The 259,729-nt window shown below is 40.5% G+C and overlaps 3 protein-coding genes across 5 annotated transcripts; all 3 read right to left on the bottom strand.

Moving 5' to 3' along the window:
• Positions 1-28,106: 28,106 nt before the first annotated feature.
• Positions 28,107-31,941, bottom strand: LOC131976587 (SUN domain-containing protein 3-like). The gene is made up of 8 exons (XM_059339686.1): positions 31,805-31,941; positions 31,484-31,574; positions 31,202-31,374; positions 30,951-31,085; positions 30,706-30,836; positions 30,430-30,603; positions 30,228-30,317; positions 28,107-30,046 (listed from the first exon to the last, which is right to left on the bottom strand). The coding sequence occupies exons 1-8, from the start codon at positions 31,806-31,808 to the stop codon at positions 29,939-29,941; spliced, it is 906 nt and encodes a 301-aa protein (XP_059195669.1). The 5' UTR covers positions 31,809-31,941; the 3' UTR covers positions 28,107-29,938.
• Positions 31,942-38,979: 7,038 nt separating this feature from the next.
• rps19 (ribosomal protein S19) lies at positions 38,980-45,488 on the bottom strand. The gene is made up of 6 exons (XM_059340190.1): positions 45,431-45,488; positions 43,916-43,986; positions 43,594-43,694; positions 41,901-42,084; positions 41,159-41,213; positions 38,980-39,034 (listed from the first exon to the last, which is right to left on the bottom strand). The coding sequence occupies exons 2-6, from the start codon at positions 43,984-43,986 to the stop codon at positions 39,002-39,004; spliced, it is 444 nt and encodes a 147-aa protein (XP_059196173.1). The 5' UTR covers positions 45,431-45,488; the 3' UTR covers positions 38,980-39,001.
• Positions 45,489-55,880: 10,392 nt separating this feature from the next.
• Positions 55,881-254,694, bottom strand: cadm4 (cell adhesion molecule 4). Of its 3 annotated transcripts, XM_059338571.1 has the most exons (9): positions 108,538-110,728; positions 99,739-99,885; positions 88,573-88,860; positions 84,658-84,819; positions 78,396-78,486; positions 69,265-69,437; positions 59,024-59,152; positions 57,978-58,056; positions 55,881-57,843 (listed from the first exon to the last, which is right to left on the bottom strand). In XM_059338571.1, the coding sequence occupies exons 1-8, from the start codon at positions 108,632-108,634 to the stop codon at positions 58,016-58,018; spliced, it is 1,128 nt and encodes a 375-aa protein (XP_059194554.1). In that variant the 5' UTR covers positions 108,635-110,728; the 3' UTR covers positions 55,881-57,843; positions 57,978-58,015. The 3 variants fall into 3 exon arrangements, with proteins under 3 accessions (XP_059194554.1, XP_059194553.1, XP_059194552.1); XM_059338570.1 differs by lacking the exons at positions 57,978-58,056; positions 108,538-110,728 and adding an exon at positions 254,406-254,694; XM_059338569.1 differs by lacking the exon at positions 57,978-58,056 and having other exon boundaries at positions 108,538-110,731.
• Between the last annotated feature and the right edge of the window lie 5,035 nt (positions 254,695-259,729).

Raw genomic sequence — 259,729 nt, 5'->3', positions numbered from 1 at the left:
ATAAAGAGACACAGAAATAGATGTTTTAAGAAAAACATTCAACATGGTTAGACATATATACAGACACAGATATAGGAGGGAATAAGTTTACATGCAGCACAAACAGATGGATGTGAATAATGTGAGTAAGGGTTATTAGGTGTGTTGTGCAATGTGTAGTTTGATTGATAACTATTGTATTTCATATATTGTGGCTATGCAGACCACTACAATGTCTGCAACTCCATAAAACACTTACTTTTCATAAGGTACCACACCATCCAGCACATACACATTGAACATTGACATTCGCTGGAAACTATTTGAATATTATCGGAAAAATTGAACCTTGTAGCGCACTTTAAAACCCTGAAAGATAGGTAGGCTAAATAGACTTACAGATGAGATGACCAGGTGTAGGCCTATCACACAATGGGGCGGAACTCCCCTAAAAGGCGTCCGGTCTGAAACTCGGAAACAGTGCAATGCTGCAACATAATGATATTTTAAAAAATGAATTCAAAAATCTTCAAAATTGAAGATGCACACCTTCGTGCCATGCGCAAGCCACATACGAAATCTTAGGTCAGTCTGACTAACGGTCAGCGAGATATGCCCTAGACACACACACACACACACACACACACGCTTCTTGCTTTTCTAGTTCTGTAGTTCTGTAGAAAGAAAAGATTTTCAATATCTTTCAATTATCTTGTGTTAGCTTGTCATTATTTCTGGAAGGAGCCATTACTGTTGAGTTTTCCAAATGTATTTCTTGGCAATTTAAACACCAAAGTGCCATCTAGTTCTGCTATATTCAAGAGAAGGCAGACATCTCTACGGCCGATACCTGCAAATTAATTTCATTACTTGGAAATGATGAAGGAAATTGCATAGTATTGGGGGGGAAAAGCTCATATTAAACTTGATAAAATAGGCTGTAGAACAATTAACCGTTGATTAAGTGAGAAATAGGAAAAGACTCACTTTTGCAATTGTAGACTTGGGAAATTATTCTCATCCACTATAGCTAAAGGCAAGGCAATTAATCTGGCACATTACTAATCATCATTCAGGTCTTGATCTCACCCAAAAAACTAATTGGTTGGAAAAAAACAAGCACCTTTCTTTGGCTACTTTCTTCCACAGACAAATTTCCTGCTCTGGACCTTTTACCGCTGCAATTGCCTCAAATGATGATTTTCACTTTCAAAACAACTAGAGGCAATTTCTTTGGAAGAGGGATAAACTGTCTCGCGTTGACAGACATACCATTCATTCCTAGACATGTAATCCCTTCAGAATCGGTTTGGGTATTTACAGGGTATGGCACAGGGTATTAGGGTATTTATGGGTCAGATATACAATTATCATGAGGGGCTAAGTGGCTTATACACATGCTATAATAACAGTCTGAGTGCTTGGAGTGGCTATTGTGTGACTTATGATGTTGAGTTAGTCCAAAGTAGCATTTGGAAAAAAAAAATACTGTAGTCGTCAATCCCCGATGTGATGTCTTAATGGAACCACTGCCCATCTAAGTGCACAATACAAACATCTATCTTCTTGTAGTTTCTTTCTACTGGAGACTGGTTGACTGTGGAGCAGCAGCCAATATTCGCCACACCCTGCAGGTAATAATACTCCCTTGCAGAGCAGTTGCAATCAAAGCGACACATTCCAAACATAGTTGGTCCAAAACAGCTGGTTAATATTTTCTCAGCCTCGTTTAAAGAGGAGAGGTGATACTTGCTCCAGTGCACCATACACACTAGTTGAGCTGCCTGGAACAAGTGCTGGAATATAACTAAGTAAACTTACCCAAGTACTGTACTTAAGTACAATTTTGAGGTACTTGTACTTTACTTGAGTATTTCCATTTTATGTAACTTTATACTTCTGCTTCATTAAATTTTGAGGCAAATATTGTACTATAGATAGACAGATAGACAGATAGATAGATACAATACTAATAATCTAAAATATTTAGAACATATATAACAATCTGAGCGGGTCCATTCTGCATAAGGAGTACTTTTACTTTGATGCTTTAAGTACATTTTGATGCTGATATTTTTGTACTTTTACTTCAGTAAGTTTTGAATGCAGGACTTTTACTTGTAGTGGAGTAATTTCACAGAGTGGTATTAGTACTTTTACTTAAGTAAGGGATCTGAATGCTTTTGACATCACTGCCTGGAACACACACATAGTTTCTGTACACACAGAATACTGGCAGGAGTTTAAATATCGGCTACTGAGGGGTTGAGGGGCGGAGAGCTAGTTTACCCTCACACGGTTTCTTTCTCTGAATCTCTCTTTCTATTCCCGGCAATAACAGCAGGAGGGGGAAAAAGCCTCTCACATCAATATGGACACTCATCCCTGATATCGACCCGGTCATAATCATCCCCCCATGCAGTAGAGACAGGAGATCCACTAACAAGTCTTGTGTTCTGTAGTGAAGGACTTATCCCTCACACTGGCTTACATCAGACCTGTATCATGCCGCATAACTGTGGCGAATGCTGATTTAGCTGAGCATGGGGCATTCTTACGTAAGCTCTTTTAGTCATATATATAGTACAGTAGCAGGGCAGTGATTTACTGTATTGGCTCATTACCTAATGGAGCTGCAGGAGGGGAGGAGAGAGGGAAATGAGGACGAAGGGGCCAAAGAAGAACAAGTAAAAGCGATAGGAATGGAGACTTGAAGGGAAGACGTTAATATAGTTATTGAATAGAGGCAGGAATGGGTGAATAAACAGCAAGGAAGAATGAGGATGCTTCAAGCCATTTCTTGACATAGACTCTAAAGTATTTGCTCAAGTCAGTCTTGGTGACAAATGGTTGCTTATTGTGTCAGAGTTCGGCTTGTTTATTTACCACAGGTGGAGTAAAGGTGGAGCACAGGTGGGCTTGAAGATCATGAATCCTGTACCCGATTTGTAAAAGGGGTGTCAGAGAAGAGGATTTTTAAGATGACAGGGTTATCATCCTCTTTCAGACACACTATGTTTTGTGTTCTTGGACATAATCCAACAAGTGCAGAGCACTGCTCAAATACTATTATTTTAGACCATTTGCCCCATACTTGGCATAAAGATTACATGTCTTCAATTGTATGCTCACTTTGCACCAACAAAAGTAATCATACAGCTCTCATACTATGGTGCCTATTATGCTAATTGCCTTTAAAAATTGAAGAAAAGAGTTTCAATTCACTTATCCATCAACCTATTCTCTTTTCAGCTCCCTGGAGCCCAGGTCAAAATTGGAGCAGACTGAGGCTGCATTCACACTACATCAGGTGCTGTGGTTAAAATGTCAGTCTTCCCACTCATTTGAATGTGGGTAGTGCCTGCACCAAAAAAGTTGAAACAGAATCACATTTTGGAGAAATGTAACCTGACTCAATGTAGTTGCTCAATTTGGCCTTCTGCAACAGTTTAAACCCATTGTTTTGATCGGCCTCACATCCTGTTTAGGTATTGAAAGTAAATTAGTTTTATTGAAGAGGAGAGACAATCACATGGAGGACTTGGGCGCATGGCTAAATGCTAGCAACATAGCTAACACTATGGAGATACAAATGGGCATCACTGCAACTTGCCAACGCACAACCCTGCAGTAATGACCTCTACAGGTGCATCTCAAAACATAAATATGATGAATCATTAATATATATGATGAATATGATGGAAAAGTCCATTTCCAGTAGTTCAAGTCAAATAGCCCCAACCAAGTATTGAGTCATATAGATGGACAAACTTTGCAGAGGCCAACATTATGGGCTGAAATATGTGCCACCAGAAACTGAATTCTAATTATTTATATGTGAATTTGAATTGCTTAACTTGAGTAATTGCATTAAAAAACTGAATTTGAATAACAATTTGAATATATATTGTATAATTTGAATCATTGCATTGAAAAACTGACTCTGAATTGTAATTTTAAATTGAATTTATAGTTTGGAACTGAACATTCAGTTCTCACAATTCAAATTCAGTTCACAAAATTCAATTTAAATTTTCTGCGACGAACATCCAGGTAGTCTTCGGCCAATCAGCACCTCCGTTTTCTGCCCATACCAACATTTCCATATTAAGCATACTTAAAATTGGTTTTAGGCACTAAATTTTAGGTCTTCATTAAATGTAAGCCATAATCATTATAATTAGAAGAAATTAAATAAATTAAGACATGAAATGTTTCATTTGGTGTGTAATGGTTCTATATAATGTGTCATTTCCACTTTTTGAATTGAATTACTGAAATAAATAAACTTTTCTATGATATTCTAATTTATTGAGATGCACCTGTATGCCTGATTCAACATGAAGGCAGCCAAGGCAAGAAAGCCAACACATTACCCCAACGATGTCCTCCAGCTCTCAACAAGGAGCTTGGGATACTCCCAGGCTAGGTGGGTTCTTAATCCCTTGAGAGTGTTCTGGGTGTGTCAAAAGATCTTCTCCCAAATACCTCCACGGGGGTGACATCCAGAGGGCATTTTCCTCTGATGCCTGAAGCACAAGCTCCATTCAAAATGTAAGAGCATCGGTCCGACTCCAAGCACCCTCTGGATGTCTGAACCTATAGCCCTGAAAAGCAAACTTATTTGAGCCCATTGAGCCAGTTAACTCAGTCACTGAGGACAGCGAAAATGGCAATCCACTATTTTCCAGCTGAGTAACACAGCCATTACAACCTGTTTGCATCCTAAAAGGTCACTGCCTGATATAAACCATCAGAACTGCAGCCACAGCAAATACCTGATGATCAACAAACAGGACACCCCCCATTCTTCAGCTAGGGATTCTCAACAAAATGAGTGCAAAGACAGAAACAAACAAGCTTTCACTGATTCTAATGAATAATAGAGAATGCCCTGGACTAGACTTTGGACACAGCTCTTACTCTGGTAACACAAGGACCACATGGCTTGTATCAACAGCCCTGATGCCCGACATTCCATATTCCCATATTTCCCCCCTACAAGAAACCCGAGGGGACAGTCGTAAGCCTTCTCAAGGTCCACAAAACACATGTAGACTGGATGGTTGAACTCCCATGAACCCTCGGGATCCCTCTAAGACTACAAAGCTGGTCCACTCTTCCATAACCAGGATGGAATCTCTATTGTTCCTCTTCAATCTGAATTGATAATCAGCTGGAGGCACCTTTCAAACCTGGAATACATTTTCCTGGGGAAGTTTACATTGCAATTCCCAAATAAATCAATTGATGCTTTCTAGTACCCAAAATAGACACATTTCGCAGTACTTTTTGGTTACCAAATCCAGTAATTGATGTAAGTGATGGCTTTATTTTTAATGCTAGATCCCTAGAAAATAAGACGTTTATCTTGAATAACTTCTTCACTTCACATGAATTGGATTTTATGTTCCTGACAGAGAAGTGGATTCAAGCCCCACAGTACTTCCAGAGCACTTAGGTTGTCTAACCAGCTGCTCCTGGTCGTACCGCGGTCCAGACTCTGTACTTGTGGGGACAGAGCCTTCTCTGTGGCAGCCCCAAAGCTGTGGAACAGCCTACCTCTCCAGGTCAGAGCTGCACAGTCTGTTGAGCACTTTAAAACATTATTAAAAACCAATTTATTCTTCATTCAATCCCAGCTAGGCAAGAATCCTTACTATATTTGTGTATGATTTTTATTGTGTTTTAATAACTGTACAGCACTTTGGTCAACTGAGGTTGTTTTTAAATGTGCTCTATAAATAGACTTTGACTTATGACCAACCGAAATACTTGGTTGAGTCAACTAGAACAACTAAATTGGATTGATAGTGTATAGAGGCAAATGGAAACATGCAATTTGTTTTAGCCAGGCATTTAAAATCACAGTTTAGGGTGTATATGTTCTAATATTCACAATACAAAATACAGCTAGGACTGGTAGAAATGTCATTCATTTAAAGAGTACTCCACTTTAAAAAGAGATATGCCTATGGTTTTATTTTTCTTTACATTCTTTAACCTTGTAAAAACCTGGCACATACATTACCCACAATGCAATTTGACTAACTCAAGTGCAATCAAGGACAATATATCCGATTTCACGGAACTTCCTCTGGAGCCACAGAAGACTTTTTTCACATGTGTACTAGTGCTCCCCGAGATTAGACCTGCCATGATAAATAAAACATCAACTTAACAAGCTCAGCAAACGTTATAGAGGTCCAACAAAATGCAGTTATCATGAGCTCCTCTTTAAGGGATCACCACAGTTAATACAGTTGATCCCCAGGGGGACTTTAATGTCTGGACCAAATTTCACAGCCATCCATGTCGCCTAATAACTGTTGAGACACCTCACTCACAACCTCTCTGTCAGGTGAGCTGACCAACGGACATTGCCACCTCTGAAGCCACATCATTTCTGCATTACCTTTCATGGCATTTCAAACAACTTAATGATGATTCAATTAATATAAAGGTCATAACATGCAAGCGAAACATATCTGCCATTTGTCTTGCTGAGTCTCAGCATTTTTAGACTTCAAGAGAAATAAAAATGAAGCAGTTATGTGACTCATTGAAGGTCCTTTTAGGCAAATAGTCACACCTTGCAAAATATAAAACAGACAACCGACTTTATAGTCCCTTGTTTTATGTGATTTACCACCCCCACCCCATGTCAAAAATTAGGCTACCTGACAGGGAGAATATTTGACACGTCAGCCTAAAGCAAGGGGATAAAGAGAAACAGAGACATGGAGGCACTACAAAGGGAACAGAGATGTGTAATGAAAGAATAATGAAGAGAGCAGATTAGGAGTGGAGGAGGGGAGAACTTTAATTCCAAAGTCAGGGAATGGGTAACACATAGCCTCAGGGAATAATAGCAAAGTATAGGCAGGGAGGAAAAAAAAGTGTGAGCGATAGAAAGTGAAGGTAGCTCTAATCTTGTGTGAATTCTGATGTCTGGCCCCCGCCATTGCAGGGAAGAATGAATGAAAGATGTGCCAAAGCCCCATCCTTCACATCCCCCCATGATACTTTGATCTATCCCTTTGTTTCACTTTTTCAGCTTCTCTTTCTATATGTACCCTCCATCTCTGTCCACTCTAATCTCTCCATATATCTTTATTACCCCCTCCTTTTTCCGCTCCCCTTCAGGCTCGCATTCGGTCTTTCTTGGCCTCTTTCCTCTTGGCCGAGCTACAGACGATCACACAGCTGTTTTCCAGGCATTGATACATGGTGGAGCGTGAGTCACAGTGCAGGATTTGTGCAGTGATGTAGCTATTCTCTGGGAAGTCAACACTAATACGTGTTATGCGTATGGCTTAAATTTGCTGCCAATTGGCTCTGATCATCAATAGAGTCACTAAATTGAACTAATCATTGTGATTCATCCTAACATCACTATCCGTTTTCTATCCCATTGGTTTTACCTGCCTTGAATGTATCAGATTGGATCATTCACTGGGCACAACAACAATCGTTGCTATAAAGCTTTGTGGTCTCAAGGCAGCATGCATTTGCTGTGTTGGTTATAACAGGATCAAATGAGCGGCTGCTCTTTGTTTATGTCCCCCGAAGAGTTTCACTGGGACCACATCTTTTAATGTGTGCTTGTGTCTATCACAGTGGATTCTGCCTGACTGGGTGCCAGGCACAATACCACCCACTCTCGCAGCAACCCTGTGGGAGGGAAATCTGTCATGCTCACTATAGTCACACAAAGCTACAGGAAATGGCGCTAAACAATATGGGAGTCACATACCCGCCTCTGAAGGTCATCTGCATGGTCAAGTAGTGGCAGCATAGTTTACAAGAACTGCGTCATATTCAACAGGAAACTACTGTAAATGATCCAGCTTTCAGGCTTCTATGCTGCATCCGTGAGGTGTCGGAATATTCAGGAAAAAAATGGTTTAAATTAGGAAAATTCATGTGATCGACCCTTTAAATTACTAAATATTTGGTCCAGAAATTGCCAAGTTGACTTCATATTACACAGAAACATGGCAGACAAAAATGATTTATCAATTCATGTATTGCATATCAAGTTTTCACTAAAATGAAATTTGTAATCTGGTATTAACTGGGAACAATTAGTTGCTGTACATGAACAGTAATCTAGATGAGTACATTTTTCCTGTTAACCTTGATAATAAATTTAGGTACAGCAGTTAATGGTTAACTGCTGTAGAGAGCAAATTAAATTACGTATTTTTGTAGGCCAAGCCATGTCGCATCACCAAGGGATGTATTGAGAATTCGCCTATGGGATTTCAGATGATGGCAGAAAATAAGATCTGTGGCAAACAAGTTTCTGATGCTAATGTGTTTTGTTCAGCATGATAATCTTCACGAATGAACACCACTTTTACAATGTTTGAAGCATTAATTCAGCCAACAGAAGTTAAAAGCTAACGTTATATGATAGCGAACACCACGGTCGCATGACTTGAACGTCACAGCTGTTAGCTTCAGACTCTCTCCAACAAGCTAACCAGTGGTTTTGACAAGCTAGCGAATCTGTAGCCTAAGTAATTGTTGTGAAAAACACAACTAGAGGCGGTAACACGAACTAGTGAGAAAGTGTGACGGCATGATGACGTTTAATGTCCCTGACAACCACTGTAGTCTCATTTAGCCACTGGTTAGCAACCGCCTTTTTAAGGAGATGTAAAAACGTAAAAATTCACAAGTGGGGGTATTTACTAACATATTTTATGCCAGACAACAAAGTACCAACAAGCTTGTGTTAACCACAGACCTTATATCTAACCACCAACCGATTCAAAATCCTCATCAAGTTTGAGGGGATAGACCCCATGGCGCTAAAATGCTAACTTACTTCCGGGTTTAAGAACCAATTCCTCTGGTAACCAATTAACATGTTGTTTAAACCTTCTAAACAACAAAACAATATACATCTTTGTAGCGTTTATGCTGTTTCTATATAACAACATACACAAATTGCAAGAACGACTTCCCAAGTCTTGAAATGGAACCGTCGGAGGAGCACATGAATAGAGCAATAAATAAACTCCCTCTATGGTATATACAGTTTAGTTAATTTGTGAATTTGAGACAATCTTTTCTTTAACTGAAAAGGAGCCAGGCGGAGTGCAGTGGTAATGTAATCTACAGTCAAATCCTAGAGCTGCTCCGTAGACAGTGAATAATAAAACCATTCGTACAGCACTATGACAAAAGCCATGATTAAACAGGGATATGGGGACGTTTTCTGATTCACAGCTGTAAGCCCTGCGTTCCCATAAAACTCATGTAGGCTAATATCGCAAACAAAAATTGTCTGATCCCCTCAAGTCACTCACTAATTCATTGTCACAGAGCTGTTCCCATGCCTCGCAGAATATCATTTTCAGCACAGCACAAATAATGCCTTTTATAATTCTATTTGTTCTATTTAAATTTGTTCTGTATTATTTGTACTGTGAAGCCCTCGAGGAAAACGGCTATAAGCCACTGAAAATCACCTTTGTTGTCTTGCTTCTCTTCAAAGACTTACCCACTGTTTGTACATTTTATCCCTACAGATCACTTTTTTGGCATTAGTGCGAAACAGTCATCAATTTTAATACATTAAATTAAAAAACAATTGCCCTAACATTTTTGAGGTAGTAAACCATAAGGGGAAATCTATCTGCTTTTAAATATTGGTCACAGTTAACTTTTAATTAAGTGGTAATGAAGTTGAAAATACAGTTACCATCTTGGGAATAAATTTTGTCTCATGATATTATAAATATAAATTTTGATGGAGTGATTTCTAACCTAACATCATATTGTTAACCCTTTAAATACATATTTCGAAGAGGCCCAAACAACTTTATGGATAGACCAAAGAACCAGCTTATATAAAATTCACAGTAAACGCTTTTTTTTTTACCAAACCAGAGTTGGTGATTGTTAGAACAGTAAAAAGACTAACCTTGATTGGTTTTGAGAGTTTGATTTTGTTTCTGTCTACTTTAAATTAACTGATGTGAATGACACAGGAAAATGACTGTTCGGTCAAGTGCTGGCAGCACATTTTAAAAGAACTGCATCATATTCAACAGGAAACTTCTATTATTTACTCACTATAGTTTTCAGGGTTTTATGCTGCATTCATGTGGTGTCAGAATATATACATTATATATATATTGTCAAGTGAGTTGAGATCTCTACTGGCCACACACACAGCTAAGTAGTAAGAGGCTGGGGAGACCAGGGACTTTCCAGCAGGGTAACAACGGTGGGGGACAATTGGACGCTTTCATAATAAATAATGTGATGCACAAATGGCACTGTAATGATTGATGTTGATTTAGTATGATTATTGTGAAAAAGATGCTAATGAAAAGTTGATGATGATTGTATGTAAAATGATGAGTGTAAAATGTTGATGTGACTTGATGGAAAAACTGTGTAATGAATGCAGTAAGGTCAGTATCAGAACGTGTGGTAACCGGATTGATCGTTGGAGATTTGGTAATAAGGTGATTGAGACAGGGCGAAGCTAGTAGACAAAGGGGAACTCCAAAGAGGAAGGATCGGGCCAAGACATGGTGTACGTGCAGAACGTGTTGGGCCGAAGGAGACAGGAAACAAGAGGAGAGCTGCCATAACCGGGCGTGGCCAGTGTGGTATCTGTATACCAGGGTTTCTCAACAGGTGCCACGCTGGAGGAAGCAGGATAGGTGTCAGGACCAAGGCAGTTAGAAGCTAGGCGTGTCTCCTCACCACCAGCTTAAATTATAGGTTCCCAAAACACCTGCTGAGATAATTTCCCCAGGAAAAAGGAATCTGACCTCTTGGTAGGAAGCTGGTCCAGAAGTCCCTTCACAAGGGCAATCTCTGGGATCAAACAATATATTTCAACTGAGAAAATTCATGTGAACAACCCATCAAGTCCAAAAAACGACCCGAAAAAAAATCTGGTTTCTGGCATCATATTACACAGAAAAATGGCGGACAAAAGTGAAAATGTTGGCTCAGTGGCAAATTTATGAATTCATGTATTGCATATCAGGTTTTTAAGATGTAATTTGTAATATTGTTTTAGGTGGGAATGGTTAGTTGCTGTGAATGAAAAGTAATCTAGATTAGTTGAACTAATCTAATGGTGTCAGAAACTAAATAAAACAATCTCAGCCTATCAGTGGTAAAAACAAGTTCTTTTAGTGGACGTATTTTGATGGTCAAAGTTGCCCCGAACACTTGCAAACATTGTAGCTGCGTCATGGCTGCTGCCTGAGGTGATGTACTGGACCCATTCCAAAACCTTTTGTTTATTAGTCATTTACACATAAGTAATACACTGCTCAAAAAAACAAGAGTATACAGTATAACACCAAGTCAGCTAAACTTCAGGAATATAAATCTGCCATTTAGGAATTACAAGTAATTGTGAATCAGTCTCACCAGCTTTGGTGTAAATGAAAATGACAACAGCTGCAATAGAGAGGCAAAAGCAAGACAACCCCCACAAAACATGATGTGGGTGTAATAGACACTACTGAGTCACATTATGAGTTGCTGTGATAAAATTCACGCAAGTTGGATCAGCCTGTCATTGCAATTCTTTACTTTTTCGGTGTGATTTTGAATCCAGCCCTCAATGGGTTATTGATTTTGGTTTTCATTGACTGTTATGTCATTTTGGTCCCAATAAGTTATACAATGTACAGGTGCATCTCAATAAATTAGAATATCATTGAAAAGTTTATTTATGTCAGTAATTTAATTCAAAAAGTGGAAATAACACATTATATAGACCCATTACACACAAAATGAAACATTTCATGTCTTAATTTATTTAATTTCTTCTAATTCTAATGATTATGGCTTACATTTAATGAAGACCTAAAATTCAGTGTCTCAAAAAATGTTAATATTACAAAAGACCAATTTTAAAAAGTATGTTTAATATGGAAATGTTGGCCTCTGAAAAGTATGTCTTGGTATTGGAGCTATTTGACTTGAACTACTGGAAATTGACTTTTCCATCATATTCTTATTCATTGAGATGCACCTGTACATCAGTAGAGATTCTCACCTTAAATAATTTGTTTGTCAAGATCTAATGTGTGATTAAAGTGTTCCCTTAATATTATTGAGCAGTGTAAATTTTGTTGTTTTTGCTGCAGTCAGTTGCAGACCCTGATCCAGACCACAAGACAAAACTTATGTCTCAAAATAGTCGTTCTATATATTGCAGGTGTTGTTCTGTATTCATAAGTGTTGCTGTTTTTTGTTGTTGTTTTTTTACCTCTTCAGACTTTCTTCCCCATGCATCTTGGAAGAAGTGATGTTTCCACTGCCAGAAATCCCTGCTCTGCTTCCGCTTCAAAGACATACAAAAGGGAAAATTTAGTATCTACAATAATTAACATCATTAGGAGGCATACTATTATAGCCATGTTTTTTAACATAAGTAGCTTTTTTAAATTAAATCTTAATCCCCAGTTTATTGCTACTTAATTCCATGCCATGTTGGGCGCCGGAATTAAACCTGATCTTATTTTTTAATTCCTTATTACAGTGTTCTTAGTATATTTTGCCAGTTAAGATCTGATATGAAATTACAAATGGAAGCTTATCTACTTGTAAAAATGAAGTCAGGCTGTAAAAAGTAAAAGGAAGAACAGTTTAATGAGTTTCATGAGCAAGATCATAAAAATATTACTTTCCTACAAAACTCTAAATGACTATATTCTATATTGTTGGTCTTTTTGTGCAGCTTTCTCTTTTATGCTCTTGAACCACAGTTGGCTTTTCTTCAGACGTCTTTTTCTGTAATGCATGTAAATGTAGCTTTCAGAGGAAAATTAATTAGGAATCAGCTCTTTGCCTTCAAAGTCTCCAACGTCTCTGCACTGCACTTTCTGTTGCTTACAAACATACACACACACACTCACAATCCTCCATGCCCGCTGGGCTGTGTGGACTTTATCGTGCCTATACACCAACTCAACGTTGGCGTCGTCTCTGCACTCAAACCCGCAGGCTTTGAATATGAATACATAAACCATTTTATAGAATATTAATCATCCTTCACCACTGAATGAATTGCAGGCAATTGCATTTTCTCCGTGTCCGCCCTGGGGGTTACAATAGGAATATGAAAGTGTTACCACCTCTGTCAAACTTAAATGGAGTAGTTATGTGTGTGCACATTCTTATTTGCATGTTTACGCTATCCGGGGGTGGGTTTCTTGATGAGACCCAAAGCAATGCTATCCTGCAACTTAAAACTTGCTGTGTACATTTTCAAGTATGCACACAACTGCTTGTGTAACCACTCAAATATAATGTACTTATTCAGCCTAGTAACACAACTAGGAGCTACTGCATAAATTAGATGTTGTATAAGAGAATAAATAAAATAAAGGTCATCTCATAAACCCTGAATTTATATCCTACTATGCTTTCTTTTTAAAATGTTGATGGTGAGATCCAGTTTTAGATTGTAAATTACAGAAACTACTTCTGCTGTCACCCTGCTGAACTCTACACCTCTGTGACACCATCAACACCCCCTCCAGTGACTGTACTTTACCCCTCCCCTTGGATTGCTACACACACCGCATTCATTCTATTTTATTGCATTGTGTTTATGTATTTTAGTTTTTTAGATTTTACCTCATTTCCTGCAAATGCGATAAATAAAGTTAAAACTAATCTAATCAGTGTTAGATTGTAAATACATTTACTACTTAAGTACAAATGCAAGGTACTTGAATTTTAATTTAGTATTTTCCTTTAAAATAAACTTTAAACTCTACTACATCTCAGAGGAAAATATTGTATTTTCAAGGTTCAAGGTTTCTTTATTATCCCAGAGGGGCAATTCACTGTGCAAACGCATGATGCATCATAATCAGTAAATACACAAGCAAACAAACCATCATTGACAATAGACAAAATACTCCACTACATCCATCTTCAAGAGTGGCCACTGGGAAAGTCTCGGGCCACGCCCTCTCAAATATCCACTCACTCTGCGTGTCTCCACTACAAAAAGGCCCCAGAGGGATTTTTGAGACTTCGGAGTTGACGTATGATTTTCGATCGTTGCGTAATTGCTTCGTGACAGTTTCGACCGTGATCCATGCCGTCACATACGTGACAGATTAAACACGGGAGACGCAACTGTGGCCGCAATCGATAACTGTGCACAACTTCAGCAGCTAATCATAAACAAAGCAGCATGGCTAATTATGCACAGCCACTCTGCTGATCATGAGAACATAGTGATCATGAATTAATCAGCACAGAGTGTCTGTGCTTGTTGTAAACAAACAGAGATCGCTAAAGTGAACACCTCCTGCAACAGCAGCACATACACACTGTACTGCTACAGAGCTATCTGTTAGCCTATTAGCAATTTGCAGACTGGACGCTAAGTCGTTAACATCCCCTCCGGCTCTGTGACTGCTCTGGGACTGTGCCACTTCTGTGCCAAGAAGAGTAAGAAGAGTCTCCAAAAGTCTCCAATAACACCAGAAAAAGCAGCTGTATTTGTCGCCAGTAGTTTTTTTTTTTAAAAAGTCGCTAAGGGAGTCTGAAAAGTTGCTAAATATAGCAATAAAATTGCTAAGTGGGCAACACTGCCTGGCCGGCTTCTTCAAATGGCGTGTGTTGTTGTGGCTTCGAGTACTATGTCAAATCCTGCTTACCGTTCTATCCAATCAGCAACCAGGCTTTTTTCAGGGGAGAAAAACGGTCCTGCTCTTCAACAAGGACAAAAAAAGTCTGGTCAAAAGACTAGCTCTGAAAGGCTCATATTCAAATTAGAGGCGTTTCGGTGAGTGAGACCCGCCTCATTCCAGTTATTGGGCAGTAGTGGAAACACCCTTATAGTGAGATTTCAACTTCCAGTACATTTTGATGATATGCACCTTTTCTGAAATAAAGTTTTCAATGCAAGGCATTTTCTTCGAAAGTAGGTAATATTTTCACTTCTGAGATTCTGAATCAATTAAAGGATATATTAAAGGACATAATTAATCAAGGCAGTCAGACACAGACACAATTACGTGAAAATGGTAAATGGCCTTTATTTGTATAGGCGATTTTCTAGTCTTTGTGACCACTCAAAGCCCTTTTACACCACAGACATCACTCATTCACACACACATTCAAACTGGTGGCCAAGGCTACCCCACGTGGTGCCACCTGCCACCATCAGGAATCCATTTACACACCAATGAACCAGGCAGCATCGGGAGTAATATCTTATATCCTAAGGATATTTCAACACTTAGGCTGCCATGGTCAGGGATCGAACCACCAACCTTCCGGTTAGTGGGCGACTGCTCTTGCAACTATCATTTCTGTAGCTTGTAAATAAGTGGAACATTAAACCTGATCTTATTTTTTAATTCCTTATTACAGTGTTCTTAGTATATTTTGCCAGTTATGATCTGATATAAAATTACAAATTGAAGCTTATCTACTTGAAAAAGTAGTAGGCTGTAAAAAGTAAAAGGAAGAACAGTTTAATAAGTTTTATGAGCAAGATCATATAAATATTACTTTCCTACAAAATCTAAACGACTATATTTTTATATTGTTGGTCTTTTCATGCAGCTTACCCTTTTATGCTCTTGAACCACAGTTGGCTTTTCTTCAGACGCCTATTTTTGTAATGCACTCATGAAAACTCAATTAAAGTTTTTTTAATACAGTACTGTTGTCCGCAGACTTTCAATCACTATCAAGTCAACCGCTCAGTGTCTGAGCTTCAACTAAATCCTTCTCCATAACAGAAAATGCTGCCTGATCTGTTTGTCCACCTGTGTGTGCATGTGTGTCTGCTGTAACCCAAGTGAGGGACCCATCTGTGTGTGTCCAATGAAGCCTGAGCCATTAACATCTCTACTGATGGCCCCCGACAGAGGCCAAGAGCAGGCCTTCCCCTGAGACTCTCAGTCCCAGACGTTCTCTTTCTCAGGCACACACAAGATACCAATCTGATTGATCTACTGAGCAGCATACTGATCCCAAAACATCTCTCCCTTTCCGTCAAACTCCAACATCTTGTCTCTCACTCATCTCTCCGTCCAACTGATCATCCCCCCTCTCATCCATCTCTCCTCACGCACACTTCCCCTCCCTCCCCCTCTGTCTCTCTCCCTTTGAGACTACCTCTCTTGCCCATAATGGGGGGTAATTATGGCATTAAAGCCACAATGACTGTGCAGTGGGGGCTGAGGAACCGTGACACACGCTCACGCACCACGGCCAAGTGTTGCCATCGATACAGACTTCTGCGACTCCACAGGAGGGCATTAAGAAGGAGAGAAGTGGAGACAAGAAGAAAGGAAAAGGAGGGATGGAGGAGGCAAAATAATAAGAGCGATTGGGAAGAAAGAGAGCAGAAGGTGGCTGTCAGAGGTGTGGAGAGTTAATTAGTGTAAAACGGAGACGAAGGACAGGAAAGGAGATGCTGGCTGCTCAGATGTTTTAATGGCGGAGAGAGTTGGAAGACAGAAGGGATAATGTGAGTACAGCCGGGATCAAAAGACAGAGACAGAGTAAAGGGAAAGACATGGAGAGACTGATGTGTTTCGGTGCAGTGAATCGACCCGGGGCAAGAGATGGAGAGAGGAAAAGAGGAAAGCAAACGGCCGAAAGAGAAGGTTTCTGTCAATAAACCCAAAAGTGAGCACTTGCAAGCCGCTGGGCTCCCTCTGGCCGCCTTTGCAGTTCATCTTGCTCGGCCTGCTGGGCAGGGCAGGCCGCTTGGCATGATGAGATTTAATGCAGCTCTGTTTTGGGCTGCCAATAGCAAGGCTGTTTATCATGCTGCTGTGGCAGAGCAGGAGGAGACAGCCACGTGTGGAGGGCAGGAGAAGAAGTCTCACTTACATTAATTTCTAGCTGATTCACCCACATGGACAGGGGCCATGCTTTGTCTTTTAATTTGTGATCTTAAGGAAAAAAAATGAAACTGTAATTCAAGGAGTGGACAATGACATTAAAGATTAAATAGCCATATTAAGTGTTCAACAGATTTTGTCACACCTCATTGCGTCCTTATGAGTGAATTACTTCTGCTGCCCAGCTTGCCTGTTCAAATCAATATCAGTTTTTGTAATCAATTGGCAGCAGATGGTTTTTCCCATAAATGGGATTCGACTGAAACTCGAGTGGCCGGCTACACAGCACTTGAACAGAGTGCATTAGGGGCCCCCGGCCCACAACAATAACATCAATTAGTGTGTATGTTGGGGAGTGTGTTTGTGCGTGCCCCCCTTATAATGGATGCTGTTGATGGATCATGTGATTGCTCCAAAATAGTCCAAAACAATCCTGTGTATTCACGGCCATCAGTCCATTATGACTCAGCTTTAAACGCTGAACAGAACTCTGATGTCATCAACAAGGGCCACGATGACCTGGTGGTCATTCGTCATCGCTGTCGGGACACGAGGGAGGGTGACCGAGCACTTGACCGCTGGCAGAGAGGAACAGAGATGCTCTGTGATCATAATGTGTCATCATAAGGCACACAAGCATGAAACTGAATCTTTTCTTTATTGACCTGTTTTTTTCAGGAAGTGAGTCAGCTTTGTGTAATTCTGTACAGCGCTGAATAAAAAGAAATCATGCTGAAGGCCGAAGCTTCTAAGTACTTTGAGTTACAAAGAACACAGGGCAAAAATGTCCTCAAAGCTTTTTTTTAAATTCACGTTTTTAATCTATGCTAAATTATTATAAGATTTCCAGTTCATACAAGGTCTCACTGAAATATTTATTATCAGCCATGGAAAGCGTTTCAGTAAAATGATGGTGTGCTGTAATCCTCCCTCCAAAAATAAATGATAAATTCTACCTATATTGCTAAAATGATTTGTGTTATTTTTATTTAGAATAAAAAGACACAACCCGAATTGCTCTTATACAGTATAACAATATAATAATAAGACACAGAGCAGGAACAATCACAAGACATTCTCAGATACACAAAAAATAAAAGGTGAAAGGAGTTAAAAAGGAAAAAGTGAAGAAGTAAAAAGGAGTGGTGAGATAGAAAGCATTACAGTCTTTAAGTCTATAAAAGTGGGTTTTAAGAAGTGATTTAAAAGAAGTTACTGACTCTGCGCGTCTCATCTCCTCAGGTTCCAAAGTAGGGACGATCTGGTGGAGAAGACCTAAAAAAACTTTAAAAATGGTCAGTAAAATCTTAAAATTAGTCCTTAAAGAAACAGGGAGCCAGTGTAAAGAAGCTAAAATAGGGGTGATGTGATGTTGTCTGTTAAAACCAGTAAGAAGCCGATTTAAGAGCTGATAACTAGCCATTTTCCATGGTTTTCTTGATAATGATTTTGGTTATAATCAAGAAAAACCATGGAAAATGTCCAGATATCATCTCTTAAATTAAACTCTAATGAGCTATTTTTGTTGTTATCATTATATCTGTCCAAACAAATGTAAATTTAGTTGTACCAGGCATTAAAATGAACAAGAAAATGAAGAAAACAATGGTGGTCTAATCATTTTTTCCATATGTAGACACACAACCAGCCGTGCTTTTGTTGCAGCATTTCACTGTTTTGCACTACTTTGTTTTCTGTGATGGTGCCATGACCATGTCATCTGATTGATGGACTGGTTTTCATGTCATTTTTTGTCTTGTTTTTGTTCCTGTTTGGTGTCGCGACCCGCCAAAAAATGATTCATCTTCCTCTGTGAACTTGTGTGAGGTTGAATGACAATGAAGTTTAACTGAATGATTTCCCTCCGTCAGCAACTGTTGCTTTGCTTCATCACATAATCTTTCATTCTTCTACCTCTGCTGCCCCTCTCCCTCACTTCCTCCCCCTCCACCTCCACCTCTCCTGCCCATCTCTTGTCTGAATGTACGCTCCAAAAAAAAAAAAAAGTCAACTCTTGCTCATCTGCATGCAGAGCGCCTTGGTTCCAGCTGTGAACAGAGGATTGAAATGGAAATGGGAAGGGGGGAAAGAGCAGATTACGCTCCTCAAACGGCATGCACTGCCTCCTGGCTGGCCCACCAGCTGAGTAGAGAGAGTGAAAAAGGAACATGGGTGGGTGGGTGTATGATGGTGGCTAAGAGGGAAAATGTAGGAAACAGAGTTAGACAGCAACAAAGTGAGGAACGTAAGAGTAAATGCAAGGGGAAAAGGAAAAAGAATAAAGTCGGTAAAGTAATTTTGGGCAAAAGCCGAAGATGGAAAGGTCGAACAAAGTGGAATAATCTATTCAGGAGGGTGGCAAAATGGTGGAAAACTAGATCAAGAGCGCCTCAAAGACACCACGTGTTCTCGCTGAGACACAAAGATCCCTCGCCACACACAAGCCCTAATAGACCAGACGAGATTCATGTGAATAAACTCAGGCCGACCTCTGAGATAGGCAGACCTTGAACTTTGAGTAGGTTTGGAAAAGCAGACAGACAGCGGCTGAAAGAGATGATCACCTGTGTGTGTAACACTGTACACTGTGCTACAATGGCACAGAGATATGCCATACTTCTGATAAGCAGGCAAGCTTGTCTGAATGATATTGGAAGCTAAAGGACACTTGCTGCATTGTGCTGAGAAATAAGAGTGCAGTAAGAGAGAGAGGGCTTCCTTCACCTGTGAAAAGATATAAAATGGCATGACAGGGAGAGGAGAAATTGATTTTAAATTCTCAATTGTTCTGAATTTTATTTAAATCTCAGTCACAGGATGGATTGTCTTTACATTACAATCAAAATATTGAAATGAACTTCAGCTTTACACACTTTCCAAATGTCAGGGGGCTGCCAGTTTGGTACATTGCTATTCATGAGATTTCTGTGTCCTGATGCTACAGCAGAGTGGTGGGCACTGACCTCAGCTGGAACAGCCAGATGGGAGAAAGAGGAAGAGAGAGAGAGAGAGAGAGGGGTAGGAGGAGGAGGAGGGGGAAAACTGTGTAATGGAAAATGAAAAAATGAAATAATGAGAAGGGAAAATGAGACGGAGAGAAACCAGGAGAACAATTTCTCTATCAGGACCCAGAGAGGCATGACCCTGTGATTTGCTGCCTGCCCGTATTCAGCAGGCCCGCAGGCTAGTGCATAATGTTAGCCTAATGTTGTACCAAACCTCTGCCACAGCAGGACCCGGTCGTCAAATTAAATGCTCTCTCAGAAGATGGGTCCCTGTGGTGTGCCTGAATTTTCCATGGAGGAACGGTACGATTTCCATGACTGTTGTCAGCGGTCAAACGCAGCGTTTGGTCTCAGCTTCTCTCTCACCCTGGAGTCATGGATCCAACAGGTCTCAAACGGCACCGAATCACAGCTCGCATACCGGCACAAATGCAAAATAATGTATCCGGTGTCATTATGTGAAATTGCAAAAATTTATATTTATTTTTCGTGAAATGTGCAAAATCTGCATTTGCACTGGTAAGAAAAAAACACACCATTTATTCCTGGCAGAAGAAGACGTTCTCAGGAGATGTTTTGACGGAGAAATGTGGGTAAAGAGGAAGCTTTGAAAGCAGTTCAGCAGCTAATAAGATTTTGGCTAACACAACCTCCTCTCTCCGTCACACTGTTTTTGCACGCACACTTAAACACAGCCACACAGCCACACACACACACACACACACACACACACACACACAGCATGTATGCATGCACAAGGAAGACAGTAGCCCATTGACAACAGTGAAGGATTTTCAAGTTTATCTCTTTGGGGAGGTGAGATACAAAAACAAAAGCCCTTTGACAGACTGAAGGTTTCCTGAGTCCAAGGGCATCTTTTTTTTAGTTTATTTATTTAAATAATTGTGTGCTTGAAATGAGTGACAAAGGAAAGAAATGCAGAGAAGAGGGGAAATCTACGGAAGAGGCTTAGGGCCAGGAAGGAGAAAAAAATAATGAGGAATTTTTATTTTTTCATAATGCAGTTCGAGAAAAAAGTCTAAATGACGAGGATAAAGTTGAAACAAGATTTTGAGAAAAAAAAGTTGATATGACGAGAATATCCTCAACTTTTAGTGTTTGGTAAAGTTGGAAAGATTCACAGATTGGTTGTCCACATGTCAATAAGTCATCAGAGAAACCATGTTTTCAGAGAACTGTCTATCTAACATTTAGGTGGACTCAAGCTACAACCTGATTTTCATCAATGTCATAAAATGAGCAATAACCACAATATTTAAGGGTGTAGTTGTACTAAAATCCCCCTACACATAAAGGAGCTATTCTTGGTAGTAGCTACTACAACTATTGTTTCAGTAAAATCTGCTTCTATGTAATTTATGTAATTTTTTTAAACATATATTAGAGATATTAAATAAAATCAGGTTGTAGCTTGCAGCCTACCTTACTTACAAACTCAAAAAGTTGACTTTATTCTCTACATTTAGACTTTTTTCTGGACATTGTATTTAAACTTTATTCTCATTGTTTGGGCTTTTTTCTCGAAATGCATAATGATTTTTTTTCCTCCTCTCATTTTTTTCCTCCTACCTGGCCCTAATCCTCTGTAAAAATCAGTAAGTGTGATGCTACAGCATAGTACAGCAAGATATGCATGTTTAAAATGAAAAGAGACAAGAAGACAAGACAGGAGAAGTAGTAAGACGGCGAGGAGGTTGAGAGAAAATAAGGGACATGGTGGAATTTGTCAAGAGGGAGGAGAGAGGACGCTAGATTGAGCTGTGGAGGTCACTGTGTGGACGAGACAAGTATAGCCCACAACAGCAGCCTGAAATGAGTTCCGTAACCTTTGCAACCCTGCACCGCAAACACACTTGCACACTCACATGTGTACACATACAAACACGGCTCACCTGAGCGTCGTGAATGACAGTCCAGCAAATAGCACATGTACAGTAACTACAGCCAATCTTGTACAATGTGGTGGCACACTGCTGAATCTGTGCAGCTCTACAGCTTCATCTAGTTACTCGCTAAAATTCAATTTAAAAACATGTTAGAAAGTCACAAGGTAATTACACTGAAGCCACACACACACACAAACACATGATGCACGTGAGGAGTCGCTGTACGTTGGCTATCTAAATCGTGGAATGTGGAAATATTATGAAAAAGAAAGTCCAAGAGGGCAAAGACACAGTCAGCTCCCAAGGATATGAATGAAGTCAAACAGGACTTTCTAATTTACTTGACCTACTGTCTTACTTGTGTGTACACAGTTTTCATGTGCAATGACACATTATTAGATACATTTGGATGCAGTAGGTTTGTTTTGTTTTTTACTTTATATAAAGTGATTTGTTTATTCTGGCTAAATTGCTGGAAATGGTGGAAACAGTAGTCAGATCATTTATTTCTGTAAAAGTAGCAATAGTATATAGTATATAAAAAACTTCCCAGCAAGTAAAATTTCTAAAGTTTTTAAAGTACAAATGATTAAATATCAGGAGTTAAAGTGCTCATTAGACAGCAGATTAGCTCCTCTTAGAGTCTTGTTATTGGATATCTGAAATCCAGTGCTGTGCCTGAAGCATCTTATGTACAACCCCATTTCTCAAAAAGTTGGGAAATTGCACAAAAACACATACAAAATGCATCAAAGTCAGATAATAATGTTTATATATTTTTCCAAGTTTCCTAGTTTGAGCATTAGATATCTTGTCTTTGTACTGTGTTCAATTACATTTTTCACAACTTTTTTGTATTTAGGGCTGTAGTGGGTCAAGATAAAAAAAATACTTTACAATTGTTGGTTGATGACACTTTACTTGTGGTGCTCAAAGCCCCATGAAATACATTTGAAAACTTCAAGAGTAATGAGATAACTCACAGACCTTGTTTTGAACAGTTTCATGTAGTACTTATACTAAAAAGAAAGTACTTCCTCCTTAAACTGCTTACAATAAAGTCTGTAGATTATCTTGATTTTAAATGTTGTTTTATGGGCACTTTCAGCACCACAAGCCAAGTAACAAGAAAAGGCACACACTCTACAGCCGACTGCTTGTTTACAACCCGTTTCATCATCAGACACGTCTTCTGGTCTCACTGGACTTAGGTGGGTACAATATTTATCATATCTGATAGAAATTAGAGCCAAACACGACAAAAACAACTTATAAAACTATTATTAAAACATTTCCAACATTTGGAGCAAATTTGTCCGCCACGGCAATTAATCACAGCTTCTTATAATTCACTTAAAAAGAAAGATGTCCTGTGAGTTATTAACATGCACTGATCCACTCTGAATACACAATTCCCAAATACCCTTCGGAGACATTTCTTAATCACATTTTACTAATGATACTGGCAAATCTACTCAGTGCTTTTGCTTGCTTTCCGTGTATTGCTCTTAATGCATTCATGATTTTTCTGCATCTTTTTTTTTTTAATTAAATATTTAAAAAAATCTCCATTGGCTTCCATGTTTGATATGACTTAAAGAGGTGCAGGGATTTGTAGAAAGCAGCATTGGGCCTTTTTATTCGAGGCAAAGCATGACACAAAGGCAACGCAAGAGGCTCAGGGCTTTAAACACTGATAACGAATAGAAGGGGTGAGAGGGTAGTAATGGTACCAAGGGATAAAGGATAAAGGGTAATAGGGGAAATAAGATAGCAGGAAGAGAAGGAACACAGGCATACAACAGGAAGGGTGAAAGAGAAAGATCATTAGAGAGATGAAGATAGATTCTGAGGGATTGTTGAGATTGGAGGAGGAAGTGTGAGGAGAAAGCGCCATGGAAGGAATGATGGTGAGAAAAAGTTTTTTTTTTTTAACTGAAGCTTCTCTTAAGTCTCCAAAGCTTTACTTCATCAGCATGCTAACATCCTTGCAGTGATCACGCTTGCACCAATTAGCATTAAAGACAAAGTACAGCTGAGGCTGATGGTAATGTCCCAAGTATGCAGATATTTTACTAGTATTTGACACAGACTTCACAGAGAAGACTTCAGCGTCGCACTCATCACCATCTTGTTTTCCGAATCGGGGGAGCCGACCATATTTAGACTGTGGAGGAGCAACTACACGCTGCTAATTCATGTTAGCATTAACTGGGATGTTCATTTTGGCTAGCAAAAAAACTAAATCAAAATGTATTTTACTTACCTAAAAACTGACCAGCGACTCCTTGGAGTGTCTGTTAGTCCAACCAAAAGCCGAACAAGAGATTATTTATGAACAAAATGTTGAAATAAACTGTCATTAAGTGAAAATACAGTGAAAGGGTCAAAGTTATGAGACCAAACCGGTAAACGTCCTTTTTTATATCTATATAACATTATATATAACTTTATCGACATGTTGCCGTGGATATGCATTGTTCTGCTTCGCCTTGTTAGTGACCTGTCAATCAAAGGTAGCCACACCCCAAATCATATGATTCTTTATCTTCTATTTTCTCTAAATGGGGCCATTTTTTTCACTATTAACATCAAATTGTCTTTAAGATTTGAGGTAATCTGGGGTTTTGGGGTTTGATCTGAGGTAATAAATCAAGTGAGAACTTTTCTCATTTTGTATTGAAATGGATGGACCCAAATGCTTCTGCAGCCGCCCTCAGCACCCCCTGCTTGAATTTTCAGTAGAATGCAGCTTAAGACACTTCCTGGTTTGCCTCCCTGCTCAAACTCGGAGGTTGCCGCTTGATTTGACACAATGGAATTTTAAGAGTGCTAGATGAAAATTCAGGAGGTCAAATTAAGTAAAATGTTTCCTCTGGGGACCATGAATGTACAATGTTAACCTCATATTTGTCCGAATTTCAAAGGATCACAAAAGTCAGCCATTATCATTCTGCTATAAGGGGGAAATGCTTCAGTTTGCAATTCTTTACACCACTCTCAATCATCTTTAGTGGTGCTACGCCCTGGATGCATTGACGGTGACCCTGCAAAATAGATAGAAATAGAAAGCCCAGACAGCTAAGGGAAGAGACAATGCCAAGTGAGAGATGCAACCAATCTGTATGCTTATTCCAACAGTCTACATCCACTGAGTCAGACGACCTACTGCTTCAACACTCACACTTTCATTCACCCATATTTACGCAACACCACTGAGTCCTTCCATATCTGGAAACCCATTATTATTTTCAGAATGAAATACAGGGTTTTGAAATTTGTACCTGAACCAAGTTCGTAACAAATGGGGGCTTATACAGGATCTTTTGTGTGCCTTAGGACAATTTCTCAGTCAGTTTCTTCAGCAGTTGGATATTTTACTTCATTAGTAGGTATGCACAGTGGGGAGAAAATACTTTTCTGTGTTTTCAGTGTCATCAGTCAGTATTTTGGCTTATTAACTGCCATTTGCAAACATTGTTATTCTGTGATTTTCATTTTAAAAGATAAAAAAGGTCTATTGTCTTCTCCACACCATAGGACTGGCTAATTGATTGTGCATCATTGTGTGATTATTGTGTTCCATGTCTGCTGTGTTTCAAATGACTCAGTAGGATTCGTCCTCTGGGGACCATTAATTTCTGTAAAAAAAATTCATGGCATTTTATCTAACAGTTGTTGAAATATTTCAGCCTAGTCCAAAGTGGTGGACCAAACTGCACTGCCATCCCTAGAGGCATGAGCGGCATGGCTTAAAAATGCATTGAGTCTGGGAAAATAATGACTGGTGTATTTGTCAAGTCTGCCAAAGTGAAATGACATCCCACTGCTACAATTTGGACAAAAATATTTTAAGTTAAAAGGGGCAAAATGCAGCACACACTAGTATTTTTTTGTAGATTGGGAGCTTTAGTTCATCTTCCAACACCACCCTTCACCACAGTTTGGAGTTATCCTTGAATCTCTTTCCAGCAGCTTGTCAGTGCCCTGAGCCTGCTTTCCAGTCAAGTGCTTGTGTTTACAGTAAATCCAATACGACATGAAACTCCGCAAAAGACCATGAAGTGCAAGGTTAGCTCATCTAATCACTGGAAATGGAGCATGCTGAAGAGGATCTGAACTATCTTCTCATGCATGCACTAAACCTTGGAAAGATTTCCACAGAGTAGTGCAACAGAGGAACGAGGCCTGTCAGGGCTGTGGGTGATTGGAAATGTGTTTTCTTAGATATTGAGACTGGTAAGTGAGTTGAGGCTGCTCTGCGGGTTGCCTTCACACAAGGCTTGGTCACTTTGGGACACCTCTGCTTGGCATTTCTTTGGAGATTTCTCCTCCCTCCCACAGGCACGTAGACAGATAGGGGTAGACTGGGAGAGAGATAGAGGAATGATGAAGCGCAGAGCTACGAGCACACACTTCCTCCTATCTCAGTCTGTCACTGTGTCAACTATCTCCACAGCCACTGGGTGTCAAACTGGTGTCTAGCTGTCTCCCTCTGTCACTCTTTTGTTCTGTGCTGAAGAAAGTGCAGGGACATAGCATCAAAGTATGGAAGACTTGAAAGCTCTGATCTGAATGTGCGTGCACACAAGCACAGCCACATCATAGAAGGCATATAGCCTCCACACACACACATACAGAAGACACACTGTGCAATTCAGTCAGTTCGGCTGGCTTTGTAGACAGCATCTGTTCTGCACCCTGTCATCCTCCCTTTGCACCCCACCCTCTGTGACAGGTGGAGGGGATTCAGACCCACAAGCTATGGAGAAACACACGCACACACACACACACACACACACACACACACAGCCCACAGAGACCCAAAAGTCACTGACACATGGTTTCGCCGACACACACACACACACACACACACACACACACACACACACACACACACTCATACATACACACCTGCTGTGGGGTAGTGCTAGTGCCCTGTGGTGCCAGGCAGGCTGAGCGGCACGTTGCATGTTTACACCACCTGCTCTCAGGCCAAACAGAGGATGAGGGATTATCGCTGACAGCACACATGAGGAACAGCAACACACATACAGTGGACAGATGTATAGAAAACTCTGTAAACCAGTGCTGTTCAACTGCATTTTTCAGGGGGCCACGTTTTCAGAAAGCCAAGGACCCGGGGGCCGGACCATTCCCTGAGCTGTTATTCCTATTATGTATCTAAGCCTGAAGCAATGTTCTGCCATATTCATAAAACTTTTATTTTGCTTCATGGGATGGTAAAATAGTAATCACCTACTGAATACATCAAATACTGTTTTTTTTTCTCTCTCTCTTTGCAACAAAGGCTGTTACATCCCCAGAAACACTTATTTGAAAGATTATGTCTGTCTTTCTGTATAATTTGGTCAATTCTGACATCTCTACCTGGAGTAGACATTGTTTTCTTTCAAGCAATTCACAGAAGAAAGCAAACAGATTATCAGAATTGAGTGATTGGCTGAACTTGATAATGGATTATCAAATCAATTAGTTACAGTAGCTGAAAGTTTTGAGCATTTTGACAACAAAAGCTGTTTATCAAACAGACTCAATACCACAGCTTGACTCGTATACAAAGAACATATTCTAAGTACTTTCATTTGGCCACCAAGAGGTCACCACCCATTAATTAAAGTTGTCATGAATGATCCATAAAACAGTCACAAATAGTGGCTTGCCTACACACCAAGCGGCAACCTCCAGGTCTGAGCAGTGACGCAAACCAGGAAGTGCCTAAAGCTGCATTCTACCAAAAAAATCCAGCAGGGGGTGCTGACGGCGGCTGCAAAAAAATTTCAATACAAAATGAGAATGCGACTTCACTCAGTCAGGTTGTTGTTGTGGTCAGATCCCTCTCGCACCTCCACAGTCCAAATATGGTCTGCTCCCCGTTTCCAGAAACGAGATGGCGACGTAAGATGGTGATGAGTGCAACACTGAAGTCAATGCCTCATTGTATTATCAATGGCAAACCATGTCTATGTGTTTCCCATACTAAAAATATTATCTGTTTTTGGAAATGTATAAATATCCGTAAATGGTGGCAAGATATTTTTAGATATATCTTGGAAAATTATGTTTGTAATTTTGATCTTATACTGTAAATGTGTTTTATTTTCTAAAGTTCAAAATAGTCTATGAAAAAGTATTTTCTAATCAATCTTTTTTATATTTCTACTAACGTTTATATTCATATTCATATATATACATTTACATTAGTGCCCTTACAGTCTAAAATAAATGAACATGAGAAAAATATATTTAACCATTTTCTAGTTACACAATCTTGCTTTTACATATTCAAATATTCAGTCAAAAAAAAAAAGAAGTTCCATTTGTTGTACAAGGACCTGCAGCAAGCCTTAACCTGAACTTAGCTTGTAGTAATATTACTTAAACTCTTTAAATATTGAATCAAACACACAGAGCAATATAGTTATAATTAAGCGCATTTATTTAATTATTATATTTGCCAATTAAACCAAATTAGGTTGCGGGAAGAAACCGGAGCACCCGGAGTAAACCCACACAGACATGGGAAGAACAGAAGCGTTAACCTCTGAGCCCCCATGCTGTCTATCATGGTAAATCAACCTCAAAACATCTGGATAGGGCAGGGTCGTGGGGGCAGCAGGCTAAGCAAAATATCCCAGATTTCCCTTCGGACACTTGTATCTGTGATCTCATTCTTTCGGTCACTACGCACAGCTCATGACCATAGGCGAGGGTTGGAACATAGACGAACTGGTGAATTCAGAGCTTAGCCTTCAAGCTCAGCTCTTTCTTCACCGGACAGTCCGGTATAGCACCTGTGTCACTGTTGATGCCGACCCGAACCTTCCGCATCTCACCATTCTACCCTCACCCGTGAATAAGACCCCAAGATACATGAGCTCCTTCCCCCTGGGGCAGCGACTCACTCGCAAACCAGAGAGGGCGGTCCACTGTCTTCCGGTAGAGAACTATGGCCTCAGACTTGGAGGTGCTGACTCTCTTCCCAACCGCTACACATTCAGCTGCAAACCACCCCAATTTAAACTGGAGGTCCCAGTTTGATGAAGCCATAAGAATCACATTATCTGCCAAGAGCAGAATGCAATTCTGTGGTAACCAAACTGAACACCATCCTCCCCCCGGCTGCTCCTTTAGATCCCATCTATGGGACAATAAACAGAATCGGACACAAGGGACAGCCATGGTAGAGGCCAACACCCATTGAGAACAAGTTTGACGTGCTGAGTATGAGGACACAACTCTGACTTTGGTTATATTCAGGAACGGATAGCTCATAAAAACAAGCTAGGTACCCCATATACTCCCGCAGTACCCTCCCACAGGACTACCCAAAGGACACGGTCGTAATCTTTCTCCAAGTCCACAAATCACATGTAGACTGGTTGGGCAAACTCCCATGACCCCTCCAGCAGCCTTGCGAGGGTAAAGAGCTGGTCCACTGTTCCACGGCCAGGACGGCGTCAACACTGTTTCTCCTGAATCTGAGGTTAGAGACAATCAGTTGGCCTCCTTTCTAGCACCTTGGAATAAACCTTTCCGGGGAGGCTGAGCGGTGTGATACCCCAATAATTGGAGCACATCCTCCGGTCCCCTTGTTTTGAGTATGGGAACCACCTCCCCAGTCTGTGACTCCAAAGGCACTGTCCCCAAACCCTCACAAGACATTGAAGAGGCATGTCAACCAAGACAGCCTAACAATGTCCAGAGCCTTCAGCATCTCAGGGCGAATCTCTTCCACTCTCTGGCGCCTTGCCGCCGGGGAGCTTTTGACAACCCCGGGGACCTCTGCCAGGGATATTGGTAAGTCTTCCCCCAAGTCACCAGACTCTGCCTCCTTCACAGAGGACGTGAGGGCTGGATTTAGGAGATCCTCAAAGTGCTCTTTCCACCATCACCCCAGGTCAGGTTATCAGGTCTCCTTCAGTGCTGATTACAGCCTGGACCAAGCCCTGCTTTCCTGCCCCAAGTCATCAAACGGTCTTCCAGAGCATCGTTAAGACCAACCAAAAGTCCTTCTCCATAGCCTCTCTGGATTTCTGCCATACCCAAGTTTTGCTTAGCAACTGTCACAGCCACAATTATGATGTACTATAAACATCCTACAGATGTATTAACACAGCCTATCCTTATGTTTTGAGATTGATTTACCCATCTACTTACTTACCTTGCCATGAACCCTGAAGCTATATAGGCACGTGTAATCGATGTTGCCCCAGTTGTTTTCGACTTCCAGCTTCACATATCTGAAAAATTCTTGATTCTGGTAACAAACAAGAGAGAGGAGAGGTTAGGACATTTAGGTTTGATCGCAAATACTGCCCTATCTATAATATAGTTAGTTTAACTGGCAGGAAAAAAAGTAATTTATGTTTTGGAATGTGACCAACATTAAAAAATGGACATTTATGAAAACTACAATGTCTCACTTATATCACACTTACAGGCAGGTTGAAGGTCTGGAATGCTGGGCCGTCATGATCATACACCAGTGTTCCTAAGTTGGTGCCTATTCCGTCCTCTGTCCTCATTCCCTAGAAAACAAAAACAGACAGAGGTGAGTTGAGGTTCTTGCTGTAAAGTATGTGAATAACAGACGTATGTAGAATATTTTTTTTGCATCATGACTGAAAGTATCTGACTTACGTGGATTGAAAATTGCCTCGGCGCACTTGCAATCAGTCCACTCACAGACTGGCTCTTGGTGATGTGGCCCAGTGTCACCTGTGTGATAATAACTGGATGAGAAAGGGAAATAAACAAATGTCCTGTTTCACCTGAAAAGGGCCAGCATTCTCCTGGACGTAGTGAAGAGTGTCCCTGAAATAAGAAAATATGTTTTAAACTCCACAGTTCATTAATTACAACTGTAATATTAATATTTCATGTCAAACAAAAAGAATATGGCAGTGCATGTCTTACCTGTATAACTCTTCTCTGTTGTTCTGACGGTCCACCACAGTAGGATTGAGATATATAATCCCAAATTCCATATCCTTGCCATGTATGTTCCCGATACATGTCGGAAGACAAATGGTCTAAAACACTTGCACCTGCATGCACATATATCAAGGACACACATATGTAGTTAGATATCAACCTCCAAAGAAGTTTCAAAATAAAGCTAATGAATGCATATTGATGAGACAGATGAAAAAGTCACTTACCCTGTGATTCTAAAGCGAAGTTAGACATTGTGTCCGCCACAGGGAAAGAAGTTTCCATTCGCTGTTCCTTTAGCTGCAGCTCATACTGGAGCTCGAGTATTTGTACTTGCATGTGCACTGCAAATAATACGATTCCTGAGGGACACAAAGTTTGAAATGTGAATTTTAATGACAAAAAAAACCTCAATAAACTTGAAGGACTAAAAATAGAACCAGCAGTTCCAGGTTTTGCTAGGACTGAAGTCACTTACCAGCCAAAAGGAGCAGCCATGAAAAGCTCATGCTACTTTGTGTTCCAGTGGTACGAGTGCAGTTGGTCTGAGTCTGAACTGTGCGACTGTGCTTAGACTCATCACTGTCTGTGGACTCGTGGTGAACTGGAACGTCCACATGATGCCGACGACGATACCTCCGCCGAAAGACCCTAAAACATAAAACAACAAGTTAGAGGACACTGAAACGTGTGATACATGTGTACAATTTATGCACACATTGGGCAAATGTGCAAACAAACAAACAGTACAGTAACTTACCTGCGTGGGCTTTCTTTGAAGGAAAGTGTTGGTAGTCCTTCCTCCGTGTAGTAGCCTGCTTCCTGCAGGCGACTACTTCTTCGAACCATTGCTAGAAAATGTGAAAAATACAGGAGGACACATTGTCAGTGTACATAAATACAATATTTTGTGTATAGACATATTTAACACCACAACTCTAAAAAGCTGAAGGCACACTTTACTTTATAATAGTGAAATAAATACAACCTGATGTAAAATCTTTGGTGACTAGTAATATCTTAATATGTTTAAATGTATCAATTTTTAACTGTGAAATATGCAGCTCTGCTGCTAACTTACACATAGTCTCTGTGATGTACGAGTTTATTTGGTTGAAATCCTCAATGATGGCAAGCCAAACAGATTAGTTTTCTCTAAATCAGAAGTGACAACTGATCACTACTGAACAAAGCAACTAACTGATTGTCTGAGATATATTTACTCCTAGATACACCAGTTAACAAGAATTCTAGAACCTTCCATCAGGATTCAAATTGTAATTCTAATGTGACATCACACATTCCAATTAGGAGGTTATCTCTCCCATGCAAATTAATTCATTATTATTTTTTAATATATTTTTTGATACATCAATAAAGTTTTAATCACGTGTAGTACGTGTCCCAATTTCCGAGTAATTTCCTACAAATTAACAGATTTTTGTAAAAAAAAATTTGCATGCATATTCAACATATACAGAGGTGATCTGTCTATCTGTCTATCTATCTATCTGTCTATATATATATATATATATATATATATATATATATATATATATATACATATATATATATACATATATATATATATATATATATATATACATATATATATATATACATATATATATATATATATACATATATATATATACATATATATATATATATATATATATATATACATATATATATATACATATATATATATACATATATATATATACATATATATATATATATATATATATATATATATATATATATATATATATATATATATATACATATATATATATATATATATATATATATATATATAAAGCTTGTAACAAAATCGACTCTCTTCGCTCACCGTGGCTTGGTTGAGAGCTAGTGGGAGTGGTGGGAAGTACATACATTGATGTATTTATTGTATTATCCACGGCAAATCATGCCTTTTGTGAATCCCATACTGAAAATACGTATAAATATCCGTAAACTGTGGCAAGATATTTTAGATATATCTTGAATAATTATACACACATACAGTCATGAAAAAAATATTATACCTACCTTGTTTTCTTCAATTTCTTGTTGACTGTAATGCCTGGTACAACCAAAGGTACATTTGTTTGGACAAATATAATAACAAAATATTCAAGATCATCAAGGGTATTATCAAGAAAACCATGGAAAGTGTCTAGATATAATCTCTTAAACTAAACTCTTTTGAGCTATTTTTGTTATCATTATATTTGTCCAAACAAATGTACGTTTAGTTGTACCATACATTAAAATGAGAAACAAATTAAAGAACACAATGGTCTAATGTTTTTTTCCATGACTGTACATGCATGAAGATATCTGACTGGGTACCTCTGATTTTTGACAAAAATGTACAGAAAAACAATAACACACATGTGGCCAGCAGTCCCGAAATTGAATAGGCCTGCTCTAAACTATCCAGGAAGTCAATGTCAAACGTATTCCTTCTTCCACGAAACAAAGCCATCCATCAGTTTTTACACTCCCGCTGGGACAGGTTAGTGTAAACGAGGCTTCTTGTAGCTGAGTTTTCTTACTTCCAGACTTGTAATGCAGGGGGCAGCAGCTCAGCGCTCCACTAAAACAACACTGACCTTTTGGCCTCGGACTAATTTCTATCAACACACTCACAGACCGGGGCTGACCCTCCCCACACAGCATCAACACACAATACAAGGCCTCTCCACGCATCTGCTGTGTTGGCTTAACCCCTGGCTTGTGCAAGAAGACTTCATAGGGTTCTTGAAGCTTTTGAAATGTAAAACTCAAAGCACTTTTCATGGTCCCTAAAGCAGAAACTTCCAAAATCTTGAAGCCTTTATCATCACATTGTCATTTAATCATATTTTATGTTTGCCAATTTTTAGAGTAAGGGACCAACTCTGGAATTATCCAGCTATGAACTGATCAATAGTGATAAGTGAATTTTTAAATGGTGTCAAAGAACAACTAACATTTCAAAAAACAGTTTACATGCTTGCATAGAGCATGAGTGATTGTGTAGATCATGGGTCTCAAAATCACAGCCCTCGTGACGCTATTTTGTGGCCCTCACCTTGATATGAAAGTTTAATGTGAGTTTTATATGAATGGCACCTTACCATGTTGTGTGTGGAAGGTCCCTTTAATTACTTTTTTTGGTAATTTTGTGTCTTTTTTTTAAATCATTTTGTGTAATTTTTTAGTAAGTCTGTGTCTATTAGGTAATTTTTTGTCTATTTTTATTAATTGTGTGTCTTTTTTAAATAATTTTGTGTCTTTTTTGGTAATTGTGTGTCTTTTTTAAACAATTTTTGTGTCTTTTTTAGTAATTTTGTGTCTTTTTTGTGATGTTTTTGTCTTTTTGGTCATTTTGTGTCTTTTTTAAAATAATTTTGTCTTTTTTTCTAATTCTGTGTATTTTTTGGTCATTTTGTGTCTTAGTAGTTAGTGTTTTTTTCAGTCATTTTGTGTTTGTTTTTTTTGGTCATTTTGATACTGCCTCCAGCGGCCCCAAGGTAATTTGAGTTTGAGACCCCTGGTATAGACAAACCACCAGATTAGGATTGAGCATATTCAAATTCAATTTATTCCTAACCTTGAAAGCACAACATTAAAGATAAAGTACTTTCCAAACTCACAAGTAAGAACCCTGATTTTAACTTTAAAAGGAACAATTGACTCCAAAACCGTACCTGTAGCGCTATTTATCAATCTAGATTGTTCTGGTGTGAGCTGCTGAGTGTTGGAGATATTGGCCTTAGAGATCTCTGCCTTCCCTCAAATATAATGGAACTATAAAAATATTAGAGGTGTGAAACCCGAGGCCCCATGATACGATTTTATCCCGATTCTTGAGTCACGATGTGATATTATTATACTATTATTGCGATTTAACTGTTTAACTGCATTTTGTGTCCACAAAATTAAATTCAATCAAGAACTGTTTTATCAATTAAGAGAAAATTGTCAGTCTATTCATCTCATTTCAGTCTTTTTATTCCTCCACTAGTCAAACCCACAGACTGACCATCAAACATGTATGGACGTCAACAACTGCAGCATTTTAGCAAATTTTAAGCTTCACTGCTCTGAATTTTTTTGAATGAAACATAAAGCAGCGTTATTTCAACAACTTTCCGACACAATATTCGGTAACGCTAATAAGGTCTTTAATAACCATTAATTAACAAGTAATAAGGCATTGTTCTCGCTTTAGATCCGGTAGTTGCAAAAAGCATAGCTAACTTATAATAGCTGAGCAATAACTTATATTTTAATATCAATAAGCAAACAAAATAAGATTAATAAAGGCATGGCAAAGACATAATGGGTGGGTCATGGGTGTTTGTAATGCCATGTAAAGCTTATAAACACAAAATAATGTTGAGAAGCATCTTGTAAGGACTTACAAGGGCCTTATTACTTGTTAATTAATGGTTATTACAAGGACCTTAATATAAAGCGTTAGCCAATATTCCTTAGATCTTCTGGTTTCATAGGATACCAGTATCTCCAGTATATTCCTAAAAGTGAACCCACTACAACCTCCGAAAAAAAAAAAACGGCAAAAATAACCCTGACGTTCCACCAGCTGTCAGATCGGCAAATTAATCAATATAATTGTGCCACACAAAATGTCGTGATACTGTGCCGTACCTATTTTTTCCACCACCTCTAAAAAATATCTATATTTTTTTTTTTACTCAACAGCAATGTCTCTTTCTAAGAATCACGGCCTTGTAACTCAAGATAATCCACAGACCCATGATGTGAGCACTTTAGTGTAGGTAGTTTAGAAGGGCATCTCGTTCATGAGTATATGCATGAATCCATCTGTGCAGGGACAAAGAAGGAAATATGGTTGCTACATGACATTGTTCCCAAGAAGGTCTGTGGATTATTTTGAGTAACAGGATCATTATTTCTGGAAAGAGACATTGCTGTGGAGTTGTTCAAATCCATTTTTTGGTGCTTTGTGCACCACAAGCCGAGAGTAATCTAGTTCTATTATATTCAAGGGGAGGCAGACATCTCAACAGGCGATATCTCCAAACACTCGGAAACCTGCACCAAAACAGATATGCAATTTGCATCGTGGGGTGAACTGACCCTGACTTTAGTTTTACTAGAGAATATATATATATATATATATATATATATATATAAGGACAGAACTGTATACCTGAGTTTACTACAAAACGATTTTAACACACACAGCACTGAATGAGACTGAGGTTTTAAAAATCTATAAGAACTGAACAGCAAGAAAGGGATTGTGCTTTTGGTAACAAAGCAATGTAGTGTATGAGGAAAGCATTGTGTTGTGCGACAGGAAGGGCTGATGTTATCTCTGCTAAGCCAGAAGCATATTCTATGCGAACCGTGCCAGCTTTCCCAAAGACATTTCAGTTAACTCAATATGCCAGAGACTGGGAACGCTGGGAAACTTTCTGAGGTATGTCTTGTCTTGTGGGGAAAACATGCCAGAGGGCATGAAGCTGTGGGTTGACAATGTATGTGTGTGTGTGTGTGTAGGAGCCCTCCTGATAGTGGTTCTATTTTAGAGAGACTTGTGCAGCAGAGACATTTCTTAGTTATCTGCTGTTTCCAGCCCTGAGGAGGTGAGAGGCAGGTCTGCATCCATTCTCAATGTGATCAAGCAGAGCTGCCAAAGAATTGGGAGAGTGAGTAGGTGCAGCCACCTCCATACACACACACACACACACACTAGGCACGACAAACCACTTGGATGTGCATTTGTTAAAGTGGTAATTGTTCCACTGCAGTAATTGCTATAGTGAAGCCTGCTGATAATTACGCTGCAGACAATGACAAAACGGTGCACAAACAAGTTGACTGTCTGGAGCTGAATTAACATTAACACAGAATATGGATGCAGAAAGGACATGTAGGCATGCACACACATGTAGCTGAACAGTAGCGAGCTAACAAACATGGCAGAAGTCCTTTGGTAGATTCCGAACATTTCTCTCCACCACTCAAGGACATGTTTATCCTTCTCTTGCCTCCAAATTACAGGGTAGAAGAAAAAGGAGGATCATCAAGGGGAGAAAGGGGGAGGGAGAGATGGGTAGACCAGGGGAGGGAGAGACGATGGGTTCAGGTGTTCAGAAACAGCTGGTCTTCAATTGAAAAAAGGAGAGCGGGCTGACGGAGGACAGAGAGATGGAGTTGAGTGAGAGAGGGGGTGTATAAAAAGACTAGAAATTAATTTTTCCTGAGAGACATGCAGCATAATTGAAAGACTTTATGGTGATTGACATAAATAAAAAGGGAGACAGCCATGTGCTCAATTGGATGAGGCAGCGCAGCACAGTGTATGTGTGCTGTAGACACATACAGTGGTTGACAGACTGGCAAACACAGCAGTCTCATTGTCCAGGGATCTGCAACACACGATATCTTGCAAACACAGGACCAAGTGGAAGCTCACTCACACACACACTGAGCACAGCAGGCTGTGTACAACGGCTCAGCTCTGTTGGCAAACAATGCCTCCTGGTTATTGTTCTTCAAATCTGGACATGAATTGAGTCAACAATATAAAAGCAATCTGTATTATCTCAGAGGGGACACAGCGATACGTGAACACTGTACTGCACTTTCCCCTTCCTCTCATTTGGTTGAGCTTGTAGTTTTGTCGCCTCAAGGTGAGCCAAGGATCTGAAAAAAATGCCGGCACATGAAGCTCCACTGGCCCAAATTGAAAATGAGAAAGGAAACAGATTGGATGTTTTACAGTCTATTGGCTCTACACATTACAGTTCTGTTGAAAAAATACAAAAAGCCCCTGAAGCTGTTGTGATAAGCACAATGAGGATTGTTGTATATTATGTACAATGTTGAGGCTTAAAATTATGCAATACTGCTGATGAAATAAAGTAACCTCTAAAACTTAATGCACCCATCTGTACCTCAAACTTAACTTGTAAAATGATACTGCATCTCTTTATATCCATTGACTGGTTTACCATTCCTCAGAAACAGACGGGTGCTATTAGATGATTATGAGCTACTGAGTAGGCACCTCAGAGGCATTCACCCAAAAGTGCATGTATAGCCATGATAGATATTCTATAGGCTTTGGCACCCTCTGCAGGATTTCAGAAGCACAGCCAAATTAAATCAGTCAAGTGCTCGCACTGATTGAGCTTTGTGCACACACACACAATGCTCAAGCATGTCTTTAAAGAAAGGTGCAAGAAATTGTATCGACTTGACTAAACCCATTATTATAAAGCCATACATTTTATAAAATAATGCTTTTTTATTCAACCATACCCATTCACCATTTAGACTGCTTTAATGAGACAAATTAGGCACATCTAAGCATCAGTACACATCTGCTTAAATGTGCAACCCATCTCAAAGACACATTAAATGAATACTTGCTTGCTACCCCATTTTCCTAGTTATTTGCAGTAATTGTGTAAAAATAGCTGTATAGTTACTTGTTCAATGCCATTAACATTGTCAAGTTGGTTGAAGAACCTGCTGTTTGATGCTTCAGTCTCTAGGTGGCACTGTGGCCCTGAATGAAACTGCTAAATCATGACATCATTCCTTAGCAGCTATTGAACTGTCAACCGTGTTGCTTATGGAAATGTAATCATCCACCTTTATTAACTGAACAATTTTCCTTGGTTGCCACGGTATCATGGATCAGTCCGTACCAACTACGTGTGATACATGAACACACTGGCAGGAAAAAAAGATTAATATGGGAGTGAAGTGGATTGTAACAAAGCGTTTGGCCACTGATGAGAGGCAACATTGGCTCATGGATGGAGCAGCTCCTAGGAAGCCTTTTCAAACTGCTTAATGAAAAAGCACCCTGTAGGTAGCTTTCTCTGGTTAGAGGATCTGAAAACAACCAGTGGTCATTTGCTGCCCTTTCGACTAAATGACATTTACAGGCTGCCAGAAAGCAGCGAGGACCATTTTATGCAGTAGCTTGTTTTCCTCTCTCCAGCTCAGTTCTAAGTGCTCATACTTTAGCGGAAAATAGCTCATCAGGTCAACTATCTTGCCCTTTCAATTTTCCCTCCCTTGCCGATATATTTAGCTTAAACAACCTGAACGCCAGTGAATTGTTAGCACAAATACCAATTCAAGCAATTTCTTAGACAAGGTGAGCAGAGTACTTCAAAAATCCTGAGCAGACCATTAATGCCCTCAGGTTCATTTTCATTGTTCACATAAGTTAAAAACAAAGCGCACACAGCATTTGACTTTCTCCAAAAAAGATTTATTGAACAGTTTTCTTGTTTGCAGCTGCAACCTGTGGAGAGATACAAAAAGAGAAGATGAGGTATATTTGTAAATTAAGTCCAAGAGCAGATGAGGTGTTGCAGTGCCCTTGAAAACTTTGTCATCTTCAAATCCAACTGCTGTGGAAAACATTTAATGGTTTAATGACGCTGCCACAGATTGTATAATTGATCCCGACTATTTAACTTCATTTGTATTAATCGTGATCAAATGAAACCTTTCATCTGCTTAATATTCTATTGGTTCAGTGTTTACTTGTAAATTTCTCAGCACATTAAGGCCCACAGGAGTATTGTGTTTGAACAGGAAATGTGCAACTTAAGGAAGTAAGATGCTATCAAAATGCAATTTCATGGGGACTTGAGTGAACACAGTTTAGAGGAGAAACTGTTTTGTGTTCCAGCAGCTGCCAAGAACACTATGAATCGTCTGACAGTACATGGCAGAAACCTCACTTGCAAGGGTAAAATAAAATTCATCAATCTCTTAAAAGGCCATCAAAAACTACAGCATTCAAGGGGGATTTGTGAGGAGGCACACCAACATGCTTCGTGCCAGTTTTTTGCAGCAGGTAGGCGGGGCTGGGCCCAGGTCCGCTCATCTGCATACTGCTCATTAGCATGGGTAAACAAGGAGAAAACTGATGCCATACGGCAGACTTGCCAAGCATGAAATTCCCTCCACATGTTTACCCCCTTTACCCTTGGATTATCACAACACTGCTGCCTCTCCTGATTTTTGACAAGGCCCAACTGTGATTTGTTTTTTAGTGAAGGCGAACAAACAATGCCAGTAGTGAGCCACAAAAGACACATAACTCACTTGGCTGGCAGAGGAAAATTTGCCCAAGGACAAGTGCTTTAAAAAGCCTTGCATGCTGAAGTGACACTGGGGCCGTGTACTCCCGCAACAGACAAGGTGTCACATCAAAGCAAAGGGATGGTATTTCTGTGATCACAGACGCTTAAGGCGCCACTCCGAGTGCATCTGAACGTCGCATAAAATGCCAGTGTGTGTCATACACCGCCAGTCACGGAAGAAACAACCTTTGCCTGGCCAGCATGAGGTTGCGATGATATTCATTCAAACAGCTCGGGAGCTGATACTGGAGCATTTAAATTCCAGCAGGCTAGACCAGGCTGTAGCACACATACTAAAACTCTTCTGCACAATGGTTACCATTTAAAGCAGTGGGACATCCACTCCCCTTTGTGTTTTTCATTACTGAGACAGTAGGAAACAAGTAGAGACACAGGTATGAATGGTCTGGTGAGATTCAATTCTCAGCCAACAGGATTGTTTATGACTGCCAGAGGAAATAGCCTTTACTACTGCAACACAGACCTCTGCAGCATTTAGGAAATTCTCCTCATAAGACACTGAAGCAAAGGTCAGACTACACATAACTCACTTCACAAGCTTCTTAAGGCTGATTGTGGCTCAATTTGTTATTTGACTGCAGATTCTGTGCAAGGATCAGAGTTGAACCAAATGGAGGCAGAGTGAAGGTGTTGACACGAGACCGCAAAATCAGCTTTATATTACAACTAACATCACAAGTACGATACAATGTGTGAACAGATTTGCAGCAAAAGCATCTAGAACGTATTGGTGCAGATATGGCTCATTAGTATTCCTACAGAACACAAGTAAATGGATTTGTCGGTTTCAGATACCACAACAAACACTCTGAATGACATTGTCCTTGTGAAGTAGACATCTTTGAAGAAGTCTGTTTGAACTCGTTTCTGCACCCTCCTATTGTTTTTTTAGTCAACCTGTATTATTTCAGTGTTTCAGGCTTAGCCCTTTGTATACCATATGCAAAGAGTGCACCGTGTTTAAGATATACTGTGAATAAATGCATAAAATAAGGCATGTTCTTACATTTTGTATACAGTAATACAAAAGCTATAATTGCTAGTTTATATGTATTTTGATCAGTACACTGCAGCACCTGATCTACTCAAAGGTATATTTGTACTCAAATCAATGATGCATCCAGGACATACATAATAAAACATGAAAACACCTCAGTTCATTGGATGATTCTACCATTATGTATGGTTTCTCTAAAATTCAAGTTCTCAAATAATCAGGTTGGTGTGGTAGTGAAGACAGGTTAGTTTCTCACCTGGCCAGCAATTCTATCCAGGTCTCTGGTTCCCTGGGCGGTAAGTCTGCGACCACTGACAGAAAGAAAGAACAGGAAAAATTAAAGCAGGAAAATAGAAAGAAAATAACAGAATACATCAACCTACACAGCTTGGTTAACAATCAATACAGAAAATGCTGAAGTCTTCAATAACTACTTCTTTATGCCACATTGACCACTGTATCATAGTCAGGGAAAGCCACATGTCAATACTCCATCCATACACGAAAAATAAAAATCAGCAATTATCATCTCTGAAACAAAGGCAATTCAAAATTGAATTTCATTTTTCTGCCCGCTGGAACTGAATAAAAACCAAACCAATCAATTAGTCCCCTCGTTACAGTGCGATTATATCTTTATTGCAGACTCTCAGAGCAAAATTCAAGCCTATGCATTTAGAGTTTTCAGTCATCCAGAACCACATTAATGGGGCTCTTTTAAATCATGCCTCTGCAAAGATAAAAATTGCAGTAATAAAAGAATGAGTAACCACAAGTGTAGGGCAGGGTGTGAATAGCACCAAAAACACATCACGCATAATATATGGAAATAGATGCCTTGAGCTTTTAAGCATGTGCAAGGACAATACATATACATTTCCAAACAAGGCTCAGATTAAAACATAATTTTGCATTTGTTAACACTAAAGTGGCATGCAAAATTGAACACTTTGAACTTAACATCTTATCTGGAGGACACAATGAATAAAATAACTCACCCATTGGGATCCTTCTCAATCATCTTGAGCAGCTCGAGGGCCTGCAGCACCTTACGAGCCACGTTCTTGGATCCTACGCTGTAGTGAGCGGGGCACACGCCGTTCCTCTGGCGACTTCCATAGATCTTGGTCATGGAGCCAACACCAGCACCTCCACGGAGGTACAAGTGGCGGACTGTGGATGCTGTTGGAGCAGAGAGATGAGGGTGTTATGATCAAGTGTCAGTAACCTGTTCTTGAGGGTATGATCTCAAATTGGTAAAACAGATGTAAGAGTATGATGGAAGAAAATAAATGAGTATCACAGTTTCAAGTTGAAACCTATATGGCTGGACCGTGTATGGTCAATGTGCTAAATCGTAGCCAGATTGCTAGAGGAATGTCAGCAGAGTATACAATGAACTCCTGGCAGGGCTACAGAGTGCCTCCATTTTGGTCACACATGCGAGCAAAAATCTGTCAAGTGTGACTAAACATTTTCATTGGTCGCACCAGTGACCTGACATTTAGCAGGTCCATCTCTTTATGTGCATGTTTGAAACTGCACCCTGCACTCCTCAAGTGACATCACAAGCTTGAAAAATAAAACAAAAACAGGTAGATCACGATGAGGAGTCATGGAAAATGCTGCAGAGTGTATTACACGCATCCCTAGCTTTGAAATGACATGGCATTTTATACATTGTTTGACCCAGCATCTTCAGCAGCAATGGCCTCATCTGACTCAAAAAATGCTGCACTTTTACTCAGGTTTATTATTCAAAAATGTATTAGACATTTATGGCAACAAAAAAAACTCTACAGTGCAGTAAAATGCATTTTTGACAATTTTCACTGCCTTTTTAGCACCTCAACAATTCCTGATTATAATAGTAATACGTTTACTCTTAAACATCACTTTACCATGTCAGGTGAAGTGCTACTTCACACTAAGAGAATATGTCCTGAAAAACGTATTTACTGATCATCATGTAAAACAGTTTGATTCTGTTGAGAAAATATCGACAAATTCAGCTCTCTTGCTTTTGAAGCATTCATCAAAAAGAAAATGTACGTCAGTAATCCCCTAAAACACTTAAACAGTGCCATTATTTTTTTATTTATTTCCCATTTTGTATCATTGGATAATATACTCTACAGATGCGATTGAACTTTTGCATTTGCTACAGTGGGAAAAAGCTGCTATAAAAAAATGGAAAACCTACTTTTTTTTTCCTATTCATTTCAATGTATAGAAACACTAGTGTTTAAGTCAACATACAGGACTGTGTTCATCAAACAGCAGGGAAAAGAAATTTCACCAAGTTTTTAGTGATGCGTCGGTGGCAAAGACGTTACCAGTTGATACACTGCAGCTCCAATTAATTTAGAAAAGGCAACAATCAACAGGGAAACACTAAATACTAGCCAATAATGTCACTTATGTTGACCAATCATGAGCATTCATTACTCATTCAGCTACAGATGTGGATGACATGCTGCATTCATGACAGCCATCACTACAATATAAAATGTATAAAGCTCTCAGAAATCTCGTCAGTGGCGTGAAATGCAGTCATTCATTCAGGGAGTCAACTTCAGCACATGATTGAATTACACAGCTTTGATGTTCCATTCTTGCAACTAAATTGTCTTTCTAGTAACAAAGAGACACAATGGCCACTGGGAATTCACTTAAAATAATAGGACTTACCGGCTCTGATGTAGAACCAGTTCTCATCGCTGGGGGCAAGCTCCTTGTGCTTACCCAGCTTGACGAGGTCCACCCAGTCAGGCACCTTCAGCTTTCCTGACCTGGTGACAGGGACAAGAGGTGTCAGCATGAACTACATCACAACAGACCCACTGTTGTATCCCAGAAACTACTGCTATATGTTAAAAGCATCAACTCTGCATAAAAACAAATGGGGGAAATAAGGATGAAACCAAACTCCACTGAAAACTGCATTTGCAATACGATTCCTTGTGGGTGCATCATTTTTTGAAATGCAGTGTGTGAAAGACATAATACTCACTTCTTCAGGAAGGCCGACAGGGCACGGACGAACTCCTGCTGGTTGACGTCTTTCACTGTGACACCTGGCATCTGAAGAAGATATGGAAAAAGTTAACCATACATCAAACAACTTATATATACAGTGCATGTTGAAGTGAGACTGGGGCAGTGTACTCCTGGTATGGTATTCCTGTGATCACAGACGGTTAGTGCATCTGAACGATGCATGAAATACCAGTGCGTGTCATACGAGGTTGCGATGATATTCATTCAAACAGCTCGGGAGCTGATACTGGAGTATTTAAATTCCAGCAGGCTAGACCAGGCTGTAGCACACATACTAAAACTCTTCTGCACAATGGTTACCATGTACAGCAGTGGGACATCCAGTCGACTTTGTGCGTTTCATTACTGAGACAGTAGGAAACAAGTAGAGACACAGGTAAGAATGGTCTGGTGAGATTCAAATCTCAGCCAACAAGATTGTTTATGACTGCCAGAGGAAAGAGCCTTTAGTACTGCAGCATTTAGGAAATTCTCCTCATAAGACATTAAGGAGACAGTCAGATTACACATAACTCACTTCATAAGCGTCATAAGTCCCTGAGGTAGAACAGGTTCTCATCGTACTCATCATACATTTAACATATATACTGTAATAGACGGAGATAGTTACTTATGAATAACACTAAGGATGCTGTGCATGGCAAGTAGTAATTCCGTCACTCGGCACACAGAGCATGTGAGAGGCTGAACATCAGTTCATTTGAATTCAACTGCATGTGCAAGAATGACTGACCCGATCTGCTGTACTACAGTAATTCATGTTTTTAATAGCGCTTTAATAATCCCACCACCAAGGCAATAATTTAGGACCGATGCCTGTGTGCGGGCTTACACGCGCTCAACCGGTGTCAATATGTGCTACTTACAGTTTTGATTATTCAGGGTTGAGAATATCAAACTAACATTAAACCAATCAGGGCTGGTTAGGTTGGGTCATGTCTTCGATATTAAAGGATTATCACTGTATTTTTCTGCCAGGCAACATAAATGGACAGAACACCGGTATTAGCCTCACTTGCAGCAGGGTTGTGAGCGCTCTTAGGAGCTAACGTTAGCCGACCCGTCACAGTGTAAGCCCCGTCTAACGTTAGTTGTAACCCTTACCCATATACAGAGACACTTCACTGAGATCGAGATATGCTTCAAGCGGTTTCCCACTTGGCAATATACATGTAAGATTTACGTTCAAGCCATAAATATAAGGCTGCATCGGGACAGCTAGCCTTTAGCCAGCAGGCCTCAACGAGGTAGCATGGGGGCAGCCATTACAAATAGCTCCATCCTATGAGCGCAGCATTCAAGTAAAATCATGCTTAAAACAAGTAAACACGTCTAATAACCTCGCGTAAAGCTGAACCAGTTTATTCAACTGGACGTTATCTCCTACCTGACCACTTTTCGGGGCTGAACGCTAAAATATTAAGGCAGTTTAGTGTGATATAACCGAAGAAGAAATGTAGCGCCTTACCCTGCTTGTGGACAGCGAAGGGAAGAGGGTGGAACGGGGTTTCCAACCGAGGTTAAAACGGGCAAATCTCGTTCCGTAACGCGAGACTGCAGCGTTGTTTTTCTCCTCGGTGATGCTCATCACATACAACCACATTTTTTTTCGCTTCCTGTTGCAGCTTTAATGTATGGTCAAACTGCTGTACACACACAGAATATTGACTGGTGTCACAATAAAATGCACATAAATATTTTCAACAGTATTTCTTAAAAACACTATCACAAGTGGCGGCAGACATGTCAGAAGTACATTTATTATGAATGTTGCATTTAATCATTAAACTGCTGTCATTAGTTAGACTATTAATCATGCAGACAACATTGCTTGTGGTGTAACTGCATTCACTTATATTGACTAATTGTACATAACTGAGTAAACATTGCAGAACACAATACAGATCACACTACCATAAGTAACAGAGCAACACCAATGACTTAAAAAAAATAAAAAAAATCCAATATTCACTCAAATCAAATCAAATCAAATCAACTTTATTTATAGAGCCCTTTTAAACAGCCACAGCTGATACAAAGTGCTGTACATGGCAGGACAGACTAACAATAAAAAAGAGAACAAATAAAAACAACTAAAACAGAGCAAGTCTCATGCTGGGTAAAAAACAGTACATAAAAGTGGGTTTTAAAATGAGTTTTAATTTTAAAAACCACAAAGAACATATAAAAACAAATAAAACAGAGCAAAGGCTCATGTTGTGTTAAAAGCCAGTGAATAAAATTGGGTTTTAAGATTACTTTTAAAAACAAAAACAAAGACGGCTTTTGCTGTGTTATTTATTTATTTATTTAGCCTACTAGGAACAGCACACTTGAACAGTTACATCTAGTAAAGGAAAATCATGCAAACCAAAAAAATAATTTTAGTGCAACAAGCATTATCTTTAAACCAAGGCTAAACATAAGCCAAAGGATACATTTATTGTAATATACTATTTAACTTTATGATTCTACTTGCGTAATCTGTGTCCTCCCTTGACCTCCTCAGGGTCCCCACTTTTAACAATTAACCACCAAAAATACTGCAGCTGATTTTAAAATTGCAGCAGGCAAAAGTGACTTTGTTAATCTCCATATTTGATTTGTATTGTGTGTATGTTTTTGTCAAATGGGCTCAATCAGGCTCAGGGTGCCCCTGCCTGGAGCTTGGCCCTTTTGGCAGACAGTGGGAGAATGATTTGTATAAACATATGATATGCTTGGATGATCTTTTTGGAAATATAAGCACATTTTTCAGGCGATATCTGTCTGCTGATTTGCATTTAATAACTACAGTAAACAGTTTGAGCACACAAAAGTCAGTTTTCAACCGATTTTCAATGGAGTGGCTCCAGGCTTTGTCTCGTTGTCAGTAGAGCTTCATAAATTTCTCAGTTTACTGGAGAGCTTTATGAATTATTAAATGATCAGCCTCTAAGATCACAGGTATGACATGGATAATGTAAAGTATAAGCCTAAAGGTATATTCTTTATTTAGAGCATGCATTCTCTCCATAAAGGTATTCTAGGGATATAGTTCATACGCCGGTGTTGTCTGTGTATTTTGTTTCATGGAACAATGCTTTTAGATAAGACTGTGAAAAAATGTCTTTTATTTATAACCTCCAGGTCGCTCTCCATCAAAAAGCACATCGCCTACAGAGTTAAGAGCTGCTTCTTATTCTCCTTTCTCCCTCTCCAATTAAGAGAAAATTGGAAGAATCAAAGAAAATCTGAGTGAAAAAGGTTTTCGGTAAAAGAGAGAAAAATAAAACTTGTTTCTGTGTATGTGTGTTTGTCCATGCTTATAAGTGCATATGTGTGTGTGTTTGCCTTATTTACATATTTCCCTAGCTGGCAGTTGTGGTGTTGCCCTTTGCACATCTCAGATGGAAAGGGCAGCCGTGCTCCAACATTGACACAATTGATATGTTTGCAGAGACAGGAGAGCGAGATAGAAGGCAGGTGGATAAGCAGAGGTTTATGAATCAGGTTTATACTCTGTCAGTGGGGGCAGACAGTTTAGAGAGTGAGAGATAGAGATCCTGGAGGGAAATAAAAAGCCAGCCAAGTGATACAGAGGATAGATTATAGAGCTTTATATAAACTAGCTGTGTCATCGCAGGGCTTCACAACAGGTAACTGTAAATTTTTTATCCTAATTTACTTCTATGATATTATATCAACATCCAGGCACTTCTGACTGTTCAACTCTCTAAAAAAGCCATGATCACGCTGAAAGGACCGGCCCTATAGCTTGAATGTTGTTTCCAAAAGCTTAATTGATTAATTAAGGCAATTAATTACATTGGGAGTGACCAGCCAACTTGAATTGAAATCTCACACAAGGTGGATTATACTCCATTAATTACTTCAGTAAATCAATTTTGCTGAGGCCCTTCAAGTGGTGAGACAACTGTGTAAAGTGATTATGAAGTGGCATAAGGAGGTTATTTCAGCCAGACACGATGATTATGGAAAAGTGACGACTAACACTGAATGTTTTGAAAAAGGTCAAACTAATTATGTGGAATGGACAGGTGTCATATTGCTGCTGCAAATCTGCTATTTCAATATTCATCCACTCCGCTTTTTGTGAGGCTATTGTTTGAAAATGCACTAAAATTAGCTGCCAATCATTTCTGAATGCATTTGCTGGAAATTACTCACTCGAGAGACTGTGCGCTTGTGTGATTGAGTGTTAGTGTTCATGTATTTACGCATAAATGTTTAGGCCTATTTGTGTTTCAGAGAGCATGAGTGTGGAATGATGCATGGTGGGCCAAGAGGGAGAAGCGAGGCAAAACAAAAAACAGCAAAAGAGGAGAGAAAATAGTGTGTTAACAGTATGTTGCCACCCAGCTTGGTGCTTGTTGCTCTGTGTTTGCATGGTGCTCACATCCTCGGTGGAGAAGTTCTGTCAAGTCTGGTCTGGCCTGACCTTTTCACTCTCCAGGCACGTTTACAGCTCTCCAATACCTATCAAAATATCTACTCTCCCCCTGCCCGTCTCCCTGCCACCAGCATAAACTTGCATCACATTCTCCTTCCTTCCACATCTGTGCTCTCTCCCTCTGTTGCTGAAGGTTTTTTATTATTCCGACCACCACCCCTATGCTTAACCTCAAAATTTCCTCCAGCCTTTGTCCCCCTGTTCACATTTATATTCCCTCTATTCTTTGTCTTGCTCTATGTTTGACCATTCCTTTGACAATGCAAGTTAGTGCTGCAGGGGCAGTCTGACAGAGCCACATGAGAACACAGGGCAGGAGTGGTAACGAGAGTGGGAGTGAGGATTTATTTGCATAAGCATTTATACATTTTTCTTTAATTTTTGCTCTTTCACATTATTATCACTAATGGCTTTTTAAACTATACCCTTTGCCCTTATCGGTCTCTCTCTCCCTCTCTCTTTTTTTTTTTTTAAATCTCCCCCAGACATGGAAGTCATGTGGCTGTACTCCCTGTGCCAGTGCATCCTGTGTGTTTCTGTAATTGTGGTGAGCGTGAGGTTGTGCATGGCGGTCAGTGGCAGCGGTGCAGTGGCTGACGCCCAGGAGGGAACCCAGGGGGCCAAGCCCCAACCCGGGAGCGTCTCGTGCTGTCTTCGGCTGTGCCTGGGCTGGGTGGGGGCTATAGGGGGTGCTGTCGGGGTCCCTGTGAACGTGTTCCTCAACCTGCGCACCCCACAGTGTCTGTACACGTGCATAACGCTGATGTGTTGTCCCCTGCTGGTCAGGCAGTTCACCATGTTCCTGTTATTAATACTTACACTGGACGCCCACCTGCAGCATCGCTTGGCAGACAGGTAAGTGTAGAAAAGGTTAAATAAGTTAAGTAGAAGAATAAGTATATAAATTAGTGTAAAGAGTGTATAAGAGTAGAGCTAAAGTGCAAAGTAACACATATTAACATGGTACAAATAAACATCAATTAGATAACTTGCACTGAATATTATTATTGGAAACATAATAAAGCATCACAAACTATAAATTACAATTGCATATAATGTCTTTTTGTATGTGCGTGGGTGAGAGTGAATGTGTGGGTGGAACAAGTCAACACTTTCAGGCGCTCTTTCGGCAGTAAAGCAAGAAAATCAATATAAGGCAAAAAAAAAAAACAGCAAACATGTCAAGATGTGCCATTTACGGCCTTCTGTTAAATAAAAAAATAGACTGTTTGTTCAGTGCTCATAAGGCTTTTTATTTGTATATCACACACTGTTTATACTTCCATCTACGGGACACAGGGGTGAGTAAATATCAATAAGCTCTGAAGCTCTAAGATGTTTGATTGACAGTCACCCACAAATCCAGGCTTTCAGTGGAGTAGAGCCAGTAATATGTCTTTTTTCTAATGGTGTTCAATTACTTTTCACCTAATAGTTAACCAGTTGGCGTTAGTGAGATGGGATTTTTGTACAGATCCTGCAGAAGCAGACCTTTTTTAAAAATTAATTTCAATATGAGAGTGCCCTTTCCTGAGAGGCGTAAGGTGATTCATTTTATATTTTTGGTGTTATTGAGAGATGAGTGCCGAGGCAGTGTAGAAACTACTTGTGATCATTCCCTTCTTCAGTTTATGGCTTTTGAGTGCAGTTTTCAGTATTGAAATATATACATATTCACACGCTTGATGATAGGGTTGGGGAGTAAACAAAAACAGGATTGTGCATGTAGAATACAAAATATGAGAAACTGTATCTTCGCCAAGTCTAAATTGGTGGTATTCTGAATACAGTGTCTTTAAAATAGATTACTCGAAGGGATTTTTCCTTTTTTGGTTTGTTTGTCAGCAGGAAATTGACATTACGAGATGATGCCTGTCCTTGGTGAAGGTCTGTTTCATCTGAGTGCCCTTCTAGTTTATTTAATTTCCTCTAAGTCATATTAGGCATATAAAAAAAAGGTCAATATTTTTTTCTTGCACAGTGCAACTGCCACATGACAACAGACACACAGGAACTCAGGAATAGTTCTTTGGGATGGAAATAAAAGACCCAAAGAAAGTAGCTCAACGAGATGATTTTGAAGTATTTTCAAAGTAATCCAAAGTTTTATAAATAAAATACTGTTGTTCACTGTTTGTGAATGCCAGGTACTCCTCAGTGATGACCCGCCAACGTGCTCTGTGTGTGGTCCTGCTGTGCTGGGTGGGCTCTGTCCTGTGCTCCTTCGCCCAGTTCATTGGCTCGGACTTCCTCCACACCTGGAGATATGGCGGGTCCGGTCCAGGCACGGCTGGCCTCGGGCTGCACGGCAACTGGACGACCTCTCTACCCCATCTTAGTCCTTCCCCACCCCCTAAGTACCACCATGACCGCAAAGTTATTGGAAAGTACCTTCCATACGGAGGCTTCCTGTCGAAGTTTTACATGGAAGACATGCACAACTTCACTTATAAAGAGATTCACAGCAGCCACTGGGGGGTTTGCGCCCCTGACACCATCTTCAGCCCCCAATTTCTAGTCTATGTCCATGGGTTGACAGTGTTCATGCTCCCCTTGCTCTGCCTGCTGGTCATTTACCTTGACCTGCTTTGCACCAAGCCCAGGAAGGCTCCTTTTAGTCATGCAGACCCCCCGAAACATGACTCCCACCGGGTCCGTTCCCTCGCTCTGTCCCTTTCCCTTTTAGTTCTGCTGTGCCTGCCGCTCCACATTATCCACGCCCTCTTGCTTTTCACCCCCAGTACCAATCTTCCTGCCTGGGCTCATGCAGTTGCCATGTTCCTCTTCCAGCTGTACAGCCTCGTGCCCCAGATCCTCTTCACTCCTCCTCAGAAGCATAAGGGGAAAGAACAGGCATCCTTTCCTCTTTCTGTTGCCCAACTTCCACCTCCAGTCGCTCCATCCAGAGGAAAATCTGTCCGCTTGGCCCTGGTTGAGGCAGTGCAGGCAGCTCCATGGTCTTCAGCCAAACACTCTCTAAAAGCCAAAGTGTGCCCAGAAGTCTAAATTCTTGATAAAATGTCATATCTGGGTTGTTTTTTTTCTATGTAAACATTTGTTATCATCTTCAAGCAATGTTCCCTCCATGTTTTATGTGCATGAGAAATAGCTAGTGTTTGAAACAAACAGCTTGTGACTAAAGAAGAATAAACACAGCATATCCATGTTTGTTGTTGCTAGCCTGTTGACTAATCAGCAACCTTGTGCACAGACGCTATGAATAACTTGCAAATGAAAAGGCCAGTTAATTATCAGGTCCCACACCAAATGTCAGTGAGAAAATTAAGTCTCCAGATGATGTCTACTATCCTGATCACAGATGTCTGTTTTCTTTGACTGCTCTTCCTATGGGTTTTATTCTAAGCCCATTTTAAGTCTCTGCTAAGCCAACCACCAGTAATGTAGATATATGAGTGACAGCGTTTAATTAAACGTGTGGTAATAACATGTGGTCCAAAGAGGATGCAGCATCATAGGGAAAACATCATTAACCTGGTTATGACACAATCTTCATGGCTCTTTTGATTAAACTTGTAAATACAATGTGATGCTCTCATGTAATAAAAAGGAGCTTGCTCACTCTAATTGGATTGTTCATCTTGAACGGCGTTGGTGTAAAAAAGGAGAAATCCATCTCTTTCTGCATGGAACATTGACATGACATTCAATGTGGTTGCTTTTTTCTTTTTCCTGTTTCTCGTGATCATAGAGCAGCTGTTTCTCTTCTTTCTTTGTTCTTTTTCTCTCCCTTCCTCTCAGGGTTTTAGATTTGTTGTTCGCTCTCTTTCTCAGTTGATCATTTTGCAGCTCTTTTTTTAACAGATCTTTTGTCTGCTTGTAATTTATTTCCATACTCGTTAAGCAGTAGCAGCCCTAGACATGTCTCAGAAGTAATTTAAGGAATATCTGGGTTCTTACCATTTGTTTCACAGGTCTGGTGCTAGATTTACCATTTTTTGACCACTTGACAGTTAAGATAAACTGTCAAATACTGTCTGAGAGTTGCTGTGATTTGTTGTCAAAAAAAATCACACATTTCAAGGTTTCTGCATAAATTTCACTTTTTTGCAAATGGGTGGCAAGATGGAAACTTCTAAAAAAAAAAGCCATTTACTGTTAATATACCCCGGAGTTATACATCCTCTGAATGCTCTTGGTCTCTAGTTTATGGTTGTAAAGTTTTATGAGGCTGTGATTATCCTAGAGGTCGCAGCAGCTCATTTTATACAATGAGGTCAAGTTTCAAAAAATGCTCTCATTACAATGAAATGCTACTATGGGGATTAACATCATCACACATGAATAAAATTGAGCTCATTTAATCCACAAGAGCTCCAGCTTTCCATTAATACTCAATTTATGGAATTTCAACACTGTTTAGGGACCCCAGTATGCAGAAATAATCAAATACAATAGGTGGAAATAAAACATTTGGACGACATGAGAAAAACAGCATGTTTTTTTGCCATACACTGCATGGGATTAACATACATTGTGCATAAAAAGGGGAGACTCACAAGCAGTGATGGGCAGTAACGAATTAGAAGTAAAGCGTTACTGTAATCTGATTACTTTTCTCAAATAACGAGTAAAGTATGGGATTACAATTGCAAAAACAGTAATTAGATTACTGTTACTTTCCCGCAAGCAGGCTGCGTTACTGCGTTACTAAACCACAATTTTGTTTGTGAGAGTGTCTCATGACAATCACGTCTGATCGGTTCGAAGTCAGTGGTAACAAACACGTGTGTCATCAAGAAATGGAGTGTGAGAGAGAGCAGGACCATGCAGCGTTTAATGCCTGAAAGTACTGACATTACTTTAAGTTTGACTCTGTAAAAAGTGACAAAATCATTAGCTTCCGCTGTACACTCTGCCCTGGAAGAAAACTTTTATCTACAGCGAAAAAATTCCACATCAAATCTGAGCAACAACCTAGCAAGCCGGCAGAGGAATGTGAAACTCATTGAGACACCACCAGACCCCCCCCCACTGACATGATCGCTGTGGTTACCACATCCTATATTATAGAGGACATATTACCCATCTTTTTTTTTTTTTTCCTTTTTTATCCTTTTTATAATTAGACTGTTATGCTTTTAACCTGTAGCACTTTGAGATTTCCTGTAATGTAAAGTGCATTACAGATAAAGCGTATTATTATTATTATTATTATTTCCACTGTAGACATTTTGAATCATTCTGACGCATCGTAGAAAAAATACTGACCAAATTCGGTGTCAAGCAGCTGATGGAATATGCAGAAAGAATAGAAATAGGCTAAAAGGTCTACTGCTTTATAGCGTAGGTTATATAGGTCAAGGTTGTGCATCATGTTTTTGAAAAGTAACTAAGTAAAGTAAGTAATTACTTTTGAAAAATAAGTAATCAAGTAACTGGATTACTTCCTTGGATCAGTAATCAGTAACTAATTACTATTTCTAAGTAACTTGACCAACACTACTCACAAGTACCCATAGAACTCATTTTCATTCAGATATCCTGAGGTCAAAGGTCAAAGGACCCCTTTGAAAATGGCCATGTCAGTTTTCCCTTTGCCAAAATTGAACCTAACTTTGGAGTTTTTTTGAAGCCTGATACCCGATAACTTCTCATGATATGGTTGGTACAAATCGATTTCTTAGGTCTTCTACTTTCATGTATTAATATGATACAAATTTTCAGTAGACATTCAAGTGCCAAGTCTAGTTAGGGGGGCTCAAGGGGAGTCCAGGCTTTATATTTCAGGGACACTTGCGCCAAAAATACACAGAAGTACACCATTTCTACCGTCACTACAAAAAGTCCCGGACTGAAGCACATTATTGATAGAGAAATCTGGTAAAAGAGAAAGAAAAAAAGATTTTCCTCAGCTCCCCTGGCGCGACTGCCCATTCAATTGTCCTGTCTGCCTGAAAGCTCTCTGCTTCCTGATTATGCTCAGCCTCGACACACTCAGGCACCTCAATCAATGCCTCATGCTATGCTGCCACTCTGTACACATCTCCTTGCCTCGCTCGGGTCACAAAGACCAGTGAACATAAGCTCACCATCCTACGGTCACCAGGGTTTGTTTTACAGATGGATAAAACTGTGTCTAATCCACCATATAGCCTCCAGAAATATCAAGAGTTTTTGTTTGGATCGACTGTGATATCTACTGCAACTCGTAGAAAAGAAATATGGCTATCATAAATGGGTCATAAACGGGGAATTATCTGACGTGAACCTGTTCCAGGACGTTAATCGGTGAAACTAGCATCAGGGAGCAACTGCGTGAGTTATTCATAGACTCCTTGCTGTCATTACTGGCCTGATAATGCTACATTCACTGCATGCCATAAACTGGGGGAGGAATACAACCGACTGTTATCTGGCTCGTACCGATCTCATTTTTGCTTATGTCTATTGATTTGATAATCACCCTCTATGATCACAGTGGTGGTCTGATTATCATTAGGCCTAGCAGCTGAGTTGTATCATTGTTATGGTCAGATAATGGCCGGTTTCCCAGGATGCACCAGAGCAAGCAGGAACAGCATAAGCAACAACCGAACAATAAGTCTTGTGATTTTGGACGTGATTGAAATATTTCTTTATAGAAAAACAGACAAAATAGGGCTTGGGCTAGAAAGTTTACTTTTCTGTTGAGTTTCTTTTTTTCCAGCGAGGAGAAGCAGGAACAACAGAGTCAAACACAAACAGACTGAGTGCTGTGAATCCCACAGGAAAACAACAGATGAAACCTTTGAAGGACATCGCCTACACATCTAGTTTGAAGACATATAAAGGGACAATATTTTTTTATTACTCATCGACCACAGTTGGTCTGATAGCAGGATCTAACTCTGCGTCATCTCGTCATCATAAACTGAAGATATGTCTGGTGTCGACTTGTGTACGTGTGTGCGTGAAATGTTTGTTGGCCGCAGTGTCAACTCATGCTGGTAGCGCCCGGCAAGTCCATTACTTTGATTGCCGTTTGACAATCTGTCTTTATGACAGGCGACCGTGGAGCCTCGCCATCGATGGAAGAGAAACACATCGATCTATCACCCGGCGACCTCCGGCGGCTTTCAAATCTAGCCCTGCGCACAGATGGACATGTTGAGTGCTTCTCGACAGAATCGGGTATTGATTGTGTGGAAGTTAATGGCAGAGTCATATTTTTCTGTGTGCATCTGACTCAACCCTCCTGTCACCCTTTCCTTCCCCGCTATCTGTTCTTATGATTCATTAGCGGCGCCACGGAGCCTCCTGTTTTGCTTATTCTATTTATTCGGAATCAGCTGCCAGTTACAACCCGCTCCGTCTCCTTCATCTTTATCTTCCAACCTATAACTGCACTATTCCCTATTGATCTAATCATATGCTCCATCTCCTCTTTCTCTTTTTACAGGATTTCAAAAACAGCCCCTGCTAATTACACAGTAAACACACCCAAAAACCAGTCTGATCCTGAAGGTTATTTTTGAATTCTTTTTTATTTTGTCGTGCTTTGTATCTTTCCCCTATAAAGAAATAGTTAGCTATATATCAACAATGACACATGGACTCTAAAATAAACAAGAGTGAAAGACAGGAGAAGAGACGACTAGGCACAGGAGACGAAGAGAGAGAAAGACTGGGAAAGAGAGGAAAGGTAAGAGTGAAAAAAGACAGCAATTTCTCTACAGTAGAACCAAAAACAAACCATGGGAAGTGTACATTTCTTTAACATTTACAATTATAATAATAACAACGGCAATAATAATAATAACATTAACAACAATCATAATTGTTCAAATAATAATAATAATTAATAAAAAAATCAAAAACCTCTGGTTTCTCATAAAGACAAATGAAATTTTTTTTATTCTTTTCTTTATTTTCTTTAAAGATCACTGGACAGTTCGGCTTTGCACCTCTATAGGCTAATATTCTGTGTTAGTATAGTTGCTTCATAATGCGTTTCAATAGTAAACTTTTTTTTTTTTATTTCTTAAATGTTTCATTTAATTTATGTCGATGTTCTTTTTTTATACAAATAAGGAGTTCAGAGATATGTATACTTGTTCTGTCAACATGTTTACTGTACGTATGGATGTGTGCATGTATCTGCATATGTGTGGTAGCATTCAGAAAAAAATATCCATCCATTTTATTTTCTCATTCATTCACTCCCCTTGCCCTTCTTATTAAGACTTTTAAACCTTTTTATCCTCTTAATGACATTCTAAAATAATTAAGCTTTTCTTTAATGCCTTAGCAAGTCATATTCCTTTCTTCTTTGTCGGGAACGCAGCCCAACACTAATCCTTTCATTATTAGGAGCCAACAAAGGAGGAGCAATAGAGGGGGGGCAGACAGAGAAAGAGAGATATAAGGGAGAGGGGAGAGAGGATGGTTACAGGTGAACGGAGAGGAAGGAGGAGATGGAGAGTTAATTAAATGAAAAGAGAACCATCTTTTCCTTGCTGATGCAACGAGAGGACTGAAATAATCACTAGGAGATGATTCCTTTTCTCAAAGTATTGGCAGACTAATAGCGAAACAGGACAGTTAGCCTGTTCTCAAAGTCTGGATACTTTCCGGGACTCTGGGCTGTAAAACAGCAGTGTTGTTAGGGAATTATACATAGGAAGGATGCTTTGGCAATTTCAAAAATTTCAATTTTCTCGCATCTAACGCTCAATACCTCCTGGTCAACTCCCGCCGTCCCTCCTCAGCTCCCCCAGCCTGCTCACAGACTGCTCCCTCTGTCCACACGAGTCAAAGACTGAGCTTTGTGCAATAGATGGTTTTCTCCAGGCGTGGAATTATAGCAGTCATCTGCCTCTAATTCCCCTTCCACTTTGGAGGCAGCATGGGCAGAGTGCCTGCTTTCTTTGTGTTCCCCGCTTCCCTCTCGATCAAAATAATTATGGCATCATTTAGTTATTGTCTACATTCACCTCACCCTCTCCCCCCGCCCCTCCACGCTATCCTGCTCTCTCCATTTTCCCCAGTTTCTCCGACTTACAGTATATGGCACAGTCGTTAATGGCTGGTGGATCTATAGGCTCTCTTTTTCTCGGTCTGTCTCTGGGTTTGTGTGTGTGCATGGAGTGGAATGGAGCGGGATGGATTGGCTGTGTGCAGTATCTGTATACAGTCGTTTTCAGAAGGCCGCCCGTTATGGCGCTTTGTATAGAAGTGTGTGTGTGTGTGTGTGTGTGTGTGTGTGTGTGTGTGCGTGTGTGTGTGCGTGTGTGTATACTGTATATAAGGTGGTAGACAGGGAGAGGAAGGGATGGGGGGATGAGGTCAGAAGAAAAGGGGAAAGGGGAAGGAGAGGGGCTACAGTAGGTACTCCTTCTTGCCCTGGCTGGCGTCGTTCCCATTGAGGAAAGCCTCCTGCACCTCACCATGTTCATCCAACCCACTGGCCTCATGGGTAAGATAGGAACCTGCATGAGAAGAGAGAGAGAGAGAGAGAGGGGAAGATTGGAGGGGGAAGGTTAGTTGGCAAAGCGTCATGTTCATTGCAGCGCCATGCAGCATTATCAAACCACTCAGCAGTAAAAAATATTGAGTTCCATACCTGTGACTGATTAATACATTAGTTAACTGATTGTTAGGTCAATACCAAGCAAGAATAGGCTCTCGTGTACGGTACGAGCCTACCGGCGGAAATTAAAGGTAGGGGATGGATGTGTGAACAGAAGAGGCAGAAGAGGAGGGGCAGGCGGAGAAGATAATAGAGAACAGAAGACAGGGAGGGAGGAGAGATTGGCAGAAAAGGGTGGAAGGAAGGTTAGGTGCAAGAGAACAATGGCACGTTTGCGTCACTCACAAAACCCATCAAACACATTTTAACACCCCGCAGGTCTGTATGATTAATGATTCTGTGCAGCACAGGTTTCACAGAGACCAAGAGCCGCTCCAGTCATCTCCCTGCTCGAGTGTCCCTTCACTCCAGGGGTGAGTGACACTCTAATTCTCCTTACCGCAGAGGTTGACTGGCGTGCTGACAGTCAAAGACAAAGCCCTAATGGCTCTGTCTCAACATGGTTTGGTTGTAATGGTCCTGTCTCTGCGCTGATTGGCGGTCAAGCCATAGTGAATGTTGACTGACGGCTCGTCTAGCCATAGGGTAAGTAATAGCTGCTCGCTGCTTGCTACACTGTTCTCGGATCATTTCTTGGCAGCTGTAACGCAGAGTCGAAGGCTGCCAACACGGGGGCACTTAAAAAGATAGGGAACGCAGGCAGGCCACTTTTAATAGATGAGCCTTGATACACTAACATATAGTCATAAAACATGGGGACCACACCTACATTTCCCACCCCACCCGGTCTCTTCCGCTATCCTGGCCAAGGTCGTCCATCATGGACAGTGGCGGCCTGGAGAGGAGCTTCCCATCCTGTCTGCTTTGCACTGACGATTTTACACCTCAGTTTAAAAGATCATTTCCAAAGAATCTGGGTGTAACTGGCCAGCAATGATTTTTTTTCACAGCCAGAAAGTGGCGAGATGAGAAAACGTGCCTGTGAAAAATGTGATAAAATACTGATTGCCAAAATGTGTCCCCTGCTTGTGAAAGAAACTTTTGTGTCACTTGGAGTGTTGCATGTGTGTGTGTGTTACCTTTCTGTCGAACAGAGCACCAGATGGTGACGATGAGGACGCAGATGACGGTGAAAACCAGCAGTGCCAGAACGCCACCTATCACTGCATATGGCACTGCACTGTGAGTCTCTACCACTGCACCGGGATCTGAGGAAGAACAAAGGAGACAAATAGTACGTGTGGGTGGAGTGTGGGGGTATATAAAGGGAAATATGGAGATAAAAGGAGAGAGAAGTGCAGGCAAAGAAATGGAGACAAAGAGAGAAATGGATCAAAAATGAAAGCACGAGAGATGTTGTAGAGGGAAAAGATAGAAAGGTGAGAGAAAGAAAGCACATTATAAGGGCAGCGTGGGAGAGGGTACAGGGAGCGAGGCAGGAGAAAACAGAAGTCAATATCTTCCACCCAACTTGCATTATCACCTTTCATCACCCCTCACTGCACAGACAGTGAGAATGGGTGAGAAAAAAGGTGGAGAAATGAAGAGAGTGAATAAAAAAATAAGTATGTCAGCCTCTAAAAACCCACTTCAGCTAAGCACCTGTCGAGACCACAATGCATTTTGAATGAGGGAAACTTTGAGTGTGTTTACATCCTGAGTAGTGGAGCCCTGGGAAATGAAACCAAACACTTCACCACGACATGAGTGAAGAGAGTTAAAAAGATAAAACAATTCTGTGACATTTTGTAGTATAAAATTGCAGCAGAAGTAAGGAATTATTCATGTCGACCTCACCTTTTACCAACTTCACACCGATTTAAAGTAAAGGACAAATACTAAGGGAAAAACAGAAGGAATAATGAAAGGAAGTGAAGGTTAGTGTTGAAATGATTAGTCCATTAAGCAGTTAGTCAGCTGACACAAAAATGTAATTGACAGTTTTGATAACTAATTAATGTTTTAGGAGTGAAATATGTAATTTTCAGCCACTTGGGATCCATCGATCAAAGAAATATAACCAATTTGGTAAATTGTGATGATCATTATTACAGTATTTTCTCACATCGTGTTGATTAATTGGTTAGATGAAAGAATAATCAATAGATTAACTGTAAGCTGCAGCCAGAATTGGCTCATGAAGCAAACTGAAGACCAAAAATGTAATTTATCTGCGAATGGTTTGACCAAAAATACTTTTTGACATGACAAAAGCAGGTAGTTGAGTGCAGTGATGGAGAGGCAGAGAAAGAAATAGTTGGTAAAGTGATAAATTATGGTAATCTGTGCAGCTCTTTGAGTGCCTGAGTCTCTGTCAAAGTTTTTTTTTTGTAATTTTTTGATGGGGCTGAGGGGGTGTAGTATAAGAGCTGGTGAGGCCAATAGGAAGCAAGGACACGGAGTTATTGATGCAGCTCTTGGACCTTGACAGAGCAGAATTAAAACATGAATCATTAATACAGTGCTAACACAGAGAGATCAGGAGAGAAAGACGAGAGAGTCAAGGAGGAAGTGAAGGATAGGAAGAGGAGGAAAATGAGCAGGGATTGACAGCTGGAAAAAAAAGGGCACATTCTTTTGCCCTTCGGACATTTAGCACTTTGACAAAGTGCATCACATTCCTGTTTAAACGTGCGATTAAGTATTGTTGATGATTAAATAAAGAAAGGTGCATCTGCAGGGACACAGGGCGTGTGAGATCAAACTGTGTAGGATCAAGCAGCAGTATTTCACAGAGGATAAAAAAGCAAACGCGGTACCTTTACCTCACGCCACCACAGCCCAAAGCACCACAGGAAATGAATGCAAGTATTAAAGAGGTGCGTCATTTCTCCGAGGAGCCCCTCAGAGGTTACATCAACATCGACTAAACGTTCTCCAAACTGTTCAAGCTGCTGCTTTTGCTATGACTCTTTATGACACATCTCCACACATGCCCAGCAGGTGAACAACCTCTACCTGCCACAGACGGCAGCAGCAGAAACAGAAGAACAAGAGGGATGCTCCCGCTCACTTCGCTTCATCTCTCCTTACAGAGTCACAGAGAGGAGACAGGGAGCAGGTGAAAGTATGGAAAGAGAAGAGAGATACCAGTGAGCGTGTGTTTGTGAGTGTATGTATGAGATAAATAGATTCTGTAGATAAAAAGAGAGGGAAACCAGTGAAAGTGTGTGCAGCTTTACACACATACACACTCAAGGTATAGCAGAGCAGTGCCAAGCAGACTCTTGCTCCTGCTGTGTAACATCATCATCAGGGAGAATACGATTAGACACACCTTGATCCCTTTTTTTCCCTCTGTATATGTGTGTGTTTGTGTGTGTGTGTGTGTGCAGATAAATATGTTAGTGAAGCATCTCCGCGGCCCTCCAGAGGCCAGTGTCGGTTGTTGCCAGTTCCTTAAACTCTTAATGCAGATTCATTAACATTACCCACCAAGCACCAAGGGACTCACCCCAGACCACACACACATACACAATCGCTGACTGGGCAATGCGTGTGTGGGGAGCATCAAACAGCCAGTGATAAGAGAGAGAGTGAGAGAGGGAGTGGGTGGTTGCACATGGTGCACACCCAAGCGTATGCAGGCACGTACGCTCATGTAGATGCAGGGCAAAGGAAGGTTGCAGAAGAAAAAGTGTGTGTCTGTGTGTGTGCAGGCCACCTGAGAGTCATCAAATGAGTTGGGAAGTGAAAGACACCAAAGGAGAGCAGGGAAGGACGAAGAGAGCTATGGAGGGGAGCAGAAGCAGAGTGAAAAAAGGTGTGTGTGTGTTACCTTTTGCGTCCGGAGCGAGGCTGGGTGTTAGGAGGGTTGGGGTGACGGGATGGGAGGTGATGGGTTGGGTGGTGGGAGAAGGAGGGACTGTGGTAGTGACTGACACATTATCTACAGACAGACAGGGGATAACACAACAACATGTAGTGACATACAAACAAAGTGTTGCATAGCAGGGTTACAGCCTATAAAACATGACACATGCTTTATTTAAGATAAATATTAATTGAGGTTCTTGCATTGACTGGATACAAGAAGTGGACGCAGCCAACATGAAGCCACACATTGGTTTGAGGATCAATGTTTTGAAGCCTCTAGTTTGGCACTTTGGCTGCCGCCATCTTGGTTTTTTGGAGGCAATATTTGACTGAGAGGGTGGATATGACTGCAACTGGCTCCTGGTTTTGGTGTGTGAACTTACTAAGAAAGTTAGCTTCCATGATTTGAGGAAAACCAAAAACAAGCTCATGACAGTGCCATGGATAGGCTTTTATGCCTTTAACCTGATTGACAGGTTTCTGTGGTAGCAACTTGTCAATTACAATGATGCAACAACCTAAAGCATTCCTTCTCTATCATCTATTTTACTCTAAATGGGACCATCATTTACAAAATTAATATCATGCTGTATTGAAGAAGAATTGAAGCTAAAGATTAAGACTTTAAACTCATTAGGAAAATGGTTAATGAGGCAATAAATCATGTGAGAAGTAGGATCATTTTATCATAGATTTGCATCTTTTGCAACCAGTGGCCTCACCCATGCTGGCCATTAAAATGAATGCAAGTTAAAGGCTTCACTTTTTAGACCTGAAGGCTGCATCCACTGCCTTTATACAGTCTATGGATTCTGGTAGATGCTAAAGCGTACCCACCGTTGCGGTTACGTTGGTTAGGTTTAGGTTTGTGGAGTGATATTGATTAGAGTAAAAATATCAGAGTAAGCCAATCGAAGGTAGAGTAGGGTAACTTCCAATAACTACATTCGGAGAGACGATCTAGCATCTCCCAGCTGCTCAACCTCAACATCCTGCTGAATAAACAGCTCGTCTCTTCCACTGAGTTTTGAACAGGAGGTTAAGATGTAATACACAAGAACTGGAGGAAAGACTAATTTCTAACATGCAGATCAGCAATTGAGGCCGATGCCATTTCGATACCAAAGACAAATGTTACTAATTATTTTCCAAAATCGATCCGGGTGTGCGAAATGGAATCGATCTCTACCCCTGACAAGCGATAAGGACAAGGACAAATGATGGTCTATGGCAGGCCTCTATGCCAGCTGAGGGGGTTAAAGAAGACGTTTACAATGGGGAAGACATGCTTTAAAGCGGAGGGCTGAAGAGAATCATACCTGGCACACTGACATTCATCTACGAGGCAATTGGAATATATAGGAACACATTCTCTATCACTGACACATTTTCTATGGTACAATGGCAGGAGAGACAGAGACATTGTCTGTGACAGATGCATTCCCAATGGAGCTGTGCCATGCAGGGACTGTCTCATTCAATGCAGAACAATAGCTTGGATCTTGACACATTCTCCGAATCAATGGCTGAGACACAATGGTAGGTAGAGAGGTAGAAAGAGACAAGTTCATATTGCTGTTAAAGACAAAAATAATGGCTGACAAGAACTAAAAGGGAGATGGAAGAGTGGGTGTGAATGTGTGTGTCTGCGTCTGTGCATCAGCACTTTAAGAGTGAATAACATGCCACTTCATCACACAATCTCTATAAAACCGCAACGTCGAGAGGTAGTCTCGGCGCTCAAAGTCTCGGAACACACACACACTCACATGAGACACACACACACTCACACTCACAAATGACACACACACACACACACACACACACACACAGCTTGTTTTGAATTACATGCAGGCTTGTACACACACCACCCAGACCGCATGTTCCTGCACATTTGCACACGACTGCATAATTGGCCATGTAAACACATATACAACACAACCACAGAAACACACACTATACACACACCTACACACACACACTGCCCTTTCTGTTCAGGAGTAATTTATTGGTAAGTATTCCTCTGTCTCTTCTCTCCCTTTCTCCCACTGGCCCTGAGATCATCAATCTCTTTTTGCACTCTTCTTATGTCAGCACTATACCTCCCCCCTCCTGATTTTTTTCCCTTTCTTCGAGCCCAGCCTTGGTCTTCTTCTCTCTGTAACGAAATGTTACATGGTGCGTGGTGTGTTCTGTGGGAAAGGCAAAGAGATGAGCAGAGTTTTTTTGTGTGAATTAGAGTAAGACAAAGAGAGGGAGGAAAGGAAAAGTGGACCAGTTGGAGAAAAAGAGAAATTACTGAACAATTAAGTGAGTATGTGTGCCTGTTCCTGCTCTCCTGCACGAGTGCATATATGTTGCATGTGTGTGTGGATTCAAGTATGTGTGCACGTGGCTGTCACTTGAGCTTGAGGATTAATGACCAGGGTTGCTGCACTAATTAACTGGACGCTGATTAATTCCTCTTGACTATCACAAATGACCTAAAAATTGTTCTTTCTCACTATTTCCAGCTTCTCCTTATCGTCACCCCTCACTTCGTTTTCATGTTCTTCTTCAACCAAACTCTCTTCCCCTCATTTGCACTTCCTCCCTCCTTCACTTTCCTCCATCCGTCTGCCTCTCTGGTTTCACTCCTCGGTGACTACGTTCCCTCACTGCCTCTCTTCAACTTAATTAAGGAGAATGCTATACAGCTGTCGTTCTCTTGGCCGATAGCGTCCTTTTTTCCCTACATCATATTGTTATTCATTAACACTATATGGCTGCCAATCAGGCACACAGCCCATGTTATTTCCAGGGATGGATGTGGCGGCACTTGCGATAATGACGTTTCTCCTCGTATCTCATTCTCACAGAAGTGCGCCTGAGGATACTGTGCCGCCATTTTGGATGAGTCCTGTTATTCTTTCATGTTCTGAGCTCCTGATTATGAGGGCCTTGCCCAGAGCAGTGGTGACTCCAACTGTCAATCACAGCACAGGAGGCTAAACATTGGTCAGGGGCTGCACCGCTGAGGTCATTAAGGCCAACACTGATTGGTTAGAGACTCATTCAAATTTCACTCAGACGCCAATAGAGGTGCGCTGTCATGTGTGGAGGAAAACTACAAAATTGACTCTGCATTATCTCTGTCTGCCACTAGCCCCCAACCTCTTCCCACTTTCCTTCTTTTTCTGTTTTTTGAAAGTCTCACTTCATTAAATGGAGGACTATGTTTTTCATTCCAATTATCCTGACACCTCATTACAACAGCAGAGGAGACACAGACTAATCCCCGGTCACCTAGCTTGCATCTCCATATCACTATGTACCCATCATTTTATCCTTCTATCACTCCCCTATGCCTTCTATGAATCTTTCTATAAAAGCATTAAACTCTATTCGCCCCCCAGTGTTCACTTCCTGCTCTGATTTGCCGAAATACACACATACTCACATACATACACATGCATACAGGTGTGTTGCATACATGCAAACAAACAATTCTTATCTTTCCATCTGTACCTCTCCCTCTCTTCTTTTTTTCTCTCCATCTCCCACACTCTCTCATGCAATTCAATTCTAATGGGTTTTATTGGCTTGGCGATTCATCTGAGTGCAGCAGCTCAGTTCAATTACATAAGGGAGCCCTCCGGGCTTTCACCAGACAATCAGCAACACTCTCCTCCCCAGTCACATGCACACACATTCACGTGCACCTTTGCGTATACACACACACATAAAAAAAAAATCCAATTTCTGCTTAACAATGGTGGCACAGAGATGAAACAACCAACAGAGGCCACATCCTTTTTACATTCTGCAGACACTTGCTGTGTGTGTGTGTGATGTGTATGAGTGTGTTGTGCTCCGTGATTCATTCAAAACAATTTCTCACATTTATATCATTAGCGGCTTTCTGAAAATTGCAGAAAGTTAATTTCATCTTATTAACTTGTGCACACACATCCATGCACTTCTTCTCTAAGTCATAAATACATCAAAGTGCACTCACACACACTCACACACACAATGCTACATGAACACACAAGCGTGACCGCTCAAATAAAGCTCAGCTTCAATGCATCACGTCTTTTCAACGGCCTGGGCTCCCCGGAGAGTTTCCCACCTCTCGCTCTCTGTTCTCCTTCGCCAGCATTAAGCTCGTCTGCCTTCATAAAGTGACAGCACCTAAAGCACCTGTGACAAATTGGCAGCCACTTTTGCCTGAGTTTGTACTCTGTGTACAGACCCTGATGGCAGATAACTCTCGCGGAGGGAAGGTTGACACGAAATGAGACTATGTGAGAGACGAGAGAGAGCACTGGTAGTTTTTCTGCACCTGCAATAAAATGGTTTCTTTTCTGCTGACTCATCCTTTACAACACATCCTCCAGCGCTCCCTGCTTGCCCTCCCTCTCTCCCCCAGTGCACCCTGGGATTTCCTCTGGGAAGGCTAGGAGCCAACTAAACTGACATCCGTTTATCTGACAGGCTGTGGTACTGAATGTTAACCTGCGTTCGACCTCCATCGTCCTTCTTCTCTACCTTCCTTCCTCCCGCCGTCTATCCCGCCTTTACTCTTCACTCAGTTACACTCACTTCTCTGTGTGCCATAGTCTAAGAAGCCCAGGCCTTCTCTGAGTAAGGAGACTGAACTGCAGTTGAACCAAGAACGGAGGGCAGAATGATGGCAAGGTGAAAAACAGTTGAAAGGGTGTGGGAGGAGTGGAGAGACGAAGAAGAAGAAATGGACAGGAGGTGTAAAAGAGGCGAGAAACAGCAGGCGGAGTAAAAAAAAAAGAGGATGATTGTTGAGGAAAGGGAATGGGGAGGGGGCGAAAAAAAAGGGCATTCAATAGACGAGAGTGATAAACGAAAAGAAAAAAGAGAGGAGAAAGGTGGAGAAATTGAAATAGTTCTAACTGAAATTAGGAAAAAAGCTCACAGAAAATGAAAAAGAGAGGCACAAGAAAACAGGCAAGGATGATACTGCATTTTTTTTCTTGTATCACCAAGTCTGTGGGAATAAGAGAAGAGCTTTGCTCCAAAATGAAGTATCTGAAAAAAGTAAGACACCTACAACAACAACGTGGGTGCTGGGCTGAAAAAAAAAAGATGCTGTGTTACAGTTATGAGTCATCTTAACATATTTTACTGAGTGGAATCATATTTATTTTCAATATTGACTGATGAACTCTGTATTGAATCATCAGAAAGTAGCTTTCACGAACAACGCATTAAATCATTCTTGGTGGCTTATTTGCATTGGCAGCGATGTATAGCAAACAAAGTGTTCTGTAGTTATGTAACACAACAGAGACACATATATCACTTGATTTAACATTACTTATAAAAGAATTAACACCATATTAGACAGATTATTAGTTGTGGCATACAGGAAAATTAGAGTGACTTTCAGTCGTTTACAGATTAATATGATGGCTGAATCAACAACTCTGAGCTCTTTGAGATAAGGTTTGAAACAATCTGCCCAGTGGGCGAGTACAGATTTTTTTTGAAGTACAGCAAACCACCACTGATACGACGCTACAGCAGGAGGATTTAAGAAGCTGATTGCTGGAAATCTGTGGTGCAGAGCCGAGGAGGTGAAGCTTGGCTTATGTTGGTTATGTGGATTTCTGGTCTTTTATGGATTTTGGTCGAAGCAAGAGTCCTTACTTTAATAAACCATTTTTTCATAATAAGTGAGGATATAAAAAAAAAGGCGAGATAAATCAAATTAATGACCAGCACGGAGCAACGACATGAAATAAAAAAGATAAATGATGAAATGTGGGGAAGAAGAAATGGCACAGAGAAGAACAAATGAAGAAGACAGCTAAAAAATGGAGAGGGAGGAAGCTGAGGAGGAGGGAGAGAGACAGAACATTTTTCTACAGAGGTGGCAACGCACATCAAAGCTCGACATGTCTAACCATCTCGGATATGGAGGGAGAGACGTAAAAAGACGAGGAGAGAGGGAGGGAAGTGGGTGGGGATGTCACCTTTCATCTTGCCACTGTTGCCACCCTTGATGCATGTGGAAAGCTGCCATTATATGTGCTGTTTGATGCGCGACATGCTTGTACAAGAGTGTGCGATTGTTGTGAGCGCATGTGAGAGAGAAAGTGAGTGAGTGAGTTCTGGTGATGGATAGATGAGGGGGCGCTAACCAAAAGCAGCACAAGAATGTTACATAAGATATCGTGTCTCTACTCCTTCCATACGTCCCTCTCCTTCTGATCTCCAATTCAGGTGCAATTATGGGAGCAGCCAGCAGGGGGAGTGTAGATCAAAAAAACCTGCTGAGTGACAGGAGTGTGCATGTAATTAGGCCAAACCACAAACGGATTAGATGTGAAACCGTAGAAGCATGTAATGACGAGCTAGCTGTGCGATTTAGCTCTGCTGCTGTCCCATTAAATTCCTCACAATTCCAGCTTTGTCCCTATTTGACTGCAAGTTTACCCAGTTGTTTCATGAGTGGATTACACAACATTAACACACATCAAGACCTTGTTTTCAAAATGCGCTTCAAACTCGGGGAGAAAGTTGGCCAATTTGTCACATTTTCTGAAAAATAACTTTATTGTGTTGCAAGATTTTCATGTGATGTTGCAAGCTCCACCGTCATCTTCTTTGAGCCACGGTGTGCAGCCTATCTGGGTCAACCTTCATTAAGAATTTAGCAACCACCAGTGAATAGAGGTGCAACATCTTGGAAAACTTGTAAAACATGACAACAAAAGCCTCTGCTCAAGAAACAAGCTAAGTTTATACGCCTGAATTTTAAATGCAACAGATGTTCCGCTGTTGTTTTTCTGCCAAATATTACCATTTAAAATGCAGAGGTACAACAAATTCAGCATTGCATTAAGACTTCTTTGTCTCTTATGTGTCAGCTTGTAGTGTGAAATTTAGTTCGGTTGTCAAAACATCTTGAACCTTTATTTATTGCACATGATGATTAAAGTTACTCTGTATAACTGGAAGAGATGATTGGGTCACGGGGGATAATATAAATTGGTTTTATACAAGGGATAGGCTGTATAATGATGTTGGTGACTAGTATCTGAGCATGGTAGCCTACGTCTCCTTGTTGGATCAATATCTCTGTTGAATCAATTGCACAGGAGGTTTAGCAGAGGTTTCCTGCTGTGTAGCGAATCAGGAAAACAAATAAAGCCGAAAGACAGAGGAGACATGCATCAGGATTTAATGGCTCTGTTGCCCAGTGCCAGAATAGCCAGACTCCAAAGACACTGGGAAGATAAAAGAATCGATAAAAATTTAAAGATTTCTCAAAAAATATCATCAAAACACAAGAACAAGAAATGTAACAAACAAAAGATCCATTGAACATAAAATTATTCTGAACAGTTAACAATTACCCGAGATACTCAGATGGGAAATGAAAACAATGTAGGAAAAAGAATCAATGCAGCAAACTTTTCAAGCACTTGTGGAAATTCTCACAAAACTTGCAACGTATAATTAAATGTCAGCCACGGTTACTCACCATACACCAGTAGGGTGTAATGATCGGCAGCGCGTCCGTAGTTGTTCTGGGCCTGGCACAAGTACGTCCCGTTGTGTGATTGGCTGAGACGGGAAATCTGAAAGGTGGGGCCGGAAATCTCTGCCCTCTCAGGTAAGGTGTCATTGATCTTGGACCACTGAATGTTCCTGGGCCTGTCGGGGAGGAGACAGAGAGAGGTTTAATGTTGAAAATGGGACAAAATGTGACAATATGTGATTGATTTTCTTTACATCACTCCTGTTTTAGCGTCCTTAAACTAGCTCCCAGTATGTTTAAGAATTGATTTTTAGATTTTACTGATTACTTTTAAGGCCCTTCATGGCCTCACTCCCTATACACATATATACAAGTACACACACACTTTCACACACACTCACACACACATACGCATCTATAGCATTTACATAAAATTCCCCCATTGGTCTGTCTGTCTGTCTGTCTGCCTATTGATTTGCTTATCAGCATATATGTATGGCCACACAACAACCCTACTCCTATTAACTATCAAAAATCAACGTTAACAACAACTGGTGTTGTAAATATCTAGTCTTTATTTTTTTATTTTTTCATTTACCTTATTTTCTGTGTAAGTTGTTTGACCTATTCTTGTTCTCCAAAAGTGGGGGGGGTGGTGGTAGGCCAAAAAAAGAATTGATTTTAAGATTTTACTGATTACTTCTAAGGCCCTTCATGGCCTCACTCCCTGCTACATCTCTGACCTCTTAACACCTTACACACCAGTCCGTACTTTTAGATCCTCAGGCAGAGGTCTCCTAACTGTTCCAGGGGCCCGGCTGACAACTAAGGGGGACAGAGCGTCTGCAGTCAGGGCCCCGAGGCTTTGGAACAACCTGCCCGAGGAAATCAGGTCAACTGAGTCAGTGATCTCTTTTAAATCTCTTCTTAAAAAATACTTTTATCGGAGAGCCTTTGCTGATTTTACCTGAACTTTACCGTCTTTCTTTTTTTAATTTTACTTTATTTTTGGATAGGGACAATGCACATTAATGAACATCGAAAAACATCTTTGTAAATATGCCGGATTATAGCAAGGCTGCTAGTTTGCATCCGTAGTCCCTAAACCCCCCCCCCCCCAAAAAAAAAAACAAATATAAAAGACAGCAAGTACATAGGTAAGATACAAATAGAGGAGACAACACATACACAACACATAGCAGACCCAGACAGGATATAACTTTGCAATAAAATGTAATGTTCAAGTCGTCTCAAGATCCAGTTAGTGGTCACACTTTTGATGTGGTTTGAGCCATTGTTTTAGATTTCCTTTAAAAAAAAAGTAAGTGGGACATTCCCTTATTGTGGAGGGAAGACTGTTCCAAATACAACAGATAACACATTCCTCCCATACATAGTGCGTTTCAATTGCACAAAACTATTTAATTTTCAAACTTTTTTTAATCTGTTGTCTGTTGTTAACTTTGTAAAGCACTTTGTAACTTGTGTTTTGAAAAATCCTTGATAAATAAAGATTTTATTATTATATTATAATGTAAAGATATTATTACTATTATAATTATTATTGTTTACTTTAATTGTTTAAGTCATTTATCAAAGAAAAATGTCCAATATTTGGTGAAGAATTACTGCTTTTCTCTGTTTTAAATCACACTAAAGCTATCGTTGGGCTGTCAGTTTCACAAAGCAAGTAATCTGAGGATGCCATGTTGGGCTCTGGGAAATATTAATGTGCCTTTTTAAACGATATTTCTGATATTTAAAAGCAATTAGTTAACAATAAAATTAAATCTCTTCTTAAAAAATACTTTTATCGGAGAGCCTTTCCTGATAATACCTGATCTTTACCGTCTTTCAATTGCACAAAACTATGTCATTTTCTAACATTTTTTTAATCTGTTGTTTTATGTCTGTATTTAACGTTGCAAAACATTTTGTAACTTGTGTTTTGAAAAGTGCTCTATAAATAAAGACTATTATTATTATTATTATTATTATTATTGTTTACTTTAATTGTTCAAGTCATTTATCAAGGAAAAATTTCCAATATTTGGTGAGGAATTACTGCTTTTCTCTGTTTTAAATCACACTAAAGTGATCGTTGGGCTGTCAGTTATTTCTGGGAAATATTAATGTGCCTTTTTAAATGATATTTCTGACATTTAATAGCAATTAGTTAACAATGAAAATAATTGGTAGCTTTAGCCATCTAATTTCGTCCATGTGGTAATTTAGTAATTATAGTTTTTATGAAATTACCATAAGGTAAAGCCTATTTTTGTATACTACTGTGTGAAAAATATGCAAAATGAACAGTTTCAAGTGAAAGTATGGAGAATAAAGAACCCTATATTGAGCTGTATGTGCTTTTGTATTCTGTGTAATGAAGACTAAAGGTTGGAGAAGCTTGAGACTGGAAGGTTGCCAGTTGAAGTCTGGTTAGTTAATTGCTTTAAACTGAGTGGGAGTATAAAGTGTGATGTAGAAACAAAAATGTTTGAATGTGAAAATATCTCACATCAGATTAATTAATGAATTAATTATCTGTAACCACTTATGCAAACTCAGGTCTTGGGGGTCTGGAGCCAATCCCAGTTTACACTGGACACCCTGGACTGGTTGCCAGACTATTGCAGGGCAGACACATAGAGCTCTCATTCACTCCTATGGGCACTAATTCACCAATTAAACCTAAGATGCATGTCTTTGAACTGTGGACTGAAGCCAGAGGACTCAGAGAGAACCAGTGGTGGAATGTAACGTACAATTTTGAGGGACTTGTAATTTACTTGAGAATTTCCATTTTATGTAACTTTATACTTCTACTTCACTAAATTTAGAGGCAAATATTGAACTTTTTACTCCACTACATTTAGCTGACAGCTTTAGTTACTTTTCAGCTCAAGATTTAACATAAAAAAAGTAAGTGATTAGACATTTTCTTAATGTTAAACCTCATGACAGTATATTAAGTAGTTAAAATGAGCCCTAAATGCATCAATACTAATCTAATCTAATATATTTGGAATATGTAGAATATAACACTGTAAATTGGTCCATTTTGCATAACGAGTACTTTTATTTTTGATACTTAAAGTACATTTTAATGCTGATACTTTTGTACTTTTACTTCAGTAAGTTTTGAATGCAGGACTTTTACTCGTAGTGGAGTAATTTCACAGTGTGGTATTACTATTTTTAGTTAAGTAAGAGATCTGAATACTTCTTCCACCACTGGAGAGAACCCACGCTGACAGGATGAAAACATGCATGCACAGAAGAGCCACAAGCCAGAATCAAACCTGCAACCCTCTTGCTGTGAGGTGAGATCAGATTTTGTGAGCAATTTTGGTTAGAATGTGCAGTTATTATCAAGTTAGATGCAAAATCACCATTCATTGTCTTACAGGGAGTCTGATGGAGGGTTGATAAGTGGGAAGGCTGGTCTGAGATGTGTTCGCTTGGCTCAGGAGTTGGAGATGTGGGGGAGTTGTTCCTCCACCACAAGAGCAGAAATAGGACTCGTGATTACACCAAAGTTGTCCTATTTTTATGTTTACAAGCTACTGATAAACCTATATTCAGGAGTCGCCTGGTTCTGATCAGAAGTGGGGAGAGTGTGAAGCGCAACAACTATTTTTCGAACATATACCATTAGTGGAGTGCTAGTTTTAAACACATTTAGTAAAAAACCTGAGGTGTTAAAGGGTATTATAAATGAGGAAGTGAAGGTAGAGAAGGGATCGAAGCGCAGGCACCAAGGGAAGCTATAAAAAGAAAGGTGAGGAAGGAGAGTAAAGAAGCCCACAGGGGGAGGATGACATGAGAAGAAAGTATAAAAGGAGCTTGGAGTAGGAGCCAATGGCAACAGAGAGCTGCATCCTGACAAATTATGAAGAGATGGATGGTCAAAGGGCGGCGATGGTGTGAAAGGGTTGGCAGGAGGGAGAGGAGGGCAGATGAAAGAGAAATAGGGTGTCAGATGTGCAGAGTGGAGGGAGGAAAAAGACGGGTAGAAAGAGTGTTACTACAGGTAGAGCAGAGAGAAGTAGAGACGGTGTGCTGGGAGATGAAGGGAAGGAGCAGGCAGACAAAATGAATTGGTCATGAAAGACAGGGAAGGCAGAGCAGACAGGAGGTGCGAGGATTACAGAGACATCCTGGCGAACAGCGCCGTGTGTGTGTATATGTGTGTGTATATGTGTGTGTGTCTGGCTGAGTGTCATGGCTCATGCCACCCTGGCCAGATTACAATCCTGACTCATCTGGGTTCTAATCCCTCAGGACGTCTAATTAAACCTCTTTCTTGCTTAGTCACACACACTTCCTCACTCATCCTACGCACGCTCACCAAATCTCCCCCTCGTCCTCTAACTCTAACACACACACACACACACACACACACACACACACACACACACACACTTATATACTTGTACTCCCACTCGTGGTAATTCCTTCAAACGAGAACACGCGAATAAGCAGGCAATTAAGCAAAATGACAAGACATCGTCTCCATCTCTCCTCCTAATAACAGACAAACAATGAGTGTACTCCTCCACCAAAAGGAAGTGGCATATAATTGGTCATTAATACTTAACAGGCAGTTAACAGGGCCAGGGAGCAAGCGGCAGGGCGACAAGGGGACTCTAATGTGTTAGTGTGTGAGTGTGTGTGTGCATGTGTGTGCAGTCCAGCATGAGATGAGGGTCAGAGTCCAGAGTGGCCTGCTGTCCCATCTCTCACTGTCACACACGCATGCATGCACCACGCAAACACAAACACACACACACACACACACACACACACACACTGCGAGTCCCCAGCCAGCCGTTACAAAGCTTTAGTGGGGCTAAAGCCAATACGCTTCTCAGCCAGTCCTCACTGTGGGATTTCACTTAAGTCATCACACACACACAAGCACACGCATGCACACACGTTTGGCTGCATGAAGCTTCACTGGGAGCTTTAGTGGACTTGATGCCCGCAGACAGACGGACCATCTAGGGGAGGGTTTAACAGCTTAGGACCCAATACCCTTCTGGAAAGTGCACAAAGGGCTGTGAACACACTAGAAAAAGGCTTTGTTTCAAAGCTGGCTCTTAAAAATGTTGACTGCTGATTGGGTTTGGAAGCTCTACCATCACACACAGAGTCACATACAAGTTTGCGATATGTCCACAGTCACACTGTTCTGGTAACCTTCGTGCCGCAGTCTTAAGCTCTTCTTTCTCTCTGTCCCTCATGCAATAAAATATGGATCAGGTGTTTTTTATCGGTCCGTCTAACATGAAATGTCAGGTGATATCACGGATATAGCTCTTCTGGTTGTGATCGGACTTGGAAGCACAAGGATTCTTTTAGTTGTGCTGTCGTGAGGAGGGATGAGGGTTGAGAACTGAATTGTTTGACGCATTTGAACCATTTTCCTCAGAGTTTATAAATTCATTTTAGCAATGACGGCAGGTTTTTCTGATAGTTGCACATCAAACTACAAGCAACACAACTGTGCTGCTTGAAATTTCTGTAAAATTGACATTCTAAGTAATGGTAAAATACCAGCAACATGCAAAAATAAATAAATAAGGGAGAATATGGGCTTAAACTTCAGCAATGCAATATATTTGACTTTTTATGCACTGCTTCCCAACATCTGTTACCGAAGTTAAATATCCCAGGTTACAAATAAGTCCCACATAGACTGGCTAAGCAGATTATTCCTTTGATTAACAGAACCTAAACGAAAACAAATGCAGTACAAATACTTTAATCTTTTCTTGTGCTGGTGCTGAAAACCTGTGGAGGCCTTCTTTTTAACCACACAAAAAATAGATCAGGAATTGGACCAATAAGCAGAATTGGTATCAATAAAATCCTATCAATTCCCATCCTTAATCATAATTACAAAAAAAAACCTGATTATGCAAATTTACATGCAATACATTAGACACCCTTGGCTTGACTTCATTTAAAGTTCAAGGGATGATGCGTTCGGAACTGAATGGCCCAACGGGGGCCTTCATCATTTGCGGGGACAGCATGTGGTCGCACTTAATTTTGATAGTCTATTTCCTAATAATTTCCTGGAAAGGGGTTGATATCAAGTTGCTGTTCGTTCCTCGGGATGGTTCCTAGAAAGCAGCAAGATATCTTGCAGTAATTATAGGGAAAATAGTGAAGTTGGTGGAGATTAGTAGTACTTGGTAATTACTTGAATTTTCCAAAAGAGGCCCCTGGAATTATGTGGGATTGTAATTATATAGAAAGAGGTCAAGTAAGTGTTCATTTTCAACAACACGTAATAAAGAGAGAAGGGGTAAGAGCTGCTGCATGCAGCTGACGATTTGAAGCTACTTAGGGGGAGACTCTCATTCAATTTTCTTTTTTTTTTCTTCTTCAACCTTTACTGAGGGCTGATAAAGTACACATGTTCTCCTTATAGTGATGCCCTGCTTTACTCTCATCCATTTGGTAGCTGTCCAAGAAAAACACTGTTTTCTGCTGCAGCCGGTGAATAGGACCACTGGAGCAGGCAGAGGGTACTCAAGGACGTTTCCACAGCAGCTAGAATGCGTTTTTGTGTACAGTGGACAGTAATTACTTGGAAAATAAACAGTATATATAATAAAAGCTGTGTGAGGTTTACAGATGATCTATCTTAGTCTTTTCTGTAGAGTGCCGGAAGGATGAGTCCTTAAGCCTTGAAATGAGTTGAGCAGTTTTGTACTTCTTGTTCCCTCATGTTGAAGTCATTGAGTGATTTGAATGGGTTTAGGTTAGATTAAATAAGGACTGTGGTTAAACACAAGCTTAAAAAATGTTCATCTTTTGTTCTATGACATAAAATATGTGGGTAAAATGAATTGTGAAGTGAATTTTAAATCTTTTACGTGTCTAAAAATCATTTAGAGCCTTATGTTAACGTTTTAGTTACAGCGGTTGCATTTAGAGATGAGGATTGAAAACTGGTTCCAAATTTTCTGATGCATCTGAACCATATTCCTCAGAGCTTATAAATTCCTTTTACCAATGCCAGCATGTTTTTATTTCATATTTGTGGTTTAAACTCATGCATCTATGCTGCTGGAAATGTAAAACAAGCATGAGTCATGACGGGAAAGAAGAAATGGTCCAAAGTATGATACATTTTATGAAACATTTTATGATTCAAAAGTTGTGTTTACATATGAGGATTATCTTGTTTTATTTGCCACAGAGCTGGATTTCTGCAAAAATTCTAAATTAATGAAAAATCCATAGACTGTATTTAAATAATGGAGGTAGACTGAGAGAAGCTGCTGCTAATTCATGTTAGCATTAACTGGAGCATTAAATGGGATGTTCATTTTGACAAAAAGCAAAAACAAATGGTACGTTAATTACCTAAGAAAAATGAACAGCGACTCCTTGGAGCGTCTGTTAGTCCAACCAAACGCTGAACAAGACATTTTTACTGAACAAAACATTCAAATAAACTGTCATTAAGTGAAAATACAGTGAAAGGGTCAAAGTTATGAGACCAAACCGCCAAACTTCCTTTTTTATATCTATATAACGTTATATATAACTTTATTGACACTTTGCCGTGGATACGCATTGTTCTGCTTCTCCCCTGATGACGGCTCGCCTTGTTAGTGACCTGTCAATCAAAGGTAGCCACGCCCCAAATCATACGATTCTTTATCTTCTATATTCTTCTAAACGGAGCCATTATTTGAACATATTATTGAACATATTATTTAACAAGAAATTGTCTTGAAAAAGATTTTTTATAGTGATTGAGACCATAATGTCCTAAAAACATTTCTGAGGTAATAAATTAAGTGAGAAGTTTTCTCATTTTGCATTGAAACGAATGGACAGAAATCTTTCTGCAGCCAAACTTGGCACCCCCTACTGGAATTTTTGGTAGAATGCAGCTTAAGGCACTTCCTGGTTTGCCTCCCTGCTGAGACCAGGAGGTTGCCGCCTGGAAAAATCCTGTATATTTCCAGGTTTGCCTATAAAATTATGTCAACCCTGCAGCACTCCATACCCCAAAAGGCACAATTAAGAAACACTTTGGAAGACCAACTCCTTACTGCATCTGTGTGTCTAAAAAACCTTCCAAACTGACCTGCTGTTGTTTTTAAAATTGCTCTGAGAAAATAGATAGAAATATCTTCACATCATTCAACCTCATCACTTCAACCGCCAAAACTGCTACAGTTCGTGGTCACCTTTGGCTCTGACTTTTGCCATTCTTCCAGGTAGCTTGAAGCTTATTCTGCACTTAGAACAGGTGCTCTGGGTAAATGTGTGTGCTGAACTGAAGCCAGTGAAAATATTACCTTCCTAACAGATTGCCAGAATGAAAGTAGAGCCCTGTAGGCTTGTAGCTGTCTGTGTAGCTGCTACCTGCAGCTACCAGCTGTTTGGTGATGTTACAACCTAAATGTCATTCTCATAGCAGCTCAAAACATTTTTGCAAAAACTGAGAATATTTCCTGTCCCGTAATACCATTTTGTAAAAATGTAGTGTTTGTAAGGGTTGACGTTGAACTTGGCAACCTCCCGCATGTTGCTGTCAATCAAAAGCTTTCTGTGTGTCCTTAAGCCGATTTGTCGGGACTCGTTGCAGCTTTTCAGGCACAAGCGCTTTGTTGGGACAAACCTTTTATACTTTCTGATTATTTTGTCATGAATTCATTATGGAGTGAGAGAAAACACATAAACCCACTGCTGTGACAACTCAAAAAAAGGCTTCACAAGCAGCGTTTTGTGGCAGTTAGTAAATGTACCGTTTTCATATCCTGCTGAAGGAGAAACTGAATGATTCAGTGTGTTTTTGAAACTACAAAGTCACCATGCCTCCTTAAGCAATGGTCTTTAATATTTCATAATAGGAAAACAGGCCATTATTCACATTTTCGAGGACTGCAAAGGTCGGTGACCTTGACTCTGCTGAAGTGAGGTTTCTCCCTTGCACACGTGCTCTGCAGGATTAATTTGTTTGTGTATTTGTGTGAATGTGTTGGGTCACACTACTTATTATCAGCTTCTGCAAGAACAAAATGTGTCATTATGTTGAGAGTAGATAGCATTTACTGGAGCACAACACAGTTTAGCACATGCACACACACAGAGAGACTTACAGAGGGTTCCCAGTGACGGAGCAGGTGAGGCTGAGCGAGTCGCCCTCTCGCAAAATGCCAGAAGGAGGAACAATTCTCACTGTTGGTGCAACTGTGGGGAGAAAGAAAGAGAGGAGGGGAAGATAAATGAGTATGCATATGAGAGAGGAAATCAAGAACGGCACGATAGAAAAAGGGAATGGATCAAAGGGATCAGAATGGAGCAACAATCAGAGAGGACGGAGAGAAAAAAAAGTAGGAATGAGAGACAGAGAGACAGGGAACAAAAAGGAGGAACAAGGGAAAAGTGAGAAAGTGGCAGTAGGAAGGGTCTTTAACATCTGTTTCCAAGGCAACCAGCCGACAATCCTATGGTAGAGACACCTGTTATCATAAGCAGCCCACCGCTCCAGCAGCTGCTGTACTGCACTTGCTTCAGTAACAGAGCGATGGGAAGCCAAATCCACGCTGACAGTTGGTCATTATTACCAGTTCTCTGGCTGGAGGAACGAGCAGCTCGCAGATTGACAAAACTGTTGAATATTAATCAGTGTGAACTATCAACAAACATTAGTATACACCAGGCAAATTAATTGTACCTAAGGACTGATGCAGAAGTACTTGCTGAATATGAATAATAACGGCAACGGTAAATATTTATATATGCCTGTGGAGTGTTTGACTATCTAAAACTATTTATATATTGTGGGATAAGAATCACATTGGACTGTCAGGAATGCTAATATCTGCAGAGAACTAATGGAGTAATTCGGATATTTGTTGACTTGTGGAATAGCATCACAGTAACATTGGACGAGAAAAGGATTAAATATATACTTTAATCTACTATCATTGAATATATCAATATTGACTAGGGGTGGGCGATATGGCCCTAAAAGATTATCACGATATTGCAGGCTATTTTTGCACTAACGATATACTTGACGATATTAGGAAATACTTAAAAAGATATAGAAAACATAATTTTTTTTAGTATGTATGAATAAATAGAATTCTAACATGTAGTTTGAAGTGCAAATCTCAACAGTTGCCAAATACTCAAAAACTCTTGAGTATATGAGCAAATAATAAAAAATATTCGGGGACATATTTTAATGAAATTTTGTAAAGGAGAATAAAGGTTCTTGTATGTTTTATTTAAGTCATCTTATTTTGACAGTCTTCTTTTAAATTATGTGGTGGATTCTCTTAACACACTGTGCTTTTATTTTGAAAGCTGCATGTGTTTAGCGAGAGGGAGTAAGGAGCTTTTTTGTGATTAAAACAACTTTAACCACTACATCAAGAAGCAGGAACGTTGCCAATATCATGATATGCATTTCTTTAACCATAAAAAAAAATATACCGATATTATCGTGAACGATACGATATGGCACACCCCTAATATTGACATAACATGTATGTAATAAATGGTATGTTACGAATAGAGGTGCAAATCGTGGGTTGCATCACAATACGATATTAGATCGATTCATTGCACAACTATATTTGCCGATATGACAAAGTCTGCCATGACTTTAATTCGGTTTGACTCAGTGGCCAGCGATCAATATGTTGTTGTACCTGTTACATTTATATCAAAACACAACTAAAATATGATTTTACCATTTTATTTCTGAGGTCTTCCATATATTTAAATGATTTATATTTTGAATACAAGACTAAAAACCGACCTTCTGTTCACTATTAAGTGCAACATTGCATTCAAGTGCAGCTGATTTTCATGGGTTAACTTAAACCTCTGAAGTCCAGGAGATTTTGGTTCAAATTTGTCAACTTCCTATGCATTCATTTCTGTCTCTGTTTAGCATCTTTCAGTCTGTCCTTACATCACATGCATGGCTCCTTTTTCTCCACACAAACTTGGCTATCAGTCTGATTTTTCATTTTATTTTAAATAAGAAAGTATAAAGCTGCCAGGAACCCAAAATACAAACAAAACACAAAGGTGTCTATGGAAATGTACCATTTTCTTAACCATTTATACACACAAAAACAGCAGAAAAAATAATAAATAATAAAATATAAAACAGTCTATTTGTATGTAAATTACAAAAATAGTAATAGTTTTCATTGTAGAAAGAAAATTCACATTTTAAAAATTGTCTAGAAACATAAATGGCACACTGTGAAAGCTCCTATGATTGCACTTTCAACTGGCTTTCTCAGCTTGTCTACATATCATATATAAATAAAGTTATTACTGTAAATAAAACATGTATTTTCAATAAATAGATGGACTCCAGAGGGTTAAAGAGCCTGCGATGAATAATTAAGAACAAAAACCATTCACAAAACCTATATCAAGTTATATATGTGTGTTAAGTTTACTTCCCAAAAATCAAACGGGTTGATTGTCATAATAAATGTTCGGGCATTGTATCAATGCAGTTAGATTGTTAAATTGTTTATTAAATGTATTGTTAAATAAATCTACATACCGATCTACATCGATGTATTGTTACACACAGAGTTAATAATACACATACAATAATATCGTGTAAAGAATCTTTCATTTGTTTTTGCTCTAACTTTGTGAAAATGTACAAAAAACTAAGTTAAAGATACATTTTACTGTGCATTGGGCTTTTTAAATTTTCTATAGATATCATGATAACATTGTTATTGTGAACTCTCTTTGTCATGATTATCATGCAGTAAAAATCTGATAGTGTGACAGCTCTAGTTGAATATAAAAAGCACTAGTAACAAACTGGATATTCATTCCAAATCAGCTGGAATTGAAAGAGCCAGTGAGAGCAAAATTCTGACAAAGTGAGACCAGTTGTTGTCAGATATTTGAGATTCAAAGACAAAGAACTTGTTCTCTCCAAAACAAGAGCCCAGCTAAAAAATTCCACAATCAATCCATGTTGACAGAGTTTTCTACTGAAGAGGAATCGAGCTACTCTCATCCTGGCAATGAAAGAGGCCAGAGAACAAAAAACAATGCCGTGACTTATGACAGACTGGTCTCAACAACAACAAAACATTAGAATTTAAGAAAGTTTCTTGTCTCATAAGTGAGCCTCAAGAAATTCCCCATGAATCTAATCAATTCTCCTCTGTGATAGGAGACAACTGGGCTTGTGAGATTCCACCTTGTAAAAATTATTCTTTAAAGTTTATCTTGTTCTAGAAGATTTTTAACGTTTAATACCCAGAAGGTCCTATATATAATCTTAAAGATTTATCTCCAGAATTTTGACAACATAAATGGAAGTCTAGTTAAATCAGTTCAGGATCAAATACTAAAGCGTTTAACTCACATTTTTTATATTTTATTTAAAAAATGTGTTCAGGTGTTCATCCCTGATGAATTGAAAAAAAGCTAAAATAACTGTGGTACACAAAGATGAGTACTCAGCTACTTTTAATCATTACAGACTAATTTCAGTGCTGCCGGTCATGACAAAAGAGTTAAAAAAAACTTGTCCATCAAGGACTACTGAATCATGTGAATAGGCATAATATTTATATGGGTTTAGAAAGAACCACTATTACTTCTTTGGCTGTCTCTTATCTTGTTAATGGAATTTATAAAGTTCAAGATAGAAAGGAACGCACGATAGGAATCTTAGACTTATCTTAAGTTTTTGATGATGCAAGTCATCTCATTCTGCTTGATAAACTTTCATATCTTAGAGTTTTAAAAAAGAAATCTGTGTTGCTCTCTGGTCCTTCTTCCTTTTGTTATAGCACCTGTGGAGCACCTCAAGGACTAGTCCTTGAGCCATTGTTATTTTTAATTCATTTTTCATTACTCAAATAAAAAGCCCAACAAAATAGCTAAGGTAATAAATCAAGAACTCATTAAGATAGGCTATTGCTTTAATCGTAACCAATTATCTCTCAATGCTAAAACAATATTAGTATTAAAATTATTATGGAAAAAAATATATTGTCCTCTCTTTGGACTTTGGTCAGGGAATGATGGTCCGTCTTTAAATATACATATTAATAAGAACCATTATTAATAAAGTGCAGTCCACATGATTTCTGGGTCTTGATGAGGCTCTACCTTGAAAGTAAATTTGACAAAAATTAAAAAGAAAGGTTGCCCATAAAGTTGAAATACGATTTTTGATTAATTATATATATTATATATATATTAAGTGATTTATTATTGCCAGATAAAGTGTATATCTTCTCAAACAACATGGTCTCACAGGAATCCGGACATGGATTTCGCTACAATGCAAGTTAATGACAGTCATATCCCGTGGCTATTCCAACATACAAAGTGATTATGTACATTCACTGAGTGAATATTTAGAAAATAAAACATATATTTCTCACTAGAAATGTGATCAAAATCCATTTTTATGCAGAAACTAAGTCAAAATATTGATTTTTTTCACTAAAAATGAGAGAACTGTCCGCCATGTTTTTTGTTCTGACCGCCGGGACCTTAAAAGTCACGTGACTTGGAACAAACCAATAGGAAAAAAGATCCATGGAATAGCCACGGGATCTCAAAACTTTATTAATCAATTCTTACAAACATATCACAATGAAAATGAAACCACAATTAAAAGGTTTGTTTCTGAATATAAAATTATTCAACTTTATGGGCGACTGTGTATATTGCTGTAACTCAGTCTGGACGACTCCTCATCCCACTAAACTTTTATTTGTTTTTCATCTACAAAAAAAGAGTATTAAGAATCATCAAATAAAAACATCAAACGCATTCATCTCAACCATTTTTTCTCCCGTCAGCCATCATCAGTGTTTATCAGATCAACCAACAACAGAATGCTTTATTTACACACACTTCTTTGAAAAGGACCCTCCCTAGTTTTTTCAGGAACAGTATTCATGCATCAGTTCCACAATTAATCTACTCAAAATACCTATAAATACAGGCCTCCTATCTGTCAAACATCTCTATTATAGCTTGGTTTAATTTAAAGAGGCTCAGTGATATGTAATGCTCTCCCATCTCGTATTAAAATGAGCACCTGCACTATTCATGAAAGCTTTTAAACATTTGTTTTTATCTCCACAACATTATCCTTATGGATTATCTGTGAAAAGTGCCTACTTATAATTAATCTAATTGTATTTAATTACTTTACTCCTTCTATCTATGGATGTCTGCTGGTGTGTTCAATCTTATCTTTCTCTATTTCCCCTCCTTTTAATAGTTTTCTCCTTCTCTAATAGATTAAGGTATACAGTGTGGAGTGCCCTGTAATGCCCCTCTGAGTGTTTTAAAAAGAAGAGGGAGAAAAAGAATGATATTGATGAATAAACTAATGACTAAACATCTCAATCTGGTGCCTCTCAGTCGATATGTTACTTTGTTTTCTGAATTTAAAAAGGATTTTGCAGACAGCAATTATTACTGAATTGTGAGGAAGTGACAGTTTTGTTTGTCCTCACATCAGTAAAAAAAAGACAGACATGTCAGAACTAAAATAGTTGAAGCAAACTTAACATGCTTGATAGGATTAGAAGCAAACAAATGGATTTACATTTTATATTAATGAATTAAATTATGATTTCAGAATTTTCCAAGGGTATAGATTATAGCTGTCTGACATTTTCAAGATTAATCCTGCTGAACCGTCTAAAGATATGTGGAAATATTAAGAATTCAGCTTAAAATAAAAAATATGGTTTTATCTGAACTTGTTGCCCTGAGTGAATATTAGACTTAAGCCAATTATAAATTTAAATCTCTCAGTGTTTGCTTTCCCCTGCTTTAAATGGACATATGTGCAGAGATTTCACAGCATGCCAAGTGTGCAAATTAGCCAGCAAAATCAATCAATCCCAGAACAGTACGGGGATCATTGCGTTGACTAATGTGACCCTGGTTTTCTCAGCTGATGTTGGTTAGCTCCTTAGACCACAGGGCAGGACCCTTACCTGGCCGCAGGCCTGATTCTGCCAGCTTCCTGCTTGACAAGATTTGTATGTGTTAGGTTTTAATGAGAGCAGGGCTCACACAGGGCAGCTTTGAATATCACTCTTATAAAAATCCTGGAGTACGTTTAAATGAACTTCCTTCTGAAATGAGATATCCTCCATTTGAAAAATGTGGCTGCTACCCTGACAAAATTATGGCTGGCATTAAAGTAAAACGCTGTAATGAATAGTACCGAAGTAGCAACTTAAGTGACAGCAATACAGATGGAATAATCTATGTTTCTGAAATATTTGGCAATGAGCATTATGTTACTTCATTTGTTTCCAAGACGGATGGGAAGCGCTGTGATATAAAGTACACACACAAACACACAAACACACTTACAATACACATCCAGGCGGTAGTGTCGGATCCTCCTCTGCCCGCCAAGCGCTGGGTGAAACGCCTCGCAGCTCAGCGCCGCCCCGTTGTCTTTCCTTTCTACCGGGATCTGGATGGTGCTGGACACGCTGAATGTCTTTGCATTGTCCTGCTGGGAAACCACACCTGGGGAGAGAGAAAGACAGGATGAGATGACAGAAGGAAAGAAGACAGGTGGGGCGGCCAACAAACAACCTAGCAGCCAAAACACAACTGTCTTTGCTTTTTTTTCCTGCGGAGACACCACACCTATGGTGTGAGAGGGAGAGAGAGGAAGGAGGGAGGGAAGTAAAAGATGGGTAGACTTTTAAAGTAGAGCACAAAGGTAAGACTGAAAGAAAGAAGTTAGAAGAAGTTAGCGACTGATGAATGAGCTGCTTTTTCAGCAGCAGGTACCTGTGGAGGGGAGGATGAGTGGTGGGAACAGAATAAGAGAGAGAAAAGAGAAAGCAATTTGCATCTATATTTCATGGCAATTATGAGCAGCAGAACTGTTTGTTTGCAGATGGCAAATCAACTGAATATTTTGTGTGTGTGTGTGTGAATGAAAGTGAGAGAGAGATGGAGGAGAGAGAGAGAGAGATAAAAGAGAGAATATGCATAACCGAATTGAGATTTTAACTGAGCCAGACATGGAGAGAGAGAGGGGCGTCAAAGGAGCACGGGTGAGAGAGAGAAAAGGCAAAGGAGAGAGGGACTCATAGACAGAGAGAGAGAGAAAGAGGGGAGCAAAACGGGTCTGATTGATGGGGGAGGAGGGTGAGGAGAGCTGCGGCGAGACAAGTCCAGACATGAAAGAGGACGATAAGAGTGCCAAGCCAGATGCAGAGTGGAAGAAAGATGTGAGAAGAGAGGAGGAGGAGAGACAGAAGGAGGGAGGATGAACAGCGTGGTGACATGGTCACGTATTGGGAGTTTGTGCTTGTTGAGGCAGAATACAACAATATTACTTATATCGCGCTGAGTTTTCAATTATTACCGGCGAGCAAATGAGAGCAGGCCCAATCGAAGCGTGAGAGAGGACGGCGGTGGGTGCAGATGAGCAGGATTCAGGCGGCGGTGGGAAGATAGCGTCTTAATTAAAGAGTGCTTTCCCATATCTGTTGGGATCTGCCTCTAACCTTTAGTGTCACAGTTCATTTAACTCAGGGCCAAAAACAGAGAGGAGGGGTGGAGAGAGGAGAGGAAACAGTGGAAAGGAGAAAAGACGACAGGAGAGGAAACAGGAGAAAAAGAGAGGACGTGAGAAAGGACGACGGGAGAGGAAGAAGAAAGGAAATAAGAAGGGATGAAACAGGAGAAGAAGGGAGGAAAGGAAGAAGAAGAGAGGACTAAAGATGAGTGGAGAGGAAACAGGGAAAATAATGAAGGAATGAGATGAGAGGAGAGGTCATGAGAAAGGACGACAGGAGAGAGGACAGGAGAAGAAGAAAAGATGAGAGGAAAGAACAAAAGATGACTAGAATGGAGAAATAGGAAGAGGGAGAAGAGAAAAGATGACAGGAGAAGAAAAGTGGTAAAGGGAGGAGAGGAGAAAAGAAAAGAAAAGATGAGAGGGAGCAGAAGAGGGAGAGGAGAGGAGAGGAAACAGGAGAAAAAGAGAGGACATGAGAATGGACAACGAGAGAGGAAGAAGAAAGGAAATTAGAAGAGATGAAACAGGAGAAGAAGGGAGGAAAGGAAGAAGAAGAAAGGAGAAAAGATGAGTGGAGAGGAAACAGGGAAAATAATGAAGGAATGAGATGAGAGGAGAGGTCATGAGAAAGGACAACAGGAGAGAGGACAGGAGAAGAAGAAAAGATGGGAGGAAAGAACAAAAGATGACTAGAATGGAGAAAGAAGAAGAGGGAGATGAGAAAAGATGACAGGAGAAGAAAAGAGGTAATAAAAAGAGAGGAGAGGAGAAAAGAAAATACGAGAGGTAGCAGAAGAGGAATAGGAGAGGAGAGGAGAGGAAACAAGGGATAAAGAGAGGACATGAGAATGGACGATGGGAGAGGAAACAAGAAGAACGAAGGAAATAAGAAGAGATGTAACACGAGAAGAAGGGAGGAAAGGAGAGTAGAAGAAAGGAGAAAGGACGACAGGAGAGGAAACAGGAGACGAAAAGATGAGAGGAAAGAACAAAATATGACTAGAACGGAGAAATAGGAAGAGGGAGAAGAGACAAGATGACAGGAGAAGAAAGGAGGTAATGAAAAGAGAGGAAAGAAGAAAGGAAAAGACGAGAGGGAGCAGAAGAGGACAGGAGAGGAGGGGAGAGGAGAGGAGAGGAGCGTTAGTAAAAAAAGATGAGAAGACAAGAGAGACAAAAGTGCAGCCCCTCTCCGTCTCTTTGACTCTTCAAGCCCTTTGCAACCAATAACCAAGATGAGGAGCGTCACGTCTTTGTCACCAGCGAAATTTGAAGGGAAAAAAAGAGAGGGAGATTAGATGAAAAGAAAGGGAAGGAGCAGAGGGGAAGGACAAAGAGGGGAGAGACAGAATGACAGGCGTGTTCCGACAGAGAAAAAGTGTAGAGGCTGGATGAAAGAGACGTTGAGTGTGTGACAAAAATAGAAAGTAAAAGAGACGACGGCTGACATGAAGTTTGAAAGGGCAAAACATTGCTCAATGCATGTCCCAAAAACTGTTGACACCAGATTATCTCACACCGTTTCATCTGGTCTGTGTGAGTTATCGGAGGGCGGTGAGTTTGAATTAATGAATAATGCAGCGGATTTGACAGCGATTTGTACTTTTAAACAATGTTGTCTGTATTCATTACAAAAATTCTTCATAAATTGAATAAAAATAATAGCCATAAGCCTGAGTGAGAGATGCTTTGCATAGATTAGTCTCCCAAGTTCTTATTCTTGTTCCTGCTCAGTCAACTGTACAAGGTTTTTTAGGAATTCAAATCAGAACGCAACGTTGTACACAAATGTGGATTTTAACGGGCGGAGTGCGAAAAAGAGATTTTTCGTGAGGGTAAAAGCACGCTGAAGGCAAGGGAAAGATCGGTCTCAGATGTATTATTGAGTAAAGTGCCCCTTTAACTGAAAGAAGCTAAGAGCTAGACAGAAGGGTAGATCAAGGTAACAGACTGATGGATGGCTCGGAGGTTTATCACAAGCGAAGAAGTACGGAGAGTTAGATGGCGATGAATTAAAAAGTCTCTCCTTTGTGAACATGCGAATGAGAGAAGCAGACAATCTGGAATGGATGTAGCATCTGTGCCTTTCATGTAATGGCGTACTTGTCAGATTATGTGCAAATAAAACACATTTGAAATAGAATTTTCAAGCAAGAGCACTGGGAGAGAGTTATATATAGAGGGGGGAGATGTGTATCTGTTTTCATAGGGAGAGAATTTGACTGGTGGACGCATTAAAAAGACAGAAATCTTTCTAATATTTGCTGTTCATGTCTGCCTTCTCAAAACACAGATAAACACATGTAGATATATTCTTCTTCTGAGGACTTCCTCGAAGGAGTGCAGACGGAAAAGTTAACAAGGTTCAAATCTTAAAAAAAGTGCGTTTGATCGTGTGAGACTAGACCGGCGCCTTTAAATATTGCAGAGAACGCTCGATCAAAATCATGGAAACAAGAGGAGAGGAGAGATATTTGGCAGCCCTGCAGCCAAAACTTTAATTTTCTCCCTCCACTTATCCATCCATCTATCTTAACCTGCTCTCATCAACTCGTCAATCTGCCATTCCCTCTGTCAATCCATCAATCACCAATCCATTAATCCCTCTTTTATTCAGCACTCAATTTGTGATATTATCCACCCATTTCACTTCACCTGCCCTAAATCCCCCCATTAGTTTCCTCATTTATCTCACACTAATCATCCAACCATCCATTAGCCTGTTGTCAGCCTCGTCCAGGTACCTGGTATCTCTCGGCCGTTGCGAACCCAGCGCAGGGTGGCAGCTGGCTTGCTGCGTGGTGATATACAGCTGAGCTCCACATCGCCGCCCTCCACCGCCTCCTGCTTCACCTCCACCGTGGGCGTCTCCGGGGGTACGGAGACAGAGAGCGTCGCCACCTGGTGGTGCGTGGCGTCCGTGTAAAGCTGGCAGAAGTAGCCGCCCTCATCCGACACGCTGACGTTGGTCAACGTGATGCGCACCAGCCGTGGCGTGAAGAGCACCATCTGGAAACGGTCGTCCTTCAGGGCTGGAGGTGGACAAAGATAATGGAGAGAGTGGAGGATGGAGGATGGAGGATGGAGGATGGAGGGTGGAGGAAGTGGAACAGCATGGGACGGGGTTGGAAAATGACAGGAAGAACAAGCAGAGGGAAGGTGAGAACATCAGTCAGTGGTAGAAAGATCACACTGTAAACAATTGTCTTGTAAATTAACAGTAAATACTGGCAGCAGGGTTGCCAGTATTTACTGTGATAAAACCACATAGCCTACTGAATTACAGTAAAATCCTGCATTTCATTGATTTTTACAGTAGACTAAAACACAGTATAGTGCTGAAGCTAGTTGCAATATTGTTGCAGTATACAATGCAGACATTTTTTGTAAATAGAGCATATTACTGTCTGAAAGCCAGTCACTATGAATTAATCGCTGTCTTCACTGTAACCTCAGTAATTTTAATAAACCATATACTGAATGACTTAGTTAAGTAAAGTACAGCCATTAAAATGTGGACAAGAAGAGACTTAGAAAATATCATATATATGTATATATATATATATATATATATATATATATATATATATATATAAAATAAATCATATATTTTATGGGAAACGGCAAGCTACCTACAAATATTGCCCAGAATGCATTGTTTTCTACAGTATAATACCTTTTTAATGGAAAACAGTATGTTACTGTCACAATTGGCTGTTTTCTTACAGCAATCTGTTACAGTGCACCATCTGTGTCTGAAGTGAGACTAAATTCAAATAGATACTAAACATTATATTCATATAGATATATAAAGAGTAACAGTAAAAACTATGTGAAAACAACATAAATGATTTTACTCTGGGTCAGTGTAATTGATTCAGTGTTTTTGAATGCTTCAGGGACAGACACAGAGCATTAAGAATTGTTTTTGTCATGGTGCTTTGCTTGCTTCAAATACACACAAAGACACACAGACACACAGACACACAGACACAGACACAGAAGCGAAGACTGCCAAAGTGAGTGTCGTATTAAAGAAGTTGTTTTAACACATTTTACTGGCAGGCCTTACTTTGCTTTATTTTGAATTTGTTCTCAGATGAGAAGCACCTCAGGGAGCGAGTTTATACATCAAATTCAGCAGGCTGCTGGTTCTCCACAAGTGGGAGCTATTGTTCATTGAGGGACCATTTATACCAGTGTTAACCTAGCTACATAATTAAACTGAATTAGTATTTTGTTTTTACTTGTTTTACATTCACTTGACACTGTTTTTCATGTTAGCCACTTTCGGTTTCTCTTAGGCTGCTATTTGCCTAAACCAAATAATTGATGAATCATCCCACGAACATTATTGTGCATGAACATAAGCATGGTGAAGTCAACATATCAGTTGTTGAACATTTTTAGGTTTCGCGTCAGTTAACGATGCATGTTTCATGGCACCAAAGAACTTTTTCGATCCCGGCATGCTGGTTGGGACAAACATAATGAAAATAATGAAGTTTGAACTTTTTTTTATTTTGCACAATAATAAGACAAAAAGAAAAGAATAAAGAAATAACAACAAAAGGAAGGTGCAAGGTAGTGGCAAGAAACCCAAGAAACCCATTAAAATTCACAAGTGCTATGAAATAACTATGAAATAGAAAAAAATTAATTACACATAAAAATAAAGCAAAATTATAATAATATTAAAAATAAAATAAAACAAAAGTGAAGAAATGTGTGTGTGCATGCGGGCCTGTGTATGAGTGTGTGTGCTACTTAGTGATGATAACAACCAAAATAACTCAAAAGAGTTTTACATGATTTTCTTGATAATAACCAAAATGAATATCAAGAAAACCATAGAAAATGTCGAGAAATCAGCTCTTAAATTAAACTCTTTTGAGCTATTTTGGTTATCGTTATATTTGTCCAAACAAATGTACCTTTAGTTGTACCAGGCATTAAAATGAACAAGAAATTGAAGAAAACAAGGGTGGTCTAATATTTTTTTCCACGAATGTATGTAAGGAGAAAAAAATCAATGGGAAAGAGTCTAACACACAACATCTACAGTTGAAGCCAGAATATTTGAAGGAGTTTTATGAACAAATTGGTATAGGTTCCAATGGACAAAAACTGATTTTTTTATACAAATTGTGCTCATTGGATCAGAGTCTGAATGTCAGTAACATCAGCAACCTCAATTTAAAACGACATGCTGAGCTACAGCAAAAAATGGCATAAATGGCATAATGGAAAAAATGGCATAAATGAATGTGAGACAGTAATCTGTGTGAAGTGAACTTTGAGCCAGCTCTCGTGGAGTGTGAACGTGCTTAGTGAAGCAGCTAACCTAGGGATGTTCGGGGTGAGGAAAGTCATGTATTGATCCCGTGGGTTACAGAGGCTCAGACAATTAATGGCCTACCTCAGTGAGGAGCTTGTGATAAGAAAGAGATCCTTCTGGTTTCTCATTTAACACCCCCGTCTTATCAGTGACTCAATTGTTGGTTGTGGGCTTTGACATTGACTCCTGCGGCCTGTCAGTTGTCTTATTTTTGGTGTTTTCCCTACACCATACTAACTGGTTTGGTTCCTTTTTCCATCTGGAGAAACAACTGTCAGTTACATTCCAACACTGGGTGTAGTGTTGTTTGTACATTTACTCAAGTACTATCATCATCATCATCCTTCGACTGTCGTTGAGATCCTAGATGACACGTCTTTCCATCGGGTCCGGTCGGCCATTGCTGCTCCCAGCTTCTGGATTGTAAATCCAGTGTCCCTGGAGATTGTGTCAGGATATGTATGAGGCCTGGTACCTCTGGACGATTGGGGGAGCCGCCATAGCAGGATGTCGGATATTACTTGATCCTTGGCACGATAGCAAGTACTATACTGCCCTACAAAGTCTAACTGCAGTAATAGGCAAAGGGAAAAACTGAGAAAAACTGATTTAAAGGTTGTTGTTTTTTTTTTAACTGGCCAACCAAATGGGTTATAGGTAGGTAAGTGATATGAGACTTATTTCTACATGTATTGATGATGTAATTTTTATGCTAAAAAAATCATGATCATTTATTTGACCTTTGTCCCCAAAAATGTAGTTATTGCACTCTGGTTTGCATTGCTGTAAAATGTTCTAATAGTAATGCAGTAACTACAATGTTGTTGTCTTCTTTCAGCTTTTATATTTTAATTTTAATTTTTTTATATTTTTCAAATGCAGTAAGTTTAAATTAGTTTTTAGAGTGAGTTTGCTGGTTTTAGTTTTTTGGGGGCAAATGCTTTGTTTTAGTTTAGTTTTTATTACTTTTAGTGTTAGTTTTAGTTTTTTTGTAATGGGGTATTTGTTGGGTGCCAGATTAAAAAAAGTCACCATAAATGTTGCCTTTATTTCCTTTGGCTTATCCATCTCAGCCCCAATAAGTTTATTAAGTCATGAAACCAGATAGATGAAATAGATTTCATATCAACCAAAAAGGTTTATATATGAAAAAAGTTCACAAAGCGAAAACGTAAGGACATTTTCACTATAATTTTAGTTAGTTTTAGTTGGTTTTGTAACCACAAAATACAGTTTCAGTTAGTTATCATTTTTTTAAAAACTCTCGTTTTTATTTTTATTTCAGCAAACGAAAATGCTTTTTCAATTCTAGTTTTCGTTATTTCGTTACTTTCCGTTAATTATAATAACCTTGGTATACACAGGCAGATTGAAAAGGATTCAAAAACAGCCAAAATAGCCCCAGACTCCAGAGGGTTTAAGTAAGGGATCAGAATACTTCTTCCACCACTGTCTACACCTATTTGAATTGCTGAAAAAAGTGTCCATGTGGCTAGTGATTCAGAGGTCTGGAGCCAGGCTAGTGCAAACCTGCACCCCCTACAGAGAAGTGATATCACTTCAGACTGGTAGCTGTATGTATGCTGATGCGGCCACTTACAGGCCAAGAAAGTGACAGTTGCTGCAATTGCTTCCACTTTTCTTTCCGATAAGGGCACAGGTTATATTGGAAGTACACGTCCGGAGTTGCAGGGCTGAAAGTGCTTGCTCTGTTATTCTGCAGCTGAATGACAATGGCTCGGCCCGGTAGCAAACACTTTGCAAACACCATGCATCCATGTTAATTAAAGTTGATAATAAATGTTACTTTCTTTCTGTTTATTTCTGAAAATGCATTTTACATTTTCACAGGCAGTAATTGGCAAGTACATCATGCACAAGAGAAGCAAAGGCTGCTTTAATTGAGTGAAATGACATTTTCAGCTTTTTTCCTTAGCCTCTAGATAGTTTGCTCTATATTAGCAAACAGTCACTTCTATCTTGCACCGTCTGGAACAAGAGCGGGGTTTTCACCACCCTCCAATTTGTGATGTCACTCCCATGGACAGCGGTGCAGAGGAAAAACTGCAAAACATGGTAGAAATAGCGGCTGTGACAGCACCCCAGACGATTTTCTGCTGTGGAATTGATAGTGCAGCTAAATCTAAAGCTCAGTTTGATATAAAAAGTTCAGAGAGAGTTTGCAAAGTCTGTCTCAATGGAACAGCTCCGGGCTGTACATTGATACAACATAACAGATGTCTTGGTTCTCTCATTTCCAGCTTTGAGGGAGAGTGTTGTTCATTTTCCCAAGCACTGATTGGACTATCCTAAACTAGAATGTATTCATTCATTCTCTTTGTAACTGCTTGCTTTATTCCTCTGTAAGCCCATTTCTAATTAGTGTCTGGCATTTTTATTGTTGATCTTGTTAGGTTTTAATCATTATTGTTTTACTCACTGTGAAGCACTTGCTAACTCTTTTGAAAACTGCTATGCAAATAAGGCTTATTGCACAACCCAGAATTATTTTAGGAAAGCTATTAAACTGAGTAGTGCTGCCCTTTGAGTCAGTGAGAGACACGCTAAATACTACAATTGTACACAGTGTAAACACTGCAATGCACACGATAAAAAAAACAAAACATAGATTGGAAACGCAGAGTTTAAACTCTGATGTGTTTTTTATACACTGGCTTTCTGTCCTTTCTCTCTCTCCATAGCCAATCATAGACCTCAGCCCAATGAGTTACACTCACTAACCCCATAATGCACAAAGAGGGAAGAAAAGAAACCACAGAGAGGATAGAAAAAAAGTACAACATGCAACAATTTGGCTTTTGTTACTCAAGAAAAAGTGGAATCAATAGTGAGAAAAATGCTGATAATAACAAATAACGCTAATAACAGTCTGCGGGTGACAGTGGCTCGATGTCCATAGATTCTCATTCGAGACTCACTTTGTATCGACTTAACTGAGAAACCTCTCCCTTACTCTGCCTCTCTATTTTATCTCGTCCCTGTCTCGCTCCTTTGTGTTGGCTTTGGCTCATGCAGGGAACAGCAGACACTTCCCAGATGTAACAACCGACCATCTCGCAGGATAATTCATAACAACACAGACACTACAGTATAGATATAGATATTGGCTTTGTGCGTGCATGTGTGCCAGAGAGAGACGAGGAGGGAAGAAAGAATGAGAGAAATAGTCTAATATAGCTACATAATGCGGCAGGCGGGCAAAAATAATATAGATAGAGACAGAAATCCACAGGGGACTTAGAGAGTGGCCTGGAGCGATGGAGTCAGTCCACTTTTCCTGGAAGTACACCACACTAATCTCTCCACCCCACCCACAAAATCTCCCCTGCACCGGATGCCAGCGAGAGCATTGTCAGAGAGCTATTCCCCACAGATAGGTAAATCTTTTTTCCCTCTCTGCACTAAATGGCAACTAAATGTCAGACTTCTGTTCAAGTCCAAGTTCACCTTTATTGTCCTATCTCATTTGCATGCTGAGGAGAGCTGGCAATAGGGGGAGAAAGAGAGGTATGGACCACTGAGGAGAAAGGGTCCATTTGGTTAGTTCCACCGCTCTATTATAGCTATCAGTCCCCACAATCTCATAAAACACACCCCTGGCTGGTTGCTCACTTGCAAAAAAACAGGCAGCCTAATTCAGAGCACTTTTACAGCAGCACCTCTATTTGGGCAGTTAGTGCGGAATGGCTCGGCACTGAAAGGCCTCAGTTTGTTAGCCTGATATCTGGGAGCCAGATGGGCAATGGGCAGAAATGGAAGAGCCCTACAGCGAGTGATGGAGCAAACGTGGAGGTAGAGAGAGCCAGAGTGAGATGTAATTTACGCTTTCAGAAAATGTCCCCAATGAGGCTTTTCAGTGCTTACGGGAGCCAAATTAGTTACGGGAAGCCATCTATAGTTTATACCTTGCCTAACCTTTGGATCATTTCCCAGTGCCGTCTCTCTCTCTCTCCCCATCCGCTCCCTTTCCTTTCCTTATTCCCTCTGTTGCTGTGTCTTTCTTAACTCTCCGCCAATCGTCTCATTCTCCCCCACTCCTTTCTTTATTCTTTCTCATTTTCTCTTTCATTCCAGCCTTCACAACCCGTCTTCCTCCTCGCTCTGATTAGGCTTCATCGTGCTTTTCGAAGGGTGCAGGTCCACATCTCGCGGGAGAGCATACGGGGCGGCTCTGTTTAAATACTTAATGGAACTTACCAGCAGCGCTGATCTGATAGAATTGGGGCGAGAGTTGAAAGTAAGGTTTCCATTTGGGGCGACCTCAACTCCCCAATTAAAGCCACTTCGTGATCGAGGAGACTAACAAGTGAAGAAGAGGTGTGTAGGACAAAAGTATTTGAATACTTAACCAGCGAAGAGTAAAAGCAGCTCTTTTGTCTCTAGTATTCTAGCCTGATCTGGGCATACTGTCGAGAAAATCTTCACTGACTACAGCTTTGATGGATTCTGTTCCCCGGGGGAGTGTGGGAGTCTTGATTGTCGAATCAATATAATTACAAGAGCTGGAAGTTGTAATACTTAGAAATGTGAAAATGTGATGAAATGGAACCTTTCACTTAAAACATCATGCCGTAACTTTGCAAATATACATACACATAAAAGCCTTTCAATTGCAACATATTTGCATTTTTTCTCTGTGGTTCAAAACATAGATTTAAGTACGTTCTTGCAGTCCTTAGGCAGTTTTACCATAGTTTATCTCCATATAAGCCAGTGATGTGAAGTATTATCCTCTCTTCATCATGTGGAACTTTAACTGCTCTATATCTGGCAGCCATTCATTTTTTTTGGCACTTTCGCAAGTCATATATTTAACCACACTACTACAGTTGAGGATTTCAACCTACCCACTACAACACACTACTGGTTCTTGAATTTATTTGCTATTTTATATGCCCAAAAGATGATGAATGTGCAGCTATGTTAAGGCTGTGTGAAACTGGCAATTGCATAGTCCTTGCAGCTGATGAGACAAATACAAACACTGTAATATTTGGATCAAAAATTTTGGCCGTCTGATGCTGTCACCAGTTCAACTAAATTAAATCAAACAAGACTGGATTTTTTGAATCGCAGTTCAATAACACGAGTAACAGTGGCAGATTGAGATTAAAATAATAATATGTAAGAATATCTTTGGAGCTCGGCTACATTCATCGAGAGCAGCTTGAGTGAAGTCAGCTCGGCAAACAGACTCTCTGAGAGTCTAAATCATGCTGGGAAAATAAGCACCTGTCATGCAACTACAACAGCAGAACAACTCTTTTCAGAATTGGAACTAATCAAAACTATTTTTGGAGCAGCGTGTCAGAGAGACTGAGTGGGCTGACCATTCAGTGAACTGAGAGGATCAGATCTTGGGATGTAGATATAAAAGTCACTGTTGAGTACTGTCAAGCTCCGTGGATAATACGTGAGTGGGTGCTCTTTAAAAGGGATTTGGCGGTACCAATTGACAGCTCTGCCAACCTGTTTCAGCTCTTTTATAAGTTGGATTTTGTTTGGGGAACATTTGGGCAAAAATGCTGTGTTAAAGAACAGCATTACTAGAACAGGTGCATCTCAATAAATTAGAATATCATAGAGAAGTTTATTCATGTCAGTAATTAAAAAAGTGGAAATAACACTATAACATTATATAGATCAGGGATGGGCAACTTAAATGCTGCAGGGGGCCACAATTTTTCATGGACACTACCACAGGGCCACATATAGGACCGTGCACTTAACCAGATATGATGAAACTGCAATTTTAAATATGTTTACGGTGCAGTAACTTAACTTAACATATTTCATGGTCAAATGCATGTATAACAGTATAAATAGGAATACAAAATGTTTGAAGCAAATAAAAAATAACCACTTACTGTGATATCTTTTTTTCCCCAGTGCAAACCAACATTAATAATCAATTAAGCAGGCCAAAATGAATTGCAAGAAGTAATTTTGTGCATTTCAACACTGCACTTTTAGGATTTCATGCTCAAATGCATGAAGTTGTACTGAGGGCCACTTCAAGTGAGGGTGCGGGCCTTATGCACCCCCCGGGCCTCCAGTTGCCCATCCGTGATATAGATCATTATACACAGAATGAAACATGTCATGTCTTACTTTATTTAATTTCTCCTAATCATAATGATTATGGCTTACATTTAATGAAGACCTAAAATTCTGTCTAAAAAAATAATTATATTTCAAAAGACCAATTTTAATTAGTATGTTTAATATGGAAATGTTGGCCTCTAAGAAGTATGTCCATCTATATGCACTCAATACTTGGTTGGAGTGATTTGACTTGAACCAATGAAAAAATGAACTTTTCGATGACATTCTTATGTATTGAGATGCACCTGTATACAACATAAGGTGAGTTTGATATCCTGCATGTGTGTGCAGATTTGTGCTGTTAATGAGTACCCCAGTTTACCTACAATAGATAGATAGTTACATGGCTGTCAGGTAGATATCCTTCCTGGACATTTTAACAACATCTAAATAGCTATTTTGCTAAAATATATGTACATAGTGAGGATTCAGCAGCTTTATACATTTTAAAAAGTGGAACTAAAGTGCTAAAACCTTGTATCCTTGTATCCCCGTCTCCCAGGTGTTAGTCCTCTACTTGATCTATCTTGATTTACACTTATTGGTCTCTACATTACCTGACTTTTTGACATAAAACCCTGAAGGCAATTTTTCCCCCGTATACTCACAGCTTGGATAAAGACGTTTGGTTCTCTTAAACACAGCTGGCTTAAACCGATAAGGCATGAATATATTTTGAATGTAAGTATTCATGATTGGCATAACTCTAAATGTTTTTTTAATGCTTAATAAAGGCTGTCAAGTAATACTACTCTTTGGATGTGGCATGGTCGTCACAGCTATTTCACACCCATATAAATTGTCAATCAAATGTGTGTTTCTTAACAATTATATTCTTATAATTCCTGGGGCTACCCAGTGGTGTAGTGGTTAGCACTCTTGCCTCACAGCAAGAGGGTCCGGCTTCCACAGTCCAAAAACATGCACTTCGGTTTAATTGGTGACTCTAAATTGCTCATAGGTACCTATGGTATGTGTACCCCGACCATTACTAGACGTGGAAACAACGTGACCATCTGGACGTCCACCTCCTTCACCTACATGGTGCAGTTTTTGACTGGGACCATTTTTGGCCAGGGAAACAGCGTCACAGTCCAACAATTATAAATTATTACTCATGCAATGCATTTTAGTCTTTCTTGTTTCTTGTTTTTTGTTCTTGTTTGCATGTGACAGGTGGGGATACATCTTGCACACCAATTACTGCTACAGCAGCTGCTACTGGTTTGGTGTACTGTACAAATGATTTTAAACCCTTCAATTATTTAAGGTGGTTATTTGCTTGTTAGGTTGATTTTGGTCTCTCAGCAGTGTGTAGGATTTAGGGGGATTTATTGGCATAAATGGAATAAAATAATCATAAATACATAGTTATATTAGTATATAATCACCTGAAACTGAATTGTTGTTTTATTAAGCTGAGAATGAACCAATCACATAGGAAGCAGGTCCACTGTGCCCACCATGTTGCACCACCATGTTTCTACAGTAGCCCAGAAGGCACAAACCGAACACTGGCTCTAGAGAGAGCCTTATGTGTTTTTTTTTTACGTTGAAGTTAAACCCACTGTAGGTTCTCTATCATGCTTGAACAGGGAAGGGCGAGGGGGTAAGATTATTAATTTAGCTGCAATCTGCAACCTCACCACTAGATGCCAATAAATCCTGCACACTGCTTCTTGACGCTTGAAAACTATGTATTCAAATTCATCCTCTGGCCTTACAAACCTCAATTTCACCCTTAAGCGCAAGCTACGTCTTAAGAAGTCTACTACATAGATTACGTATGCCATTAATAACTATTGCTACAGCGCAAAACAAAACACAAAATTTTGCTCCAATTAAGCTGCCCCACACACATTTCAAAGGCAATGTTTAATATCCTTGATAATTTTTCTTTTGCTCAGAGGTTACCTAGCAGCACTAGCAGAAAATCTGGCTAAGTTGGCAGCTTTTGTTCTTAATTAGTTAAGAAAAAACACGTAGTGTTTGTCTACACCCCAAGGCCCTCAATGAAATCTGCCTTCATTATAATATTGGTTACAATGATAATTTGCCATAAAGCCGTCTTTAAAAAAACATGTGATTGCCAAGGCCATGCTCTAATGAGGAGTTGTATTAAGTTTTGATCTCATCACAGGGGTTAAAAGTGGATTATGCAGAGAGCTTCGAACTATGCTTTTAAAACAGTTAAAGCAGTCACACTGTTAGGGCAGAGAGGAAAAACATCATCTAAATTAACTCTGGGGTTATCTGACTTTTTAATGTGGAATCGCTTCAAAGGCAAAGCGAGGACATTTGCAATAAGAAAAATGTAAAGTGCAAGTGTTGGTGAGTCATTGCTAATGTGTTTAAAAGTCTGGCTTCAAATGGAACCGAGGGCAAATACATAGACACAGATAGATTAAGTTTGCCTGCAGAGACAAACGTGCACGCAGCTACACACCTCGCGTGCCGTTGAAGAAGAGGGTCTGCCGGCGGGGATTCTGGATAACCACGATTGATCCATCGTAGTTCTGCAGGCGGCAGGAGATCTGGGCCGTACCCCCCTCCAAGACTGTCACATTCTCTGCCTGCACCGCCTGACAACGGGCTGTGGGAAAGAAAGATGGACGTTAATATAGTGATCCAGTGGGGGGGTGATGGAGAGGAAGAAAAAGAGGGAGAAAAGAGGAGAGGGACAAATAGGATGAACAGATGCGGAGAAAGAGATGTTCAATTTGCACAGCGCTTGAGATAGAACCTTTCAAAATAAGGTACTTAAAGCATCCTTCATTTACTCGCTATTCATCATATGGACACAACAAGAGAGAAGAGGGGGAGGAGAAGAGAGGAGGAGACAGAGTGATGGAGATAAAGAGATTGAGAGTGAGAGAAAAGACACTGAAGGACTCGGGTCCTTATGAACAATGTGTTCTTATGATTATAATAGGGATGATTATAATTACTGCTATTCATCTTTTTATGTGCACAAACGCACACATATAAACAGCCGTACTGCCTCTGGCTAGTCTAACAGAATGCATCAACACACACATTTGAATACATAATGCCTTATTAAATCTCTAAGTGGCTGTCGGTCTCCAATTTAGACACACACCAGCACACCCACGCACATGAACGGACACAAACATAGTCACATATGCACTCATATACATGCAGTACAGATCACAGGTTGGACCGTGGCCTCCTCACCACCTGTGTGTTTAATTTAGTTTAAACTGCGTGTGAATCTGTGATTGCCTCAGTGTGAAAAAGTGCAGAGCAGTGAGACCATGGTGGCAGCCTCGGATGCACTTCACACATTCTTAATGCCATTTATCAGCCTGGTACGAGCTAAACCAATTGATTCCATTCCATTATCCCAATGTTGGGATGGTTCTTATGACAGGTATTTGAAAAGTGCTAGGAGGGAATCACTCATAGGCACTCATGAAATAACTACAAAATAAGTGGCATAGTCACTGTGATGTCACCCAGAGCCAGCCCAGGGCATAAGCGAAGCAACTGCTTATGGGCCCGTGGCCACTAGGCGGCCCCCAAGAGCAATTACTAAAAAATATTTACTTTTTTTGCATTTCTGAGTGATGGATTCTATATGATCAAAGGTTTAGACAGAACTGAGCAGGTGATCAGAGGGCCTATTAAGGAGAACTTATCATATATAATATAGATTTTTTTTATACAACCCCAGGTCGCTCTTGGAGTTGAATGTACATTATGAGATTACAAACTATATGTGACATCCTGGACGTCATTCATTCATTGGTATTATTATTGCATTGGTAATATTTATGTTTTAACTTGTTATTAACAATCATTATTATTGGCAGAAATAGGGGGCCCAAAATCGAATTCTGCTTAGGGCCCCATGGAGGCTTGGGCCGGCTCTGATGTCACCCATTGGTTTGTGGACTCACGATTGACAGTTTGGCTGTCGCCATCCTGGTTTTTGGTGCTAACCATCTTGGTGTTTTGCAACCAATCCATGTGCAGAACAGTTCTGGAGTCGAACAGATGGCCTAGTTATGGATCACACTTCTCTTGGCAAAACCTGCCCTGCGTAGCAACCCCAATGGTTAAGGTTGGCACTGACATTGAGTGGCTATGGTTAGGGATGGCTCATTGGTCAGGAAATAGGATCTAAACAAATCTGGTACAAGTATCCGTGCAAGCATGGACAGTCTTTGGGGTTGAATTATACACAGAGCTGGTCTGAAAAGGAGAGTGATATGATACGTCTGTGATGTGGTTTGATGACAGAGGAGAAAAAGCGGAGAAGTGGCGTTCAATACACATTTTATGCACATGGTTTCAATTCTTTCATGCTGCAGAATGATTGAAGAACACTTGACAGAAGGATCCTCCATAGTTGTGGCTCAGAGCCAGCTATTCTTGTACACTGAAGGTTCCTAAAGCATTACAAGAATGTATCCCTTTTTGGTCAGCCTGTCAACACAGAAGCAACATCTTGCTCAAGTTTTGACACTACAGACATAAATCATCTTCTTGAAATACAGGAACATAGCTATATAGTAAATAGTAGTTATATGAGCATGAAAATAGCATTCTAACAGAGAGGGATTCATAACAATGCGATAGAACATTGTGTTGTCAGCTAATGCTATTGCTACCTAGTTAGCTTGGTTACCAAGGGGCATTCGAAACAATTGAGACCATCATAGGATTAGGAAAATGATTACTAAAGTAATACATTAAGTGAGAAGTAGGGTCATTTTCCTATTGACTTTCAAACATTGGAGTCGCCACCTGCTGACCATTTGAAAGAAGTTTAAGGCACTTCTGCATTGGATTCACTTTTAAGGCTTTGAGTTTGCTGGATGGACATTTATGTTGGTGAACATGCTCGACTAATAAGGATGCATACTGCGTACACACACTGAAATATGAGTGCATGCGGAGAGACACAGACACCAACAGAAACTTTCTTGCATTATTTTTCAGACAAACTTGTCAGGCCCTAAACTCAATATTTTTAGACAAGGGGGGGTGAAAAACAGCAGGGAGCCTCTTTGATGTCGACAGCCCAAGAGTCAGTAATGAGGAGGTTGATTATGCTCTGATTGGAGCGCCCTCCATGTTTGTGGGTCAGGCTGTTGACACGGCTCAGCTGAGTCACACCTCCCGCTGAGCACAATGGACAGTACACCATTTGAATTCAAATGATTTATGCACAATTAGCCATAAGGCGCCAGCCAGCAGTGGAATGTGATTGCCTTGAAGAGAGTATCAGCTTGCCGGGCTTCCAAAACTAGTATTTACCAATTTGCATTCCCATTTGCATTCCCTCTCTTACTGGCAAAGTGTTGGCCGGGGGGAAGGATTTAGAGAAAGAACGACATCAATATCGAAACATGATGATGAAGCAGGCAATAAGAAGTGCCGATAAAGTCGACAGGACTATATATTTTTCACTGCTGGGTCTAGCAGTGTCTCTGAGCTCTGTAAAACACCTTCAGAAGGCAGGAAATGTTGTGGGACAAACAGATGGTGGCTGCCATAGCAGGAGTTGCTGACTTGACTGCTTTGGGCCAAAATGAATGTCTATATCTGCAGCCGAGTGTGCCCTGAGTTTCAGAGTATGTGCATGCACAGTAAGTGGGCATGTGCATTGGGTGTGCATGTGCAGCCTTGGCATATTGCAATTAAGCAGCTTTAACATCATCCGATCCTGCCAACTTCATCCAAATTTAATTCTCCCCTCGATTTTAATCTCTTTTAATGAAATAATCAAAGTCTACATATTCATCACATCAGGGGAAATGGAGAGACACAGTGGATATTGAACCGAAGACAGAAAGAAACCAAGAGGGGATAAAGACAAAGGGGACTCTAATACTCTATGGAACAGAGGGAAAAAAATCTTGACAATTACCACTAATTGTAGTCATTATTGCTCCCATTCTCTGCATCAATATTGTGATTCATATCGGGGGCCATCAGGGCCTGCCACCGCCATCCCAATTATTTTTCTAATAGCTGTTATTACTTGTCACCATGGCAACCAGGCTCTGCCGCCATTGTTTTAAACAGTGTTAATTGTAATAGTCCTGCTGTGCATCTCGACCAAGTCGGTGTAGTGCCTTTGTGTGATTAGTGACCCATCAGAACCAACAGATGAGGAACGCTTCAAGTGCGAGAGCGACTCCTAACAAAGAATGCGGTCAAAAGTTTCTTCTGGGAGGAGGCCAGAAAAACTAATGAGCTGTCCATTTGTACACCCACTCCTCCTGACAGCTGTCACCCCTTCAAAAGAAATTAGCTGCAGTGGCGTGGCAGCAAAACGCAAAAAGAAAAGCGACAAAGAAAAGTAAAAATAAGAAATCGTTAACCGCTGTTGCGAGCAGGATGGCTGGCATCCGCTGTCGCCTGCTGAGAGATGCCACCCAGAAACACCTGCTGGCTGCTGGTGGATGATCAATCTGTGTGAAGAGAACAGAGGGATGGAGAGACGATGGGGGAGTGAGGGCTCTAACCAGGAAATGATAGCAGGGAGTTAGGAAGTGATGGTTTGGGTATAATAATGCAGCTGGCGGGGGCTGGACGAAATATACGAGAGATGACGCATATTCTTCCACTCCGGCTCATAACGCAGCTGGGTACAGCACTTTAGTTTGACTGTAGGTTTTATAGGCTGCCATTCACATCAAGGCCGTGAGCCTGAGCTTCTGATCACCAGCATAAGTATAGTGCAGAGAGGGAATGAGAAGGAGGGGGAGGGACTCAACCTCTGTGACAGAGGTATTAATCTGGCCCCCATTAAAATCTGTGCCCATAATAAAATACTCCACAAGCGTTGAATCATATTAAGAGAGAATGCTGAGAGCAATCGATACCATGGTAGTGCACTGACTGGCTATGATCAACGGATAAATAAAACAGGAGGGGGAACAACAACAATCACTTCTCTCTCCAACCAAGCGGGGGCAGTATTTCATAGCGGTGAATTGGTGCTTCTCATCATTGGAAATGCCACTACCCCCGCTGTCATTGGGAAAAAAAGGAGGCTTTATTTACTACGGCAATAGAGATCCGAGAAGGGCCATCATTTCAAAATACATAAACAAATAAATAAATAATAGGCGTGCAAATTCATAAGACAAGGCTGTTCAGGGGGCCTTCCTAATGGTCCCGCAATGGGGTTGAGTTATAAGCCAAGGGAGGCAGGGGATAGAGGGACAGAGGGAGGGGATGAAGGGAGGTGTGGAGAGTTAAAAGAGGGGGATTTGGGAGGCAGCCAGGTGGACTGCTGGCTCACCCTTGGTCACGGTAAATTCTAGAAACTGCCTCACTGGTGCAGGGTTAGCGGGCTGAATTACCGCCTTGCTGCGTCTCTCTCCCTCGGCTTCACTCAGCCCTTATTTTTCTCCCCCCCCCCCCCCCCCCCCCCCTCTCTCTCTCTCTCTCTCTCCATGTCTCTGAGAGTGAAGAGAGGAAAAGATAGAACAAAAAGACAAGCCACATAAGAGATGAGCTGTCTCCATTTGCCCCAAACAAGCTCCCATGTATCCTTGAAGTAGTGCAGTCAATGTCTCCCTATTCATTATCTCTCATTATCTTTCAATTGGAAGTGGGCCAAGAGCTTGTGTTTTCTTTGCATGCTGGCCACGGATTTACAAGGGAATCGATGCAGGAGACTACAATGCATAACCCCGTATGCTATTACTGCTTTAATTAAAACAATAACAGCAGCTCATAGTTTGCACTCTTATGGGGTCGTCCGTTGGCAACTTCTCCATCTCTTCCCATCTGGATGTACATTTTTTCTGTTATCCCTCGAGTCTGTGAGGCGAGCCGGGTTTCAAAGTATGTATGCAAATTAGGTTTGCAATGTTTATGTGTATGTGTGTGTGTGTATGTGTGGAGGCACACTTGCTCCAGGTTAATCACAGAGTTTTGTGGTGTACTGACTCTATAAAATAGCTGACTTTGAGGTTCTTCTCCTCCATACTTCCCTCTGCAGACCCACAACTCTCCCCCATTCCTCTCCCCACTTTCTGTTCTCAGTCTAAAATTATCACTCTATCTCTCTGAGGGAGCCAGAACTCTGCCAATCATATCCAGTGTAAAGAAAAAAATGCTCCCTCTATAAATAATACATAATCCTTTACAAATCTCGCTCTCATTACCTTCGTTCTGTCTTTTTCTCCTGTCCTCCTTTTTTTCCCTTTTTAAAGCGAACCCCACACCCTCCGCCCCCAGTTCCACTTAGTCCAAAACTCATAATTCTCTCCTCCTGCTGCCTGTGTCTAATCTCATCCTCACATCTTCCTTTTTCTCCTTTTATTTAAACCTACTCCCTCCATTCCTCTCTTCCCCACCTTCTGCCTGATCTAATCCTTGATCCCTCCTCCCTTCATCAGTCCCCTTTCCTTTCTTCCTCCTCCTTCTCTTCCTTATCTTTTATTGCATCGCTCATCTTCCTCATCAGCGCTGTCCTAAAGATCCTCTCTTTCTCTCCTCTGCCTCAGGAGAATTGTTGCAATTCTTTCTTTCTCTCCGCTGTTAGCTGCTGTCGCTTCACACCGTTTCTTCACTTCTGTCTCTCCTTCCTTTTCTTTCTTCATGTTGTTTTTCCTCCCCTTGCAATAGTTTCCTTCCAAGCTGCAATAGGCTTTTATTCCCCTTGCAATCTCTCTCTCTCTCTCTCTCCCGCTCCCTTTCTCTTTTTCTGACTCAGTGGGAATCTTTTCCTGCCTCTCTGCTGGTTCTATCTCCACACTCTCCTTCGCTAAATGTGATTTGTTCTGCAGCTCAAGTCTGCAGCATAATCGCGCTGTTTTTATAGTGTGCCGGGAGAGCGGAAGAGAGGGAGCAAGGGAAAGACAGAAAAAGAGAGAAGAGTGAATGGGACAAAAAGACAAAACAAATGATTGGAGCAGGAGACTGAAAATCTCAGTTTTTCTACCCTCTTTCAACTTCTTCCCTACTTTTGCTTTTTTTAATTGCCAGTTGTATAGCTTAGCCCTCTCCACACTTTCCCTTTTTTCTCTTTCTGTCTGTGTTTCTTAATCTCTCTCTCTCTCTCTCTCTCTCTCTCTTTGGCAAGAACTTCAGACCCTCTCTACATCACCCACTGGTGTCCTGTGAGCACTGCACTGCTAATCAGCAAAATCAGCATAGCATTGTCTCTGTTCACTCTTGACCTCTCATTAGAATCATTTACTTTCATTCTTTTATAAATTTCACATTCTCGTTTTAACACTCTGCTCCCACGACACGCTGCCTTCACCCCCACTATTGAATCTGTTCTCTTCTTCTTCTCATCACCTTTTCTTTTCACCCCCTCCCCTCCTCTCCCTGCGCTCGCATCTCCCGCTTTGACCTTCGCATCTTTATGTCCCTCCGGCCCTTTGCCGTATTTCAATCACCTCGTCCCCCTCTTACCCCATCCTCCTCTCCCGCTGCATTGCATCTCCCTGAGCACTCTCCTCTCCTCTTGTCCACCCATCCCATTACTTATTCTGCTCTCTTATTCACCTCTTCTTAGCCTTCACAAACCACCATCATCCGCTCGCTTTCCTCTCTCTCTCTCCTGTCTCTCCTCTCCCGCTTTCTGACAGTTAAAGCTGGTTAGCTCTATCTACTGTGCAGCGTTTTATGGCCCGGGTCTGTCACAGCCTCAACAACCCTGCAACAATGGCCGCCACACACACCCCAACAGCGGCTTAAAGGAAATTTACAGGGCTATTACGCGAACGGCTACCACACTGGAGATTCACCACAGCCAAAAGAACTGGTCTTAACACCCCTTCAAAATCCACCACATGGCTGCTTTCCCTTTGGTGTGTATCTGTGTGTGTGTATGTGTTTAACAGCAAGAGTGTGTGTGTGCTGAATGTGTACAATGTGTGTGCATATTCGAGGACCAACACAAAACTGCCCTACTGGCATGAATTACATAACCACACTGACTGCCAAGACACAAACTCATTCTTTCTCTGTATCCCTCACTCTCCTATTGTCACCCCCAACCCAGCATCCCCCTCAACATCCCACAAAACACAATGTCCTTCTGTTGATCTAATATGCGAAGAAAAAAAAAGTGAACTGAGATTTTGGCTGGCACAGAGGAGCAGGTACTGTGCACAGCGGCACAACACTTGTTTACCAATGAGCAGCAGGGAAAGAACATCTCCCTGTATTAGATGCATAATGCTAATAACGACAGGAGGTATTAATAGCAACTCTGCCACTGAACCCACTCCACTTCATGCACTGCTTTTTCCTACCATCTCTGCCTCATGTTCAATCAATGTTTAAACTCTTGGTTTTATATCTCGACCTCATGCAGCTCCTTTTGAGGCCTGTGGTTTTATCTCGTACCCCTCCCTTCCATCTCTGTCATTCTTGCACACACACAGACTGCGTTGTTCTCCATCTCTGTCTCGATGTTTCTCTCTTTTTCTGCCTCTGCCGCTCCCTCACATACAGTACAAGTTTCTATCTGGCCAGGTTCTTTCTTTTCTTCTGTCAGCTTGTCTCTCTTTCAATATATATTGGTCTCTTGCACTGCACTTTTTCCCCCCCTCAACCCCATTCTCTTTCTATTCGACAACCTCTCCATTTGGCTGGCTATATCTCTCCCACTCCGGGGTTCAACTTTCTTTTATTATGTTCTTCACAGGAGAGCTGAGAAAAAGGCTTCAGCCACTCTTATATCTCTCTTTTTCTCTCTCTGTTTCCACTGGCGACTGTTTCCCTTTAAGTCCATCCGTCCACTCTCTCTCTTCTTCTTGTCTCTCAGTCCCTGGTACTGTCACCTCCTGGGCATATGCTCCTCTCTTACAATTCTCTCAATTTTTAATCTTAATTACCGATTCTGACTTAATTACCAGCATTTTCAACAATTCATCTGAAGCTTTCACTCTGTGATTCCATCGAGAGCCGCTCCTCCCTTGGTCATTCTGTATCAATTTACTCTAATCAGTATCATATACACATTTGTGTTCTCTTTTTATACAACTGAGGCATTGCATTATAACATTCTGAGAAATTCCTGCAGGGAGTTTAAATTAAAAGAACAAAGAGTTTGCACTTACACTAAATTGCCACATCCTGGCTGTAATATGAAATGGGTGTGTACATGTGAGTATTATGTGCTTGTTTCCCTGATTTATTTGGAGTTTAATGACACCTGAGTTTCCCTCTAGAATCGATACTACACGTCTCATTTAATCTGTGTGTGTATGCACATGTGGGTGTCCATGCGTGCATGACTTACGAGTGATGCAGAGCAGGACCAGGACCAGGCTGCGTAGGGCCAGAGAGAAGGGGGCAGGGAGGAGGCGGCAGAGGACAGGGCTCCGGACAGGCCTCATTGTTTATTGAGAAGCCGTGTGTGTGTGTGTATATGTGTGAGCGTGTGTAGATGTGTGGATGTGCACGTTTGATCAATGGCTCCTCTGTGACCCTGCCTGCACTGCTTCAGACAAACTAGTCCACACACACACAAATTTGTTCTCAACTGCAATGCTGCAGACACGTGCACACGCTAACTGCCCAGCTTTACTTCAGTGCAATCAGACACAAGTTGTTGTTAGGGGACAGCACTTAAATAAAAGGACTCTTATGTCCTTCACTGCATCACAACACATGCAAAGAAACTGCTTTAGCTGCTAAGTCACATAGAACGGAATTGTAGCCAGGGCTTGCACGCAATCCACAGACACTTGGCCAGAGATCAGGACGCTAACAGAGCTAGCGATTTAGACACTATATCACAATGCACACAGAGATGAGCTCAGAGCAACAAAAAATTCCACTGTTGACTTTACCACCTTGTGCTGCTTAGAAAGAACTTACGACGTGCATTGTCTTAAATCCATACAGTGCTGAGGCTTTGCTGCTACAAAGCAGTAGAGAAGCTTTTCTACCACAGTGCTTTGAGCCTCCAGAGACCAAAGCCCAGGACTCTGAGATCAATAAACCAGAAAAACCAATACCAGAAGTAACCAAAGTAGACCTGCCACACTAGCAAGGGTATTCAGTAATGGCAGCTATGTAATTAACCAAACGAGGGGCATTTTAATTAGCATACTACCAACTGTACACAGCAGTGTCAAACTGGGAGCTAAGCTAGTTGTGAGCACCGGTCGCCCGAACAATCAGCTCTTCAATTAACCACAACAACAGGCTGCTTGTGTCGAGTAGGTCAAACCACACTGCTCCAAGGAACAGAAAACATCAATAATACAATATTTCAGTCAGATACAGGCTGAGAAACTGTCTTCCAAAGCAATTCAAGTTTATCTCTACTGATGTTGACTGAATGCTAACTTCTGAAATAGAGCTACCTACATTGCTGTGCCCTCGAGGACAGAGAAATCTAGGGCAACAATGCTCATTCTCGAACACATTGTATTTTAATGAGTCAGACAGGGTTTTCTGCACTTCACACCCGGCAAATCGGCAGGCAGAAGTCAATGTTCCTCTGAGCTATAACCAAACCGGCCAGGCCTCTGGAGAGATGGAGACACTATCTTACTACAACTCATCTGGAGATAGCTAAGGTTAAATAAAATCCTTTGAGCTCGAGTGCCGCTCTATAAAGACAGAGAGTGGAAGTGCTTGCCCTCTGTAGAAAAAACCAACCTGCAAGAGGTTGAGCAAACTGCAGTCAGACGGTTTAGTTTTAGATATTACACTTTTTAGACTGTTATTTTACCCCAGAGACTCGCACATTACTCTCACAAGGTATCTACCATTATTCGCTTGAATGCTAGAACTCTTTCGATACGCTATCATGTATACACTGTAGCGTAAATGGACAGTGACTTTACATGGTAATTCCAGTCTCCTCAGAATAATCACAGGCTATCAAACGGAGTAATCGTGCAGCATCGACCTGACTAACTCTTCCTTTTCAACATGCTCCACTGGATGCACTCCAGATACACACTCACTCATACACACTGATCTGAAAGCCAGCTGTGTTTCAGGTCCAAACAGAGCTCCGCTGATTGTCAGGATCTAATGCATTGTCGGCCTCTGGTCGTGTATAGCTCTGGAGCGTTTGTATGTGTGTTTTATATGTGTGTGCAGACACAACGCGTGATGAGCTGAACCACACACCTCACCGAGCACTATCTGATGGAATAAAGTGCGGGTGTCATCCTTAGATTACAACACACTGCCCGCTCTCTCACTCTCACTCTCTGTGCCACTGCAAACACAATGAGCTCTAACGGCGATGGCCTTGACACTTCTGGCAAAGACGAAAGCGGATCATCGCCAATCTTCCCTACGGCGTTGACTTCACCGGTCAACTGGCTGATGCTGAGAAAATTACTCTGTGTTGGTGTGCACCAGCAACTCAGGTCTGGCAGGTTTTGGGGCCTGGCAGCAGACGGACTGCAAAAAAAAGTCTATTCCCTTGTTCAAATTGATCTCCTCAAATTGTGTTTAGTTTATCCGTTCTGCCCTCTCTCTCTCCTCTTCCTTCAGTCTTCCAGTCAATCCGTAGCAGCTTGTTAGTTCCTACAAGTTTGTCCTCCTTTTGCTTTACTTCTGTCCTGTTGATCTATGAAAATTGCTATAATCCCAATGTGGAACCGTTGTTGATCACATCCATCTGTCTATCTGTTTTCTGTGTTCCACTTGTTTATATAACCCTGGCTACCCTCCCCTAGCTTAAAATGTGTGTGTGTGTCAGTGTGGGATCAGTGTCTGCATATTTTGCATGCTATTTTGTGAAGGTTAGAGATGAGTGTGTGTGTGGATGGTAGCAGTGACAATGGTTCTCTTTCAGGTCAACAAACAGTAGCGGCGTGTGTCTGAATGTGCTCGTCTGTCCAGTGTTGACTGAAGCAGAGTGTACATTTGGCTGTCTGTTTGGCCCTTTCACTATCTACTGCCCATTAATTTATCCTTGCAGGCACACACAGAGGCATCATAGTCGCCTCTTTATGTTAAATGGCCGTGTTTATGGCTGCAGGGATGCGCACGGCTGTCTGCTGACAAGAACTGTGTACATGTTTATGTGTGGCATTTGTAATTCAAAGAGGATGTGGTTATAGCAGAAATGAACGTGACTATGACTGTGTTATGAATTATGCCGATGTGAACGTGGCTCAGTGAAAGGTATCTGCTCCATATTTTTACACTGATGAAACAGAGATGATTGCTAGTCCAACCTGTCAGTATATTTTGCATCAACACATCGTGCATAATGCAATTCCTTTGTTGGTGCTCATTGCCACATGTACTAACATTACAGCTATTGGCAATAAAAGTGGCAATACAAAGCCAATGGTGGAAGCGAACTACAGTAGACTCTGTGTCTCTGACTTTCATTGTCCTGTAAAATGTGAAAGGCGACACAGTCTTGCTATTATAATAGCACCTCTTCTTGTTCTTAATCAACTGATCATAAACCATCGGTTCCAATCTGCCACACGCTGTATTTACAAACATCTTTATGCATTCAATTTGAAACATGCTGTTCCCTATTATCAAGTCAAATAAAGTCAAATTTATTTATCAAGTGCTTTTAACAAAATAGGGTCATCACAAAGTGCTTTATAGAGTAACAAAGGACATAATTGCAGACAAAAAGAAGAACGCATCGCAAGCATTGCTCCACTGGCGAGTGTGTGTATATGTATTTGTGTGTCAAAGTCCCTGTGTGGGCAACCCCCCGATGGGTGTATTTGTTTTTGTCGCAGTGTGTGCGGAAGGAAGGGAGGTAATGGCAAATTGTGTCCCCTATCCCCCCTTCCTCTTTTTTCTCTCCCTCTCTCTCTCTCGTCCAAATCAAATTTTTAATGGGCTTCATTGGTGCCACCGTGGAATAAGTGTTGCCAAAGCACTTAAGGGGCTTAAGTCAGCGGCGTGCTGAAAATATTAAGCACTCAAACAGCCTTACAAGGATCCCTGCCTGCTTAAGTATGCCGAGGAGGTCGTGCCAGCATTTAATACCATTGGTATTAAAGCGCTTCGACATGGGAGAGGAACAGAAATATAGATATATACAGTATGTAACACAACCGGGTATTGATGGAGAGATGGGGGCAAGGATGAGAAGAGGCGGCGGCGGAGCCACGTGGAGGGAGACAAGGAAGAGTGGAAGGGATGGAGGGACTAACGGAGTGAGGTGAAGAAAAGAGTGCAAGTAAAGGACAAAAGAGAGAAAAAGGAAAGTGAACAGAAGTGGTCTGAGAGACACAAGGGAGGGAAAGAAAAGAAAAAACAAGCAGAGGAGGAGAGATGCGAGGGAATCGGGCCAAGGTGTGGGAGGTAAGGGTTGATGGGATAGCTGTGAACCAGCAGCAGAGGGCTAATGCAGAGATTCTATCGGGAGGCTTATCCAAGATTAAATTTCTCTTTGTCCTTAAGGCGCTTCTTGGGTAAGCGGAAGTGTCGAATTTATTTCTTATGTCTCCCTTGAGGTTGTGCAGGCGAGTGGGCTGGGAGAACATATATATGTGTGTGTGTGATGGGCGAGCGTGTTGTGGGGAGAGGGGGTTACATGTATACGTGTCTGTGTAGGCGTGAATCTTGAGGGTTTATTAGCTGGCAAAGTGCGAAGGAGGGCATGTATTCCTGAAAGGTATGGATAAATCAAATGAACATCTCCCCAAGGGCGTTACAGTACGAGTGTACATCCAAGTGTTAGTGTGGTTACATTAACGTAGGTATGTGAACTCAAACATATAGATACTAGTGCAGTGCCCGTAGGAAGTATGTATTCCTACATTACATGCCACACTACAACGTCTGTAACTCCATAAAACACTTACTTTTCATAAGGTACACACGCCATCCAGCACATACACATTGAACATTGATATTCGCTGGAAACTATTCCAATATTATTCGAAAATCGAACCTTGTAGCGCACTTTTTTACACTCCAAAATATAGGTTGGCTAAATAGACTTACAGATGAGATGAGTCAGGGTGTAAATCCAGAGTGAATTGTGTTACTGACCAGGTGTAGGCCTATCACACAATGGGGCGGAGCTCCCCTTAAAGGCGTCCGATCGGAAACAGTGCAATGCCGCAACATAAAAATCTTCAATATTGAGGATGCACACCTTCGTGCCATGCACAAGCCACATATGAAATCTTAGGTCAGTCTGACTAACGGTCAGCAAGATATCCCTGAACACACACACACACACGCTTCTTGCTTTTATAGATAGATAGATACGTGAATATTCTGAGTGTGATTCAAATATTTTCCTTTTGGGTTCTTTTTTTTTTAAATAAAGTTTGTTTAATGGAACTGCCACAAAGTCCCAGACTACCACAGAGTTTAATCACTCACAGGAAAGTATTATCTAAACTGTCCTGATTGAATAATCTCCTCTGGGATTCTCTCCAGTGTAAACAATACACAATACCAAACAACTACTGTTAAAGATACTGCAAAACCAGTGGGCCCGCTCCCTTAAACACTATCTCTAACTTTTCCAAGAACAAATACTAAACTATGGGCAATTTTTCTTATAAAACAGCTATTTTGATCCAGGTCTGTGCATGTTCACATTAGGCTGGCATGCTCAGCCCCTCCCTGGCCCTCTGCTCTCCTTCCCCTCTCATCTTTCTGATTTCTTGTTTGTCTGACTTGGTGTTAATAGCTAGCCTAGAGCCATGCACAAGCTAATCCAACTGGGTTTTCTCTGAACTCTCTAATTAGAAAAGTCACAGCATCTCGATCTATGGACACTATCAGTGACTGCATTTTCTGGAGGCACGGCTCAAGCTACTTCCTGCTCACCTCACGCTCCTGGGCACAGGGATCAATACGGTCCAATCATTTGGGTACATTTCAAGTGACACCACCTCTCTTTCTTCACACAATTTAGGATTACAAAGTTTTGATTTTCTTTATTTTTCACAGTCTGTTGACAGTGGAGCCTGGCAAATAAATACAAGTCAATATGGCTCACATCCTGACAGCTAACAAGAATACAAAACAGATATTAGTATTTGATTCAGTGGCTGTCTGATATGACATGTTTTGGCTGTGAATGCATAACCAGGCAGCGTGTTTTTTTTCATATACTCCTACTTTGTCTCACCTTTCACTACAGTAAACCAGGAGATTAAACTCACTTTCTGGCAGACAACAGACTTGGCACTGTCTTTTCATTGTTTTACAGGGTTGAGGGAAAGACAATAAAGGCGCTGTGGCTGTGGTATCCATTGTAGACATCCTATTATTAGTCTTATCCCTCTATGAATTTAGCATGCATCAACTGTGCATTAAAGAGGACAAATTTAGCTTGTTCTTTTTCTCTGATCATGCATATTTGAACAAAATACTCTCGAGTGACAGACGGCAAGAGCTGAAGTTGTAGAATGCTGTTGAATCTCACTACTTCAACAGAAATGCTCTTCGTTTAACTTCCTGTGTTGCATTCACTTAATCAGACCAAGCAGGTATTTAACATACACGGGACTCAGAACATTCCTCACATGCTTTCATCATGAAAACTACCAGAAATGTTTCTGTCTCGGGGCAAAACATGACTGTGAGCAAGAGCTGCAATTTGTCTCCAAAACGAATTCTTGGGAAGCTTCCTCTTTAGAGCCAGTGCGGACAAAAGCTTTAAGACTCTCGGGTCAAAAGCACTTAAAAGCAAATTGCTCACACAAAGAGATGTCTGGAAATAAGCATGCTACTTTTCTACTTTAAAATAACAATTTAAAAATCAGTTTGCTTCTACACTGTCTTGTAATAAGACACCTCAAGTGTAAACCTGTAAACCTCAAATGCCTGTTCTTGTGCTATGTGCTATAACTTTGATGAGCGGGAACTGTTGTGACACTGGCTTTACGGCACTAACACACCAACAATTTCATTTAATTGACTCTTGCCAAGAAATGTGGTGGAAATTCATAGTAACACCTAGCTGCCATAAGCAAGTTAACTAATTTCCCCATATTGCCAGGACTTGGAGCAAATGTAGTGCTTACACCGCTAGCACAGGAGCTTTGGACCGCTGGGAGGAGGAGGAAAGTCCGAGGTTGAACAGAGGAACCGGGTTGAACAGCCAAATTTCATATATCATTGCAGAGGTGACGAGGCAGAGGAGGATGCTAATATAGGAAGATAAGAAGAGAAAAGGTGGCTTTCTTGTTGTTGTACTAGGAAGTAATATTGGCTGGCTTGCTAAGTCTTGTGTTGTTGCACTTGTTTGATGTTCTATCTTTGTGTTAGCAATGTTGTCGTTGTAGTTTTTAAGCCCAAATAATGTAATCATAACAAATGTTTGTGAAGAACTGACAAAAAGTTTATTGGAAAAAAAACAAAAAAACAATTCTGCTTCTTTTTATCCAAGTAGAGGATTACATTCTTGTATTATATTCTCGTACCACAAAACCCAACAGATTGTTTTTGCACAAACCCTGATCTCTGGTGTCAAAATCCTGTGCTTTGTATGCCTAACTACCTATCCGAACTCCTCCCTGTGACTGCTGTGCTATAAGAGACAGTCAAACTCCCTGGACAAGAGGAAACTTTGCCACTAAAGGTAATCCCAGCTGCAATTACTTTCCCCACAAAACATAATTGGTAAAGCAAATTAGTATATGTATTTTGTAGGAGACAGTGTTGCGTTGTGAATGACTGAAGAGGGCCTGGAACACACCAGGAATCACACTGAGTCAAAGCTACTGCTCAGGGATATAAACAATGACATTTTAAAGCTAGTACTTTAGGTTGAAAAGGGGAAGAAACGTCTCCAGTTGCGAAATGATAACAAAACAGTTGTATAGACAATGTGTGAAAAGGGCTTCAACAGTCATAGTGTGAATAACATCTGTAACAATAGCAGTCAAGACAGATACAGCGGGAGTCAAGGTAGCTGCAGGTTTTCTCATTTGCTCAGATAAAGAGAACTGCAGGATACAAGGTGTTAGAGCATATAGGCCAACAAGGCTCAAGGCTTTTTAATGCACAAGTGACATATAAGCGTGATCTTGGCCCTTGCTGTTCTCATACATGCATTCATAGACAGACACAGTTTAAGTATGAGAATGCATTACAAGCATATTATATTATGCAGAACCATGCAAGGCCCCCCCATTGGGATGCAACTGAACGCTAAGCTCAGTCATCCCTTATTCAGTAAGATAAATGCAAACAGTGTTACCTGCCAAGTTGAGAACGTACTGTCGGAGCTTCCTAACGAGTGTTTCCGTGTGCGCTGTGAGCCACATGCTACACAGCTACCTGCTGGGAGTAACACTCATTATCCATGTGGCATCATACCTCCCAGTGACAGGCCACGACTCCCGGCTCACTGTTTTCTCTGCTGCACTGCATGTGTAGTCTTTGTGTTCACTGTGCATGTGCTAACATTTGCTTGTTACACATGTGGAAAGCTCCTTTGTACCCTGATGTGTGTGTGTGTGTGACAGATAGGTGTGACAGATTGTAACTGCATCTGTATATGCATGTACCGGTTCACCATCTTGCTCTTTACTTTCCAGGTATACGCGTGTGATGTGTTACTGATGTGCTTATCAGCCTGTTAATGCCGCAGCTTCTGATGTTTCATTTCTGTGCGCTCTGCAGGAGGTTGGTTTGTATATTTCTGTGTAGCTGGAGGCAGGGTCTGGACCAGGTTGGAAGAGTGTGGGTGACTAGAATTGAGCGGCTATGTGCCACCTCGCCGGGGGGTACCCTGCCAACCGCCTTGCCCCCATTCCGCCAATTCACAAATGCCTAACAAAGGGATAATTTCTCCCTCGCATGATATAATCTTTCCTTTCACCCAATGCCTCAATGGAACCCTTTATGGCTTTTTATCACATCTCTCTTTCCCCTCCCTCCCGCCATCTCTTTCTGTCTTTCTCTCTCTGTCTGTTGCTTTCCCGACCCCTCCCCGCTCGACTGTCTCTCTCCCTGATTGCCCTCTCTCTGCCTCTGTTGCTTTTTTCCGATCCTTTCCTTGCTCTACTCTTCTCTCACTCTGACCTTACAGAGGGTCTTTGCACTGAAGTCACTCTTGTTACTCTTTCTCTCTCCCTCTCTCTCTCTTTCTCTCTCTCTGGAGGAAAATCACACACTCATCAGTTTGCCGGCTCTGTTCCTGACGAGCAGGCTCGCAAGGAGAATATTAACGAAGCTCCTCAGCCAATTAACACCTAAAGCACATAACAACCTTTTATGCCAGCAGACACACTCGCATGCATGTGTGTGCACAAGTACGTGCTGCACATGCACAGATACACTAATGCACGCAAACACTCGACGATACACGCGTTGGATGCCACACATAATTCGGCCACCTACTCATACAAGCAAAGAGGCGCGCACACACACACACACACACACACACACACACACACACACACACACTCACGTGCACGCACACACACACACACACACACACACACACACACACACACACTGCTCTAATAGATTGTGCTGATGAGTGTGGGTGTAGAAGGAGGGGTACATTTATAGGAGCAAGGGGAAGTAATGTAGAGAGAAAGGAGATGCAAACAAAGTGATGAGCAGCAGCGAGGCAGAGAAGAAGAAGGAGAGAGAGGTGAGCAGAGAGGGAGGAAAGGAAAGATTGTGAGAGCAAGGAGAAAGACAGATTTATGGAGTGTGAAGAAAGGCATAAAGAAAAGGAGAAAATCAGTGATAGAAGGTTAACGTGGCTTGGCTGCTCCTGACATGGTTCATGCTAATTTGAAAGGTTTAATAGTGGGTGAGTGCACATGCACACACACACACACATATATTGGACGCTGGCATACACATAGTTATCTTCGCCAGGACAACACAATGCATAAAACATGGTGGTAGAAAGGGCATTAGCGGTGAACCTTTACACACACACACACACACATTTCTGGACACATGTGGGGCAGTATCCTGATATGCATAAAACATGGCAAGAGGAAGCAGGAGCAGGGGGCGTCAGGGAGATAGGGAGAACAAGTGCGAACGGACAAAAAGCGTATGGTAATGACCCGGATAACGAAAGGCTGCTGCAAGGGGTGATGAGTCAGAGAGAGTGAGAGGGGGACAAGTGTGAATGTGATAAAGTAATGGTGAGGAGGGAGTGAGAGAAACTTTCCTCACGGCCTGCTGCTTTTGGATTGAACAGCGTGCAAATGAAAAATGGAGATGAAATAATTAGACAGGCTGACTAGAAGCGCTCATCTAAATATGTAAATGCACTTAATTTTACTTTGATTTGCTCCACTGCTTCCCTATCACTCTCCCACTTCTATCTCCCCCACTTTCTTCCTGCCATTCTCTCCCTCTCATCTGTTCCTATTCCACTCTCGCTTCATGTTTTTCATCTCTTTTCTCCCCCCCTCTCTGTCTCCCGCTCCGTCCCCGTACTTCTTTCTCCTCTGTTTTTCTCTCTCTGCATATTAAAGCTACAGTATGTTAATACACTGTAGGTATGTCAGCTCGATTATTCACTGTTTTATGGACTTGCGGGAGTCAGAGAAAGAGAGAGTGTGTTTAATTAGTTCATTCACGCCTGTCTGACTCTGTGATGGGGTGTGCATTTCTGTACACATAGACACATGCATCCATGTGTACATATTTGTGGTCGATCTTAATACAATCACTCCTCCTGTCCATACTGGCCCTGAAGCAATCCCTAAAGTGCAGCAAAGCTAATATGATGCTTCAGAAGTCAGAGGTAGCCAGATCAAGAGTGTATATATCAAAGACGGTATTTGTAGTACAATATTTCCTCTTTGTGTTTCCCCACATACTTCTGTTTCCTGGCCAAATTGGAATTCAGGGATGCATCCTGACATTTAAGTTTGTTGCTGGAATTAAGTGTATCCATGGAGAACTACATACCGGACCCAAAGATGGCACCTATCCAGTCCAATGAGAAATACTTGCCGGATGTATATGCCAACACAAAACGTTATCTAGCTTCCAGGTTCAACTTCCTGCTCGTTCAACTTCCTGCTTCCAGTTTCCTCTGTTAGCCCCACCCATGAGTTCCCACTTGGCCCATACACTTTACAATGTGATGACAATACAGCTTTTAAAATGGTTTTTCTCTGCTCAAAGAAGGTTTTTCAAATATAAAACCTCCATGGATCAAAAATTCATAATAAAAAGTCATAATTGACCTTGCTTGTGGTTTAAGGGTGTCCTGTTAACGGTTTTATAGATTTCTCTTTTATAATGGTGGTTTATGGGGAAATGCTTTTTGGGCCACAGGGAGATTTTTTGTTACAATAAAGTGAATGGCCACCGGAGAAAAGTGTCTGCGAGGCTGAGCGGTGACACCTTATCATTTCTATAATAGATCCATGACCGAATCTAATAGTGACTGCTTGGATGAAGGTACCTACAGGTGCATCTCAATACATTAGAATATGATGGAAAAGTCAATTTCCAGTAGTTCAAGTCAAATTGCCTCAACCAAGTATTGAGTGTATATATATGGATACTTTTCAGAGGCCAACATTCACATATTAAACATACATAAAATTGGTCTTTTGTAATATTCAATTTTTTTGAGACTGAATTTTAGGTCTTCATTAAATGTGAGCCATAATCATTATAATTAGAAGAAATTAAATAAATTAAGACGTGAAATGTTTCATTCTGTTTAATGGATCTAATGTGTTATTTCCACTTTTTGAATTGAATTACTGACATAAATAAACTTTTCTACGATATTCTATTTGATTGAGATGCACCTGTACTTGATGTGGCTAACTCTGACACACTGAGGAAAATTTTTGCTTCACTTCATTCTTGTGAATTCAAATGTTTTTGCAGTCCATGTTGGTTCTCCCCTCACGGCCACTATACCAACCATACAGACGTGAGCTGAAAGTTAGCAAGAAGCTAGCATCTTAGCCTCTAAATGATCTCCGAACTCACAAGGAACTCCAGTTTTTTCAGTCATGCCATTCCACCACAGTCTCTACACTTTCTCCCTCCGATTTCCATTTGTTTATGAAGCAGGTTCATAAAGCCCCAGGACACGCACAAAGTTTTGCTTAAGTTGAATCATTTTAGAGTCACGTGGACATGTCTTTGCCTAACCTTGTGGGTTCACTCCCACGTCTCATGCATCACATATGCTTGATCTCTAACGCATGCAGAGTCCCTCTCAGCTGCATCTCAGAGGCATAACTGTGACCTGAAGCATTTATTTATTTATTCAAAATATAATATAATATCCATTCAAGTCCATATGTGAATTAACACGAGGTTGACATACAATATAAAAGGCACTCAATAAATGTATTTATCTACATTTTGCAAATTAGACAGAGCAGAGTGCTACTAGACAGAGGCAGAGAGTAGCACACTCTGCACTGTAAACTTTGTAACCTCACAGACTCTCCTTTCACTTTTGCCCAGCAGCTGGGAAGCAAGACACGGGAACTTCTTGGGTATTGACGAGCTGCAGCATTTATTCATAAGCAAAGTGTGACCTCCAATGTATATTTACTGCCATGAGACAACTGCTAAGCTTTCCCTTTGCTCTAATTGCCAACACTAGTTTATGTCAAACACTAGTAATTATTGACATAGCCTACTGTTATGAGAGGACAGTACATGATGTTTATGAAAAATGATGTGTGCTATTTTTAGAACACTCGGTTCCGCTTCGTGCTGCAAAATGCTACTATATTGGTATTGACAAAAGACCTATTCAATTGTTTAGGTTGGAGATCTTGTTGTACCCCAGCCTTAGTTATGGGTGCAAACTATGTCAGTGTGTCAGGACTGTAAACGTCATGTCAGCCTGTCCATCACGTGACAAAAGGGTTCATATGCTGACATGACAATTGTGGTCTAGACGCTGGGCTAGCTTGTGTTGCCACCGGTGGCAATTCCTGCCTGCTTACATCTTTCAATTTGTGTGCACACACGGTGCATCTAATGGTGGCCTCACGTTCCGTCTGAACACACCTTTTTAAGTGAAGAAGGGTATTGCTTTTCCATAGCTTAGGAGAAGATAAATAACTCATACATACAGTATGACGTGAGTATCATGTTAAGTCGGACATGAATAAGCCCAGCCTGTTCTGTGTTTGCATGCCCGTGTGTCTGCGTGAGTGTATTACTGGAGATTATTTGATACCGATGTTGTGATTTATATGAAAAGGTGGCTCTTGTAATCCCACAGTAAGAAGATAAGGCACAAAACATTTTATTTATCTTGTTTTGGAATTTTCTCTGGAAGCTGCCCATGCAGATTTCATCTCTACTGTATTTTTTAAAGTCCAATAAATATGGCAACAGTTCACAGATCCTCTTCTAATTAAATACATTGCGCATAAATTCTTACCATGACTGGTTTCGGAAACGTGTAAACAAAGCTGACTGCAAAGCACTGTGAAATTAAAATCTCCCCTCCTCTCATATTTTCCAAGAATTTTAGTAATTGCTTTTTTAAGTGTATGTTGACTGAACATGTTATTAAATTAGATTGTGCATTTCCATTGTCCCTTGTATTTGCAGAAGTTTCTATTTAAACAGAGATCTCAATTTTAATGAGACAGTACCTGCAAGCAAAAGTGAAAAATGAAAATGTGAGCTAGTTTGTGTGTGTCTGCTGGGTGTGTGCATGCTTTTGTCTGCATGCGTGTGTGTGTGTGTGTGTGTGTGGATTATAGATTAGAAGTCACCGTGGAAAAAGGCAGCTGTCCTTCTTAATGACAATCTGTCAGAGCTCTTCTCCAACCACTCCTCCTCTTTCATCAGCCTGTCTTCTCTTCCTCCAAGCCCGTCCTACTCTCTTTAGTCGGACTTGTACCAAACATCCCTCACTGGGACACTCACTTCCTGTTCCTACAAGGTGACTCTGACAGCAGTCCTCCTCGTTTTACCTCTTTTTCTTTCCTTTTTTGTCTTTCTCTCTGCCAACTACTGTCTCTCAATATCAATTTGTTCTTTTTGTTGCTTCTTTTTGGATTCCTCCCCCTAATTGTTCTGGAATATCAGAAAAACAATAATTACATAATTGTGGGGTCTTATTTGAAGATCACAGCTTTTAAATCTTCTCAATCTATAATATATGTGCATTAAATGTTGTATGTTATAAAAATAACTGCATACGCTTTTATGTATTTTCTACCATTTAATCACTTCTACAAAGATCACAGCTTTTGAATCTTCTCGATTTATAATATATCTTCTCGATTTATAATATATATTAAATGCTGTACGTTGTAATAGCTGCATATGCTTTTTTATGTGTTTTCTACCATTTAATCACTCTGCCCAGCACTTTGAATTGCTTTTGTATGACTTTGTGCTCGACAAATAAAGTGGTACTTGAGCATCCACCCACATTTTAGCCTCCCACATCACAGTTAAATGATCATATCAGACAAATGATGATCAATGCAAACAAATGACTATTTCACTAATTGCGCCACGTGATGAGACTGCTAATTGTGGGGTTTCTGTGGCAATGCTCGGTAAATGGATCAAAGTAATGATTTCTGATAGAAAATGCAAGTATGATTTATTGGATCAGAACAAGTTTATCACTTTTCTTCAGGCTAGAACTTCGCTCTCTTTTCCACCATCTGTCTTTCCGCCACGCTGTCTCAAGTCCAGGAACGTGAACCGTCTTATGGGTTTTGATTTGATTTGATTCCTTTCAGTCCTTTGTTGTTCTTTTGGCTTTTGTTATTTTTCTATTTTCATGTTTTTTTTCTCCTCGGAGGAGAAAAACAAGGGTGAAATTCTCTGTGTTTAAAGTTTGTTTCTTTTGCCGACATCTGAAGCAGAAGGTATGAAATGCTGCATATTTTTTTCTCCGTCCCTCCCGCATTAACACTCACCACACTGCCCACATACATCAGTGCTGTGCTGAACAGCCGGTTGGCATGTTCAAGGTATCTACTGCTGCCTTCACACAAGTGACCCTGACAGGGCACTGTTTTTATTCATGAGCCCTTTCCACCTCTTCGTCTCTCTTCTTCACGTCCTCCAGCTCTAACTACCCTCAGGCTCTGTTTATTCATTTGCAATACGCCACCACCGTTTTACCTACATAATAAGTCTGCCTAAACGCACACCAATGCACATCAATCAGTCACCACTGTGCGGGAATAATTAAGTTGAGATATCTTCAATATATTAATCATACTTTTAATAAGCAGACAAGCGAATTCATACACTCATTGGCAGACCTTAACGAAGGCTCTTGTCTCTAATCTGCTAATTGTCTTTCAACTGGACTTCTGATTGATTGTTATGACTTTAATGATTAAAAAGGAAAATGAACGTGAAAAGCTGCCACATCTCTCTTTCAGTCTACCTTTTATAAGGGCTGCCAATCACACACACAGCACTCAGCAGATCACAGCGAAGGCCAAGAGGAGCAATGGACGGTTCAGTCTCCATCCCTCTTGTGCCAAAGCGAAAGAAAAAAAAAGTATCAATTCATCTAAGAGATTTGCTTTCCCTCGTTTACTGGCTACTGGGCGCTCTTTGCCTTTAACAAGCAAATACTTGTTCAAACCCCTTTAATAAGCAAACAGCACACCGTGCTTCTCAGAACACCGTGCACAGTGAACACAACACACAAACAGACTCACGCACATGCACATTCCTCTATTTACTTCCTGGACGACTTAAAGTGGATGGAGAGTCTGCAAAGCCACAGCAGAGGGATCCACCAAATGAGCCGACGTAGCTTGGAGCAATTAAGCAGCCTGAATTTTATACACCTCTCCCCTCTTTCGCATTTCATTCAGCTTCACTCCAACAGCACGCTTGGTTAACTAGCTTGAGGGAACTAAGGGGATTTGAGACCTTTTACAGACTAACCACAAGAAGAAGAATTAGACCCCAACTAGCATGACTAACGCTTATAACACCCCTGCTATCAGGCAGTGTTTTATCTGTGAGCCTCCCAGTACACCTGTTGGTAATTCTAATGAAGAGAATAACACCCCCAGCAGGGGACTAAATTAAGTTGCAGCAGTCACAAACAGGCCTAATAAGGTATAATGTGAGGCCTGCACACCCATACATAAATCCAAGTTGTGTGTGTTTATGTGTGATATAGATGGAGGGGTTGCGGTTTTATTGCATGACCTGATACATGCACATATAAACACAAGCATGCAGTTTTTTTTTATGACTGCAGCAGCTATGACTATGACAGCGACCGTCCTTTAATTTCCTTCCAGTCTTAAATGAAAGCCTCAGCCCATGGTTTGGTAATGATAGTTATTACATTGCTCTGCCTGCAGGAGGCTATCACACAGACACACACACACATACATAAACTCACACACACTTACACTCCATTTAACTGATACATGTGCAATTGTGCCGTTCAGTCGGGGAGTTATTTTGCAAGCAACTGACACCATGCAGATGCACTCATGCGTGCAAACACATAAAAAACACACACAAAACCCCTCACAGCATCACACACACCATCATTCTTTGCAGCTGGTCCTTTTTTCCTCCACACCCACATCCTCATAATAACATCCATCGCCTAGCAACCACCTATCAGGAAACACGCTCACCTCCGGACCCCAAGTCGCCTGCCCCCTGACAGGCAGCCAATCAGGTGAGTTGCTCCCCTGGGGAAAAGCTACTGATCAAAAGGAGAAGGGGGGAGGGGGAATGTGGAGGGTGGGTCAATAGGGCCTCAGTGGTTCCTTCCTCTATTTTTCTCTATCAAGCTTTTCTCTCGGTTTCGTTATGTTCTTTTGACACAGTTATTGATGTCAATGCACTCGAACTTCATTCTCGCCAGCCTGCTCCCCTCTCTCTTTGTGGAGGAGGCACTCCAAACATACTTGTAGATGTACTGCATCAGATAGTAACTGACGACTGTGTTTTCTATCAGTATTCTCACAGACAGATGAGATACCACTCTGAATAAAATAAATAATTGTGTCATTTACAGGTAACAGATATTTCTGCATTTCTGTCCCAAGTTTAGATTTCACCAAAAGCATTTGCAATGCAGTAGATCTGGCATTATTTTCCAGACTTTATCTCATCAAATCGAGCTTGAAATTTGCTCCCTATCCCGGCTAACAAAGATGCCTCAAATAACAAGACACGGGCTGTGACGATATTTCAGATTGTGACAGTGTTTGTATTGCAGCATGTTTTGAGGGGGATTATGTCCCGCCAGAGAATTTTATTTTTTTCATCGGTGTCAGGTGATTGACAGTAAGCGGAGCACAATGTAACACAGTGATATGAAAGCACTCAACCTGGGGACTCTCTGGCACAATAAGATAATGATAAAACAGAACTCTAACAACACCAAATCAAGGCTTCATTTTTTACTGTGATGGATTTTCTGTCTTGGGCAATTTTGAAGTCTGTTGCGAGTTGTTTTTCAGGCTGAAAAATGGCAGCAAAAATGGCATCTTGTGATGGTGGAAAAATGAACTGTTTTGTCTCCGGCTCTTTTAATACACCACTGGGAAAAAAGAGAAAGAAGAGAGGCACAAACTTAAACAACAATATTATCTGTTGACAATAAAACTGAGATGATCCTGCTGGCTCCTTATGTGACAGTGACTTTAGGACCTGTAATCTCACAAGAACTCACTTGATCCAATGAAACCCCAATCAAAACAACAATGGAGGCAGAGGATCAGACTCAGCATGCTCAGCCTCACCTCACACAGTAATAAACTCTGCTGTTGCTGGTTTCTGAGGGATCTGCTGCTGGACTGATTCGGCAACAGGATTTGGTCAGAATCTGGACAGATGTTGGGTTGTAATTATCAGACATGTTTGACATTATTGGGGTAGCTTCACAGGGTTAGATGAAATTGAATCCCACACTCTAGCAGATAAATTTAGGCTGACCATTGGTCCTGATCAAGCCTTTCATCCAATTGTCAGGGTGGGCAAATCTGCTGTAAATCAGTCTGATAATCCTCTGGCATACTACCAGCCTTACTCGAGCTATTACTCTAGCCTTTCTGACTCTCTCTCATTCAATACCACTCCTCTTTCTTTTTCTGCTCCTGTGTTGGGAGATAAAGACTTATGTTGAGCCTCCATTCCGGACATACACGTCTTGTTTATTTTCTTTGCAGATAATGGTAGGTGACTGGCAGATAAAGGCATCTACAAACTCTGGGTGGGCATAAAACTGTCATGAGTGAAAAATCAGTGGAAAAGATAAGCAAGTGCTTTGCAAAATAACCAAAAAAAAAGAAGAAGATATAAGCCTGTGCAAATAAATATGCACATCCAAAAAGATTGGGATGTTGTATTAAACAGTTGAATATACAGTCATGGAAAAGATTATTAGTCCAACCTTGTTTTCTCCTTGCTTTCTTGTTCATTTAATGCCTGGTAAACAACTTAAGGACAAATATAATGATAACAACATGAATAGAGTTTAATTTAAGATCTAGCCATTTCCATGGTTTTCTTGATAATGATTTTGGTTATTATCAAAAATGTCGAAATATCAGCTCGTAAATAAAACTCTATTTTGTTGTTATTATTATATTTGTCCAAACAAATGTACTTTTAGTTGTACCACACATTAAAATGAAAAAGAAATAGAAGAAAACAAGGGTCTAATATTTTTTCCATGACTATGTCGAAACAATTATCAAATTATCCCTTTCTGTATTTACCTTTTAGCATGTCCCAACATTTTTTAAATCAAGGTTGTTTTCTTGAAGTTTTTTCCACAGCTCTGATGTACAACCAGCAGAGGTGGAAAAAGTATTCAGATCCCATACTTAAGTAAAAGTACTAATATCACACTGTGAAACGACTCCACTACAAGTAAAACACCTGCATTCAAAACTTACTGAAGTAAAAGTGAAAAGTATCAGCATCAAAATGTACTTAAAGTATCAAAAGTAAAAGTACTCATTATGCAGAATGGACCCACCCAGGTTGTAATATTTATTCCAAATATATTATTGGATTATTTGTATTGATGCATTGATGTAGGTGCTTTAATTTTGTGAAGACAGGACTCATTTAAACTACTTAATATACTGTGACAAGGTTGTTGTTTTTTTAAATCACTTTTAATTGTTCATGTTTTTTATGTTAAATCTCGACCTGAAAAGTAACTAAAGCTGTCAGCTAAAAGTAGTGGAGTAAAAAGTACAATATTTGCCTCTAAATGTAGTGAAGTAGAAGTATAAAGTTACATCAAATGGAAATACTCAAGTAAAATACAAGTACCTCAAAATTGTACTTAAGTACAGTACTTGAGTAAATGTACTTAGTTACATTCCACCACTGACAACCAGGACTGTCTTTTTCTCCATTGCGCGATAGCTAAGGCTTGTCGGTATTGTAGTAGAGCCATACTAAAAAGTTGAAATAAATAAAACTGATGACCATAACGCAAATTTCTTGTTACCTCAAATTTACCCAAGAATTGCAGCTGACAATTGATATATATGTATATATATATATATATATATATATATATATATATGTATATATATATATATATATATATATATATATATATACATATATATATAAATATGTATATATATATACATATATATATAAATATATATATATATACACATATATATATATATATACACATATATATATATATATACACATATATATATATATATACACATATATATATATATATATACACATATATATATATATATATATATACACATATATATATATATACACATATATATATATATATATATATATATATATATATATATATATATATACATATATATATATATATATATATATATATTTTTTTTTTTTTTTTTTTTTTTTTTTTGACTGCCTACACCTGCAGAGCCAAGAAGGACGCCATTTATTTTTACATCTTGCGCTGCCACGAACAAGAGCCTCTCTTCCATGAATAGATGCACACTTTCCTATGCATGGTGTGTGCATATTGCTTCCAACATGGTCGGTGGATTATCTTGGTCCTGATTTCTGGGGGGAAAAAAGATTGCTGTTGCTTTGAGCATCACAAGCAAAGTACCATCTAGCTCCAATTTATTCACAAGAAGGCATGCATCTCAACAGCTGATATCTCCAACACTCAGCAACTCACACCAAAACAATCCAGATGGACAAACAGCACTGCAGGTAACAGGACAAATGTGTATTTTTTAGGGTGAACTGTCCCTTTAAGGGTTAGGGGCTTCGCTCCTACTGTGGCCTCTAAAGCTGATAAAATCGTATAGCACAAGTGTGGGGAACTCAAGCATCTGTCAAACACTATGTTATTATGTTACCATGTCATCATTTCAGGCAGCAGGAAACACTGAAAACCTCCTGCTTTTTGTCTCACTCCATCCCTCCCTCTGCCCTCCTCCATCACTGTGTCTCTATCCGTCTGTCCCTGTGCCTCAGCTGCAATCCTTCCATCATTTCTATCTCTCCCTGGTGTGCTGTGCTTTTTCGCCTCATCGCTTCACCAGCCCTCCTTCCTCTCTGGCCCCCCATTTTTCCCCCCTTCTTGCTCTCTTGTTCTCGTTCAATACACCACCACCATCCTGCTACCTCTCCTTGACTCCATCCTTTTTCCCCCGCTGCCACTCCCTCCTCCACTCCCCCTGTCCTTCTCCATGTCATCGTGCATCATGCCATTTCTTATCAGTTTGTCACATTCTGTTTCTTGCTGGGTATTCATAATCTGTTATACTATCTCTCCCTCTCCATCTCTCCTTCTTTGTGTCCTGTGTTTCATCTCCTCCACATGACGCAATTATCTGGCTTTCATCGCTGTCCTTGTCGTTCTCTCCATCTCACATGTGTTGACGCCTCAGTGTGTACTTGCTCCTGTATTGACAAGTGTCCACATCTTACACAAGTCTATACACTGCTTGCAGCGGCCTCATTATTTCCCATTTTTATTTTTCCAATGAAATGATTTTCACTTTTTTTTATAAATAAGAGAAAATATCACAAATGCAAAACTCTTGGTGAATACTGGGTAATAAAAACCAGCATTTGCAGCATGAATGTTTTTTATTCTTATTTTATTATTGTTTATTACTTTCTAAGGGCTCATGGAGGGCTGATCTGCAGTATAATCAGCAGCTTCTGCATTTTCTCCTCATTTCAACTTCTTCATCTATTAGCAGAAGCACATGCTGAATCGTCTTTGGCCCAGGAGGACCTCAGATTGCTGTAAAGTGCGGTTAACGGTTTCCTCTGGCAGCAGGAAACAGTGCAGGTTTTTTGGTGCGTGGGAGCATAACATTCAACCGAAAATCAGTTTAAAACGGATCTGCTGTGTTCCTTTCTATAAAACTCTGGGTGCATTTTATTTTTGGTGGAAATCGCTAAGAACTGCTGCTGATGATCGTGTGTGTGTGTGTTCCCAGAATCTAATTGGTATGGTCCTTGTGTCCGGCAGTTGTTGCGGTGAACAGTGGGGCAGAGTTCAAAGAGAGGACAGAAGAGGGGAGGAGCTAAATAGGACACACACACACACACACACACACACACACACACACACACACACACATCCTTGTACTTCTATCTTTGTGAGGGCCCTCATTGGAATTGGCCAAAATGTCCTCGCTTTGCAAAAATGTCCTCACTCTGTTGGTTAAAAACATGTTCCGGTCCTCACTATGTAGGAAGTACAAGAACACACACACACACACACACACACACACACAGAAGGAGGAAGCACAATTCAAGTGATTGCTTCTGTATAATATTGGAGCCCTGGTGCGCGCGCACACACACACACACACACACACACACACACACACACACACACAGTTATTCATGTCACTTTGGGGACATTACGTAGACTTACCCGAAGCCTAACACCATATGACAAACCTAACCCTGTCCTAAGCCTAACCCTAGCCTTAACTGCTGACTCAAAAATCAGCTTTTCCCCAATTAGGGAAACAACTTCCATCCCAATTGGACAAGATGTCCCAATTAACTGATCTTTCGTTTGAAATATGTCCCCCAAAGGTGGCCTGAGTCAGAGATACACACACACACAATGAGGAAATGCAAAATTCACAGTGATGGCAACTGTATAATACTGGAGCACAGGGACCCACACACACAAATTACAGCCGCACACAGATGAAACGTGAAGTAATGGCTGCTGGTTTCCTACAGTATACTAGAGCATGGGGACGTACACTCATGCACAGGCAGGGAGCAGACAAATGCAAATTAAAACAGCTAATATGCCTGTGTGGAGTCGTAGCATGGACACACGCTCACACACACAAAAAACACAAGCTTGCTGCGTCCAAGTGAGCCCTTTGATAATGTCACAGCCCTTAGGCCAAAATTGTCCCCTCGAGATGAACCCCCTGCTGCTTCAAGTCAGCATCTTAAAATTAGTGTGTGTGTGCATGCAAGTGTGTGCCTGTGTGTGCTCCTTTAAGGCCAGCGGTGATGAAAGCTGCCTGCGGTGACAAGACAGGCTTCACCGTGACACTAAACACACCCTGGAGGACTGTAGACATCCTGCTGCTCATGGAGGAGGGAAAGAGGAATAGAGGGACAGATGAGTGGGAGAAGAAGAGAAAAAGAGCATGCGAACGGGAGACGGAGGCCGACCGGGGAGACATACGAATGGAGACGGTGCTGCGCTGAGAAGGAGAGACTGAGAGGAGAGGTAATTTGTGATGACAGAATGAGAAAGCAAAAAACACAGAGGTAGCGAGAGACACAAAGAGGGAGGAAGCAGGAGAGATATGCAACGTGATGGATAAAAACACAGAAACAAGAAAAGATGAAAGGCGTCAGAGAGAGATGGAGGGAATCTTCATCGGAGAGGAGAAAGAGGTAGAAAGAGTATTTATCTAAGCCCTGAGGGGAGGAGAAAAGAAACAGAGCGAGTGGGAGACAGAGTATACAAGAAAAGAAAGCAAAAAGAAGAGCAAAGGATGAACATGAGCAATGAGAAAAGCTGAAGAGGAGCTGCCTTTTGAAAGCTATTTGGTCCTGAGCCCCCATTAATTCAGCCCGCATTTAGCTCTCTCTCTGTGAAGTGCTTTGGTAACAATGGATTCATCAAGCAGCCTGCATGATTTGAATTTAACTCCAGGAAGGGAGAAGGAGATGGGAAAAGGGTTTGGGGGGGAAATCTGAGTGGTGGCGGAGACGCAGCTAGAGGAAAGAGAGGAGGGACGGGGCAAGTGTGTGGCGCTCCTTCATTGTGCTGAGGGCCATTCATCGTGAATAGATGCTCATGGGAAGGGTGGGGTGTCAACTTTTATTGTCACAAGGATGAGTTATTGTTTATTCACCAGGACGGACACAAAAGGGAGGCAGGGAAGATAAGGGCGCCTTTGTGAGCACGCGCGCACAAGTATGAGAGTTTGCAAGAATGTGAGGGACAGTAAATGTAACGATATATTCATTGCAAGTATGTGGGCAGAATCAAACAAGTGCATGGAAGGAAAAAGCAGCCCGATTGCTACGGATGGAAATTCTAAATAATTACATGCAATTTATTCCCAAGAAATCATGTTTAAATGTCACCCCGGGATGCTTTACCGCCATCACGTGCAGAGTAGGCCACTGTGCTGCATTTCCAGGAGGCCACACATTTTTGACATACCCCATTCCCCACATAATTAACTCTCCACTCCTCCTATCTCCTCCTCTTCTCCACACCTCCCCCCTCCTCCCCAATCTCCCTCTGCTGGGATTATTTACCATTTACAGTACGCCGCTGCGCATCATCTGTCACTTCTGTCTCCAGCTCGTCCCTCTATCCCTCCCTCCCATCTCACTTGTCAAACACTGAGGTCATTGTGAGCCGTAACATATCCGCAGACAAAAGCATTCTCTCTCTTTTTTTTCCATCATCTTTCCCCTCTTCCATTGTCTCCCTCTTCCCTACTTTTTTCCTGCTCCCGTACTTATCTGCTGACTTTGAAACCATGCGGGACAATGGAGGCTAAATAAGCATCACAGGCTTAGATAACAGCTCTCCGCTAATACGGCGACCAATAAGCAACACAGTAAACACCCCGCAGAGCTTCTATAAAGTCACACAGTTCATCACCAACATGTCAGAAAGTCAGAGATGTGTTCGGCTAATTGTCTTCGTTTTCACAGGAAAAATACCCAGATTTTCTCAAAGGCACGGAGAAGTTCACACCCGTGTTTTTAAGTCGCCAAACAAACTCTAAAAGTTGTTGTAGTTCCTGCGGCGAGAAGCATCTGATCACTGCTGGTTACAGTAAATGAGGTGCTTTTACGAAGAGACGGCTCAGAGAATGTTCCGGTAATAGAAAGTGAAGAGACAAATGGCTGCAGAATGCAAATGAGCTGCTGATTATGCACCAGAGTCCCTCCAAGTCATAGACGGATTATGAGATGATGGTCGCCTGGGTGTGGATGTGTAAAATCCCCCTCCTCGTCCCAACTTTGGTGGTAAAGTGACCACACATGTGTAGACTTCTTTATTTCTTCTTGCGGAGTAGAAGCATCCATATAGCACGGTGTCACTAGCGCAGAGGACATACTGTAACCATCCTACAGGAACCCAGAGGGGACAAAAAGATGCTAACCCTTTGAAGGTGTCACATGATTTCTTTCTTTTGACAACTTCAAAGAGAATATTTGGGTTATTTCTTCAGTTTTGCAGAAATACATTTTGCATTTTCTTCACTCTACAGTGTGAAATCTTTCAGTCAATTCACACAGTGGATCTGGTTTATATGGGTCCCCTATCATGTTGGAGCCCTGGGCCTGCACACAGTCAGTCTGACTGAGAATCAACTCATAGTCTAGATCAACTTAAAAAAAGAGCATTAAAAACCAGAGCAGCAAGTGTCAGTTAAATAATCTGATATACACCAGGATTTTACATAATTAATCAGGTTTTAGATCTTTTCTTAATACTTTAAATAAACATGTCAATTCCACATTTTTTATTAACCAAGTTAAATTAACTTTCAATTTAATTTAAGACTGATCAACATTGACACCATGCTGCCGCAGGCTTCTTTTCATTTTGCTGGTGTTGCACACTTGAACAGTAACTTTATGTAATTTAAGTCTAGAATATCAATGTCTAGTGGAAGTAATTTACTTCATGTGTGACAGTTAATTCATATTACTATTATTTCAAGGTTAAAATATTATTTACCTGAATGTCGGCATATTCGGATGATTGGAAATGTTTAAACTTATCCTTTAGAAAAAGGGTACTGTCTCTTTAAGAGGACAAGTGACGCACGTTGTTAAATATACACGCAAAAACAAAAAAAAGTGTGCTTGTGTTGAACCGTGGACAGTTTTTCTTTCATTAAAAGTTGCTAAAACGGAGATGGACGTGGTTTTTTTGCAGTTCCTTTTAAGGTGCAACACTGGGCTTGATTGAGGGAAGGGAGGCACAGAAGAACCAGAACCAGGACTGAGCAGCCTGTCAGACCCTGCTGCAGTAAAACGAGAAGTTTTTCTAAGTCTGGTGCTCAAAGAAAACACTGGCTTTTTTTCCCCCACAGGCGCCACCAAACTCATCACAACATGAAAGTTCCTTCCAGCTGCTTTAAATAATGAACCTTGCAGATATGTCACAGATAGAGTGGAGGAAATAGAGGAAATAGATGAATTATACACTACAGAATCAGTTCACAACACTTGATATATGCATTCATATGCGCACACAACAACAACATCAATAGAGCTTCTGTACATTAATCGAAGCTGATCTGACAGTCAGGCCAACCTCTTCTTTATTCCCATCATTGGGCTTTGTTACGTCAGCCTATCATCAGGCTTTGTTGACCCTTTCACACACACACACACACACACACACACACACACACACACACTGCATGTCTCTGTGACACAAACAGAATTCAGAAAAACCCCAGAGAATGTCAGTGCATGAAAAGGCTCTCCTCCAAATGGCTCATGTATTCATCCCGTTCCCCCAGTGGATCTGCCCTATATTGACAGAGCAGAATGGTGAAGGCCGCTGTCAAAGTATGAGACAGAACAGTGTGACACAGTTCTCACACTACCTGAATGACACACCAAATAATACAACAGCGCGTCCCTCCCGTTTGAAAGGGCAATTTCACTCAATTGTGGCAATGATCTCATTGTGTACGAGGGCAATGTGAAGCTGCATTTAAAACCCTCTAAGGTGAAGAAACAGCCTGCATTTTGAGGGAATGAAGCGGTGTCTGAAATATGGATGCGGCCTGAAAATAAAATCAATGCGGATAACACAGTGAAAGTGAAAAAAGCTGAAGAAGCAGTGAAGTGTTATTCTTACCGAGAGCTTTTATCTAACTTGTCAACCTTGAGAGCCACGCACAGTTTGTGAATGTGTGTGTGTGTGTGTGTGTGTGTGTGTATTTTCCAATAAATAAAAGTCTGTTTTGCTGCTCTTACCTATTGATGAAACCGTAAATTATCTGCAGGCATTTCATAAGAAAGGTTTACATTTGTTGTTTAAAGTGGGGTACTGTAAAAGGTGAATTGCACTTGTGGAGAACCTCTTGAGTCAATAAAGCAAAAATGAATGTAAAGAATACTTGAGTACAAATATGTGTTTAGATGCACTTTAAAACAGTCTGAACAACATAAAGGCAATAAGGAGGCTTCTACAGCGCCTGAGGGCCACAACAGCAACTCATCCACACAGAGGAATAGTCAGTAAAACTTGTCCAGTCAAGTATAAATGAGGAGTTATCATTCTATAAATGAATAAACCAAATCTAGTTTGATTGACATTCACTCAAGCGCAAAATAAAAAAAAACATGATTAATAAAAATGAACAAAAATGAGATCTCCCATAAAAAAAACAACAGCAATTTGATTGATATTCCCTCGATCACAACACAAAAAACATAATTAGGTAAAAACAATAAAAAGCGGAGATATCTGTGAAATGAACCCTTCGAATATAAGCGTGGGCTTAATTGCAAGGAGGTTTTAAACAGAATCCTGAAATCAACATTGCATTTCACCACCATTCAGTGACACAAAATCAAGAATAGGGGCAAAATGTGCCCCGAGGCTGATTTTACATTAAAAAAAAACTCTTTTCTGTGGCATTCTAAACCAGCTGTAATTTCTGCAGCGCCGACAGCCAAGAGAGACCGAAGCATATATAATCAATTCTAGTAGTTGTTTTGAAGCACAATAGGCTGGAGTTTAGAAATATTTCTAGGATGGAGAAAGCAGAAGTGGAACAAGAAGTGAGTGGATGTGCTGTTCTCAGTTTAAAGTTATATTAATCACAAACAACACTGAAGTTTCTACAACAATTTGGATTCATTAACAGCTGAGTTCAGCACCACTTTAGATTATTATAAATACTTAAGCTGGAAGGAACTATTGGCTTTAAAATCCTTATCAGCAGTTAGAGGGATGGACTGGTTTGTTTCCTTCATCCGTGACTACAGAGCCGCCCCAAGAATAGATCCAAGACAAACCTGACAGAAGGGCAAACTTAGAGAAAAGTTGCAATTGCAAATCCGACTTCAGTACCAAGGACAGCGCCATGAATTAATTATCAATACACAACAAAGTTAGACTACTGATATTTCAGAGCCATGGTCAGGGCCATAGATTCAAACTTGGAGAAATCTCAGGAACAAAAAGGATCAGTGAGTCTGGCAGACTAAACAACAAAACAAACCCTTTGCCCCTGCACTCGCTCTGCTACCAGGGATGGAGAGAGGGAATGAATGCCACAGCAGGGTCTCATACAGTGCTTAACAAATTATTAGACTACCTGTCATAAAAGCGATAAATATTGTAGAAATCTTTCAAAATCTTGTTGAAAACTAAAAATGTTCTTGTTATTTATTTGGCAATTTACAAAATGAATTCACCTTTTTATAGCCAAATTTGAGCCGGCTCGCTGGGCTTCTCTGGGATGTCAGAAATTGATTAATTTAGCAGAACATTCAACCACTAAAATTCATTTTTCTGTTCAGGAATGCAAGTAAACAACTATAATTTGACATCTTCATCAGGGAATAATTATGTGCTTTACTGTTTTCTGTTTTTGTGACAGCTTATTTTGTAAAACAGTACATTTAAAAGTTACATTGGTAATGTAGTTGACGCAGAACGTTTACGTCTAGAGTTTAATTTACACGGTGGCTTAAACTAGCAACATTGATATTAAGTTTCAGACAGGAAAAGTGTCTCATAAGTCAGAGTAAGAGTTTTGTTTGGCCCATCACAAAGCCACAAGACGGACTTTTGTGCTCTTTATACTAGGTATTTTACTCTAAGCGCTTAACATTGCTATGGATGGATTTATATTAATATTTGTGCGTCAGTATCAGAAGTATCTGTATCTGTGACAAAGCAGCAGTGTTGGGGTTGGGAGTGAGACCAGACTGGAGTCTTACATAAAAAAATGAAAATCAACAGTGTTAACATTTCTGCTTTTAAGTTGAAAAACAGTTTCCTGCCGTCTGTGTTTACAGTTCAGGCGCTGGTTAGGAATGCTTTTATGTCAAATTGGGGTCGGACTATCTTTGGGTTCAAGTAGAGGTAAGTTCAAAGACAAATTAATAGAAAACAGACTTTGACACAACCACTAAAACTAATTTTTATGTTCAGGAATGCAAGTAAACAACTATAATTTGACATCTTAATGAGGAAATAATTATGCGCTTTACTGTTTTTTGACAGCTTTTTTTGTAAAACAGTACATTTAAAAAGTCATGGATAACAATAATAATTATATTTTAGCATTAAAAATACAATTTTGATTAAAGAGCTTCTACATACTGGTGTATTAACCATTACAGAAACATTAAAATGATTTTGGTAATTACTAATGCTGTTAATTTAGGACAGCTGTGGCATAAACCGGTGGTCTAATACATTTTTTAAGCACTGTATATGTATATAATGGCAAAACTGTTGACTGTTGAGGGGTCTGAAAATGTTGTGGTCGCACTAATTCCTCCAGACTTATTCCTTATAAAAACTTTAAAGTTACTCATGAACTATTTGATAACTAGTGGTGCTTGGAACTTTATTTTTCTTTGACTTTTTCCTCATTTTGTTCGTACATTATGCACTACTACACAGATATTCACCCACACTGCCAACGATTTCACACATTTCCACTTTTGTAGGGTGTTAATACGCCAAGAAATGTAGTGTAGCACCAAGAATAGGTGCAAACTGTGAGCTAGTGAAAATTGATGCAAACCATGCAGGTTTTTTGAAAGTATTCCAAAAATGTATTATAAGAAAGGGAATGAATCCAGCACATCTGTTACTGTAGGCCTGGAAAGGATAAACAAGAAATACTTAATGTATATGTGGGTTGTTTATTTACTGTGGATTTCTTGAGATAGTATGTAAAAAACAACAACAAAGGTAATTATAAAACTTGGGAAATACCACTTTTACTATGTAACACGGCTGAACAAATCAACCTGAAGTCAATAACCCATTTCCTAATCAAAAGTGTTATTGGAGTAAAATTACCAGGGAGGAGGACATTTTTCCCGTTATATTTTCAGCCTCTTTGCTCATTTGCCGCTGATGGCCTGAGTGAACTGGAGGAGAGCGTGGAGGCTGTGAAGTGGGAGGGAAGGACAGTGGGTGGGGGAGGAAAGTGGTGCCGTGCTGATGGGACTTTTATGATGTCCTGTGTCGCTGGAGCGTGTAGCTGGAAGAGCGGGGATAAGGGCCAAGAGAAAGGAGTGTCAGCAAGGCGTCTGGAAGGATACGCTCCAGAGTGAGCGCCTGGTGGGTTTGGAGGGCTTAACGGAGTGGGACAAAGACAGTGAGACAGTGAGAGTGTCTCTTACTGTGTGAGTGCGTGTGCTGTTCTTCGACGCTATGCTCTTTATTTTTAGACATGCAGAGTTGCAAAGTTTCTGCTAAATTCTTTCTTCAAAACTTTTGCTTGGGATTTAGCTTTAGGTTAGAAGCACCATGTTAGTTATGTACAAAGTTGTGTTTTAAGTCGAAAGGGAGCAGCATTTCAATAAGTAATTCACTGCAGTTCTTGCTGAAGCAGATGTTAAATATGATCATCATGCAGGAATGAGCACAAAAATAGCTCAAAAAACTCAAAACAGCTCTTTGCGTGTACCTCACTTCTCACACATTAAATTAAATGCATTCAAGGCGCTTATTTTATATGTGGAAGGAATGTAATCGTGCCTAAACACTCTGCATTTAAGGGGAGGAGATGGTTAAACTCTTCTACCCTCTGGACGAGAAAAGAAATAAATAGAAATAAAATGTACAGTTTTATATTTATGCAAATGAGTCACTTAAGACATGATAGTTTCCCATTTCTTTTTCGTTTAAGGAAGAGCCCATTATTACAATGGTGACAAACTATCCAATCACACTGTGCAGCAGTCCTTGACATTGCCGGCACATTACAAAATTCTGCATGTACAAAAGGAGCCAAAATCATGCCCTGTGACACTTTCCCCACATTGGAAATGTGCTACTCCTGCCAAGACACATCTGTGTCGATCAATCGTGCATTTGCAAATGAAGTTTCGGGAAGCCAGATCAGGAGAGAACACTGTGTTAGCATGTTTCCACCCTTGTCTCTTTGAAAGTTATTACGTTTAAAGGTTTTATATGATGGAGCTGACTCTTCCAAAAAAGATTACATTTAATTTGGGCCTCCAACAATTTCGCTTGGTTGGTGCACCTTGCCATCAGATCCGGATGCACAAGGAACCCTTTATCGTCAGTTTTGGACACGTTAGGGACATGCAAGTGGTCTTTCAAAATAAACTTCTCTGTTCATAAAAAACAGTTAAGTTTAGGCAATAAAACCATGGATTTACATCTATCTATGAAGCAAGAAGCGTGTGTGTGTGTGTGTGTGTGTGTTCTTGTACTTCCTAGTGAGGACCGGAACACTTTTTTAACCAACAGAGTGAGGACATTTTTGCAAAGTGAGGAAATTTCGGCCAGTTCTCACTTCTTTGTTAGGGTTGGGCATTTAGTTGTGATGGTGAAGGTTAGGTTAAGGGTTAGGGTAAGGGGCTAGGGAATTCACTTTTCCAATGAGGGTCCTCACAAAGATAGAAATACAAGGGTGTGTGTGTCTAGGGCATATCTCGCTGACCGTTAGTCAGACTGACCAAAGATTTCGTATGTGGCTTGCGCATGGCACGAGGTGTGCATTCTTGATTTTGAAGATTTTTGAATTCATTTTTCAAAATATCATTATTTACGTAGGACGTGTTGCGGCATTGCACTGTTTCCAATCGGACGCCTTTTAGGGGAGCTCCGCCCCATTGTGTGATAGGCCTACATCTGGTCAGTAACACAAGTCACTCTGGATATCCTCACCTGACTCATCTCTTTCAATTTTCGTGCTCTCGTTCAATGTGTATGTGCTGGATGGTGTGCGTACCTTATGAAAAGTACGTTTATGGAGTTGCAGACTAGAAGTATCTGTATCTGTGACAAAACATCAGGGTTGGGGTTGGGAGTGAGACTGGACTGGAGTCTTATATAAAAAATGAAAAACAACAATGTTAACATTTCTACTTTTATGTTGAAAAACAATTTCCTGTCATCTGTGTTTACAGTTAGGGCGCTGGTTAGAATACTTTTCTGTTAAATTGGGGTTGGATTATGTTTGGTTTCAAGTAGAGGTAAGTTCAAAGAAAAATTGATGGAAAACAGATTTTGACACAACACCAGCGAATAAGACAGAGTTACAGCTACAAAGAACAAATTCTCTCCGTCTCATGAGATTTGACATGTTGTGTGTTTATGGGTCAGTGATTCAGGCTAATCAATGAGAGGTAAGGATGAGTTCACAGACACGCCGACGTGTATGCTACCCCCATTTACCCATCAAATCATGTTTGTGTGTACCTCTGTCTACCTGTGTCTGAATCATTTGTGTGTGTGTGTTCGCCCATGTGTGCATGATGCAGTGTTTGGAGGTGCCCGAGTACATCTCTCGCTGTGTGCAATCTGGAGCCGGTCTGTGGTCGTTGTAGTTTTTTTTTCTCTTCTCCTTCATCCCTCCGTCGCCGCTCTCAAATGGCAATTTGTAAAACACGGCCCTCTGTTAGCCCTCTCCCTCGCCTCACAGCCCTTTCCTGCACGACTGCTCCCCTCCCTCATCTGTCCTCCCCTCTCTCCTCTTCGCATCACTCGTTTTACTTCCTTCCCTCACTTTCCCTCCTTTTCCCATCTCTCTCCTCTCATTTCCATACCTCCTGTGCACTCTGCATCCTCGGCTATCTCGCTCTCTCCGCCTGTTTATCTCACTCTCCTTCTCTCTCTCTCTCATTTGCCCTTCGTAGTCTATGTGATTTTTCTTCTTCATTATCTCCACCTCTTTTCTTTTTGTCCATCGTTGCTGCTGCTGAGAGTCATTACCTCCTCCAGCTTGCCCTCCTGTACTTATTTTATGTTTTTTCTTTTCTCAATTGGCTTCTTACTCATAATGTAATTAAGAGTTTGTTTCTCTACATACAGTATCATATTGATATGCACATAAAGATGCAGCCACTGTTGAATCTCCACTTTAAACTGCATACTTTATGAAGTGCTGCTCACTCTGGCTCCATTCCCAAGAGGAAGTGGTTGGGAACAATCAAAGTTTTGCACTACTTGCGTTGTCACTCAAGGTTTAAAGCGACAACCTGCAGACTGGTTGGTTGAGATGTTGTCAGTATAATACTTTGGCCTTGTTTGAAGGGCAACGCACAGGAAGAAACCTGCAGTATCGTTGTAAGACTGATCCAGGAGAGGAGAAATGCACGCTGAGGGACTGTCAGTGTGCATGCATGCGTTTCCCTTAACAGCTACAGTACCTGTATTGCCTAATGGTGCTTCAACAGAGTCGCACACAGTGGCTGTTGCAGTGGTTGAACCTTGGAAACCGAAAGAGGAATTGCTGAGAGGTGTAGAAAGAAAACAGCGGAGGATAATGCATTAACGGAGGAGAGGGGAAGAATAACCTGAAGGACAGAGGAGAAGAGAGTGATGAAGGGACGACACACACAGACTCCTTTCTCTCAGCCTCATCTGCTTCGCATTACTCCCCTCCTCTCCACTTGTCTTGTCTCATTTTCCACCAATAACGTCAATTGTTTACCCTTGCCGATTATTCAGTTCACCTCTATTAAATTTGTTCCAGGATTCTTCAGTATTTTTTTGCATTATTGGCCAGATGCAGTCCTCCGTCCTCTCTCTCCCTCCTTAACTGTGAAGTAAACACTCTCTCACTCTTTCATCTTCATTAGCCGTCCGTCCACCCCCTCTTTTATATCCCTCTCCCACCCCCTGACCAATCCATCCATTCAGCCACATGCCTGCACACAAACACACACACGTGCACTTGTGTGTATCGCCGGGCATTTCCATGACAACGTCAACATAAAGACCGCCCCTCTCTGCCCGCGGTTCAGCTCATTTGCACTTAATTTGCATGTTTCTCCAGCGACTGCCGGCATTTGACTTTGACAATGGCGGGGAAACTGGCATGACCCTGTCCATTTCTCTCTCTCTCTCTCTCTCTCTCTCTCTCTCTTCGTGTGTGTTTCTCTCTCTCTCTCTCTCTCTCAGCGTTCTTGTCATTTAACCTCTCAACTCAATCTCCGCTCATCACTCTTCTCCCTTTTCTGTCCCTCTCTCCATCCGTTGCCATAATAGTGTCAGTCAAAATGTCATTCCCTTTCTCCCCTCCCCGCCCCATGCTTCTTTAGCTGCTGTTTTGAAAACACATCGCTTTCACTTTGTCACATTGAACATTTACCTCCTCCTTCTCTGTTTCTCTCATTTGTAAACATTTTTCTTCCGTCATATTCCAACACTCATCTGAAAGACGCTGCAACTGTGAGTCTTTCATCCCGTCTCTGAATAAAAGTCACACTTGCATCCTATTTGGAATTGGACAAAGAGTTTCCATCCATTTCCTTTGCAGACAAACACAGCTGCTGTTAAACACTCATGCGCACACACTTCGCTATTGACACTGCATCCCATTAAAACCATGCACACACACACACACACACACACACACAAACAATTATTGACAGAGTATACCAAGAAACATACTGGCACGTGTGCACAAACAGGCACACATCCCTACTGAGAGACATCCAAGAGAAATGCACACACATCAGTAGCAGTAAACAGACACTCCTGCACACCAAAGACGTCCCCAAGTAGCTGTGAAATTAAACTTCTTTTTCAGATTCGACATGTTGAAAAATCTTCTGAATGGTTAACCAGACACAAAAGCACATTTTTCTATCATTTCTTTTCTTTTTTTCCCCCCACCCATCATGAGGATTTCCAATTAAACAAATTCTCCATAACTGAGATTAGCATCACTAATTTGCTTCCTCCACTCCACAACAAATTACATGCCAGCAACAACAATATGGCAAAGTCACCTCCTATTCCACACATAGTGCCGGAGAAAACGTCAAAGTAGAAACGATGTGAGAGCATAACAGAACATGGCTGTCGTACGACTCTTTCTGTTCACATCCTCCGCTCTGGAGAATTTTAAAAGCCGTGCTCAGGATCCCTGCTGTAATTGGCTGTGCTGTTGAAGAGCAGACGTGTTCACAGGCTTCATTACTGGCAAGCCTACATGAGGAATGTCAACTGGGTAAAAATTAGACGCCATCACCAGTCACTACACTGTGTATATGTGTACATACTGTAAGAGTGTGTATTTCTGCCTTTATTAGAACCAAATGTGTGCGTGCAGGTACAAAAAACGACAGCATTACCTATTAGTATGAGTCATCAAATGTATGTGTGTGAGCAATGGAGGATGCAATGAAGTGTGTGCATGTATGTGTGTGTGTGTGGGGAAGTAGAGGAAGCATTCATTAATGCTTGGTTCTGTTGGTGTGTGTACTTGCTTGTATTTGTGTGAGACAGAGAGAGGGACATTGTGTGTCAAAGAAAAAAAGAAATCACTGCTCTCTGGTTCTCATCTGACATTTGAAAAATCCAGCCAGCGGAGGACAGAGGAAGTTTTATGAAGACGGACTAACTGTCCAGCAGAGATGACAGACACTGAGAGAAAGAGAGAGAGAGAGAGAGACAGACAGGCTGACGGAGAGACGGGGGCGAGAGTATTCAAAGAGGGAGAAGACGCAGCGGGAGGGGAAAGTATTCAAAGAACGAGAGAGAGAGAACAGTATTCAGAAAGTCAGGGGGAGAGGAAGGGCCTGTGCAGTTTCATTGATTTGAACCGGTAGGAGGGGAGAGAGCGGGTACAGGGGGAGGCTCTGAGACAGAGCGGCTACTGTAAGAAAATAGCTTTATAATACAGTTAAAGAGCAGCACAGAAGACACAGAGTCTGACAGACAGACGGGTGAAAAGCGAGACCGTATAGAAGTCAGTGAGAGGAAAACACAGGCTAAACAGATGGAAAGCATTTCATTTTTATATTTGTAAATATTGGACTTCTCAAATTTTGCGATCTGCGATCAAGCAAACAGCTGGAACTGTTATTAACATCTCCAAGCGACAATGAACTCTAAATTAGCAATCTGTGGTCCTTCATACCTCCCACTTGTGAAGTCTAATTAATGTCTTGATTGTCAACATCCCATTTATTGGTATAACTCATAATTTCCCCACAAGGATCAACAAACTTTCATCCCTCTCCATAAAGGTCACTGCATCTCCCTGATATTCAAAGCGCTGAGGAAACGGCTGTATATATCTGTATTTGATTTGTAGAGACTTATTTAATCAAAGTTGAGATTTATTGGGAAAGCAATGTACTGGAACAATGTGGGAGGGATTTAGTCATTTCAATAAAATGTCTTTGAATCTATTTGAAGTGATGTGAGACAGACCTTGAGATGCTGAGGCGGTGGGTTGGAGAGAGAAAAATTAGAAAAGGTAATAAAAAGAAAAGCTGAAAGCCGTTTTAAACCCAAATGCTAAGCAACCTTCTGTAGTGTGTTACTCACATGAGTTTGGCTATAGGATCATTTCTATCAAGTTTATTCATGTTACTCTGCGTCCTCTCTTTCTGCCATTTCTTCCGTCATTAACCATGGCGGAAGAAATAGTTGCTACTTTGTACCTGTTGTGGAAGTCTGAGATGCTTTAGAAAACCAAATGCTGTCGCGTCTGGATTCATAACATCATCTAGAGGTGCACACAACTCTGCAGGAACTGTGTCTGGATAACTATTGCTACCACAGCGGTACAAACACAAAATAAACAGATTTCCCTGTGATTTATTTGCAATAAATGGATTTAAAGGATGCCAAAATAACTATATCATGATGCCAATTTGTACAAACTATGAAACGAGGCTTTGGCAAGTCTGTTTGCAAGGAGGAAAGCCAAATCTGAATACAGTTCGGCTCAATCTGGGCTATGCTATGCATTTCATGCATTTTGCAAATATTCAAAATTGAGTTTAAATATTTTAACCCACTCCAATATGAGTAATACAAGCCATCTGTCGCAAATTTGCATCACTTGTGGCTGATTGAATTTGACTTTTCATGCCCTCTCGTCGCACTTGAGCTTGGTTTGCAACACCAGGTATCCCAGCATGCTTTGTGCAGCGAATTAGTGACATCCCATAGACAATGTATGGATGCAAATTTTGTAGCCATGTCAGTTTGAGTACAATGAGCAATTAAAGGAACATTAATGAGCCACACCATAGCACATTCAGCAACCTGCTGCTGCATGTATACGCTACAAGGCGCCAAATGTGTGTTACTCCACAGCTAAAAATAGACCCCAACAAATGAACCATTAACTCTTGTTTGAGTGATGACTAAAAAAAACATCAGCATCCAGCTGATGAAGAAATTACTTACCCAATAATTTTAAAAAAGTAATATTTTTGACCTGTTTTTAAAGATTTATGAAGATTTCTCCAAAAGGAATCAGATGAGGCAAATATAGCCTTAAGCATTTGCATGATTTGTAAAGGTGTGCTTGCTTTTTTGTGTAATCTAAACTGAGATGTACTGGTAATGTGATTTGCACTTGTACTTTGGCATCGAGAAAAGGATTTGATCATGCCAATAAGCCGTCTTGAATAGATTTGAACTGAGGTGAAACAGATATGGAGAGTGGGAAGAAGTGAGAAAATCAGTAAAGAGAAAATCGGTAGGTTATAAACACAGTGTTGATTAATTCTGTTGATTTACATATAATTCATTGCTTTGGCAATATTATCCATTTCCCTGCCACTAAAGATAGTTCAGCTAAGGAACATGTACACATTAACTGTTGACATGCAGAGTATGTCTTACTAGAAACAAAACAAGCAAAGTAATGAACTGACATCCAAACAGAAAGACAGCGCTATGAAGAAGGAAAGAGGTCAGGCAGCTAAGTGGAGGGAGAAACAGAGACAGACAGAGAGATGAACAGATGAGCTCAGAGCACCAAGAAGTAAACAAGCTGGAGCTGCACTCTGTCGTGACCTGCGGTGACCCCGTGACAATGTGACTAATGGCCTTGAAACATACAAGAACCAGGAGAATAACCACTGATGGAAGCACACAAGAGCCCACATAGACAGCGCGCTGTATGCAAGACCAGTCAGTGCAGCTCCAAAAGAAAACCGAGAGCAATATTAAGAGAGTTGGAGCAGGAGAGATAGAGAAGATAAAAGTACTGCGTGGCTAGGAGTTAGATTTGTCTACTCCTGCCACACTGCAGGAGACAAATGAGCAGAACCATCTCTTTAACCCTCGTTTAGGCTAGTTTAAAGGTGCTACATGCATCATTGAACAAGATAGGGAAAAAAAGTGTCTACCGGCCTCTAAAGTCACTTTTACCTTTGAACCACCAGCAAACCTGCTGCAGTAAAGTAATGCAAGCGAACATGCTTTACAGCACAAAGAGCCGTTTGTTCTTCCAGTGCGAACGATAAAACGATGGAGCTATCGGCTTCAGGCAGCAGATGGTGGATCACACTGTAAAGCTGTACTGCTGAATACATAATCCACTTTTATTTTGTTAAATAATTGTGTCATAATCTTCCACTTACATTGTATACTGTCATTGTCACTACCAGATGTTGACATGGAGAGAAGGAAAGAGGACAAAGACAGACATCTGGAGTCAAGGATAGAATACAATACAGTATGCAACCACTTTTGTTCCCTGTTACTTATTTCAATGAATGTTTTTTTTTTACCTATGTGCTTTTTACAAGTATACTTGTGTTACTGAAATAATTTTTTTCAGCAGTTTTTCTGCCGTGTAAAATACATTTGCTGGCAGATTAAACAGCCAGCTGTCAAAGAGAGGAGTGTGAGGTCAAAATCTTTTATATGTAGTATATAACAGGTATTCATATAGTTGGAATCCGTTGTACACATGAACGGTGCCAGAAGCATTAAAAAAAAGACCTTGAGTAACTCTCTTTCTCCCCTCTGCACAGCTGGTGCTCACTGTGTGAAGGATGCAGGATGTCATATGGACGGTTTGGAGAACTGACAGATAATGTGAAATATGACTCTCACCACGAAAGGTGGCTAAAGAATGTATTTATATTGTAAACCATAAGCTGGGAGCTGCATGGGTTGTATGGCCAACCTATTCTCATGAACAGATTTGAGTGATTTTGTATCCAAGTTTTTGCAGTTTGTATGATATCCAACGAAATAATAACTGGTGTTTTAAACACACGACAGATTCTGTTTTACACAGGTGATGATTGCTTTTTTTTTTTTTAAGCCCGGGTGAAGCATAAATATACATGTAATCTGAGTTTTCCACAACACAGAAAAATGTGTTACCTCTATGGAGTCTTGGGCTATTTTGTCCATTTTTGAATCCTTTTCATGTCTTTTCGTGTCTTTGTAAGAATTTTTGGGTCATTTTGTCTTCTCATTTTGTGTCTTTTTGTGTCTTTTTTAGTCATTTTGTATCTTTTTTTTTTTTGTCATTTTGTGTCTTTTTTGGTCATTTTGTCTTCTCATTTTGTGTCTTTTTTAGTCATTTTGTGTCCTTTTTTAGTCATTTTGTGTCTTTTTATAGTCATTTTGTGTCTTTTTTGGTCATTTTGTGTCTTTTTGGGTCATTTTGTGTCTTTTTTTAGTCATTTTGCGTTTTTTTGTTTGTTATTTTGTGCCTTTTTAGTCCTTTAGTCCAACATAAAACATGATTTTGAATCTTTTTTTTACTTTCAACACTATCATGCTCAATAAAAAATAAAAATGTTGCAAATGTGAACAAAGGTTGCAAATATAACATTTAAGAGGGTTACATCCACTTCTATCATTTTATACTAAATCTATTTGAGCTTGTCTCCAGTTTTACTTGGTATATCATCATCAAACTGAAACTGGCCTCATGGAGTTTACAGCCAGAACTTTAGAGGTAAATTTACAGTAGAGCTCCATGCTGCTTTGTTTTCTAGTCTGGATGTCATGAAGAAGTCTGAATGTTTTTTGTGCTTTTGGAGACTCCAGAGGGTAAATAAACACCCAGCCAAATTTAAATCAGAAAAAAAATCGGCAAGTGTAAAAAAAAAATGGTTTTGAAATGAAAGTGAAAAAATGAGCAATATTCTCAGTCGCTGGAACCTGATATCTGATATCCAACTTCTCTGCTGACTTTCTGCTGCTGTCACACTGGCTCTCTGTCTCTCAAAATGTTCATGCCAGACAAACTAAGCAGAACAAATCTTGTGTTTCTGTTTCGTGCCCTCATGTCCGGTCTCTGTGCCACTGTTGGCAGTCAGCCAAAAGCGGCACACGGAGGTCCTCACAACCGCCCGTAGACAATAACAATTTATTTTTAGGTTCATAAAATGCTCCAGAATTAGCGTAGGACGTTACTTCAGCATCATGTTCACTGACACAAGTTAACTAGTCCTCATCAAACGTTAGAAGATAATAAATCAATGTTAGCCAGGATTACTTATTTAGTGTTGGGGGAGTTATGATAAGAAAGCTCCAGTGTGTCATCAAGCCATGCATTTAAACACAACCAAAAAAATCCTAAAGAAAGAAATGGGGGAAACTGTTTAACGGTTGAACTCCAAAATTCAGTCATATACAGTACTGTGCAAAAGTGTTAAGCAGGTGTGAAAAAATGCTGTAAAATAAGAATGCTTTCAAAAATAGAAATGAATAGAATAGAATCATTTATTTTTCTAGAATTTTTTTCCCACCTGCCTAAGACGTTTGCATGGGACTGTATAGTATTAATTCTTTTTTAAATGATTTTAGCTATTATTTTGTACCTTGTAAAATATGTTTTCATGCAAATCTCTGATTATCTGGACTGTAAATACATTGGTAATGTTTTGAATACTTCATCTTAGGCAGAAAAACCACTTGTTTAATGTTTGGTGAAAAGGTTCATCTTTAAATAACTGCTATGGAACACACAAACATACAAAATGTCAAAAAAGTTTCCAGCAGGACACAAACCCCTTGGTCTCCCTGGGTTTGTGGCATCCACCTCACCACCCCCCTGCCTTTGATGCATCCATAGTCTGTATGCTACATAAATGGACACAATTTTATGAGATAGCTGCAAAGTATAGTGCATTACTTTTCAAAGGAATACACAAGAACAGCCTATTAGGAGCTGTTTAAAGGAGCCTTGGATGGAACATGGCTGACTAATGGAAAGTAATTCTACAAGTAATGTACTTCTGTTGTTAAGTACCTCATGGAGAAATGTCATTATTTTTGCAACTCAGTAACAAGTTATTGATTACTTTTTTACTGCTGAATAGAACAGAATAGATTCCAGGACAAAAATTAAGCAATATGTGTGTGTGTGTTGGGGGCAGAGAGCGGTGAGTCAGGATTAAATTCATAGAAAGATGGGGGAAGGATTGAGATTAATAGAATGATTGATTGCCTGAGCCAAAAAAAAAGAAGAAAAAAAGCCTCAGAGGTGGCCTATTTTTCATCATCTTCATCTTTTCTCTCATTGGATTTCATTCCACCTCCTGTCTTTCCTCCTATCTCTCAATCTCTGCATCTTCCAGCCACCAGGCTCTCTTGCATCTCTCTTTCTTGTTTGTGTAACTTTGTCACTTGTGTGTCTTTCTGCATCTCTCCCTGTCTTACTGTATCTCCTTAAACATCCTGTCAATTTTTTTTTTTTTTACAGCTTCTGTGTCTCTCTCTTTGTCACGTTGCTCCCTCTCACTCGCTCCGTCACTCAAATTATACAGTATTGTCGGTGTCAGTTAGGGATGTCTCGCTCACCGCCCACGCCTGCAAACACACCATTAGCTAAGAGAGTGTGGACTGACGAGCACTCACACAGACACACACGCACAAGGTGATGTCTGGGAGAAGACACTGTTTCAGTCTCCATCAGTTGGGATCTGTCACACTCTCTTGACACACTCTCAAAGGCACATGCACAGGGGCACGTTTCAAGACGGTACGTGTCAAAACAGGCTTTTTTTAACATGTTCAAACTGCAGACAAAGCTCCTCCCACCCCACAACTTTCTCTTTCTCTCATTCTTTTACAGTGTCTGTCTCCCTGTAGGCCTCCGTCCTCTCTCTTTCCCTTTGTCATCCCCCTTTACTCTTGGGAGGCAATTACTGTTTTCCCCTGGACTCAAACTAATTAGCTTAAAAACTCCCACAAATAAATAAAGCATTCACTCTCCGTGTTTGTGTGTGTGTGTATATACGCTGTTCGTGCACCTATGCGCTTGCACTTGCGTGTAAACTGGTGGAAAATGAAGTTGAATATATAAATACTAATATGGCACAGATTTAGGCGAGACTAAAGCCTGTTAGAGTGTGCCTCGTAAAGAGTGGCACTAATGCGCAGTGCGTGCACGCACACATGCACGCACTGTCACGGCTGCTCGGTATCGATCAAAAGTATGCAAAAGACATGCACATCTCTGACAGCTTAATTTTGATCAAATATGAAATGTGTACACACGGATGTACACGGAGTAGTCTATATACGCTATCTGACAGCTCATTTTGCTCCAGATGCAACGCTGGTGAAATACAAAGCCAGTCACGGCAGCCAGCTGTGACGCAGAGATATTCCTACATGTCTACATAAACACTTTTCAAGATACACTCTTTATTTGCCTATATTTTATACCTCATCTGAGTTACAAACAACTAAACTCGTGTGCAGGTTGGTCTCTTGAACAACAAGGCTAACTTATCACCCTGGGGGCTTTTGTACCAGCTGGTAAATCGAATACATGTAAGTAGGTAATCACCCTACTTGTCTGAGGTGAAGTATGGAAAACTTCACAACAAAAAGAATGCGATGAAAGAGTTGAGACCTGACATATACCAATGAGGGAAAAACAAGATTTCCAGGGTTGTATTTCTCTTGCAGGCTGAGCTTTTTGCTACATTCAGCCCACGCTTAAGAACACATATCACACACACACACACACAGAGGCAAGAGTAATGCATGCGAGAATAAGCGCACCTATTTCTTGGAGCTCTGAAAAGATGCACTTATACAACACAGGCATGCACGTACACACACAAAGAGACACACACAAATAATTCCTCATTGATTCCTCCTGGGGAACACGGGGTTACTCTTAGTAATAGCACTGTCTCTCTGTAGCCAAAATGAACATCAACACACACACATACACACAGAAACACGTGGCACCCTGGTGGCGAGGGGAGCGTGTCCCATTTTTTAATAACAAAAAAGCTCAGGGGAGCCGTGTGTGTTGATAGCTAAATGACACTTACAGGTTGATGTGCTGTGGATGTGGCGGGGAAAAATAACAGGCTGCCAGGCACAAGGGGGGTGGGGGGGTGTGGAGGTGCAGTGCTACATAGGGAATTCATGCAGCAATGAGGAGCTGATTAAAGTGCCTGGCAGAAAAACTGGCAGAGCTGCAACTAGACGCACTAGATCAGGGCTAGCCAGGGAGTCTCAGTTCGCAGAGTAACAATACTAATCCCTGCAGGCACAAATATTGTGTTTTAACAGCCTGTGCTTCTACCGAGGGTCTCAAATAACATTTTAACTTCAACAGTTTTGCAGCAATTTTGAATGATAAACACATTTCAACTTGTGGAAAAGTCCTTTTTAACTACCTGGCTGGAAGCAATTACTACCATGCAATGCAAATTGCATTCAAAGGAAACATTTTCAGGTAAAACCATTATAAATGTGGGGATGCAAAGCTGTGACTTCATCTACAGGTGACACGATGTAAAGTGTAGCTTTATGTTGTTTCAAAGCACCTACACAAGTGATTATTTTATAGGTATAGCAGTGGACTTGGACGATCAATCAAATGTTATTTTCAATTACAGTTCTTCCCATCAATGATAATGAATACAAGATAATTGAGACATCACAATTATTTTCCCACATTTCACTTCACAACCATCATTTTGTCTCGTGTTATACATCCAGGGCCCCCTCTTAATTTATGATGGTGTGCTTTCTCCCGTTTTCACTGAACTACTCACTGGAATATGCTGAATACGGTTTAACAAACTGTTCCCTAGTTGTAGGAGTTTTCCGTAGTTTGTGGCATCTTTTTTTTTTGTAATTTATTTTCAATATAGTTCATGTTATTTAGGTCATTTATTTATCTTTTTAAGTTCTTTTTTATGTTCTGAAGTTAATTATTTTCTTAAACTTTTAACAATCCACTGTTAAAAAGAAAAAAAAAATCAATAAATGCACGTTTTCCTATGTCAATGAATGATCATGTTAAATAATATGGTCTAAGTATTGACCAAAGTAATTGGCCATTGGCCCCTGCTGTGGCCCCTGTGTCAAATTAATAATAAAATGATCAATTTACCTATTTTTTGATCAAACAATATCTCATTGTACACAAAAGACACAAAAAACAGAATGTGTACATTGTATATTAGTTTAATTGTGCAATAAAAGCTATAACAAAAAAAAGATGATTATCACTGTCCTGCACTTTCAAAATAAAAATAAAAAGTCATTGTGCACAAAAATGAGAAATGTAATTGTCATACAAAAAAAAAAGATTATTGTTGGTTATTCTCATTTTTTCAATCAGTGTATTTGTATCTTCCAAATATCCTTAAATGAGATTTTTGAATAAGCTAAAATAAAGGTTTTGAATGCTTGAATATCATCTTTGTCGTTTTTTTTAATGTGTCCCTCTGATTACACACTGGCCCCTGCTTGGCCCCCAAAGTAAAATTCATGTAGAACTGTCACTCAGTGGTGTCAGGCGAGTTGTGGGTTAACCTTGAATTGATTTATTTTATTTTATTTATCCAACTTGAGTAGTTTAATTAGTTATTTTTATTTAAACACAATTATATATATCTTTAAGTTATCTTTATAGTATTTTTGTGTTCTATTTATTTGTGTTTCTAATATATGATACCTTTTGCAACCAATTTCTAGTCTGTGTGTTGTTTCCAGTCCTCCCTCTCCTTCATCTTCTGTTTATCTAGCCTACTATTATTATTAATAACCTAACGTGTACATTTAATTTATGCTACATTTAACTGAGCAGCCCTAAAGCAGTACTGAACGTAAAATGAGTGTGAGGACAGACTACTTTTACATCAAAACACATACATTACACTTAGACACAGAAGTGGACACGCCCATGTTTACCAACTGATGCTACCAATATTTTCATACCGTTTATCAGAGATGGACCGCCTCCGCTGAATTACTGACAGCCCTCGCCAACATCAGAGGAAATTATTACACTTGTATACAATCAAACCTGAGGTCCTACTTCACACAGAAAAGACAATGTAGTTAATGAGCGAGGCTTTTGTTTAGACTTCCTCTGGTAACTAAATTGATCACAGCAGATGAGATGCCGTAATTATCTGTCAGCCTCAGCTCAGCAGATGACAGTGATTGATCAGGCCTGGACATGATACAAGTGTTTACACATAATTCTTAAAAGCAGCACGTAACAAAGGGACCTGATTCTTTTCAAGACGGGAAGTGATGAGGTAAACAGTTCAATCAGACTCAATAATCTGGGGATGTGTGATGAATAAATGACTGCACATAAGACAGAATGCAACAGGGCTGAAGGCCAAACACCACATGGACGTTAGTATGTGGTGTAATAGTAACCTTTGGTACAAGACTACTGATGATGTAGAGCAGAGGGGTTCAAAGTGGGCCTCCGCAGGGGGGCTCCACACTGTTTTATGGGAGGATCAGTTAATGGATGTGAAAAAATATTATATTAGTTATCAAAAGAAGATCACATAGAATAGGCTAAATGTGTGTGATATGTAAAGAGAGAGTTCAGAGATCCAATAATAAAGGGAATTTTACTGGTTTCCCCACTTTCCCAGAGCAGACAATTAATAAATGCCCTAAGACAGACTTTTTCAATATGTATTTGATGTAGTCTGAAGTTATGTCAAACCCCTGCTGTAGAGCAATGTTGTAATCAGTGAAGTTGTGTGGGAACAACTCAAAAATTTGTTTTGTTCTGTATAACACGGGTTATAATGTCATACATCACAGAAAAAGAAGAGAAAACACTTGATTAATTTCCCCGAGATAAAAAATATATTTTTTAAAATTGGAATAAAATAGACTTTATTTATAAAAAACTTTTAAAAGTGCCTGCACATTTCATGAATGTTGGGGATAAAAAGTGTGCCTTCACATGCTATACATATTTGCATTTTACAACCTCTGCTTACAACTTCTCCTGTCCTGTCCTGTCCTGTCCTGTCCTGTCCTGTCCTCTCTGCTCTGTGTAAACAGCCTGCAGTTCTGTCAGATTTTCAGTGAATATTTGTCACATGACCGTTTGTCCCAACAGAATCAATCATGGCTTCATAGAATTTAATGTTTTTAACAGTATCTCGATATTCTAAAGGGTTAATTTTTGGCAACTTGTTAAATGAGACATGTAGAATAAAGTGATTTTGACATAAATATCGAAATTTTAAGCTTATTATTGGTTATTTTTCTAACTTTCGGAACCTATGACCCATTCAAGGACTGTCTGAAAGTTCAAGTTCAGAAAATAATGCCTGTTTTTCAGTTTCCTTCTACGATAAATTATGTATTTTGTATTTTTGGAGGGTGTCATATGCTGTACATAGTGGTAAGCCCACTGAGGCATATTTGTGATTTGTGTTATTGGGCTTTATAAATAAAATTGACTCAACTTGCCTGTGTGAATCAGTTTCATGCCATTTATTTTCTACAACTGCACCCGGATTGTAAGCCTCAGAGGTTTCCGCCACTGATATGAACAAGTACCCACACTGCCTCGATATCACCGCACAAAGAAAAACCTCCAAGCACAAAAAGCTAGTTGATCATGTTCAGTGTATGTGAGAGTCTATAAGTCTCAGTTCATTTGCTTACGCTGGGAAGCAGGGGCTCAATAAAAGACCTATATGATACATGTTGCACCGTGTTACAGCAAAGCCTGATCAGCTTTATTGGTGGTGAGAGCAAAATGCATCGCCTATGGCAAAGTAGGCGCTGTGTACATGGACAGTATGTGTGTACATACAATGTGTACGTGTGAGAAAGAGAGGAATGACTTTGCTCAGCGGTGACAATGTGTATTACTCACATCTGATTACAAGAGAGGGTGAGGTGGGAGAAGCAGGGGGTGAAGTGAAGCGGGAAAGGGGGAATAAAATGAAAGAATATAGAGCAAAGCCAAGCCAGAGTGTATATATGTGTGTGTAGGCGTGTGTGTGTGTGTGTGTGTGTGTGTGTGTGTGTGTGTTCCACTGTCTTAGCTACAGGTAGTATATCATTAAAGACAGAAAGACAGAGATCCTTACTTACTGCTGCATCGACTCACACACGCACATACACTTATCCACCTGTTCCTTTTATCTCCGCTCCTGTCTATGCACACACACACACACACACACACTGAGAGAGCTGTCAGTCCAAGCAGATTTTTTTCTCCCAGGGTGGAGGCAGTCTGTCCAACAAGCACAACTGGAATGAGCCTCATATCTGCCAGTATGGATTTTTAATCTCTGTCAACATCACCATTATATTTAATAGCATTACTATCTCACCTTGAGAAATGATTTTAATAGAGACACACACACACACACACACACAAATATATATATATATATATATATATATATATATATATATATATATATATATATATACACAGTTGCCCCTTAGCCCCTTTTTCCCATTCTCTCCTTCTCCCAGCTCCACCCACGCCCCCCACCATATACATCTCCATGGAGACTGCCGCTTGGCAACAGCTGGAGGAGAGCCAGTTGCCGCGGCGACACTAGCGCCCAAATGTCCCCCCTGCAGGGAGGAGCAGTGATGTCACTTGGCGGCCAGGAGGCGTGCCAGATGATGGCCGTTGTGAGAGTTAAGCACTCGTCTTGTCCGTTATTGCCGCCATCTATCAGCCATCACTCCTCTTCAATGACACATTCTCTCTGTTGTTCATCTTCATTAGAGGTGTTTCTGTGCAGTCTTTGAGAGAGAGACTGAATGAGAGAGAGAGATGAACACTCTTTCTGTTTCTTTCCCTTCATCTGTCTTTCTGTCTTGTTTTCTCGTAATCTTTATTCTTCTCTTTTTCCTTCCTAACTCCTTCTTTATTTGCCGCCTCAGGTCAGTTAAACTCAAGGAGCTTTAATGGCCTGTTAACATTATTCCTATAAAAATGCAAAACACTTTGTCTATATGCATCTCCATTTAGATTAAAACCGACAAGACTACATGGCTCATATTATAAAATCAATATTATGCTAACACATGCAAGAATGATAATGTTTACTTAACTCGTTCTTCACAGACTACAAATAGCTTCACACTGTGTTATAGCAAATTGTTTCAGTGAAGACAAGAGTTTAGGTAGAAAACATATTATATCCTGACCCTTTACTAATGCAAAAGTAACAATATCAAGCTGTGAAAATACACGTAAAGGTGTATTCAACACTTTATTTAAGTGAAAAGCACAGCATTATAAGTAATATTGGCACAATATACTGAAGTATAAAATTGAGGAGTCAAATTGAGGTGCTACCAGTCTTCCTATGTGCAATAAGCTTAAAAAAGTACTTATTTTTAAAATTATTATTATTATTATTATTATTATTATTTTCATTATTATGTGTTTATTTAATTGTATTTATGATTTTTATTTATTTAAGTATTTATTTTTAAATGTATTATTGTTATTACTATCAATATTATCATTATTATGTGTTTATTTAATTTATTTTATTATTAATTTATGTTTTTGTTTGGAGTCAGGGCAATATATATTTCTTATTGTTTTGAACATTATAATAAAACTTTTAAATGTACATTTCTTGTGCAGCCCAATAAAGATGCACTTCCTTTTAAAGTAACTAAAGTACTTATTATGTGGAATGGTGCCTTTCAGTGTTATGCCCATAGACTCAGGCATACATATTTAGTAGTGGTTTATTGTTATTGATGCATAAACATAAGAGCAGCATTTTAATGTTGTGGATAAAGATCTAATTACTACTTCTGTTGGGCTGTTTAATCCACATCAATAAATCATATTTAATAAGTTGACGATAATATTATGTATGCCAAGCTTTGTCAGCATTATATATACAAAGACAGTTTTGGCAGTTTTAACTGATACTAAATGTAGTGGAACAAAAAGTAGTATAGTAATATTTCCCTCTGAAACATAGTGGAGTACAACTATAAAGTAGCAAAAAATACCGCAAAATTTGACTATTTTGTAAAGCAGGATTACTACAGATCACTAGTCACCCTGTTGAAAAGTAATAAGTAGAGTGACTTATTACAATTGATTACTTTTTGATGATGCATAGTCTATAAATATGCCAAAAGAAGGCAGAAAGATGAATGTTATATTCTACATGTCAGCTTTTTACAAAAAAATAATATAATATATTAGGATAACCCCTTAATAATCAGCAATATTTCGATTAGTAAATGCATTTAATTACATATTTGACACTATGTAATTTGTAATAACAGTGTGATTTACCTCCCTCTGTGTGTGTGTGTGTGTGTGTGTGGCTCTTGCATGTTGTGCTGACTGAGTCCGTTTGCGTCCCATCAGCTCTGAAAATGTTCACTTACGGTCATCGATCTGCCCCTCTGCATGTTGCAAAGTGGCAGTTTAACACGTAACGGAGCTCCACTCCACTGCGAATGTAAATGAAGAGGCGCTCACTCAAGGTTTTTCAACTTGAGCAAGAATCTTGCCCGAGGCTCGAGTGACATGCAATCAGCTTCAAACAGGACTCCTGATAATTTGAATTTCTGACCAATTATGTTCACTGCTCAAATCACTCGTGTAACACCTGTAGAGGATTATTCATATCGGTTGCAAAGCTTCTCATGACGAAAGTCGTCATCACTGCAGAACCAGTAATTATTTTTGGGGGGTTCTGCTGTTTTGGCTTCTTCTACTGTGAAAAAGACACCTGCACTAGTTTGCTTTCTCCTTCTCTGTATTCACCTTTTCTCTTGTCACTGGCGCCACCTCCCATCACTCTCCTCTGTTGGACAGCTGTCCTACACCCTGACTCAATGTTCCCGTCCCCCTCTCCACTTTATCATGTCATCCTCTGCTTCTCTCCTCATCTCCTTCTGTGCATTCATCCACTGCACATCCCATGCTCCAATCCAGTTTGAGCCACCAGCTGAGCCACAATTTATTCCATGCACATGTGCTTACACACACTCTCAAGGGTAGAAGTAGGCCTGTCATGATAACAATTTTTTAGGATGACATTTTTTACGTTTTTTTTTTTTTTAACAGGCTGATATAATGATATTAGATCATAATAATTCAAGTACATCCTTTTTTAAGAGCAATTAGCTTTTAATTATCAAGAATATTGAACACTGGCATTGAAATGCTGGAATGGCTGTTTTTTTGCCTATCAAAAGTCTGCAGCATTTCTCTAAATGCTGGTTTCTCCTAGGGCTGGGCGATAAGGAACAAAAGTCCTATCCCTATATCAGGGATGGGCAACCTAAATGCTGGAGGGGGCCACAATTTTTCAACAACACTACCACAGGGCCACATATAGGACCGTGCACTTAATCAGATATGATGAAACTGCAATTTTAAATATGTTTACAGTGCAGTAACTTAACATATTTCACTCTCAAATGCATGTATAAGAGTATAAATAGGAATACAAAAGGTTTGAAGCAAATAAAAAATAACCACACAACTTTCAGTGCAAGAACAGCAGACCAACATTAATTGCAAGAAGTAATTTTGTGCATTTTTGCACTGCACTTTTAAGATTTCATGCTCAAATGCATGAAGTTGTACTGAGGGCCACTTCAAGTTAGGGTGCGGGCCTCCCCACAATCTGAATGACAGGAGAGGGGAAGAAGCAGCGCGACTGAATGTTGATGACTTATGTTAACGAACACACATGTAAAGGATACGATAAGTCGATATATTGATTATCGTGACAGGCCGAGGTAGAAGAAGAACTTACAGGGGTAAACACAGCAGGCGACAACACAGCCATTCTTTGTGTCCTATAGCACACACGGAGACACACACTGCACATTTATTAACCTCCTGATTAACCTTTCACTGTTACATGTCTCGCCTTTAACTTAACCCCAAACTGATCCTAATCCTGAGCCTGAAAATAGAGTCACAACCCCAAACACATGTTCCTACAACAAGGGTCTAAATCTCAATGAAAGGTTGTCACACGGATAGAAATACACTTCTCTTCTTTGTCATGGTTGGCCAGTGACCCCAGGAGAAAATGAGAGCAGGGAAGGCAAGGAGACAAAGAAGTAAAAGCCAGAGAAGAGAAACAGGCGTGTGATGAGGGAAGCAACAAGGCAAGACAGAGTGGTCCTGCTTCAGTTAGCACGCTAACGTGATCTGAAATACTCCGCACTAAAAACAGACTTCATTAATAGGGCGGCACAGCGCCTATAGCTAAGCTAATGCTAAATGTAATGAAGAAATGAACACGGAGGCTAATGCTAGTGGAAGTGCTGCAGACAGTAGTATCTAGTTACTGAGGTGGAAGAGATCAGTGCTAAATGGCTTGTGAATTAAGTAATTTGCTTTCTAGTAACTAATGTCCCTGTCTCGGAGCAGCAGCGGAACTCTGGGGAAAAACACACAGCAGTTACTGTTGGTATAAATCAAGACATGTGCTTTACATATGCAAAAAGACACTTTAACTGGCTTAAAGATCTATTTCTGAGCAAACGTAATAAAAAAATGAAGGGATTTAGTATTCCTCTCTAACTTATTCCAGTCCAATATTTCTAACAGTGTGGAGATTCTTTGAAACAGCCCTTAGACCATCTTGTAGGGAATTAGAATCTAGAAGAAATATAACTGAACAGTTAGATGAATATATAAAAACTCTTTCACACAGTTGTTGAGTGTGTAGTCAGATACTCGGGCAGCACTGGGGCAGAGCAATCTCCTAAAAAGTGTGTCCCAATACGACAGAACTGCACTCAATTTACATTTTTTAGAGCGTATTTTCTCTCGGTTTGTTTTTGACATATTAAAAAAATGTTTCTCACAGTCTGCAGAAGAAGGAGGAGAATGGGTGGATGGTTGGCTCACAAAATCATGAATTTTAACCCATGTGAGAACAGTCAATGTTGTTATTTCTCTGTTTACTTGAGTGGGAATGCAATTTTGCTGGAGACAAGGTCAAATGGAGAAAGTTTGGACTCATCAGTATTTCTATAATCCTCGTTCCGACCCCGTGTCCTTGTTCATAAAAGTCACAAGGTGTGCAGAGAGAAAACGTGTGTAAATATACAGTACTCTGTGAGAAAAGATGCTGCAGGTGTGCAGAGAGCTCAATAGCACTGAGTGGATATGAGGGTGAACCCCGACACGTGATATGCATGAAACTGTTTGTGTGTTTGTGTGGTTGGTAAACTGGTAGTGAGGCTGATTCCTGCCCCGCCTGTGAGCCGTCTCGGGGATTAAACGCTGACTTTGACTCCTTGGCCTTCTCTGACACTCTTCTCATCCCATTTTCTCACTCGGTCTACCATCGGCCCTCCCATCTAATCTGTCCCTCTTTCCCTCTGCCACGGGTCTTGTTTTTCCTTCCACTCCATTTGTTTTCTGTCCCTTTCGGTCGCTTCTCACGTTCGTCTCGCTTCTTTTCTCTCTCTGCTTCTTTGTGAATCTAAATAGCCTGACACAAATTAACAGAGAACACCCCCCACCCCACCCCCCAACCCACACAGACATAAATACTCTCTCTCAAGGCTGCTGCTAATAGTATAGTTGGACGATTGATTGTATCCTATCACCAACATTGTTATATGTAGATAAGGTTGCAAACAATCAGGTGTAAATACACATAAACAAGCCTCCCGCAGGCACATTTGTTCAAGCATTAAACACAAACAGAGACATTACGATCAAATAAGTGTTTTTCTTCCATTTGTTTTTTTTTCTCTCAGATTCTGTCCAGGTAACTCTGAACACGCTGTTAACATGTGATATCTACTTAAGTTCACATTAGAGTTGTTAAATTGTTTTTGTAAAGATGTCCATCAAGGCAAATTGAGCGCAGTTAACAAAAGCGACAGAAAGGTTATTTTCTGCATCTCAGCTGGTGTCATTGTGTGTCTCCTGCTCTTAGTGGTCACCTATACAGCCAAACCAGTAATTTAGCTGCATCCATTTACATATTTTACTTTTTATTTTTGCTGTCAAACAACTGAACAAGCACTGCATTGTGATTTGAGGCTCATAAATATAACTCCTCACCATTCTCTGTCCAGCAGATGATGGAGAAGTCTTCACAACAAACTCAAAGTGTAAATACTATTGTGACATAAGCTGTTTACATTAAAGTGAGTGATTACAGAGAAGACATGTTCTTAAATCTTAACCACCACACAATCCCCAAACATGTCAAAGCAGGCTTACATCCAGCTTTTTCCTGATAAATGACAACCGGAGGCCAATGTTTCTGGATTTATCCACACTGGAGAACATTTTTAACCCTCATCCTACCAACATGTTTAACATACAAGGACTGCTCCATTACTGTAATAAATATCCATCATTTTTGGAAAGTTATACTCAATTTGCATATTGTATAGGACACTGCTGCATCTATCAACAAGAAGATATATGACTGACACTATCTCTGTCAGTCATATATCTATCTATAAAAGCAAGAAGCGTCTGTGTGTGTGTGTGTGTGTGTGTGTGTGTGTGCATGCTCGATTTTGAAGATTTTTGAATTAATTTTTCAAAATATCATTATTTACATAGGATGTGTTGCAGCATTGCACTGTTTCCGATCGGACGCCTTTTAGGGGAGCTCCGCCCCATTGTGTGATAGGCCTACACCTGGTCAGTAACACAATTCACTCTGGATTTTCACGCGTGACTCATCTCTCGGAGTTCTAAAGTGCACTACAAGGTTCGATTTTCCATCACTACGCAAGAGTATTACACCTCATTGTACATCCCACTTTCACATAAAACCTCATTTGGCCATAATTGAAAAAATCTTCTTAATCTCCCACTATACGAATACATACTTCCTACAGGCACTGCACTAGTCTTCTAAATGACTGACAGGGTGCCCCCTCCTCTCTAGTGTGCCATATTCAAAATGAAGGCCCTTGCCGAACAGTTTATCTTTCTATTCTATTTTTTTTTCTATTAAAAACAGCAAAGGCAGAATTAGGGTGCATTGCACCGACACCCCGGGACGCCAATATATTGGTATTTTTTAAAACCACAAATTAAAACTGAACACAATGATGTGAAGTCATCAGGAACAAATTAACTAGCAATGAGGAAAAATTGGAAAAATGAAAATGAGGCACTTTAGAGATATGCAGGTACCTCAGTCGGTAGGATTGGGGTTTTAAAAAAAAGTTTGTGTGTCTGAAGTTATGCAAACTTATGGTGGAAATAAGGCCAAAATAAATAGACAAAGATTTTTCCCAAGGGGCCAGTATACTCCAGCAGAACTTCTTTTTAGATGGTGAAATAGCTCCGGGAGCCTGTCAGATTTGTAACTTTCCAAAACCATCAATCCAACAATCACACCCAGATCATGCTGCGATTGGCCAGCTGTGTGTGGTTGGGAAGGTAGCCAGGGTTTCAGCTTCTCTCTCCATCTTATTTCCTTTGTTACTATTTCTGTCAATTTTTTATTGGAACAACCGTGTCGAATATGACTGTCTTCTGGGAGAAGCTGTGACAGAAAATGTGCGCTGTTATTCCCATATTTATACTTCTTCACCCCTCTCCATGATGGCCAGCTTTTCACTCCACCTTTCGAGACAGTTAGAAACACTTTTATTGCCAACGCGGTCGGACAACACAAAGTTCGATTTAGTTCTGATTGAGTATAACCTGACCCTTTGGGTGGATGTAGTTTAGCTCTGTGCTCCTCCGGCCCAAAGGTCGGCATCTGGGTGAGAACTTGATGGTTTGTTGTGCTGTGAAATCCTACAGAGAGTAAGACGAGGGACTGAGAGACCAGGGCGAGCCAATCCATCTACCGTGGTCAAACACAGAGACAGAGATAGTTGACTGAGCACACACACAACCACGGCTATAGGCATGAAGAACACACACGCACACACATGCACTAAAGCACACCCAGAGATAGCATTCAAGCTTAATTAAAGTACAGTTGACACTTCACTGGAGATACATGGGTATACTTAGAAGCCTTGGTGTGTGTGTGTGTGTGTGTGTGTGTGTGTGTGTGTGTGTGTGCGTGTGTGTGTGTGTGTGTGTGTGTGTGTCTGTGTGGGTGAGAGTGAAACGGTTAGAAAGAGAGAGTGGGGGATTGTGTGTGGTGTGTGTGTGTGTGTGTGTGTGTGTGTGTGTGTGTGTGTGTGAGCACTCAATCTTTTAGCCTGTTAATGTTTGAGTTGGGTGAATACACATGGGAGAGCCAGCCTGTGTGTAGGCAAGGCTTGAAGAGCTCATTACTGCATTTGTGTGAATCAAACTATCTCTTAAAGGATGTTTGACTCCTGTCTGGCCGGGATGTGTGTGTGTGAGTGTGTGTGTGTCAGTATATTTTGTGTGTCCTATTATTTATGACCTGATCATTTTTTTTTGCCCGCACTTATGTCTGCAGGCACTATTTTTGATGAATACATTTTGATTTTATCTTTGTAAGGAACTTTTTTTCAATGTGTGTGTGTGTGTGTGTGTATGTGTCAGTATATTGTGTGTGTCCCATTATTTATGACCTGATCATTTTTTGTTGCCCTCACTTATATGGGAATACATTTTGATATTATTAAGGAACTTTTTTCATTCTGTGTGTGTGTGTGTGTGTGTGTGTGTCAGTATCTTGTGTGTGTCCCATTATTTATAACCTGATCATTGTTTTTGCCCTCACTTATGTCTGCAGGCACTATTTTTGATGAATACATTTTGATTTTATCTTGTAAGGAACTTTTTTTCATTGTGTGTGTGTGTGCGCGCCTGCATGTGTGTGTTTTTAAACTACACACTATTAACATATGGTAGTGTAAAGTTGTGTATGAGTGTGTGTTTTTGCCATGCTAATCGAGGTTAAACTTGCACACAAACACACACACATGCACTGTTTGCCTGAAACAATTCTCTAATTCAAGCTCCTCTCCGACAACTGCGTTGTTGTCTCTCTTTCTCCTCCTGTTCTCACCCGTCCTTTCCTCCGTCTCCTCTCCCACTCCTCCCCTCTTCGCTTCGCTGTCTGACTGCCATGACAGGAAGACTGACGGATGCACAATGACAGACAACCCCCTCTGCACATTTCAAAGGCCACACGCAGACAGGCACAAACACACACACAGACAGGCTCCCACATGAAAATACACACTCGGTATGCAAGCACATAAATGCCGATGACGATATATAACACACACATACACAACACGAACAAACACATAATAAATCCAATATGCAGTTAAATGGTCAGAAAGACTGAATTAAAGACACGCAGACATGAAAATAGACCCATGTACAGAAACTCCCACACATACTTATACAAATACCATGTGGCCAGACTGAAGACGCAGGATGAATGCTGGTGGGATGCCCAGTGCGTGGGCTGGTTGGAGAGTCAGAATGTAACAGCTTTATAAACTGACCGACATGACTTGCTAAGATGAACCAACTGCTGACCGTCTGTGTGGTTTCAGCAGCCCTCTCCTTGTCTCTGTGTGTCTGCTACCAGCACACACACACACACACACACACACACATATGAAATCTACTGAGCCACTATGTTTGGGAAGGTTTTGAGATTGCAATGTATACATTCATAACACAGGCCAACATGATGCACTACAGCTCAACAACACCAGACAGTACCAATAAAACCTAACTGCAGTTTACATCCATGTCTGTCTCATACGTAGCCATGACAACAGACATAGCTTTAAAACATTAAGGTCGCTGCAAAGAAGCTACACATTCTGCAGCACAGAATATCCATCAATCACAGATTCAAAGTTCATGTCGGGCCCCCGGTAGTGTTGCCATTTCGGTGTCCGACCAAATGTGAAATGTGGTCGCAATCTTCCTTTCTGTTTCCTGAGTTGTGGTGTGCAATAAAGGCCCGAAACTCTGTTTTTGCAGAACATTTATGCTGTCACAATGAGGTTGACCTTTGACCTTTTGGGTATAAGGAGTCAGAACTACATAATGTTATCATATTTGTGCAGAATGTTGTCATAATTAGTATATTAATTCTTCAGTTATTGCCAAAAACCTGAAGAAAGTACCTCCAGGCGCTCCTGATATATCACAATTAAGAGAATTGGGTGGACAACACTCGCCAGAACTGAGGCATAAAAATAACCAAAGAGCTGTGTGCACACTCTCAGTAGAGTTCAAACACTACAGGTTTCCCAGAAGTATTTATTGAACGGTCATTACACTAGATTGCTTATATTTCTGTTACACTGCAGCAGACCACTGCACCTGTAATTTCAGCACCATTATGCGATGCAGATGACATCGCATAATGCTGCTTAAAAAAAAAATCTCGATTAGCCAGACTTCACTCAGATTGTCACAGCAGGAGCCCTGCTATTTTCTGCTCCGCTTTGTGCATTTGCCGTGGCAAGCGAATCCGACTTTTGGTACAAATCAACACTTCTATTATGTGCTACACACTAAATCCATTTTGTTTGTGAGAAAAAAATAAAGCCATACATAGGTGAAGGTGTTGGAGGAAGATGTACAGACACTCTAATAAACCTCAAAACCTTAAACATGTAATGCATTACCTCCTGCATCTGCCCTGTGCACACGGACAGGGCAGAGAGAGAGAGGGCAGTGTTGCTGCAGCATTTAATCACAGCTGCTCACAACAGATCTGTGCTGTTTGTAATGCCTGTATCTGCACACAATATGAATAATCTTACAGCAGGAAATGTGTGGGTTGCATTGATCAGACAAGTTGGACATGTGTCTAAGAAAAATGTGGTGTTCGTGTGGCTTTGTCAGCTAACTGTACATACCCACACTCTTATTATCATAGCATAAAAAAACAACATCCAGCAAGGAAGAAGGAGAATAAACATTACAACTGTCAGCCTCTGGCACAATTCAACGATGTTACTGGTCAGTTAATGACAATAAGCAAAGAATTAATATGCTAAACTGATCAAAATGAGCATTTCGCTCATGAGCTGGCAACCAGAAGATGTTAAATGATGATGCTGATGATGCTTAAACTGATACCAGTGGGCCAAATCTGAGACATATGGTATCCAAATATTGCATAACTTTATTACAGCTTTGTTCATAACAAGATTTGCTCCTCTGTGTGCATCAAGTATTGGATTTTAAGTGCAAAATTGCAGTACCTGGCCACCAAACCATAATGCATGCAGTGAGCTTCCAAAGTCATTATTGGCCCATGTCGTATTATGTAAGAATCTCATTTACTGTTGTACTTGAGTCTGCCAGTGGTTATTGAGTAGCAAAGTAATTGATGAGGCAGTGCCGGGAGGATCCTTGAGGACATTGACAGCTACAGTTGTGCCCCGTGTTAAACAGTATGCAAATTGCAACGACATATATTTTAGTACCGCTGCCATTGCTGGTACCATTACCGGCTCTACAATTTTGTTTTTATTGAACAGATTCAAAGTACAGGAAAAAAAAGGAAAACAGTGAGGGGGAAAATGGCTACGAAGGCTTTTGTGAAAATATTCCAAAAATTACCCATGTGGAATGACTACAAAAACAGCTTCAAACAATTAACGCTAAGTAATCTAATCACACTTAGAGAGAAAAGCAATGCAAGGCCAATGTATCCGTATAGCACATTTCCTAACACAGAGGCAAATTAAAGTGATTTGCATAATGCATTCAAAAATAATAATAATAAGAACAACATTAAAATGCTAATTGAAACAATAGAAACATTTTAAAAGGAAATTAAAAGGTTGGGATGGTTCATGATTGGTGTTTAAGGTTCAGTGCAGCGCAGAGCAAAAAAGTTGTTAACCTGGATTGAAAAGTGATTAAAGTTTTTGCATGTCTAATATCCTTTGGAAGATGTTCCAGCTCTGTAGTGCACAGTAACTAAATGCTGATTCTCCGGGTTTTTGTTGGCATTTTGAAATGACTCCTATCCCTGGTGACCTGAAATGTCAAAAGGGGTCAGAGATGCATTTTAGTCCTAAACCACTGAGATATTTATAAACAAGCAGCAGTACTTTAAACTGCAGAGCCCTGAGAAGTGGACTGATGCATTCATTTTCTTTTTGTTAGGACTCGAGCAGCAGCATACTAAATGAGCTGAAGTTTTTTTGGAGGAGAGCTGAGAAAAGACCATTACAGTAATTGAACCTGGAAATGAAAGCATGGATTAGTTTCTCTAAGCCCTGCCTGGACAAGAAATCATCTGATTATTGCAATTTTTTAAAGATTTTTTCATTGATATAATGTACCTATTAAAGTAAATCTCTGAGTCCAAAATTACACCACAATTTCTCACGTTTTTTGGTTCTCAGAGACAGAAAGTCGTGATGAGCACTTAGTCTAAAGCCAAAATTAAATTATCCATCATCTACCAGTACGCATGGGTAAACATGCTACACATCCTTATTCAAGTGTTAGTATATTTCATAAAATATGACCATTCTATTTTACACTGTGAATAGGTCACATATGATAACTTTAACCCTTCGATGCACAACATGGGTCTAAAGTCACCCGGCTAAGGTTTTATATTCTATATCTTTGCAATAAATGAATTCCATCATTCAGTATTCCAGGTTTTCCTCAATTAACTTTGATCATCATACATCCTAATTTTATGCTTTCATTTCTTACTTTTTCAATAAAAATCCTTTTTGTATCATTACGCTCCTAATACACAAGGTCATTTTTGACCCATGTGTGTAAACTTGATGTAATAATGCAAAAAATATTTTTCTTCATAAAGTATGAAAGGAAAAATGGATATAATGATCTGTTGTAATACATTTAAAGAAGATATTCAAACACACGGCCAGCATGAAATAACATGGGAAATTAATTTGGGTCATTTTTGACCCATCTTGTGCATTAGAAGGTGTTTATATGTTGTGCATCAAATGGTTAAGCTAAAACTGTTAATGTTGTAAAGTGGAACTACTTGGTTAGGTTTAGGCAACACAACTACCTGGTGAAGTTCAGTTAAAAATATATTTTTTTTTAAAAGCTGTGCTGTCTGCAGCCGTCCATGCATGTGATTGGGAGTATAACCAAGGCTTCAGACTACCTGCTTTTGCGCCTAAAAACAACCAGTTTAGCTAAAGAATGTTCATTCACATCCAATCATTTATTTGTTCAATGCAGAAAAAGTCTGTTAGACTGGTGACAGAGCAAGGTAAATTTGGTTGTCGTATGTTATAATGGAAACAAGTATATATTTAAAAGAAGAGGACTAAGTGCTGAGCCCTGGGGAACCCCACACATCACATCTGTCCACTGCTTTTTCCTTTGTGACCATCTTAAAGTCTAGATAAAGTCAAATTGACTTAGTCTGCATAATGTCAGGTACTTTAGGTGCTCACACGCTCACTGTGTTCATGCAGAGATTCTCATCGAGCTGTATCCAAGAGCTACTCAGTGCTGCGTTCCCCCAGAGAAACATGAGAATAGTGCAGTCACTTATTCTCACCAGGACACACACATGCAAGGACATGCAAGCACATGCACACACAGGGGCCCACAAACTCATCACAAAAGCATATAACCCACTGCCTAAGCCTCTCTCTCACACACAGTGTTGAATCCACCTATATCCTTATTTTCCCATCTAGATAGAGTAACGCTACAGTAGCCTCCAATTCCATTTTCTGCACTGACTCTCGCCCAGCCCCTCCCTTCCTCGCTGTTCCCGTCTCTCACTCCTTTCCACTTTCTCTGCCTTTCCTTCTCTTCCTCCACCTCTGTATTCCCTCCGTCCCCTCCCGTCTCGTAGGCCACCTCTTATTTCATTTTTTTCTCTCTCAATCCCAGTCTGTTAAAAGCTCCCTTGTTGCATTTACTCCCTATCTTGCTCTTTCTTTCTATTTCCGTATGGTCCAGCGGGGCTTTCTGACAGTAACCACAGTACAGGAGGTTGCAATTAATCTTTCAAATAATTCGTTCTCATGGCAGACAGCGGATGCACATGCAGAGAGGGAGGAGAGCTGAGGGAGGGGTGTGGGGGTGTGGGGGGGGGGGGGATATAGTGAGGAAGCAGAAATGCGAGATAGATGGCAAAACAACAGCAGACACCAGAGAGAGCAAATTCTATTCTTACATTATAAATATGATGAAAAAATAAACCTGCTGCCCATGTGTAAATGTAAGCCCATTTATTTTCTTCCCTTCCCACAATATTCAGAGACTCCAAGCAGAGTTGAGTAGGGGGTGCGCTAGCTGGTTGCCAAATCAGTTTCAACACGTCACAATCTCAGAAGGGATAATTAATCAGAGATTGATGCATTAAACATGAAGTCCACAGATTTAATATACACCACAGCTTCATTTTGATTTTCATTGTTTAATACAGTGGCAGCCAATATATTTTGTTGAGCTGTTGGTGAAATAAGACATTCAAAAATGCTTAAATTTGAAAAGCAATTTGTTTCAGTTGAGATAGTCGACTGATTGACAATGGCTCAAGGTTTGGAGGAACAAGAATTCTCCTCCACTGTGGCTCTGTTTTTAGTGCTTTCTGCAAATTTTATTATTATTTTCAGACTGCGTTTTTCAGACTGTTGATAGAGTAAGCTATTTTTTATGTAAGTATTATACATCTCAGTGAAGTGTTTGAAGGTTAGTCTACTCTTAAACACATTACACATTTCTTTGTATATCAGGTAAATGTCTATACGCCACAGTAAAGTAGTGTAATTCTTCTGAATTTCGAGTGTGGAACTTGATATTGTGGTTAGCAGCATGCTTGACAAGATCGCAGCATGCTGATGTTTTCTGTGCAGACTTTGTGCTTTTTTAACTGATTTGAATTAATTTGAAGGTTAAATTCATCACAACCCAACACAAGGTTAAATTGCTGTTCTGAGGCTTTCAATCATATAAAAATAACTTCAGCAGTAGAATCTGCAATAACTTATTAAAAATAAAGTTTCAGCATTGACCTAAAATGGTCACAAAGGCTTTACATCTGAACAATTGCAAAGACAACTGAACAAACTCCTTCTGCTGATATAGATCATACTACAGTGTACTAAATGTACCTAGTGGTTAAAATCTTTTCTCAGCCTCATTTTTATCTTCAGGATATACATCAACAATGCTTCCTTTACCAGAAATGAGAAAATACAAGGCCAGAGTTTAGTAAAACAATCGTAATTAACAATGGTAATGTGTACTTATATATTGTGCATGTTTATGTTTGGTTTTGCTCTGTTAACGCCACAACGTGATGAATATCACTTTCGACTTTTCAATTATATTATCACCAAAAGGTCACCATTTTTCAAAGTCAGAAACTGAAAAAATTGAAAATTTCAGTGACAAAGAAAAGACAGCCTAAAGTATTTTTTTCTACATGCAAATCTATTAAAATATATATAAAATCAAAGAAATTCAACTTTTTTTTCTTTATCATGGCATGCGAAAGAACTGTGTAATTGTGTTCAACTGTACAAAAGAAATTTTTTTGACAGTCTATCAACTTCTAGCCATGATCGTGCCGTTTCCATAGAAGTGCAGGATGTATATATTGCGGTAAAAAACAAGGCCACAGTAATAAAATGAGACAGGAGCAAAAAAAAACAAAAAACCTGAAACTGTTTGGGTTTCAGATGGTTAAGGTGCACTGTTACTCAATCATTTTCAAAGACTGGCATCAATCTGAAAATAATAAATTAATTTCTGTTTAGTGATCAACTTCTCACAGCCACTAAATAATCTGTCAATGTTAAACTCCATAAAAATAATTCATATCAATGTCATTGACAGATGCTGTGAACAAACCTGTCAAACTGGGGTTTGGCGGCATGCTGAGCTGTGCTAAATTGTGCATGACCATCTTCCCGACTTTGTAGAGTCTTTTAATCACACTATTTAATTAATGTTTATCCCTTTAGAGATATTGCCTGAGTGTCTTGGTGTTTTGTTACACAAGTGAAATATGCCCTTGTAACATGAAGTCATTTTCCATGCTTGCCAGCAAAGGAACAGTAATTAACACTAATTTTGATTCATTTAATTTAATTGGAGAGGTAAACATACAGCCAAGAGTGGATCCTGTAAAAGTCTACATGAGATGAAAGTGAATAAGAGAAGAAAGGAGAGGACGGAGGGATGGCGCGATGGTGCGTGTGGATCTGGCTACTGTAACAAGTCATGGAAGATGAGAAGAGAAAACAGCATGTCTGGTAAAACAAGGACAGCGAGAATGATCACAAGAGGCCAAACAACGAAATGGGAAAGAGGAAAACAGGGAACAAAGAAGAAAGTAAGAAAGGGGGAGGGGTGAATGAGAAAAAAAGCAAGAAAACAGATTAGCAAAGAAGTTGTGCAAACAAAGAAATCATCTATAGGGAAGAGAGCAGAACAAGACAGGACCAGTGGGATGAAGGAGGAGAAGCAGGTGGAGATGAGGGATTACAGAGAGATGGTGTGAGGCACGGAGACGCTGCAAGAGGTCACTCTTCGCTCTTATTGTCTGCAGAAGACAATCATGGCTCACAGTGAGTCTGTATGTGTGATGGTGTAATGTGAAAACATCTGTGGGAATGTATGTGTGTGTGTGGGTGTGTGTGTGTGTGTGTGTGCTGACAGCTCTGTTCTCATCACTACAAGGAGTGTAGTAGGCGTGAGGGTTCACAGAGGGGAAAGGCAAAGAAGCCATGATGCAAACAAGCGAGAAAAGGAACAACACGATGTTGGACATCGCAGAGAGACACATTTTGTTTTAGGCATCTGATCAAGGCTCTTGTTCAGAGTAACTTACAGTGAGTACACTACATTGCCAAAAATTCAAAACATCCAAGTATAATCCGATGGAGGGAGGCCAACAGAGCGAGACAGACACATTGTTTGCTCTCGGTGCCACAAATTTGGCGAAAATAGGCAAAAATTCAACTCGAGGAAGATATTTGTCTGCTGCAATAATGTGAAAGAAAGTCAGTGCCAAGCAGGAAGCCATCTAAGCATTCCATGAATTTCTCCCTTCAGTTAATATTGTATATAGCAGATATTTTCACAATGTGAAGAGCTCCCTCTCAGGGTGGGACAGACGTGACGCAGAGATGTAATGTGAGGTGCATGTCGGTGTTGTGAAAACAAACGGAACTTCGTCATTGTAGTTTGTCCAGCTGAACTGGTCCCCATAGCGACACGGTCAGCAGTTTAATCTGCAGCAGTGGCTGTGACACACAGATCATGGAGGTAATTAAGGTACTTTAAAACACTTGGCGGCTGACTGCAGCAATTTGCGTCAAAAATCACACTCGTTATATGAGTCATAACTCTATCAAATTTCAACACACAGACCTGAAACAGATATTTTTAGATTCAATATGACTTATGCTTACTGAAGTTATAATTAAATAAGTCCCCTTGAGTCAAAACCTGATGGTTATACATGTATAAATAAAGAATTTTTAACTATGAGGGTGACTCAGATGTTGCCGACCTATTCCACTGACGTAAGCCAGAAAGTCAAGATGTTTTTTATTATTTCTTTATTGTTCTTTTTCTTGAAGAGCATTGGACTTCTTTATTACTTCATCATGACCAGAACAACATTTCTTGACCTAGTGCAGCAATACTTATTTTTTTTTCTTAATGGCTCCCCTTTTTTATCCAGAACTTGCCTGAGAATCATCACATATTTAAGTTTTCTTTACTATGAAAGTAACCCAGCAATAGCCGTCTGTACATCCATCTGTGCATTGCAAACAAGAACTAAAAATGACCGATTCAACATACTTTTAATGGTGCCAAGTGCTACTCTGATTCCGAAAAAGTTGGCAAACTGTGAAAAACGTTAAAAAACAGAATGCAACGATTTGCAAATCCTTTGCAACCTACATTCATTTGAATACAGTACAAAGACAAGATGCTCAAACTGGGAAACTTGGCATTTGGAAATATATGGATACACTCTCTCTCTGAATGTGATGCGTTCTGTGTTTATTTACCTTTTGCACAGTTTCTCAACTTCTTGGGATCAGGGTTGTAGATGGGGGGTTCACAGGTGAAGACAGTTCCTGCTCATATATGTGGAATACTGCCCTAGCCTAACTGCAGTAACTACATTTTTGGTCAAAATTAAGTTATAACTAAAAATGAACTCCATAATGTCTGCTTTATCTTGTGACAAAGTTTAAGTTTTCAATTTTGCTTTATTTCAGAGAGATGCAAAAATTGCAGTAAATACAATATCCAACTCAAAACCAAAGCAGACCACAATAAGTTCACAGTCTGATTTGACTGTGATACAGTTCAGCCTTGTATTTCTTCATTGTGTTGAATAACGAAGACACAAATAATAGACATTTTGTGTATATTTGATAGGGAAATTATTATAGTGATCAAGTAAAAAATGAGATTTATAGAATTATATTAAGACTAAAATATAGCATTACCTCATAATATATGATCTAAAATACATACATCTTAAAATAGAGTTGTTTAACACTTTTAAATACACTCATAACAAAATCAAATTAAAGATGTTTATTCACTGAAAACAAAAAGCTGAAAGAAGACAGCAACATTGTTGTTACTGCATTACTATTAGAACCTTTTACAGCAAAACCAGAGAGCAGTAACTACTTTTTGGGGGTCAAAGGTCAAATAAATTATCATGATTTTTGAGCATGAAAATGACATGTATAAATAAGTGTCATAATACCACTTACCTACTTATAACCCATTTGGCTGGCCAGTTAAAAAACATTAAAAATCGTTAAACCAGTTTTTCTCAGCGTTACTCTTGTAACTTACTGCAGTTAGGCTTTTTAGGGCAGTATAGGCCTATGGTGATTGGGCCCCTATACCACAAATTATACTTTCCCTGTCTGCTGAATACCTTAAAGGATGACATTTGTTGTGATGACTGCTAAACCTGACATTTAATGATAAAATTCCTCAAGATTATAGCTTAATTTCAAGTAGTTTTAATTAACCTGACATAAAAAGAGATCACTGCCACTTATTTCTATTTTTTAATTCAGATTCATAATGCAGGTAAACTTTCACCCTTACTTCCTGTGTGAATGCTCAGTCAGGTGTGCAAAGGTCACAGCCACGCTGACCTCACCAAATAAGAAAAATAATATTCTAGTATTCTTTGAATGAATTATAGAAAAGGTGGAAAAGGTCATATTTTTTTTTTCCAGCGGCAGAGCCGGAGACGTAAAAGAGAGAGAGACAGTGTCGGCAACAGTATGTGGATTGATTAATTAAAGATCTTTATCTTTCACTCCACTGACAGAAAGAGAAAGAGGAGACGGCGCTCCAGAAAAAGAAAGACGATTGGATAAAGAGGGAGAGATGAGGGAGCTGGGAGGTAAAGCAGTAGAAAAATGGAGAGAATAGAGAGAGGAGATGGAGAGATGGCTATTCCGGAGGGGGAGATAGATAGAAAGATAGTGTTCGAAAAAAGAAACGTGATGTGGAAGCGAGGAGGGGCAGATGTGAGAGGAGAGAGAGGGAGGAAACAGGCGACATGTAAGGATGAGGGAAAGTCTAAAAAAGACAGGGTGAGGGTGCGGAGGGGAGGGGGGAGTCAGAGGGGGAAAGGACTTTTTACCTCTTTCCCATGATGGAGTGACGAGAGGTGGGAGGCGGAGAACAGAACGGAAGCTGTAATTAATGGAGGAGACAGAGAAGGAGGAGGAGGTGGGTTGAGGGCTTGCGTCGCTAAAAAAAGAAGTGCACAAATCTTCACCCGCTTCAACGGATGTTAAAGGCTACCTACTATATGTGCATTTTAAAATAAAACAAACTTATTCCAATTATACAAACTCAACCTTGGCATGGTTGCTTGCATTTACATCATGGCGTAACAAGTGGTTACAAATTATCCTCATTTGCACGGCACTTTAAGTGTTCTCTGTAATTCTGTTTGCATTAAAGTAAGCTTGTGTTCCTATGCAGCCAGGTAAATGCTTTCATGGTCACAAACACTCCATATCATTACTACAATTATCCCCTTCATTACACTGTGATATTATTCCACTCTTTTGCTTTGTGGAACAAGTGGATATTTCGAGTTTATTTATATAAACACCTACTAATGGCCGGCTCTTAATTCTCCCAATTCTCCAACGTTTTACCCACAGTTTAAATTTTTGTCTGGTTCGTGCAATAGCAGCGTTGTGCTAATTGCAAAACACAGAATGTAATGTAGCCTAACACCTCCTTATGTCATTATGTAAGCCAAGCGTTTGCACAGCAATCTGGCTTATAAATGACAAAATAACAGGTAAGCCATGCTGCTTTTCATGCTGCCATCACCCATTACATATTTTCCCACAAATCCTACACAAATACACAACTCCAATATTCACTAACACTCTACAAACACCGTCAGCACTCCTCAAATTTACACTTACCTGTGCCTCAGCCCACAGGACCGCATAGGACATTTCTGAACGTCAATATTATAAATCTCTGTGCGACTACTGGCTGACTTTGCCGCCTCAGGAGAGCTCACTAAGCTATGAAAAAACACAGTCGTAGCAACAATCAATGTCTAAACTGTTGTTGGACCCAGCTGGACTGAAAGAGCTCCCCCATCAGCTCAGAGATTTACAGTAACGCTGCAAACTGTGGCATCGTTCTATAAGCTTCGTATGGTTTCTGAATCGCTTGCAGCTGCAGTACAGAGCAAGGTAATAATAGTTTGGGATTTTTCATTAGTTTTAGTTTTAATTACATTGTCACTATTTGTTTTCATATTCAGTTGGTTTCAATATATTTTTAGAGTGTGTTTGCTAGTTTTAATTACTTTTTATTTTTGTGTAAATGCTTAGTTTTAGTTTAGTTTTTATTAGTTTTAGTGTTAGTTTTTTTGTAATGGGGTATTTGTTGTGTGCCAGATTTAAAAAAAAAAAAAGCCACAATAAATGTTGCCTTTATTTCCTTTGTCTTATCCATCTCAGCCCCAATAAGTTTATCAAGTCATAAAACCAGATAGATGAAATAGATTTCATATCAACCAAAAAGGTTTGCGTATAAAAAAAGTTGACAAAGACGAAAACTAAGGACATTTTCACAATAATTTTTGTTAATTTTGTAACTACACAATATAGTTTCAGTTATTTATTGTTTCTATAAAAATCTCATTTTTATTTTTATTTCAGCTGACTTTGCCGCCTCAGGAGAGCTCACTAAGCTATGAAAAAACACAGTCGTAGCAACAATCAATGTCTAAACTGTTGTTGGACCCAGCTGGACTGAAAGAGCTCCCCCATCAGCTCAGAGATTTACAGTAACGCTGCAAACTGTGGCATTGTTCTACAAACTTCGTATGGTTTCTGAATCGCTTGCAGCTGCAGTACAGCGTGCTCTCCTCAGCTGAGGTATATGAATACATAGCTGAGGGCATCAAATTGCACTCCTTCACCCCTCGAGCTCTCTGTGTGCTTGTTAATGAATGGCTTTGTGTGAGAGTCCAGAGGTGCTACAGGAGTACTTAGGATTCAGGTCAACATCACTTGACCCACGCGGCCAGGCTGGCAGAATAGCCCCGGTAATAAGACTGGGGGTTGAATGAGAAAAGTCATTATAAAGAAGTAACTGTCAAGCAGAGGGAGATGTTTTGATACTACTGAACTTGTTCATTTCTCACTCTAACGTCTTGCAGCTCCACCTTCCCTCGCCCAGATTCACGCAGTCACCCACCTCTGGCATCACTTGACTCACTTTACTCATTTAATCCCGCTCCTGTGCCATTTGCTCCTCGGGTTATCTCATTTGCTGCTGTTCTATTTGCACCGCGGAAAAAAGATCACTCGTTTACATGCCTCTTCATCTTTATTATCCCCCTTTTCATCTTTCTTCTTTTCTCATTCTGCCACTCATCAATCCATTTCTCCCTTTCCCTCATTATACTCCTCTCATCCTTTTATTTTATTCTCCTCTCTCTCAATCAACTTCTAGCCTTGAGCCATTTTTCCCCCCATCTACAACTGAGCTGCTGACTCCTTCTCTCCTGCTCTCCTCCCCTGCCCTCCCTCTCTGGCAATTACCGATGATGATGATGACATCCAACACTTAAAATACCATTTTCAAATTAAAATATCTAAAAACACCAAGATCGATGTTATACATTTTAATGAGCTGTGTACTTACATAATCCCAAATGTTTTTGGCAAATTTCAAACCTAGAGAAATTTTTAATTAAGAACACAGTCTCTGTCTGGTGGTATCAGGTATCTGCCAGAATTTTTTTTTTTTTTTTTAGCTTTAAGCCAAATTTTACATGATAAACATTTTAGATCTTGGTCATTTTTAACCAGATGAATATTTTAGTGATGGGGCAGCTTCATCTTAAGTAATCAGAGAAACAAGCTGAGCAAACATTAGCAGCAGCTCGGCTTGCGGCCACTTCGCCAACGTGCCAGACAGCATTGGAGAAACAGATTTTTTAAGGTGAAACTGATTAATTCAGTGTTTTTCCAGTTTTAATCAGCAGGTCTGTTTGTTTTGGAAAGGAGGGACCTCTGCGGATGATTCGGCTCCAGGTAAAATTTACTGAACAATGAACACTGAAGGAATACTAACCAGGAGAAACTAACTGCAATGATGGCATTGCATAGTCTTTTTATTATTGTTTTGATTAAGAGACCCCTAGTGGCAAAAAATTACTTATTGCACATATAAATGACTCTCACGGGTAGAATTCAACTGGAAAAAATCTGTTTTGCAAAGAAATGCAAAAAACAAAAGCAGAACAGGTGGTTATAGGAGCTGAAATAGAAATTCTCACAATATCTATATAGCTTAATTGCATAATCTTCTCGACTCTCCCTCCCTTTGTCCCCTTCTCACCTCCCTCTATTTCTATCCCTCCCTCCTTGCTGCAGGGCAGGTGCCAGGTCTCATTAAAGTGTTGGCCGACAGCCTTCTCACTGAGCTCACCCGCTGTTTCTCTCGCTCTCTCTCCCTTGTTCCATCATGTCCTGACCTCTCACCTGTCACGGCGAGAGAAAACAGCGTTCCCGCGACACGCACCACATTGCCCATGAGCGCCGATGTACAAAAATGGACACTGTGATCCCAAACACACAGAACCTACTCACACTTCATCTAAAACCGCTGCTTGAACCCTCGGGTTCAGATAACACCGCCCCGGCAGCATCACCTGCACACAAACACAGTAAATTGCACATGAACAGGGCACTCATCTGAGATCACATAAACACATGAGCAGTCCGCTCTGCACACAAACACACACAAAATCCCTCTATACACCCTGTGACCACAGCTAATGCACGACCCCTCAGGCTCTGACAGTGCACCACCAACAACCTCATTCGGAAAACTCGTCTCAGATTCAGCGCTGCCGCCTCTCTCCTCGCACACTCTCACTGTGGGCCACCGACTCAAATTGGAAGCCTGCCAGCAGCAAGGTCAGGGTGGGTGTAATATGATTACACAGACGCAACATAAACACACCATATCGGCCCATTACAGCCAGCCAACCCTTAACTTTTTTTTTTTTCCGAGAGCATCATTTTAGGTCTGGGTTCCTTAAATGCATCCTTGTCCACTTTACTGTTAAAATTTTAAAAGGTCACAGTAGGATTAGGACAGGATTACTATCTACTCGACTGTGGTTCAGGAAGAGATCGTCTCTCTCGAGAAGCTGTTTGGCGAACAGAAGACTGTTGGTTTGATTCCTCTGATTGCTTGTATTTCTCTGAGAGTCTGGACAGAGTTGGAAGTCGACCTTTTCTCCTGGAACAATGTACAGACAGACGTGAGATTGCCAGAGTTTGAGTTAGTTTTAAAGAATGTGGATAACAGCACTCTTGACACCGTCTTTGCCTCTAAATGTACTGTTTTTATTTCATAGCTTTATAGTATTTATGTTGTAAGTATTAACTGTGAGACTGTTCTCCCTCCAAATGACCCCATAGGTCGTTTGTATAAGCAGAGTATTACAACATAATATTTACATTCATTGTTGGGAAGACAACTAGTGGCTGAGAGGAGCAAAGGAGGAAATCAGGTAGGAAGTATAAAGAGTAACACGGTCCGTACAGGGAGAAAGGTTATAATAGTTTTGGATTTTTCATTAGTTAGTTTTAATTTCATTGTCAGTTTTTGTTTTCATATTCATTTGGTTTTAATTTTTTTTTAGAAAGAGTTTGCTAGTTTTAATTACTTTTTATTTTTTGGAAAATGCTTAGTTTTTAGGGGTTTTTTGTAATGGGGTATTTGTTGGGTGAGAGATTCAAAAAAGTCACAATAAATGTTGCCTTTTTTTCCTTTGTCTTATCCATCTCAGCCCCAATAAGTTCATCAAGTCATAAAACCAGATAGATGAAATAGATTTCATATCAACCAAAAAGGTTTGCATATAAAAAAAAGTTGACAAAGACGAAAACCAAGGACATTTTCACAATAGTGTATTATGTTTTTAGAGAGAGTTTGATGGTTTTAATTACTTTTTATTTTTGGGGAAATGCTTTAGTTTAGTTTTCATTAGTTTTAGTGTTAGTTTTTTGTAACCACACAATACAGTTTCAGTTAGTTATTGCTTTTATAAAAACATATTTTTATTTCAGTTAACAAAAATGTTTTTTCAATCCTAGTTTTCATTATCTTTTCGTAACTATAATAACCTTGTCTCAGAAGATCCCATGTAAAAAAAAAATATATTATTTTATTTCACATCTGGAACATCAAGTGAGTTAACAGCAGTCTTATTTTAACCAGTGTTTGGCAAGTTACTTCTTAAAATATAATATATTGCATATAGTTGCACTCATTTGAAAGTAATAATTATTTTTACAATATTACTGTCTGTGCAATGTGTTACACTATCTTTGCATTATTTACACCAAAGTAACCACAGAAATATGACTTGGCATTATAAAATGGAACTTCCACTACATAGTGGGTAATCAGAGCACAGAAGGAGTTTATTTCAGTTCATTACTAAGCCAGATGGCGTTTATCTGTGTGGTGTTTTTCTCTGAGTGTGACAGAAAAGCACTGACAGGGCGCTGGGGGGCATTTCATCCCCTCCCTTACTTTTCATTATCCATTTGGACTACCATCTATTTGTTTAACACTGTTTTTTTAATTATATGCAACAACCAGAAGATGTTTGGCTCGTACTTTGTATGAATGAGCTCGTCATCGCTCAGTCTGACAGCCGTAGAGCGGGGAGGATGTGGGTGCTACACGTGTATTTGTTATGATTAACTTACATTAGCCTACTTATGATCAGAAATGTTGCTAACACAGCCAAACATCACACAAGTCCAACACCACAAGACACAAGGAGATAGCTGGTATTGTCCAACACAGAGAGGTCTAGTCTGTTTGCAGCCTCTTTTTTACCACGACACGTAGCTGAGTTAGCGGTTAGCTTTGCTTTTTGCAACAAGCTTTTTGTCCCTTTTGATACTCTGTAACACACACATATCGTCACCCTGTTAAAATAATCGCCTAACTAATTTTTTCAAGTTTTGCAGGAAAAACAAAAAACTTCACCAAAAGTGTAACATATGACGTTTATTGATCATTTCACTCAAAAAAGATGTAACAAAGGATGGCTATTGGCATAGTAATAACACTGTGTGTAAATGATGTAACTTAAGAGAAATAAATGACTTAGGCAACTTTTTTGAACATGCCTTTGTGACTTAAGCAAGACATGGTAACACTTTATTTTGAAGGTGTCTACATAAGAGTCACACAAGCCTGTCAGAAACATGACATGACAAATATCATGAGCATTAATGTTACTTCAAAGTGTCATTAATGTTCATGACACATCCCATGTCATGTTTATGACACACTCATGTCACTTTTATGTAGACACCTTCAAAATAAAGTGTTACCATATCTTGCTTAAGTCACAAAGGCATGTTCAAAAATTTAAAAAAAGTCACATTTTATTTTGACTTCGGCATAATAAATCCGCTTATGTCACACACTTGACATAGGCCATTATCTTAAAGGGGTAAAATCACATGATCTGATCAACTGAGGATGTAGGTGATTTTACCATCGGTGGCCGGCGTCATGAGGAGATGATTTAGGCAAAAAAAATAATTTTGACAAAAAAATGACTTAGGCAATTATAACAGTGTGACGATATATAGTATACACATAAGTGAGAGTCCAGGCACAGCAGCCAAAGGTGACATTATAGGGAAAAACAGAACATTTTCTTATAAAATATTAGTTTCACTAATCTCTAAGGTCGTAACGTGTTACTTGATAAATAACTAAAATGATATTGCTGAAATTCTATTCATAACATGTTATATTACTTTGTTACTGCCAAATGTGGATTTCACACAAACCCTGATCTTTTTAGACAACCCTTTTTCCCAAAAATGTGGCTCCGTGTGTAAAACGTGAATAAAACCAGAATGGTACAAATTCAGAATCAGACTGTATATTTACAAAAACAAAAGTTTACATAGAAAATATTATATTGTCTATATATTATGTTATCTCAGTACAGGTTTAGAAAATCAGCATATTCTGCTTAGTGTTTTAAAAATGTCCCAGCTTTTTTTGGAAGCAACTTGTCAATCTAGCCAAGCAGTTTTGGTTCCTTAACCTTACAAAACTAGGACAATTTCACAAGATTAACCACAACTGCAACCATAACGTTCAGCTACTATTTGTTGATCTCTAGAATGAAACAACCTATGGAGTCATGTGGGTTGGAGGACTGGTTTCTTAGGTATGTTTTGTTCAGGTTTTTCAAAGTTACTCTTGTTTTTTTCCCAGCTGAAAATATTTCACAATAAAAAAAAAAAAATTTCACAATAAAAAAAATTGAATTATTAACAATGTGACAAGGTTGGAGCTCTTCACAGCAGACTTACTAAGAGCTGGTATGAGCTGCATATAGTCGAGGTGAACAAACAGGCTTGCACTCTGACAATAAAAAACCTTGGAGAGGCTCTTTAGATACAAAAAAATATATCAGCTTATTCCATATACAAAAGACAATTATATGGGGGATGGATTCATGAAAGGAGGTGAACATGATAATCCTAAAAGACCAGAAAGGCCAGAAAAGAAAGAGCAAGGGCCAATATTTTAAAAAGGAAGATGGAAAGAGAAAGCAGGTGTATCAAAACCTTTTGCCTCCCGCCGTCTCCGTCTCTTCCCTTTTTGCATCTGAAGTGCCTTTTCTATTTTTTTTTTTCCGTGTCAGAGCGTCTGCCTTCATGGACTATTCTTGTCATCCGTTTGATTTTCCCACAATGTATTTTTTATTTGCATCTCCGTTTGTGACAGCGTTTTTCATCTTCCTAAATCTTTTATATCCCTATACAATAATAACCTTAGTGTGCGGATAACATCATGTGCTTTTTGATTTCTTTAATTGCACTATTTCATGCATTCTTGCTTTTGACTATGCAAACCATCTCTTCATTCCAGAAAACAGATAACGGTCTTTGAGCCCTGCAACCGTTGAAATGAAAAGAGAAGTGGGTAATTTTTCCAAATAATTCATTTTTTGGTGGCACAGTGAGTGCATGAGTGAGATTTGAAGTGTGCGATAATTACATCTGGAAAAAAAAAACCCTAAGGCGTCAGTGTTAGAGTTTAGCGACTCGGTTATAATGGTTTTTATTGGCTGTGGTGCTGGTTAGGCAGATAGGCATGGTTTGGGTCTATGAGCTTGTCTCAACCCGAGGACTGGGTGGCAGCTCTTTTATACCGTCCTCTAACTGTCATCGTCACGCACCTACTCACGCGGAACCCAAATTATAACAGCATGAAGCCATGTGAAATGCATGGATTTGTGCAGCGTGCGAGAGAGAAACAGAGAAGTGAGTGAGAGAGAGTTATCAGCGTGCCTATGAACGAGAAAGAGAGGAAGGAGAAAGAGAGAGAGAGAGGAAGATGACGAAAGGTTAGGGCTAAACCACATCTCTAAATTTGGCATGAGCTAAGATCAAAGGACTGCGATGGTGGAGAAAGAGAGAAAGAGGAGGGGAAACGATACCCGAGCAACAAAGCTCCAGAGTTCTCTGCTCCCTACTCCATCTTTTCTGTACTGTATCATTTTTCTTCTTTAGAATTCCTTCTTTTCTTCTTTTAGAGTACCACTACAGTGGGCCTTATTTAAAAATGCATCTGTTTCTCTTCGTTTTGGCCCTCTGTTCACGCTAAAAGAGAGCATTTTACACCTGAAATGCTCAGCTTTTTGAAAATGCTGGCCTTGTTTTTGGAGACTGGACAATGCCTCTCTGGGCATTATGCATATTATAACTTTTAATGTGTACAGAGGTCATTAGGAGGCTTTTTGTTTCAAGTCACATTTTCCATTTCAAACCCATCACCTAAACAGGAGTTCAGGTGTACACAACACGTTGACATGATAATTCCAGCTTTGTGTGGGCACGACTGTGCTTTTAACTGTTTCAAAGTAGATGTTTCACCCATAAACAGTATTTTTAAAATTTCGCTGCCGTCATCATCACAATTTCCCTCCTTGCTCTCTTTTCTCCGTCTGCCTCCCTCCATCATCTCGCTTTCCCTTCCTGCCCCATCCCAACTCCCAACTGGTTATGTAATTCATCACGCTCCCTCTGTTTCTCTGTTTCCCTCTTTTTCGCTCTCTCGCTCTCCGGCTGACTCTCTCTACACGGGTGGAACAAATGGAGATCAGTCGGACTAATGCTGAGTTAGGCCCCTCGTCGCTTTGACAAAGCTACAGCATTACCCCTCTCATTTAACCACTGCTCTGATCCACAGGCTTACACACACACATACACATACATACACTTGAGAGGGCACTCTTTATCGCAATTTCTTTCTTGAAAACTGATCCACATACAATTCACATGTACACACACGCTGAGTGCATTTCTTGCATTTCTTTTCATGCATAAGAGACATCTCAGTTATAGAATGAATATAGAATAGAGTGTTTTCTCACTGTGTTTTCCGACGCTCGGGTCAGCCGCTGTGCTTTTTAACAAAAGGCCCTCAGAGCTGAGTATGAGAGAGTCTCACTGCTGTTTCTCATCTTGGATAACATTCAGTGACATAAGGTTGTTACGGCAGGCCCCAGTGCATGCTAGTTACTAATTATGAAGCACACAAACACACCTTCACTATCATATATCATATTGTTTCACCACACGATCAAATAGAGGCTTGACATTGGAAAAGATCCACATGAGTAGGTGTAGAACGAGTACATCATTTTGTTAAAGATTTCTATTGACTGTTTTACCAAGAAAAAACAAGAGAAACAATGACAGCTGCTTGATATGCCTTTTCAAGGGCATATAAAGCAACCGGCATCATTTTCAAAAATCAATGGGAGTTCTTCTTTGAACAGAGGTCTATGTTTGAGGCGACAATCTATGCTTGCAAGGCAGAGTTCTCCACCCAGCACACAGTTGGAGGGGCTGCTCCAGGCCACCCTGCAGGCCCCAGTGGAGCCGCTCTGAACTGGACTGTCATTTTTTACGACCCTGACATAGCACAGTAAATATATTTTTCTCTGTGTAATGGTGCAACTTTCAACTGTCGGGTCTATCAATATTGCATGTAGCGTTCCTTATTTTATAGTTCTTTTTGTTCAAAGTGTTATCAAGACTTTTTTTGCTGTACGCTTTTTGCTGCTGTATCGCAGGAAATAATTATCATAAAGGCATATCTTTTCTTATCTATCTTATCTTAATCTTAGAAAAAAAAGATGGTTTATAACAACTTGGGTCTTTTGTTGTTTGAGCCTTTGTTTCTAATGATAACAACATCATTTTACTCACCAACTTCAATGCAGAGATGTGGGGGAAAAAAGTAATTGTGACAGGTCATCCACATCATTCTTAGCCAAATTTGTGAGCAGTAAAAAGTTATTACCGCCACTGGATGCACTAAAGATTTTATCCAAATTAGCCGTTTTAAACATCAAGATTTACCGTCCCACTTCATGGCTCAACTATGACCATGATTGTGATTGACAGTGTTCCTGCATGATGCCCTTGCCTCGGGTTTTGCCTCTAAATGAAGTGGCACAGGATTTGTTTAAAGCTTGTTTACAACCCGTTTGTCGTTTATCCGACTTCATTGCAGCAATGTTGCCATGTGCCCGGATCGCAGCAGTTACTTTGTTGAGCACAATGTCATCATAACTGCTAGGAATTATAAAAAGCAGACCTAAGTTGCGACAAACAGGAATGATCCTTTTAGAACATTCAGTGTGTCTGAACACACGTAACAGGATTTTCCCTCATTATCACCTCTAGCGCTGCTTTTCTTTGTTTTTGCTCCAAATCCCGTCCTTTTCTAACACGGTTCAAGTGTAGGAAAAGGCACACACCCACTCAAATACACCCACATCAACGCACACACACGCACACACTCATACTCACAGTCACACTCACACATTACAGCACAATAAAGCATTAGTAGGAGTCTTGTACTTCAATCAGCCAATTAACCTGGAGCAGAGCAGAACAAAACATTTGGCATTTGCCAATAGGGCAGCAACCTTCCAGCGATAATTACTCTTTGTGAGAGCACACACACGTATACATTTATACATATACACACACACATACACACACACTCCCCTAGCGCCGCATCCATCACACGTCATGTTGGAGACAATGGAGGCTATACTTCCAGCATAATCAATTATTTATCCTTGTCCACACATGAGCAATCTCAGAATGTCCACACAGAAACACATGCAAATAGACACACACACACATACACACAATCACACACACACAGTGACTGTTGTTAAAGTTGACATCACCACGCAGACAATATGAATTGTGTGATTTTGAGCAAACGCCTAAGGGCATCAGAGTACTTCATGAAATGGAAGGCCTACACACATTCTTGAATAAAGGCAGAGTAACACACACACACACCAGCACATGAATAAGCCCAACATCATGTGTACAATTGAGACATTTTTCCTGGAGAGAGCGCCTCGGTTTTGAAATGTCAAGATAAAATGCTGTGACAGTGGTGGAAGAAAACATGAGCGAATGTTTGGAGGAGAGAGAGAAAAGAAAAAGAGAAAGAGAGAGAGAGAGGGAGGGGGGGGCTCCCGAAAAAAGCCCATGTATATTTGATTGAGAAAGGAAATGCAGGGAGATGAAAAAAGAAAATGAGGAAAAGAGAGAAAAGATGATGGAGAGTTACAGTAAATTGGCACGGCCGCTTCTGAAAGCACGCTCTAGGGGAGAGGGAGGGAAATAGAGTGAAAGACCGAATAAGAGGCAGAGGCTAGGGAGTCGGAGAGAAGTGCAGCAGCAAGAATGGATTGTTAGCTGGTAAACGACTGTCACTTTCTTTAGGGAGATAAACAGATTTGACACCTCCGCATTCTTCCTCTCTCCTCTTGTCCCTTCTTTTTCTCTGACTCTGACACGGCCTGACAACCCTTCAAAAAAAAAAAAAAATCACTTTCTGACTCTCTCTCCTTCTCTGTTCCCTGCTGTTCTGTACCATCTCTCACTCCTTCGCTGCATTTTTTTTTCTTCTCTATTCTCCTCTCAGATTTGTGCGACAAACTCGTCCTTCCGGCAAAAAAGCGGCATATGAGAAGAAGAAAAGGGAGAACTATATGAATAAAGACCCCATTTTCCATTTTCCCGCACTCCTTTTCTTTTCCTCACTTGCCAGGGCCTTGTGACAAGATTAGAGGAGGAAGAAGGAGGAGGGGGGTAAAAAAAAAATCAAATGAATGAGAAATTCCTTTTCCGACATCTGGAAGAGGTAGAAAGGGATAGAGAATAGAAGGGAGCAGGCGAGATGGAGAGTGTAAACGACACAAAGAATAGGATCAGAGAGAAGGGGCGCGTGGAGAGTTGGAAAGGGGGAGATCAGTGGAGAGATGAAGAACAGAAGACTTAAAGGAAGACATGCGTCGATGCAGAAGGCTTGTGATCAGCTGTCACTTGGGATCTGTGGGCCCAGTATGCGTGCGTGCATACCTGCCCACACACACACACACACACACACACACACACACACACACACACACGCACACACACGCACACACACACACACGCACTATGAGGGGCATTTTATGCCAGCACACTATACTAAAACGCGTGTACAGCGCCTATGCGATGACATCAAACGTCTAACGTGCGCGTGTAAATTCCATTCACTTTCAGTGGACAGACAGGCGTCACGTAGGCGTCACGCAGACGCTGTACACGCGTTGTTGCACATACGCCTACGTGACGGCTGCGTGACGGGTGAACTACGCCTCAAATACGTGACATGAAGACCCGCGTGACTGTTAAGTACAATTCTACATAGGCGTACAGACACGCGTATTGCGAGTACACCAGATAACATGGGTGACGGGTGAAAAGTGCCACTAGCGAACGTAGTGGACGCCTGTGTGTGTGTGTAACGCGTGTAAGCCTATAACAGTTCAGCTGTTACACAGAGTCTCAGCTTCATATGGTATTGTTTATAAGAAAGCACAACTTATAGATGAAGAGAAAGACCATCTCGTACTTACCAGATAAACTTAACGTTTTCCGGCCAAAACCGGAGGCTTAATTAGCCTGTTTTAGGAGTGAAAGTCAGCAAAATGCAGCTTAAACAAAATGTTTTACCTCATTAGTTAACTACGAATGTCTGTAAAACATAATGGGACTGTGCATAAGTGCCGAATTGGGTTAAACAGTGTAGATATAAGGTCCGATGGAATCATATTGTGAACGGACTGCTGTCCACATGGCTACTGAATATTCATTAGATAGGTCCGCATGGCTACTTAATATTCAGGGGTGACAGCGATTACGGCTTCTGCAGGCAGGTAAACCTACCTAATTACAGCTGGTGCGTAATGAACTGTGTGTCCGCTCGCGAAGCTGGGAACTGGCTGTGAGCGTTGCACTTTACTATTAGCCTACTATTTTTAAGTAGCTGAAATTATTTTAATTATCCCTTTCACCCTTGCTATCATTAAATATCAATTCGATATCATTCAAACCTAGAGAGAGAGAGAGAGAGAGAGAGAGAGAGAGAGAGAGAGAGAGAGAGATTTCGTTAACAAGAAAATAAAAACTGGCCTGAAAATAATAGAAATATCCTGACAGCTCTGTGGGGGCTTGGAGTTCATCTGTAAGTTGTGCTTTCTTATAAACAATACCATATGAAGCTGAGACTCTGTGTAACAGCTGAACTGTTACACAGAGTAACACACTGTTAACGTACACGCGTTACACACACACACAGGCGTCCACTACGTTCGCTCGTGGCACTTTTCACCCGTCACCCATGTCATCTGGTGTACTCGCAATACGCGTGTCTGTAAGCACGCCTATTAATCAGACTTTATGCTGGCACAGGCGACGCATTCTAGGCGTTTAAGTATAGTGTGCTGGCATAAAATACCCCTCATACACGCACACACTATGCCCCTCATACACACACACACACACACGCACACACACACACACACGCACACACACACACACACCCTTGTACTTCTATCTTTGTGAGTACCCTCATTGGAAAAGTGAATTCCCTAGCCCCTTACCCTAACCCTTAACCTAACCTTAACCATCACCACTAAACCATCACTAACCTAATTGTAACCTTAACCCTAAAACAAAGTCTGAACCCTGAAATAAGACTTTAAAGAAGTGAGAACCGGCCGAAATGTCCTCACTTTGCAAAAATGTACTCACTCTTGTTCTGGTCCTCACTATGTAGGAAGTACAAGAACACACACATACACACACATGCACACACACACACAGTCCTTGCTCGCAAGAAATGCAAATACTTAAAGAATCTTCTGCACACATACACACAAAAAGTGAGTTTTTAATTATTCCCATCATGACCACTGTGTTCAGACTGAAAGCTTGTGGACTGGCATTGACCAAAGAGACAAACACACCAAAATAGATATGAGGAATAAACAGAGGCTTGTTTTATCAGGATGAAAGGAACGAGATAGGCGAAAAGAAGGGGAGGGGGAGGGAAAAACAGAGACAGCAAGGGCAAAAAGATGGAACAGCAGCAATCATTCAAATAAATGAGAAGGCAAGAAAAGATAGAATAAAGGAGGTCTGAATGCATTAGAGCGGTATAGTTTCTGTGTTCTCTCCCTGTGATAAAGGAAGTTGTTCTGCTGTGATAGTGAGGCCTCTGGAGGAAAGATGGGAAAATCTAAACAATGTGAAAATTAGGCCATGCAAACACTCGCAGACGCACACGGCAACAAACACACAGACGTGTGCGCTTTCACTCCGCACAACACATGTTACGTACTCAAAGGGGGATCGCAAGAGCAACAAAGCAAGCCTCCACTTGTCGGCAAGTAACTCCCCACAAACAGTCTCTCACACACACACACACATTCACACTCCGGCTGTTTATGTAGGCAGTGGTAGGAATAAATAAAAGGCAAGCATCTAACAAATAAAATGAATTTTTAATCAATGGAGCCATTTGAATTAGCTCTGTCATTAAGTAAACAGGAACAAGGCAGAGTTTGAAATATTCATGTTGGGCCCTGGGTTCATTAGGCAGTTAGGAGGTGTGGTCCCCCAGGGGGCCCCATTCAGATCTGGGACAAACACCAAGGGCACGATGATATATATACAGTACTGTTGTAATGGAAGGGAGGAGGGGGATGAAGAGGAAGCAAGAGAGAAGAGAGAAAGGAAGTAGAAACCAAACTGTTCTAATACACTCAGAGGGCTTTTTATAGAGTTTTAGGGAGAGAGGGTGGTTAGCAGGAAGATGAAGGGAAAGTGTAGAGGAAGCCTGGAGAAATTGCAAGAATGACAGAGGAAAGTGAGGGATTAAAAGAGGAGAAGAAACCGTGGGGGAGAGGAGGGGGATTAGAAGACGAGCAGAAACAAAGTTAGTTGAAAGGGAGGAGGAAGTGCAGGCGAGGGACGGACGACGCAGAACACAGCGACGAGCCAGGAAAAATCAAAGTAGCAGGTACGGGGGGTGAAAATGGGTAGAAAGTGTGCCAGGGAGATGTATTTCATGACGAGATCACAGGAGGGATGGATGATAGATAGAAAACAGAGGTGGGGATGACGCGTTGTGGCTTAATCTGTGGAGAATAGTAAAGGATTTACATGTACATCTCATGTTATTAAGGCAAGCTGTGCACCAGGGAAGAAAGGTAGATAAAAGAGAAGATGGAGAGATTATAATGTGAAAATGTGAAGCAGAGGGGGGGTGCAGAGAAAATAAGGTTAAAAAAAAAGGGACGGAAGCATAAGAGAAATAGAAAGGGAAGGAAAGGGAAGGCTGCAAGACAGATGAGAGTGATGGGAACAGATTGAAACAAGAATAGAGATGAGATGAGGAGGAGAAACTGAAGTAAGAGAGTGTGTGGAAGGCAGAAAAAACTGAGGCAAAAACACAAGAAGAAATAAATATATCACTCTACGATATTTTTCATACAGTGTGTGACAGACAGGGAGCAGAGAAAGAGAGAGAGAGAGCGGAAGAGGAGGATGAAAAGGCAACAGCAAACGATTGAGGAAAGGAAGTAGCATGGGCGATTGCGTAATGACTTTAATGAAAGCACTGAATCCCCAACGGACACTTTAGATATGACTCCTGGGGACTGACGACGGAGGGAAAAAAGACAGAGGGAGGGGTAGGAAGGAGGAAGCGGAGGAAAGGAAGGAAGAAAAGAAAATCTTGTGAATAGCAGCGAATAGGGGGAAAAAAAGCTGCAAACACAAAAGCAGATATTAGGCTGCATTTTTAGAATAACAAATTGAACATTGCTGGAAATACAAGGTGGGTGTGTGTGTGTTTAAGAGTGTGTGTGTGCATCAGGGAGGGATTGGCGAATACAACAGAACATATTATAGAATTTTAATATGATGAAAGCTCCAGGGGGTTTGGCACTGTGTCTTACAAATAAATCTTCCATCGCCTCAAGCATTTATAGGAGTGTATAAGGTATTCTATTTTGCCTCCATTTTCATTTCCGAAAGGGGAAAAAAAAGAAGTGTTTCTGTGTCCCTGTGTGTAGTTGTGGGTCTTGGAGATGGAGTGATGCAAAAAAAATCTTGTCATCTTATTTCTAATCTTATGACAGCTCTCTATTGATTGCATGATTCCATAAACCTGACCTATCAGGCTCCATTCTTCACCATTAACCTAAAGCCGTTTCTACCACTGCAGCCCTTTAACACTGTAGGACTCAGGATTAAAATCGATACATCAGTAAGCAGAGATATGATCATTTTCTTGTTGCATGCATTCTCCTGACTTGTCAGAACTTGGCGCTGACATTACCCAAACTGCAACTCGACCATTGACAGTTCAGCCTAAGATTTGGGCGGGTTTTACCAGCAGCGGCTAATTTCGCCTCGAGCTCCGACCCCCGAGCAGAGATGAGGTTTGAGCTCAAGAGGTCTGCCAAGCTCACTTCTTTCTGACTTTACTTCCTTTTTTTTTTACATTTACAAACTTTTAGTCTTCAGACCTTACCAACACTCTATGTAGCAATTTATCAGACTTCACTGAGGTTCCTCTGGAGCCACAAAAGGCTCCCTTTTCTCATCTACTCCTGCTTGCATATATCTTCAGGTTTATATTCTAGTATTTTAAACTATCCATCTGTGAGATTTCTGCCTCCCACCCTTTACATTGGAGATGGATGTACTTTCTGATGTGGCACTCACAGTATCGAAAAGTTACATTAAAAGGGATAGTTCAGATTTACTGAAGAAGGATTGGATAAGGTACTTATCCATTTTCAATGTATTACCTGTAGAAGATGGTGGTCCCAGTATGGAGAAGCTGAGAAATGTAGGCTACAGCTGTGAAAGGGGCCTTCAGCAAAACGTATTCAAGCCAAAAAGCCCACCAATATTAGTTCTACAATTCTACAATGTCATTTAGCAGACGCTTTTATCCAAAGTGATGGACAAATGAGAGCTCATACAACACAAGCAGGGATGAAGTCAAGAAACATAGCCAGAGTAAGTGCCGTGGGTTAAGTTTGAGTCCAATCGGACGTCAGTGTTTTTAGGTCGCAAGAGCGGCCAGTGAGATACTTATTGTAGTCATCAGTTTAGATCAAGAGTGAAGGTGTTCAGTAAAGAGTTGGGTCTTCAGTCTCTTCTTAAAGATTGATAGGGACTCAGCAGAACGGATGGAGTTTGAATGTTCGTTCCACCACCTATAGGGGCACTACAGAGGAGAAGAGTCTAGATTGAGACGTAGAGGCCTTCAGCAGCGAAGGAGCCAGACGTCTTTTACTAGAAGAGCGTAGTGGGCGGAAGGGTTTGTGACCTGAACAAAGGAGTTCAGATAAGCAGTGGCTGTGTCTGTTGCTATTTTGTAAGCAAGAGACAAGGCTTTGAATTTGATGCGGGAGCCAGTGCAGAGAGATGAGGAGCAGAGTGACATGTGCTCTCCTGGTGCACCATGTGCAGCCGCGTTCTGGATCATCTGCAGAGGTTTGGTGGTGCATCAGGAAGACCTGCCAGTAGAGAGTTGCAGTAGTCTAAATGAGATAACATTGGGTCTGAACCAGGAGTTGTGTTGATTGCTCGGTCAGATAGGGTCTGATCTTCCTGATGTTGTATAGGGCGAATTGCAAGATCAGGCAATTGAGGATACATGAGCCTTGAAGGTCAGTTGGTCATCAGTCATGACACACAAGTTTCCTGCAGAGTTTGTGGGCCCAAGTTCAAGTGTAAACTGCAATTACAATATTTTCACTCCTTTGCCTTGCCATCTGACAGCTCTGTCTAAATGTATGTGGGGGGGAAGTGAAGCTGTGAGTAACTAGACTCCTTTGACAATAACAGTCATTTTACCATGCAGATCACAGTAGTTGTTGGTCTACCGCTGCCTCGTGTTTGTCCATCTTATTGTGTCACGCTGCCGTTTTAAAGGGTTAGTGTGGATCCGCCAAGGTAACATGATAACAACAGGACAACAGTAGCCCAGCAACTCCCGTGTTCTGCAAGGTGGCTTGGACGAGAGCAAAGAATGGTTTGAGTTACCCCCCCCAAACACAGGCTGACAGCAAGGTCGTGGAAACATTGTAATTCTGTCCTCAGCTGGATATTGCTTAACTTCTGTGCCTGCTTCTCTAAACTGGGGGTGTGCTGACTGACATCTACTGTAGGTAATAATACAGGTGCATCTCAATAAATTAGAATATCATAGAAAAGTTTATTTATGTCAGAAAGTCAATTAAAAAAGTGGAAATAACACATTATATAGACCCATTACATGTAGAATGAAACATTTCATGTCTTAATTTATTTCATTTCTTCTAATTATAATGATTATGGCTTACATTTAATAAAGACCTAAAATTCAGTGTCTCAAATAAAATTAATTTTAAATTTTAAAAAGTATGTTTGATATGGAAATGTTGGCCTCTGAAAAGTATGTCCATCTATATGACTCAATACTTGGTTGGGGCTGTTTGACTTGAACTACTGGAAATGGACTTTTCCATCATATTCTATTTTATTGAGATGCACCTGCAAGTATTACATGCAATCCCATTTCAGTATATCCGAACTATCTCTTTAAAATAATTTAAGAAGTAGAAGAGAGGGTTCAGTCCCCAGCTGACCACATGTCCAAGTTCCTTGAGCAACACATTGAACAGGCCTTGCTCAATGCTGAGGCCGTTGCCTTGGTGGCAGCTCACACACAGCTGTGTGGGAGTCCGTGAGTGTGTGCTTACAATGAAAGGCAGATTGCAAGGTGTTTTGGAAAACCTAGCAATTTCCAAAATTTATTTTCATATATTTACTCTGAATAACCCACACAAAGCACTTTTCAAATGTGAGCAATCAATGCTGTTCCATCACAAATTGTCCTCCACTGTAATGAAGTGGAGGCTGAAAAATATCGCACATAGGTAAAAAGTGATTTTTTATTTGTTTTGCTTTGCTTTGACATTTGTTTTTATTGTCTTGCTTTTAGTAATTTGGCTAAAATGACCCCTTTACTGAGTTGGGACTGTCCTCACTTGCCTGAGATGTCCTCGCTCCCAAGGTCTAGTGCTCAGACTGGTTCTCACAAGGGTAGAGGCACAGGAACACACACACTCATTCACACTGACTGCTAAACCCCTCTGCAACACAATAACATGGTTTGAAATCCTCTGTGTGTCTGTCTCCCTTTCCGTCTTTTTTCCCTCCCTTCTTCCTCCCTCCCCTTCACTGCCTGGGGGAATAAGACAGACGGAGGCAGACAGAGGAAGGCTGGAGGTTAGACGGGGGTTAATTTAGTCTTTAAACAGGACAACCGATTGGATTACGGGCCCGGCAGACCAGGCAGCCACTCTTAGAATTAAAAAGGACACACCTCAAAAACATGGACAACCCGAATTAGACTCCCACCCTCTCGCAGGCCAATCACTATGCAGATCACGGAGCAGAGTGTTTTCAGGGACGCGTGGGGAGGCCAAACTGGGGTTGCTTTGTTTTATCGGCCCCCTCCACCTTAAGCAAATACCAAGTGATTTGTTTTTAAAGTGGACGGGATTGAGCCTCCCAAAAAGAACAAGGGGGAGCGCTAAAAAGGAAGGTTGAAAGAAGCACCCCACCACACGTCATGACGAGATGAAAGAGGGGTAGACGGGACGGAGGGAGTGATTGATTTTCATGCCGCTCTAAAGCGGATCCCTCTGGAGGCCTGGATAACGTGAAAGAGAGAGAAAAGAGAGGAAATTGAGAAACACAGAGAAAAATAGAATAAAGGAGATAATGAAGAACAAGATACTTTGCCCTACTCCGGTTACCAGCAAAGCTTCCTTCACTCTTTCCATCTTTATTTAGGTTTTTTTTTGTATTCTTCCCCTTTTGAATTAAACAAGGCTTTCTTTATTTAACCCTGATGGAGCCTGGACGCTTGCTGGGAGAAAAGAAGAGGAAAATGACTGACACACACACACAGACGGATATAAAAGTGGGATGAAGAGAACAAGAAGGGGCAGAGGGAGTGGGAGAAGAGGTGAGCTGAGTGAAGTGAAAAGTTGGGGGATAAAAAAAAGTAGATCAGAGGGTCCAAAAATGACCACCGAGATTGGAAAGGAGGTGTGTGTGTGTGTGTGTGTTCCGCTGCCCATCACTCTGACAGCGTGTGTGGTGCAGTTTGTGTGTGTGTGTGTGTGTGTGTGGACGAGAGGACAGCGACAGAGAGGAAGAGAGCGGTGGGGGGGCCAGGCTGGGATAAAGGGCTTTGCAGCCATGAATGTCATACTAATAAAGCCCAGTCGGATATTGAGGTTCAGCCTGTGAGGTGAGGAACGACAGGAGGGAAAGAAGAATGAAAGAAAGAAAGATAAGAGAAATTGAGAATAAAAGTAAGGGGAGCGAGAAAGATGGAAGGAGTGGTACAAGCAGGGGGAAAAAAATGACATCGCTCAGGTTGACACATTCACACTGCCACTAAAACTTCCTCAGGAAAAAAAAGAACAGGCCGTTACAAAGGAGGTGAGAAAGGGAGACAGAGGGGCACGGGGGGATTAGGGAGGTGTGAGGAATGAAGAGGGCAGAAAAGTGACTAAGAGGAAAAGGAAAAGCACAGACGGGTGAGCTGGGGGTATGGACGAGGAGGATAGAGGTGGTAAGAAAGGGTGGATGACAGAAGCAGAAGAGAAATGAGAGCAAGGCAGAATGAATGTTTGTTGATATCCCATTTTCCACAGAGGAGATGAAAGAGAGAAAGAGGGAATAAGAAAAGCGTGGGCAGAGAAGAGGAATGAGCTGGTGATATGGAAAAAGAGTGGGGGAGAGAGACAGAAAAAAAAAGACCAAACAGGAGAACAAATGATGAAGGGTTACAGCGGAAAGACAGAGACAGGGGAGGGTTTGATTCTGCTCATCAGCAGTATGGGGAATGTTTGTGACGTGGGAGAGTTATCATTACTGCCATCTAAAAATAACATTGGCATTGGGCGGCTGTGGTTTGAGAAATGGGGAGAGAGCAAAGGAAGAGGTAATTACAGCAGGCCTATTAGCATGCACGCAGCCCTCATTAAATATTCACACAGGAAACTGGGACTGAGGAGTAATGCTTCTGGGAAAGTGCCAGATAGACAGCGTGCCAGCCAGCCCCGCAAACTATTTGGACATGCAGACAGCAACAAAGACAGGAAGAGGCTACCTGTGGCTTCCTATTCATTCATCCATCCATTCATCGACTCAGACCAAAAGCCCACAGAGACACATAAAGGTGTCCATGCATTAAGCCATTCCTGGCTATCTGCAAGCTTTAGAAAAACACATTAAATGTAGAACTTTTTACCTCCACCGGAGAGTTTATGTTTTCGCTGCAGTTTGTGTCTGTTTGTTTGTCAGCAGGAATCAGGATAAACTACCACCCTGGTCTCATTCTGAACTCATCAGATACAGATATTTTTCAGGCTATGTGATACAGATGCATAACACCCCCTTAAGCTTGTGCATTTCATAGATGTAAACCCATCTGCAGATAATATTGGACGCTTGGAGTAATGGACATTATACATATAGTGTAAAACAATCCTGTGTGAAACCAGGAGTCAATGTTGTTTTTTGTAGCCAACCAGCATAATTGAGTCCAGTAGTTAACTATGGAAGCAGCTCTTTTTAAGCCCAACCTCGTTCTTTACTCTAACATTAGTCAAGTGGTTTTACTGTAGTGTTTAAGGTAACCGTGAAAGTTTTCAAAAAGTTTATTTTGAAAAGGATCTATGCATATAACTAGAGGAAAACAACACATTTCCCCCCAACATAGCCAAAACCGAAGGAAAGGGAGTTCAATGTTATTCAGTATCACCTAAATGGCTGTGACAAAGCGTCAGTATCTGACAAGTTGAGATGAAAAAACATTGAAACCAATCAGTGACCTCCCGGCCTGCAAAGTGAATCCCATGTGGAAGTGCGTTATACCTGCATTCTGTCTATTGGCCAGCAGGGGGCGACACCACTGGTTGCAAAAAGAAGTCAGTTTGTTATTAAGTCAATCAGAAAATTGACCTACTTCTGACTTGATTTATTACCTCAATAAACATTATCTCAATGAGTTTATGATGTTATGATTTATGAGTCATCTTCAACACAGCATGATGTTCATTTTGTATAATGTGTCATTCATTTTCTTTCAATTTCAGTGTTATTTCAGTCTAAGTATTTGAGATAAGTACATGACAATAAAGTGGGTTTTCTTTGGTTTTCACAACTGTATATTAAGTATGTGAAATATTGTTGTTTTAAAGCTACAAAATGAATGCAGATATCATAGAAGACTGGACTATTGGTCTTTGCGGAGGTCTACTCTCTTCGAAGGCACTTCAAAGTTTATGATACCAATCAAGAAACAAAGCTAACCAAACCAGCCTATTTCCATAGAACTGAATTGGAATTTAAAACTGTACATTAGCAATATAAACAAAAAGACACCAGGGAATTGTTTAGGGACATTAAGGGCAATTGCATTCGCTAATGCAGACACGATTAAAAAGATGTTTAGTGTATGAGCAGTCCTTTTCTCTGTTACTCCTCCTGAATAAAGAAACTGCATTGGGAAAATAAGGACTCTAAACTGAATTGAATGGAGGACATTTTCATTTAGACAATTTAAGATATTTTCAGGCTCTCAAGCACCCAGAGATACTGTGATCCAGGCAGCCAACAAACCATAAAGCCTATTAGCCAAGCAGACAGACACGTAGCCAGACGGAGAGACAGTCTAATGAACAGCAGGGAGAGACATGGCTCTGAGCCCGCTAACACAGCTTCATGTACTAATTCACCAATGTACTGTGGTGGAAGTGTTGCTGCAGTGGACATGCAAGTAACACATGAACAGCCTCACATTCACATGTGCTCACACAGGACAGATAAGCCCACTCATGTTCACACGGACACACAGCATCCAAACAGAAACAAATGTTGCAATATGCGTGCAGTAAAAAATGACTTTAATAAGACATTAATCTACACAGACATTTTGGCACAACATTTCACTGACACTCAAAGCCATCTAAGCAAACACAGACGCTCTCCCCGAGTGTTCTTAAACACCTGCTAACTCAGTGACATTAATGCCAGCTGACATTTTGACACAAATGCAGTGCAATATAAATAAACATACGTCCACAACACTTCTCACACCCCAACACAACACCTCTGGCACTGATCCGAGCAGACAGTTTGACACAGAAACACACATTACACTTTCCCCTTGACTCTGCAAGAAGCGTGTACACACATATATATATATACACACACACACACACACACAACCCCTTAGATACACAGAAAGGGACAAACACGCACATGCCACTGCAAATAAACAAAGGCACAACAAGTGTCATGACGTGCTTTCACACATTCAGATTTTGCTGTATGTGTGAAAGGAATATGACATTTTGCAATTCATGTGTTGACAGTTGGGCGGCATCAAGCAAGTCTTTTCAGTATCGATTAATCAGCTGTTTATTAATTTACAGTTAATCATCAGAATCCCGATACAAAACAAAATGCCATCCACCAAGTTGCAGAGCCAAAGATGACGTCTTCAAATGTCTTTTGTTTGACCAAAAGTCCAAAGTGCAAAAGGTATACAGTCGATGACTATAATGTTGACTCAATGTTCCTCGGACAAATACTGAATTTGGAAAAACTGCTTTCAGTTTTTCTGCTGCATCTACCTGGAACATCTTACAACATTCACTGAAACTCAACACAATTATAACTCTGGGCCAGTTTAAAACCATGATAACCAATAACTCTGCCTTTCACTGTAACTGTTTTTAATGTTTTTGCATGTGTTTTTGTCTGTGCTGTTTTGTGTTTTCTCTGTACTCTTGACATCCTTGTAAATTAGGGGTAGCCCTCAATGATTCCTCGAGAAATAAATAAAGGATAAATTCAAAAAATAGAACTATCAGAAAGGGCAAATTCCTCCATTTGAGAAGCTGAAACCTGAGAATGCCTAGCCTTTTTTCAAATTTTGTGATTGAAATCACTTATTGTAAGTCGCTTTGGACAAAAGCGTCTGCTAAATGACATGTAATGTAATGTAATGTATTAATCGAGTGTCAAATTATATTATCGAATCGATTAATCCACTAATCATTTCACCTCTTGTTGATTGTGTTGGTAAATTACATATGGTACACATTTTCTTTCAAATGGATCACAAAGCTGCTCACATTTTATACATAAAGCATATAAAACACAATATTTCATCTTTATGTGAAAGAGGCAGTATTCAATAGTATTACTAAACATAAAAACTAACATTTAAATTGAAAGGGGGTGTTTATATTACAAATCTACAGAAAACTATGTGTCAACCAGCTCCTCAGTCACTGTTTAGCAGCTAAAGATATTTCCCTCGGGAGTTGTTGAACACCAAAACAGAGCTTAAACAGGGCTACACACAGAGTCCAACTGATACTTAATCTCTACTGCATGGTGTCAACATGTCGACTTGCTGTTTTGGTTTCCCATGAGCAAAGGTTATGGATTCCTGGTACTCTTTTTGGTATCCCCTCGGTCGAGGTTCCGAGCAACCCAATACTAGAAGGCAGAGTTTTTAACACTGCAGACAACTGATGGGTTAAACAAAACGCTCACTAGCAAGACACAGGACATCCTGAACCAACCTGCATTTATAAATAGCCAACTTCAGTAAATAGCAATTTTTTTTTATTCACTCAACCCAGTTCTAAGAAATAGCAGCCCATAAGACAACAGCATGCAGTACGACAAACATTTCAAAAATTATTCGAAAAAAAGGCCCAAGTACCAAAAGTGAGTTGGCCAATAAATCCACCAGCTGGGCAAATAAATTCTAAAGTTGCTCTGTGTCTAATAAGTCAGCAATGAAATCAATTAATTCAGGTTTAATAACATGACAGAAGTGTTATGATTTGAGCCCAAAGTGGCTCTTTAGCTGACTGATTGGTTTCGCCTTCACGTACATGATTGAAGCAGCTGCAGCTTTGCATAACTTTTATTTTCAAAAAATAACTCCATCCATGGACAAAATTGATGTGCGTGTGTTTCAACACAGCAAATGAAATGTTCTTGGTTTGCTAACAAAGATATTAAATGGACGACAGCATACCCTGCTGCTACTATAATGCTATGCTGAATATGCATATTTTTAAGATTATCGCAGCTCCGGTGGTGGTGCATGAATTATATTCATCATGTTAAGATAAATGTAAAAGGAAAACTCTCATGTAATTATTGTGGGTGTTTTGGCAATCTCCAAAAAAATCTATATTTGTAAAAACTTTTTTTTATCAACAACTAGTCGTGGCTGATGTAATGAGACATACAGGAGACAGCGACAGACAGATAGACACATGTTGTCAATAAGAGAGACAGGCCCAGATACTAAATTACCCAGAGTCACACCTTGGCACACACTCACAGCCGGCTTCCTGAAACTAACAAGTACAAACATGACCTAGCCTTGTCCCCGAGAAAAATCACACTGGTGAGCTGGCATACAGTGAAACAGCTCGATGCCAAACATAGACACCCACACACAGCGTACCTGCAGCACAGTGACACGAACATGCAAATATGGGATGCTGGGAAATGGAGAACGACGGATGTGTATAGGCAATCGCTGACCGCAGTAAAGAGATTGCAGGAGCAGGATCTGGGCTTCTTTTTGCAACCCAGTCACCAGAATAAAATTGGTTGGCATTGTAGGAACACAATGTAAGAGTTTAAGAAGAATGGACTGATATGGCAACAGCTGGAACAATGGCCAAAGAAAGACAAGGGTGGTGGCAAACGCCTATGCACTGCAAGGAATACAAAGGCCAAAGTAAAAGTATTGTACAAGCACAGATATGTTGAAACTTAATGTTTCTGAACAGCTGCAACAATCTTTTTCCTACTGTTGGCAGCACTGGATCAGTTTCAAACACATGGTTAATGTTGTGAATTCAAGCAAAATCTACTTGGTTATGTTTAGGAACAGATTGTGGTTTGGGTTAAGATAAGTACTTTCATCAGAAACATTTTGTTAGGATGGCAACCCGATCTGAGTCAAATACCTGTTTTTCAGAAACGTCAGATACTTACTGTTCATAACATCAATATCTCTCAAATATGTGTCTTTATTTATAAGGTATATTCAGATCATGAAAACTTTCTTATTTTAAATTTAATTCTCAGGTTCACTCTTATCCAACGCGTCTGGAATCTTTAGATCTTCATCCTCCAAGATTTCTTACATGCAGAAGTCAATTTATTGTTAAATTAAGGGAGACTAAATTATGAAATACCTTTTCCCATCTGGTAAAGAACTCCATCGGTTTTAAAATTCGTATTCACACACAAATACACTTTTATATCATGTTCATATTTTTGTTTTTATATTGTTATTTTTGTTATTGTCATTATAACTTGTTTTTTTCTATTATCAGTTTGTTATTACTTTCTTATAAGTAACTTATTACTATGAAATTATGAAATTTTAGGTGGAGGCTCTAATAAGCCCATAAGGGTTTTCTGCCTCTCCCTGCACTTTACATTATTTGTTATCTTTGTAATTTTATGTTATTATAACTGTGCAAATAAATAAACCATAAACCATTAAGTAGCTTAAGCTTCACTTTTACACAAGACACAAGTTGCAGTATCCTGGGTGAAAGTCTCCCTGATCTCCCTGGAGTCTGGTGCAGGTGAAACTGCTTCACTTGTTTTCCGGAGCATCTAATACTGGATGATTTATATTGGAATTACATAAAAGCCAGGTGCTTCCCATGAGGATGCTGAAGGATGCCAAATATGTCTCAAATATGTACAATGCCAACAAAAAACATTCTGCTGAATGGGCATTGGTTTGCCAACAGTTAAAAAGATGTTCACACATGAACCAGTACAAAGATCGTTCACACACACGCCCAGAGACACACTAATCATTGTCTGACTCACATCCTAAACAGGTTTTTTTACTGCCATAGCAATCAACAACACAACCAAGCACTATCCCTGACCTCTGAATGGTTGCAGGGCATGTTCACATGCATAGTTATGCTTATTCATACTCTGAATCATAACTCCTTTGCTTTGATCCAATTGTGTAGGTGACAACAAAGCCGATTTAACTGTGGTACCACTGAATAAGTGCTAGAGCACCTGAAAACGTTGGTCTCAGTATTCATCCAAATGAGAATGGTGCAGACTGCTAACAGAAGCTGAAACGACTGCAACAAATTACCCTTGGAGAGATGTATGGATATATGCAGAGGGACGGGAAACTCATTTATATTTCATGTTCAGGTATTTGTTTGAAAAGGAAAAAATTTAACAAATCAATATATCATATTTTGATGTTAATGTAATTGACTATGCGTCTAGCACTTCAGACTCAGCTATGTTTGCACTTTTTTTCTGATTGTACATTATTCTTATTGAATAAATCTGATTCAATCAGTCTTTCGAGAATGGATTTTTTTTTTTTTCCAAATCATTAACATTTATATTCAATCGAGGGCTGACAACCTTTGTGAGGTTCATTCAAGTTTATAGCAGGTTAATATAATCAGTCATAACTGTTAGAACCTGACCTCTGTCACTCACAATCTTTAAGCACACAGACAAAAGAAAGACTCTTTCTGTTTTCAAAATGAAACCAAATAGATGTTTGATTTTACCTTGTATATTTTATTAAACAGCTGCCATGGCTGTTACATTTTAGACAGGTATGTCTCCAGATATTCACTTTGAAACAGTACTAAGATAAAGGACATGAAAGGACATGATTTTCCCCCCACTGTGGTTCAAAAGAAAACAAACGTGGAAGGAAAATGAAAATGCAACTTCAAACCCAACTCTTAACATTTAAAAAGACAATATGTCTTCATGTTCACACACTCTGATATAGATAGACAAAGACACAAAATATGACTTAGGTTTGCATACAATTTACCAAGATCAAAACAATTAGGGTAAAAGGGGTCAGCTCCCACTTCTCTTTGCTTTCTAAATCCTACAATGTGGCTATAATTCCCAGTGCTCCCCATCCACAGGCCAGACAAAGACTGACAGTACAGCTACAGTCTCAGACATTGATTACGTAAATCTTACATAAGGACTCTACAAGGATACAAGGTTTATTTGCCTGAGTCTGAATGTGTGTGTACATGCATGAAAGTTGCATTGTGTGACTGTATTTGAGTGCATGCTTTAATTGTTTATGTGTTTTCGACATTTGTGCTGTGTGTTTATCACTAGTCCCCATTCACATACAGCTGTACCGTAAATGTCAATCCAATACAAGCATAGGTGCTTAAGCTGGAGGAGTGCCGAAGGTCAGCTGGATGTATTTGGAAGATGTTGAACAACAAACAAGAAAATAACTTCCACATGAATTTCCACTCTTTCCAGTTCATAAGATCCCACAGAGAGAGAAAAATGCAGTATGTTCTTTCAATCTACAGAACAACAGTCAGGCTTGTTTCCCCGGTTCGAGCAGATGCACGCAATGTCTGACTGATGGTTTTGAAAGGACAATGTAATTGGGTTTTGGAAGCATCTCTCTCCTGAGGAATGGCTCCATGTTTGCCTCTGTGATATTTGTGACACAGAAAGACTTTCTTGTTGAAAAACCACTGACATTTGAGATGAGAACAACAACAGATACTGTCAAACATAGTAATCAGCACTGTGGTAGATAAAAGATGGGTAAGCCATGAGATCCACTTGTTATAGAGACACTCATTAATACAAAAGAAATGAATGAATTGGTTTCTAGAAAGTGTTGATTTCACCTTTTATTTATGTTATTTAATTATATGGCTTTGATGCTGCTGAATGTAATTTATGCTTCTGATAGTTGTACAGATAAGACCTTGTAGAAGAAAAAAAACAAGTTATTTGCGAATAAGAAGAGTACAGAGTATTGTTGCTAATATATCAATCTATATTTCGCTAAGGCTTAGCAAGTTTTTGCAGCCAGTGTGATAATAGGACGTTTTCAATGGGGTCAGTGAGAAATATGACAAAGGAAATAAAAGCAAATTTCTTCAATAGACGTTCTGAAATAGGAGAAAGAAGGGAGAGGGAGAAGTAGACAGAAAGTAGCCTACTATAATGTATTAGTATTTTAGAGCTACATTCACAATATAATTAAAATCTCAGCTTGGAAAATAAAAGTTTCAAGGACCCTAGGTCTCTTGAAAATTCACTTGAAGGACAGGCATAAAAAAACAACAGTGCCCATGCACAGCAGGTTTAGTCAATAGTTTTCAATAGAAGAGAAACGTTTAGCCTTGTGCCGTTAGCAACATGTGTTGAGGTTAGCATAAAAAGCTAGGGAGTGAGTAAGTGATGCTGCGGCAAGCACACAAGAAACCACAAAGCTGAAATACCTGCCTACGGCTTCCCAGTCAAGCTACAACAACAAAGGATAGAGTTGTGTTTGAAACAAAGATGGAAGTGGGCGTTACTCCACTGTTGCAAAGTAATGTTATATGAATGGAAACAAATTCAACATGCTAACACACATTTTGACGGCATCGCCCATATTTGCCAATAAAAGAGTTGAGGAAAAAGCAAACCAGAGCCGAACTCCTTATCCTTGCTGCTTTTAGACAGCCTTCAGACTGCTTTAGACCTTCAGGTTTCACATCGTCACCCTGTTAAAATAATCGCCTAACTCGTTTTTTCAAGTTTTGCAGGAAACATTTCACCAAAAGTGTAACATATGACATTTATTGATCATTTCACTCAAACAGGATGTAACAAAGGATGGCTATTGGCATAATAATAATACTGTGTGTAAATTATGTAACTTAAGAGAAATAAATGACTTAAGCAATTTTTTGAAAATGCCTTTGTGACTTATGCAAGATATGGTAACACTTTATTTTGAAGGAGTCTACATAAGAAACATGACATGACAAGTATCATGAGCATTAATGTTACTTCAAAGTGTCATTAATGTTCATGACACATCCCATGTCATGTTGATGACACGCTCATGTCACTTTATGTAGACACCTTCAAAATAAAATGGTACCATATCTTGCTTGAGTCACAAAGGCAAAAAAATTGCCTAAGTCACATTTTATTTTGACTTAGGCATAATAAATCCACTTAAGTCACACACTTGACATAGGCCATTATCTTAAAGGGGTAAAATCACATGATCTGATCAACTGAGGATGTAGGCGATTTTACCATAGGTGGCCGGCATCATGAGGAGAGGATTTAGGCAAAATAACAATTTTGACAAAAAATGACTTAGGAGATTATTTTAACAGTGTGAAGATATTCACACCGTTTTGGCTTTTTCACTTGCACATCCAGGGTTAATGTTACCATCTAAAGGCTAGCATGATACAAACACTAGTTAGTATTGCTAACACGGGATAGGACAGTGGGACGAGGGCCAATTGTGTAGTTTTAATAGAGACAAGATTGGGACTCTCTCTATACCTGTTAAACACTATAGAGCCAAGGACAGTCTTTCTCAGTGAAGCTGTTTTCATTCACATTCACAGTAACACACAACCACACCAGGGAGCTCCACAGTACAACTGCAGTCTTCTAGTATAACACCAAGCAGGTCCAGTGGAGCAGCTGAGGGGGTGTTACCATGGTGAAGAGGTGAGGACAGCATTTGTTTTTTTTTTCCCCCACACCTAGATTTTACGTAGAACTCAAACATCTCTTATTGACGGATAAATTGTAATTGTCAAATAAGGTCAGATTAGTGAGAAAAAAAATCCCAGTTGAAATTAAACACTGGAGCTGCAGGATTTTTTCAAGGTAAAACATGATTCATTAATCTTTGCATTCAGGCACCTGCTGTTTATTAGATAACGGGCTACACACTTGTGTAATAGCAAAATGCTACAGTTATCATATCTGGTCATACAAAATGCATGGTTGTCGACTTTTTACATTATTTTTGATAAAGCCGTGGGGCGTTGCAATGGCCAGAGGTGTGGGCGGAAAGAGAGCGCCACGCAGGAGGAAAGAAAAAACAGGGAGAGAAAGAGAGGGAGTGTGAGAAGCCCCCAGATATACAGAGAAGTGGTTGTGTTTGCACGAGATAAGGCCAAGGAGCTAAATCACATAGTGAGCGAGGAGGTATGCTATTAACCAGGACAAATATGCCTATTCAAACAGCAACTTTCACAGCCCAAATGAAAATACGTTAGGGCAAGAGATGCAGGGAGGGAGGGAGCAAGAGACAGGGAGGGAGGGGGAGAGAAACAAGAGGGAGAAGACAGGGAAGGGTAAAAGGGGCAATGGAAGGAAGGAGCCAGAGATGGATTATGCCCAACAGAGGGAGAGCAAAGAGAGATAAAACTGGGAAGGCGCTATTTCATTTGTCTAATTATATTTATCTGTCTCTCGCTCACAAACAAACAAAAGAGACAAATGGTGCTGACTGAACAAACTAAAGCTGAATGGGTACAACAAGGCACCCAAACGCACCAACACAAGCACACGTATTAACCAAAGGCACGCAACAGTAGCTACAACAAAACGAATCCAAGGGGGAAGAAACGGGGAGCGTGAGAGGGGAAAATACAGGAAGTGAGAAAAGTGGTGAAGAAATAAGAAAAAGCTCAGAGCGGAGAAGATAGTAGGGCTAAGGGCACAAGCCAGATTGACACTGAAAAATTAATGCGCAATTGCAAAGAGGGGTGCGCATGAGACTGAGAGGGAAGAGAACGTGTGAGTGACACAAGGACGGAGGGAAAGAATATTGGCCCCAATGCTGACAGATTTAAGGTTATGGTCTATGCACTCCGACTCAACCACACACACATACACACCTTCACTTTCTGCCACTCCTCTCATTTCCACTTCCCGCTCTGAATGCCGTCTCTCTTTTTTCTCCCTTTCCATTCCCATTTCTCACACCCTCTTCTCTCTTCCTACCCCTCTCTTTCTCCATGCATGTGTGTGGTGATTTGGCTATTTGTCTTGTGTATGTCACACACAGGCACGCACACACACACACCCTCAAACGACTGTTCATCTTGGTAGATCTGATTGTGTCAATTTGTCTCAGTGTCACGCCACTCTCCAATTTGCCATCTGCCTGACAGGATCTTATTGATTGGCCCACACACTTGTCATTCTTCCAGTCTCTCACCCTCCTGTCCAATCTCCACATCTCCATATGAGAATAGTTTTCAGACACCCCCTTCTTCCTACCTCCATATATCCCTGCCTCCATTCTTTCATTATCACACCTCCTTCAACACTTATCTCTCTCCATCTCTCCACCCTTCTCAACACCCTTCCCACATCCCACTTCACTTTTTCTTTCATTTCACTCTCTGCCGCTTTATAGCGCACACAAATCAGGGCTATGGGCTTTTATGCTGTGATCAGTAACCCAAATGGAAACGCAGGCATAATAGTGATTACCTGTCATAGCCCGGCTTAGCTTATAAGCAGTGCAGGAGCATCCATCGCCGACTTGAAACGGCAGACTAACAGTCTTAACAGCCTCTGTAATTCAGCAGAGGTTCCCGGCAGTCAGAATGTCTGTTGCTCTCTCGCATGGCTTTGAATGCCCAAAGAAAACTTTGGAGTCATTGAGAAGTTTAACTTCAAAAGAGGAACATGCCAAAAAAGAAAAATCAACTTGAAGGGAAACATAGGGGTTATTGAGTTTTTCTTTCTTGTTTATCTCAACCATTTCTCCTCACTACGTTTGCCCCACCTACGCTGTCATTCAGTGCAGCGCCGTTTTAAACTATTTTTTATATTTTGAAGTGTGTTTGTGTGTAATGGTGACTGCGCGTGTGTGATTTAAGGTCTCCCAGGAATACACTGAATTTGGAACTCTATCAAATATCCTGCTGACAGACAATCTTGTCAATCTGCAGCTGCAATCCATCAATGTAAATGCAGCAAGTTCATTTTACTCAGGAGGAAAAAGCTTCTTTTTTCAATTGTTCATTTCAGGGAATGACTTTGATAACTGCCGGCGAGTTTACAGATAAGTACTTTGGCACAATGTGCTCAGCAGGAAACCAATACAATTTGTCCCTTCCGACAGACCAGTACAAAGACCATATCAACTGTCATTTCCTGTTCTTTTACCCCCAAAAAACAAGCTAGTTAACAGACTATCACCTTTGTATTTGTGTTTTAAGAACATATCTAGGAAAGGAAAGAATGATGTAATGGGTAAGTAGACTCTACCTTTAATCATAAAATCCACAGGTTCAGTCAAAACTAATATGTTCAAGCAATATTGAATCAAGCCTGGTTGCTGATTGGATAGATCACTAAGCAGGATGTGACATAGTACTCGACTCCACAACAACACGCGCCATTTGTAAAAGCCGGCGAAGCAGTGTTGCCAACTTAGCGACTATGTTGCTATATTTAGCGACTTTTCAGACCCCCTTAGCGACTATTTTTCAAAAAAGCGACTGGCGACAAATCCAGCGACTTTTTCTGGTGTTATTGGAGACTCGTTCTTACTCTTCTTAACGAGCCGCAGCTCGGCACAGTCCTCCTGCAGCAGTCTCTCCCAGCTGCAGTCACAGAGCCGGAGGGGATGTTAACCAGTTAGCTCTGTAGCAGTACAGTGTGTATGTGCTGCTGCTGAAGGAGGTGTTCACTTTAGTGATCTCTGTTTGTTTACAACAAGCACCAGACACTCTGTGTACAGTTAGCGATGCCGGTTGATTCAGGATTACTATGTTTATGATCAGCGGAGACTCTGTGCATAATTAGCCATGCTGCTTTGTTTATGATCAGCTGCTGACGTTGTGCACAGTTAGCGACGGCGGCCACATTTGCGTCTCCCGTGTTTAATCCGCTGCGTATGTGATCACGGTCGAAACTGTCACCTCTGGAGTCTCGTAAATCCCGCTGGGGGCCTTTTTGTAATGGAGACACGCAGAGTGAGTGGGCATTTGAGAGGGCGTGGCCTTAGACTTTCCTGGTGGATGCTATGGAAGAGCAAAAAACTGCAGTTCCTTGAATGACCAATTGAGGCTGTCCTATAGATGCCCATGTTAAAATGCCCACTTTTAGAGCTGAAATAAACATATTTACAGTCTATTACAGAAAACAACAACTGTACCAGAGGGTTAAATTATATAAGTCACCCATTTCAATCATAATAAAGCTTAGGGATTTGCATGATTAAAGGCATAGCTGCTTTGAGTGACAGGTGGGTGCCCTCACCAGTGGCGTCTTTGCTTCTTTGCCCATTTTTTGGATTAGCAGGGAGTTTGGAAGAGAATGGCACTACCAAGATGGCAACAGCTAGAGCCAGCACGCTGAGCTTTATAATGGCTCTTCAGCACTGGCGGACTCAAGGGAGCAGTAGGGGGTTGACTGCCCCACTTGGTGCCCCCACATTTGGGAAAAAATTGAGCAAAAGTGCCCTCTTGGAGGGCTCTATGGTAGATCAAACATGATATAAAGCGCCCTTCTAGTGGAAAAAAGTGACCGCTCGGTACATAATGGAGAAAATGTTTTTCCTTCCTTTCATATTTATAGGTGTTGCTTAATCTGAGAAAATGCTTTCACTGTGTAAATATTCCCTGTAATTTCCTCTTCTTAGGTTTTGTTGTCATTTAGTTTTCTCTACCTAGTTCAGCAGTGCTGTTGTCATTTGGCTTTTGTGGTCCATTACTTTTGAAGTGTGTTGTTTTATAAGCCTCTTGCCTTTTATTATTTTCTCTTTCTATTAATGTTACCTCTACAATCCTTTTACCGCTTTGTACCCGGTGCTTTGTCATATTTATTTGCTGAAATAAAGCCTACCTCGCTGAAACTATTCCAGGAATGCTGGGGTTTTTTTTTTTTACAAGCCAAAAAATCTCCTGCCATGATGCAAGCCCACACCCTTTGACTCTGACTGCAGCTGCCATAAAAGCACAATGTAACCACACAGAAGAGAAACGCAGGAGAAGACATGTCATCATGATCAACCAGAGCCGGGTGAGACGTGCAGGAGAAAACTGATGCCGGCCCACATGAGACCGTCAAGGCAGTGGAGTCAGATGAGTGCAAGCTCTGTCTGCAGTCAGGAGCTGTCTGGGGACTCTTCACATCCAGACCGACTAACCAACCAACACTCTCTGCCTCCACACCAGCCAATCACAGTTTTTTTCTGTATAACACTTCATCATTTTCTTTGCTGAAACCCTGCTGTTTCCATTCCCCCGACACATGAAGAAATGTTTTATTTATATCAACTGAATTGTTTTAATGTAAGAATCATTACCAATGTGCTGCTAGATAATACTTGCAAATACGATTCTAACCCTGCACTAATGCACATTTCTCCCCCTCAGGTTATTACACGATTGGTAACAAGGTAAGTTTTCTTTTTAAAACTGAATATACCATCAATGTGCGTACTTTGATTCTTATTGCAAGTTCTGTGTACAACCCTGATACCAAAAAAGTTGTTGAAAATGTAAATTAAACATCTGACATATACAGTCATTGAAAAGAATATTAGACCATTGTTTTCTTCAATTTCTTGTTCATTTTAATGCCTGGTACAACTAAAGGTACTTATAGACTTATTGATAACAACAAAAGTTCTAAGATTTTAATTAAAGAGCTGATATTTAGCCATTTTCCATGGTTTTCTTGATAATAACCAAAGTCGTCATCAAGAAAACCATGGAAAGTGTCTAGATATCAGCTCTTAAATTAAACTCTATGAGCTTTTTTTGTTGTTATCATTATATTTGTCCAAACAAAAGTACCTTTAGTTGTGCCAGGTATTAAAATGAACAAGAAAGTGAAGAAAACATGGTGGTTTAATAATTTTTCCATGACTGTATTTAATTGAAAATTGTACCAACACATCATATTTAACCTCATATAAACCTGCCCCCAGTGGGTAGAGGCAACTTTTTGGACAGTTTTTGTTTTAGCTTCATGATAAACAAACATGACTGCACAAACTAGAAGATGTTACCTAATAAATGAAGCCCCATACATACATTTTGGCCTTACAGTTCTTTTGTTATTAGCTTAGGTATTTTTATTTGATCGAATACAAACCTTTTCCCGACTCCTAAACCTACAAGAGCAGGTGGGTTTTAAGAGGTTAATGTTCAAGCTAATAAACTGAATTTGATGCTGTTTTAATATACAGTTTAAAGACTGTCCCAACTTCTTTGGAATCAGGGTTGTAAGTGCTGAATGAAGACATAACCCTGTTCAGTATGTACAGCCATGTCCATGTTCTTGGTATAAACTGAAAGTCTACATCAAAAAGAATTCAGAATCGGACAACCACAATATCTTTGAATTAGATTTGTTGGCGTGAGGAAAAAAATGAATTTTTTTGCCGGCTGGAGCTCCGTCTGCAGAATTCTGCACTTCATTACATTATCTAAACCTGACATGCTCTGCCTCTACATTTTCTCTCAGAGTAAGTGCTCAATAGTAGGCGGCAGCTTTTAAAAGGTGGAATAAGCAAGACCTTTCGCTGATCAATAAAATCAAATCAACATATACTTCTGCAGGGGATTTATTGGGTTGATCAATACTAACGTCTCAACACTGACTTTGTCTGCTAGTGAATTTTAAATCCCATTTTCTCTGCTTCAGGTAAAAAGGTGATTTAGAGACACAAAACACAACACAACCCTTTGTTTCAAACACTCATTTTTTAAACTCGGCTCTTGTGCGATTTTTCAGACAATCTTTTCTGGCTTATCCTTAGTTTGCGGAGGATAATGGGAAACACTGATTTGGGAGAGGAAAAGACACAGCTGTGCATCTCCGATCCGTCAGCCGCACGTGGTGAGCTGCATTTGATTTGGAGAGCAGTGAGTGGAGATAATCACACATCCTTCTGCGAAATGGAGTGTTTTTGAAAAAAAGCTTCAAACATTCACAGGGGTGTTGAGGTCAGTGAGTGGGGGCTTTAATATGGAAAAGGGAGGGGGCTGCAGGGGAGTGGGAGGGAAATAAAGGATTAACTTCATCATATAATCAATCACACTTGTTCCCTACCATTAATCAGCTCTTCTCCACTTCTCAAGTGCCTCATTTTCCCCTTCCAAATTCATTTCACAAGCTTCGTTGTGCATGAGCTACCCTGCTTTTTGGTTCTCACAGATCAAGCCTTTTCATTATATTTCATGATCTGCTATATTTCATCACATCTCATGAAAGCGAAAGCAAAAACTAAGAATAGCCGGACATATAATGAATTGTTTTCTCCCTGCTGCTGCTGCCAGATTGGATCAGGTACGGTAACAGGAATTTTAAATCAAAGTCATCCTATGGAATAAAGATATATAGACTTGGCAATGGTCAAAGCCAGTTAGCTCAAGTACCTCTCGCTGAGCACACCTGAGATAGCTGACTTTGAACTGAACGTCATCTTTTTGCCAACAGTTGCTATTTATATATCACATTTGCATGAATGTCCAGTAGCACCCTCATCCTATGCATAATGAATAGGCTCCCTCACTCTAACCTATAATAGCACCTTAGCAGCAGAAAGGAAGACTCAATGGGCAATCTGAAGAGGGAAGACACCTTCAGATACCAAGGAATAACAACCACACACCCACCTAGAGATGAAAATATAAAAAATCTTTATTTGCTGATCTTTCACACTGTAAATGATCCATATTTATATCTATAGATCTAAAAAACTCCTCTCCTTTGAGACCCTTGGAGGTTCCTGTTGTCAACCCTGCTGCTTCTTGTTCCTCACAAGACAAACAGGACTTGGCTAGGATAAAATTGGCTTTGAGCTGTTTGCAGCAGATTTCATCTCCACTGTTAGTGGAGGCAATGTCGCCCTAAGGCAGGGCAGGTGATCAATATTATCAAGGTGTATCTTCCAATGGAATCAATCACATCTGACGGTTTTCCAATAAAAGGGCAGAAATGAAATGTGCCTTTCTTCTGTGAGGAGGGAGTGAGAATCACAGCGGTCACTAATGTGGCTGTGTCAGTTGCTCGGGTCAATGCTTTTTCGACTTTTACCAGGTTTTTGTGTGAATATTACCAATATTGAAGGGGAACACCATCTAAATTTAGAATTCCAATGTGTTATTTGGCATTAGAAAGTTCAAGAATCAATTCTTGTGAGCTCTTCTCTCACAGCCAGAAGCCAGAGAAGTAGCAGAAGTCGAAGTCTTACAACAACAAAATCAACAGCAAAACAGATATATTGCAATGATATTTTTGTTCTGGTTTATAGCTCTAACCACTAGTGAAGTTGCTGTTATGATTCTTGACACCACGTAGTCTGCCTGACAGCTCTTCATAAGTAAAACCAAAGCATCCCAATCGCCCCCTCTATGTTAGCGGGTGGGACGTGGGCCAAAAAAACAAACAAACAAAAACGTTTTTTTGTCATTTTAGGTAGTTCTTATCACATTGATGTATGTTCAAGTGCAAAGTTTGAACTTAATTTGTTATTTAAGGCTATAAAACATGGGTGTAATGTTACAATTGATAGCTGTGATTGGTTGGGCAGGAACTCATTACTACACAATAGTTTACTACATACATAATAGTTGACTACTGCTCAGACTCTGGCTACAAATGCACAAGATAGCTACTCCCATATATGGGATATTTTGACTTCACTCATTAACCCATTGAAGCCTGGAAAGCGGATACGTCGTTTTGTAGTATTTGTATAAGCTCTCAAATACTTTTTGAATTTCATTTCTATCTGCTACAGAGGCTGAAAATCTATTATTTAGGAGAAGCGTTGACAGTTCTGTTGAATTTACAGAAAAACTTCAGGTTTTAGGGGGTTATTTTAAAATCAACCAGAAGTTTTACAGGCAGTTTTAGGCGTCAATGGGTTAACAGTGGGAGGAAGTGGAGACATGTCATGCATTCTTTATGTAGTCTATCATTTGAACCTTTGGGTTCCCCCTTGACTCAGGGCCTGGGACATCTAACTCAGTGTTTCCCCTCGTTTGCATCCCTGTCTGAAGCTGCTTACTTGATAATGAATAAAAGACTTTGTGGACCCACATAATGTTTGTTTTGTTTTGTTTTTTACCCAAATGAGCCCAAATTTATTCTACTGTGATGTTCTCAGTCCTGAAAGAAAAAAAATACTCATATAGTTTAAACCTTCCCCTGGGTGCTCTCACTGTCATCTATAACATCCTTTCCAATTCATTGTTTAAGGAGCAGTTCCAGACTTAATACTTGATGACATCACAAATGTTTCACTTTTTCTTTTATGCATTTCGTTTGCTCTATTCCTATTTTGTTTTGCACTTTCAGAAATTAAACAGTAATGAGGTTTTTTTTATGAATCTCACTCCAAATCAAACTATCCAATGCAGTTTTATCTAACTCTTCCCTCAGGCAAAATAATATTTCAAATTTCACACAATAAGAATGAGGAATTATTACTTAAGATGTTAATGCTTCACTCGTGCCCTGAAAACTAACACCTAAGGGCTTTAAACGCTGCCTGTAATCATCCCTAAGTTTTCTTTCTTTCCGAAACAAAACGTCGCACTCGCAGGCTTCTGATGAAACAGCAGGCTTTCTAATTTGGCATGTAATGGACCAGCAGGTGGCAAATGAGTCTCAAAGCCCGGGATGGCAGCTCCACCAGCATGGCCACCCACTCTAAAAGAATGACCATCTTTGATGTAGGCAGCCAGAGGCCTTGCCATTGACCTGTGCCGTGTGTGTGGGATGGCCAAGATTGGCTGGCTCTTGATGGGAGCTGCGTTTGATGACAGCAGCGCCACTAAATGGGTGCGGCTTCAAATTATGCCTTAACTACCTCTTTTATCATTACCCAACCATCCTTATCCCCCTCTCCTCACTCCCCACAGGGCTCTGCGGTGATGAGAAAAGGGCCCTGCCAGCCCGGGAGATTCAAGCATGTCTGAATTCTGCATTTCTGTGTACAAGTGTGTGTGCGTGTGTGTGTGTGTGTGTGTATTTGAATGCACGCGTGTGTGTGTGTATGCACGCAGGTGTGTAAAGGGCTTCCGTTCATCACTGAGCCCGGCTCTCAGGGCACCGCTGGAGACATAGGTTGTCTCGGAGGACACTGATTGGCTCAACAGGGGACGATGAGCTTGAGGTAGATGAGGTGGAAATGAACTAAACCTGACCTGCCGTGCAGGGACACACAGTCCCTCTTGCACACACACACACCACTCATGTTTTTCATGTACACAAGCACCAACCCAAACACTTGCACATAAAAGCTTCTCGGATATGCTTTGATACATCATTTCATTTACGCTTAAATTAAATACACACAAACCCACTTCATCTGTACATAAATGTATCCCACAGCTTGACGACACCATATGATGGCTCAACACACTCTTTTGTTTGTATTCCCTCCGGTCTTGCAGTGTGTGTGTGTGTATAATGTTCTTACATTCTCTATACCTAATTTTCTACATCCCACTATGTACATGCATAGCATGTTCACGTTCCCATGCAAATTTTTGTATTTGTGGTTCCATGTGTGCATCTGAGAGATGTTTTATCTTCCCATGTCCCACTGTGTGTGTGCCCATTTTTATGCATCTGCGTTTGGCTTCAGATAGCAGCGCACTTTGATGTTTATGCATGCACGAGAGTGAATTATGTGAAATATAATTTCTACCTATGTTTGGCGTTGCAGTGATTTATCGTCTCTTCCTTGTTTGTGTGTATGTGTTTATGCTTTTCTGAACCCCTCACAGGTCTACCACGTTTATGATAGATTATTTTTAGCAACCTCTGGCTTTCCAAATACTGGGACGTTATGTGTATCACTTACATCACCAAGACTAAATTCCTGCCAGCAGAAAATAAATTTGGGTACGTTGCCAGCACTTTTCTGGTGTGCCTACACAAAACACAACTGCACAGTGTGGAATGAAACACATACATTGCGTTGACAGTGTGGTTATGGCACGTTACACTTAAAGATTATTTTTGTCCTTCCGTAATAACTTGTGATTAATGTAGAGCCAGTGCATGAGTTAAATACTTGGTTTACCCTGCCTGTACAGTGCTTGATGCAATCCTAGATCTGAGATTTCTTTTACTAAGTGTGAAAGTCTGGAAGGGATTTTTATTTTCTCTTCCCTCTGGTTACTCCGATGGCAGTTTTTTCTCCCCTCAGCAGTGCAGGAAATCCTTGCGGCTATCCATCTACTGGGACATACATGAAAAATACAGACATAGCCTTTGTGGGGTTCCTGCAGGGACATAAACCGGTCATCTTTGTCAGTTACTTTGTATGCTTGCAAAATAAAAGTTGGGCATTTTGCACCACTTTCAATATCATTTCAGCAGGGACTATAGCAGCGAATATAACACATTCAAGTATGACATTTGTCAGAGTCATATTTTTGGATCGCCAAACATTTCTTGGGAAAAGAGTTGGCAACACCGACTCTTGACACTGACACTGTGCAGCCGTCTGTACATTTGTGTCAGCCAAATTTGGGCGCAACTCACTAGTCAGACAAAACCTTATGTCATGCTGACTAAATTAAACTGGTCTTGTTTAACCTTCTGAACCCCGAGCCGTTTCAGGGCATTTTCATTTTTTTTTTTTTTTTGGCTGCTGTCACATTTCACTAAATGTGGTCTTGCAGTATGTAAGTCCTGCACATCTATGGAAATAGCATAACCATGGCTAGAGGTAGGGAGAACTTATAATGTTTTTTGTGCAGTAAAACACTGATATATTGCCATAAATCATAAAAAAGAGAAAAGATGAATATATTTGATGTATTGGGGTAAAACGGGCGGCTGTGGCTCAAATGGTAGAGCGGTCACAAACTGTTTGGACGGCTGGTGGTTCGATCCCTGACCATGGCAGCTTGCATGTCGAAGTATCCTTGAGCAAGATACTGAACCCCAAATTGCTCCCGATGCTGCGTTTATCAGTGTGTGAATGAATTCCCAATGGTGGCAGGTGGCACCGTTAGCACCTCTGCCACCAGTATGAATGTGTGTGTGAACGGGTGAATGAATTCAGTCTGTGGTGTAAAGCGCTTTGGATATAAGCGATATATAGGTTTAGTCCATTTACCATTTAAAATGGGGACTCTAGTTGCTATACATGACATATACATGTATAGATATACATTACATATATTGAACTATTTACAATACATTTTAGAATCTGTCTGGTCCTTAGTTTTTTTTAGGGCTTGTTCATGACTTCCCAGTGCACTGAAGAGCGCAATAATTAATGCTTTTAAAAAAAAAAAAAAAGATATTAGTTAATTCAAATGGTCAATTTTAAATAAGGCATAAGTGGTTTTGCTGAAACATCACTTTTTAAGCTTAGATTTGGATAGTTTTGATGATTAATGTATTTCTCCAGCTTGACATTCAAGGACCATTGGAAATTTGAAAGTCTGATTGTAATTTATGTTTTTGCAGTTTCCGGATATGATAAATGGAGCAATTTTGTTGATTTTTCTTTTTTCTTTTTTAGGAAAACATGCTAGCAGGTAATGGGGTTTTAATCATTTACTTTATAGAACCAACACTGACACATCAAGCCCGACTGCATTGCTGCTATACTGACCCGACCTGTCTGTGTTGCTGCACTCTTCCAGTGAAATGTTAACCCATCCATCCTGTTTGGGTGGACACACCAGGTTTGAATCATGGCACGAGCATCCTTCAGTATTAACATGCTTGCCTGGCCAACTTTGTTTCAAGTGTGACAGTAGCCGATAATTCACGCTGACCCCCGCGTGGCCCAGCAAGCTGATTCAGGCCCATCTCCATGCTGTTTGCTACCACAGTGTAATGTCTGTTATTGCAGTCACCCTGCCATCCAGCGACATCAATTATGTCAATAAGACACCTCCTCTGCCAACGTTTCACATACATTACGGAGTGTTGACACATCAGTTTTTGCCCTTGTGTGTGTCTGTAGCAGGAGCTGTGCTGCTCACAGCACAGAGAGGAAATAAAACTGCAAATGAACCTCATGCAGATCATTAAAGTGAGCACAATGATCAGTGCTGCTGATATTACCACATTCAGGGTTTTTTTCCCCTTGTACTGAACTGACAGAACACACATTATTTCCTGCAAAAGCAGATATTTTAATAAAAGGTCACCAACTAAAGAAAATCTACTGATACTATTTTCATCCTTGAAGAAGCAGAAGAAAAGAGGATTTAATGCTCAAAATGAAAAGAACTCCATATGGCTGAGGTTATCACAATGTGTTCAAAACATATGTACATTTAGACTTGCTCAGATATTGAATGATAAAATAATTGTTTTATATACATGAAGTGCCATTTTCAGGTGGTGCATGTCTGAATCAGAAGTTTCTCAAAGCCCAGTTTACCACAATAAATATTTATTATGGCTGCAAATTATTATAATTTCCATTATCGATTAATCAGTGGTTATTTTCTGGATTCATTTTCTCCTTTTTTGGTCAATAAAATGTTGGCAATTAGTGACAGACGCCTGTTATAATTTACCATAGCCCGAGGTGACAGTCCAAAAATCATTTGAGACTCATTAAAATGATAACTATTTACATTTCAGAAGCTGAAACGGGTGCATTTTCTATATTTTTCCCTAAAAATGACAACGGATTTATTGATTAATTGCAGCCAATTAATTTTCTGTCAATCAAATAGTGCTTCATGGACTAATTGTTGCAGCTCTAGCATTCATAATTAAAACTCATTTTGTAGAACATCTGTCAACAGTGGAGAGATTATCAGCAAGAGAACTGACCCCACGAGCAGAGACAATAAACCACCCATGACCTCTGTCGCTATCAATCTCTGTGGCCACCAGCCGTCACAGCCTATCATCCCTTTAAAGTACTGATCACACTGAAGCGGAGAGAAGAGGAGGAGTGTTGAAGTGAGCAGGTGTGGAGTCGAGGTGAAGGTGAAGAGTCAGCTGAGGCGAGGTAAAAGAAAAGGTCAGGGGAGTGGAAAGGAAATTAAATATGGATGACATGAAAGATGCAGATAGTAAACCAACAGGAAGACCAGTACAGATCTCGTGAGGCCCAGGAAGCCACAGGAGAGGAGAGGATGAAAAAGAGGAACGGTGCCACTGTATGGAGGAAGGGTTGAAAAATGATGGGGGGGAAGAATGATGCTCGTCCTGCGGGCTTAGAAAGGCAGAGAAGAGAAACGCCGTCAGGCACTGAAGGAGAGAGCAATTAGATTTATCTGCTCATTAACAGAAGGGATAATTGACTACAAGAGTCTGCAGTGATACACTAGGAGACAGGGGGAGAAGGAGAAAATGAGCCAGGGAGAGAAATGAGAGCAGGTGGAAGGAGAAAAGACAGGAGACAGGCAGGGAGGGATTGGGAAGAAAAGAGAACAAGGCAGGGGAAATAAACAAGGGAAAAGTGAAAAATGAAAAGAAAGGGGAGAAAAGAGGGAGAAGGATGGAAGGGGGAGAAAAATCAGCCCACAGAGAATGCTGAGAGAAAAAGGATTAGTGAGGAGAGAGGGAGAGAGGGAGGGGGAGGCAGGAGGAGTAAATGAGGATAAATGTACAGTGTGGTGTTTGTGCAAGATTGTGTGTGTGTGTGTGTGTGTGTGTGTGTGTGTGTGTGTGTGTGTTCTTGTACTTCCTACATAGAGAGGACCGGAACATGTTTACAACCAACAGAGTGAGGACATTTATGTGAAGTGAGGACATTTCGACCGGTCCTCACTTCTTTAAAGGCTTGTTTGAGAGATCTGACTTTGTTTTAAGGTTAAGGTTACAATTAGGTTTATGTTAGTTTTAGGGTTGAGCATTTAGTTGTGATGGTGAAGGTGAGGTTAAGGGTGAGGGTAAGGGGCTAGGGAATTCATTATTCCAATGAGGGTCCTCATAAAGACAGAAGTACAAGGATGTGTGTGTATGTGTGTGTGTGTGTGTGTGTGTGTGTGTGTGTGTGTGTGTGTGTGTGTGTTCTTGTATTTCCTACATAGTGAGGACCAGGACATGTTTACAACCAACAGAGTGAGGACATTTATGTGAAGTGAGGACATGTCAGCTGGTCCTCACTTCTTTAAAGGCTTAAAGGATTGTTTGAGATATCTGACTTTGTTTTAAGGTTAAGGTTACAATTAGGTTTATGTTACCGGTAGGGTTGGGCATTTAGTTGTGATGGTTAAGGTTAGGTTAAGGGTTAGGGTAAGGGGCTCGGGAATTCATTATTCCAATGACGGTCCTCACAAAGATAAAAGTACAAGAATATGTGTGTGTACGTAGTGAGGACCGGAACACGTTTACAACGAATAGAGTGAGGACATTTATGTGAAGTGAGGACATTTCGGCCGGTCCTTACTTCTTTAAAGGCTTGTTTGAGAGATCTGACTTTGTTTTAAGGTTAAGGTTACAATTGTGTGTCTGTTAGGATTAGGGTTGGGCATTTATTTGTGATGGTTCCAATGAGGGTCCTCACAAAGATAGAAGTACAAGAATATGTGTGTGTGTGTGTGTGTGTGTGTGTGTGTTGCTTCTTATGTTTCAGTTTCCAGGCATCAAGGCGAGTTTGCACAAGACTGGTTTTACAGGTACGGAGTATTTGAATTTCTGTGTCAGAGTCACCTTACTGAGACACATGCACACTGCAAATCACAGCGGAATAAAGCCACATCACTGTCCACCTGCTGACACAGACCCATTATCAACAATAGTTGCAATCAAGTCCCGACACGGTGCTCCGAGGCGGCGCAGTGACCTGCGTATCGGCATGTATGTCGTTAGTGCTTTGTGTTTGCCAATCACTCACTCACACAGACATTTATTAGTGACTGAAGTAAGAATTGCAACTGATGATGGATAACATATTTTATGTCTTACACGTCGACAGATTGAAGACAAATAACAGCTTTTATCTCCGTTTGATCAGCTGGTCATGCTTTAACCGAGGAGTTCAAGTTTGCAAAAAAAGCTTTCACATATTACCTATTTTCTTTGAAAAATGGTTTAAAGGAGGAGTAATTGCTGCATGGATTACATTCGCTGACATTTTCTTTTTGTAATCCAGCTAGTGTGACGGTGATTGAGTGTACAAAGTAGAGGTTAAAGTTAAAGTATGTCAAAGTCAAACAGTCGGCGTGGACTTTTTATGAGCCACACATCATTTATTTTGGTTCAGAATCAAATATAAGATAAGATTTCTGTTTATTGATCTCCAGCAGAGAAATTCCCTCGTTGCAGCAGTACAACAGAAATACAGATAAGTAAAGAAAGATCAGAAATAAATAAGAAGAGCTACATAAACAAAAACAGAATAATAAGAGAAACCATTTGAAGTGCTGATAAACTGACAGCTTTGTGTTGACTGTTTCCATAGACCTGTTGACTTACGCTACTAATATATGATATAATTATATGACATTCTAACATAATATAGTATAATATGGTGCATCATGATATAGTGATGATTGTAAAGTGTAGTTTAAGGTTAAATGTAGTAATATAGAATAACATAATAGACCAGACCTGGCCAACCCGCGGCTCCCGAGCCGCATGCGGCTCTTTGCCCGGTTTCATGCGGCTCTTACGTTCATATCGAAGTTTGTGTTTGTGTTTTTTTAATGTGCGTGTGCGCTTCGCTTGAGTTCTGTAAACTATATTTTGAATGCTGGCGTGCACAGTCTGGCCTTAGTTTTCTGTCAGAAAAACTGCAGCTACTCCAGAGAGTTTTTTATCCTCTTTAATTGCTTCACACATGAACAAGGTACAGGGATTGCTGTGGTGAGGTTTTACAAAAATAAAACTCTATGTGCGGGATCACGCATCACAACATGGCGACCGGTCCGGATCCATAAAAACGCACATTATACAGCAAATAATAATAATCAACCGATGCAAATAACTTGTACTCACACACAACGAACACTAAGTGATAACAGTTATGATGAGGCTCAGTTTGACTCTGCCGTAACCTCCGAGGATGTGCGGCTGCAGCGGTTCACTTAACTGGTAACTTTTCCTCCGGAACTGTTCGTCGTTCATTCGGGTCTACTCGGGACTAATCGGGTCTTTCCGGTGACATTCGGCGATGTCCCGAACAGGGCAGAGCAGGGAAGATTGCACAAGTTCAATAAGTAGTAGTTTAGTCAAACGCTAAGTAACATGCATAGTAAAAGAAAAACGCTATTGTAAATTATTTTATTTATGTTTGTGGACTTGGTTGAACTGGGAGTGTGTCAGTAAACACAATGTTCATTGTTGAAAAGACTGGCCTGTGGTCTTAGTACTTTAGGAGTCAATTTCTGTCATTATCATGTTGGTGTGTGACATTTACAATAAATCTGGCTGAGCAAAGGTTTGTGTGTGAGGAAGGGATGGGGTGATGTTCATCTGTGCCCATGTGTATGATGTGGCTCTCTGCCGTAACACAGTAAAAAATGTGGCTCTTTGTCTCTGATGGGTTGGCCACCCCTGTAATAGACAGTCATGGAAAAAATGATTAGGCCTTCAAACCGCCTTGTTGAAGAATAAGGTCAGAATTGTCATTCACGGCATAAGAATGAGCTACATCTGAGCAACATATTACTTTAATAGAATGTATACATTTTATTGTAGTCAGGTATACTCGTGCCCTATAACTTGGCAGTGATATTTACACATTCACACCACAAACTAGATACAAGACATACAGTCATGGAAAAACTTATTAGACAACCCTTGTTTTCTCTCAACACCGACACAGGATAAATTAATTAAAAAATGCAATAAAATGGATATGTGCAATACAATTGATATGTGGAAAACATACAATCTACCTCATTTATAAATGATAGCATTTTCAGTAGCCATTTATTTATTTTTATACTTATTTATTACATTACATGTCCTTGTCCTTGCTTGGCTCTGTATTTTTAAATGTTTTTACTCATGTTGTTTTGTGTTATGATTGTCATAACTATGCACCTTATGCAGTGGAACTTTCAATTTCATTGTATAGTTGACTATATAATGACAATAAAGGTTATTTGATTTGATTTGATTAAATTTCTTGTTTATTTTAATGCCTGGTACAACTAAAGGTACATCTGTTTGGACAAATATAATGATAACAACAACAATAGCTCATAAGAGTTTAATTTAAGACCTGATATCTATACATTTTCCATGGTTTTATTGATAATGAGTGTGGTTATTATCAAGAAAATCATGTAAAATGGCTAGATATCAGCTCTTAAATTAAACTCTTATAATAACAACAAAAATAGCTCATATTTGTTCAAACTAATGTACTTTTAGTTGTACCAGGCATTAAAATTAACAAGAAAAAAAAGAAAACAAAGGTGGTCTAATAGTTTTTTCCATGACTGTATAATACTGCAGCAATATAGCATAGTATATAATAAGTTATAGTAAGATATGATGTACAAGAATATTAAAACCTGTATGGTGAGGTCTATAAAAATCAGTCCAGCAGAGATACAATCTGGAGGAAGAGGTGAGGCGAGTGTCCAGAGTGAAGCAGACACTGTGGAGAAATGGCTCTGCGTGTCTTGTGTGCTGTTATAGTCTGTGGTTCACACTGCTGTTGGATAGTCTGATAGCAGCAGATACAAAGGGGCGCCTGAAGCGCTCAGTTTTGCGCCTGAGTGGGATGATCCGGTGGCTGAATCTCTGGATGGATGGCTTTGATTTCGCCCATCATCCTCCTCTTTGCCACTGACTCCAGACTTCCCTATCTCAACAACGACTGGACGGATTGTCATGGAGGTTTTACCAGAAATTCACAAACATGGGTATTAATATACAGGTGCATCTCAATAAATTAGAATGTCATAGAAAAGTTTATTTATGTCAGAAATTCAATCCAAAAAGTGGAAATAAGACATTATATAGATCCATTACACACAGAATGAAAACATTTCATGCCTTAATGTATTTAATTTCTTCTAATTATAATGATTATGGCTTACATTTAATGAAGACCTAAAATTCAGTGTCTCAAAAAAATGTAATATTACAAAAGACCAATTTTATAAAATATAATAAAGTTTAATATGTAAATGTTGGCCTCTGAAAATATGTCCATCTTTGCTCATCTTTAACAGCAAACTTAACTTATCTTTTTAATTTGGCTTTTACTTGAACCATTTTTAAATATTTTTTTGCTCATGCATCTTAGTGTTACATCTTCTCTTTTATTTATTTGCTACTATGTATTAGTCATATATATATATATATATATGTCTTCTTTTTAATGATTTATTTATTATTTTCATCTTTTTTATCTAGCTTTTGTGCTTTGTTTATGATGGAATGGTTGGATGGAGGGTTGGGGATGGGCGGAGGGTGTTTGCTTGTTTCTATGTTATAATTATTATTTTCTCCTTTTTTTATGTGAAGCACTTTGTGTTTCATTTATTTTGTATGAAAAGTGCTATACAAATAAAGTCTGATTTATTGATTGATCTATATGCACTCAATACTTTGGGCCTCACTTTGGCTGTTTGACTTGAACTACTGGAAACTAACTTTTCCATGAGATTCTAATGTATTGAGATTGTAGTAAAACATCAGCATGTTAAGATTGTCATTTCACTCAATCACATAGCTGCTAGTGTAACCACTTTGAGTTGTCTACATTAAACTGTTAATCACTCTTTAGCTGCCAGGACCAGATGTTGCAGGGAACACAAAATGTAATGTGTTGACACTGAACGGTTTGCAGACATGATCAGTTGAAAAGTTTCACCATTATGTTGATTAAAAACGTACTTAATTAGACATAACATTTCATTAAAAACGTATGTGCTAATGCAAATGAGTTCTCTATGGACATTATTTTTAGGAGACATGGATGGATCATGATAATTATCTAATCTTTTTATACTCACCCATCTATCAATCTATTTATCCATCTGTTTGTCCCTGCAGAAGACTACACCCACACACCGCAAAGTCTACAGCAGCCCCTTAGCCACCCGTATTCTACTCAAAGCTCTGTGGGATTTAGGATTTAAGAGACAAAAGCTTCCAACATTTGACTCCGTGAAGCGGCGGCCTGACTCTGAGCCAGACACGCAAGTGTTTCTGGGATGGCTAGACACGAGTCAACGTGTGACGCACTATTAATGCAACATCACGTCTTTGATCCTTCAGAGGTGGACTCAATCCACACAAAGTAGGAGGCAGAGACGGAGGAAGAAAGGGAAAGGAAAACAAACCGAGAACGAGACAGAAAGCCACCCTTCGTCACCTCCTTTATCAGCCGTTAGTTTTTATTTTTTTCTGATGATGACTCAATGAATCTCTAAGCACAGCAGCCATTGCCCTCAGTTGCATCAGGAATAGGGCAAAGATGAGAAAGAAATAAAAAAAAAACATGAGGGGGGGAGAAGGTGAGAGAAGGCGATGAAAACTCTTGACTCCACTCCTAAACTTGCACAGTTTTTAGTTTTACTCACCTTCTCTCTTTCTCTTACTTCACCTCTTCCCTCGGGCGATGAAACTGTGCTGAATTACTCTCTAGTCTAGTGTTGGTATGTTCATTCATTCTGAATTAGAAAACGCAGTTGCATCATGCTCCTGCAGATAGACTGTGTTGTTATGGCGGTGCTACATGAATTAGATTTACTCCACTAATGCAATTATGCATACTGGTAATCAAGTGTTATTTATGGAATTTTCATTATGAGACTATTCCAGCTTTTAATTAAATACATTTATATTGTTTTGTATTAATGCCCGAGCTACACTTGCACACAGAAATGCCGTTTAAAAAGTCTCATGCATTAAAGCTTTTCTGTGGTTTATATTCGATTTTATCTTTTTAGTTCCCTTTTCAATGCAATGTCATTCATTCCCATTCATATCCGAACAGAACAGAAAACAACTCGGGGAAAGCACTCATTCAGTCTGCACGGATAATTCATCACTGAACAAGAAGCCATCAATCATGCTTTGTAGAGCAGTAGGAAATGTGAAAATGTGAAAACTTTTTGGCAATTTAAAATAGATTTTACTCACTGTTTCTTATTTTTGTGAGTATTCATAGGAAGTATAAAAAAGAAAACTGCAAACATTTACAAGTGCTCGACTTTCTCTCTTCGATTCAGCCTTTGATGCTGAATTTCTGTATTTCCCCGCTTCTTTCCAGCACTGCTGCAGTTTAGGGATTTTACGAGAAGTGTGATTGTGAAAGTGGAAGTGAGGTTTAGCTTCCAACAGTTGGCCTGCTCTCAGCCTATAAGACTGTGAAACTGCCTGACAACGCAACTCTCCATCCAAACACAGGCGCACAGCACAGACGTGCATGCACAAACACATACGTGCACACGCTAGTATACCTCCATGCTTGACAGGAAGAGGAAATGGCTTTTCTCCATTTGGAGAGCCACAAACAAGAGGTGCTGCCGGCCCATTTCAGATAGCAGCCCTCTTAAAGAGCCCCTCTGTCTATGAATATGGAGATGAGGATTTAGGAGAGAGGGAGAGGAGGAAAGAGGGGAAAGAAATCGAGGGAGGGAGAGATCAGAGAGTCAAAAAAAAAGAGGGAGCAAGAGAGAGATTCTGTGTCTCTGAGGTGCTTTTCCCTGCCTGCCCTGTGGCCCTTGGCTGGATTTACGCACTGGATTTAGAGTGTGTATGTGTGCGTTTGTGTGGTGCAAATGAGAGGGTCTGTGTAGACGCAGAGCCAGAGGCGACAGGTCAGAGAGTAATCACACACAGATATGCCTATAGTCATGGGACACATAACACTCTCACACCTTAATCAGCTCCTTCACTCCTCCTCTTTTCTCTCTTCCACACAATCCCCCACTCCGTTAAACACATCTGCAATCACACACTCGTACAGAGGACGTACAGCGATGCATCAGCTGAGTGCACAGTGCTTCACTTCTCCACCTGGGCTGCTTTTCATCCTTCTGTTCAGCTTTTCCCTTCATTCACTCCCAAGCCAGCATTCGTTGCACCTCAGATAAGCTTATATGGTTTTCCTTCCTGCGCCGCATTCATTTATATGCAGCTCTCCAGCAAAACAAACAGCCGTCCGTGTACAGCAGATAGCATCGCCGTATCACCATCCAGCAGCCACTACACAGCACATGAATTATGGATTGGTGTAAGTGCGAGGAGGAGGTCACACAGGAAACGCCAAAGGGCGATCCCCCGGGTCCTGTTAGATGATTGACGACAGCGAGTGGAACACTTCATTTTCTTCATTATCACTGTCGACACTGTGGTAATGATGGAAACACCTACACTGCCACTGTTAACATGCCAGAGAAAACAACCTTCATACTAGGTGGTGACCTATGACCTCAACAAATTAAATTACATGCGTACATGCTTTGAGTTGTATCATTACAGGTGTCATCGCTGCACTGTAACTGATCATTACTGCAACCACAATGGCTTTACATAATCTTCATCCTAACGTGATTATTATATGCATCATGAGAAACGTGATACAGCATAAACACCGTCAACAAATAAAGAAGTTCATCTGCTGACTAGTGGTGGAATGTAGCCAAGTACATTTACTCAAGAACTGTACTTAAGTAGAATTGTGAGATACTTTACTTGAGTATTTCAACATAACTTTATACTTCTACTACATTTAGGGACAAATGTTGTACTTTTTACTCCACTACATTTAGCTGCAAGCTTTTGTTACTTTTCAGGTTGAGATTTAACATGAAAAAATATGATACATTTAAAATATTAGACCACCCTTGTTTTCTTCATTGCATTTGTTCATTTTAATGCCTGGTCCAACTAAAGGTACATTTGTTTGGACAAATATAATGATAACAACAAAAATACCTCATAAGAGTTTAATTTAAGAGCTGATATTGAGGGATTTTCCATGGTTTTCTTGGTAATGATTTTGGTTATTATCAAGAAAACTATGGAAAACGGCTAGAGATTAGCTCTTAAATTAAACTCTTATGAGCTATTTTTGTTGTTATCATTATATTTGTCCAAACAAATGTGAGGCATTAAAATGAACAAGAACTTGAAGAAAACAAGGGTGGTCTAATCATTTTCTTCTATGACTGTATATTAAACCACATAAAAAGTATATTAAGTAGTTAAAATTAGCCCTACCTTGACACCAGTAAAACACTGCTTACATACAGTAAATGCATTAAAAATAAATAATTAGAATATATATAACAACCTGAGTGTGGCCATTCCGCATCACAAGTACTTTTACTTTTTATACTTAAAGTACACTTTGATGCTGATAATACTACATAATGCAGGGCTTTTACTTGTAGTGGAGTAACTCCACAGTGAGTATTAGTACTTTTGCTTCAGTAAGGGATCTGAATACTTCTTCCACCACTGCTAAAGTCACAAACAACCACTTGTATAATCTGTCTTTTTCAACAACCCAGGAAGTGATGAGAGAAAAACATTTCATTTCAAAATTCAACATAAGCGACAACAAGGCTTCAGCCGTTTGAGTAAGATAAATCAAGTGGGCATCCTCCAAAGTTACAGTCTTTTTAATATAAAATTCCCTCTTGAGCTGACTGGTGGCCTAAGGGTTTAAGGCACTGACCATGAAGTGCAACATCCCATATTTTGCTTTTGATGCATGTTGTTTCCAGATCTCTCTACCCTGTCAACGCTTTAATAAAAGCTTAAAATAACCAAAAAATGAAATTCCCTCTTTGTGTCAAAGTCCCTACACTTCAGCCCAGAGAGGAAACGCTGTCTGGGGAAACACAAAGAAGGAATTTTGTACTAAAAAGACAGTAACTTTGGAAGATAAACACTTGATCTGTCCATCTCGGACTTCTGGAGACTCATATTAGACTTAGTTGGACTTTAGAATTCTTTTTTGCACAGAAATTGGACTGTAGATTTTGTCTTTTACATTGTAATCACATTATACCTCTGAGCAATATGAATAGGAGGAGGAATGATTACTGCATTGTGCCGAATACTTGAAAAAATGAGTATCGGTAATTTTTTTATAAGCATCATCTCAGTAAAATGTGTCAATATCTGCACTTATGATGAGCAGAACAGCTATTGTTAGCTGTGAGTCTATTTGCCATTCTTAAGATGAATAAACCAACACCACTAAAAAAAAAATGTTTTCTGATGACCAATAACAATACATGATTTTGAAAATTTTAAAAATTGGGATATGAAACAACCCAGTTAAATGGATTTTCCTGGACTGCACAAAAAAAAACATGATTTCAGAAAATTAATCACAATTGAGATACCTTTTTTCACAAATTAGCTTCTATTTTCTATCTTCTTTTGCTCTTTTGATTTAAATAATTGATCTAAAGCTCAATTCTGAGTTTTCAGTAATAGTTTCTGAAGAAATATAGCAACTTTTGATCAACATCAATTTAAGGCTTCCAGTTATGCCCCACCCACTTCTGATTCTAGCCACACCCATTCTGGTTTAAACCCCGCCCATTCCCAGTGTGGATGATACAGATGTTGTTGGTTGAACACATACAGATACAGATAATGGTGTTATTGATCATCTCTAATAATGATTAGAGTCTTAGGATATCCAATAACACATGCACCTGTCCTTTAAATGACATCATATTTTTCAAAATTAACATAAAATATGAAACCAGGGCTGAAATGATTAGTGGATTAACTGATAAGTCAACAGAAAATGTATCTATTATATCTTTTATCTTTTATATAGACATTAAAGTTGTCTGTTACGCACAAATTCCATTCATTTGGATTTGCTGGCTTAAAACAAATTTATTTTATTATTTCCTGGGTTTAAAAAAAAAAAAAAAGCAATTTGGAGACAACACCAAAAGCTCTGGAAATGTTTTACTTATTTTTTTATTTTTTTTAACCCTCTGACATTTTATAGTATAAACATATTACAATTATAATCAAATAATAAAGTTCTACGCACTACTCAACAGTAAAAAATACTGCTGAATAAGCTCACAATAAATAATTAGTTGTGATCCTATATAAAATCTCATAATTATCCATTTTTGTGAGGAGAAAAATGTCATCACCACATGAGCTGAGGAAGTCCTATAACCTTTGTCAGATTGGTGCAGGTGAAAAATAAACCTCGGAGGCTGCTGCTTAGTTCGTCCTGAACCAAAAGAGCACAGCGACTTCTCAGACACACAATTATGTGGAACAGCTGAAAACATTGTTTAAATTTAGCTTACAATAATTAGCAGAGCGGGCAGCACAGGGGCTCCAATTCTCTCCAAGTTCAGGTACAGTTCACATTCAATTAGGAACCATAATGGCTTTAATGTGAATCCATGACTATATTGTGTGTGATAACCCTGTGATATACCTCCCGTCTCTCACCTAATGCATGCTGGGTAACGCTCCAGCCCCTGCTGTGACCCTGCACAGGATAAGCGGGTATAGAAATTGGATGGATGGATAATTAGTAGAACTGACAGCACTGGCAGCCATGACACTGTGATCACATTTATCATCTCCATTACTGTAATCATAATTCCAACCATCATAATCATAATCAGCGTTAAACTGGTATCTTCATCGACATCATCACACACCCAGGACGATGGGATTTTATATTATTACCTCCGCCACCATCCTCATCATCATCATCGTCGTCGTGGATACGCTGGCCGACGTCACCGCCCCGGCCCGGCTTCCCCTTCATCATCCTCCTCCTCGGTGGTTACATGGACCTTGTCAGGTCTCATTTCTTAACAGCGGCAGCATATAATGAGAGCCATAACCATTATTGTCCAAAGGTCTCCTGTTCCAATCCTTTACTTTACCAAATGACTTTCCCTTGCCCCGGCTCTCTCGTCATCTCTATTTCCCATTCCCCTGCTCTAATTACACACTGTTTGTTTGGCCTCCTGGCTGCCCCCTAATGCAGAGGAGAGGCGTCATTAAAATGATTTACAGATGTAATCCCCCCCTCCCTCCACTCTCTTTCTCTCTCCGTTCCCCCCTCCCGCTAAATTCCCGCCCCCTGGCAACCCCCAAATATAACTCACCCTAATATCACCGGCGGGATTAAAATCCGTTTTCATTAATCCCTTTTACTCGCTGCCTCTCTCTTTTCATGCTTTCTCTCTTACTGCCCTTTCCACCTCGGCAACTTTCTCCAGCATCGCCCCCCCATAACTTTTGTTGCTTAAAACCTTTTTCATGAGCCGACATTTTGCCCCCTTCATTCTTTCCTTTCCTCTCCTCTCCTTCTCCCTTTCAGACACATAAACATTATTCGTCTCTGTAATTATGTTATGGTTAGAAACTGCAATCATCTCGGGTGCCTGACTCAAATGTTATCTCCCTCCATTTACTCTGCTCCAAACGTGAAGAAAAGGAGGAGAGGCAAATAGTTTCCTTCCTCTTCTTAATCTGCCATCACAGGCTATGACCGCTTTCACTTTTTCTTTCTTTTTTTGTCTTATTTGACCTTCTGGAACAACCACAAGAGCACATAAAAACAGCCCACCCTGTTTCAAGTATAAAATGTATACAAACAGACAAACAGCAGGATTAAAATCAGATTTAATTAATCCCTTATTCCCACTGCCTCCTACTCAGCGATGCTCCCTTTCTTGCACACTTTCCACATCACTAGTTTGCTCATTTTATCCCTCAACCCCTATCTTCTCAGGTTAAAATGGTTTGTGTGTGTGTGTGTGTGTGTGTGTGTGTGTGTGTGTGTGTGTGTGTGTGTGGGCAGGTAAATAATTTTTTATTCAGCTCCCTGGCTCTATGTTATCTCTCTTACCTGATTTTCCCACACCTCCACTCTCTGCTTTTAATTAACACTCTTTATTTCACAGTTCTCTCTGCTAATCTCTCCATCAGTGGCCTATAGCACTAGAGGCTGAGCTTTCACTCCCACCGCGGGCTCTTTGTACTCTTTCAAAACACAAACGGCAACAAACACAAATCCAAGCACGCACATGCAGATAAATCCCCCCACACACACACACTCACTCACCCCCCCACACACACATCTCTCTTGAAACACATTAATACACTCAAATGAAAATGCAAAAGTAAAGATGCACTGGCGAAAATATCTGTCATCTGGTTTATACAGAGAAACGTTTTCTCTTTCTCCTTTTGTGCCGGCTGTTTCAGGTGGTGAATAATGCTGCTGTATTAACAGTTTTGGCTGATAACTGATGCGTTTCAACTTCAAATAAAGTGGGCCATTTCAACATAGCCAAGGTAAATCTTTGCCGAGTGAGATCCATACTGATTAGTCGCTATACCCTACAGAGAAAAGGAAGTGATAATTGTGTGTTTTTGTGTGTATGTATGTCTTTTATATGAATTTCTCTGCAAAATGTGCTGATGTGATTAAGCTCTCGCACTCATTAGGTTGGTTTAAATGGGCCGGTATATTCCGTCAGATGTCTGGTAGCTTCAGAAACACTCTTCTCTAACGCCTTTTCAAAGTCGAATAAGAGTTGCTATCACCGACAACATCTGTAACTTTGCGAAACTAACAACATAACATTCACACCCACTTCACTCACTCATTGGCCAGCTGTGCTGAGGTGATAAAGTATGCTGAGTTTCTCTCTGCAGCTCTCTTTTTTTCCCATCTGATACACAACTATTTGTGGCATTTTTTATGTGAACAACTGAGTGCAACAGTATGGCAGTCTTCCAGAAGAGGAAGTCTGAAAATGTGCACCATTATCCCCATATCTAAACTACATTACTTGTCCCTCCCTTTCTGTGCTGGCCAGTTTTTCACTTCACCTTCGAGTGTAGTAACAATAACCCTGCAACAGCGTGTGAGTCATAATTGAGCAAGGGAATGGCCATCATATTCTATAATTATAATGTTCCAACCCCTAGTAACTCTAAACACTCAACATTTGCAAACCCTGAACCCTAATCCTGAATAAGACAAAAATGGGTCTATTGTATGTTTGTTATCCTGGTTTCTCAAAGTCCAAGGGGATGTAAGGGTCTTGTTTTGTCAGTCCAAAATCCAAAGATATTCAATTTAGTATGAAATAAAACAAGGAGAAGCAGGAAATATTGATATTTGAGGGAGTAAAAAAGACATTTCCTGCCAGTTTTGCATGAATCTATCTATAATAGCAAGAAGCGTCTTTGTGTGTGTGTGTGTGTGTGTGTGTGTGTGTGTGTCTGTGTGTGTGTGTGGGTGTGTGTGTCTAGGGCATATCTCGCTGACCATTAGTCAGACTGACCTCAGATTTGGTATATGGCTTGCACATGGCACGAAGATTTTAGAATTCATTTTTCAAAATACCATTATTTACATAGGACATGTTGCGGCATTGCACTGTTTCCGATCGGACGCCTTTTAGGGGAGCTCCGCCCCATTGTGTGATAGGCCTACACCTGGTCAGTAACACAATTCACTCTGGATTTCCACCCCGACTCATCTCATCTGTTAGTCTATTTAGCCTACCTATCTTTCGGAGTTTTAAAGTGCGCTACAAGGTTCGATTTTCCAATAATATTCTAATAGTTTCCTGCAAATATCAATGTTCAATGTGTATGTGCTGGATGGTGTGGTACCTTATGAAAAGTAAGTGTTTACTTAATCTCCCACTATACGAATACATACTTCCTACTGGCATTGCACTAGTAATTAAAGAAAATATTTGTCCTTCAACCATGAATCAACCCACAACCTCTTCTCACCAGAACCTGATGTCATACGCTTCACATTAATGAAAATATGTGCACATAAAGAGTGCATTCAACACATGTATTTAAAAGAAAGAAGACAGTCATGAGCATGTGTGCTAACAATTATTGTCATTGTCCTTCAATATGTGAATTCTCCTTTTGATAAATTCCCCATTTCGTCTTTAAAATGTGAGAAAACAGTACAAAAAAGCCCATTACAATTTCCCAGAATCCAATTTGACACTTGAAAAACGTTGTTTTGTTCAGCCAAATGTTCAATTCAATTTAAAATGGAATACAACACACAAAAGCGGCACATTCTCACATCTGAGAAGCAGAAACCAGCAAATGTTGCACAATAAATGACCTTACACAACACTCCATCATTTTAACACAAGAAGGTCAGTGTACTCGTCATGGTTAGGACTACTCAGCCTTGGAAAACACTTGCATAATGTCTCCTGTGTCTATGAAGGAGCTTTGTTAAGTATGAGAAAATAACACCCCCTGATGATGTCACAGTGATGTCATCAGGGTTATCTCAGACAGACGGCCTGTGTTACAAACTGGGACTAAAAGTTTTAATTCAGTTTTAATCATGATTCTGAGAGTCCCCCCACAGAATCGCAGGCCTTTGAAACACTTAATCAATTCCCAGAATAATTGTCGATTAATTTTCTGTCCACTGACTATTCGTTTAATCAAGAGATCGTTTCAGTACTAACCTCCACACATGCTTTGCACCGTGCTTACAAAGACCTTCATGAGTGCGCTGACCTGACTGTGAAATAGCAAATGTGGCAAAGAGAAAGATAACATCAAAGAGGAAATTTGGGCTTTGGGCTACATTTTATTTGGAGCCTTAATCTTCCCAGCACATCATGCTGTCGGTCTCAACACATTCTCAACACAGCTCCTCTGTAACATTCAGATACCAGTGTATTCATTTAACACCCTACTTTATACATTATAATTTCATTCTTGTGCACATACAGCATGTTCAATTTGTGCCATAATAACATGCATGAATTATATAGCACTATGAGGTGCACATGTGCAATGAATAGGATGTTAATGCTCAGAACATATATATATATAGGCCCTCATTTATCAAACGAGTGCAGATCGAAGCATATATTTATCAAACGATCGTATCTCTCCAATCACAGCATAAGAATGATCGGCTGTTGATAAATGTGGCGGCTCGAAACAAGCATCATTTAAATACCACGCCCTAATATATATTCATTCATTCATTATATATCCGATTCAGATGGCTCGGCTCCAGAGTTTACGACACCGAAGGGCGCAATACGGTCAAAAAGAGGATTTTTTTTAATCCCTAAAGTCAGCTTTATTAGCAAAGTGCACTGTTACAAATAACAACAAGAGTGATATAGACATATTACAGAAATACGCAGCGACAGAGATTTATGAAATAAAAGTACTTCGTATAGTTCTAAACTCAAACAAGTTCAGTGAATATTTTACATTTGGAGCACAGACTTAAAAGTTTTCACAGCCTTTTACTTGAAGGAGGTAAACAATGTTTTAAAGTAAGTTTTAATCCAAAAGAAGAGGAATTTCTCAGAGGCAGAAAGTGAAACGCTGAGGTCCAACAGCTGCAACACAACAAACTGGTTTTGTTTGGCAGCATAAAAGTGAAAAGGAAGGAAATCAGTGCCGCTGTCAGCAGAGTAGCGGACGATTAACCCTCTGGGGTCTATGATCACGCTGGTGTTTGGCTTTTTGTCAAAGCCCCATAACAAGATATGATCGTTTTAATTTGATAGTACAAAAATACTTATTCAACTGTAAAAGTAGGATGAAACGAGGCAGACGTGGCATTCTGTAAAAATGGAAAAAAGTGGTCTAATCATCTAACACTGTTCCTATAAATAAACATGTTTTATGGTATTTTTTATGTATTGTTTTATTATATTTAAATTTTACCTATATATGTTCATATTTGTAACCTATGTTTTACATTTTTCAGGTCTTTCAGGTCTTAAACAGTTTGAGCATATTTTTTTTATTGTCATAAATAGTATAATTTTGGGTTAAAGTGAAAAAGTAATTTTAGATCATGTTGAAGTTGTGCTGAGAAAATACCAAACATGGGTATAGTAAATAGTATGCGGTATATAAAGGGCAAATAGGCTCAGAACCCAGAGGATTAAACTCCCGATGAGGTTGGAATATTTCATTTATACATTGTGATATACAGTATAAAGCCTAATAGCCTATACACTATCCAAATATTGTTATTGTTATGATGGAGGGATACTATTCACCAACCGGGAACCAGTGGTGAAGGAGACGCTGACGCTCCAGTGTCCAGCAGGATAATGGTAAATAACAGAAGACAAACATTTAATAACTTCGGCTAGTATTCGGTTTCAAGAATTTCAAGAATTTTGTCACCATTAAAAAACAAAACAACACAGAGTTTTATCAGCTCCAGGCATCAATACAATAGTCTAACATCAATTCTCAGACTCAGACCTGTGGACTTCACGCTGACTCAAATTTGCGTACACGAGCTGAGAGCAGACGTGAGATCTGATCGTACTCTCCGCAAATGATAAATGATAAATGCCGAGCTTTGCGTAGAAAATGATCGTGCGCCCACTTTACGCTTACTTTCTGTCGTACGCTTGTTTTATAAATGAGGGCCATAGTGTGGGATGGATGTGTGTAATTACAAAAAATGACTGCTGACTGCTGTGGAGCTGTCAGAAGATGTTGCCAAAGCAAAATTAAGGACAAAACAAGTCTGTTTTATATCCAAATAAGTTCAAACAGGGATCTGTTGACAACCATTACTGGATAATTGTGCAAACAGGCATCACGTGCATGCATTTGCACAAAATGTCACACTACCTTGAGATGAATATGACACAACAATGCACACACAGGGGTTCCTAAATCTGCCAGAGTTTACACAAGCATATTCTGCTTTGTTGCATATTCAGACTTTTAGTTTTGACTCATGTGGCTCCTGGAGAGTCGACAGCACACTTGTCTACACCTGTAAACACCTGCAGGCCGGATTCATCACTGCTGACTGAGCTTTGCACTGTTTCAGCTCAATACACTTTCTGCAAAATGGGCAGTATGAGCTCACACAACACTCGATGATCTCTCTTTGACAAATTCTGTTATTAAGCCTGAGGTTAAACTATACTTCATGACAGGTATTTACACTAAATACCTGGTGTTTCTGTTGCTGGGGCTTTATATGAGGGCAATCTTTCTGAACTGTAGAAATAACTCATCGTATTGGATGCTGGAAACAAACACTCCAAGATTAGTTCTATTTTTTAATGAAAACTAAAGCTGAAATATCTTATAGGAAGCTTCCATTTTCCCAAACCAATCTATCTCCCATCACTTGCCTATTTGTTTTTACAATATAAGTTATTTTGTTTTTATTGCCGCAGTGGTTTGTATAGGATGGGCTTTTTCTCCTTCTGTAGTGCAGTGCAGTGTCGACTTTGTATTGTTTCAGTTACTGGACTGTTTTCCAATCAAATGCCGCTGAGCTTTTCTGTGCCAGAATGTAATAAAAGTGTCTGCTGGTTATATAGTCTTTTACAAATCATTAATGGTGGCTGAGGGAGGCCAGCGATGATGTCACCACATTTGGCATCTTTTCAGAGAGAAACGGGGAAAAAATTATAATTATTTGCTTTCATGGCTAATGTGTTTTTGTCCGCTGACCATGCAGTTACACTCTGAACTTTCTCTGGAGTACATAACTACTTACAGTATATAATCCAGCTTAATACACCAAAAATAATATTATTGCACTAATGTTATGATAAAAGTACTAATCTCCATCCTGTATCTCCATTGTAGGTTGATGCAAGTCTACTTATAAGATAGAATACTGTTGATCATGGAATAATCAATTGATTTGAAAGCCATTATCAGTAGTTAACTTCATGTCAAAATCATATATAGTCCTTTTATTTAATATTTACACATAACATGTACAAAAAAGTGTCAGTTTAAGTTCTTTCGGCATTTCTAAAGTACCTCAAACAGAACTTTTGCATTTCTGTTCTGCAAAATTCTTGTTAATTTTTAGCCAACTGATTCACTGATACTGATATATCTTCAATTAGCTTTCCGCCAATATATTGTTATGGCCATTTAATCACTCGAGGATAAATGTGTTTCTGGAGATGCAAATATTCACACACATTTCTGAGGATGTTCACACAGTGCAGACGTGTTACCAGAGCGCGTTTCTCAGTTTCTAAGTGTTTTCCTGACAATTAACTGTCATTAACACAAATGCTGCACAAAAGAAATGGATGTAGCCACGAAGCTTACAGTGAGAAGCCCCGGTAGCTCGTCTGGTAGAACCTGCATACAAAGGTTAAGTCTATAGCTGCAGCCTGGGTTTGATTCTCCTTTTACTGCATGTCATCCCCTCTCTCCCCCTCTTCTCTTCAGCTGTACAATGACAGCATGAGGCTGCTGCTGAGAGCTCCAAGACGCTCCAGTGCAAGCCATATGTTTGTCGGTGTAGGGGTACCCACCTGCTCTGCTGTGTTACTGAATCTGATGTACAAATTTATGTGTAGGGCACATAGACTGAGTCGCAAAACAACTTAATCTCTGTCCTGGTAAACCCTGCATGCAGATTTCAGATTTTATTCCAGTCTTTGGAACTACTGGTGAACATGTCTGTATGCTAGACATTGAAATTTGTGGAAAAGTGCCTTGTACTTTTTTACTCTGTGTTGTTATTTTGCTGTATGTTGGCACAGATTGGATTTTTGAACTGGGGGGTACGAAGCTGTCGGCAAATGATTTCAACTCAATGAGTTTTTTTCCACTCCATGCCTTAACCAAAACATGTTTTATTCAAACATTTTAAATGAACTGTAGTGTAAACTGACATACTAACATAAATAAAAAGAAGTTTGTACATGAAATTCCCAGTGCAGCCAAACAAATTTACTGACTTGAAGCTGACTCAATGAAGGACCCAAAAACATCTCTCCTCCTTTCATTACCTTGAACATACTGCTGGGCAATTTATTATCTGTCCAGTCTGTCAAGCCTTTAGAACCAGCGTGTCCCACAGGATTTTTTTTGTCAGAAATTTTTGCCCTAAAAGCCTTAAAGTGGTGCCTCTCACAGATTCTATTGCCACTATTCCATCTTAATCATTGCATATTTTAATGAATTATTGTAAAGGAGAATAAGGGTTCCGTTTTATTTAAGGCGTCATATTTTTACAGTTTTCTTGTAAATTCTGTGGGGGACTCTGTTAACACATCCATGTGCTCTTATTTTGAAAGCTACATGTGTTTGCTTTTATTTTAAAAGGTGCGTCTAACATGTTTCTACCGTAACGCCTTATGGCGTGTTTAATTCACACTCAAAGTCCGAATTTCAAAGTCAGAACTTGTAGCTTAGAACAATGTCGAAAATTCTGACATTTGTATAGACCATGAACGCACCATTAGCCGTAGCACAGACGGATTGGGATCACTATGAATCTGGGGGGATATATCTCCCCCATTCCTAGTGCCATCTGTGCGCATGCCCTGGGTCTGAAATAAAGGATTTTTATTGTACTAGCCAATAAAGGCACCAAAAACCACCCCAAAAATAAACTTTATAAAAAAGAAAGCATGCATGTTTAAGACTCTTCTGTATTGGTTTTGCTTGCATCAACATTAGGCAACAAATGTCCAAAATTGTGATCTCCCACGTTGTTTTATGAGTAGAGGAGAAAATAAGAGCAGACAGGGAAAAATGTGAAGAAAAGTTGGGAGCGATAACCCCGGCTGAACTTACACCATGCAGATGAGGTTGTGTGTGTGCGTTGCTCTATCCATCTCTGTCATCCAGCCTTGCGATGTCTTTATTGTACTGAATTACATTACACCGCCGTGCTGTGTTTACACAGGGGAGACACATCACATAATTGAACGAGTGTCACATTCAGATCCAGACGATTGTTAAATGTAAATATAGCATTGGCAAAGTGGCTCTGAAACCCATGTTGCATTTATAACAGTGAATAGCTCCATATTCGAGCTGCAGGCGGAGCAGCAGTTAGGCACAGATGATTTCCTAGAACTCTCCTCTTCACTCTAATAGCGTAAAAAAACAATGTTCTATCACAGGTGCTTTGATACGATGTTGAGGGGTAAGCAGCAGTGCGGAGAAAATCAACGCCACCATTGAGTGAAGACATCAGGTGTGTAATGCCATCACATACTCTCTGTCCTGCTTTATAACACCCCGTTTGTGAAAGACAGTCCGGTCTTTCCAATCAGGCTTTTATTGTCCTGTAATGAATACATTTCCCATAAAAGAGAGGCGCTGTGGGAAAAGGGGAGAGAGGGAGGAAGAGCGATAAAAAAAAGACCCAGAGCAGAGAGGTAAATGAGGATAAAAGTGGAACGAACGACACACACAAGCGAGAGTGAGCGGTGGGGGATTTAGGGGTGAGCAGGCTCCAGGGTTTTGGCCAAGTTCTTCGCTTTTTCCGGCACCTTCATATTTCACTCCCACTGTTTTCAGTTGAGGATAAAAGGAGTTTTGTCAGACTTTGGTTTGTACTTGCTGTTGCAAATCAGCATTCAGTTTGCTGGTTGCTGTGTGTGCCTGTTTTCTAGCGTGTTAAATAACCCTCATTAAAGGGCAGCAGCCACTAATAACTATGTCCGAGCTGCACCAAGTTTGTCCCCGTGCCCTGTCCCCTTCTCTCCTTGTTTAATTTCCCCTCAAGCCTGCTTATTGATTTCGGCCCCTCCATTTCGTAACTCTTTTTATTAATAATACAAAGCAATAACAAGAGTGTCACAACCCTGAGTTTCGCACAAGCAATTAATGAGATTAATCTTAAGCTGGCGGATGTGTGTTGGCGATGCTCTTTACAGTACGGGTCTCTCGCCGTCAGCACGTCTGACCTCAACTTTTTTTCCTCCCCTCTCCTCTAGGCTTTCCCTCTATAGATCTCTGCCAAGTCAAACTTCTGAAAGAAGGTGCAGAGTGAAAGGCAGAAAGAGAGTGGCAGAGGTTTTGGGCCAAGTACAAAAGAATGGGATTTGATACTGAGACTGAGCAAAAGAGGCTATGACGGAGAGAAAGGGAGGCCAAGAGGAAAAAAGAGTCAGAGGGGGAGACTAGTAGGGTGGGAGAAATGGAGGAGGAACTGCCAAAAGGCAAGCCTTGGTGGTAAATTCAGAAGCGGACAAGGTGGGAAGAGAGGGAGACAGGGGAGGAGGCAGAGAGAAATACGGATGTGCTGAGGGGAACAGAAATGAATAAAAGATGGAGAGAGACAGATAGGATCGAAAGGTAGCTGAGGTGAGTGAGAGAGCTGCTGGAACTATTAGATTCTCAGTAGGCAGTCCCTCCCTCTCTCTGCCTCTGCTGTAGTTATCAAGTCTAGTTTCGTGTGATGCCGTTAATGCAACGACTAAACTGTCACAGTGTGACATGAGTGCAAGTTCAAGTAGGCGCTCATTCATCTGTTTGTGCGAATTGCATGCATGTCCTGTATATATGTGCAGACCTCCATCTGTTGGTTTGAATCTCCACGTTTTTGTGTGGGAACGCGAAGCATGAAGGAAACTTTTCAGAACTGTGTGTACGTGTGGGTGGCTGTATGGCAGAACATCACCAACTACAAGTATGTGAAAGTCTGTCAACAGCAACAGATTGTTTGGATCATACTGACACATTTTAAATGCTTTACTGGAAGGTAAATCAGCCTGCATGCAGGATGGAGGTTGTGTATATTCTATGACACGCGGGTAAGAAAACAGCACCTGTGCAACTCAGACAGGCTACCTGTTACTGCTGAGAAGGAGCACAATTGTCAGCTGTCTAGCTCTTCTCAATTTTGTATTTTTGGTAAGCCTGCCAGGTGTAACCCACAAACTGTCAGTTTGTGAACATGCCCAAGGCTGCCAAATATCAGCATCCCGAACACATTTTGTGTCCTAGCTCAGTGATATCTGCACACAGGGACTGGTGCTTCCAGTTGATATTTCCAGTTTATTACAACTTGGGTGTAATTTTTGTGGCTCCGGCTATAATTTTTTATTGGTCATGATAACATTATGCTCATCAAAGTAAGGAGCAAGAAGCCCAAACGACGTGATGGTCAGACAGGTTGTAAAAACGCCAACTGTTCAGCTAGATAATCTGAACCATTTTATTCAAACCCAACGCGAGTGCACCTGAAACTACATTTAGTACAGTAGGTCAAAGTTAATGCAGGAAGTCATTCCTACATTGTCTTCCAATTATGTTTGGGTAACCTGAGTTGTTTTGCCATCTGTGTGATCATCTGATGATCTATTTTGCCCCATTGGACTTTATAGCGAGGTCGCTGTCCCTAAATCACCAATTAACATGAATAATGTTATCAAAATGAATAGAAATGATAGAAAAGTGAGAAAAATGAAAGTGAGGTCCATGTTGAAATAAACCAGTATAATCTTCCTTCATTTGCAAAAACAACAACAGTTGTTTGTAGATTGGATCCGTTTCAACAGTTGGAAAAGCATGTTTTCTTTAAAAACCGAAATCAAAATAAATCGCCAAAATTACAATAATTTTCAAAGACAAAAAATGGAAAAACACAAATTGTTTTTGAATTTTTTTAAACTTGTGATGATCCTTGAATGAATAATTAGCCAGAAAGCTTCAATCAGGAAAGATGGCCAAATCTAAGCTTGAAATTGTGATAATTCCCCACAATCACTTTATTCTACCCGTTCCGTTTTAAATTTCGGCAAAAATAAAACATTAACAAAAAACAGATTCTGTAAAAAACATTAAATTCTGTGCAACTGTGCACAACTGGGAAGCCATGAATGACTCAGATGAGACCAATGGTCACATGTCAAAAAAATCAGCAAAAACTTCAGGCTACACAGAATAGAGAGGAGAGGTTGTAAAAACATAGTAGTTCAATATCTAAAGCAGGTGGCGTCTTCATTTTTTTTTTTCAATATTGGTAACACTTGTGGGCATTTGCAAATGCTGTTTATATATAGATTCCATTTTTTCAATTTTTTAAATAAAATAAATGATGAAAGAAAGTGAAACACTTGTTAAAAAAAACAAGCCTGCAGTGAGTAAAATGTGACAGTAAAACACTCCTTGAAATAGCTTTGGCGTCGGAGGGCTAATCGAAAGGTGATAAACAGTCACATGTGCATCGTGTCCAGAATATATTCATCCCACTGTGTTAATGATGGCAGCAACAACATCAGGCGAGGTGTTGGTTATATCAGCTTCGCACATAAACCCACACACTGAAAGGGAAAAGGACAACAGATGCATCCTGAGCAAATGATGCACTATTTTGTGTGATTGTGCTGTTGGTCCTGTAGCGTGGGTGGGTGACCAAATCGTGTGCTACAGTGCCAGTAACGGTCAAGTATGACTGTGTGTTTGTTTGTGTATATACACAGAATGTGGCTGATTATGCGTGTGTGTGTGTGTGTGTGTGTGTGCTGAGGGCTGAAATGAAGGTGGGCTGTTATCATCTCCCACTGCCATCCATCCCACCTCTCTGTCCTCTCAGTGGCAGGTCCATGTAAGTTGGTTGCAGCCACATAATTTTCAGGAGGGTCGGATGGCAGCGTTTTGCTCCCTTACACCCCACCCACCCTCCCTCCCTCCCTCCCTCCCCCCACCAACCCTGGCCATTCTCTGCACTTCACAACTGGATGAGCAAAGCGGCGGCGGCTACCTACCTGCTCTGTGATTGACTGCAGTGCTGCTGAACGCGCCTCACTGTATCTGTGCCGTGTTTATTGCTTCTTTCACCTTCGCCGTAATTGAGTCCCTTCCCCATGCGAAATATGCACCGTCAGACGGACCGATGTGTGTGTGGAAGGAATCTGTCAGGGGTGTGTGTGTATATGTGTGTGTGTGGGAGCTGGGACTTGACTGACAGGCTACATAACTCAATTCAGCAATTCTGAGGGAACCTGATGGCTGTTTTCATTTGTGTGTATGTGTGTGTGAGAGAGACAGAGTGTACACAAATCTGTGTGTAGCTATCCGACAGATAGTGTCACCTGTATATATGTGACAGTCTATATGTGGGCTCCTATATAGCCCTGTGCAATTTTACCAATGAGAACCTGGCATATCTGTAAAAGGAAGGTGTGTTTATGCGTGTGTGCAGAATTTTAAAAAAGGACCCAAACTATTTAGAAAATGTACATTTCTGAGAGCATCCTCGCTTATGCACAATTTAGGCTCAGGCTCAGGCCGAGTCAGTCAGGAGTGTGTTTGGCATGACAAAAACGTCAGGACAATGATGCATGTGTATGTGCCTGCAAGTGTGAGCAGAATACTGCGCAGCCTCTCTCCAACACACACCTACACAACAGCACACACAACTGTAAAATGGCCAATATGCCAAGAGCAGGCCAAGTAGAAGAGGTGAATCATGATATATAATGGATAAGTGAGATAAAGTGCCATAGAGGTTAAGGGAGAGAGATGGAAAAAGTAGAGGAGGAAAAAAGGAGAGTGATGGAGTGTGTGTTTGCGTGTGAGTGATGGCCTGATCACAAGAGATTGGTAGGAAGTTGATGAGGGAATTAAATATGAAGGAGCTAAACTCTGCTTTGCTGCAAATAATAATAGGAAGGCAAAGTTATGCATAGGCTTCAGGAGAAAGGAAAGGACAAAGGGAGGGGGAGAGAAGATATAGGGTTAGTTAAAAACAGTCATGGGAGCTGGAGAAGGTGGGTGGGAGATGAATGGAGATGGTTGAGGGGACTGCACGGTCTCTGAAGTGCATGTACGGTGAAAATAAGCCTCCACCTCCAGAATATTGCAATGCAGCATAAGTAAAATGCACAGTTCAGCAAGCCCAGAGCAAGAGAGATGGGGAGAGTAGGTAAATCTGGAGGTACGGTAAAACAGGGGAGGGAGGGAAAAAAAGCAATTGTCTATAAAAAGAAAACAGAAAGTTAAAAGTAAAGGGAGAAAGTGAAAGTGTAACTTATCCTGGGAAACAAGAACAGTGGCGGGTGAGGAAGCGGGGAGAAACCCAGAATAATATAGGAAATGACTCGATACGGCGCGTGTAAATGGAAGGAGAGGGAGGAAAATAAAGAGTCAGACAGAAGGAAAAAACCATTTTGTCTATGCAAATGAGGAGAGCAAAGCAGAAGCACAGGCGTTGGAGCTCGCCACCTGGGCCCTGTCAATCCTCCCTCTCTCCTTTTCTCTTCCGCTCACTGTCTACCTCTCCACACCTGGCCCGAGCGTTGCTGTACCCTGCGGCTACAGTGTGAGAGATAGAGAGGAAGAGGAGGCGGGGAACGGGGTGCAAGCAGTAGGGAGGCAGGAGAGACTGTGAGCCAAAAGATCCATCAGCAAGCGATCCTGGCAACGAAAAAGTCCCCCACTCCCCTTCACCAGAACCTGTCTTTCCAACTATCAGTGGGTCTCCCTCTCATTGCAAACTCTCAATAACAGTTGGAGCGGATTCATGCGGACCAATGCACCTGGAGCACGCAGGAGGGGGGTGTGCATGGGCATGGGCATGGGCATTTAAGTACCAACAAGGTTAGATGTGGAAAGACAAGCGCACAGGGAGGGCGTAAAGGAGGACTACAAAAAGCTTTTGTGTGATCATGGTGAGTACAAACAAAAAGACACTAAGTCACCGCTGAGCCCCTTGAACCTGCTTCACGCTGCGGGAGAATTGGAAGGGAGGGATCAGAGAGAAGGGAGGGGTTGAGGGAAAGAAAGACAGATGGAGGGGGAAAGACCAAGGTATAAAAAAGGCAGGGAGAGAAAAAAACCAGAGCGGCAATCAAGAGTGAAACAGCTTTTGTTTGAGGACAAAAGGCAGAAAAAAGGATGCTACATGGAAGAGAAAGAGTCTGAAAACATTGTCTGGGTGCATTGGTGAATATGTTTTTGTACTTGAAACATAATCAGCAGGTGTGTCCCTCTATTTGTCAGCGCTATCCTGGGAAAGCTCATAAAAAGGAGGCCAGAGAGGGAACATGACATTTAAAAGGCACGGAGCATCAAGACACAACACGCTGTGGTAAATAAGTTTGGAAACTCCAAAAGGTCTCGGCAGTCTCCAGAGTGCAGCGTAATGTTTGGAGCCATGCATATGCAAATTTGTGTGTGTGTGTGTGTGTGTGTGTGGAAGCCAAGTCTGCTTGTCTGCTTCGCCACAGATTTGTGCACACTTCTGTAACACGGCCAGAGATTTGTACATCAGTCATCATTTGGGATCAACCTGCTTTTTAATTACCTATGGTTTATGTTTGTTTTTAATTTTCCCCCATAAGCTCGTAAATCGCTTTCCCCACAGCACAACTCGAATCCATCTCCACGGTAAATAAGCATCAGTTATAATTGCATATACAAGTAGCGTGTGCTGTCACAAAGGTACATTTGACGGCCCCTACAAATGCTGTCATGGTCTTGAGTGAAGTGCTTTAGAAGCGGAGGAAAAATATGAATACATAAGTGTTGATAAATATATGATAATGTTGATGTTATTATACTGAATCTACACAAGTGAGCCAATTAGGATTGGAGTTTTTATACAGTTAAGGAGATGTGTTGCTGATGTGCAGCTTACCTGATTCATAGCACCACGGCAGCACAGTTGACAGATTTAAAAGTCATTTGAACGAAACTTATTTATCTTTATCTTTCTTATATTCATGAATGCAATTCAAATTCAAGTTAATGACAAAAAAACGATGAGAAATTCTGCATAATTATGTGCAATCTTGCTACCACAATGTTATTTTAATATTTACCCTCTGCACAACATATTCAAAAAGAGCTTTGACTGAGAGGAAGAAGTGGGATGTTTTCTAATAAAAAGGACTTTTTGAAAAAATGTTGAAATTGGTGATTTTTTTTTTTTTTTAATACCACTTGATGAATTTTTCAATTTTCCAGAGTAAAACTGACTAAAAAAAGCTGTCCAAAATGTCAAATTATGCTTTGTTCAACATTTCCAGGCAGAGTAATCTAACCAACAGTGGCACATTAACCAGATATGGAAAACGTCTCCTCCGTTATCTCGGATGAACAAAATCCTGACGTTGATAAATTAACTTCTGGTCATTTTTGCAGACTCACGCTTCCTCATATAATCTTCCCTCGGATTCTCGAGCCTTCATTTTTGTTGGCAGTCTCAATTTCCTGCCTTCCAAATCATACATCAAGTTTTTGCTTCAGCGTGCCTCGGCATTACGACAGATTAATGCAATTTAAGCTTACACGAACGTTATGCAAAACTTAGACATGATTACAAGTGCACCACTCTGTCATTTTATATTGCAGAGATTCATCTTAAGATACATTTTAGTCGCTGGCATGAAATGCATATTTATTTATGTTGGAGAAGCACATTTTAAAAATCACGTCTTATGGGTCATTTTGGATCAGACATACAGGAAACTGGAAGCTGCTCAGATAAATGGGAGGACAGATGGTAGCCATCTTGGCCCTTGGGAAGAGAAAAAATAATCAAGAGTGAAAGAACATTCCCCCACAGCTTTCTTTTATTAGTTTCTCTTGCAATAAAGTATGTTACTGTATATGCAGTCAAGAGGCGACAGTGCCACGCTGTGTGTACTGTGGTGCTTTCAAAACTCTAGGATCTATATTGCAGACACAAAAACCACTTGCTGTCCGTCACTGCGGACTCCACACAAGCGAAAAATAACTTTGGTGCCGACTACAGAACCCCACTGGCCCCCACAAGCTGTTTCACAACTCAGTTCACCAGTACGGCCCCAGCGGGTGGCAGTTGCTATGAACCACCGTTTCTCCGCAACTGCACCCAATGCCCAGGGCTTTTGTCAAACTCGTTCAGTATCACAGACTGTGCGGCTGTTCCACTCCTCTCCTACAATGGCCAGGAAGCAAAGACGCGGCCCTTCTGCAGCACATGATAACATTATGCAGCCGACAGATGGACACGTAGATAGGAACACGTCTGTGGACACGAGTCAAAGCACCGATTCAGTCTGCTGCCGCACTTTATAGTAGGCGAGCAGAGAGGAGGTTTACCTGTTAACGGCCATAAGGTGAATCAGCAGTCGTGCACTTAAACGCCCCTTTGGCTGCACGGGAGAAAATGAATCCTGGGAGAGAATCAGCCAGAGCTTTCCTCAAGGTCGCTGGTGCTTGGCCACTTTTTAAGTGGCCTTGCCAACTGTAACAATCTCTGCAGAAACAATCGCAGCACCAATCCAATTTGGCCTGACTTCTTTTCTTCTCTCTTTACTTCAGTGCAGACGGCTGCATAGCCTTACTTTTGTTTTGCCCTGCTGAAAGCAGAGCATGAATTGATGACCTTATGAATCTCAAAAGAGCCCGGCAAATCATTGCGGTAAATCTCGCCCCAGCACATTAAGCATGACCGCAGGCTTATTCCCCTCAATTTTTTCTCATTTTCTTTGTCCATCTCTCCCTCACTGGCTCTTTCCTCCCCACAAGCGCTTGGGGGTCTTTGAGAGCGGCCAACTTCTCGAGGATTGTTTTCATGTGCTGCTAATTAATTGCCTATAATTAATGGTTGTTTACGGTTTGCTAATGAAGTGGATCAAAGCTTACTCCTGATGTTGAAGCCCTTGTCTCAGGCCTGAGAACGAGATAAAGAATAGTCAGATAGAGACGGAGAGAGTGGAGGGGTGTGTCGAGGAAGTATCGTGAAAGCTGCAGTGGATTTTTTTTTTTTTTTTTCAGTAGCTGTGTCAACAATCACTTGGCATCCGTCCAGAATGGAGTGGGGCAATCTGAGTTTGATCTATTGGCAGCTGCTGTTATCACTTGTCTTTCGTTGAGTGATAGCGTTCGGGTTTTTAAAGCACATACACTTAAACAGGAAGTGTGTTTTGCTGTTACATTTGCAAAGATAAGCTGCGCTCACTAAATACATTCCTTTCAAGGCAACGTGCCTTTTTTTCCTCCCAACTTCAAAAGTCCTTTCATAATGTTTTAAACATTCATTAGTATGATCTAATCAAGTCCGATTACACCAGAAAAAATATGTCCTTACTGAGGTTTCTGCATCTGACACTATCACTTTATCAATGACAGACGTGATCATAGCTCAAATGAATTCGCCACTCGTGGGAGAGACATTTTGAGAGTTTTCTAAGATAGAAAACTCATCTGAGACCTCTTCAGCATTGTTGTGTCCGCCTTCTGAAAATCTCCATCTGATTTCCCAGTAGATAGTGCACTGCTTTGACTGGCAATTTTCTGCATCCGACAATCTCATCAAAGCCAACCTATTAATGGCAATGATACGAAGCAGGATTCTAAATGGCAGACAGATGAATAGCCCTGTGCGTGTGTGGGTGTTTAATCCTCCGAGCCGAAGCACAGTGCAGCTTCTCTGAAAGTGGGAGGACTGGCCATGAGCTGCTGGGAAACAATTTCAATACTTGTTTGCTTGTGCCTGTGTGTGTGTGTGTGAGAGAGAGAGAGTGTGTGTGTAAGTGTGTGTGTGCACACTGTGACCTCATCGATCATGACACCTTGTCTCTCTGGTGTGGTCACCTACACAGTGCTTGCCCTCTCTCAGTCTTTATCTCTGTGTATCACCATCCATCTTTCTGTCTCCTCCTCTCCTCCTCCTCCTCACCCCCATCCTCTAATCGCACCAGCACCCTGTACTTTTCTGCTTCGGCCCCACCTTCTTAATCTCACCCTTTCCTCCTTCCTCACTTTTTTTTGCCCTTCTAAATCCGTCATTCGGCGCAGCAGGGGTTCCTCTCTCTCCCTTGTCTTTTTTTTTTTTTTACACCCTCCCATTTCAGAGCTGAAATCCTGCAATCATTCACTTGTTTGTTGGACTCCTCTCCGCCTGACTTTCTCCTCTGCTCCGCTCCTCCCTGCTTCACTGGTCTGTGACGCATGCCCGTGGCGCTTCACCCCCTCCTCGCTCTCCTCCTTCACTCTTTTATACACTGTGCAGCCAGCCATCGCTCCCTCTCTCCCCCTCTGTGTTTCCCTCTAAATCTCTGACCCCATCACTCCCTCGCTGCCCCTGCTAAGCCTGGTCACTCTTCATCAGCTAGCCTCCACTGGACACACAGACCTCCCAAGGGTAAAGGGAAATGGGGTCTTGTTGGCAACCTCCGTGCCCCGCCTTGACAGTTTCACCTGGGTTTAAGTCCTTAACTGATCCTCCTTACCCTGGACGAGCACCTCATTACCACCCGCCCCGTCCTCTTGTCTCGACATCATGTCTTCCAGATGGGATGTGTATTAGCCTCCGCGCTGGCAGAGTACACAGTTTCCAGCTCTTCAATTTTAGGCACTTGCCCTTTTCAGCTCAATCAGCCTCTCTCGCCCAATCAAAGCTAGTGAGGGCTCCATCGCAGCGCCTGAGAGAGGATAATCACCTTGGTTACCGGCGCTACTGGAGGCCGCTGTCTGGCCAAGTTAGCGCAAAGCCCCGCGGGAGCTTCGGAGACAGGTGTCACCGCAACGCGGGAGGGTGTTAAACAAGCCCAGGGCCAAGCGGGAGGTATAAACGTTTACTCTTAGTCATGGAAACTGTGTCACCAATAGCGAGGAATGCTCACCCCATGGCGTTAGTGTTTTAATGCATTCTCACACCAAACATCCCCTCGCTCTCCCTCCCCTCTTTCGACTGCAATCCAACTTTGACTGGCTTAAAACATTAGAACACCTTGTACCCCAGTAGAAAGAATACATAGCAACTGCCTTTTGTGTGTCGCGCCAAGAAGCAGCGCAGAGGGAATCGCTGTTTACTGATTTCACACTCCCGTGGCAAAGACAAATATACAGCGAGAGGGGTCAGTGACTGGAGGAAAGCTGCTGGCTCAGGGGACATCAGGTCACAGAGTGGAGAGCTGCACCCGAGGAGGGGCGTCTCACTGGTGCACAGAGCCAATCAGATCACATGGAGTTAAAAGCGCCAGATTGATTGGCAGGCTTCTGATGCCAGCAAATGGAGGAGACGTCCTTGGCATCCAGCTCAGCATTTAAAAACTTCAACGGCAAAGTTGGTGAAACGCCAGTTGTTCTCACAGAGCGACACATAAGGACGACATAGATCACCATTATGATAATCACAAGCGGCACTGTCTGGGGAATAGTAATGGGAAGGAGATGAGGTGGCAGCTATAAAGAGTGTTTCTACATTAGCGCTGGCCTGATTAGATTGACAGAAAGTTTCACTAATGGACAATTAAACAAATGGTCAAATGAGATATAAGGCTTCAATTACCAATTGGTGTCTTTGTGTGCCCCTTTCAATCACCATGCTTCATGCATTCTGTTTGTACATGAACCTCTTTGTGAGGACACAACTCCTGGTGCTGTAACACGGTGCTGTAAACAGGATGTGAAAAGGGATATGCGATGGTCGAATGTGTCCTTGCAGTAGAAACAAAATGACTCTGCAAGTCTTATTTCCCTTTATTTCTATTTAAGTCGATGTAAAAAATAAAATCCTGTCTGGATCTAGTCTATAATGCTGGAAGGGATTATTGAGATGCAATCATTGTGCAAAACAACAGCAGCTCAAAACAGGAGTTATGGATCGCATTGAAGACTTGGGGGCAGATTAGGAGATAATTACTGTAAAATACATCACCTGCACTAAACGGTGAGCCTAGGAACTTCTTCTGCTTCTGAGTAATGGACCCATAAAAGCCCAGAGGAGAATAAAACCAGCCCACACTAAGCTCCGTAACTCCCTCAGTCATGACTTGCCCAAAGAGCGACACAGTCCAATTTGTTTATGGAGCTTATGTGGGAGCAGTTGCTGAGCTGAGATAGTGGGCCACCCTGTCAGGACCCTTTAAGACTGCATCGGTTGATCAAACAGAGTCGTGCACGACAGCAGTGGAAAAAAAAGGGCTAATTTCAGCTTCTCTTGTGTTGACGGGCAAGCCAGCACCGTCTGCCAAGTTCAGCTTGTCCAATTATTTAGACCTACAAAAGACAGGGAATCACAGAAAAAAAAAAATAATGGAACACTGAAATCTGATTGTACACTAAGCTCAAATTTACACGGTGAACCAGCAGATGGCAGGGCAGAGAGCAAGGAAGGGAGGTCTCGCTCTTTTTAATTAAACTGTCGACAAGTTTATTTTATTTTGGGGGTGAATTATCCTCCAAGGTTTGGATCAAAGGATAAACCTTGGCTTACTGCGAAGACTTTTTCAGCGCATTAAAGAACAAAGAACGACGCTGAAATAGCAAGCGCAGCGCGATGTGGTTGAAAGTAAAAAGGCAATCTTTACTCTGGCATGATGCAAACTGTGTCTGACAAGCATCAAAAACTGCAATTGGGCTGAGACAAACTCTTGCATTAGTAGTCCTATTCCTACGTTCAAAAGAAACTCTAATGTACTACGAAAGCTGTCTGTAGGCAAGGTGTATGCGTCAGTGCACAAGTGTGTTTCTGCACCTATGTGTGTGCTGATGCACATCCATATTTTTTGTTTTTGTGTGTACAGCATTTCCCTTGATGTTTGTGTTTACACGCCAGGCCTCCCTTCTGTGACTCACAGCGACATTGATTTATGCATGGCCTCTGTGTATGTGTGTGTGTGTGTGTGTGCACTAGCACACATATCCCAGCTATAATTGGTATTCAAATCTCCTCCCACAAGTGCGTCCAACTGCTGCCGTTTTTCAACCGCCAGAGCCTGAGCCAAGGTCCAAACAGCCTGATGGGGAACAAGCTCAAAACGGATGGCTCTCATTGCACACATTCAAATAAACAAATGGAGGTGATTTAATGCACACAGCGATAAGGCAGGTGGTAATGGAGGCATTGGAGGGGAATGGGAAGGAGGTGGAAGAATGGAAGTGATGGAGGAATGTGTGCTAGCGATTATGGGTGGGCAAGCAGCAGAGGTGGAGTTAACAGCATTTGTTACTGTACGTGGGGTTTTAAGTTTGGCCCACAGCTGCTGTGGATCAGCCACCCCCACAAAGCCATGCACTCGGTGCACAAACACACAGCGCTGACTCTGTGTGTGAGTGATTGTGTGTGCGTGTCCCTCAGGCCTGCCCGTCAGACACACTGTGAAGTCTTTCTGCCTTTCTTCTCCCACTCTTCTTCCCTCCCTCGCTCTTTTCTGCCTTTCTTGCTCCCTCCATCTTTCCATCCCTCTGTCTCTCATTCGTTCTTCAAAACGAGGGCCAAGTCTCCCAGCCTCGCCATCTTCACAGCACCCTCTCAATCTATCTGTCTGCTCATCCGTCTATCTACCCAATCAATCTGCCCATCTCTATCTTGGCATAATAACAACCCCCATTGCCTCACTCCTTTTCTCTCTTTTTTTTCCCTTTCTGCTAGATTAGTTTTGCCATTTTTCCTCTAGGGAGGAAAAATGACCAATACATGCTGATTTGTTATCAAAAATACAGTTTTTAAAACATATGCATAGTGTGTGTGTGCATCTGTGCAGGATGTTCAGAAACAGACCATCCCTACACTTCCTTCTCTCTCTCCTCCCTCCATCCACCCCCTGCCTGTATCACCCCTCCACCCCCCCGGCCCCCTGTCTCTCCCGGCCCCTGTCAGTGGCTAGATTAATGACAGTGATCAGTGAGCAGCCCCCAGCAGAGGTTGCCTGCAGCTCAGGCAAAACCAGGCACTGTAAGCAGCACACACACACACACGCACACAAAGCACATTTACATGCAACACACAAAGCGTGTGCACAAACGGACGTCCAGACATACAAGCACAGACCTCTTACACAGTACTCCAGTTAGAATGACATACAGACGCCTACACGTTTGTGCATAAATCAAGCCTTCACTGCTACAGGGGCAGACATACAAATGGATCCACACAAACACACACAAGGGAAGAAATCAATACAAAGGCCATGGTGAGGTTGGTATTAGTGCAGCCGGAGGAATGGCTACGGAGCTATGGAGAAATGTAGCTCTGTCTATGTAAAAGAGACATCATCACAACAAAACAGCACAGGTTTGACTGTGACCATGTAAACCTAGCACTTAACCCTTGAAATGCCACAGGACAATGTAAACAAAAGCAACAAAAGCAACCAAAAGACACAGATCATTGAGGCAGCGTATGTGTGCACTTCCTTGTTGCCATTCCGGCTCAGTCTGAATTACTAAAGCTTTGATGAAATTCAATAAGGTTCATCTGCATTTTAGCACATCAAAGCAGATGGCACGAAAACACCATGAGGCTAAACTTACAAATCTCTATTTCTGCAGCAGATGCACTTGTTAAAAGGTAGTGACTATTAATTATATTGTGCCCATAAGGAAGCAATGCTGGACTATCCCACACTGTGAGGTTCCAGTGGGGAGAGTAAAGCGACAAAGGCACTGCAGGTGCCATTACAAGGCTTTGCAATTGATTGTTAGATGTTATTGTATCTGATAAGGTGAGGTCTCAAAGGTCCTTTCAGTCGCTCACACTGCTGCAGAATATAAAAAGCAGCAACAAACACCAGTGCTGGCTCTCCAGTGTGTGACACACGTCTGGTCCACTGCGGGCATTTGTTATGAGCGTCTCATGTGGCTGTCAGAATATTCAGCCGGAGCTTTCTACATTAATGCACATACAATATGTCTCCCGGGAGCTCTGCTGAGCTGCAGCAATGATACAATAAATCCCAATGTCCGGAGAAAATAATCAAAACGCCGTGACGCACGCGGGTCAACAGAGCATGGTATGATTTCATAACATATGTCTTCGTGGGCAAAAAAAAGTGAGAGCGATCCTTTTCCTTTCACTTTTCCTCTTTTTTGTGGTGTTTTGGGGTCTTTCCAGTGTGACCGTTTTGAGAAGTGCACAACACAATGAGTCATACCCAAATAGCATTTCGGATGTAGCCCAGACTTGCGCAATGGGCTTTGATTCTAATTACCCGTTGGCGAATATTAGCAGCAGTCCGCAGGATGATTGTAAACTGAAATAACTGCACGTGTTTGTGTCCCGCGCTGAACGCCTCCTGATATTTCCAGTCAGACTGAAGCCCGGTGCATTTTAAGCGTCAAACAGGACTTAAGCAAACTTGCACGGGAAAGCCACAACACATCGAGGCAGCTTAACACTCTTCTCATTCACATCACACTCATTCACTCTCGGGTCTTACCAGTGCGCACCAGGCAGGCGACGGTGATGATGGTGAGAGGGACGCAGTAGTTCCACACGGTCGCGAAAGCCATCGCTGTCGCTGATATTCCCTCTCTGTGATCTCTTCCTCAGTATTCCTCTTCCTTGGAGAAATCAGAGTGACATGAACCCGCAGGTTCACTCTCCGACAGCGCCTTCAGCGTCTGTGTGAGCGTGTGTATATATGTGTGTGTGATTGGGCGCGCGTGCGGACTGTGCGTGGACGAGTGTGTGTTTTGTCAAAACGCTCAGTGCGTAGTGGCAGGTCTTTACATAGTAATGCTCCCTCTCACACCCACTTTCTCTCTCCCTCGGAATGCCTGAATATGATGGCTTGGCCGGTTTTTCTTGGTTACTTTACATTGTAAATATATTTAAAAAAGCTTGCCAGTAGGGCGGGTCTGTGTGCGCTCCCGACCAATGGCAGAGAGCAGGAGCAGGTGGAGGGGTGTGCGGATGAGAAAGAGAGGCTGGGCTTTAAAAAGACACCGGCAATACAAGAGGAGAGAAGGGGAGGGAAGAAGGGATGCATCTTCCAATTAATTGAAATCAATTCGCGCTAAATGTGATTGATAACCAACATTAATTTTCAGACGCAAATAACCAATTTGTTCCAAATTCAGTCCCACGGACCTAAAAGGATGTGTGGCACTATGATTAGGACGACGAAAATCAGCCAGATGTTTATTGTTTGAGATGATAATAATGTTGCAGTCATTTGTTGTATTCTGAATTCACTTTAAAATATGTTTCCATGTCACGTGAACTCACCTTTCCCACACACATGATGGCAAAAATATGTTCCGTTTTCTTTATTTATGATGATTTGCCTATTTGTTGGTTAAAACTGGAAGGAAGGTCATTTAATGACTCACATGATATATGTCTTTATTGAAATTAGGGGACATTCTTTGTCTCCAAATGCGCATAGGACTCATGGAGGAGAGCAGGGGCCAGACCTGGGTGTATTCGGTTTAATCGTCGTTCACAATGACGGTAATGGCCCGGAACAAAAACTTGTGCTCCTGACGAACCACTGTTCCTGCTCATCTGTAGTCAGGGCCTATTAGGTCCTGCTAAAGGGGCTCTTTAACGTTACCCTCATGCTGTGGCCACAGTTTGCCCATAATTGTGTTTTCCAGTCAGAGAGCGCTGCTCCATTATGAAAATTGTTTTTCTTTCCACATCTCTTTTTTTCCCCTCCTAATCTAGTGTTAGACCATAGGCTTGCAGCCTCAGAGGCTTGAAGGCATCATTTTTGAAGCTATCTTTGGCGCCCCCTTCAGGTTATATAAGGGATAACACGTTATGGATCTCAAATCTTTTTAGGCCTCTCTCTCATCTGACACCAATCCTTTTTGGTTTTTTGGTCAGTTTGGCTCAAACAGTCAGAAAAGTTCAAGCAGGCAGTAAAGCATCAAAGCAGTCTATTAGCATTAATATGAATATTTGGATGCTTGACTTCCATAACTTTGCTTTGAACTCTCGCCTCATTGCTGACCTCTTTTGCGTGGATCTTAAAGTTTCGGCCTCAGGCTCTCTCCGCTACGTGACTTTTTATCTTGACACGAGTTTTAACCTTGTTGTTTTGGCGCGGATAGTATCTGCCCGACTCATTCCCCAATTCCCATACCATCCCATTTTTCCCTGTCAGCCTCTCTGCGAGTGTTTGTTCCCCAGTTGGCAGGGAGTCGGTGGCAGCAGCTCCCCCGCACCAGATGGGGCATTGTCAGGAAGTAATGAGGGGAAAACACCTGCTATTTCAGCGAACTCCACTCCTTCATTTTCAGCCATTTGACACAACATATGCAGGAAGCACATACAAAACCAAGTGACCGTGACGAGAACAGCAGTGGGCGATGGCATACTGTAACAAATGCCTGGCACTTTGTTGCATTAGTCAATGAGGTGTCATGTTTGGTATAACTCACCTTTATGTGCAGGTCAGTGTACTGAGGGCTGCCAGGACATTTGCCTACCTGACTAAAGCCCCTTTCACACATGCACTGCAGCCCTCAATACCTCTACAGTTCCCACAGGAGCCATATGTGAGAACGCAATGTCCGAATTAGTTGGTGCAGACAATAAACAGATTTTACCATGCCAACTCCCTCATACAAAGTCTGTGGAATGTCTGATTGAGCCTGTGTGTGAATAGCGATTGTCCGGAGAATTCACAGCAAGCAAGTGGTATAAAACTGGTAGAATACAAAACATCCAAGGGTGAAGTAGAAAGGTTATTCATCAACAAAAATGTCTAACAGGAGAGATTTTTTCTGACGAAATTACAAACCAGCTCTACTTGATCTCACTCCCAACCAGTCAGATATGAAGGCTTTCCATAAACTCCCATGTAAACTCATTCATGGCAATATTAGACAGTAACACGTAGTATTAAGGGCACAAATCTCCTTTTAGGATGGTTGGGTGTAGTGGTGGACAATTTAAAAAAAACCCCAAGGCTTAGAGCCAGGAGACTGGTGTTTGTGTCCCATGTAACAGCAAGTTCTAGATCAGTGGTTCCCAACCTTTTTCTTGAGGGACCCACATTTTTACCATTGTAAACTTTGGCAACCCCCCCATTGTCCATTGCTTCTATGAAGCTGAATTCAATATGACTTTCATGGTACCCTCTCTTTTTCTTTTTGAGATATTCAGCATTTTCATCTCCCTGACGCTTCGCCATTTTTCCATTAGCTCTGTGTTTCTGTTGTTAGATGAGGTTACCGCTAGGTGAGGTTACCGCTAGGTGAGGTTACCGCTTGGTGAGGTTACCGCTTGGTGAGGTTACCGCTAGGTGAGGTTACCTGTGTATAATGCAGGAGGGATGTTACACATGTCCTTATTCTCGTGATATAGCCTTTATTTTTAAACTTTTCTATAGTGATTTTTCTATTTAAATAAATGAATAAATGTTTAATGTAGCTCTTATTTAGTTGTTTTTGTCCCACTAATGAATTAAATGCTGACTCATCTATATTTAACACATTAGATTTATTACATCCCTTAAAATAAAGAGGGCTTCGCGACCACCCGCAGATCTTTGGTGCCCCCCTGGGGGGGTCGGCCCCCCCTGTTGGGAATCACTGTTCTAGATCATGTATGTCACTTATATAATCACGTCAAGTACAGAAGTAGTTTTTAACCCCCACCTTGATCCTTGACCTTCTCATCCTAATCTTAACCGGACATTTTTCAGTTGCCGAAACCTAACAAATTTCTGTGGAGATGGAAGTTTATTTTGAAAGTCTCTATGCATGTAAGGAGTGGAAAAACTGACATACCGTCTCCGTGCATCAAAACCAGGCCATAGAGGGGTATGTAGAGCATCTTTATATGACTCTGGGGGGCATTGAATGCAACTGCAGTATCAGACGAGTTGGGAGTGATAAAATGTTGATCAGCTATGTTCACAAAACTCTGCAAACTCTGCTGTATACTTTCTCCTAAAGGCACCACCTCTTCCCTAAACCAGAGTGTTCCCAGTATGTGACTACATGTCTGACATGGACAATCTCCTGCTGTGTGCTACAAGTGAAAAAGGGCAACTTCAGACGACGACCAGCACTGCTGGACTGAGTGGTAGGCAGAGGGGGGTGACCACTGCACTTGGTCCTCCCAATAAAAGCGCCCTCTTGGATGCCTCTATGGTAGATAAAACATGATAAAGTGCCATCTAGAGTGTCCTAAAATTGAGAGAACATGATGGAGGGCCTCTGAGGATTCTCTTCCAGCGAATGAAATTAAGAAAACATGATGAGGTGCCCTCTAGGTTGCCCTTCCAGTGAAGAGAATGTGATAAAATGACTTTTAGGCTGCATTTCCAGTGAAGAAAATGAAATGCAGTGCACTAATGGGTGTCCTTAAATTAAAAAACATGATGAGGTGCGCTCTAGGTTGCTTTTTCATTAGAGAAGATGTGATTAAGTGCACTAATGGGTGTCCTTAAATATAGAAAAAGTGATGCAGTGCCCTTCCAGTGAAGAAAACGTGATAAAGTGACTTTTAGGATGTCTTTTCGCTAAAGAATATGAGATGTAGTGCATTTATGGGTGCCCTTTAATGGAGAAAACTTGATGCAGTGCCCTTCCAGCGTAGAAAACGTGATGAAATGCCCTCTAGGGTGGAATTAAAATTGAGAAAACAGGCTGTGTCTGCCACTGATGTCCCATTCTGATTCGCTAGACATTGTCAGTTACGATTATAAAACGGCTTAACTGTTGACACCAGAGAGGAGTTGGCACGCTCTGATGTCACAGATCTGCATCCATGTCCTGTTAGGGCCCCGCCTGCACCAGACAAAACATATTGGCTGCTCTGTATTCTCTGCACAGCGCCTGCACCGCCCTGAGCTGTTGTCCGGTGGTTTATCCATGAGGCACTATCAAGGTCAAAATGTCACTGTAAACTACACTTTTCTCCCTCCCAACCAGAACCTTGCACCTCAGGGACAGCTCCACTGTGTGAAATCCCTGATATATAATCTTGTCTTTTCTGGCCAACCGGTTTGAAGCCCCAGGACCAAAGCCCACTAGGGAGCACACAGCTTTTCACTCATGACTGACTCAAAGGCCAAAACAAGATGGTGCTCGCTGGCATTTCGCATGCAGGAGGGCATTTTAAATTTACAACATTGTATGTTTTCTCCCACGGAGCGTGAAGATTTTTTGAAGAGTCTTTCTGGTTTGGTTAGAGTCGCACCATCTGTTGTCTCTTTATTCCTGGGCTTGGCATAAAACATAAAGTAAGCAGAAGTTTGTAGAGTTGGAAAAAGAAATACAAGGAGTCTGTAAAATGCTCGACAAAGAATGGCTGCAGCAGAGGCTGAGAGCTGTACAGGGGGTTTGAATAATCAGTTTAATAACATTATCCTGGCTGTGCTCTGTGGCGCATGCACCCGTTAATAGAGTGTCATTGTTAAACTGCCGCTTCGCCCATTATTAACGACGGCCTACGGTCAACCACACACCGATAATAAAACCACATAAAAGCCAACATAACTTCAACAGACAAGCGTAATGAAATTCTCTGCATTACGAGCACGGTTATGGTAATAAGCGATGGTGCTGTGGTGCGGCGTTAAGGGTTACAAGGCAACAGAGGAGAAAATTAAAAAGATGAAGTTGTAGTATATGATGGTTAATTTCGGGGGGCGAATCAGAATAGGCAAAATCTAGGTTATATTGAGGTAGAACTAGCAGTGGCTAACCTTGCTAACCCTTATAACAGATGGGGAAAGTTTCAAGGTTACCTGACTTTACTATTATTCTCACTGCGCTTAAGTGCAATTTTTTTGGTTCATGT

This window comes from Centropristis striata, chromosome 8 (assembly GCF_030273125.1).
Source record: "Centropristis striata isolate RG_2023a ecotype Rhode Island chromosome 8, C.striata_1.0, whole genome shotgun sequence".
Lineage (NCBI taxonomy): Eukaryota > Metazoa > Chordata > Actinopteri > Perciformes > Serranidae > Centropristis > Centropristis striata.
This window is presented reverse-complemented; position numbering and strand designations above follow the sequence as displayed.

Excerpts from the sequence above, each read along its gene's own strand:
- cadm4 (XM_059338569.1), bottom strand. The coding sequence starts at position 108,634 with ATGAGGCCTGTCCGGAGCCCTGTCCTCTGCCGCCTCCTCCCTGCCCCC. Across the intron at positions 99,886-108,537 it reads GGTCCTGCTCTGCATCACTC|CCCGTTGTCAGGCGGTGCAG; the intron begins GTAAGTCATGCA and ends TCTTTCCCACAG. Across the intron at positions 69,438-78,395 it reads TCCGTCACTGGGAACCCTCT|GCCCAGGAACATTCAGTGGT; the intron begins GTAAGTCTCTCT and ends CCTCCCCGACAG.
- rps19 (XM_059340190.1), bottom strand. The coding sequence starts at position 43,986 with ATGCCAGGTGTCACAGTGAAAGACGTCAACCAGCAGGAGTTCGTCCGT. Across the intron at positions 42,085-43,593 it reads CTGGTTCTACATCAGAGCCG|CATCCACAGTCCGCCACTTG; the intron begins GTAAGTCCTATT and ends CTGCTCCAACAG. Across the intron at positions 41,214-41,900 it reads ATTGAGAAGGATCCCAATGG|TGGTCGCAGACTTACCGCCC; the intron begins GTGAGTTATTTT and ends TCTTTCTGTCAG.
- LOC131976587 (XM_059339686.1), bottom strand. Across the intron at positions 31,375-31,483 it reads TTCAAAGAAAGCCCACGCAG|GGTCTTTCGGCGGAGGTATC; the intron begins GTAAGTTACTGT and ends TTTATGTTTTAG. Across the intron at positions 30,604-30,705 it reads AACAGAGAAGAGTTATACAG|GGACACTCTTCACTACGTCC; the intron begins GTAAGACATGCA and ends TTCTTATTTCAG.